The following is a 288,358-nucleotide window of genomic DNA, read 5'->3' as shown; positions in this document are numbered from 1 at the left end:
ATAAGGGTGTATAAAATACTGGGAGCAGAGTACAGTTTTAGATAGAGTGGCCAAGGAAAGTCTTAACATGAAGATGTCTTTTGAGTAAAAACCTAAGGGAAGTGATGGAGTTAGCCTTGTAGGTATCCAGGAGGAAGCATCTTAGACATGGAAAGTGAGTGAAAAGGCTCAGAGTTGGGGTCATACCTGGAATGTTGGGGAACAGCAAGGTTGGCTGACCTGGAGAGAATGAAGGGGAAAGGATTAAGATATGAGGTTAAAAAGGAAATGGGGTCCAGCCCATGTATGACTGTGTGAGTCAAAATAAGGACTTGCGTTTTTATTTTGATTAAAATGGGAAGTCATGGTGATGGGGGAGCCCTGAGTGACACTGGCTGCACTTGTGTGCTGAAAGTAGATTAAAGGGGGGACAAGGGCAGAAGCTCATCAGTTAGGAAACTATTGAAATAATCAACGCAAAATCTGGTAGTGTCATAGATCAGAATGTTGGCAGAGGGTTTTGTGAAAAGTAATTAAATTCTGGATGTATTTTGAAGGTAGAACAAATAGGATTTGCAAGAAGGCTGGAAGTGGGGAAAGAGAGAAGTCAAGGATTATACCAAGGCAACCAGAGGGATGGAATTGCCATTAACAAAGCATGTTTTGTGGGGGTGGGGAGAATTTCATGAGCTCATTTTTAGACATATGTTTAATTTAAAATGCCTATTAAACATGCAGGTAGAGATGTCAAGCAGGAAGTTAACTATGCGAATCTGGGGTTTGTGGGAGACATCCGGGCTGGGGATATGCACTTGTCTGTGTAGGGGTGGTATTTAAAGCTAGGAGATGGGATGAGATCAACTGCGGAGTGAGCACAGATGTAAAAGAGAAGCAGTTCAGGGACAGAGCCCTGGAGCATTTCAACATTCCGATGTCAGGGAGATGCAGATGATCTAGCAAAAGAGGCAAAGGAAGCATCCAAAAGTGTGGGAGAAAACCAGGTGAGTGTGGCATCCTGGAAACCAAGTAGAGAAAGTGCTTCAAAGGAGAACAGAACGAACCCCTGCGTCAAAAGCTGCTGGTGGGAAAACCTAAGATTAGGACTGAGACATGTCTAGTGGGCCAATGCAGAGGTCTTTCTTCACCTTAATGAGAAAGGGTTTTGCAAAATGTTTGAGAAGACAGAAACCTGCTGTGGGCTGAACAGAGAACAAAAGGAGAGAAATTGAAGACTGAATTTAGGCACATCTTCCAGGAAATGCTGCTGTAAGGAGAACTAGTGAAAAGGGTGCTGTTGACAGAGGGGAAGACGGGAATAATAACAGCATGTCTGTATGCTAATGGATCCAACAGAGAAGGGGGAAAAGTGATGCAGGAGAGAGAGGGCAGACTTGCTGGAATTAGTCCTTGCGTGGGTGAGAGGATCTTGATGTTCTTTTCTGAACACTTCATTTTTGTCAAGTGGGAAGCAGGTCAGAAGCTGTGAGATAAGAAGGAGAAGGTGCTGGGGGTTTGAGAAGAAATGAGAGAGTGTGAAATGATTATTGGGGAGAGTGGGAAGGAGAACGGCCAGGGGGAATGTAGTACGATGGCAGCTTTAAGAACTTACTTAGTGATCGCAAGTTTAAAGAGAAATCAGTAATTGTGGCTGGGGTTTATTTTGGGGCCTTTCTTTTACACATTCTACCCCTGAGTAGATGAAGAGTTAAATTTTACCGTGACTGTAGTTCAGGAAAGCAAGTGTGGTGAAAGGGTATGCATTTAGGAGTTCAGAACCTGGGGAAGGGAATTAAGGGTTGTCAAAAGAGAATGAATATAATGAATGATCATATAATATAGCAAGATAAGGAAGTGAGTGAGGCCAGGGGACACGGGTTCGAGCCCTGGCCCAGGAAGATCCCACATGCCGCGGAGCAACTAAGCCCATGTGCCACAACTACTGAGCCTGAGCTCTAGAGCCCGCGAACCACAGCCACTGAGTCCACGTGCTGCAACTACTGAAGCCACGTGCCTAGACCTTGTGCTCTGCAACAAGAGAAGCCACCGCAATGAGAGCCCCGCGCAACACAACGAAGGCCAAACACAGCCAAAAATAAATAAATAAATAAATTTAAAAATAAAAAATAAAGCTGATGGGACCAATGGATTGCAAAAACAGGGGGAGTCAAAGGTTGCTGGAGACAGGAAGTCCAGCAAATGAGCTTGGAATTTAGGAGGTGGCAAACAGAGTTGGAACTGAGATTTTGGTGCATTTGAAATTATGGGAACTGATGAGGTCTAGGTTATGACCATGAGAGCGAATAGGTGAGGAAGGAATTGGATCGTTAGGGGAGAGGAGGTTAAGACACTGCAAGGACTACTTGGCTGCTTTCTATTTTTTAAATTGAAGTGCTTATTTATTCAGGACTGGGGCAGATGTTACTACTGCTTACTGATACCTATTTCACCTCTATTTTTAGAAAAACGGAGAACATTGTATATACATATACATATACGTGTGTGTGTGTGTATATATATGTAATTCATCTTCTTGATGTTAGGCATGGCCATGTGAATTCCTTTGGCTAGGGAGGAGTGGGCAGGTGTCACATAGGTCACTAGAAGGGAGCATTTATTTGCCAGAGTTGGATCTGTCAGTCTTACTTGTCCTCTGCCATGTTGAGCTTGGTAACACGAGTTGACACAGGAATAGTTGTCTCAGATACCTGACCGTGACTTGGAGAGCCGCTGCCTTGGAGACCCAGCTACACTTGCAGTGGACTTCGGGCGAGCAAGAAATTGTTGAGATGAGGGTGTAGTTTTCCAATGTAGCACAGCCTAGCCGAGGCTGGATGATATTTGCATCACTCTGTAGCTGTCCCTGTGCCAACGGTTGAGGACACAGAGATGAATAAAACCCCTTCCTTGCCCTCAAGATGGCAGGGGTGAGGGACAGGGTGGAAGAGAAGAGGTGTCACCAGGGGCAATGAAACAGAGAGCAGCTGCAGAAGGGGTACAGAGGAGGCTTTGGAAACAGGCTTTGGGGGCACACGTTTTCTTGCTCTGGCTGGACTTTTGGAGCCCTCCACAATTAGGCCTTATTCTCACTTTTCTGACTCTCCATTTGAGTTCCTGGGCTCCATTCAACACATCTGTATTGAGTGTCAGATACCATACTAAAAGTTGAATGCAGCAGTCTATGAAACAGACACCCTCTGTCCTCCTGGGATTAACAGTTTAGTGGAAAAGGAGGTTAAATAATTAATTTACATCTGGAGTGAGTGTTCTGAAGGAACCATATATATCAGGAAACCCAACCTGGATTCACCCAGGAAATGAGCAGCAGATGTCGAGGCGCCATACTGTGGTCGTTGAAAGCAGCTTGTTCAAGTGTCCTTATGTGAGAGAGACTACGTCCTGCTCAGGACACTGAAGGTGATCTGATGGCTGAGTAGGGAGACACAGGAAGTGAGTGGCTGGAGGTGAGGCCGTAGAGGTAAGTGTGGACCAGGGCCAGTCCCCGGAGACTTTACAGTCTAAAGACTTTGGATCTTGATTCTAAAGACAATAGGAAACAATCTAAAGTCATATTCTTAGTAATATTCCTTCATTTTCATTTTTAAGATCACTTGGGCAGTAGAGTTCAGAATGGATTTGAAAGGAGTAAATGTAAATATGGTTAGAAATATAAGGAAACCGCTGTAATTGGCAGATAAGAGAAGGTGGCAGCTTGAAAGGATGGCTTGGAAGGGGTTGAATAGAAGTGGACAGCTGCAAAGTATATTTTGAAAGCAAAATTCAATTTAACAGGTGATTACAGTTGATAGAAGAGGTAAAGGAGAGGGAAGGAGAGGGAAGATTCAAGGATAATTCCAGTTATCTGAACAACTAAAGGGACAGTAGTGCCATTGCTGATAAAGGAAGGCGATTCTAGGTAGGAGTAGAAGAGGGAATTCAATTTGAGGCATGAAAGATCTGAAATCTTCAAGTGCACCCATCCCTCTTAGGAGAATACATTTCTCTGCACTTCGTATTTGCACCCATGCCTGTTTCTTCCATTTGGTTATTAAAGTTCTGAGAGCAAAAACCATATCTGATTCATCTCACATGCAGTTGCCTACCAACAGGCTTGTAGGACTGAGCTATGCAACAAATAAGCCCAAGGGTATGCTGACCCAATGGGCAAAATGGGCACATCTGGTTCTTGGTGTCCAGATTGGGAGAAGCTGTTCACCTTGCCTCCATTCCAGGATCCATTCTTGGTTTCCTGGTCCCTGTATCACTGTGGCATCAGTGTAAGTTGTATGCAGGTTTGGTTCATCTGAGGTGAGCACATGAGAAGTGGTTGGTTATTTCTCAAGCATCCGAACTATTTGTACTTCTTTGATCTGAAGGCTTCACCTGAAACCAGTACTAAAAATTTTTTTTAAATTGTGTTCTTGGTAGATTTCTGATATATTCCATTTCATCAAGCTGGAAGTGTCTGGAGTGAGAACTCTGTCTGATAGCAGGTTTACCGAATACACCCTTTGCCTCCTTTAAGACCTTGGAGGTAAAGAGAAAAAACAGGTAGTTCAGAATGAGTGCATTTATCATTATCTGTGCACCGTAGTTCATGGGTTTCAGAATGGACTAGTATCCCTTTGAAAAGCCATATGCACCAAAGGATTACTTAAATATCACCATTAGTACAGCATTCTTCAGCTTAAGTCTTTGGTTCCTGCTCAAAGATAAATCCATCTCCCCTCCTCTCCACTTTGTCCTCTTAAAAATGCTAGGATAATGCCTCAAGCTATTTGCATTCATTTACACTTGAGTTCAAATGAGATTTTGAATCTTCCTTGAGCACAGGGTTGCTTTAGGAAAACCATCTGGTGTTCTAGTAAGGGTGGTGGGGCTCAGCGTCAAACGTCTGGGGGCCTTGCACTCTGCCTTGCTCTGTGTGGCTTTGGGAAGATAAATTAACTATTCTGGGCTCTAGTTTGTTATCTGTGAATGGGAGATTCTCATCCCCACTCTGCGTATCTAATTGATAACTGCAACACTTATTGGAGAGTTTTAGAACGGCTGCTCAAATCACTCCTTCTCCTTTTCTCTAAGAAATGTCCTCCCAATTTCCCCTAGCCAAGAAGCTAGTCTCAAGCAACTGTGTCATCTAAATGACTTCCCTACCAGCCAACGTTGGGCAGGCAGGGTGGACCCTAAATTTCAGCTGGACCAATCACATTGTCTCTTCCAGAACGTTAGGATTGTGATTTATAGATGACAGCTCATCTGTGCTGGTGGGCTGCGGCCAGCTGGGACTCATGGGGCGTCCTTATGCTTTTTGAGTCAACTAAGGAGTCCCCAGATCAAATTTTCAGAGACAGAGGATGAAGTAGAGGTGCCAAGAGGAGCAAGGACTAGAGACCAAGCTGTGCCTGGGTTCCTGAAAACATTTCAGATCTTTGTTCTAGGCTTTTCTGAGGTCTAGGGGTGGCATTCCTGGCCTCAGGTTTTCTCAGGCATTCCTGTACCTTTTTAATGATTTCCCTCTTTTTGCCTAAGCTAGCACAGGCTGATTTCTCTTCCGTGCAAGCAAAATGTCCTTATCAGATTAATACACTGATGTAGGGAGCCACCAGGGCTGGAGGAAGGATGCCCTGTCGTGTGGAAGTGATTAGGTAGAAAAATAGCCAACTGGAAAGCCTGTTCACCACCACTGGGTTTCCATCCACTGATTAACTGAGGTCCCTAGAGTATCTCAAAAGCTGCCAGTCTAATGACCATTTTTCCCTTTGACCTTTTTTAGCTTTCTGCAACATTCAGTGTTTTAACCAAACCTTTCTTTTCTTTTCCTATAATGGCATTTCTATTTTGTTTATGCATTTTTATACCTTATTGAGTTATAGTTGATAGAGAATAAAAGGTACATGTTTAAAATGTATAATTTGATGATTTGGGTACCTGTATACAGCTGTTCAGCCATCACACAATCAAAACAATGAACACATCCATTACTCCTTAAAGGTTCCTGGTGCCCCTTTGCAATTCCTCTCTCTTCCCCTCGTCCCAGGTTCCCTGACAACCACAGATCTGCTTTCTGTCACTATAGGTTAATTTGCATTTTTTAGAATTTCATATAAACAGAATCATATAGCATGTGCTCTTTTTAGAAACCCGTCCATTGATAAATATTCAAGCACTTCGGCCCTGGGGATACAGCCAAGAACTGGACAGACATGGTCCTTGCCATCACAGAGAGGCAAGACTTGGTTTAGTGTACCAAGTCTACCAAGAGAGGCACATCTGTTTTCATAAGAGGAGAAGCAGTGATGGAGGTATATACCAGGGGGATCTCACCTTGGGGCTTATGAGAGATCTGAAGGTCTATTAGGAATAAGACCAATTAAAGGTACAAGGGTGGGAGTGGGGTCCAGGCAGAGGGCACAGAGTGAGAGAAGTTCAGCCATAGGGGGTGGGGGTGTGTGAGGTGAGCAATGAAAGAGGTGTGTGAAGAGGTGGGCAGATCACTATTGCCCTTAGTCTTAAGATTCTCTTTCCTCCTCACTTCTGACCCTCATCCAACCTTTCCAACAGTTCTTTGTCTTCTTTAATTTCTTTGCCAGGATGTTTGCTCCATAATGGTTGAGGCAAAGAAAAATTAAAACTAGAGAAGGAATTGAATTACTGAGAGTCACACAGCTAGCTGGAACCAAGGTGTGGTTATAACTCAGTTTTCCGAACTCCACTCTTAATAATTCTGCACATCTAGGTGGTAGGACAGAACGTCAATTACCCAGGGCTTCTGAGCACCTGACACCATAGCAGACTCCGGAATCATAGTAGAAATCAAGGATGTGACAACTGTCAGAGACACAGGGTTGAAAGAAGTTGTTTCATTGACACATAGACAGCCCCACACCACTTAGCCCTTGATTACCTACAGTAAAGCCTGTTTATGCCAGCCCTTACATTTTTCTCCCATTTAATGAAGTAATTAATGCTATAAAAAGCTATGAAAATATCAGTGTAAGAAAGCATGTTGCATAATTAATAATATATGCATATGCATGGCAGGGTGTTTCTGGCATACATATGCACATGTCATTAATTGAAACATCATCACTTTGTTTTACTGCCAGGGCATTGGCACAAGCCGTGCTGTCTATATGTCAGCTCCCAGCCTGATTCCAGGATATATTACGTTGATCCAACAGAGGACCCTCAGGGACTGGGGGCAGGGGACAAAGTGCTGGGCCAGAGAACTGGGGTGCTGACTGGTTTCCGCAGTCTGTATTAACTCATTGTGTGACTTCAGTTACTTTCCTCTGGGCCTCAATTCCCCCACCTGTCAAGTTGGGAGTTGGACTGCATTGGTTGTGTATGTACAACAAAGGCAGCATAGCTCTTTATTCAAACAAAATCTCAGTGGAAACTGATATGGAAGACGTAGAAGTAGACTCTCTAGTTAAGTTCGGAGCAGGGCCTTCCCTCCCGTTCAATGCTTTCTTACTCCATGCTCCTCTGTGCCCCTAGAGGAACTCTCCATTAACTTGAAAAGTACTGGGCTAGATCATTGGAAAAGTCCATTGCAGTACGTTTCATTTCCTTTCAGGAATACCAGCTACAGAAGGTCACATCAGGCCATGTAATATGGTGGGGAAACTGGACGGAGGGTTGAGAGACTGGGTACACTTGGGCTCTGTCCCCTGTTAGCACTGTGACCTCACATCTGTCTCCTCCTCCACCTACTTGTCTTGCATTTCCTACCTCTCAAGAAAGAAAGCCATCCTTGTCCCCTATTATCACGTAGAGATATCAAATGAGATACTGTATATCAAAGTGCTCCGAATGTCAAGTGGTCAATGAGAAGACAAAAACACTCTTTTCCTAAGGGTTAAGGATGTAGGCTCTGAGACCAACTGCTCTGCCACTTACTAACTATGTGACCATGAGTAAGTTACTTAAGCTTTCTGTGCGGTGGTTTCCTCATCTGTAAAATGGGCATCATACTATTACCTATGTATCAATAAATGGTTGGGTTACTGTATCTATTACACTTCAAAGCAGTGTCTATGTGCAATAAGCATTCACCATTATTACTGGGTTTTTTTTTTTTTTAATTTTATTATTATCGACATTGGTAGAAAGCTTGAGGAGGCCTGGATTTTTACCTTGAATGTACCACTCCCTAAATGCGAGTCCTAAGCAAATGAAGAGGCCCACCTCAGAGAATTCTGCCAATCACGTGAGGGGAGAGATCAAGTGAAGCGTGGATATTAAAATGCTCTGAGAAAATAGCACATCTTTACAAATATCAAGTTTAGATATGCCTTCCAAAAACAAACCTAAATGAAGCAACAGTATTGAAAAATGATCCTGAGGGTTAAATGGAGAAGATAACAGATTTAACAGGACATGCAAATTTCCTATCGCACTTTTGGTTGAAGCATGAAGAAAATAGGTGCTATGTTTTGAAGTAAAACTTGTAAGATTTGCAAAAATGAGATGGCAGGTAAATCATTTACCCACCTCAGCCTGTAAAGTTAGAGAGGCTGAGGAACAGAGCACAGAGAGACTGAGCGAGGATTTTGGAGAAGAATGTAAGTGTTTTGTGAACCTGTCTGGCAAGGGGGAGGAGTGGGCAGTAGCCTGTCCCTCACCTGAAGCCTGGGTAGAGGGGCTTTTAGATAAGACTACTCTTTGCTTTTCTTGGGGTGTGACAGATGGAGGAGTGGTGGCTAGAGAATCATGGCAGCAGACTGGTTATTCCTGAGAAACTCACTGGCCGGCTCCATAAATGGTAGAGCAAAGGAGAGGAGACAGAGGTGGAGATCAGTGGTCCCAAAAGGAGGTTCTCAGAGTAAAAGACCCCTGAACAGTCCCGGTGGAAAGGTGGGCCATGCGTGATAGACACTGGAATGGGGTCATCTTAGACATTTCCAAGGGGGCCTCCTGAAGAAGTGAAAAGATCTCACCCAAAAGAGGGTGGAGGTATACTGCCTGGTTCCCAGGGATTAACAAGGAGCCGTAAATAACAAGGGAAAACAGAGCATTAGCCCTCTTCATGGGAACTGTAGATGCCAGGTATGCATTAATAAAAGTTCTCTGAACACACCCATCCCCCTGCCACACACAAAGAAAACAGTCAGCTGTGAACATCTCCCAGACCCACAGAGTGCAACACCAGCTCACACAGAATCATTCCAGCCAGAACTTCCCCACTCACTCCTCCCTCCCCCCTCAAGCCTGAAGAGTCAGAAATCTCAGCAAAATGAAGTGAGGGCTGAAGCACAAGGTGGGGAAAGAGATTAGGAACAATCCATGATCTGTGTCCCTGTCCACCATCTGTAACCTCCTGCTTATAAAGTGTTTAAGTTGGGTATGGGGAGAAATTTTGCTTTGAAATTTGAAATTTTGACTCTTACATGGGACTAGATATTTCACTCTCTGGATGGAGACTGTGCATATTACCTGGGAAAAGTATGAGACCCCTATATGGGCATGAGGAGCTGGTCCCCCTGTTTCATGGGACAGAATGAAACAAAAATATAGTTGCTTGGTGATAACATCTCTCAGACTGTGATTTTCAAATGAATGGTTACCAGGTGCTGAACTACATGTTATGAAAGTCAGACCTCCTTTTGTCCCAAGGGGTAGAGAAATTTATTGTTGTTGTTTTAATCTGAAAAAGAATGGAAAAAATCAATTTCAGCCCTTAAGCTGTGTACATCATGAGGCTGCTACCAAGATGTCAAGGACTCAGAATTAAGTTGTGAACTCAAGGTTATTCTGGAACAGAACTTGTATACAGGTAAAGTAGTTAACTCCCCAAATTATATAATTTTAGAGGGATTGGAAGGTTCCGTCATATCTCCTACTCTCTGCTTAAAAGTATATATCCTTAATATTTCATTTGAGCTAAGAACTATTCCTTTTGTTTCAAACCTTGGGTCTCTGAGTCAATTAACTTTCCTACGGGTGAGTCACGCTTTGCCATTCTCAGTCACTTATGCCCCAGGCTAGATGGGCACAAAGCATTTCTGATTTCAGGCTTTGATGGAAGAGAAGGAGAGGTAGATGGTCCCTGTGTGTATGAGGGAAGTCAAGGAGCACCCGTAAAGAAGGTAATATACAAGGTCTACAAGAAGGTTGCTCGGGCAACTTTCTAACTGACTCAGATAAGCTCTGCCCCCAGAAGCTTGCTGTCATTCCCTCTACTACTCTTTGATTTTCTTTAAGCCATGATAGAGAGGAGAAATTGAACTTGTATTCATAGCATCAACGTATCAGAAGCAAACCTAAAGATCATCTAGAATTAGGAAGGTAATCACATTTCATCTCGCATGTTAATTCCCAAAATGGTCCTGACAGCCTGGCCCACCGGGTGGAGGAGGATTGTAAGGCCCTCTTCTTACTGAGGAGATCATGACAAGGTCTATAGGTGAAAGGAGGCAAGGGGGGCACACACTTCATCTCGTTCCCAGTCTGATCTCCACAATCTGCACCCACCCAGAGTCTTCCCCTGTTACCAAATTGGGTCCCGCTGCTCGCCACTTATAAAATCAATACTCACAAATGTCAATAGAAAGGAAAGTTGCCTTGAATCAGAATCAGAAAGTTGCCTTTTTTTTTTTTTTTTTTTAATATGACTAACCCTGCCTGGGTGAGTTGAACAGAGATAAGGACGGAGGGCTTCTCGTAGGAAATAACACTGTAACATTGGGTTTTGATGGGTGAATAGGAGTTCTTAAGGAAGACAGTTCATGAGGAAAGCAACAGGCTTTGAAGTCAGAATGAAATGGGTTAAAATTGTGACTCAGTTGCCAGCTGCGTGAGCATAAGCAAGTCACTTTCCCTCTTTATGTCCATTTTCTTACCTAGAAATTAGGGATAATAAAACAAATGCTGCTCCAGGGTTATTGTAAAGATTGGCCATAGTGCCTGTGAGTTGCTTGGCAGACTCTAAGTGTTCAATAAATAAGTAAAAATTCAGGACTTCCCTGGTGGCGCAGTGGTTAAGGATCCACCTGCCAATGCAGGGGACATGGGTTCGATCCCTGGTCCGGGAAGATCCCACATGCCGCGGAGCAACTAAGCCCATGTGCCACAACTACTGAGTCCATGTGGCACAACTACTGAAGCCCGCACGCCTAGAGCCCGTGCTCTGCAGCAAGAGAAGCCACGACAATGAGAAGCCCACGCACTGCAAGGAAGAGTAGCCCCTGCTCACCACAACTAGAGAAAGCCTGCGTGCAGCAACGAAGACCCAAAGCAGCCAAAAATAAATAAAATAAATAAATTTAAATAAATAAATAAGCGAATATTCTTCTTTGGGGGCATTCATGTGGAGAAGTCTGAGGCCCAGAAGGGTCTGCCATGTTTGGAACATAGAGGGAAATTCTGTGGGCTCCATTATGTTCAAGGGGCTCAAGTTCTTTCCTGTCTCTTGCCCCAGCCCAGTCCAGTTCACTGTACTCATCATCTTGACCCGCTGATAATGATTCATTACAAGTGGAAGCATCTGGGTTCCAGGCATGCTCAATGTGGAGGCTGGGCTGAGAGAGAGGCCAGGAGGGAGGTAGGGAGTTGGAGGGGAGATTGCCTGGGTTTGCTGGGCAATTGCTGGAACGTTGGCAATCTAGGGAGGTGGTGGACTCAGGGTCTTCCAGAAACCACCTCTGAAAATTCTGCTCCGCCATTTAAGTTTTAAAGGGAAGAAGGGAAGTAATCTCAGTAAATCGTTGAGATAGGGGGTCAGAGCTGTCTCCATCCCTCAGCTGCGTGCAGGCTCATCAAGTCTACATGATCTTCCTCTAGATGTTATCTTGTTCACACAGTTTGGTCACACAGTTTGTTTGGGAGATTACCGAAGGGGAAGCTAGGGAAGAGATCTGGTCACCTGTCAATGACTTATTCTTCATTTCTACTTCTTTGATCTATGGAAAGAACTGACAAGTTTGGCAAGATATTGTGTGATTAAAAGATTTGAGAGGTGTGCTTGGGCCGGAGATGACTAGAGCATGGGGGTGCCAGGTTTAAAAGTTAGTTACAATATAGCTTTGCTAAAGTGACAAGAAAAGGGGCTTCCTGCCGAGGGCGGTTTCCTGCAAAGAGCTGCTTACACCCCTTTTGCCTGTCTCTCCCCACAGCCAGGATCATTTGACATCCTGTGTCCTTCTCTGTAGAATGAAGATAATAGCAGTCATGCCGTAGAGTAATTGTAAGATGTAAGTGAGGTAATGTGGGTATAGTGTTGACCTACCTCTAACTTATATGAGTGAGTGCTGAGTCAATGGTGATTATCAGGTATGTCAACAGCTTTCCCAGATGAGATTTATTCTCATATTTCAGGTCATTTTAAGATGTTAAAAAAGGATTCCACCCGAGACACACAGCACCACACGACTGTAAATTGCCAAGCTAAGGTTCAACTCTAGATCTTTTCTGACTCCAAAGCCTAATGTTTTTTCTAATAGGCTATTCTAGGGATTGCAACCTTATTCTTTGGATTAGTCTTGGAACTGGGACCCCATCTCTTGCCTGTCATTTTGTGGATGATGTGTGTCTGTGCTTCAGAGGCTCACCTGTTTCTGGAGCTGTTTTTACTGTTGATACCCTTGCACCCCATAAGGAAGAGCCCAGCGTTGACTGATGGCCTGGACTGGAAACTGTTGTGTGTCCTCATGAACTCAGATACACACCTTCTGCAATGGACCTGTCCTCCCTGTGGCAGTGCCAGGGAGTAAATCTAGTCCACTCATTCAGTCATTATTTAAGGAGTCCTAACGATGGGCTGGGCATTCTACTTTGCAAACAACAGTGAACAGTTACAGCCTGTACCCTAGTGGAGCTTATAATCTAACGGGAAGGCAGGCATTAGAAAACGTCCCACAAATATATAGTTGTCCCCCCTTATCTGTGGTTTCACTTTCCCTGGTTTCAGTTACTCGTGGTCAACTGTGGCCCAAAAATATTAAATAGAATTCCAGAAATAAACAATTTGTAAGGTTTAAATCTCGTGCCATTCTAAGTATAGTGATGAAATCTCGAGTCACCCTGCTCCGTCCTGTGCTGGATGTGAATCGTCCCTTTGTCCAGTGCAACCTGCCCTTTAGTCACTTAGTAGCTGATTCCGTTCTCAGATCGACTGTCCTCGTATCTCACTGCTTGGGTCGAAGTCACCCTTATTTTCCTAAATAGTGGCTCCAAAGCGCAAGAGTAGTGATGCCGGCAATTTGGATATGCTGAAGAGAAGCCATAAGTGCTTCCTCTAAGTGAAAAGATAAAAGTTCCTGATTTAAGAAATGAAAAAAAGTGATATGCTGAAGACGTTAAGATCTACAGTAAGAAAGATTCTCCTATCGATGAAATTTTAAAGAAGGAAAAAGAACTTCATGCTAGTTTTGCTGTTGCACCTCAGATTACAAAATTCCAGCCACGGTGTGTGATATATATTGAGTTAAGATGGAAAAGGCATTAAATTTGTACAATAAGATATTTTGAGAGAGAGACCACATTCACATAAGTTTTTTGTACAGTACATTGTAATAATTCTTTCATTTTATTATTGTTGTTAATCTCTCACTGTGTCTGATTTGTAAATTAAACTTTATCAGAGCTACCTTGCCTCAGGGTTCGGCGCTTTCTACAGTTTCAGGCAGCCACTGGGGGTCTTGGAATGTATCCCCCATGGGTAGGGGGGGACCCCTGTAGTTATGAGCTGTGACAATTGATATGAAGGAGAAGAGAAGTACAGAGTATACCAGTGGAACTGGACCTAGTTTGGGGAGTCAAGTTTTGAAACTCTCTTAAACCCCATCTCTTTACTGACATTCTGGAGATGAGACGAGTACTCACCTCATGCTGGTGTTATTATACAAGGATTAAGTGATAGAATGAGTATACAGCACTAAGCACAGGGCATGGCCCAAAGAATAATGAAAATTTAAAAATTAGTGATGGCTGCCATTATGACCATTATTCGTTTTATCCTCGCCTTCTATGGAACAGGCATCTGTACTGAGACCTGAAGGAGATGGAGACATTCGTCAGGGATCTCTCGTTTCTAACCTGTCTCACTTTCCCTCTCCTGCCATAGCCAGTTGGTCCTCACATGGCTAAATCTCAGTACTATACAAAATAGGATACATTACTGTTCATTCTGAAGAGCCAGGTGAGGTGGGTTTTTCGAGATCACTAGGAAGGTCATGGCTGAGGGCGAGACCTGTGTGTTAACCCCCCCCCCATCTAAGACTCTCTCGATGTCTTCATTTCAAGGTGATATCTCAGTCAAAAACAAATTTCCCAAAGTTGACAAAGTAGCTCAAGACACAGCAATCTAGACTCCATATATGCAACGAGGCTTTAGGAGTTTCTGTTTTTGATATGTTTTTCTTTCTGTTGCAAAACCAGAGGCTCCAGTGGCTTGGACCATAATCAGCAAGTCCTGGTATCTGTGGTTTCATCAGTCTCCTGAACCCGGAAGTCTCTCTCCCCTGAATTTCCCCCCAGGAATCCTATCAGGAAAGTCAGTGCCAGGTGGAGAAGACTGAGCTGTGCAGATCTCAAATACCATTTGATGCTTGTTTTTAGTCCCTAGCATTCAAACCAAGCAAACAAACGTGAAATGAGAACGATAAAAGGATGCAAATTAAAGAGGCGGCCAGGATGGGAGGAGCTTGGAGCGGTAGCAATTGCCACAATTCAGAACGCCTGGCAGAGATACCACGTGCATGGTGGCAGTGGCCGACCTTTCCCAGGTTCCCTCTCAAACCCATCAGATAAACACGCATGTGGGCCTCATCTGAGGTGACTGATCACGGCCGTTCTAATAGTCAAAGGAATCCGAGCTCTGAACGAGACTCATTTATTCAAGAAGAAATATCAAGTTTTACTCCTTGCAGCAGCTTGAGATCCAGTTCCCCTTCATCATCACTCTACTTAAGGAGGATGAACAAGCCATCTCACTAAACACAGACTGCCACACTGCACAGTGTCAGGGCGCCTCCCTGCTCCCCGTGCTACCGGGGGTGGAAAACCACGGCCTACCTTGCCTCAGGTTTTGCTGTTGTTCCATAGATCCTCAAGGAGTTTTGAGCCTTTAAACAGAGTAAACTTGGCTTTGTCAGTAGGTTCTTTAATGCTTGTACCTTAGTTTGTTTACTCATTCATTCATTCATTCATAGAGCTGTTGAGTATCTACCTCTGCCAGGCTCAATTCTAAGCACAGGGGGTATAGAAGAACACAAGAGGCAAAGTCATTGCCTTGCTACCCTCATGGAGCTGATGTTTTAGTGGGCTTGGACTATGTAACTGTCTTACAGTTACTGAATATGTTTTATCTGTTAGGATTTATGCCAGGTGCTGGGAAAACTAAAGTGAATAAGAACATGGACCCCACCATGTAGTGATACCAAGGACTCAAGCGGATCACTGTATTATTATTATTTTTTTAACATCTTTATTGGGGTATAATTGCTTAGATCACTGTATTATTAAGTGGCAGGAGCAGTAGGAAAGACAGGTCCAAGAGAGGGTTACTAACTTAGCAATATGAGGGGAAACGTCTTTAAAAAATAAAGTTTCTCGAAAGGACTTGAATTCATCTTTCTCTTTCATAGTTATTCATTTGTATGGTAAATAGTTGAATACCTCAAAATGCTTAGAAGAGTATCTGGCACACATAAGCCCTAGATAAACTGGTGTCTGTGTTATTTTTAGCTCCAGGCATAGTATTAGGCACATAGTAAAACGAGGAATACGAAACCTAGAGGCAGCTACACCTATGAGGAAAGTGAGACCAGAGAAATGAAGGAATGTTTCCAACTGGAAGCAGAATGCAGATAGCCAGACACCTAGTCTGGTTCCTCTCCGACACGATGCTGTTGCACACACTGCGAGCAGTGCAGGGGAATTCATGGCAAAGGTCTCTATTTTTAAAAATGAATAATGAGTTTTTAACACGCTCTTCGTAGACAGGCCCAGAGAGCAAATGTGGCTGAATTCATCCTTTCTCAGCTGTATCAGACCTAGAAAATTCTGCTCGAGTAACGCTCAGGGAGAGAAAGCTTGGGGTTCTGTCACCATCTGTTCTAAGTAAATACCACTGCTGGTCTTTATTTAGCAATCTCTCTTCCCAAGATCTCCATGCTTGAGTTTAGAGGAAAAGGATACAGGACACAGAGCAGTCGGCCAACCTCAAGTGGGGGACTAGCTAAAGAATAAAACCAAGGCCATCCACAGTCTCTGACAAAACCACAGAAGTTGCTGTTTACACCCTGGCTGGGGTCTGGAGAAACCCTGGAGAACAGAATTCCTCAATCCCCGCAGCAGAGAAATACGGTTTGGATATTTAAATCCAGGCATATCTTGCCTGCGGGTTATGTTTCCAAAGGCAAATATTGTTGAGCGAGTCATTCCGTCATGCTGTGCCGTGGGTGGAAGCAGGTTGAGGGGACCGGGACCAGAGCCAGGACTAGGGAACACAGCACAGAGGAGGCGTGGGGTGTCAGGGAAGTGATGGGGTCAGGAGCCAGGCCGTCAAGTCACAGTTGTTACAGGGTGAAGCAAGGGAGGAGGGCCAGAGCTGGTGTGAATAGCAACCCACAGGAGATGAAGTCTGCAGAGTTTGGGGGCTCAACCGTCAGCCTGGAAACTAAGACACACCAGGCACAAGCGGCACGTTGCCAGCAGCAAGAAAAGGACCGCGGCGTGGAGACTGTTTCTGACCCAGCCTCCTCCGCCTTGCATTTCTTTTCATCCCAGTCAGAGCCGATTGAGAGCCAGTCTCACCCATAGCCCTGGGATGTTACCTCTCAGCCATTGCTTGTTTCTGTTCCCGCGCAGGAGTAGGGAACATACAGGGCTCTGGCTCTGGCATATTTATGATACTCAGCCTCAATGAAAAAATCTGCAAGGGGAGAGCTCTTGGTAAGAAGTGGAAAGGGAGCATTTGTTCATTCATTCAAATATTCATTCAGCGCTTTCTATGTGCCAAACTCTGTGCTAAGTACTGTAGATAAAATTGACAGATAAGAGCAGCCATGGTGTGTGCCCTCATATAGGTTTACAGCCTCGTTGGGGAGAATAGACATTAATCAAAGATGTATGAATTGAGAGAGAGAGAGAGAGCAGAGCGCCAGAGAGACACCACTGTGGCGTGGCTCTGAAGGAGAAGTATCCAGTGCTGTCAGAGGGATATAAACTGGTCAGGGTGGTCAGAGAAGGATTCCTGGGGAGGTAACAACCTCAAGTTTGTAAAAAAAATAAAAAAAAAATACTGGGGTTTGGCGGGGAAGGAGAACATTCCAGTTCTGCTGCTAATGGACTTCAGCAAGAGAGAGCAACATAAGAATAAATGCCGGGGCTTCCCTGGTGGTGCAGTGGTTGAGAGTCCACCTGCCGATGCAGGGGACGCGGGTTCGTGCCCCGGTCCGGGAAGATCCCACATGCCGCGGAGCGGCTGGGCCCGTGAGCCATGGCCGCTGAGCCTGCACGTCCGGAGCCTGTGCGCCGCAATGGGAGAGGCCACAACAGTGAGAGTCCCGCGTACCGCAAAAAAAAAAAAAAAAGAATAAATGTCTAGTTTATTTCAAAATTAAGTTTTATGCTTAACTAATTCATTCATAAAGCAGCCCACTATGCGTTAGATGCTGGGCAGAATCCCAGTTTAGAAGTTACAGACCCGGTCCTGAAGAAGATCTATCGAAAGAGGTCCAAACCCACCAAAGGTTTTTATTAAATTCCTCCTCCGTGACAGACGCTTTCCCTTTGCTATTTAACACTAAGAGGTTGCTCCTGTTACTCCCATTTTACAGATGGGGAAACTGAGGTTGAGACAGTTAACTTGCAGGGTCACAGGCCCAAACCTGCTAGTTACATCTCAATTGATTGCCAAGCCACGAAATTTTCATATAACACAGTGCCTCCAATCAGAACCCTGTATGAGAACTTACCCCGGAGGATTTTGGGTGTCAGCCTGCTTTTCTCCCTTCAGCAAGAGTTCTATTTAGACTTGAACTGGGGGTCAACTATGGGTTGTGTGTGTGCAACCATAAATACGCGCAGTTTAAAATTTTCACTAAAAGCAATGTGTGCGCAGGCACGCGCGCGCACACACACACACACAGGGATCATCTTTAAATGATCCAGATATAAAAGGGCATCCAGTCCTAAACCATGAGCAACATAATTTTAATCTTACTTTGTTGGCTCTGATGGCCCTTTAGGATCTCAAAAATGCACAGGTTACCATAATAAACATCAGTTATCACAATATGGCTTGATTTGCTACTTAACAAACACAAAATGGAGTGTTACCAAGTCATAACAATGCCAATATTTTAAACCCATCAAGGTCTCTAATTATGATTTTAATGAATTTAAGGGCTTGTCAAACTGTATTCCATAAGAAACTGAGTTCTACAAAAAGTCAAGATTTGGAACCAGAGGGGTGAAAAATTATATATGGTCAAATAAACTTGAGAAACATTTTATTTTATTTTTTTAACTTAGTTTTTATTTTATATTGAGGAAGAGTTGATATAAAATGTTGTGTTAGTTTCAGGTATGCAACAAAGTGGTTCAGTTGTACATATACATATATCTATTCTTTTTCAGATTCTTTTCCCATAGTAGGTTATCACAGAATGTTGAGTAGAGTTCCCTGTGCTGTACAGTAGGTCCTGTTGATTATCTATTTTATATATATTAGTGTGTATATGTTCATCCCAACCTCCTAATTTATCCCTCCCCACCCCCCCTTCCCCCTTTGGTAACCATAAATTTGTTTTTGAAGTCTGTGAGTCTGTTTCTGTTTTGTAAGTAAGTTCACTTGTGTCATCTTTTTAGATTCCACATATAAGTGATATCCTATGATATTTCTTTCTCTGTCTGACTTACTTCACTTAGTATGATACTCTGTAGGTCCATCTCATTTTATTTTAAACCATCGTGGCTCTTCTTAGAGCCTTTAATGGAATAAGGAGAATGTGACCTTACAACAGGGGAGAAAGAATACACAGGTTTTCCTAAAATGATATTTAGCTGTTCGACGGAACACACTATCCCTTCCTGGAAAACAAGTTTTGTCACAGGGGTTACTCAAAGCTACTTGTTTCATGCAAAGGTAGACAGGCAGAGAGACTAGCTCTTCTTTTACCCAAGATTATTGCCAATAATCTTGGCAATAATTATTATTATTATTGCACAACTAGGACCAGAATATGAGAACTCAGGAGAAATTTAAAGCATTGCTCTGACCCTTTTACATGTCCTCACTTGGACTGACAAATCATATTTTTGAGCGTGTTTAGGGAACAAAAATGTATCATGGTTAAATTCAGGTTTTCTTTTCATCCTCACTTCTTTTTTCTCTTTATTCTAGGGTCAGAAATGGAAATGGGAAAGCTGCATAAATAAGAGTTCTCCTGGGCTTAAAAAATAGAAAGGGAGGAAAGAGGTCTGATTTTAAGATTATTCAAACACATAAATAATTTGCTAGTATTGCCTGAGTTTTCCAGGACATAAAAGCTTCCTGGGGCTTTCGCCTCCTGTCTTTTAGGTCCTGGTTACTGTCCATGGGTGTCAGAGTGGGCTGAGCATGGAAGGTGAACCATCAAAATCCTTGGTGATTTATGTAGAAACCCATTGTTTCTTCAGCTTGTCTACCATGGCATTTTTTTTTTGCTCCAGACGCTGTGACTATGAAACGTCACTGTGTATACAGTTCAATATTCTCTTAAAAATATAAAAGCAACTGAAATGAAAAAACTACGCAGAATCTCAAGCTCTCTTCAAGTCCAAGCTTTCTATATAAGGAAGCAGATTGATTTTGTGTAGGGCAACGTGCACGCTTGTCCCTTAAAAATAATCTCTCTTCCACTCAGGTGTCCAAAGTTCCACCGTGAGGGAGGCATGAGGCCCCTGTTAGAACGACAAGTATGAGCAGACAACTTAGTGGGGACAGTTTAACAGTCAAGGGATAACGCAGATGTAAAGAAACGGCGTAGATGCTGGTGTGTCTAGAAATTTGCTCAGTATCACCTCCATACCCACCACGTGCTAAGCATTCTACATACACTGGAGTATTCTATCACACTAAAACGTGGATAATCAGAAGGACAAGTTTGATGGAATCACATACAGGGATTTCACTCACTGAATTGAATCATTATGTTTATGTGCTGAACTAGAAAGATGGAATGAAATGCAACAGGGGATTTAAATGCTTGCCTTTGAAATGTGACTCTGTCACTCCACCCTCGGCATGTCCAGGAGTCGGTGTGAGCTCGAAGAAGTCCACGTGGTGTGGCAGGGGTGGGGCTCGGGGCCCCCGGTGCTTTCATGCTGGGAATAGCTTGATACACTAAGACACTCACGGGTAAAAGCACATATCTTTCCGTTCAGCATGGGAAAAAGCAGGTGAGAAAATGCCATTCTTGAGAACTAAATTAAAAGATTTTTAAGGGTAATTTTAACAGTTCAAGATTTTCTTTTAACACAGTGATTAGATGCTTAGCCCCATGTATGATCTGACTCTATTGAATCAGCCATCATTGGTTTACATATAACCTGATGTCCTGAATTGTTACTTGTATGATGCCACACAGCTGATGACACGAAGAACCAATTTCAAAGAGGGCCTCTGCCTCTAAGAGCCAATCCCAATCTTCTGTAACACGCTGATATTGAGGGGACACTCACCAAGGGTGGTAGAGGTTTCCCTCTGTCTAACCCATATCCATTCCCCTTTATTCCTTAGCAAGACATCCCTATATTGTAGGGGATGGAAATTTGCCCAGCTATAAGTGTGTGTTTCCCAGCTTCCTTCACAGATATGACTTATATGTGAAAGTCATTGGTTAGGACTTGAAAGGAATTGGCCTTTCCTGGGAGCTATGCCCTTTTGCTCTTTTTTTGCTTCCACCTTCTAGCTGCCTGGAATATTCACTTAATGTCTGGAGCTTCAACAGCCATTGAGGACCATGAGGCAAACTAGAGGGGAGCAGCCATTCAGTAAAGGTGGTAAAACAGGGAGAAGAGAGATCCTGAGTCCCTGATGAGTGGGTGTCTATCTATCTATGTCCTTTACGTGAGAGAGAAATCCACTCAAGTCTTATTTAGGGCAATGTTATTTTGGGGATCGGTCACTATCAGTCAAAAAGAATTCCTAAATGGTGTACTACAGTTTTCATAAACACCTCTATTATGGATCGTTGAGCAAACATAGAAGAAGAATTCAATTTTAGAGGTGGAAGAGACTCTAGTTTGAGCCAACTGCTTTATTCTTTAGACTAGAATTATAAATGCTAGTTATTCATTCATTGAAAAAATTATCAAGTAGGTAGGATATATCAAGTTCGGGGAAACTGAAATAAAGAGAGATGGTTCTTTCCTACAAAGAACTCACCACATAGCTGAGAAGTTCAGTAAAAATAAAACTTAAAATTCAGCCAGATAAGAGCTATAATGGAAGAATATACTAGGGTATTTTAGGAATATCGAAGTAGAGTATCTAATTCAACTTTGGAAGGCCTAGGTGACCTCAGGATATTCTTTGAAAAGAAATGAGCCCAGGGACCAAGGCTCCAAGGAGGAGTAGAAAGTTAAATAGAAGGAAACCAACTGGCCAATGTCATATAACAAGCTCGTAACAAGGTCAGAGCCTCATCACCAGGGTCTTAAATCCTACTGCTCTGTTTTTGCTATTACATCGATTACTAACATGTTCTTTTATCCCCCTGTCTTGACTTTATCTATTTTACGGAACCAGGAGATGATCCTCATCTCTATAGTGAATAACCACACTGGTGAGCAACTGAGGCTTCAGGACAACTTGGGGAAAATATTAATGAGACAGCTTTCCAAAAATATAAAAGTAGCTAAATTTTGATTTTTAAAAGTGTACATGCTTGTTGTAAAAAAAGGGCAATCATTCAGAAACGTATGCAGAAGAAAGACCTGATTCCCATCATGAGAGCAGGCCTGGTTTAAAATAACAATATCTCTTAACTTACTCCTTTAATGCGTACCCATGAAAGGAAGGAGGGAAGAGACGGAAGAAGAGTATATTCTTACATGTTCTATTACCTGCTTTATGAAATATGCTCCATGAAATACGCTCAAGCATCACGAGAAAGTTCAAGCAGATAGATCAGACTCCACCCACCACCCCCTCAGCATAGTAGTCAGACTCCAAGCAGAACAATTCAGCTTTTATCTATTTTATTTGTTTACATATGAGATCAAGGGCTATATCTTTTTTTTTTAGATGTTGGGGGTAGGAGTTTATTAATTAATTAATTTATTTCTGCTGTGTTGGGTCTTCGTTTCTGTGCGAGGGCTTTCTCTAGTTGTGGCAAGCGGGGGCCCCTCTTCATCGCAGCACGCGGGCCTCTCACTATCGCGGCCTCTCTTGTTGCGGAGCACAGGCTCCGGACGTGCAGGCTCAGTAGTTGTGGCTCACGGGCCCAGTTACTCCGCGGCATGTGGGATCCTCCCAGACCAGGGCTCGAACCTGTGTCCGCTGCACTAGCAGGCAGACTCTCAACCACTGTGCCACCAGAGAAGCCCCCAAGGGCTATATCTTAAAACTTGACAGCCTAGATGAAAAGGCAGGGACAGGCAGACAAGTAGGCGAGCCAGTGCATTAATATTCCCTGAAAATGATACCCTTCAAACATCTAAGGGCTGCGTAGGGAGGCAGAGCACCACGTGAGGAGGGCAGAGTACGAGGAGGGCTGATGGGGGCAGCCTGAAGCTGAATCTGGCTTCTGTACCCCGATGCTGAATTAAATCTCGGAAACAGAGTTTTGGGTGAAGTAGAAAAGAATAGCTTTATTGTTTTGCCAGGCAAAGGGGACCACAGCGGGCTCATGCCCTCAGAACTGTGTGTCCTAACTCCCGGGGATTTGGTGAGGAGTTTTATAGCAATGATTCAAGGCCAGGGTTGCTGATAAGTATCAGGGTGTGTTCGGGGCCTGCATTCCTTTAATCAGGCCTCAGGTGGTCTCCTGAGGAGCTTCTGTGGTTCTCCAGGTTATCAAACTGTGACCTTCTCTCTGAAATGAAGAATGCTTTATCAAGGAGTTAATATCTTCCATGTGTTGTGGGGTTTCAGTTCTGTAGAAGAGCTCAAAGTTATGGTTATGTGTATCCCTCGAGGGGGAACCAGGACCCTTCCCCAAGGCTGCACTATTGTTTCTGGACTGCTCCTCCCTTGTCTCCACATCCCCTCCCTTCCCTGATTAGCAACTGTTTGAACCTGCCCTTTGGAACTCAGGGAAGGTCATGGAGGCTGAAGCCTATTTCCTACAAAAAACCAGGGGACACAGAAAGGCTTCCATGCTGAGGAGCCCCACAGGGTCCTGCTCCGTTTCAAGCCTCCCTCCATGGTCTGGAGAAATTCAACTCTGGTCCAAAGTAGCATATGTTACTGAATCTCCCTGTTTAGGAAGAAGTTGTATCTGGTAGGATACTTGTGGCTACAGGTAATGGAAACTCCATTTCACATTGGCTTAATAATGAAGACATTTATTACTTTATATGACAAGAAATTTATAGGGATGGTTCAGAACTGGTTGATTCATTGTAATCCAGCACCCAAGTTCTTTATTTTTTTCCCTCCTGACTGTTGTCCGCAGGCTGTCCCTTCTTGGTCTCTAGATGGCTTCCAATAGCAACTGAGTAACCCCAGAAAAGGCCATAAAGAAAAACCTATACCATACAAAAAGAGAATAAGTTCTTTCCTTCTGTCTGATCAGGTCAGTATAGGTCATGTGCTCACACCTGTTCCAATAACAGACCCCAAAGGAATACCAAACTCTGCTTAACCCAGGGATTTGCAGACTATTTCTGGAAAGGACTAGGTAGTAAATAATTTAGGCTTTGTGGGATGTACAGTCTTTGCCACGAAAATGCAACCCTGCCATCATAGTGGTAGGTAAGTGAGCATGGATATGTTCCAATAAAACTTTATGTATATGAAAAGTTGAGAATAGGCAAATCTATAGTCACAGACAGTACATTGGTGGCTGCCTAGGGTTTCAAGGGGTGGGGGATGCGTGGGGTTTCTTTGGTGGTAAAGAAAATGTTCTGAAGTTGATTGTGGTGATGATTGCACAGCCCTGGGGATCTACTAAAAGCACTTGAATTGTACGCTTAAAATGGCTGAATTATACAGTATGTGAATTATACATCAACAAAGCTGTTAAAAAAAAACTTTAGGGACACTGAAATTTGAATTTCATATAATTTTCACAAGTCAAGAAATACTATCCTTCTTTTGCTTTTTTTCTAATTATTTAAGTTGCAGAAACCATTCTTAGCTTACAGGCAGCTGTGGCCAGCCAAATTTGGCCCATGGGCCTTAATTTGCCAACCCTGGCTTAGACCAATCAAGATGCCCTTTCAGAGGTAGGAAAGGAATGTTCTTTCCAGAGTCAAATAGGGGAAAATTTCACATTTGAAAAAGTCAGGAGTCCCTTAGGGAGGAAGAAAAGAGAAATGGACAGCAGGAAGGCAAACAGCTGTGCTTTGGAGACAGTTTAGGAAACATCTCTTATTGGCCAAGCCTGATCCTTGGGTGTGAAACCTTAACCCCAAGCACTGTATCAAAATATTCTTTCTAATCCTGCTACCGCCCTGGAGGAATTCTCATAAATAATAATTTTCTCCATCTCATTATATTTCCAATGATACATGAGCATCCTCACAGATGCTCCCAGGAGTCTGGGAGCCAAGGGTACCTTCCCTGTCAGAGTTAGACGTGCAGACAAATAAGCCATTTTAAGTCACTCCTTGCGGGTGTCACTGCTGAAACAAAGCTTCTGGGACTTAGGTAACTTGCCTCTGTGGCAAGTAATGTAAGAAACAACGACTTTTATTTTATTCCTTTGGCTTCTATTCTGGCTTGGGTATTTGCCTTCCAGAGTTTGAGAGGAAATGTGATGCGTGTTACAAAGATCACAGACAGAAATTCAAGAGACCTGGCCTCACATTGCTTCATGATCTTGGGGCAGTCCCCTTACTTACTGGATAGACAAGTGTACCTAAGAACAATAAAAATAAATTGCTTTTCTGAGTCCAGAGGATGAAAAGATGATCCTTTCTAGGTTGGAGGAGAGAAGAGGATTTTTAAAGCAAGAGCATGTGAAATATTCAGGGAGTGGTGGTAATTGAGAGGTTGGAGAAGGGGCCCCAAGTGGCAAGAGGGTGACATTGATTTAGGGTTCAGGGAGCGTGCTGGAATGCTGGAAGGGGAGGGGCATGGAGATAGAGCCGGGAGGGGGGTAACAGATGGATCAGCGGAGGGCCTTCAGGAGGGAGTGGGTGATTCATCCGGAGTAGGGCAGGGACGGGACGGGCCACGAGGGCTGAGGATGCTCCCCTGGCACTTTGCCTGCTGCCCCAGCTGTGGCCCCAAATCTCTGCTTTCTTGAGTGCAAACCAGGAAGCAGCTCCCTGCCACAAATCCACGATTGCTGCATCCTAGTTGCAGTTTCCATCATGTTCCCTTCCCCACTAAGAAGGATGGAGTTGTCCGCTTCAGCGTATTACGGCAAGTTTCTTTCACTTTAAAGTGAATGCAATTGAGTCCATTGACTTCCTGAGGCTCCTGGTGCACACTTTGTACGCTTTCTCACCCCTTTCCTAAGATAGCCCTTCCGTAACCATGTCAGCCAAGCAGGCAGGTGAACAGGAGGCTACGCAGAGTTTCCAAAGGCAGTGACCAACCTTCTTCCAGGACAGAATTTTCCAAAGGCAGTAAAGAGCAGAGGACTTGGGGTGGGGGGTAGGGTGTTCCCTCAGGGATAATCAGAGGGGCCACTTTTCAGGCTAACAGGGAGTTGGGTACTGAGGAAATCGTGCTAACAACCTCCCCTTAGAGATTTTGGCAGGGAAGCTTCCATTCTCAGTAACCGAGCAAGCCCTTTAGCCATCTAATTGGAAACAACTGTGGGTGGAGTGGGACGAAACCCTGGGGAGAGCAGGTGTTAACAAATGCTCGTGCACCCTAGGTGAGCCTGGGAGGAGGAGTCAGAGGGCTGCCCGGTGCCTCCCAGAGGCTGGGAAGGACACGCTTTCCCAGCTCCTGAAAATGTCTGCCCTACTGGGGTGACACTGACCTGTGAACTCGCCTTGAGAATTTCAATGATTTGGTTTCTGCGTGGTCTCCTCTAGCATCCTCCTCAAGATGCCAGTGCCCTTTGAGAAACAGCATATGGAGGTGAGCCTGTGTTCAGTAGAGCAAGCCTTGTTGAAATAGCTGCTTAGAGTTTCTTTTTTTTTTTTTTAAATTTTATTTATTTTATTTTTGGCTGCTTTGGGTCTTCGTTGCTGTGCACTGGCTTTCTCTAGTTGCAATGAGCGGGGGCTACTCTTTGTTGCGGTGCGTGGGCTTCTCATTGCGGTGGCTTCTCGTTGCAGAGCACGGGCTCTAGGTGCGTGGGCTTCAGTTGTTGTGGCACGTTGGCTCAGTCATTGTGACTCGCGGGCTCCAGAGTGCAGGCTCAGTAGTTGTGGCGCATGGACTTAATCACTCCACGGCATGTGGGATCTTCCCGGACCAGGGCTTGAACCCATGTCCCCTGCATTGGCAGGCGGACTCTTAACCACTGCACCACCAGGGAGGCCCTGCTTAGGGTTTCTGAACCTCAGTTTCTTCATCTGTAAACTGAGATAAGTATAATCTTTCTCCTGGGATCGTTGTGAGGATGATGTGAGAGGTGTGGGTACATGCCAGCCATATTCTATATGTCTTTGCACGTATTGCCTTATCTAACCCTCACTACTGCCCTAGAGGCAGGGACGATCAGCATTCTATTTTAAAAGTGAGGACACTCAGTACCCAGATACACGGCAGGGTTGAGATTTGAACCCAGGCCGCTTGACTTCAGAGCCTGAGCCCCATGCTGTACATCACAGTGCACCGTTAGGGCTCAACAAATAGAGATTGGATACTGTCAGTGTGTACAAGTTTATAAAATCCCTTTTCTTTGTGTCAGAAGGCTCCCAGACTCTGAAAAACCCTGGGGGCCTAAGAAGAGAAAGGGAGAAAGAAGAGAGGCAAGGGGGCATGTGCAGGAAGGGTCTGCTGCGTAACTGGAATTGGGCTGGACCAGTCCTGTGTGGTCGTGAATGCTCCCAGCTAGGTGTGCACAGCAGTGCTGCCTGTTGGGCCAGCCAAGACTCACAGCCCATCCATGGGGTTGGGCTCAAGACCCAGAAGGCACAGGCTGCACTGGGTAGCCAGTGGGCTTCATGCCAGGTTCTACTCTGATACGCTTTGGCTTGGGAAAGTCATCAAACCATTGTGAGCCTCCATTGTTCTATGAAAAGGGGATACTATAATCCTCCCTGCTTTCCCTCATAGTAAGCTTTTGTTTTTGTTTATTTATTCATTCACTTATTCATTCCAGTTCTACTGAGATGTAATTGACACATAGCTCTGTATAAGTTCAAGGTGTAAGCGTCGTGATTGGACTTACATATATCGTGAAATGATTACCCCAAGTTTAGTTAACATACATCATCTCATATAGTAAATACAAGGAAAAACACAAAGAAAAAACCGTTTTTTTTCCTTGGGATGAGAACTCTCGGGATTTAGTCTCCTAACAACTTTCAATTTTCTGATACAGCGATGTTAACTCTAGTCCTCCTGTGCGTTACATCCCTGCTACTTATTTATCTCGTAACTGGAAATTGGTACCTTTTGACCACCTTCATCCACGTTTCCTTCCCCCAAATCCCTGCTTCTGATAACTTCCAATCTCTTTTTCAGCCTCCCAGGTGTTCTTGGTCAGCTGCACTCAGCAAGAGGCTGGGCTGTGACTCAGCTCCCCTGCCTGGGCAGGGGCAGACCAAGCTCCAGGGCCAGCAAATCTTCTTGTCTGAGGATCCGAATCAGGCAGAGCTGCTCCTTGCCGAGTTCCCTGGTCAGACTGCACCCCTGTCTTCGCTCCACAGATGAGCAAAGCTGCCAGTTGGGACAACTATGTGGGTGATGCAGGTAGGAACTTGATCTGCCAAGATCCAAGTGCTGGTTGTTTCAAGCCCCTCCCGCCTTCTTTGTTACAATTGGATTGCCAGTGGTCAAGCCTCCCAGACTCCCCAACAATGTCTGTGGGTCGAGACCAGTGGAAGGCTCCCAGGAAGCAACCCACAATGCTGGGGAAGCTGGATGTCCATGCTGGTATCTCTTTTTCCACTGGAGGAACCGCAAGGGAGACCTCTCAGTGTGGTGCTGTGCTGGCCTGGGGGATGGGCCCCGTGGTCAGCATGTAGCCACTCACCTTACCTTTCTGATGTGGTCTGTCTTGGTCTCTGTGATGCAGGGGGTGCTTTAGCTGCACCCCCACGTTCTCGGATTTTCTCAGTGGTGTCTTGTCCATGAATAGTTGTTAGCTGGTCTTCTTGTGACGCGGAGTAGAGTCAGGAACTACCTACGTCGCCAATCTGATGACGTCCAGTGAGGTTTCGAATGTCTAGTGCCAATATGGAGGTGGGGAAATATTACATTAGGAAAGCACAGCATTCATCTGAGTAGAAGGAGGAGGACAGTTAAGTTTAATTACTCAACTCCTTTATACATTTATTCACTCATGAAATAAATATTGACCCAGTACTGATGCTGAAAATTTGGCTTCTGTGCCCTGGTGCCGAATGGAATCTTGAAGACAGAGTTTTGGGTGAAGTAGAAAAGAATAACTTTATTGCTTTGCCAGGCAAAGGGGGCCACAGCGAGTTCATGCCCTCAAAACTGTGTGTCCCAACCCAGGGAGATCTGGTGAGGAGTTTCATGGCAGTGGTTCAAGAGCAGTTGTTCCTGATAAGGATCAGAGTGTGTGCAGGGCCTTCATTCCTTTGATTAAACTGGCTGCAGGTGGCCTCCTGATGAGCTTTTGTGGTTATCAAACTGCGACCTTCTTTCTGGAATGAAGAGTGCTTCAACAGGTAGTTAAAATCGTCCATTTATTGGGGATTTTCTTTCTGCAGAAGAGCTCAAAAATATTGTAATGTGTATCCCTCGAGGGGGAACCAGGACCCTGCCCCAAGGCTGCACTGTTGTTTCCTGACGGCTCCTCCCTTGTCTCCACATCCCCTCCCTTCCCTGATTAGCAACTGTTTGAACCTGCCCTTTGGAACGCTGGGAAGGTCATGGAGGCCGAACAGAAAGGCTCTTGTGCCCAGGAAGCCCACAGGGTCCCGCTCGGTTTCAGTACTCACTTTGTGCCAAGCCTAGTGTTAAGCACAGTGGTGACATGAGCAAGATAAAGTCCCCATGCTCAGGAGTTTCATTCCAGAGATAGATATGCACACAGAGTGTGACACACACCCTCCACAGTCATGTTATTAAGTGCTTTGAGAAGAGAACAGAATTCCGACAGCTGGTTTGGTACTGATAGACCTGATTCTCATGAATTCATCTAGTCATCATTTGTGCTGTACAGGAAATGAGCTGGTACTCTTTTTTTTTTTTTTCAATTTATTTCATGATTTTATTTGGATCTTGGATGAGCTGGTACTCTTAATTAGAATCCATTTCCATGTTATTTGGCCAAGAGGCAGAAAAGCAAAGAAATAAAGATAACATCTTGAATTTAGTTTAGTCTTAACACTTTTTACAAAAGGACTGGAGGGCAGCCCACCCTCTCTCACGTTCCCCAGTTTCACATCTGTTTCTGGGAAATGGTCTTAGCCTTATTAGTCATTCACAATGGACCAACTTTGGAGGATCCCATAGGTCAGACGTTCCTAGTCTTACATGTACGGACCTGGGGCCCACTTAGACATGCCCAGGGTCAGGTGAGAAAGATGCATTATACTCATTGCACAGGGTGTTGCATCTGACCTCTTAGACAGAATTGTTAACGAGCAAAAGGGTTTGAAAGGTTTATGCTTTATAAACTAAAACAGGCAATTTAATCAAGTTCTCATTCCTCCAGCGATGTGATGGTTGAATACTGATGATGTGTACGAACTATGCCATGACCCTGGGTAATAGCAGATCTGGGGAAATGAAGCATTACCCGGAAGGGTCATATGAGTCAACCTGAGGGCATCAGGTTAGAGCTTAATACTGCCTCTTCAACCAGTGACACAGACTCAGGACCTGGAACACTGCTACCATTTGCCCGGAGCATGGCATCCAGATACGGTTTCCTCCCCAGAATGGCTGCTTGAGTTCAATTCCCTGTTACCATCAACATTATTGTTGAGTAAATCAAACTATAGCAATGAAAGCCCGGTCTAAATTACTATGTTTGACAAGGAGAAGGTGTAGTGACTAATAGTCATTGATTCAACACATGTTTGGATTCCACTTAGGTGAAGAGCCCTGTTGGAGGGACTGGGGATACAGTACTGAACAAAAAAGTCCTTGACCTCATGGAACCTATATTATAGGGAAGGGAGACAAACAGATACACAATTACATACTTTGGCTTAAGCCAGTGAGTGATAAATGTTAATAATGAAAAATCGAGTAAAAATAGACCAATAATAAGGAAGAAAGTTGTCATTTTAGTTATGTGATCAACAATAGCCTCTTTAAGGAAAGATCATTTGAACAGTATCTGAATGAAACCAGGCGTGAGGTCATACCTGGGAGGTAAGCTTTCCAGGCAGAGGAAACAACAAGTACAAAGGCCCTGAGGCTGGGGCAAGTTGGGATTAGTGTTCTGGCAAAGTAAAAAGGGCAGAGTGCCTGGGATAGAACGAACAGAGGGAATAGAGGTAGAAAATGAAGTTGGAAGGACGGTCAGAGGCCAGACCTTGGAGGGCTTTGAAGATCATGGTAAGAACTATATATGAGTGAACTGGGAAGCCGGTAGAGGGCTTGATCTGTGGAATGGCATGATCTGAATTACTTTTCAAGGCTCACTTTAGCTTCTGTGGTGGGAACAGACTGTAGCGGATTTAAAGTGAGAGGTCAGTACACTACAGTCTTCCTGAAGTCAGGTTGCATAAGGGTGTTGAGATGCATAGGTGGTGTCTGGTGTCTGGTGTCTGCCATGGGTGGGTAGTGGGGGTGAATGCAGGAAGGTAGGTAGCACCTATGCCAGTGTCTCTACGTTGGGAGAAGGTTCAGGTTCGGCAGTTAGACTACCACTTCCTAAATGTTTGACCATGTGCAAATCACTTAACTTGGGTGTCAACTGCTTCATCTGTCCAGTGGATAAAAGCATCTCTCAGGGACTTTTAAGTATCACAAGAAACGCCGTGCTGTCTGGCACATCAGTGTTCCATAGCTGTGAGCCGTTGTTTATTTCACCTCTCAATTTACAGAGAAGCACACTGAGGCCCAGAGAAGAGCAGGCTTTGCTCAACCATCCAGGTTATTACTGGCAAGCCCTGGACCAGATGCCTATCTTCGCATTCCTGAGCAGCCCTGTGTCAGGATGGAAAAGATGGAGGGGACTGTGAGGCCAGGGAGCATTAGGGATGGCTTGGAGAGGCATTCAAACTTGAATCAGGCCCTTTTCCCCCAGCCCTCCTCTCTGAGGGTGGAATGTGGGAAATTAGGCAAGAATGGGTATAGCACGAAGCAACTGCTCATTCCCCATGCCTTTTGCTGGTGACACCTGGAGATAAGACAGCAGCACGGGCACCATTTGCTCAGGAGCTTCTCACGTGGGTCTTCCCATCCATCTGTTTTCTGTATGTTCTTTATGCTTATACCAGGCTTCCACCTCTGTCCCGAGTTAGAAGGAGAGGTTTGACGGCCCCTCCCATGCCATGTGGTTGCCTCTTCCCAGGCTGTGTGTGTGTGAGGGGTGGGTGGGTTCCTTCTCACTGAGTTCCCTCACTGGTAACGCTTTCTTCCGTCACTGATTGCCCGAACACACTTCCTCAAATCAAAGCGTGCTCGTCCAGTCTGCTCAGCGTACAGATGAGAAATAGAGGCACAGAGGCCAGGGACCCAACCAAGGTCACGTGGTAAACTGGGGGCAGAGCTAGGACTAGACCTCAAGTCTCTTTATTCCTACCGCAGTGCTCATGCCTTACCCCATTCTGTTGCAAGATGGATGACTCAGTCCTCTTTTCATCTTCTGCAAAGATGGAACAGTTCAGATATAAGGAAGGCTTCAGGGAGTGATGGAGTGAGGGCAGCGCATGGATAAAGCAGGAGAGAAATCGTCTTCCTAAGGCCTGAAAGATGAAATGACTAGCTGTCTCAAGTGAGGATAAGCCCTACAGTTGCTCTCAACCTCCTCTTCCAGTTACCCTCCGTCATTTTGCACTGGTGACACATAGCCCCACGGTGCCTCATCTCTCCCCATGAGGGATGGCATGAAGAAGGTCGTTTATCCTTCTGTCCATTTAGTACCAGGACCAGCTGCAGATGGATCACTAACAAGGACTGGAAGGCAAGTTGGCAACAGCCCAGCCAGAAGAAGAGTGGAGTGTCTGAAAAGGCGGGGCTTTTGTCTCAGAGGCTCCCCCTTCCAGCCCTTCCCAGCTGACAAGTCATTTACACGTTTCAAGCTTCCAAGGGCTCCTCGTAGGTCAAGCAGGAATAAAAATGCCCAGGCTGCCTGAAGCTAGGGGCTAAGCCAGAAACTGTACGTGCCCACAGGAAGAGAGCTAGGGACCGGGTGAGCACATGAAAATAGAGGCAGTAGAGGAGCAGGAAAAACTAGTGGCTCAGAATACAGCTCTGTGCTCACCAGTCCAGCGTTCTTGGGCAAGCCAGGCACGCCTTTGTGCCTCTGTGGCATCGGCTGAAAATGGAGATAATGTAGTACCTACCTCATAAGGCTTTTGTGAGCCGTGGTTAGGTGACGATGATAAACTATTAGCCACACAGTTACCGCCACTATTGTTATTATTGTTATTACAATAACAGTAGGTGGGGATCATTCTTGGGGATCATTCTGCCGCCTGTGATGGAAATCAGGAGGAAATTTGCTCACTCTTCAACGCTCACTACAGTGCTTCTCTTGTGAGGTCTTCTGCTATCGTTCTCACTCCTGCAAGTGAGAAACAGAAGTATCTCTCCTTTGAACTTCCTTAACACTTTACTACCACAGCTCCAGCACGTACCACGACTGTGTGAAATCATGTACAGCTGACTGTCTTTTTTGGTGCTCCTTGAGGGCAGGGTATACTCTTGAAATCCTAGTCCTTGTTTCTGTGAGCCAGAGAGAACTAGGTCTGTAGACACTGGAGTCAGACCAACCAGGCTGTACTCCTTCCCACCTTGACGGGTCTTGTGTAAATTACTGTCCGAGTGTCATTTTCAGAAAGAAAAAAAAAATATGACCTGTGTACAAATATACAATGAGCACACATTAGAGATTTAATATCTTATTAAAGAAAGGATCAGCAGAAAGATACAGCTCAGTCAGAGAAGGATCTGACAACTGGCATCTAGTCGCTAAAAAACAAAAACACCGAAATAAGATGGCTAAGTTGCATACAAAGGTAGCTCATGCCCTACAGGGCAATAAACCATAACTTTCAGGGTTTTCTTTCCTATTGGACAAAAATCATTTGCTTCCTGCCAGCCAAAAGTCATCAGTAACTTGTTCACCTTCTACAAATTAGCATCTAACATGAAAGAGTCTGGGCCAAATTAATGGTAAGTCATACAAAGTACATTCCCCTTAAGAATCAGAAAGACCTCGGCTAGGCCCGTTAGACAATGCTCTAATACACAAAGGACATGAGGTTGTCTTTTTTCCTCATTTCCAAGTTTTGAATACTTTTTAATCATTGTTAACCTCGCTAAGCCTCAGGCTCTCAGTTTGTCAAAAGGGGGTAACGATATCTGTGCCCCAGGGTTAGTTTGGTGATTAGTGAGACAAGGTACATAAGGTACCCAGCACACTGCCTGCTGTGTTACGTGTTGGCCCAGGACTAGCCATAGATTAAGGTCCAAGCTTTGGAAGGAAAATGACAATTGAGTATCTACTGTGTGTCAGACACAATGCTGTGTGCTTTATATATGCTTATATATATTCTGTTTACCCTCAGAACAGGCCTGTCGGGTGGTATTATTTAGTCCCACTTTATACGCTAGGACGCTCAAATTACCAGGAGTTAAGTGACTTGCCTGAAGATCTCAGAACTAAGGAGTACAGAGTAGGTCTGTGATTCCAAAGCTCTTTCCGTCAGTGTTGCTGCCTCTTTAAAAAACAGAAAAAAAAAAGAAAGAAAAATCACAAGCCAAGGATTTTCAAAAGCATTTGCATTGAACTCGAATTGGATTTGGAAACATTTATTCATTTTCCTGTTATTCATCCAGATTTTGTTCCTTCCTTCCCCCCTCCCCCCCTCCCACCCCTAAGCCCAAAAGCTTTTTTTTTTTTTTTTTCCGCCATTCGCTTAGCACTTCAAAGTGGGAAGGATGTGCCTCTGAGTGAAACATTGTGCTGGCAAAATGACACTCCATTTTCCAGGAGCCCTGACAAAGCCTTTTGATTTGAATGTCAATGCTGTGAGTATGATTAAATGTAAGATTCACTTTTACATTCCCCAGCTGCAAAATAAGTTGTACAGTTCAATTAGTTTGCCATGTGGCTGAGGATACAGACCCTAAAAGTTGCTATGGTGACGCGACTAATGAGAATGGTGTTGGGACCGGGGATGGAGCCCAGTGAATTTCCAAGTACTGAAACCAGAAAGGTTACAGGTTGGGAGGATGATGCAATTGATTTTTCTTTAGAGCCTCCTAGAAATGCTGTGTTTCCACGTGATGCTTGGGCTCTCCATACTGACATGTGAAAATACGTCTTCTTGGAGAAAGAATTAGCCACAGGCAGGGATTTTAGTCGGTTTCTCTCTCTCTCTCTCTCTCTCTCTCTTTCTTTTTCTCTCCTCTGTCTCAAATCATTTGCTGTCCTGTGACATGAATTGGGATCTGGAAAGAATAATCTAGGAAAAATGTCAAGGCCTTATAATTTATCTATTATTGCCTTAGGCCCTGTCCTCTCATTTCGGGTATCCCTTGCTCCTACCAAGGAAATCTCCTTTAGTTCTTGGCAGTGCCCTTTCGATAGCATGTTCCTCCTCGCCCGTTAGCAATTTGAGCAGACATCTGAATGAAGTCAGGGAGCAAGACATGTGAACCTCTGGGGGGAAAATGTCTCCTGTTGACTTCCTTCAGGGTAGTTTTCAGCAAGTGTCCTCATTTGTTTTATTTTCTATATTCTGTCCCCTTCACTGAGCTCTAAATCCATGGTGGCAGAGACCTTATTTATTAGTCGACTGCTGTACTTCCCGTATGGTACCCAGCCTAGAGTTTGGTGGTAGTAGGCACGCACTAGATACTTGTTAATGGAATGATTGCATCTGAATCCGAATCCCGACTCCTGCTGGGGTTTTGGGAAGACCACTTGATTTTTGCTAGACACAAATGCCCTCTTTTGTAAACTAGGGGTGATCGGCTTCCTCTGCATACCTTTGGGATTGTGGCACGGAAACATTAGTAGTAGACGTGTAGCAGTTTTTTAAATGGTAAAAAAAAAAAAAAAGGGCTTTGTAGAAATAAAAGCCCTTTGGTTGGGATGGATGGCGCCTTTTGCATGCGTGGGTTTGTAGAGTAATTGCAGAGCCACGCAAAATCCTCTTTTGCACACGAACTGACTTGAAGGTGTGCACAGCATGAGGTGATCAACATATAGTACTCATTACCATGGCCCTAGAGAGCCACACTGGCAAGATGTTGCCTTAATCTCTCTCTTTTTTTTTTTTTTTTTTTTGCGCCTTAATCTCTTTTGCAGGAGTGTCGTAAGAATTCATTAAGGTTGGTGGTGTGCTTTGATAACCTCAGAGAACAGGTGTGACAGGAGTGTAAACTTATATTATTAAAACATGAATTGGGTTGTTTTCTGGATGACTTAAGCAGGGAATGGGGTGAAGGCAATTTCAAAAGGTGCTTTGCAGTGGCTGGTGAAGAGTGAATGTGGAATTTGGCTACTGTCCATCCGCTTCTTTCTGCAGGAGGATGCAGGCTGTACAGGGAGGTAGGTAGAAAACAGTGCTACTAGTGGGGCAACAGGGTCCCGACGTCATAAGCTACTAGCTGAGGAACCTTTGGCAGAGCACGCACCTTCCTGAGATCTCCACTTCCTCCTGGGACAATAGAAACACTTTCACATCTATTCCACAATAGATCTTCAGGCTGTCAATTAGAATCACATGGGAGAAATGAAGGAGGTTCTTTGGTCCAATAAGGTAGATAGAGTTTGAGTTTAAGATTAAACAAGTGGAACTTCCCTGGTGGCGCAGTGGTTAAAAATCTGCCTGCCAATGCAGGGCACACAGGTTTGAGCCCTGGTCCGGGAAGATCCCACATGCCGCGGATCAACTAAGCCCATGCGCCACAACTACTGAGCTTGTGCTCTAGAGCCCGTGAGCCACAACTACTGAAGCCCACACGCCTAGAGCCTGTGCTCCGCAACAAAACAAGACCCTGCAATGAGAAGCCCGCGCACCGCAAGGAAGAGTAGCCCCCGCTCGCCGCAACTAGAGAAAGCCTGCGCGCAGCAGCAAAGACCCAACACAGCCAAAAATAAAAAGATTAAACAAGTGCCTTAGGACCTTACTTCTGAAAGCTTTTAATAAGTACCTGTCAATCTTGTGTGGGAAGAGGTGATGAAAGGCAGATGTGTTCTGTTTTTTAAAATTATTTTATTATGGATTGAAATTTTTTTTTTTTTCGGTGTTAACATCTTGACAAGTAGAGTTCTTTGACTACTTTGGGAAATATCAGACCTAAAAATGGTGTCTTAGGTGACTCTCCATCTGTAAGAGTCACTCGGGGCAACCCCCCAAGACACTACTATAATTTCAATTATAGTTTCAGGTAACATTTAAAAAAATTTATTATTTGGCTGCATCAGATCTTAGTTGTGGCATGCAGGATCTTCGTTGCGGCATGTGGGATCTTCCGTTGTGTCTCGTGGGCTCTTCGTTTTGGCATGTGGGCTTCTCTCTTGTTGTAGTGCACGGGCTCCAGAGTGTGTGGGCTCAGTAGCTGCAGCGCACGGGCTCTCTAGTTGTGGCACTCAGGCTCTAGAGCCCGCGGGCTCAGTAGTTGCAGTGCTCGAGCCTAATTGTCCCGTGGCGTGTGAGATTTAATTCCCCGACCAGGGATCGAACTCGTGTCCCCTGCATTGAAAGGCGGATTCTTAATCACTGGACCACCAGGGAAGTTTCGAGATAACATTTTTACACTTATTAGATAAAGTGTTAAAAACAGACAAGCAAATCCAAAACACAAAGCCAGAATTCTTCCCTTTAGGCATCTCCTTGTGAATGTCTTAAAAGCACTTAAAATCAACCTGTCCAAAGCCAAACTCAGAATCCTCCCCTTCTGCATCACATCCATCCCACACCTCTTCCCGTGTTCTCTCTCTCAGTGAGTGGCACCATCCCAGCCATCTGGGACACGTCTTCTCTCTCGTCCTCAGCTCTGCATTCTCTCTTAGTCCTCTGTGCCTTTCTAAAACTGATCGCTTGTCTCCATGTCATACGAGGTAAATGCTGGCAGGCAATTCTGGGTTTTATGTTCTAGCACATACGTGATCTCATTTAATCCTCGGGGTGGGTATTTCTCCCCAGTGACCAGATAAGGATATTGAGGCATGGGGAGCTTAAGGAACTTGGCCAAAGTCACACAGCCAGCCTACTCAGAGTTAAACTGAAAGACAGGCCCAGCCCTAAAGTACCCTTTGAGTACATTATTGCTGCTTCTCTGAGAGCAACTCAAGTCCAAGTTTCTCTGTTGTTCAAATGTGATTTTAAAAAATCCTACCTTGCCTACATTATATAGTATTGATATAAGTATAAAATTCAGGACAGAGATGGACAGCACTTTAGGAATGTACAAATTGCTCTACAGATGCAAGGTCCTATTGTTCTACTAGGCTGCAAGATTCAAACAGGCCAGGAAAGTGCTTCTCAGTTAGAATAATCTCTGTGATAACAGCTTTGGACCATCTTTGAAAAGAAGGTACTGAGAGCTCTGTCCATTTCCTTGAATAAGAACTCTTACAAAATTCATGAAAGGCAGGCAACATTAAGCCATTTGAACTGCATTTCTCATTTCTCAGATACGTCAATCCAGAAGCCAAAGCCCAGTTTTAGAGCTTTAAAGCTGTTGAATAGCACATAGCTCATCTCTTTCATTTTACGGATGGGGAGACTGAGGCCTGTAGCAACCTCAGTCAAGGTCAAAACCATAAGGCAAGTCACAATTCCATTTCTCTCTTTCTCTCCCCGTGACTCCTGACCTAGGCTGCTTTCCAGAGGTTTTCATCCGTTCCATATAATCTCTAAGTTCCTAAAACTAAGACTAACAGTCTCCTTTGACAAGTAAGAGGCCCCTGGCAGCCTAAGAGGAGAGGAGCCTATGGACATTTGCCTTGGGAAGGAAGAAGGCTCCAGGTGGGGCTGGCAGATGTAGCCATATTTTCTGCACGTTCTCTGAGTAAAACATCTGATGGGTGTTCCCAAGGGCCTGTGAGCCTGGGGGCTGGGTTGTAAAGCGAGGTCTCAGGGTGAAAAGAAAATAACAAGAGTGAGAGCCTTGGCTAACAGCATCTCCTCCACCTGGAATGCCCCACCTCCATGCCCAAATGCTCAAGACACAGCCATCCAGGTGTGGACTAAATATCATCTGAAGGTTCTATATTTCCTCCCCAGTATTTACAAATTTGTCTTCTGACTTTATAAAAGCAATACTGCCCTCCACTAGAGGTAAGCAGTATGTACATTTTTGGAACGATCCATGAAAGCCTGCTCACCAGCACCCCAATCACCCCCCTTACAACCCTCCCAACTCACCTTCCCTTCCATATTTCCAGGTTTTCTATGTGCCTCTTCATTAGCAAGGGATGGAGGTGTGTGACCAAGATGCCTGGAAGGGCCAGGCATTAATAAAAATATATTCGGCCCCTGTTATCTCTGGGTTCTGCATCCACAGATTCAACCAACTACAGATAAAAAAAAATCCAGAAAGTTCCAAAAAACAAAACTTGAATTTGCCTCTCATAGGCAACTATATACATGGCATTTATATTATATTATATTTATAATTATTTACATAGCATTTACAGTGTGTTAAGTATTATAAGTAATCTAGAGATGATTTAAAGTGTATGGGAGAATGTGCGTAGGTTTATGCAAATACTACACCATTTTATATAAGGGACTTACGCATCCCATGGATTTTGGTATGGGGGCGGGTTTGGTCCTGAAACTAATACTGAGTGACACTGAGGGATGACTGTGAGTTAAGGAGGCTGTATTGGAGAGCGCATGTCCCGCCTTTGGGGGACAGCCATAATTCTGTACCAGCTATTGCTCATGTGTGGCATTGCAGGCCTCCAGCATTGTCAGATGCTTCAATTTAAGACTAGCCCCAAATCCAGACTTTTTGGGTGGAAACTCCTGACTTTAAGATGTTGGCAGTGAATGCTAAGTGTTTTGAAATGCTGCAGAGGCCAGAGAAGACACTTGTAAGTGAGATGTGGCCCATAGGTTTACAACCTCTGATTTATTAGCAGATGTACATAAATGGGGTATATTTTATGTGTTGCTCTATGATTGACTTGTTTTTCCCAACTCCATACTGTTGATAGTGATCTTTCTGTGTCAGCTCCCATAGATCATGTCATACATTTTAGTGGTTATATAATATTCCCTGACATGGATGTATTATAATTTACCTTTCAGTCTTCCTGTTGGTAAGCGTACAGGTGTTGATACTTTTTCAATATCATAAGGGGTTTCAGCAGATTTCTTATACATGAAATATGCATGTGTGAGGATTCTTGAGGGTGATCACTGGTTACTTTCTGTCCTGACACTTGCCATGCTGTCTCATTTCCCTCAATGGATGTAGAGATCAGGAACCACACCTTAATCCTTTGTGTACTCCCACCGGTATGTAACCAAGTATACAACCCCTGAAAGTATGACAAAGTAAATGAACTAAAAAAAAATGTCATAAAAATAACACTCATCAAACTTGATTTTTACCTTTGACTTTCTGAGTGACTTTTAGGCAAGCTACTTTCCCTGACCAAGCCTCTAACTCTTCCTCTCCAATATGGGCCCCATTCATTTATTCAACAAAGTTTAAATATTTACTGAGTACCTTCTGTGTAATGGATATTGGGTTGAGTGTGAGGAATACAGCAATGCTGTGAAGTTATCTTCTGGGTCTACTCCAAGTTCCTTTCTAGTTCTAACCTTCTTTGATGGTGGTATGACATCGTGCCATGCCGCTCAACCTCAAGTCCTAAGCAGATACAAAAATGGAAATAGTGTCACACTCTCCCAGGAGCAAGAGGCTTCCACTGAGCATATATACTGTGGGGATTATTAAATGCTATGTACTGACAACTGCTAGGGACAAAATATTCGTAAGCAGGTTCCACTGTCGAAACATGTTATGCTTTGGATCATTTCCTCTGTCCTGTGAATACTCGTCATGGACTCTTTCAAAGAGCATGGCTTCCACCAGTTAAGGTGATAATAATTGAAAGGCATCTTCTCTCTCTCTCTCTCTTTTGTTTTTTCCACAACAAAAGAAGGTGTCTTCTTCTTTGGGGAAGGTAGGGTGTCCCAACTTTGCTAAATCTTATTCCCCAAGGTTACAAGATAGTAAAAATAGGAAAAGTGAAAACAAGTAGGACTTTATACAATGGGGAATAAGTCAATAAACTCGTTAACCATCAAGGAAAGACACAGGGGAGTCAGCATCCTGTCGTAGAAATAAAATCGCATTGAAAAGGAAGGCAATACAGTATGGTGGTTTAAATCCCCGATTTTTGAACCAACTGTCCTATTTTCTTGATTTGTGAGATGGTGATAATGCCACCTAAGTCACTGGAGTATTGAAATCATCAAAATAAACGTATTATCATTATAGAAGTTGCAAATAACCTATTGTCTAGGTTTGTTTGTAAATGGGCTAGCTTTATGACCTTGGGAAGACGTTTTCTTTCTTGGGGCTTTTGTTGTTTCATCTCTAAAAGGGGGAACAAAACTTGCCATGGCAACCTCCAGGAGCTGTAGTGAGACTCCAAGAAAAAGGGTGAATGACTGCAGAAGCATCTTATGACCTCAAGTATGAATTGACAGTTAACCCAGTGACTCAAATTACACATTAAAGAGAGCTATGAATTGAAGTATTTTCCCAACATTTGAGGTTGTTTCCATCCCACAGTTTCATCAGGGCATGAAAATGTAGCATCTGAGAGCAGGGCACATGACAACACAATTAGATTCACTTTCTGGTCCATTCACTCTATATCTGAGCATCTACCAGGAAGCATGTAGGTGCTATAGGACATACAGTGGTGAGGATAAGGGACTAAGATTTTGCTCTGATGGAGCTTAGAGTTGAATGGAGTTGAATGGAAGGCACAGGTACTGATCCAATGATTACAAATAATAATCAGAGACTCAAAATGTGCCATGGCAAATGGAACAAAAAAGGAAGAAAGGAGGCCAAACTTCCATTGGGAATTCTGTATGTGGAGGGACCCCCGTGTTAAGATGGGGGAAAGATGGCCTTAAGTGGTTATTAACCCCTTACAACCTCTACCTCATTCCTGATTCTGATTTTATTATATAAGAATCTTCCAGTTACAAGATGATATATGGAAAAGAACTCTGATTTTGCATTTAGATCATATATCAGTCATTGAGCCCTTATTATGTGCCGAGAGGTATTCTAAGTACTTCACAAGTATTAATATTTACTTCTCAAAAAAATTCCTGTTTTTTAAAATCTCTGTTTCTTAGATGAGGAAACAGAGGTGAGGGAGTCACCAGTTCAAGTTGCAGTTCACCTCTTGGAGAGGGTGAAACCTTGAGCCTCATTGCTCTGCTCTGTATGTTGAAGGTAAGGGTCCCAGGCAGTATTTAGGGTCAGCATAAGATCACATAGAATAATATATATCTTCTGCATACTGAAAAAAATTACAGTATACCTATAAGGGGTTATTGTGTGGGGTATTCAGGGCATAGAGTCACAAGTTCCTGTCAGATGCAGCAAAAACACCATATAGCAACATCACTCTGTGAATATTTGCAGCACTGTATTTTGTTCATGACTTGTAGTTTGCCAAACTCTTTTTTTTTTGCGGTACGTGGGGCTCTCCCTGTTGTGGCCTCTCCCGTTGTGGAGCACAGGTTCCGGACGCGCAGGCTCAGCGGCCATGGCTCATGGGCCCAGCCGCTCCGCGGCATGTGGGATCTTCCCGGACCGGGGCACGAACCCGCGTCCCCTGCATCGGCAGGCGGACTCTCAACCACTGTGCCACCAGGGAAGCCCCAAGCTCTTTTTTTAAAAACTATATATTAATGTCATGGTATTCCTCGATCCTCTTCACACTATTTTCTGGGATATTTGAAACTACCCTGGTAACTGGAGAGGGCACTCAGTATCATTGATTTTGTGTGTGGAGGGAAGTTTCATGGGGGGATGTTTTGTGTTACTGTACATCTGATGACTTAATGCCTTCTAAAATATCCCATGGATAACTTTGCCCCATAAAAAATAATGGGGCAAGAATCAAGGTAATGAGCATCTAAGAGTGCTGACCTTGGGCTAGAGGCTAAAGCAGCAGTCCCTTCCCTGAAGAGCTGATGACAGCAGAACTAAATCCATACCACCTTAGAAATGGAGAGGGATCAAAATTGGAAACGTCACTGGTAATATAATTCATGCCATCACCAGGGATTTTTCTGACGCTCTTTCGCGAACATAGCACAAAGATCTTCAAGTCTGACATCCCCCAGATTTTCCTGGCCTCTCCCATAGGGTGGTGTAGGGAAAGTAGCATTAGTTAAAGGTTCTCAATTTCACATTTGCTGAGAGAGAAAATCAAGGTGGCTTCTCCTGGTTCCCGGTGACTGCAAACTGCAGAATGGACTTTGCGGATATGATTACGTTAAGGCTATTGAGATGGAAAAATTATCCTGGGTTATTCAGGTGGGCCCAATGTAATCACGAGGGTCCTTTTAAGAGGGAGACTGGAGGGTCAAAGTGACAGAAGGAGATGTGACAATGTACGTAGAGTTCAGAGTTAGGCAACTTTACACCAAGTGATGCGGGCAACCTCCAGCAACTGGAAAAGGCAAGGAACAGATTCTCCTCTAGGGCCTCTAGAGGGAACATAGCTTTGCCAACATCTTGATTTTAGCCCTGTAAGACCTGTTTCAGACTTCTGACCTCCAGAACTGTCACTTGCTAAATTTGTGTTATTGTTTTAAGCCACCAGAGGTGTGGTCATTCATTCCAGCAGCAATAGAAAATGAATGCAGGTGGTCTGTAGTTACATAGTCTGAATTTGAGAGAACAGGCAAGTGAGTGCAGGAGAAGCAAAGCCCTTGCTCAGAAAGGTGGAAAACTTGGTTTACCCTGAACAGTACTTACGGACTGCAATGCTGCCATCCTTAGGTATGAAAGATCTAGCAAGATGTCTATATACCTTGTGTGCCGACATCTTCTGCCAACTTGCACACCACAAGCTAGCTCTGATCTGCCAATTGGCTCTTCTCCTGGTGGCCTAACTGCTGAAATCAGCAGTTTCCCCCTGTATGTGGCAGTATTTTATAAGCACTAGATTTCTTATCAAGACTTCTCTTGGGTTTCCAACACTTGCAACTATCTATGTAGGCGGAAGTCTAACTGAATCAAAATCAAGAAGATGATCTGGATCCCCTTTAATCCTCTTCATTTTTCCCCTTTCAAGTTTTAAGGTTTTTATTTACACAAGGCATTTCTATTCTTAAAACGTTTTACACATCACAATACATAAAATAAAACATGAAACACTCACTTTTATGCTCCTGCACCAAACCTGCTTTTCATATATGTCATCTCACTCTTTTTGGTATATATTCTGCTTATTTTTTAACCCTTTTCTGAAACTTGATACTATAGGTCTTGTAAAAACGGATTACATTCTCTCCATAAAGTGGTGATACCCTAATTTAATCAATTCCCTACTGATGGACTTGTAAGTTGTTTCTGATTTTTCACAATTACATGCAATTTGCAGTGTAGCCTTATAAACATCTCTGCACGCTACAGAAGCACTTCAGTAGGATAGAGGTCTACAAGTAGGATTTCTCCATGAAAGGGTTGCAGGCTTTAGATGATAGATTTTTGCCAACAGGTTTTCCTGATTTACATTCCCATTAACAGTATATGAAAGCACCATTTCTTTATACCCTTAAGATTATACCTTGGGTATGATTCATCTTTTTACTGTTTGCCAATCTGATATGTGAAGAATGCACTCTGGCTGTTGCTTTTATGGGCATTTGCCTGGTTAGTAATAAGCTTGAACATCTCCATATATATTCACTGGTCATTTCTTTTTTTCTTTCTTTGTGAGTGGGATCCATTTTCAGTGGGATCAACAATGAAAAAGTAATGACAAGGAATTGTCAGGCAGTGTCGGAGCTGCAAATCGAGGCCCTGCAGCCCAAGGCTCAGACTCCAACACCTTCCTGTGATTTTTTTTTTTTTTTTTTTTGTGGTATGCGGGCCTCCCACTGTCGTGGCCTCTCCCATTGCAGAGCACAGGCTCCGAACGCGCAGGCCCAGCGGCCATGGCTCACGGGCCCAGCCGCTCCGCGGCATGCGGGATCCTCCCGGACCGGGGCACGAACCCGCGTCCCCCGCATCGGCAGGCGGACTCCCAACCACTGCGCCACCAGGGAAGCCCCTTCTTGTGATATTTATACCACAGCCAAGAGCAGCATGCACACCTTAGAAAGTGTTGGGTCTATTTTAAACCTGCAGGAGACGGGGAGAGTATCAATTCCATTGGCACGCTTACTCTTTTACCACTCGGTCGCTTTGTAACTTTTGGCATATGCCTTCTCATTTCCCATTTTGTTTCCTCCTTTATATTATGAAAAGCCTGGAAAGGGTGATAGGTCTGGTCTTTTTTTGTTCTCAAAGGTTCAAAAAAACATTGACTGAATGGACACCAATATTCTCCAAGAACCAACCTTCAGCAAAATTATCAAGTCAGGGCCTTCCTGGTGGCGCAGTGGTTGAGAGTCCGCCTGCCGATGCAGGGGACACGGGTTCGTGCCCCGGTCCGGGAAGATCCCACATGCCGTGGAGCGGCTGGGCCCGTGAGCCGTGGCCGCTGAGCCTGCGCGTCTGGAGCCTGTGCTCCGCAACGGGAGAGGCCGCAACAGTGAGAGGCCCGCGTACCGCATTAAAAAAAAAAAAAAAAAATCAAGTCAGCTCACTAGGGCTTTCATAGTCACTGACAAAGACTTAGAGAGGGAAAACTACTACTCTAGGCAGAGCAGCCCTATGGAGGATAGGGATATGGACTTTATAAGGAACAGAACCATGGCGAGGGGTAAAGAAATATGGAATGAGGCTGGAGGGGACAGTGAGGGCCGGACCATAGAGGTCTTTCACACCACGTTACAGGTCTTGTTCTATTTCCAAAAAGCAAAGAAGAGTCCCTGGGTAGGTGGGGGGCTTTCAACAGGTGGAATAATCCTGTCTAATTTGCCTTGCAAAAATATCACTCTGGCTTCAGGGCCAAGAATAGATTGATGGCTGACCCAAGAGGAAGCAGTGGGACCTGTTAGGAGGCTCTTGTCATCAGCCAGACAAGAGAGGGTGGTTGTGAGGACCACAGAAGTGGTGTTGGAAATGGAAAGAAGCAGAAAGACTTAAGAGAGATTTGCATGAGTTTATGAAACTGACTGGGGAGGCAGACACATGAAAAGAGAGCATAGGCAGCCTAGTTCTTGTAAGCAAACATCTGATGGCTTTTCTCAACTCTAATACCCCCTTAGGGCAAAGGACTACTGTATTTCTAGCAACCGGCCCAGAGTGAGTGCACAATGAATATCTCTTCAGCGAGGGAATGGTATGGTGAGAAGAAGGGTTCAGAACAGCAGGTAGCACTGCTTGGTGGTGAAGTTTCACGGGAGAGATGAGCTTGATGCTGGTCTCTGAGGGGTGATAAAAGCACTATGATTGTTTCACCTAATCCAGCCGGAAACACTTTCATTTTCTATATTTAAAAATCAGGCTTGGTGAACAACTCCCCCAAAGTTATTGATTGAAGAATTGGTGGAATGAGAGCTGGAACCCTCATCTGTGGGTCTATGAGGCCTGCCTTCTCTTGACATATTTTTGGACTTAACGCAATAGAATATCTGGGTGAGTGTACCCAGGGGAAGTGATTTTCAAGCAATTTCTGGAGAGAGAAGAAGCTGTAGAGGGTGGAGATTTGACCCCTTGGATTCTCATGCTGTTCATTTTTAGGTTTCTAGTTTTTAATTACTATTTATTAAACGGTTACTACCTGCCCCTCAGATCAGTCTTGTTTTACATATATCTTATTTAACCACCAGGGCTTAATTAGATAGCTAATATAATTATCCCCATTTTAATTTAGCAAACTGAGACTCATAGAGGCTAAATGACATTCAAAATTGAATAAGAAACATGTGGCGGAATCACTGTTTGAATCCAGGTCTAACTACAAAGCCCTTACCCCAAATGGCTACATGATCTGACTTAAGGGTCAAGGTGAAGAGGATTGAGGAAGAAAGAGTGTAATTATCTTGACTGAAGATAGGCTGATTATCGTTGTATCTAAGTGTGTTTGCCTCTTTTTGTTTCTTATATGATCATAGCATCATACATGCTCCCTGCCCAAATGCTAGAGATCCCCAAATGCTTCCTTCTCTGTAGAAGTTTACTATCTAGAAATAGCACAGCATGGTGGTTAAAGGTATGACTGGTATCTAATCCTGGTTTTTCACTTCCTATCTCTGTGACCTCCTTAGGCAAGTTACTTCACATTTTTGTGTTTGAGTTTCAACATTTGCAAAATGGAGAAAGCAGCCAAACATCCTTCATAAATTTGTTGAGAAGTGTTAAGCTCCTGCTACAGGGTAGGCATTCAGTACAAGTTAATTATTCCTGCTCTTTGAGGCTTCCCCAATGGCCTTTATGCATTCGTCATTCAGAAGATATTTATGATTGTCTACGATATGTCAAACATTGTGCTAAGGATTGAGGATACAAGGGTGTTCTGGTAGCCCTAAGCATAATGGCTTCAATGACAACAATTATATCTCATGATTTTGTGGGTCAGGCATTTGGGAAGGGCATAGCTGGGTGGTTCTTCTGGTATTTAACTGGTAACTGGGTTATTCTGGAGGGTTCAGGTTGATTTCATTCATATGCCTGGAGCCTTGGTGGGGGCAGCTGGAAGGCTGTGCTCACCTGGAGGCTTCCCTGTCTCTCCACATTGCCCCAGGGCCTCCCGTATAGTCTCTGGGGTAAGGGATTACAAGACTGGAAGGGGGTGCAGCCAGGACTTAAGCCTGAGTTGGGTGAATCCAGAAACCATCAGTCCGTACCAGCCACGTGGCACACTATTTTAAGATTAAGACCTCTCTGGCACTATTTCTTGGGTGTGCATATAATCCCCGGGTCTTTTTCATGAGGGGAGTGTATCACTGGGGTCAGGAAGCCTGTGTTCTGGACTCACCTCAGTCTCTTCCCAGCCACATGATCCTGAACAAGCCACTGCCCTTCTCAGGCCTCCTTGTCTCCCTCTATGAAATAAAGACACCTTCTTCCTCTGTCTGTTTCTCATGTTCAATCGAAGGACTGTACTTGTAGCAGAGGTATCACAGGAAGTCAGCCAGGAGACCCCATGTCTAGTCCTGGTTCATCTTACTTACTGTGTGCCATTGGACAGTTCCTTCTCCATTTCTGGAACACAGGCTTCAAGAAGTGGTGTCTATGTGTCATTTCAACTCAGATTTCAAGGAGGATATTGACAAAAACACCATGAACAAACAGTGTGTTCAGCTGCAAGAGAGCATTGCCATGATTAAGATTACATGGGATAGAATATGCTGAGTATGTCTTTGTGAAAGGCAGACCCACCTTCTCTAGGGAAGAGCATCCTATAACTGGACAGGGCTCAGGATGCCATCTGTGGGCCTGGATCAGAGCAAAACCAAATGTCCAAACCAAATGGGACTGCACTGATGACGGTACCCTGGTACCATGGAAAAATCAGCCAACCATCACCCACTAAGCATCTTCATACATGACCAGCCATCACAGATGCCAAGCTTTTTAAATCATTGGGTGAACCTTTTGGGTAACACATTTAAAATTAGCCAGAGTAGTCCAAGCCTCAGGGCTAGATAATGAAATACATTTGAATTCATTATTATAAGCAAGGGACTTTTTTGTTTATCCATTTTAGTATCCCAAGTACCTAAGACAGGGTCTAGCAGATAGTAAGCACTCAAACATTTGTCACTGAATAAAATGATTAACGTTTAATGAAAATATCATTGAGGCCTACCCATTATTCATGTATTGGGATTCTTTAAAACCTTGGTCAATAGCAGCAAATGTCATTTACATAAAGCTCCACTTCAAATTATTTTTTCTGCTTAGTTGGTTATATGGAATTGATCCTTGATTGAAGGAGATATCCTATAAGAAATCTTATATTCTAGGCCAACCAAGGTCATGAGCCACGAAGGGCCCATCAAGGTTTTGCTGGCCACAGTGGTGCTGTGTGACCTTGAATACACTTTGCCTTTGAGTCCTCAGTGGCTACATTTGTAGAATTAGAATACATTTAAAGTTCACTGTAGTTCTAAAAGTCTATGATCTTAAGAAAATTCTTATTTTGCCTACATACAACATGATGTGACAGAGATTAAGTGAGATCCCTTCTGTTCAAGATAAAGTTTGATATAATAACAGTGATAAAAGGTATTAGCCTTGGGTTGTTAAGCTCAAGTTTTAGATTTGGTTCTTCCATTTGTCTACAAGATTTGAGGCAAGTCACCTTACCTCTCTGGGCTTTATTATTCTCATTTGTCAAATCACTCACCTAGGTGACAGGTTTTGGGGAAGATAATTAAATAACAGAACTGCCAGTGTGTTCTGCTGGAACAGTTTCCTGCCTGTCTCTACATGGCCCTTTAGAAATAATTTTGCTGAGTCTTCTAAGGTTCCTGCTGAAGAAACTAGAACCTAGAAAGGGAAATTGATTTATTCAGTGTTAAACAGCAAGTTCATTAAGACCTGGGGCAGATATTTTAACTTCTTATTCATTTACTATGTTTGGTCAATGAGCATCTTAATAATAACAGCTATCATTTGAGGACTTAAGCATAATACTAGGAACTTTACATCAATTAATGTGTAATTCTCAGCAGAGCCCCAAAATGTAGGTCCTATTATTATTCTTGTTTGGCAGATAAGGAAACTGTGATTTGGAGAGGCTAAGTGACTTTCTCAAATTTACATAACTTATAAGTGTTAGAACCAGCAATTAAACACAGGGGGATAACTATCTTAATTGTTAACCTATACTGGTCTCTTCCACCATGCTAGGTAATAGTGATACATATTAAAACATAATTTGTCACATTGCATAAACCGTTATCTTATGTTAGCCTTAGTTGTGATATAACGAAAGGAGTGATAAGGAGGGTCTGGGCTGCTTTGGAGTTATAGGGCTGAACCCAGGGGGAAGGGAGTAGAAGCCTGTGTCATACAGCCTTCCAAGAAGTTCTGTATAGGTTGTACTTTAGAAATGGGGATAGGATTGGGAATGCGAGAAAAGAATGTTCAAGGCAGAAGGAACAGCGCATGTGAAGATCTGGAGACGAGGAAGGGCACGAAACCCTTGAGGAACTGCAAGAAGTTTGATCAGGATGAGGAGAGATGAGGGGCCAGAGAGTAGCAGTGGCCATAAGGAGAAGGGCCTTGTGAACCCTGGTTCAGAGTTCATACATCCAGTAGGGAGGTACGGGAGGGTTGTAGGCAGGGCAGTGCCACAGTGTGACTCATGACTGATTACAGTGAGGAGAATGGAGAGAGGCATGCAACACTGGAGGCTGGGGGAGAGGTTAAGGGGCATTGCAGTGATGGTGAGCCCTTCTTCAAATCCCCTAGACAAAAAAGGGGCTTTGAAAACACAAGTACTAGACATGACCTTATTATTTCCCAACTTCTGCCTGAAAATCTGTTGCTCTGGCCCTACTAGACGAAATCCATACCCAAATGGTGATGAAATCCATACGCAAATGGTTTTCACCAGTGTTTTCTGAGACAGAACTGGAGTTCTGGTTTTTCCTCTTGCTCCCTGTCTACCCACAGACTTAATTGCTGCTGAGCCTTTGGTGATTTGCTGTGAAGCCATTGGCTGGCTGGTGGGGTCTTCACCCCACATCATGTCCCCTGTATTGTACACAAAGGGAAAACTTCAGGACGAGCAGCTTTGGAAGCTGACAGATAAGAGACCAGACCCTGTTTGGAGGCATTTAAACTTATTTCACAGTTAATACAGCGTCTGGGGCACATTTTCCTACTTTTATGCTAATTTTTTGCTGTTTTTGCCACACAATCGAAAGCCAGGATCATAAAAAAGAATGAAAACAGTGCAAAAATAAAAGTAAATAAGTGCGTTCTGCTTTAACATTCTCGGGAGCACTGAGTCTGGCAAGTTTATGAGTTAGAGAAAAAAACAAAACAAAAAACCTATACCACTGTATATAAAGGAAAGGAAATACTATCCCTTTGTATTCGAGTACGTCAAGCAAAGATGGGAGAGGAAGCACTGAGCTGAGAGTAGGCAGAACAGTGTTTAGATAGAATGTGTCACCAATTGTCCAAGTGGCTTGGAGCCAATCAAACCTCTTCTATGGGTCTGTTTCTCACTTATAAAACACAAAGTTTGTACCAAGTGCTCTCTAAGACTCTCTAGTTCCACAATTATGTTTATCATCCTTTACGTGCACAGGAGATACAGGCAGATATAGAAGACCTGATTTCTGATCTCAGGGAACCGAAATATATTACAAAAACAGGACTAACCTTACCTTAGCAATTTTAGAGCAAGGATGCCTCTAACCACACTGCTGTCAAAAAGACCAAAACCTTGCTTAAAAACTGAATAATTTGGTTGTACTTCTAATTTACAGAAAGTAAATTAATGGATAACATTGTCAGTGTTGAGGACTTCTAGAATAGATGACTCTTATTCCTCTGTTTATATTATATAAACTAATTAAAAATGTTATCTGATTTAGAAGAAAGTGATATATAACTATTTTGATTTAATATAACATTTTTATTTTCCATAAACTTATTTATTATGCTTGAATTTGGATTTAGGCTCTGACATCTAGCTATGAGTCTTTGAGAAAACTTACTTCAGCACCCATTTCTTCAACTATAAAATGGGAGCAATGATAGTACCTACCTCACTTATTTATTGTGGGAATTAACTCAAAGAAGGGCCTAAAACATTTGGCATAGGGTTTGGTAAAATACGTGCTGTGTTAAGTGTTAGGTATCTGATGTGTGGTATGAAAAAATAATGAGTTTGAACAGGGCCTTGAAGGAGGAGAAAGATTTAAGACAATTTAAGGAAACAAAAATTCCATTTGGCAGTTATGGTAGATTGCAAAAATAACCCCAATTCTTCATCACTTCTTGCATTCATTCCCTTTGTAATTTGACTTTATAGCCCCTCCCATGAAGAGATAGTCTCTTTCCTTATCTTTTAGTATAAAGCTAAATTTGGGTTTTGCTTTAGCAAATAATATGTAGTGGAAACAGTGTTGTGCTAGTTTCACGCCTAGGCCTTACACAGTTTTGCTCCTTCCCTTGGAACTCTTCCTCAACTATAAGAACAAGTCCAGCTGTCCAGCTGCAGGATAGAGGTCATGTGCAACAGAGCTGAATCAGCCAAGTTGTCCAAGCTGAGGTCCCAGGCATCTGAGAGGTCTAACTAGAACCACCTTACTGACTTGACCTGACCCCAGATGCCTAAGTGAGCCCTACCAGTTCAGCTCAGATCAGCAGAAACATCCAGGAAAACCATAGACTTCTGAACAATAATAATTAATTGTTGTTTTAGGTATTAGGTTAGTTTGTTACACAGCAATAGCTAACAGATACTGTGTTGACAGTGGTGGTAGTGGAGAAAAAGGGATGGTAAAATGGTTTCAACCAGAGGAGATTAAGCTGAATAAAATAGATATCACACATCTATGAGCTGGAGAATATTAGGTTTTGTAGCAGAAATAAAGATAAGTTATAAAGTATATTAAAGTGTACACAAAAAGAAAGAATCATTTATTATAATTTGTGTGAAAGCAAAAACATTTCTGAGTGAAAATACCGTAAATTAGAGTATAAGGAAAAGGACAAATGATGTTGAGAACAAATGACATTAAAGATTAATACCCTTAATAGAGAGAGTTCTAAGATATCTATCAAGAAAAATGAAGTCCCCTAAACCCTTTTAAATCAATACAAAATATTCACATTATCTTAGAGCTGTGGTACATGTTGTTACCAGCCTTCTCCCTTTATCCAGCTACTTTTTATTTATGTTTTTGATCTCTGTCTCTTCTTGGGGATGTCTTTCCTGAACTTCCAGATTACAATAGGTCCTCTTAGTGTATGCTTCCAAAGCGACCGGCTCTTCTCATTTCACTCATCATTTATTCAAAGTTATCTCCACTGGGTTGTAAATTCCTTAAGGCATCAATTGAAACTATTCTGTTCACCAGTATAATCCTGGCATCTGGAAAAATACCTGACATAGGGTAGACATTCAATAACTATTTGAAAATAATGAGCCCTCGAGTGATGACCATGAAACCAAATCACTCACCGAAAATCAAATAAAAATAAAACAAACATGACTATAAAAAGCTAATACTTATGAGTAAAATGTCCAGTCCAGCCACATATGTAATCAAGAAATACAAAGGAAAACAAACTATGTTATGTGGCTGAAAAATAAGGCTCCATGAAAGAGAGGCTGTGATAGGCATGCATCACTAAACTGACTAGCAGTTGATGCAAATGATACAGAAAGCCGTTTAACAGAGTGTTAATTCAAATCTTCATACCCTTTAGCAGCAAGTGCACTTCCAGAGAAACGAAATCAGATGTAGTCTCAGTATTATGACTGACGATCACCATGGATCCTAATTTTAACAGAAATAACCTGTATGATCAGTAATGTTATTGTATTGAGAGCCAGTATAGTTTAAAGTTAGAATGTGGGTTCTGCAATAAAAGAAATAAGTTTTAATCCTGGCTCCATCACTTATCAGCTATGTGGCCAGAGACTAATAATTCAACCTCACTGACCCTTATGACTTCATCTGTAATGGTGACAGTACATTAATTAGGAAATTTCTGGGGTTTAGGAATTAGTCATTTATCTCATTTTTAACTTGTACATTCATTACTCTTTGAGGAAGCAATAGCTTGCATTATTTCCAATTCTCAGTTTGCTTTTCTGTGCTCTTTCTGGCCCTAAGCACAATAATACACTGTGTATTAGTGTGTTTAAATGTATATTAGAACTACAAGAGGCAACAATGAGTAAGGAATAAGGAAAGGGATTACTCCTTTTCTCTCTCTCTCTCTCTCTGTCTCTCTGTCTTTGTCTCTCTCTGTCTCTGTCTCTGTCTCTCTCTGTCTCTCTGTCTCTCTCTCTGTCTCCCTGTCTCTCTCTCTCTCTCTCTCTCTCTCTCTCTGTCTCTCTCTCGTCTTTTGCTGCCATGGTTTTCTCTGTTCTGAGCTACGTTTATTCTCACAAAAGAGCATACTCTTGCACACTAAGTATTTCTCCCTGTAGAAAAAAAGAAAAGCAAAAACAAACAAGTTAATGGCTAGGACTATATTATAACAAATAGTTTTACTGGGCTGTGTGGTATGTCTAAGTTCTTGACAAAAGACAAGACTAAACCAGTAAAAATAGACCAAAAATGAGATGTTCTTGGATGTTAGGGTTATAAAATCAACATAGTTGCTCTATCTCTAAGAAATATTAATATTTCCGTAAAAACAAAAATAAACAAATGGGACCTAATGGGACCTAATGGGATCTAAACTTCAAAGCTTTTGCATAGCAAAGGAAACCATAAACAAGACCAAAAGACAACCCTCAGAATGGGAGAAAATATTTGCAAATGAAGCAACTGACAAAGGATTAATCTCCACAATTTACAAGCAGCTCATGCAGCTCAATAAGAAAAACACAGACAACCCAATCCAAAAATGGGCAGAAGACCTAAATAGACATTTCTCCAAAGAAGACATACAGACTGCCAACAAACACATAAAAGAATGCTCAACATCATTAATCATTAGAGAAATGGAAATCAAAACTACAATGAGATATCATCTCACACCAGTCAGAATGGCCATCATCAAAAAATCTAGAAACAATAAATGTTGGAGAGGGTGTGGAGAAAAGGGAACCCTCTTGAACTGCTGGTGGGAATGTGAATTGGTACAGCCACTATGGAGAACAGTATGGAGGTTCCTTAAAAAACTACAAATAGAACTACCATATGACCCAGCAATCCCACTACTGGGCATATACCCTGAGAAAACCATAATTCAAAAAGAGTCATGTACCAAAATGTTCATTGCAGCTCTATTTACAATAGCCCGGAGATGGAAACAACCTAAGTGTCCATCATCGGATGAATGGATAAAGAAGATGTGGCACATATATACAATGGAATATGACTCAGCCATAAAAAGAAGCGAAATTGAGCTATTTGTAATGAGGTGGATAGACCTAGAGTCTGTCATACAGAGTGAAGTAAGTCAGAAAGAGAAAGACAAATACCGTATGCTAACACATATATATGGAATTTAAGAAAAAAAATGTCATGAAGAACCTAGGGGTAAGACAGGAATAAAGACACAGACCTACTAGAGAATGGACTTGAGGATATGGGGAGGGGGAAGGGTAAGCTGTGACAAAGTGAGAGAGATGCATGGACATATATACACTACCAAACGTAAGGTAGATAGCTAGTGGGAAGCAGCCGCATAGCACAGGGAGATCAGCTCGGTGCTTAGTGACCGCCTGGAGGGGTGGGATAGGGAGGGTGGGATAGGGAGGGTGGGAGGGAGACAGACACAAGAGGGAAGAGATATGGGAACATATGTATATGTGTAACTGATTCACTTTGTTATAAAGCAGAAACTAACACACCATTGTAAAGCAATTATACTCCAATAAAGATGTAAAAAAAAGAAATATTAATATTTCTGGAGCCCAGTTTTCTCTTAGAAATGAACTTGAGGTGACAAATTGATATCTAGCTATCACTGTTTCACTGTTTCCAGTATTTTGTGATACAATGTATTTTATTCAAAAGTATATTGCAGGGAAGTGTCATGTAATTTATGGTAAATAATCCTAAATGGTTTAATTTGGGGGTCTTTTAAAAAATAATTTTCTTTTTATTTATCAGAGAGTGTAAACTCAGTGTAACCCAGTGTTTTGTAGGGAAAAGTATTAAATACCATGGTATATCAGTTATGAAATAACTGAACTATTTTAACTAATTATTTAAGCTAAACTTTTTGTTTGGTAATAATTTTCAGTTTATACAAACATTGTAAATATGGGAAAGAGAATTCCCATATATATCCCTCATTGTCAGCATCTTACATTGCCAGGATACATTTGTCTAAACAGAAACTGACATTAACTATTAAGTACAGTATAGACTATATTTGGATTTTGCATCGGTGTTTTTTTATGTTCTGGGATCCAGTCCAGCGTAGAGACCGTGTTGCCTTTTGTCACCTCCTTGGTCTCCTCTGGACCATACCAGTTTCTAAGTGTTTCATTGCTTTTCATGGCTTTGACGGTCTTGAGGAATACTGGCCAGGTGTCCTGTAAAATATTCCTCAATCCAGGTGTGTCCCATGTTTTTCTCAGGATTAGACTGAGGTTATGCGTTTATGGACAGAATACCACAGAAATTAAACGCCCTTGTTATCGCATATCATAGGGTACCTGATATGGACAAAACATGCTATGAAGATGGCTGTATAAATATGTCTTTGAGACCCTATTTTCAATTCTTTTGGGTTTATCTCCAGAAATGGCATCGCTGGATCATATGGAAACTCTACTTATTTTTAATTCTTTGAGGAACCTCCATACTGTCTTCCTCAGTGGCTGTATCATTTTGCATTACTAGCAACAGTGCACAAGTGTTCCAATTTCTCCACATCCTTGCCAACAGTTTTCTTTATTTATTTTGATAATGGCCATCCTAATGGTGTGAGGTGGTATATCATTGCGGTTTTGATTTGCATTTCCCTAACAATGTAATGTAATGTTGAGCATCTTTCCATGTGTTTATTGGCAACTTATATATATTATTTAGAGAAATGTCTAGTCAAGGCCTTTGCCCATTTTGGAATTGGGTTATTTGTTTTTGTTGTTGTTGTTGAGTTTTAGGAGTTCTCTGTATATTCTGGATATTAATCCCTTATCAGATATATGATTTGCAATTATTTTCTTCTGCTCTTTGGATTACTTTATTACTCTGTTGATAGTATCTTTTGATGCACATTTAAAAAATGTGTGAAGTCCAACTTGTCTATTTTTTGTTTTGCTGGCTGTGACTTTAGTGTCATATGCAAGAAATCACTGTCAAATCCCATGTCATGAAGTTTTTGCCCTGTGTTTTCTTCTAAGAGTTTTATAGTTTTAGGTCTTACATTCAGGTCTTTGATCCATTTTGAGTTAATTTTTGTATATGGTAAGAGTTCAACTTCATTCCTTTGCATGTGAATATCCAGTTTTCCCAGCACAATTTGTTGACGAAACTGTCCTTTTCCCATTGAATGGTCTTGGAACCCTTGTCAGAAATCATTGGACTGTATATGTAAGGGTTTATTTCTGGGTTCTCTAATCTATTCCATAAGTCTACATGTCTGTATTTATGCCAGTACCACCCTGTTTTGGCTATGGTAGCTTTGTAGTAAGTTAGAAATCAAGAAAGTGTGAGGTCTCCAGCCTCTTCTTTTCCAAGGTTGTTTTGGCCTATTTAAGGCCTCTTGAGATTCCACTGGAATTTTAGTATGGGTTTTCTATTTCTGCAAAAATGGTCACTGGGTTTTTTTTTTTTTTTTTTTTTTTTTTTTCCGGTTCGCGGGCTTCTCACTGTTGTGGCCTCTCCCGTTGCGGAGCACAGGCTCCGGACGCGCAGGCTCAGCGGCCATGGCTCACGGGCCCAGCCGCTCCACAGCATGTGGGATCCTCCCAGACCGGGGCACGAACCCGTGTCCCCTGCATCGGCAGGCGGACTCTCAACCACTGCGCCATCCAGGGAAGCCCTGTCACTGGGTTTTTGATAAGGATTTCATTGGATCTGTAAATGGCTTTGGGTAATATTGACATCTTAACAATATTAGGTCTTCCAATCCGGGAACATGGAATGTATTTCCATTTATTTATGCGCTCTTTAATTTCTTTCAGCAGTATTTTATAGTTTTCATTGTACACATCTTTCACCCACCGAAGTTAATTCCTAAGTATTTTATTTTTTATGTGCTGTTGTAAATGGAATTATTTTCTTAATTTCTTTTTTAGGTTGTTTACTGTTAGTGTGTAGAAATGGAACTGATTTTTTAAAAATTAAAGTATAGTTGATTTACAGTGCTGTGTTAATTACTGCTGTGTAGCAAAGTGATTCATTTATACATGTACATACATTCTTTTTAAAATATTCTTTTCCATTATGATTTATCATAGGATATTGGATATTGTTCTCTGTGCTATACAGTAGAACATTGCTGTTTATCCATTCTATATGTAAAAGCTTACATCTGCTAACCCCAACCACCCATTCCATCCCTCTCCCAGCCTCCTCTCCCTTGGCAACCACCAGTCTGTTCTCTATGTCTGTGATTCTGTTTCTGTTTCATAGATAGGTTCATTTGTGTCATATTTTAGATTCCACATATAAGCAATATCATATGGTATTTGTCTTTCTCTTTCTGACTTACTTCACTTAGTATGATAGTCTCTAGTTGCATCCATGTTGCTGCAAATGGCATTATTTCGTTCTTTTTTATGGCTGAGTAGTATTCCATTTTATATATGTACCACATCTTCTTTATCCATTCATCTGTTGATGGACATTTAGGTTGTTTCCATGTCTTGTTATTGTGTATAGTGCTACTGTGAGCATAGGGGGTGTGCATGTACCTTTTTGAATTACAGTTTTGTCTTGATATATGCCCAGGAGTGAGACTGCTGGATCATATGGTAATTCTATTTTTAGTTTTCTGAGGAACCTCCATACTGTTTTCCACAGTGGCTGCACCAACTTACATTTCCATCAACAGGGCAGGAGGGTTCCCTTTTCTCTAAACCCTCTCTAGCATTTGTTATTTGTAGACTTTTTAATGATGACCCTTCTGACCAGTATGTGGTGGTACCTCACTGTAGTTTTGATTTGCATTTCTGTAACAGTTAGCGATGTTTAACATCTTTTCATGTGCCTATTGGCCATCTGTATGTCTTCTTTGGGGAAATGTCTGTTTAGGTCTTCTGCCCACTTTTCAATTTTGTTTGATTTTTTTGTTGTTGAGTTCTGTGAACTGTTAGTATATTTTAGAAATTAAGCCCTTGTTGGTCACATCATTTGCAAATATTCTTCTATTCTGTAAGTTGTCTTTTCATTTTTTTTTTTTTTTTTTGCGGTACGCAGGCCTCTCCTGTTGCGGAGCACAGGCTCCGGATGCACAGGCTCAGTAGCCATGGCTCACGGGCCTAGCCGCGCCGCAGCCTGTGGGATCTTCCTGGACTGGGGCACGAACCCATGTCCCCTGCATCAGCAGGCGTTCTCTCAACCACTGCACCACCAGGGAAGCCCGGTTGTCTTTTTATTTTGTTTATGGTTTCCTTTGCTGTACAAAAGATTGTAAGTTTGATTAGGTCCCTTTTGTTTATTTTTGTTTTTATTTCTGTTGCCTTGGGAGATTGACCTAAGAAAACATTGGTACAACTTATGTCAGAGAATGTTTTGCCTATGATCTCTCCTAGGAGTTTTATGGTGTCATGTCTTATGTTTAAGTCTTTAACCCATTTTGAGTTTATTTTTCTGTGTGGTGAGAGGGTGTATTCTAACTTCATTGATTTATATGTGGCTGTCCAACTTTCCCAGCACCACTTGCTGAAGAGTCTGTCTTTTTCCCATTGTATATTTTGTCTTCTTTGTTGAAGATTAATTGACCATAGGTGTGTGGGTTTATTTCTGGGCTCTGTATTCTGTTCCATTGATCCATATGTCTGTTTTCATGCCAATACCACGCTGTTTTGATTACTGTAGCTTTGTAGTATTGGCTGAAGTCTGGGAGGGTTATGCCTCCTGCTCTCTCCTTTTACCTCAGGATTGCTTTGGCAATTCTGGGTCTTCTATGGTTCCATATGAATTTTAGGATTATTTGTTCTAGCTCTGCGAAAAATGTCCTGGGTAATTTGATAGGGATCACACTAAGTCTGTAATGGGTACCATGGCCATTTTAACAATATTAATTCTTCCAATTCAAGAGCATCAGATATCTTTCCATTTCTTTGAATCATCTTGAGTTTCCTTTATTAATGTTTTGTAGTTCTCAGGGTGTAAGTCTTTCACCTCCTTGATCAGGTTTATTCCAAAGTACTTTATTTTGGGGAGTGCAGTTTTAAAAGGTATCGCTTTTTACATTCCCTTTCTGATATTTCACTGTTGGTGTAAAGAAATGCAACAGATTTCTGTATGTTAGTCCTGTGTTCTCTACCTTGCTGAATTCATTTATCAGTTCTAGTTGTTTTTGTGTGGAGTCTTTAGGGTTTTCTATATATAGTATATATCATCTGCATATAATGACAATGTTACCTCTTCCCTTCCAGTTTGGATACCTTTTATTTTTTTCTCTTGTCTGATCATTGTGGCTTGGACTTCCAATTCTTTGTTGAATAGAAAAGCTGAAAGTGGGTATCCTTGCCTTGCTCTAGATTTTAGCAGGAAGTGTTTTAGCTTTTCATCGTTGAGTTTTATATTGGCTGTGGGTTTGTCATAAATAGCTTTTATTATCTTGACATATGTTCTCTCTATACCCATTTTGGTAAGAGTTTTTTTCCTTTTTTTTTGTGGTACGCGGGCGTCTCACTGTTGTGGCCTCTCCCGTTGCGGAGCACAGGCTCCGGACGCGCAGGCTCAGCAGCCATAGCTCACGGGCCCAGCCACTCCGCGGCATGTGGGATCTTCCCGGACCGGGGCACGAACCTGTGTTCCCTGCATCGGCAGGCAGACTCTCAACCACTGCACCACCAGGAAAGCCTGGTAAGAGTTTTTATCATGAATAAATATTGGAAATGGAATTGATTTTTGTATGTTGATTTTGTTTCCTGCTACTTTGTGATAAAGTAATTCTAACCATTTTTGTGTGTGTGTTAACTCTTCAGGACTTTCTAAATAAAAGATTGTATCACCCACAAATGGGTAATTTTACTTCTTTCTTTCCAATTTGGATAGCCTTTGTTTCTTTTTCTTCCCTCATTTCTCTGGATAGAGCTTCCAGTACTATGTGAAATATAAATGGAAAAAGTAAGCATCCTTGGCTTGTCCTTGATCTTAGAGGAAAAGATTACAGTCTTTCACCATTGAGTATGGTGTTCACTGTGTTTTTTTTCATATATGGCTTTTATTATATTGAGGTAGTGTTAGTCTCTTCCCAGTTTGTTGAGTGTTTTTATCATAAAAGGGTGTTGAATTTTAGTCAAATGCTTTTTCTGCATCAGTTTAGGTGATCAAACTGTTGTTTTCTGCTTCATTCTGTTAATGTGGTATATTACATTGACCAATTTACATATGTTGAACCATCCTTCTATTCTAGAAATAAATCCCATTTGCTCATAGCATGTAATCCTTTTAATATGTTACTGAATTGAGTTTGCTAGTATTTTTTGAGGTGTTTTTGCATCCTTGTTCATAAGGAATATTGGCCTGAAATTTTCTTTTCTTGTAGTGTCTTTTTCTGACTTTGGTACCAGGGTAATACCAGCCTCAAAGGATGAGTTAGGAAGTTTTCCTGCCTCTTAAATTTTTTAGAAAAGTTTGAGAAGGATTGGTATAAGTTCTTTAAATGTTTGATGGAATTTACCAGTGAAACCATTGGATCCAGGGTCTTTCTTTTTCAGGAGATTTTTGATATAGACTCAAATCTCCTTACTAGTTTTAGGTCTATTCAGATTTTCTATTTCTTTGTGATTTAGTTATGGTAGGTTTTATGTTTCTAGGAATTTGTCCATTTCATCTAGATTATCCCACTTATTGGCATACAGTTGTTCATGATACTCTTTTTTTTTTTTTTTCCGGTACGCGGGCCTCTCACTGTTGTGGCGTCTCCCGTTGCGGAACACAGGCTCCGGACGCGCAGGCTCAGTGGCCATGGCTCACGGGCCCAGCCGCTCCGCGGCATGTGGGATCTTCCTGAACTAGGGCACGGACCCGTGTCCCCTGCATCGGCAGGCGGACTCTCAACCGCTGTGCCACCAGGGAAGCCCCATGATACTGTTTTATGATCCTTTTTATTTCTGTAGAATAGGTAGTAATGTTCCCACTTATATTTCTCTTTTTAGTAACTTAAGTCTTCTTTCTTTCTTTCTTAGTCCATCTACTTAAAATTTTGTTTTTTTTTTTATGTTTTCAAAAAACCAATTTTTGTTTTAATTGATTTTCTCTATTGTTTTTCTGTTCTCTCTTGTACTTATATTTACTCTAGTCTTTATTATAATTCCCTCTCTTGTTGGCTTTGGGTTTAGTTTGTTCTTTCTCTAATTCCTTAATTTGTAAAATTTGGTTTTTAATTTGAGACCTTTCTTTTTTTTTTTAAATGTCAGCATTTATGGCTATAAATCTCCCCCTTAACACTGCTGTTGCTGAACCTCATAAATTTTGCTATGCTGAATTTTACTTTTCATTCATTTCTAAGTATTTTCAAATTTACCTTGTGATTTCTTCTTTGATCCATTGGTTGTTTAAGTTCCACAAATTCGTAAAATTTTCACTTTTCCTTCTATTACTGATTTTTATTTTTCTCCTGTTATGGTTGGGGAAGAATACTTTGTATGGTATTTACCTTTTAAAATCTATTGAGACTTAATTTGTGGCCTAACATATGGTCTGTCCCATGTGTACTTGAGAAGAGTGTGTATTCTGTTGATGGGTAAACTGTTCTGTACATGACTGTTAGATCTAGTTGGTTTACTATGTTGTTCAAGTTTTCTGTTTCCTTATATTTATATTCTGTCTGGCTGTTCTATCCATTATTGACAGTAGGGAATTGAAGTCTTCAGCTGTTATTATGGAACTACCTTTATCCCTCAATTCTATTTTTGCTTCATGTAATTGGATAGTCTGTTATTGAAAATGTTTGTAATTGTTATATCTTCTAGTTGCTTTGAATCTTTTACTAATATATAATGTTCTTCTTTGTCTCTTGTAAATGTTTTTTTAAAGTCTATTTTGTCTGATATTAGTATAGCCTCCCCTGCTCTCTCTTTTGGTTTTTATTTGCCTAGAATATACTTTTCCATCCTTAACTTTCAACATTTTTGTGTCTTTGGTTCTAAAGTGAGTCTCTTGTATACAGCATATAGTTGGATAATTTTTTAAATCCATTCTACCAATATCATTTTTTCTTATTTAACACTAACTTATCCCACACTGTTTTGTTTTTTTTGCAGGGTGGTTGTTTTGTTTCATTTTGCCTCAGACTGGTATTTCTTTACTCTTTCACCCACAGAACTTTCCTCTTTCACCCACAGACTTTAACCTAAGTAATACATTTTTATTCTTGATAGTCTTTTGTTTTTATTTATTTATTTATTTATTTTTTGCGGTATGCGGGCCTCTCACTGTTGTGGCCTCTCCCGTTGCGGAGCACAGGCTCTGGACACGCGGGCTCAGCAGCCATGGCTCACGGGCACAGCCACTCTGCGGCACATGGGATCTTCCCGAACCGGGGCACGAACCTGTGTCCCCTGCATCGGCAGGCGGACTCTCAACCACTGCGCCACCAGGGAAGCCCGATAGTCTTTTATTGACCACCCATTGTGATGTGTTGAGAGAAACACTCTTTCCTCTTTTTTGTATCTCACAAGCACAATGCAGGGTACACCAGCCTCCTCTCAGTCAGCATGACAATAGCATCATGCACATCAGCAGCCTTTAGTCAGTGCTTGCTACCTGGTAGGCTATTTTCCTAGATGTTCCATGAATTAATTCCTCGTCCTCATGATAAAGTTGAGAAGGAGAATACTCATCATCCTGAATTTAGGATAAGAAAATGAATTACAGAGAGGCTAAGTGATACTCATGGACCACAGAGTTGGAAGTGGTTGTCTGGCCCCCAGTTGGACAATCTCTGTCTCTACATTGGAGAGTTTAATCCATTTACATTTAAAGTAATTACTGATAAAGAGGACCTCACTTCTGTTGTATTTCCCTTGCCTTAGACTTAGATCAGAATTTATGACTTTTTAAATATGACTTTCTTGAAGTGCTTGATTCCCACCATTCATTCATGGTAACTTAAGTAATTACCATTTATCAGGCATTGGTACTGGGTGTTCAGGGGATGGAAATCAGATAGTTGTCTTCTAGTAAACTCTCACTGTCTATCTCTCTTTTTTTTGTTTGTTTTTTTTTTGTTTTTTCTGTTGACCTATGTTTAAGTCCATTGATTCTTTTTTTTTCACACACACACACTGTATTTTATTTTTACAAGAGAGAAATAAACTGACACCAAGCATTGTAAATGGATAACCACAACAACAGCAACAATGAATGCAATTACCAAACACGAAACACATTCATACTATGTCATAATATTGACATTCAGTCAAGTAATCTTCCACTGTAACAGCTCCTTTACTTTGCAGTGAAAATTGATTTGTATATTTTTTGCCTCTGAGTCCTTGTGGGATTTTTTTTTTTATTCAAACAGAAAGTCACAAAAATTATAATCATCCTCATCAGTTCACTCAGTCCCATGTAATTAATTCTTTTTTTCATCTTGATCTTTTGTTAGCACTTTTATGAATTCATCGGTTTTCCACTAGAGTTCTGAAAATGCTTCTTCATTCAGTTCAGCAGTATAGTCAGTTACCAGAAACCTGTACTTGTCAGAGTCTTTTCCATGAATTCCTTGAAGATGAAACCCTTTTATAGGAACATTTTTGCAAAAGCATCAGAGTATACCCAGAACTGTCTGTAAATGACAAAAGACTTAAAAATGACCACGGTTAAAGATTTGATGAAAGTTCATAATAATGCAATTGACAAGGAAATTCAGTTATTTCTGAGATATACATTTTAAAGTAATAATTATAATTATGACTTATAACATACCAGAACATATAAGATTTTTAGAAATTTCATGTAATGTCTGAAACATTTATATTAACATATTTCCATACAAATAACCCAAAGAAAGTTTAGTATCAGTATTTTTTTGTTTGTTTCTTTGTTTTCTTATACTGCAGGTTCTTATTAGTCATCAGTTTTATACACATCAGTGTATACATGTCAATCCCAATCGTCCAATTCAGAACATCACCATCCCCACCCCACTGCGGTTTTCCCCCCTTGGTGTCCATATGTTTATTCTCTACATCTGTGTCTCAGCTTCTGCCCTGCAAACCGGTTCATCGGTACCATTTTGCTAGTTTCCACATACATGCATTAATATACTATATTTGTTTTTCTCTTTCTTTTTTATTAACATCTTTATTAGAGTATAATTGCTTTACAATGGTGTGTTAGTTTCTGCTTTATAACAAAGTGAATCAGTTATACATATACACATGTCCCCATATCTCTTTCCTCTTGTGTCTCCCTCCCTCTCACCCTCCCTATCCCACCCCTCTAGTTGGTCACAAAGCACCGAGCTGATCTCCCTGTGCTATGCGGCTGCTTCCCACTAGCTATCTGTTCTACGTTTGGTAATGTATATATGTTCATGCCACTCTCTCACTTTGTCACAGCCTACCCTTCCCCTCCCCACATCCTCAAGTCCATTCTCTAGTAGGTCTGCCTCTCCATTCCCATCTTACCCCCAGGTTCTTGATGACTTTTTTTTTTTTGTAGATTCCATATATAAGTGTTAGCATACGGTATTTGTTTTTCTCTTTCTGACTTAGTTCACTTTGTATGACAGACACTAGGTCCAACCACCTCACTACAAATAACTGAATTTTGTTTCTTTTTATGGCTGAGTAATATTCCATTGTATATATGTGCCATATCTTCTTTATCCATTCTTCTGATGATGGACACTTAGGTTGCTTCCATCTCCTGGAAATTTCACAATTTGTATGGAAAAACAAAAGACCCCGAATAGCCAAAGCAATCTTTAGAAAGAAAAATGGAGCTGGAGGAATCAGGCTTCCTGACTTCAGACTATACTACAAAGCTACAGTAATCAAGAAAGTATGGTACTGGCACAAAAACAGAAATATAGATCAATGGAACAGGATAGAAAGCCCAGAGATAAACCCACACACATATGGTCACCTTATCTTTGATAAAGGAGACAAGAATATATAGTGGAGAAAAGACAGCCTCTTCAATAAGTGGTGTTGGGAAAACTGGACAGGTACCTCTAAAAGTATGAGATTAGGACACTCCCTAACACCATACACAAAAATAAGCTCAAAATGGATTAAAGACCTAAATGTAAGCCCAGAAACTATCAACTCTTAGAGGAAAACATAGGCAGAACACTCTATGACATAAATCACAGCAAGATCCTTTTTGACCCACCTCCTAGAGAAATGGAAATAAAAAAATTAAACAAATGAGACCCAATGAACCTTGAAATCTTGGCACAGCAAAGGAAACCATAAACAAGACGAAAAGACAACCCTCAGAATGGGAGAAAATATTTGCAAATGAAGCAACTGACAAAGGATTAATCTCCACAATTTACAAGCAGCTCATGCAGCTCAATAAGAAAAACACAAACAACCCAATCCAAAAATGGACAGAAGACCTAAATAGACATTTTTCCAAAGAAGATATACAGACTGCCAACAAACACATGAAAGAATGCTCAACATCAATAATCATTAGAGAAATGCAAATCAAAAGTACAATGAGATACCATCTCACAGTGGCCAGAATGGCCATCATCAAAAAATCTAGAAACAATAAATGTTGGAGAGGGTGTGGAGAAAAGGGAACATTCTTGCACTGCTGGTGGGAATGTAAATTGATACACCAGTATGGAAAACAGTATGGAGGTTCCTTAAAAACTACAAATAGAACTGCCATACGACCCAGCAATCCCACTACTGGGCATATACCCTGAGAAAACCGTAATTTAAAAAGAGTCATGTACCAAAATGTTCATTGCACCTCTATTTACAATAGCCCAGAGATGGAAGCAACCTAAGTGTCCATCATTGGATGAATTGTTTTTCTCTTTCTGACTTATTTCACTCTGTATGACAGTCTGTAGGTCCATCCACACCTCAACAAATGACTCAATTTCGTTCCTCTTTATGGCTGCTTAATATTCCATTGTATATATGTACCACATCTTCCTTATCCAGTCGTCTGTCGATGGGCATTTAGGTTGCTTCCATGACCTGGCTATTGTAAAGGGTGCAGCGATAACCATTGGGGTACATGTGTCTTTTTTTTTTTGAAATTTTTCAAAACATTTTAATTATTTTAAGGGTAATACATGCACAGTATTTTTTTTAACATCTTTATTGGAGTATAATTGCTTTACAATGGTGTGTTAGTTTCTGCTTTATAACAAAGTGAAGCAGTTATACATATACATATGTTCCCATGTCTCTTCCTTCTTGCATCTCCCTCCCTCCCACCCTCCCTATCCGACCTCTCTAGGTGGTCACAAGCAACCGAGCTGATCTCCCTGTGCTATGCATGTGTCTTTTTGAAGTATGGTTTTCTCTGGGTATATGTCCAGTAGTGGGATAGCTGGATCATATGGTAATTCTATTTTTAGTTTTTTAAGGAACCTCCACACTGTTCTCCATAGTGGCTGTATCAATTTCCATTCCCACCAATAGTGCAAGAGGGTTTCCTTTTCTCTACACCCTCTCCAGCATTTGTTGTTTATAGATTTTCTGCTGATGCCCATTCTAACTGGTGTGAGATGATACCTTATTGTAGTTTTGATTTGCATTTCTCTAATAATTAGTGACGTTGAGCAGCTTTTCATGTGCTTCTTGGCCATCTGTATGTCTTCTTTGGAGAAATGTCTATTTAGGTCTTCTGCCCATTTTTGGATTGGGTTGTTTGTTTCTTTAATATTGAGCTGCATGAGCTGTTTATACACACACACACACACACACACACACACACACACACACATATATTTTTTTGCGGTACACAGGCCTCTCACTGCTGTGGTCTCTCCCGTTGCAGAGCACAGGCTCCGGACACGCAGACTCAGCGTCCATGGCTCACGGGCCCAGCTGCTCCGCGGCATGTGAGATCCACCCGGACTGGGGTACGAACCCGTGTCCCCTGCATTGGCAGGCGGACTCTCAACCACTGCACCACCAGGGCAGCCCCTGTTTATATATTTTTGAGATTAATCCTTTGTCCGTTGCTTCGTTTGCAAATATTTTCTCCCATTCTGAGGATTGTCTTTTCGTCTTGTTTATGGTTTCATTTGCTCTGAGAAAGCTTTGAAGTTTCATTAGGTCCCATTTGTTTTTTTTGTTTTTATTTCAGTTACTCTAGGAGGTGGATCAAAACATATCTTGCTGTGGTTTATGTCAAAGAGTGTTCTTCCTGTGTTTTCCTTTAAGAGTTTTATAATGTCTGGTCTTACATTGAGGTCTCAAATCCATTTTCACTTTACTTTTGTGTATGGTGTTAGGGAGTGTTCTAATTTCATTTGTACATGTAGCTGTCCAGTTTTCCTAGCACCACTTATTGAAGAGACTGTCTTTTCTCCATTGTATATCCTTGCCTCCATGTCATAGATTAGTTGACCATAGGTGCGTGGGTTTATCTCTGGGCTTTCTATGTTGTTTCATTGATCTATGTTTCTTTTTTTGTGCCAGTACCATATTGTCTTGATTACTGTAGCTTTATAGTATAGTCTGAAGTCAAGGAGTCTGATTCCTCCAGCTCTGTTTTTCTTTCTCAAGATTGCTTTTGCTATTCAGGGTCTTTTGTGTCTCCATATAAATTTTAAGATGATTTGTTCTAGTTACGTAAAGAATGCCATTGGTAATTTGATAGATATTGCATTGAATCTGTAGATTGCTTTGGATAGTATAGACATTTTCACAATATTGATTCTTCCATCCAAGAACATGGTATATCTCTTCGTCTGTTGGTATCATCTTTAATTTCTTTGATCACTGTCTTATAGTTTTCTGCATACAGGTCTTTTGTCTCCTTAGGTAGGTTTATTCCTAGATATTTTATTCTTTTTGTTGCAATGGTAAATGGGACTGTTTCCATAATTTCTCTTTCAGATTTTTCATCATTAGTGTATAGGAATGCAAGAGATTTCTGCGCATTAATTTTGTATCCTGCAACTTTACCAAATTCATTGATTAGCTCTAGCAGTTTTCTGGTGGCATCTTTAGCATTCTCTATGTATAGTATCACGTCCTCTGCAAACAGTGACAGCTTTACTTCTTCTTTTCCAATTTGTATTTCTTTTTCTTCTCTGATTGCTGTGGCTAGGACTTCCAGAACTATGTTGAATAATAGTGGTGAGAGTGGACATCCTTGTCTTGTTCCTGATCTTAGAGGAAATGCTTTCAGCTTTTCACCATTGAGAATGATGTTTGCTGTGGGTTTGTCATATATGCCCTTTATTATGTTGGGGTAGTTCCCCTCTATGCCCACTTTCTGGAGAGTTTTTATCAAAAGTCGGTGTTGTATTTTGTCAAAAGCTTTTTCTGCATCTATTGAGATGATCATATGGTTTTTATTCTTCACTTTATTAATATGGTGTATCACATTGTTTGATTTGCGTATATTGAAGAATCCTTGCATCCCTGGGATAAATCCCACTTGATCATGACATATGATCCTTTTAATGTGTTGTTGGATTCTGTTTGCTAGTATTTTGTTGAGGATTTTTGCATCTATAGTCATGAGTGACATTGGTCTGTAATTTTCTTTTTTTGTAGTATCTTTGTCTGGTTTTGGTATCAGGGTGATGGTGGCTTCATAGAATGAGTTTGGGAGTGGTCCTTCCTCTGCAATATTTTGGAAGAGTTTGAGAAGGATAGGTGTTAGCTCTTCTCTAAATGTTTGATAGAATTCACCTGTGTAGCCATCTGGTCCTGGACTTCTGTTTGTTGGAAGATTTTTAATCAGTTTCAATTTCATTACTTGTGATTGGTCTCTTCTTATTTTCTATTTCTTCCTGGTTCACTCTTGGAAAGTTATACCTTTCTAAGAATGTGTCCATTTCTTCCAGGTTGTCCATTTTATTGGCATACAGTTGCTTGTAGTAGTCTCTTAGGATGCTTTGTATTTCTGCGGTGTCTGTTGTAAGTTCTTTTTCATTTCTAACTTTATTGATTTGAGTCCTCTCCCTCTTTTTCTTGATGAGTCTGGCTAATGGTTTATCAGTTTTATCTTCTCAAAGAACCAGCTTTTAGTTTTGTTGAACTTTGCTATTGTTTTCTTTGTTTCTATTTCATTTATTTCTGCTCCGTTCTTTATGAGTTCTTTCCTTCTGCTAACTCTGGGTTTTCTTTGTTCTTTTTTCTCTAGTTCCTTCAGGTGTAAGGTTAGATTGTTTTATTAAGCTTTTTCTTGTTTCGAGAGGTAACTTGTATAGCTATAAACTTCCCTCTTAGAACTGCTTTTGCTGCATCCCATAGGTTTTGGATCATTGTGTTTTCATTGTCATTTGTCTCTAGGTATTTGTTTATTTCCTCTTTGATTGCTTCCGTGATCTCTTGGTTGTTTAGTAACGTATTGTTTAGCTTGCATGTATTTGTGTTTTTTACGTTTTTCTCCCCGTAATTCATTTCTAATCTCATAGCGTTGTGTTCAGAAAAGATGCTTGATATGATTTCAGTTTTCTTAAATTTACTGAGGCTTGATTTGTGACCCAAGATGTCATCTATCCTGGAGAATGTTCTGTGTGCACTTGAGAAGAAAGTGTAATCTGCTGTTTCTCAATGGAATGTCCTATAAATATCAATTAAATCTATCTGGTCTTTTGTCTTCTGTTTCCTTATTCATTTTCATTTGGATGATTTGTCCATTGGTGTAAGTGAGGTATTAAAGTCCCCAACTATTATTGTGTTACTGTCGATTTTCTCTTTTATAGCTGTTAGCAGTTGCCTTATGTATTGAAGTGCTCCTCTGTTGGGTCCATATATATTTATAATTGTTATGTCTTCTTCTTGGATTGAGTCCTTGATCAATATGTAGTGTCCTTCCTTGTCTCTTGTAACACTCTTTATTTTAAAGTCTATTTTATCTGATACGAGTATAGCTACTCCAGCTTTCTTTTGATTTCCATTTGCATGGAATATCTTTTTCCATCCCCTCACTTTCAGTCTGTATGTGTTCCTCGGTCTGAAGTGGGTCTCTTGTAGACAGCATATAGATGGCGCTTGTTTTTGTATCCATTCAGGAAGCCTGTGTCTTTTGGTTGGAGCATTTAATCCACTCACATTTAAGGTAATTATTGATATGTATGTTTTTATGATTATTTTCTTAATTGCTTTGGGTTTGTTTTTGTAGATGCTTTTCTTTTCTTGTGTTTCCCACTTAGAGACGTTTGTTTAGCATTTGTTGTAGTCGTGGTTTGGTGGTGCTGAATTCTCTGAGCTTTTGCTTGTCTGTAAAGCTTTTGATTTCTCCATCAAATCTGAATGAGATCCTTGCCAGGTAGAGTAATCTTGTTTCTAGGTTCTTCCCTTTCATCACTTTAAGTATATCATGCCACTCCCTTCTGGCTTGTAGAGTTTCTGCTGAGAAATCAGCTGCTAACCTTATGGGTGTTCCCTTGTATGTTATTTGTCTTTTTTCCCTTGCTGCTTTCAATAATTTTTCTTTGTCTTTAATTTTTGCCAGTTTGATTACTATGTGTTTTGGCGTGTTTCTCCTTGAGTCTCTCCTGTATGGGACTCTCTGTGGTTCCTGGACTTGGGTGGCTATTTCCTTTCCCATGTTAGGGAAGTTTTCGACTATAATATCTTCAAATATTTTGTCAGGTCCTTTCTCTCTCTCTTCTCCTTCTGGTTCCCCTATGATATGAATGTTGTTGCGTTTAACATTGTCCCAGAGGTCTCTTAGGCTGTCTTCACCTCTTTTCTCTCTTTTTTCTTTATTCTGTTCCACAGCTGTGAATTCCACCATTCTGTCTTTCAGGTCACTTATCCGTTCTTCTGCCTCAGTTATTCTGCTATTGATTCCTTCTAGTGTAGTTTTCATTTCAGTTATTGTATTGTTCATCTCTGTGTGTTTGTTCTCTAATTCTTCTAGGTCTTTGTTAAACATCTTTTGCATCTTTTCGATATTTGCCTCCATTCTTTTTCCGAAGTCCTGGCTCACCTTCACTATCATTATTCTGAATTCATTTTCTCGAAAGTTGCCTATCTCCACTTCACTTAGTTTTTTTTCTGGGGTTTTATCTTCTTCCTTCATCTGGTACATAGCCCTCTGACTTTTCATCTTGTCTGTCTTTCTGTGAATGTGGTTTTTGTTCCACAGGCTGCAGGATTGTAGGTCTTCTTCTTTTGCTGTCTGCTCTCTATCTCTCTTTATTCCTAAAAAAATTGTTAGACCGCAAATACTATACTTAAGAGTGATTCTGATAAACAAAATGGAGTTAAGGTGAGACTAAGCCAGAGGCTAACTTCTCACCGATCTCTGTTTCTAATAACTCTAGCCCTTGAAGCCTGAGTAAATCTCATTCTATGGATTTAACTAGTCAATTTAAAGTATATTTCAATAACTGCAAAAGAAATACGATTTCAAAGGGATTCAGGTGCAATATGTAACTGGAAAGGGAGTAGGTAGTGGATGAATTGCTGTTTTATTGATCATACATTTTCTCTGGGATGAGACAAAGTGGTCTGATGGAAGGAAAGGTAAAACTGAAAAGACTTACTGTGATCCAATCCTTTGTTCCCTTTGATCTCTCATTACCATCTCCCATCCCTCTGATTCCCTAAAATTTTAGGCTGTACCAAATTCATGGAAACACTAATGATGCTGAGTCACACACGCTCTCCATCAGGGTTCTGTTCTCTCTACTCACTGAGTGGCATTTGCAGAAATATTCAGAACTGTATTTATCTGCCTTCGTGTTATGATGCCAGCAAAGCCAGGGGGTTCCTTCATCCTGTTCTGTTCTCTCTGCAGTATAATTCAGAGAATATACATTTCAAGCTGCCCACCTGCCCAATTTCTATACATTCAGTCAAGTACAGGGCATAACTTGAGGATTTTCATTACAACTGAAGGCTTCACTGTAGCTGCAATGTGCCCTGGGATACCTGCATGCTTGCTCTTTATTTTTAGTAAAAAGGACACATAGCCTTAATCCCCTGGTTGTTACTTTTCAGAAAGGTCCTGGCCTGACATCAAGAGACCCCAGTTCTAGTCAAAAGTTAATCCTTAAACCATGCATTTTGTAGTACCTTGACAACTTTACAGCTTGTGGGAAGAATAACTAAAAGTTGAACAGTTTCTTTTATTGGAGATATTAGGATTCTAGCAATCATCATCTGGTCCTTGTCAACTACCAAGGACAGTCTGGAATCATGATCTTTGAGGACAGTTGTTGGAACCCTCAGTGGGTCCCCTGTTTTCTCTGATCCCTGGTCCACTGTGCCACCTGAGTAATTTTCCTCAATAAATCCCCAGTGTTATTCTACCTTGGAGATTCATTTACTTACAGTATTGTCCCAAATGCTACGGGAGTTTCTCAAACTGCAGGGTGCCTAGCATTACCTAGGGTGCTTGTTAAACTATGAATTCCTACAATTCAGTAGGACTGGAATGGAGCCAGAATCTTCACTGTTGACAAGCACTTCAGGTGAGACAGGTGGCTGGAGAGCCTCCCAGAACTAAGCTGGACCACAAGATGAAGTCCAGATTCCCTATCCTGGCATTCAAGGCTTTCCTAAATCTGATCTCAACTACCTTTTTCTCATGTTATTTATCCCACATCCCAATTAGCTTGGCAACTAACAGGGATAAGGACTGCAGAACTCTCTTCTTTAGGAACTGTGCCAATGCCTGGCTTCAGTCCCTACCCATTCAGGATGTACTCCCACTCCTTACCAGCCCATAGCAATGTCTCCCTCTGCTGAACTTTCATTGTATGAGAATTACTGAATCACATTTTTGGGGAAAGTGAAGGGAATGGCAATGAGACAAGTTTTCCTAGAAATACAATTGTTTGAGTTGGGACTACGAAGAGGGAAAACTGTTTCCACCAGGAGATTTCATACATAAATGAGAAGAGGTATTTTAGTAAAAATCCAGTGTAAGCAAAGGTGATTTCTGTGCACATTTTAAAAAGAAGTGGCCTGTGTCTGTCATGTTTAATGAACATGGAAGTTGAAGGTTAAATCAAGGTCGGTTCACTGAGAAGACCTTAAATGCCCTTCAAAGCATCATGGACTTCATTCCTGGCAAAAAGCACGGTTGACAATTTGGGGGCTGTTATGATGCTGGCTTGCAAAGTACTCATCTCATGCAAACTCAGGAACGAAAACAGAGGCTGCTCTGGAGGCGGCTTAGGTTCAAATGTTAACTTGTCTATTTCTTAACCATGTAATCCTGGAGCAGTTACTTCACTTCTTTGAGCCTATTTTCTCATCTGGATTATGACAAAAATAATAGATCTCATTTTATAGCGTTCTTGAATTTATTTATGGCAAGGAAATCAGCCCTTAGTAATTATATAATAACAAATATTTAATACTCATATAGCTTACAGGGAACGGGTATTATTCCTCTTTCAAAAATGAAAGTAGTCTCAGAAGGTAAAAATTTGTCTATAGTAACACAGCTAATAAGAGCAGAAATGGGCGGTATTTTGCCCTACGTAAAACCTGGATGGGACTTAAGGGACTATTTATTTCAACTCGCTCATTTTATAGTAAAGAAAACTGAGGATTAGAGTGGTGAAGCAATTTGGCCAGTGTCACAACAGCACCCAATATGAGCACATCCTAATACTGGGAAATAAAGAAGACAGAAAGGTGGGCAAGACAGTCTCTGCCCATGAAGAGCTTTCAGGGCAGCAGGGAAGATCACAGGTGTGGCAAGCATGTCTGAGCAGGAAGAAGTCTTAGGGTCTGGGATGGCTGGGGGAGGGGTGATTGCATCTGTGCCTTAAAAGTTTGGCTCACTGACCAGTAGGCAGGTGAAGGAGGGGTAGGGGTCTAGTCAGATGTATACTGGAATTGACTTTGAATGCCTTCTCAGCAATATGCACTCAAGTTTCTGGAAGAAAGCAGCTTTGGAGCAGTTACAGCCTCTTAAAACTACTGTCTATAATTATGTTTGCTGGAAAAAAAAAAAAAAGAAAAAAACAAAACAAAACTGGAGCAACAGGGAACAGACCCTGTCATTAATCCCAAATCCTACTCCCTCTGTCACACACATTCCCCAGGGGCACAGGCAGTGACAGCTGTTACTCCCCAAGCAGCTTAAAATCCCTAAGTGGCCTTGAAGCAGAGTAGAGCCAGGAAAGCTGCCTGGGCCCCCGCCTGGGTGGCCTCACACAGTGTGCTGGCAGCCGCCTTTGAAGCATAACCTGGAATCCAGAGGCACCACAGGCCGCAGCACTCCGCTCCTTCCCCTGACAGGGACCTGCTGGGCTTCAGTTTGGGTTCTTCTCCCAGCGGACAAACTCTAAGACAGATCTGAAGCCTGGGATTCCTCTCCAGAGCCTTGTAGGGCCACCCCGCATGGCTAATCACTGCCAGGGCCTCGTGGGAGAGCGGAGTAGGCAAGGAGGATAGTCATTAAAAAGGGAGCTTGCTGAGATGAAGTTTCTGGAGATGAACACTTTTGCTCTGTTCTGGGAGCTGGAGAGCCAAGTACAGTTCAAGAGAGCCTTAATTTGAGAGAGGCTGGCATAAGCTAAATGTCTACGTCAAGGAAGAAAGGCCAAGCAACCCCATGGAAATTAGAATTTTTTGTTGACAAAAGAAAAATCAGCCTCCCTCTATGGTCTAACTCCTTTGCGTGAAATTCTACCACTAAGGGCATAGGCCTTGCTCCTTTGGGTCCTGGACGTTTCCTGGAAAGGATAGCTTCAATGCTCAGTTCATACCAGAAAGAGGAATTTCACTTAGACTTGCTTCCAAAATCTGACCACTAATTGCGAAGGAACCAGCCACACTGACCACCACTAGGGCTGGAGGGGTCACGTTAGGAGCATTGAGAGGAGCAGGCGGCAGGTGCCTTGGTTACTTTTTGCCAGAGACACATCCTTATGTCCTTGTTGCTGCAACTGCTGCCAAATTCCTCACCTCTGCGGGAATCAGGAAGATTTTCGTCAGACCCAGCTTCTATCCATAACTTTTGCTAGCTATACTTTGCCATCTCAGTAAGGTGGTTTATTATCGTCTATTACCGTAACTACAGAGAATGGCCATCCAAATTGTTCTTTTCAGAGCATGTTCTGAACCTTAGTCCTGTACAACCTTTGAAGTCCTGCAGACATGCCACCTTTCCCAAGGACCTTTCCGTTCAGTAACCATAGGGAGCTTATTCTCCTCTAAAATATAATTTAAAAAATATTAAAAAATAACTATAGCACTTCATATCACTCCTAGAAATCTAATAAAAGTTGCATTTGTTTTAAGAGTGAGGGATCCTCCTTAGTTGGATGTTTACTTCATTTTTTTTTTTTTACCCTTAAAAGTTGGCATGAAAGCAATAATCACGAATCCAAAACCTTTACTGATTAATTGACCCCAGTCATATCAGTGTCCACGAAATCATCTCTGTTTACTCAACACTAGCATCAGTCCACGCTAAGGGTTGGAAAATTTTTCCTGAAAAGAGCCAGACAGTAAATATTTTGGACTTTGGGGGCATATGGTCTCTGTCACAGCTACTCAACTCTGACATTGTAGCCTGAAAGCAGCCATAGACTATATAGGCATGAATGTGTGCTCATGTCTGTGTGTTGATAAAACTTTATTTACAAAAACAGGCAGTGGGCCGGAGTTGATTCTTGAGCTTCAGTTTGTTGACCCTCAATACAGACCGTCATGTCCCCTTCATTTGACAATTTTCTGTTGATTGTCAGAGTTTTGAGTTACATTGTAGCAGTGCAAAGCAGCTATGAAGTCAGTTTGCAAACTGCAAGATTTCATGGCATCTTTGAAAATGAGGTAGCATAATTGCTTGAATTAAACTTAAGCCAGGACAAATGAGAATCTGGCAGAATTAGACCAGTGAAAGAGAAAAAATTCAATAAGAATCACAACAGCATAGGAGCTTCAAAGCAAAAAGGACTTGAACAGGGAAAGATGTGGGAAAGCCCTGAAGAAAATTGATGAATCATCAAATATTTTTGCAAAAATTACCCATTTTATGGCAGTGGTTTAAAAATCCAACACAAAGCAAAGAGTGGTAAATCTTGCTTCCACAAAACTAAAGAAAAATTATCGCAACAGATAATGTGGTCATATTTTATATATCCTATGAATTAGGATATTGTTGCAATTTTAAAGTAAAAGATATACCTGTTTTTTTCTTCATCTCATTAGTTTAAGAGTTTTTTTTTTAATTTTTAAATTTTATTTTTTTATACAGCAGGTCCTTATTAGTCATCAGTTTTATAGACATTAGTGTATACATGTCAATCCCAATCTCCCAATTCATCACACCACCACCCCCCGCCCCGCCCCCACCGCTTCCCCCCTTGGTGTCCATACGTTTTTTCTCTACATCTGTGTCTCAATTTCTGCCCTGCAAACCGGTTCATCTGTACTATTTTTCCAGGTTCCACATATATGTGTTAATATGCGATATTTGTTCTCCTCATTCTGACTTACTTCGCTTTGTATGACAGTCTCTAGATCCATCCACGTCTCTACAAATGACCCAATTTCGTTCCTTTTTATGGCTGAGTAATATTCCATTGTATATATGTACCACATCTTCCTTATCCATTCGTCTGTTGATGGGCCTTTAGGTTGCTTCCATGACCTGGCTATTGTAAATAGTGCTGCAGGGAACATTGGGGTGCATGTGTCTTTTTGAATTATGGTTTTCTCTGAGTATATGCCTAGTAGTGGGATTGCTGGATCATATGGTAATTCTATTTTTAGTTTTTTAAAGAACCTCCACACTGTTCTCCATAGTGGCTGTATCAATTTACATTCCCACCAACAGTGCAAGAGGGTTCCCTTTTCTCCACAGTCTCTCCAGAATTTGTTGTTTGCAAATTTTCTGATGATGCCCATTCTAACTGGTGTGAGGTAATACCTCATTGTAGTTTTGATTTGCATTTCTCTAATAATTAGTGATGTTGAGCAGCTTTTCCTGTGCTTCTTGGCCATCTGTATGTCTTCTTTGGAGAAATGTCTATTTAGATCTTCTGCCCAGTTTTGGATTGGGTTGTTTGTTTCTTTAATATTGAGCTGCATGAGCTGTTTATATATTTTTGAGATTAATCCTTTGTCTGTTGATTCATTTGCAAATATTTTCTCCCATTCTGAGGATTGTCTTTTCGTCTTGTTTATGGTTTCCTTTGCTGTGCAAAAGCTTTGAAGTTTCATTAGGTCCCATTTGTTTATTTTTGTTTTTATTTCCATTACTGTAGGAGATGGATCAAAAGTGATCTTGCTGTGATTTCTGTCAAAGAGTGTTCTTCCTATGTTTTCCTCTAAGAGCATTATAGTGTCTGGTCTTACATTTAGGTCTTGAATCCATTTTGAGTTATTTTTGTGTATGGTGTTAGGGAGTGTTCTAATTTCATTCTTTTACATGTAGCTGTCCAGTTTTCCCAGCACCACTTATTGAAGAGACTGTCTTTTCTCCATTGTACATCCTTGCCTCCTTTGTCATAGATTAGTTGACCATAGGTGCATGGGTTTATCTCTGGGCTTTCTATGTTGTTCCACTGATCTTTGTTTCTGTTTTTGTGCCAGTACCATATTGTCGTGATTACTGTAGCTTTATAGTATAGTCTGAAGTCAGGGAGTCTGATTCCTCCAGCTCCATTTTTTCCCCTCAAGACTGCTTTGGCTAGTCAGGGTCTTTGTGTCTCCATACAGATTTTAAGATGCTTTGTTCTAGTTCCATAAAAAATGCCATTGGTAATTTGATAGGGATTGCACTGAATCTGTAGATTGCTTTGGGTAGTATAGTCATTTTCACAATATTGGTTCTTCCAATCCAGGAACATGGTATATGTCTCCATCTGTCTGTATCATCTTTAATTTCTTTCATCAGTGTCTTATAGTTTTCTGCATACAGGTCTTTTGTCTCCCTAGGTAGGTTTATTCCTAGGTATTTCATTCTTTTTGTTGCAGTGGTAAATGGGAGTGTTTCCTTAATTTCTCTTTCAGATTTTTCATCATTAGTGTATAGGAATGCAAGAGATTTCTGTGCATTAATTTTGTATCCTGCAACTTTACCAAATTCATTGATTAGCTCTAGCAGTTTTCTGGTGGCATCTTTAGCATTCTCTATGTATAGTATCACGTCCTCTGCAAACAGTGACAGCTTTACTTCTTCTTTTCCAATTTGTTTTCCTTTTATTTCTTTTTCTTCTCTTATTGCCATTGCTAGGGCTTCCAAAACTATGTTGAATAATAGTGGTGAGAGTGGACATCCTTGTCTTGTTCCTGATCTTAGAGGAAATGCTTTCAGCTTTTCACCATTGAGAATGATGTTTGCTGTGGGTTTGTCATATATGGCCTTTATTATGTTGGGGTAGGTTCCCTCTATGCCCACTTTGGGGAGAGTTTTTATCATAAGTCGGTGTTGAATTTTGTCCGAAGCTTTTTCTACATCTATTGAGTTGCTCATATGGTTTTTATCCTTCAGTTTGTTAATATGGTGTATCACATTCATTGGTTTACGTATATTGAAGAATCCTTGCATCCCTGGGATAAGTCCCACTTGATCATGGCGTATGATCCTTTTAATGTGCTGTTGGATTCTGTTTGCTAGTATTTTGTTGAGGATTTTTGCATCTATAGTCATGAGTGACATTGGTCTGTAATTTTCTTTTTTTGTGGTATCTTTGTCTGGTTTTGGTATCACAGTGATGGTGGCCTCATGGAATGAGTTTGGGAGTGTTCCTTCCTTTGCAATTTTTTGGAAGAGTTTGAGAAGGATAGGTGTTAGCTCTTCTCTAAATGTGTGATAGAATTCACCTGTGAAGCCACCTGGTCCTGGTCTTCCGTTTGTTAGAATATTTTTAACCACAGTTTCAATTTCATGATTTGAGATTTGCCTGTTCATATTTTCTATTTCTTCCTGGTTCAGTCTTGGAAGGTTATACCTTTCTAAGAATGTGTCCATTTCTTCCAGGTTGTCCATTTTATTGGCATAGAGTTGCTTGAATAGTCTTAGGGTGCTTTGTATTTCTGTGGTGTCTGTTGTAACTTCTCCTTTTTCATTTCTAATATTATTGATTTGTCTCTCTTTTTCTGCATGAGTCTGGCTAGTGGTTTATCAATTTTGTTTATCTTCTCAAAAAACCAGCTTTTAGTTTTATTGATCTTTGCTATTATTTTCTTTGTTTCTATTTCATTTATTTCTGCTCCAATATTTATGATTTCTTTCCTACTGCTACTTTGGATTTGTTTGTTCTTCTTTCTCTAGTTCCTTTAGATGTAAGTTTAGATTGTGTATTTGAGATTTATCTTGTTTCTTGACGTAGGCTTGTATAGCTATAAACTTCCCTCTTTGAACTGCTTTTGCTGCATCTCATACGTTTTGGACTGTCGTGTTTTCGTTGTAATTTGTCTCTATATATTTTTTGATTTCTTCAGTGATCTCTTGGTTATTTAGTAACGTATTGTTTATCCTGCATGTGTTGGTGTTTTTTACATTTTTTTCCCTGTAATTCAATTCTAATCTCATAGCGTTGTGGTCAGATAAGATGCTTGATATGATTTCAATTTTCTTAAATTTACTGAGGCTTGATTTCTGACCCAAGATGTGATCTATCCTGTAGAATGTTCTGTGTGCACTTGAGAAGAAAGTGTAATCTGCTGTTCCTGGATGGAATATCCTATAAATATCAATTAAATCTGTCTAGTGTATTGTGTCATTTAAAGCTTGTGTTTCCTAATTTATTTTCTTTTTTGATGATCTGTCCATTGGTGTCATTGAGGTATTAAAGTCCGCAACTATTACTACGTTACTGTCATTTTCCTCTTTTATAGCTGTTAGTAGTTGCCTTATGTATTGAGGTCATCGTATGTTGGGTGCATATGTGTTTATAATTGTTATATCTTTTTCTTGGATTGATGCCTTGATCATTATGTAGTGTCCTTTCTTGTCTCTTGTAACATTCTTTATAGTCCATTTTATCTGATATGAGTATTGCTACTCCAGGTTTCTTTTGATTTCCATTTGCATGGAATATCTTTTTCCATCCCCTCACTTTCAGTCTGTATGTGTCCCTAGGTTTGAAGTGGGTCTCTTATAGACAGCATATAGATGGGTCTTGTTTTTGTATCCATTCAGCAAGCCTGTGTCTTTTGGTTGGAGCATTTAATCCACTCATGTTTAAGGTAATTATTGATATGTATGTTTTTATGACCATTTTCTTAATTGCTTTGGGTTTTTTTTTGTAGATGCTTTTCTTTTCTTGTGTTTCCCACTTAGAGAAGTTCGTTTAGCATTTGTTGTAGACGTGGTTTGGTGGTGCTGAATTCTCTTAGCTTTTGCTTATCTGTAAAGCTTTTGATTTCTCCATCAAATCTGAATGAGATCCTTGCTGTGTAGAGTAATCTTGGTTTTAGGTTCTTCTCTCCCATTACTTTAAGTATATCATGCCATTCCCTTCTGGTTTGTAGAGTTTCTGCTGAGAAATCAGCTGTTAACCTTATGGGAATTCCCTTGTGAGTTATTTGTCTTTTTTCCCTTGCTGCTTTCAATAATTTTTCTTTGTCTTTAATTTTTGCCAGTTTGATTACTATGTGTCTTGGCGTGTTTCTCCTTGGATCTCTCCTGTATGGGACTCTCTGCGCTTCCTGGACTTGGGTGGCTATTTCCTTTCCCATGTTAGGGAAGTTTTCGACTATAATCTCTTCAAATATTTTCTCGAGTCCTTTCTCTCTCTCTTCTCCTGGGACCCCTATAATGTGAATGTTGTTGTGTTTAATGTTGTCCCAGAGGTCTCTTAGGCTGTCTTCATTTCTTTTCATTCTATTTTCTTTATTTTATTCTGCAGCAGTGAATTCCGTTCTTCTGCCTCAGTTGTTCTGCTATTGATTCCTTCTAGGGTAGTTTTCATTTCAGTTATTGCATTGTTCATCTCTGTTTGTTTGTTCTTTAATTCTTCTAGGTCTTTGTTAAACATTTCTTGCATCTTCTCGATCTTTGCCTCCATCCTTTTTCCGAGGTCCTGGATCATCCTCACTATCGTTATTATGAATTCTTTTTCTGGAAGGTTGCCTAACTCCACTTCATGTAGTTGTTTTTCTGAGTTTTCATCTTGTTCCTTTATCTGGTACATAGCCCACTGCCTTTTCATCTTGTCTATCTTTCTGTGAATGTGGTTTCTGTTCCACAGGCTGCAGGATGGTAGTTCTTATTCCTCTGCTCTCTTCCCTCTGGTGGATGAGGCTATCTAAGAGGCCTGTGTAAGTTTCCTGATGGGAGGGACTGGTGGTGGGTAGAGCTGACTGTTGCTCTGGTGGGCAGAGCTCAGTAAAACTTTAATCTGCTTGACTGCTGATGGGTGGGGCAGGGTTCCCTCCCTATTGGTTGTTTGGCCTGAAGCAACCCAACACTGGAGCCCACCTGGGCTCTTTGGTGGGGCTAATGACAGACCCTGGGAGGGCTCATGCCAAAGAGTGCTTCCCAGAACTTCTGCTGCCAGTTGTCCCCACGGTGAGCCACAGCCACCACCCGCCTCTGCAGGAGACCCTCCAACACTAGCAAGTAGGTCTGGTTCAGTCTCCCCTGGGGTCACTGCTCCTTCCCCTGAGTCCTGATGTGCACACTGCTTTGTGTGTTCCCTCCAAGAGTGGAGTCTTTGTTTCCCCCAGTCCTGTCAAAGTCCTGCAGTCAAATCCCAATAGCCTTCAAAGTCTGATTCTCTAAGAATTCCTCCTCCCATTGCCGGACCCCCAGGTTGGGAACCTGATGTAGGGCTTTGAACCTTCACTCCAGTGGGTGGACTTCTGTGATATAAGTGTTCTCCAGTCTGTGAATCACCCACCCAGCAGTTATGGGATTTGATTTTACTGTGATTGCGCCCCTCCTACCATCTCACTGTGGTTTCTCCTTTGTCTTTGAATGTGGGGTATCATTTTTGGTGAGTTCCAGTGTCTTCCTGCCAATGATTGTCCAGCAGCTAGCTGTGATTCTGGTGTTCTCGCAGGAGGGAGTGAGAGCATGTCCTTCTATTCCACCGTCTTAGTTCCTTATGTTTTTGTGTTTTTTTAATAAATTGATTTATTTTATTTTTGGCTGCTTTGGGTCTTCCTTGCTGCGCGTGAGCTTTCTCTAGTTGCAGCAAGTGGGGGCTACTCTTCATTGCAGTACGCAGGCTTCTCATTGCAGTGGCTTCTTTTGTTGTGGTGCATGGGCTCTAGGTGCATGGGCTGAGTAGTTGCAGCACACAGGCTCAGTAGTTGCAGCATGTGGGCTCAGTAGTTGTGGCTCACGGGCTGCAGAGCACAGGCTTAGTATCGTGGCACACGGGCTTAGTTGCTCCTCGGTATGCGGGATCTTCCTGGATCAGGGCTTGAACCCATGTCCCCTGCATTGGCAGATGGATTCCTAACCACTGCACCACCAGGGAAGCCCCCAATATACCTGTTTTTATACTTCAATTTCAATTTTTCAAGATCAGTTCCTGGACAAAATTTTTCCCTCATATAAAAATTTGGTCCCTATTTTAAAAGTGTTTACTTTAAAGTGACATTTTAAATGTGAATTATCCTTGCATTATACATACTTCCTTTATGTGAAATGCTCATCTTCTTAAAGGTGACCTTGAAGTCTTTGAGGGTCATAACCACATCCAATTCATTTGTCTTTCCCACAGCTTCCAGAATCAATTTTATAGCCAGTAGACATTAAATGAATATGTACTTCCTTTGTCACTGTTGTCACCTTATTTCTCCCTTTAAAAAAAAAAATCTCTGCAGTTTTCAATTTAGATGATAGTACAGGACCATAAAACTGGCTGTGTGCACTGTAACCACGCAAAGCAATCTTAATTATCATTGCAATAATTATGATTGTTCTATGACCTTTAATTTTGTTGTCAAAACATTAAAACTCTTAATGTTGGTCATATATATGTATATATAATATGTATATATACATACATATATATGGAAATGAAAAATAGTAAAGCTAATATTTGTAAACCATAATTAAGCCATTAGAAACAGTGAGTATTAAAGTGTTATTTGGTTGTTGCTGTTATTGAAAACACTTATCAAGAGTAATTCGAGGACTTCCCTGGTGGCGCAGTGGTTGCGAGTCCACCTGCCGATGCAGGGGACACGGGTTCGTACCCTGGTCCGGGAAGATCCCACGTGCCGCGGAGCGGCTAGGCCCGTGAGCCATGGCTGCTCAGCCTGCACGTCCAGAGCCTGTGCTCTGCAACGGGAGAGGCCCTAGCAGTGAAAGGCCCGCATACCGCAAAAAAAAAAAAAAAGTAATTCGAACAGTGCTGGTCTTCTCCTTGTGTAATTTACCACACAGAGCAAACGTGTTTTCTATGCCTTGGAGAAGTGTCATCCTTTTTTCTAAATTTGGATTAGCTTTAAACGTTTTATCCTTTTCTCTTTCTATGTCATGAAATAGCTCCAACAGTTCCTTTAACATGAAACGTTTTGCTGACATCACTTGCTTTAGGATATTGCCATCTTTTTTGTCACAAACACTTTCCTCATTAATGTCAGTGAACTGGTCTTCACTAAGTTCCTTCAGCTGCATATTTAGAATCTCTTTGAATGGCAGCAATGCCAACCTGCCCATGGTCAGGTCAGCTGTTTTTTTCTGTTAACTCCATTACATCCAATTCACATTTCACTTCTAGGATCATCATTTTTTTCCTTTGCTGCACTTTCATATTTGTGGGCCAATCCCCTTTTTTAAAAATAGAATTCCATTTCTATAAAATGTCACATGGGCTTATCACTGGAAGACAAGAAGAACACAGCTATATGCTTTGCTGTCTGTGTACGAACAGTATACCAGATACACAGTGACTACGTACTAACAGACTTTGAAAGAAGTGACGTGCCTGCTCACTGATCATGATGCACACCTGTTATTTGCGTAGTGATTTGTGGACTGAAGAGCTAGCAACACAGTTTGTACTCTATTCAGTTATTCACAGTTCATATCCTGTGGTAACTGAACTATGAACCATAATGTTGGGGGACTGGTATTATCTAACTAAACCGTGGCAACTGAAATTTGTGCATGCTGGAACTGTGCAAAATGAGACCTGCCTATAAACAATATAAAATTATTTCTTCAACTACATAAATGTATTATCCACTCAGAAGTGTTTTTTTTTTTAATGAAGCAAAATGTAAATTTATTTTCAAAAAAATTTTTTTTTAACATCTTCATTGGAGTATAATTGCTTTACAATGGTGTGTTAGTTTTTGCTTTATAACAAAGTGAATCAGTTATATATATACATATGTTCCCATATCTCTACCTTCTTGCGTCTCGCTCCCTCCCACCCTCCCTATCCCACCCCTCTAGGTGGTCACAGAGCACCGAGCTGATCTCCCTGTGCTATGCGGCTGCTTCCCACTTGCTATCTGTTTTACATCTGGTAGTGTATATATGTCCATGCCACTCTCTCACTTTGTCCCAGCTTACCCTTCCCCCTCCCTATATCCTCAGGTCCATTCTCTAGTAGGTCTGTGTCTTTATTCCTGTCTTACCCCTAGGTTCTTCATGACATTTTTTTTTTCTAAACTTCATTACTTTCAACAGTTATGCCCCAAACAATTTCATGGTACCATGAAATTTCTCTGCATTTTTCAACCAGTTCAAGAAAATTTGCTTTTTGGACAGTGATTCATCCTATGTTTCACAATGGGGAACACAGCTGTCCTTGTGCATGAGCAGATGGCCCTGTCCCACCTTCTGGGCATTCAGAACACAGGGAACCTGCCTCCACCTCCCTCCTTGGCACATACCCCTTGGTGAGGTGTCTGATTATGTGGTGCAGAAGGGTGAGGTGGTACCTATGCTGGGACATGGTCGGGACTGGAAACTGTGTGTCCCGTCTTAGAGGGGGTAGTGAGGAGTTTTACAGTAATGGTTCAAGAAACAGTGTTGCTGATAAGGGTCCAAGTGCATGCAGGGCCAGCATTCTTCCCATCCATGGATCATCTCAAGACCGTCAAGGTTGGCATCAGGCAGTCTCATGATGGTTTCTGTGGTTCTCAAGGTTATTAGATTGTGACCTTCTCTCTGGAATGAAGAATGCTTGCAAAAAGAGGGGGGTAGAGGGGAGTGCTCGAGGGAGAGAAAATAGCAGCTGCAGTGATACGGCTAAGCAAAAAGAAAGAAAAACAAGCAGAGTGAGTTAAACAGATCATAACACAATGGAGGCTTTTTAAACTAGTTTTTAGCTGGAATAGAAATAAGCTAAAAGGTAGAGATGGCATCCCATAGACTTAAGGAAAACATTTAGTGATGGAACTACATGGTTATGTGGGAGCTACCTGTGAGAAGGGGAAACTTGGTATGAAACAATACTTAGTCCCCAAAGAAGCCTCCTCTGGTCCCCAGATTCCAGGGATGAGAGTTTTGTTGACTCCTGTAATTTCCACCATATGGTAATTTGTAGTAAAGATAGATAAAAATGAGGCTGTAGGATGACAAGGCTGTAAGTCCCCACCCTAGAGGACCAATCATTTACTTACTCATGGATGAATTATCATGCACAAATGATTCCCTCCCTTGACCAGTTTCTAAGAACAGACTAAACTCTGGGAAAAGCCTGTAGTAATAGGTCTCAAAGTTCTGAAGTTGAAGTATCTGCTCAAAAGTACCAGGATCAAAAGTAGGCACTAGTAGGAGAGGCTGGTGCCCTAGGTGACTCCTGCAGAGGTGGTGATAAGATTAAAATATTGGTTTAGTAAAGGGACATTTATACCAAAGGGAGATCTGCCTTTCTATCTGAAGGAGACCCCTCTCCTATGTCCATCATGTGTACATTCCCCCTTCTTTCATAATAGTATCTTAATCTCCCTTTTGGAGAATCTTCCCACCTCTCATTCTCAGTTCATATAGTCTTAATGACCTCTGAGGACACAAGGGTGGCAATCATACAGCCATAGATAAATCAGCACATCTTCCTGGCCACAGTGACTTTTCAGGGACAGGGGCATGACTTATCTGGAAAAGGTGAATGGGATATTTTCTTTCTCTACCGGGAATGGACCTGGGAAGATGTAAGCCTTTAGCTTCTGTGCTCTATCATGCAAAGAGAGGTTACCAGAGGAAAGCTAGAGCCAAGGGATGAAAAGCAGAGCCAAGTGTTGGAGAATGGCAGAGTTCTGACAATATAGTTAGAGCCCCCGGATCCAGCCATACCTGATGCCATTACCTGAACTTAGCAATTATATGAGCCAATAATAATCCTAGTGTGAGGTGAGGGGGAAGAGATTTAAATATAGCAAAGGGAAATGTCTTACTCAGTCACATAGCTGGTGAGCCACAGAATTGGAATAACAACACAGATCTTTGGACTCCAAGCTCAGACTCATTTTACTCTTATAGGTATGAGGGAAACAAAGAAAAAAATGTGAGAAATAATGTTGCAGAGTCATAATTCATGATAGGAGACAAATGAAGTAACAGGAACACAAAGAGGCTAGTAGCTCAAACCATATAAACATACCACCATAGCAAAAGGCATCTCACACTGTAATTTTAACCGTTCAAATGTAACCAAATAATGTGATTGGTGAAGCACATATTTCTGGCTTCAGGAGCCTAGTGCAATGGTTTTATGATTTATTGAAAAATCACAAAGTGAGGTAATGACAAATTTTAAATGTAGGCATTTAGATTTCTCCATCATTCAACACTGATTGTGACATAAGAGAAAAATCCTAATTCGCTGAATTTTCAGTATAAACCAATGTCATGATGTTTAACATAGGCTTTTCCTGATGTACTGGAAGGACCAAGACTCTAATTCAAATTGCCCATAGCACCACCTGTTGGATTTTGTAATGACTTTCTAATGGTACCCAAATCATTTGTGTTTTTCCTTGTTCTCAAGCCCTCGATAAATTCTAAAAGGTCATTTTATTTTTCCTTTGGATCATTGCCTTGTAAAAGCCAAGTTCCAGCAAATTAAACAGAAACGTGATAGAATTAGGGATGTTCTGAAAATGGTTCATTGGTATAAACATGATTTTTCAGAGAAAGCCAAAGTGAAAAGCCAAAGCATCTTTCCTTTTATGACTTGCCTGTCCTTAGTCTTTCCTCCAGAAACCCGGAAGGAACAGACTACAATGCTTTGATTATGTCCTTTTCACTCTTAGGAACACATCTGTGTCTTGCCTGCCTTTTTGTTTCCAAGACAGTCCTGTACGGTATTACCTAAGGTTGAGTGGCAACAAAACTTTTATGCTTTTCTTCTGAGCAGGAAAATCTAAGAAATGATTGCACGTGTTGGATGACAGAGGAAGCCCATTTCCTTCCATATTTTTTCTCTCGTGTCCTGACAATGAGAATAATCCTTACAAATCAAATGAGAGAATGGCCATTGTTAGTGGAGGATGGAAACTCAATGCATGAGAAGGAATGGTAAGACTTACTCTCAAAAAGTTCAGTTTTCCTGGCTTTGAAGAAAACACACTGAGAGAATTGTTAAATAAGATTACTGACTAGTTTTTGAGGAGCCCCATTAAAATAGAAACTGTTATAGGTAATTAAAGATAGGCAAGGGGATCTAAGCAACTCCTGACCAATGAGTATAATGCCAGTTTTGGAGGAAAATTTACAATAAAGTATTTGCAGATGTGTTTCGTAACCCCTTTTAAGAAGAAACTGTAATTAGTGAGGGCCATCATGGTTTTAGTTAGAGTTATTGATTTCTCTTTAAAACATAAATGGAGAGCCATACATTTTTCTAAATGTTCATTTGGATCCATTGCTGAATAACTCAAGTTTCTGCTCTCATAGTGCCTGTGAATAGTGGGGTGAGATACACAAAGAAGTAAAGAGATAAGATACTTTCTGTTAATGGTAATTATTGCCAGGAAAATGTATCATGCTTAGGACATAGTAATATAAACTTATCCTCTTTATTTATTTATTTGATGAAATTATTAGTCTAAAGCAAGTGGTTCTCAACTGGGGACACTTTGACATCCCTCCCCTTCCGTGGGACATTTGGCAATGTCTGGAGATATTTTTGGCTGCCAGAGATGTGTAGAGGAGCTACTTGAGTCTAGAAACCAGGGGTGCTTCTGAACATTCTGTAGAACACAGGACAGCTTGCCACAGTGAGAATTTTTTGGCCCAAAATATCAATTAATGCTGAGATTGAGAAACTCTTGTCTAGATCCTACATTCTCAACAGGAGCAGTATTGCCCTGAAGGGGGACAAATTTGGTTGTTAGGAAGTGAAGAAAAACGTACTATTTGCGTGTATAAAGCATAGATACACATACAGTACAAGAACAGATATACAGTATATCCATGGTATTAAAATTTCATGGGGCTGAATGATTAAGGGGAAAAAGTCTCAAAAAGTTCCTTGGGGCGATGATAATGGAAAAAAAGGTTGGGAAACACTGGTTTAGGCAGGGATCACCACACTTTTTCTGCATAGGGCTAGTTAGTAAGTAGTTTTGTATTTGTGGCCATACAGCTTTTGTGGCAACTACTCAGCTCTGTCATTGCAGCCCCAAAGCATCCATACATAGACAATACAGAAACAGAGGGGGATGGCTATGTTCTAATAAACTTTATTTAAAAAAACAAGAAATGGGTTACATTTGGCTCATGGTCCATAGTTTGCTGATTCCTGGTTTAGAGCATCAGTAGAAAACAATAGAAATATGAGATACATGCCTTATTATTATTTTTTTTTGCGGTACACGGGCCTCTCACTGTTGTGGCCTCACCTGTTGAGGAGCACAGGCTCCGGATGCACAGGCCCAACGGCCATGGCTCACGGGCCCAGCCGCTCCGCGGCATGTGGGATCTTCCCAGACCGGGGCACGAACCCGTGTCCCCTGCATCGGCAGGCGGACTCTCAACCACTGCGCCACCAGGGAAGCCCCTACATGCCTTATTAACGTGCAGATGCATTAATGACAATTATCAATGTGCATTTGTGTGAACATTAAAGAAGATTCAGTTATATGAATGAGCGATTAAGGGGTTTTCCCGTTATATACAATTAAATCCTCCAAAATGTGATGAATGGATGGATATCAAACTTGAAGGAAATCCCTGATGATATGGCAAAAGGTATGGCTGGCCTTTCAGTTAAAAACAGTTAAAAATATAAAACAAAACAAATCCATGAGGCATGTGTATCACATGGTAAAAGACTGGATGTAAGGAGGGAGAGAAAATGCATTAGATGTCAGATTAGGGACCACACCAGAGAGGAATGGGGAAGTGATTTAGAGAAATGTAATGGGGTTTCCGTACCAAACTTCAGAAAACTTGGTCTGCCTTCTGAGGTATCACATGGTATAATAGGAGCCGTCAGCTTTAGCTTATGGTATTTATATCTTCTCCATCTACTCCCCAAATGGTAAATCAATATTATATATACTGTGGTGTATTTTATTTGCTGAACTTTACCTCTGGTACCGGAATACAGGATAGCAGAGGTAAAGACTGTAGACTGTAGATCTGTTAGTAGACTGTAGGTCTAGATGCATGTAGTAGTGTCAACTCAACATGGCTTAAATAAGGTAGTAGTGTATTTCTCTATCATGTTATTGTCTAAAGGTGGGCAGTCAAGTGTATGGCAGACCGTCTTGGCCCTTTAAGATCATCCAGGAACCGCAGTTTCTTATCCACGAGCCTTATTTCACACTATTTGTGAAATTTTTATACCATCATTATACTCACTCTATCTGTCAATTGTTCATGTTCTTAATTTGTTGTCCTGCCATCCTGATGATGTGGACCCTCTTCTGTGCAATTCAGGATGGCTTATCTCGAGGCAGCAGGGTGTGAAGAGGGAAGGAGAAGAGCTTCCATTAAGATCATGACTCAGAAGTGGTACATGTCACTTTCATTCACATTCCATTGACCACAATAAATGCATAGTTATGTCTGATACAAATGAGGCTAGGAAACATAGTCTGTAGCTGGAGGTCATGTACTCACATTATATCAGAAGTGGTTTATGGACATTGAAGACCAACCAGAAGTCACAGCCACAGACTTTAAACCAAAGTAAACAAGTTTTTTAACTAGTCAAGGAGCAAAATCAATATGTTATAGGGACTTGAAGTCATGTCATAGAAGGAAGAAAAGGATATTTGTCTCATAAAATTAAAGAAGTTGGGGAATCATGAAACCAGCCTTCAAGGGCTTGGAAAAGAGGTGCAAGCTCTTTACTTAACCTGTGAGGCTAGTCCTAAGATCAATGGCTAGAAGTTACAAGGAGAAATTTAAGAAAACGTTAAGAGACGTTATCTTTATGAGGTCAAAGTAGAACTGCCTGTTTGTAAAAGAAAGCCTACTTCTCATCATCCAAGGTTTCAAACACTATTCCGTAAATTAAAAAATATATATATTTATTGAATACCTACTTGATACCAGACACTGTTTGTGCTAAAGAGATAAAGATGAATAAAACAGTTAGGACCTGTGACCTACCAGATTATAATAAGCAATGAGTAGAGGGGTGTGTGTGTGTGTGTGTGTGTGTGTGTGTGTGTGTGTGTGTGTGTGTGTGTACGATGGGATAAATGATTATGCAGTCAAGTGTTAGAAATATTTGGAGATTTAGGGATAGTATGGGGACTTTGCTGTACTCTTTTTTTTTTTTTTGTACTCTTAAGATGTGTTTTGTATTTCAAAAAGGTATGATTCTCTCATATATAAAGTTTTTCATTCTCAATTCCTACCAACCAGTTGCCTAAGGATCAAAAGCAAGAAATAGTTTAAAAGATGATAGCCATAAAACATCATGTATTTAAAATACGACAATCATTGTTTGTTTTAAAGACTCTAAATTAAATATAGTGTCAAGGGAGTCTAATTGGTGGTTGCATTTATTCACAAGTCTAGGCCCTTTTCATCCCTGCAAAGAACTATAATCCCTACACTGGAGCACTCAGCAATCTGTCATTGGGGTTTCTCATGCCCAGCAGGGAGCAATTTAAATGCTTGGGTAGGAGAATCCCAGGCCCACAAGCGCTGCTCAGAGTTTCTATATGAATAAATGTTTTCAGCTTATGAGGAAATAAGAGCTCATTTACAGAAATAAAAGCAAGAGATGTTTTTCAGAGAGTAGAAGGAAATAAATACAGAGCAGTAGAACGAGACCTGGCCAAGGATAAAATGGGGCATAGGTTCCATGTCATACCCTACCACTGTGAAACAGTACAAGCCTGGCAGCCCCTCTGCTTCCCTGGGCTTCAGTGACCTCACCAGTAAACTGAGGGTTCATGATCCCAATCCATTCTGCCAGTATCAGTTACTTAGCTTACACCTATTTCTCTGAAAATTGGCTGGAAAATCTATAGACAGGATGTGACCTATGGAGTACTCCACAGGCCCCACCACTCCCTAATGCCATGTCCAGGCTGATTTTACTCCTGCGCATTCTCTTCTAGTTTTGCTAGGCATATAAGTTTGAAACTTAAACTCATAGTAGTTGAGCGCTTTCCATGTGCCAGGCATTTACAGGCATTTGTATATATTATCTCATTTAATTTTCACAGCTGTCCTCTTAGAGGCATACATTTTACTGTTTAAAAAACTGAGCTCAGAGAGCTGAAGTAACTTGCTCAAACTTAAGCAGCTAGGAATTAGTTGGGGCAAGATTCAGATCTAGGCAGTTTGTTCCCAGAACCTGTACTCTTAACCACTGTATTCTGTTGTCTAAAATATTTCTAAAGTCATGTCATCTGCCAGCAGTGAGTGAAGGATTAAAGAGCTTGGAGAATTAAAAAAAAAAAAAATCTGAATCCAAATCCAGACTCCACCACTACTTACCTCCATATTTGTAGGATTCTTGTGAATGTTAAATGGGTCAGGGCTTCCCTGGTGGCATAGTGGTTGAGAGTCTGCCTGCCAATGCAGGGGACGCGGGTTCGTGCCCCGGTCCGGGAGGACCCCACATGCCGCGGAGCGGCTGGGCCCGTGAGCCATGGCCGCTGAGCCTGCGCGTCCGGAGCCTGTGCTCCACAACGGGAGAGGCCACAGCAGTGAGAGGCCCACGTACCGCAAAAAAAAAAAAAAAAAAGTAAATGAGTCAAAGTATGTAAAACACTCAACACAGAGAACTTGCTCAAAAAATAGCCATTATTATGCTAGAAATATGCCTGTAATGTAGATATAGAATAATTGTTGAATGGATAAAATATCATATTATTGGTCCCAAAAGAATGTCACAAAGCTGATGTTTTCTTTATAAGCTGGTTATTGGCATATTCTGTAGTGCTGTTCTTTGTTCAGTTTTTCTCATTTTAAAGGAACATACTCCTAGACCAGTAGTTCCTAACCAGGGGTGACTTTGCCCCTGACAAGATATTTGGCAATACCTAGAGACATTTTTGGTTGTCAGAACATGTGTGTGTGGGGGGTGGAGTTGACGTTAGAAATCAGCAGATAAAAGCAAGGGATGCTGCTAAACATCCTTTAATACACAAGGTAGCCCCCCAAAACAAATAATTATCTGGTTCCAAATGTCAGTAGCACTAAGGTTGAGAAACCTTGATCTAGACTAGAGCAAAAATCCTCTAAAGAGTCTTTAATCTAGTTGGATAGACCAGATGTTAACAACAACAACAAAAAAGAGCCATCCTGTGCACAGTGTTGCTATGTTCTCCTTGCCCCCCTCAACCTGAACCTGGCTGGGGCCCAGGGTTTGCTACTTCCAATGCAGAGAGGTATACCAACCATGTGGCACATTCCAAGTGTTCTAGAAGGAAGTGAGTAACCCTGCGTGGAGTGGCACTCTGCAGTTCCCAGGAAGAAATCCAAAGAAGGTGGGCTAGATAATGACCAAATCCCCATTTAACTTATATCCATGTACCCTATTTTATAAAAAGCAATGTGCTGTGCACACGGAGATTTCAATCCATGAGAGAGTTGACTGAGAAATGATAACTTCCAAAAATATACATGTGTTATTCACTTGATTTATCCAACTGACCTCTGAAGTACCCAAATTTCCTTATACAGATCTAGATAATAAACAGCATTTTGTAAGTACTCTTTCTTCAACTTCAGAGATGGAAATTTCCTTGCTATTTGTTGGTTTTCCCCCTTTACTGTATACTCTTAAGAGCCCTGTGAAGTTCATAACTCCAAAGCTGTCTTTTGAGATAAGAGCCAAACCTGCTGAAAGCCACAGAAATATTCCAGTTTACTGTGCAACCCATATGAAGACCAACCTCAAATCTCTGTTATCACTTGGTGGATTCGATTCACAACTTACTTCATTTAGAATAGAAAAACTCCAAAAAAACCCTTATCAAATTTAATCCCAGTAGCATCTTAGAGTACTTTAGAATATAATAGCCATAAATCGGTTAACCAGATGAAAGATTGTATGTTTTATCCTAGTGCTATAAACCTCAAAATTCCCTAGTAAAAAACATTAAAATATCATTATGGACATAAAAAGATGCTGTTAAAGTGGTATCCTGGTGTTTCAAATTTATTCTTGCATTGATAGCATTTGAAATCAATGTTACTTTGTGAGGTTTAAGCAGTTTTCTCTCTAAATGGTAATAGGGTAACATTGTACAATGTAACAATTATATAGGGTAACAATTGTACAATGGTAACATTGTGAGACTCCAAGAGCAGGAGGGTGGAGGTTGGGAGGTACTATGAGATCACCTGTTTCAACCTTATGGTTTTACAGATGAAGAAAATGGAGACTGAGATAAAAATAGGGTTTTGTCACAGCAAAAAATGAGGATTGCATCCCAAACCTTTGGCAAGAAAATTTCCTTTCCTATCAAGCATTCTCCAGTAGAAGAAATCCAAGGTGCTTCTTGTCACCTTAATGTAATTGACTCCTCATCACATTTTGGTTGATTTCGTTCTTGGAATTTAAATGAAAGATAGAATGTAATTGTAGACTCCTAAACCCAGGGATGTTATTGATGATAAGTAGAATTCTGAGTACCTCACTCTTCAGCTATCTATTATTCATTCAACTATCTACAACTATGTGCTAGTAATTGTGCAGGACAAAGGGATATATGAATGCATAGAACCAACAAGTCCCTATCCTCATGAAGCTTACATTGTATTGGAAGAGGCAAATAAAATAAGATAATAAACCTAATAATTGTGGAGCTTAATAAAGGCTATGAAATATTGATTGTGATAAGACAGAGATTATCTGGGGATGAGTGGGCTGCAGGGATAAGGGGAGGCAGAGCTTTTTCAGAAAAGATGGTCCAGGATGGCCTTTCTTGAGAGGTAATATCTGAGGTGAGACTAGAAGGATGGGAAGTTTCTTCCAGGAAAGGAAAACATCAGGCAGAGAGAATACCAAATGCAAAGGCAGTAATGAGGTAATGGCTTAGTGTGTTTGAGGAACAGAAAGGGAGCCATGCGAACCATTCAGTTCATAGTGAGTGAGGGAAAGCTGGATAAGGGATAACTTTTAAGAGAAAATCAGGGGATTAGATCATGTAATGCCTCATAAGCTATGACTAATACTTCTGATTTTATTAATCCGTATAGTGCATACAAATTATAATGTGTATAGAACAAACATAAAAGTAATTTGTGACATCAGGGACTTCCATGGTGGTCCAGAAGTTAAGACTCTGCCTCCACTGCAGGGGGCATGGGTTCAATCCACAGAACTAAATCCTGCATACCACATGGGGTGGCCAAAAAATTAAAAAAAAATTTAAAAAATAGTAATCTGTGACATCAGATAAAATAGTGGAGTAAAGTCTTCTAAAAATCCACTTGTCAATAAAAACAACAAGAATATGGAAAACATTGCCATTAGCAACTTTTCCAGAAGTCTAGAAATTAACAAACGACCTGTAGAAATCTGAGAAGCATTTATTCAAGAAAAATGGCTGAACATTGATGAGAATAGTAAGCTTTGTGACCTTTTAATATGCCCTATTCCCACCCCACGCTCATCTCTGCATTAGCTTTGAAAATGAGCAGATTACAATGGCAATTAAAATCTGCGAGCTGGCTGCCTCTAGAGGGGACAGAACAGAGTTGAGCTCTTTCAGAGCCCCAGTCTAAGAGAATTATGATAATTTTGCCTCTCTGGTGGTTTATTGGAAGAACTGACTCATAAGACTGACTTTATTAGATCTGACTTGGTGCTCACCCAGTGTGGACAGCTTTTACCCTGAGAGTATTTGTTGAAAGCAGATGGAGGCTTTTATCATCATCATCATCATCATCATCATTATCATTGCAGCAGCCTTACCTGGTAAATATCAATTGGGGCAAACAATAAGCTAACCAAAAATCTTAAAGACAGAAAAGCTGAGGAATGAGAAGTTTATAGAGGACTTTGAAAGTCTCTGGCATATTACTGGGAACCTAGAAGACCACACATATATATGAAGCTGTGCACATGCCTGGGTCTATGTACATGTTCAGAAAAGATCTGAGAAGAGCCTAAGCTCCATCTCTGGCTGACCATGAGGCTGTGTGTAAGCAGGAACTGAAGACTAAGGCAGAGCTGTAAATTTTCAGGCTGAGTTGAAGGCATGCCCCAGCTTACACACACACAGTTCCTCAGCAAGGAGGGGAGGTTTGTTGGTTTGATGCATTTAAGGAAATCTCTGCCCTTTCACCAGCTTACCACTAATGTAATTGAGCAGAGATTTCAGTGGCCACACAAAGAATATACGTTCTAGAGAATTAGATCAGAAAAGTTACCAACCAAACAACAACAAAAATACCCTTAAAAATGGGAAAGAATTTATTTCCATATGTGCCGCCTTATAGTGTTTAAAATATTTGGTTTTCAAAAGGAAATTACAGGATATACGTAAAAACAAGAAAACACAAAACAAAACAAAGCAACTGTCTCTGAGGGAGCCCAGACATTGGACTTGCTAGATAGGACTTAATGTCAACTATTTTAATTATGTCCAATGAGCTAAGGGAAACCATGTCTAAACAATTAAAAATATATATAAGAATGATGTTTTAGGAAATGGGAACTACCTATAAAGTGATAAAAATTAAAAAAAGAACCAATAGAAATTCTGGAAAGTGTAATGGCAGAAAAGGAAATTTAACCAGAGGGGCTCAACAACAGATTTGGACAAGCAGAAGAAAGTCAGAAAACTTGAAGATGGGTCAATTGAGGTTCTGCAATCTTTAGAACAAAGAGAAAAAAGAATGAAGAAAAATCACCAGAGCTCAGAGACCTGTGGAAAACTGTCACATATACCAACATATGCATAATGGGGGTCCAGGAAGGAGAGGAGACAGAAAGAATATTTGAAGAAATAATGGCCCAAATTCCCCAAATTCGATGAAAAACACTAACCTACACATCCAAGAAACTCAATAAACTCTACATAGGATAAAATATAAGAGATCTATACCTAGACACATCATAATCAAACTCTCAAAAGACAAAGACATAGAGTCTTGAAAGCAGGAAGAGAGAAGTGACTCCTCACATAGAAGGAATTCTCAATAAAATTGTCAGCTGATTTCTCATGAGAAACCATGGAGGCCGGAAGGCAGTGAGATAACATATTCAGAGTGCTGAAAGACAAATCTGTCAACCGAGAATTCTCATATCCAGCAAAACTGCCCTTCAGAAATGAAGGAGAAATTAAGATATTTGCAGATAAATAAAACCAGAGAATTCGTTAGCAATAAACCTGGCCTGCAGGAAATACTAAAATAAGTCCTTCAGACTGAAATGAAAGGACATTAGACAGTAAGTAACTTGTATCCGTATGTAACTACATAGGTAAATATAAGGCAACATAAATGCATTATTTGTAAGTCTTTTTCCTGTATAATTTAAAATAAAAAGACAGTCGCATAAGGCAAAAGCTATCAATCTGTGTTGATGGGCACCCAATGTAGAAAGATGTAATTTGTATGACAGTTACAACACAAAAGATGGGAAAAGGAATAGAGCTATATAGAAACAGTGTGTTTGTAAACTATTGAAATTCAGTTGATATTAATATATCAAAGATACACATGTAAGAATTAAAATTATAAAATTCTTAGATATGAAAACAATATTAGAAGCAACCAAAGAGAAAAATAGGTGTATTAGACATCATCAAAATTAAAACATTTTTGCATCAAGGGCACTATTAAGAAAGTGCAAAAGCAGCCCACTAAGTAGGAGAAAATATTTGTAAATCATGTATCTGATAGGGGTTGAGTTACCACAAATATAGGAACTCTTACAAATCATCAATAAAAAGACAAATAACCCAATTTTAAAAATGGATAAAGGATTTGAATAGATAGTTCTCCAAAGAAGATATACAAATGGCCAATAAGCATGTGAAAAGATGCTAAATATCATTAATTAGTAGGGAAATGCAAATCAAAACTCCAATGAGATACCATTCATCCCCAGTAGGATGGATATAACCAAAAAGACAGAGAGTAGGAAGTGTTAAAGAGGAGATGGAGAAATTGGAACCCTTGAACGTTACTGGTATGAATGTAAAATTGTTCAGCTACTTTGGAAAATAGTTTGGCAGTTCCTCAAATGTTAAACACAGAGTTACCATATGACCCAATAATTGCATTTCTAGGTATATAACCAAGAGCATTGAAAACATATTCCATGTAACATTTTGTACATGAATATTTATAGGAACATTATTCATAATAGCCAAAAATGGAAACAACTCGAATGTCCATCAGCTGTTGAATGGATAAACAAAACTTGGCATATGATACAATGGAATATTTTTATCTGTAAACAATGAATGAAGTACTGATACATACAACAATATGGATGAACCTTGAAAATATTATGCTAAGTGAAGGAAACTAGATGCAAATGCCACTTATTTTATGATTCCATTTGTATGAAATTTCTGGAGAGACAGAAAATAAGTTAGTGGTTCCCAGTGGCTGGAGTGGGGAGAGGGGAAGGAGGAATGGAGAGTGACTGCTAATGAGTATAGGGTTTCTTTTGGAGTGATGCAAAATTCTGGAATTAGATAGTGATGATGTTGTACAGCGTTTTGAATATACTAAAACACACTGGATTGTGCACTTTAAAAGGGTGAATTGCATGGTATGTGAATTATGCCTCATTAAGAAAATGCAATTTGCACTATGGGAGCCTATCACTGACCAGGTCCAAGAAAGGGTTTTTACTAATATATTCACTGAGATGGACTGATTCTTCATGAAACAGTCCACAAAATAGTGTGGATATGTATAAATCTGTTTCATTTAGTTTATAACTGAAGAATTCGGGATAATCAGATCTATATGGAAATTGGTTATTCTAAGTTCTCTGTAGCTCAGCCATCATTAGGGCATGGTAAACAGATTTAACATTTCATGCTAATTCTAATTGGAAGTGACTGCCTGGATTGTTGTGTTAAAAAGGATTCTGAGGCTCAGTTCAGACTTTATAGGAAATTGGTAATAATTGCCGTGGGGTAGTGTTGGCTCACATGTCATAGTATTACTGCTTCTGTAAGTCATTTTGTGACTTGGGACAGATGTCTTCAAAACATATAGTAGACAGATTTTCGGATAGCTGTGTTGAGTGATCCTTAAACATAACTTAGTTTTTAAAGCTTTGTGATTATATGAAGTAATGATTCAATTCTACATCTTTCAATAATATGATATATACAGTTTAAAAAAGGATTTTAAAAATAAGCAATGTCAGTAGCAAGCATGCACAGTCTGAAATATTTGAACTGGAAGAGTATATAAATAGCTGTGGTCGATGATCTTGCCTTGTTCTTTTCTAAATACAGTGCTTCTCAGTGCTAGCATTTAATTATGCACTGTACTGGGATAAAAATGGGCATTAGGAAAGATTAGCTTTTATGATGGGTCCTAAATATGGCTTAAATCTTTGCTACTGCAATTGGGAAACTAACAACCCACAGATGAATGCTCATTTCTTATGGAAGTGCATTGGGATATATTTGCTCTTGTATTATTTGAAGACAGATCCACATGCAATCAGTACAAACTTTAACACACGACAAGACGGATGCTGCAATCTTGTAAGGGGTCTCTATTTCCAGACAAAATGTCCCAGAAATTGTTTCAACTCACTTGCCTTGCCACTGTCTTACCAAAGACTATGCCCTAGTCAGCTGATTCCTTAGAGTAGCAACTTTCAAGCTTTCTTCTCCCTCAATATATGGAGCCTATGATATTCAAGTGCGTGATATACTTCCATCTGGGTGTGTACAAGTTTCCACGGGGATAGAAATTTCCTCTGCCCCTAATACAAGAATAATGATGATAATAGTAACAGAAATTACTAATATCTGTGTAGCACATACTGTGTGTCAGATGCTGTTGTTAAGAACTTTGTATATATGAATGCATTTAATTCACAGCGTCCCTATGAGATAGTATTATTATTATTCCAACTTCTACGGTGAGGCACAACTGAGGCACAGAGAGGTTAAAGAAGTTGCCCAAGATTTACATCTAATAAGTAGAAGATCTAAGATTCAAAAGCAGACTGTCTGCTCCAGTGACCATTTTTCTAACCAGTAGGCATACTGCCTCTTAGATATGCGCTAATGAGAGCTCTTAGCATAAGGATGACTGTAAATCCAGCTTGGTGAATAAAAAGGGAAGTGATTTATAAACTCTGGTAGTTTATCTACTGACAGCAATGAACTATAATAGATAGGTCTCGGAAACTACCTTACAGAGGACTGTGACCCCGATGTGTCACGATATCGTGGTTCAGAAGCCTTGAGTATCACTCCCACATCCCTGACCTGGAAGTGCAGTACTCATCTGTCTAACCAAATCTCTTCTTTTGTATGGTGTTCTCCGCCCCTTACCATCTCTTGTATCAGTGAGTCCTCTAATCTAAACAAAGATGGATTTTCTTACTGTCACCCACTATGCTGTTGACTATTCCCTTTTGTTCCAGAGACCTTATCCCTGTTCAACTTATTGTATTTATACATAAGATGTACTTATCCCACTACCAGAAAATAATCTCTGTTCATTCTGTACTAGTCTAAACAGAATGGGGACATCACATCCAGCTAAGAAGCTGATGTTATTTATTCTTTCCTCTGCCCATAAGTCACCTTCCCTTTAGAGGTACCTGCTCCTCCCTCCCTCTGATAAGCCTACTCCCAAGATGCTCCCAGCCACAGGGGTGCACACAGGACTCACCTGGGCATAGCAAAGTGTTCTCAGTCGCAGTGTTCTAGGGATAGGAACACGATCTAAGTAAGACCCACTGCAATTCTCCCCTGAGATTTTTTTTTTAACTGAAATTGTCTGACAGGGAAGAACTTTCTTTGGTCTCTTGCTACATAACTCTGAGTATAAAAGCTACATATAAATGATTATAAATTTCTGGGGACGTCAGATTTGAGAAGGAAGCCAAAACCTAGGATAAAAAGCAGAAAAGAGAAAGGGCTCATGTGTCATTTAAGGGCCTGGTTCCAGCTGTCTCTTCATTTTCCCTTCTTGAGATTTGATTATATGAGACAACACATCCCTCACCTTATGCATAAACTGGTTGAATTTGGGCTTCTGTCACGTTCAACAAAGAGATTTAACTCATACAGACTGACACTGAAAAGGATATTGACATACAGGAATAGTGCCGTAATGGAACAAAAAAGCAGAAAACTTGGCCACACAGAGGAAGATTGCAAGATGTTTAATCAGAGCAGAAGATTTGGAGTAGCTATCTTTAAATATCAAAAAGGCTAAGTAAAAAAAAAAAAAAAAAAAAAAAAGGCTAAGTACTAGATATCTGTACTGTGTAACAAATTATCCCCAAACTCGGGGGCATGAAACAGTCACTGTGTGTTACCTCATGCAGTTTCTGAGGGTCAGGAATCTGGGAGCGGATTCCTCGAAGTCTCCTATGAAGTTGCAGTAGTAAAATGTTGGCTGTGACTGCAGTCATCTGAAGTCTTGGCTGACAATGGAAGATCCACTTCCAAAGCAGCTCACCCACAAGGCTTTTGGCCGGAGGATTCAGTTCTTTGCCATGTTGACCTCTCCATAGGGCTTCTTGAGTGTCCTTACGACACGGCAGCTGGTTTTCCCCAGATTGATTAATCCAAGAGAAAAAGACGGAAATGGCAATGACTTTTATGACCTAGTCTTGGAAGTGACATTCTCCAGTTTCTGTAATATTCTGTTGGATCCATAAGTCAGCCCTATTCACTGTGGGGGGAGACTACACAAGGGCATAAATACCCGTTTTTTATTATGAGGCAGGGATCGTTGGGGGTCATCTTGGAGGCTGGATCCCACAGGCCATCACTTGGCAGAGACCTTGAATGTATTTCACATGGATTCAGAAGGGGAACTGGCCACCAGTGGAAGATTTCAGTAGATTCTGACTCCATACAAGTGAAGTCAGTATCGGATAGGGATGACCCCGAAGCAAAACAAAACAAAACACCCACTACCTCTGAATGGACTGTGTTCCCTAATGTTGAAAGGAATAGCAGAGATCACTATTTTAAGTGGTATCAAGGAGAAGATCTTAACTGTGCATGGGCTCTAAAAGAAGGGGTTATAGTAGTAGATGACTTATGGGATTTCTTTTATTCCTAACATTTAAAAATCTAACAATAGTCCACAGCTATATCTTTCTTCATTTAACTCCTAAAACACCTTTTATGAGATGCTGTGAGACCCTGCCCATATCTTCTCGGCCTACTCCAGGGGTTACTGGTAGACAGTTTCCACATATGATTTTTGTATCTTCTCTTTCTGAGGTTGTTTTCTGTCCCAGAAAACCCCTCATCTAATGAAGGACAGGAGTTATAAGTGTCCCAGCTTCCCTGCCCCTCTGATAGGATAACTCTAAGCCATGAGGTCCCCGAGGACCCACAGTGATATCCCTCTAGTTAACACATGGATTACTGACTTACATCACTTCTCTCTCTTACTTCCTCACTCCCCACTTCCTGGAATCACCAACACATTAAGCTCTTCATGTCCAAATGCTTCTCGCAGGTCTCTTTTTGGAGGAACTTAAACTGAGATATCCCTCTATTCCAAATCTTACAACTGGGTATTCTGTTTCATAGTTCTGGTTATTTTGATATAAACACACTCACTATATAAACCTCCTAGTCTTGAGCAATATATTTTATGTTTTTTGTTTTCTCACACCGCAGTTATAGGCTCCAATTCATACGTAGGCCAGAGGAGAAATCCTATCATTGTTGGTAGCTCAGAGCAGCATGCTGGCACTGGATTAGAAATTACAAGACCCGATGTCTAGCAGTTCTGTTTCTCTCTAGCCATGTGACCTTCTGCAAGTCACTTGACACCCCTGGGCATCAGTTTGCTCCCATTTAATTAAATGCTGATCTAAATCACTGGTCCTTAAATATTTTGAACCTTTTAAAAACACCAGTACAAGTTTTATACTGTTTCCCTGGAGAAAAACTAAAGTACCTGAACATGAATGAATCTGTGCATAATTTCTGGTTATTAATGAGGCCACTGAAGCCTATCCGTGGCCTCTAGGTAGAGCTCTATGGATCCCAGGTTATAATCTTCTGGTCTAGATGCTCTTTAACTTCTCTATAAATTCCAGCACTTATGATTCAATGACTAATTGATTAAAGAGATAATGATTTCTTCTAGACTAAGATTTCTCAGTAAAGCAACCTTCGGCTAAAATCCAGCTGCTTTATTAAACCTGACATTAGATTCAATATCCAATCTATTAGAAATTCATACTTGTTCTCCCAGTTACTGTAGCTTCTCTGGAAAAAATAGTGCCGAGAGATGCAAGAAAGAGTCTCTCTCAGGCCAAAGCCATATCAACAGCTGGTATTTTTCTTAAGCTGATAAACTACTTCCAGAAAACATATGATTTCCTAAAATAAACTTCTTCACCTGACCAAACTGCTCAGAAGGACGAGTAAGGCAGGAAATTCAATCCCACTTCTCAGGAGTAGAAATATCTCCGTATTACTTCGATCGAGTCTGGCTGAAGTCTCCTCTCTGTTATCACAAAGGAAATCGATCTTAAATCAGGACCTAGAAGAGTATAAGAGGGAACAGTGTTTCAGGCCATATAAGATACCCCATTTCACGTACCACATAGCTTTCTCCAAAATCAGCAGCTTTTCCCGTGGTCTTCTTGTTGGCTCTCGCAAATGAACATATCTGAGTTGTGGGATTTATTATAGTTGGGTCTTTGGAAGAGGTTATAAACAAATCCACTCAGAATCTCAACTAAGAACATATAAGCCATTTTCTTTTTCTTCTTACAATATTCTTTAGTCTGCCTCTTCTCTGTGGTGCCCCCAGAAGAAATACCAATCCAAATTCTTACAGAGCTGCCCCACAGAGCTTCAGAGGATGAAAATCTAGTTTTGAATGTTTAGAAGATCTCAACAGAATCTAGCCATGGGCCCTTGTTTTTCATCTAGTTAGAAGGCTTCTCTGATTGCTACTCATCCTAAGCAGGGTCTGAATATTTAATTTGACTTGAATGAAAACAAAAGAAGCTTGCATTTATACAAGCAAAGATGTGGTAGTAATTGTTACTAACCAGTCATTTTTAAAGAACTGGTTTATTTCTATTAAGGTATGGGGATTTCAACATGCAGCATTGGCTTAAACTTTTCAAATAACAAGTTGTCAACTTATTTAGCCCAGTTGCTTCAACTGGGGACAACACACACAAGATCAGAATAATATAGAGGTTCTGAGCATGAATTTAGAGATAACTAAACTTGAAGTCAAGTGCTTGACTTATATATGTGTCCGCTAAGTGACCTTGTGTGAGTTGCGTAACATCTGTGAGTCTCAGTTTTCTCAACTGGGAACACTTTTCCCCTTGAAGAGTCGTGGAAGGGTTAAACAAGGTAGTGTATGTAACATCCTCACCAGTGCCAGGAGCACAGCAAACATTCAGGTAGTTAATGTTGTTGTCTTTATTTTAAATATGCAGTAATTTTAATGTTATATATTTTTTCAATGTGGTAAATAAATTTCTCAAAACGGAGATGTAGCAAACTGCTTATTTCCACTTTGGCAAAGTTCTGGCTCTGGATGGGTAGTTTAGGGGATCAACTGCTCTAGACAGCGGCTGAACATGTAGTCTGTAGAGCAGGGACAAGCAGGACATAAGAACAGGTGTCGGCAGCTACCCTATTACAGCAAAGAAATACTCACCACACAGTGTACAACTAGAGTAGCTTAAAAGGAACCCTTAAAAAAAATAAAGACAGAACTAGAACAATACCAGGCATAGGCACTTCTGTTCCACAGAGCCCTACCTCAAGCACAGAGGACATTATATTTAAATACAGGGCTGGTAGACTCCCTCTCACCAATGGGATCCTGGGCAAGAACTGGGGGTGGGAGATCTTAGCCTGAAGCTACATGATGATCATCTGTTTGAGAGGTTTCGTTTGCGGCTCCTGAGTTGAGCCAGATTCTATGTTACCTGTGAAATCTCCGGTCCTGCTCCGTTCCACCCAGACTTTCTTGCTTCCCTCTCTCTACTCGTGTAGCATTTTATACATCTCCACTGACCACTCATCCCAATGAGCTTTAAATGTCTCTTGACCCAGACATCTCCCTTAGATTGTAAATTCGAAGATCAGCTATCATGCTTGTTTTATTCACCTCCTCTTTCTCCCATTGGTGAGAGAAGAATTCCCATCCTAGGGTTGTGGGGATGACTGAACACAGGCCAGCTGACTTTGGACACATGCGATTGAGAGCTGTTTATTAGTTACTTGTATTCACAGTCTGGTGAAGGCTGCTGCATGCCATGCAAAGCCGTACAGGAGCGGAGTGAGCCAACAGGCACTGTGAGAGGCAGGTTTTGCAGTATTGAGGGTGACATGCCCCTTGATGTCTGTGAGAGGATATGGTTAGCTTGTTTGAATGATTCTGTGGGCTAGCAAGCAACTGAAAGTTGCTACTCAGAGATAATCAGGAATGATGCCTCTTCCCCTTGGCAAGGACGATTGTTTGGCTGGGGGACCTTATCTGTGGGAGGAGATAGGGAGGGCAACTTTTGGTTAGGCCCTTGGAGGCTGTCCTGTGGATGGATGTAGGTAATGTATTACCTGGCTGAAGTAGTGAACAGGAACAACCAATAAAGGGGGGCAGCTTCAGGAGAACAAAACCAGGCAATAGCCCTAGGCCAGTGTTCCACAAAACAGGATCTCCAACACCTACCACAGAGTCACCTGGGATCCTGTTAGGAATGCAGGGCCCTGGTGCCCTTACCAATCCTGCTAGATCAGATTCTGTTGGAAGTTATGCAATGTCAGGAATCCAGTTGCAGAGAATTAATATTTTATTAAGCTCCCCAAGTGATTTTTTTGCACACTGGATTTTAAGAACCATTGCCCTGGGCATATTCAGGGGGCAGAAAACATGCCCTGGGAATACCCAGGAGGTAAACAGATTCACCTAGGGCTCTAGCTACTCCCCTGCAACAGTAGAATTGACTTAGATGTCTCAGTACTGTGTACTATGTGATCTGTAACCGCAGAAGCTTTGTGGTCATTTGCCACTGTGTCCTCTGTTACCGATTCCCTTCTTCAGTCCTCTTCTTCCCTCCCTCCCTCTCTCTCATCCTTTTCCTCACACTGTTCCTCACTGCTTCTCTATTTTATTCTTTCTTTCCTTCTCTTCATTCTCTAGACATTTATTAACATCCACAATGTGCAGGCATTGTGCTAACTAATATGAGAGATAAAAAGATGTCATTTATTGATTCCTACCTTCTAGGAACTTACAATCTACATGGGGAGATAACACTAATACATCAATAGGATTTAAGGTGAACTATTCTCAGATCCTGAAGGGAAATGTATCTCGAGCATTTAGAGAATAAAAGAATCCCATCTGCCTGGGACAGGATAAGTGTAGAATCAGGGAAGTCTTCCTGAAAGAGGGGCCCTTTATAGAATCCTTAAATAGGTGGAATTTGGACATAGGGAAAGAGGCATCCAGAGTGGAAGAAACAAAGACAGAGGATGTAGAGAGTGGGGGCCAAGTAGGACCAATTCTCCTTGGCTAGAGTAGCCATACTGAAGGCAAGTAGCAGAGCTTTGGGTGAAAAAGTTTGGCCCTTCCTAGCACTCCCTAGGCTTCAAGGAGAATTTGTTTTAGACATTGCCCTAAAATGTCCTATAGCTTTGTTCAATAATACTCCACTAAGAAGGAAAGAGAAATATAGAAAAGCTGTCCAATACTTATGAATCTGAGGTGGAAAGATTGTGCTATACTGAGTTTTAGCAAATTTAAAGAAAAAAAATGGTTTGAGGAAAGAATAGCAATGACATTTACATTAGTTGTAGCTAATGTGCATTGATTGGATTAAAACATGACATTATGAATGAAAAAAAAAAAGGTGTCTGATGGAAAATAAAATGCCATTGCTTTCAGGGAGGGGAAGGGAAATAAAGTAAGCAGCCTGGATTCTGTTTTGCTTGAATGCTCTGGGTTTAGTGAGAATAGGGTCATTGATTTAAGCTCTTCCCTTAAAATGCGTTAATAAAACATAGTTTTAAAGTTAAATAGAACCCATTTGGGACTTTTCTTCCCAAGGATGTATTATTTGTACATGCATAATGCATATATCCTCAAAGCCCACCTCAATTCGTTTTAAAAGCACAATTTCTATGCAAAACGATTTATCCATTGCACTGCACAATTGAAAAATGTCTGCTTGTTTTTACAAGGAGCCACGTTCTGTGAATCAGTGCAGGTAATAAATTACTATCACTGTCACTTTCAAAGCTACAAGGCATGGTCTCAACCTGTGCCAGAGATGCAGCTAAGCTGAGTGGCTCTGTCTTCGGGCTAACTGTTCTCTGGCTAAAGAACCCCAGGTATTACAGGGAACTGAGAGTTCCTTCTATTGGTGGACTCAGGGTGTTGTAGGGCAGCTGCTAAATTCTGGGTTACAGCTCCAAATGAAAAAAAAAAAAAAAATCCTGAGCATAAAAATCTTGCTGTCAGGTGAAAAATACACATGCTCTCTACACTAGGTAAACATTTTCCTGAGCTGGAGACTCAGATAAATATAAACGTTAAAAAGGAAACCTGCTTGAATATTTTTTCTTCTTCCTAATTATGTAAAAATGTATTACTCGCTCCCTTTTCTCTTCCCTGCTGCTGGCAGCTCATACACTTGAAAAGGTATGTTTTATTCAGGAGAACAAAACAGGCAGGGACATAAGACTTTGGTGAATAAAAAATTGATTTTGACTTGGCCTTTTAGCTCATTATGAATCTTTAAAATGGTGAAATGTGATTCTCTTCCTTCTCTGCAGAACTCCCAGTCATATGCTGGGATGATGGGGTTGGAGCTAGGAGGTTTAATATCCAGAAGGGAAAGCTGGGATTAAAGGGAAATCTTGAGCCTGGAGTCAGAGGATATAACGTTGTGCTTCTCTTCACCATTCGTTTCATCCATTCATCCATCCATCTGCCCATTTGGGCTTTCTTTGTAATGGTTAAAATCATTACCATTGGCTTTGGAGGCAGCCAGTGAGAATTCAAAACCTGGCTCCACCGCTTAAGACCTGTATGATGCTGAGCAGCTCCTTGAAGACTCAGAGTCCTCATCTGTAAATGGGTAACATTAATATCTACACTTCAGGTTGTGAGGGATAAATTAGATATGTAAAAAAGGAACTTAAATTTTGTTCGGTGGTTGGCACTAGTAAATTTTCAATAAATAGTAGCTTTAACTCAATTGATGTGTATTAATAATCTACCCTGTGCCACAGACTAGACTGGATGTCGTATGAATCTCATATAGAGCTGTTACTCAAGAGCTTTATAGTTTAATATAGGAGATAAAATGTGACTTGGAGTAAGGTTGGAAATGATGAGATTGGTAAGAAATGATCAGATATAGGGCTATGCTACTTCAGAAGCAGTTGACCTTACTTCCAGCTGTGGGGAAAAGGTAAGGCCCTGTGGAAAGGGTGTTACTGGAGCTGGATTTAGAGGATATTCAGGGTTCATAATGAAAGAGTTTAGCAGGAGAAGGATTCTGTCACATCTATCTATTGTAAATCTGCTACTGTAATGGAACTCCACATTCATTATTTCACTGAATCCTCACTACAGTTTATACCATGATTGGGTATACGGTAGTGACTGACAATATTATGCCATCTTGCTGCAGTTTATAGAGGCAAGGTGACATACCCAAGTTTACACAAACAGGTTTAAAACCTAGTTACTTCCTCAATTATGTAAAGATAATAATAGCATCCACCTTGAAAGATGTCTGTGATCATTAAATGAAGTAATACATCAGAAGGTCTAGCAAAATGTAAATGTACAAGTACTAGGTAGGATATTGTTGGGGGGATGAAGCTGATAATGGTCATTGTGAAGCTGTTAATGATGTGGTGAGGTCACAAATCTAATTCAATTTTGTCTGACTTTGAACACTATATTCTTTTCATGGGCTTTGAAAATGGAGAAAACAATGAAGACATTGGTTGAGTGGGTACTTGCGCAAATCAGTGGAGGGAACACTTCTTATTACAAGGAATGCCTAGACCTAGTCTGGGCAGCGGTCTTTCTCATGGAATGTCAGCAATAGGAAATACCTCAGAGATTTTCCAACTTTATTGTTTTCAGATAGGAATTTAAGGTTTAGAATAGTTAAGTCACTTTCCCAGGGTGACATAGCTCATTAGAAGCAGATCTTGGTTAAAACCATAGCCTTGAGTTCTAAACCTACAGAGGTGCTTTTCCTAGATTATGGACGATTAGAGTCCTTTAAAGTCTAGCTCAGCCTTCATCCCCGCTCCCCACTAATTGTTTCTCTCACACAGTGTTGTCTAATAGAAGAAGTTCAATCCACAAATGTGAACCATGTGGTAATTAAAAATCTTTCAGTAGCCATAATTTTAAAAGTAAAGAGTAAGGGGAGAGGTTCAAGATGGCAGAGGAGTAAAAAGCAAAGATCACCTTACTCTCCACAAATACATCAGAAATATATCTACATGGGGAACGACCCCTACAGAACACCTACTGAATGATGGCAGAAGAACTCAGACCTCCCAAAAGGCAAGCAGCTCCCCACGTACCTGGGTAGGGCCAAAGAAAAAAGAAAAAACAGAGACAAAAGAAGAGGGACAGGACCGGCACCAGTGGGAGGGAGCTGTGAAGGAGGAAAGGTTTCCACACACTAGGAAGCAGGTGGAGACTGCAGGTGGCGGAGGGGGGGAGCTTTGGAGCCATGGAGGAGAGCGCAGCAACAGGGGTGCGGAGGGCAAAGTGGAGGGATTCCCGCACAAAGAATCTGTGCCGAACGGCACTCACCAGGCTGAGAGTCTTGTCTGCTCACCAGCTGGGACAGGTGGGGGCTGGGAGCTGAGGCTCGGGATTCGGAGGTTGAAGGGGGTTGGGCATCACAGCTAACCAGGAGGGAGTCCGGGAAAAAGTCTGGCCGACTAAGAGGCAAGAGACCATTGTTTCCCGGTGTGCGAGGAGAGGGGATTCAGAGCACCGCCTAAATGAGCTCCAGACACAGGCCCGAGTTGTGGCTATCAACATGGACCACAGAACACAGGAGCCAGTCCCCTCCACCAGGAGGCCTACACAACCTACTGAACCAACCTTACCCACTGGGGGCAGACACCAAAAACAATGGGAACTACGAACCTGCAGGCTGCGAAAAGGAGACCCCAAACACAGTAAGTTATGCAACATGAGAAGACAGAGAAACACAGAGCAGATGAAGGAGTAAGGTAAAAACCCACCAGACCAAACAAATGAAGAGGAAATAGGCAGTCTACCTGAAAAAGAATTCAGCGTAATGATAGTAAAGATGATCCAAAATCTTGAAAATAGAATGGAGAAAATACAAGAAACTTTTAACAAGGACCTAGAAGAACTAGAGCAAACAAACAATGATGAACAACAAATAAATGAAATTTAAAGTTCTCTAGAAGGAATCAATAGCAGAAGAACTGAGGCAGAAGAATGGATAAGTGACTTGGAAGATAAAATAGTGGAAATAACTACCTCAGAACAGAATAAAGAAAAAAGAATGAAAAGAACTGAGGACAGTCTCAGAGACCTCTGGGACAACATTAAATGCACCAACGTTCGAATTATAGGGGTCCCAGAAGAAGAAGAGATAAAGAAAGAGACTGAGAAAATATTTGAAGAGATTACAGTTGAAAACTTTCCTAATATGGGAAAGGAAATAGTCAAGTCCAGGAAGCACAGAGAGTCCCATACAGGATAAATCCAAGGATAAAACACACCAAGACACATATGAATCAAACTATCAAAAATTAAATACAAAGAAAAAATATTAAAAACAGCAAGGGAAAAACAACAAATAACATATAAAGGAATCCCCATAAGGTTAACAGCTGATCATTCAGCAGAAACTCTGCAAGCCAGAAGGGACTGGCAGGACATATTTAAAGTGATGAAAGGGAAAAACCTACAACCAAGATTACTCTACCCAGCAAGGATCTCATTCAGATTCAGTGGAGAAATGAAAACCTTTACAGACAAGCAAAAGCTAAGAGAATTCAGCACCACCAAACCACCTTTACAACAAATGCTAAGAGAACGTCTCTAGGCAGGAAACACAAGAGAAGGAAAAGACCTACAATAACAAACCCGAAACAATTAAGAAAATGATAATAGGAACATACATATCGATAACTACCTTAAATGTAAATGGATTAGATGCTCCAACCAAAGGACATAGACTGGCTGAATGGGTACAAAAACAAGACCCATATATATGCTGTCTACAAGAGATCCACTTCAGACCTAGGGACACCTACAGATTGAAAGTGAGGGGATGGAAAAAGATATTCCATGCAAGTGGAAACCAAAAGAAAGCTGGAGTAGCAATACTCATATCAGACAAAATAGACTTTAAAATAAAGACTATTACAAGAGACAAAGAAGGACACTGCATGATGATCAAGGGATCAATCCAAGAAGATATAACGATTGTAAATATTTATGCCACCAAAATAATAGAACCTCAATACATAAGGCAAATGCTAACAGCCATAAAAGGGGAAATCGACAGTAACACAATCATAGTGGGGAACTTTACCACCCCACTTTCACCAAAGGACAGATGATCCAAAATGAAAATAAATAAGGAAACACAAGCTTCAAATGATACATTAAACAAGATGGACTTAATTGATATTTATAGGACATTCCATCCAAAAACAACAGAATACACTCTCTTCTCAAGTGCTCATGGAACATTCTCCAGGATAGATCATATCTTGGGTCACAAATCAAGCCTTGGTAAATTTAAGAAAATTGAAATCGTATCAAGTATATTTTCCGATCACAACACTATGAGACTAGATATAAATTACAGGAAAAAACTGTAAAAACACAAACACATGGAGGCTAAACAAAACGCTACTAAATAGCCTAGAGATCACTGAAGAAATCAAAGAGGAAATCAGAAAATACCTAGAAAAATATGACAAAACACAACGACCCAAAACCTATGGGATGCAGCAAAAGCAGTTCTAAAAGGGAAGTTTATAGCAATACAATCCTACCTCAAGAAACAAGAAACATCTCAAATAAAAACCTAACCTTACACCTAAAGCAATTAGAGAAAGAAGAAAAAAACCCCCCAAAGTTAGCAGAAGGAAAGAAATCATAAAGATCAGAAACAAATGAAAAAGAAATGAAGGAAACAATAGCAAAGATCAGTGAAACTAAAAGCTGGTTCTTTGAGAAGATAAACAAAGTTGATAAACCATTAGCCAGACTCATGAGGAAAAAAAGGGAGCAGACTCAAATCAATAGAATTAGAAATGAAAAAGGAGAAGTAGGGCTTCCCTGGTGGCGCAGTGGTTGAGAGTCTGCCTGTCGTTGCAGGGGACGCGGGTTCGTGCCCCGGTCCAGGAGGATCCCACATGCCGCGGAGTGGCTGGGCCCATGAGCCATGGCCGCTGGGCCTGCGTGTGTGGAGCCTGTGCTCCGTGACAGGAGAGGCCACAACAGTGAGAGGCCCTTGTACTGAAAAAAAAAAAAAAAAAAATGAGAAGTAACAACTGACACTGCAGAAATACAAAGGATCATGAAAGATTACTACAAGCAACTATATGCCAATAAAATGGGCAACCTGGAAGAAATGGACAAATTCTTAGAAAAGCACAACCTTCTGAGACTAAACCAGGAAGAAATAGAAAATGTAAACAGATGAATCAGAAGCACTGAAATTGCGCCTGTGATTAAAAATCTTCCAACAAACAAAAGCCCAGGACCAGATGGCTTCACAGGCAAATTCTATCAAACATTTAGAGAAGAGCTAACACCTATCCTTCTCAATCACTTCCAAAATATAGCAGAGGGAGGAACACTCCCAAACTCATTCTACGAGGTCACCATCACCCTGATACCAAAACCAGGCAAAGATGTCACAAAGAAAGAAAACTACAGGCCAATATCACTGATGAACATAGATGCAAAACCCCCCAACAAAATACTAGCAAACAGAATCCAACAGCACATTAAAAGGTTCATACGCTATGATCAAGTGGGGTTTATCCCAGGAATGCAAGGATTCTTCAATGTACGCAATTCAATCAACGTGATAAACCATATTAACAAATTGAAGGAGAAAACCATACGATCATCTCAATAGATGCAGAAAAATCTTTCAACAAAATTCAACACCCGTTTATGATAAAAACCCTCCAGAAAGTAGGCATAGAGGGAACTTACCTCAACATAGTAAAGACCATATATGACAAACCCACAGCCAACATCATTCTCAATAGTGAGAATCTGAAACCACTTCCTCTACGATCAGGAACGAGACAAGGTTGTCCACTCTCACCACAGTTATTCAACATAGTTTTGGATGTTTTAGCCACAGCAATCAGAGAATAAAAAGAAATAAAAGAATCCAAATTGGAAAAGAAGAAGTAAAGCTGTCACTGTTTGCTGATGACATGATCCTATACATAGAGAATCCTAAAGATGCTACCAGAAAACTACTAGAGCTAATCAATGAATTTGGTAAAGTAGCAGGATACAAAATTAATGCACAGAAATCTCTGGCATTCCTATACACTAATGATGAAAAATCTGAAAATGAAATCAAGAAAACACTCCCATTTACCACTGCAACAAAAAGAATAAAATATCTAGGAATAAACCTACCTAAGGAGACAAAAGACCTGTATGCAGAAAATTATAAGACACTGATGAAAGAAATTAAAGATGATACACATAGATGGAGAGATATACCATGTTCTTGGATTGGAAGAATCAACATTGTGAAAATGACTCTACTACCCAAAGCAATCTACAGATTCAACGCAATCCCTATCAAACTACCAATGACATTTTTCACAGAACTGGAACAAAAAATTTCATAATTTGTATGGAAATACAAAAGACCCCAAATAGCCAAAGCAATCTTGAGAAAGAAAAATGGAGCTGGAGGAATCAGACTCCCAGACTTCACACTGTACTACAAAGGTACAGTAATCAAGACAGTATGGTACTGGCACAACCCCAGAAATATAGATCAATGCAACAGGATAGAAAGCCCAGAGGTAAACCCATGCACATATGGTCACCTTATTTTTGACAAAGGAGGCAAGAATATACAGTGGAGAAAAGACAGCGTCTTCAATGAGTGGTGCTGGGAAAACTGGACAGCTACATGTAAAAGAATGACATAGACACCATACACAAAAATAAAGTGAAAATGGATTAAAGACCTAAATATAAGGCCAGACACTATAAAACTCTTAGAAGAAAACATAGGCAGAACACTCTATGACATAAATCCCAGCAAGATCCTTTTTGATCCACCTCCTAGAGAAATGGAAATAAAACCAAAATTAAACAAATGAGACCAAATGAACCTTAAAATCTTTTGCACAGCAAAGGAAACCATAAACAAGACAAAAAGACAACCCTCAGAATGGGAGAAAATATTTGCAAATGAAGCAACTGACAAAGGATTAATCTCCACAATTTATAAGCAGCTCATGCAGCTAAATATCAAAAAAACAAACAAACCCAATCCAAAAATGGGCAGAAAACCTAAATAGACATTTCTCCAAAGAAGATATACAGATTACCAACAAATACATGAAAGGATGCTCAACATCACTAATCATTAGAGAAATGCACATCAAAACTACAATGAGATATCATCTCACACCAGTCAGAATGGCCATCATCAAAAAATCTAGAAAGAATAACTGCTGGAGAGGGTGTGGAGAAAAGGGAACACTCTTGCACTGCTGGTGGGCATGTGAATTGGTACAGCCACTATGGAGAACAGTATGGAGGTTCCCTAATAAACTACAAATAGAACTTGCATATGACCCAGCAATTCCACTACTGGGCATATATCCTGAGAAAACGATAATTCAAAAAGAGTCATGTGCCACAATGTTCACTGCAGCACTATTTACAATAGTGAGGACATGGAAGAAACCTAAGTGTCCATCGACAGATGAATGGATAAGGACTATGTGGCACATATATACAATGGAATATTACTCAGCCATAAAAAGAAACGAAACTGAGTTATTTGTAGTGAGATGGCTGGACCTAGAGTCTGTAATACAGAGTGAAGTTGGATGGACCTAGAGTCTGTCATACAGAGTGAAGTAAGTCAGAAAGAGAAAAACTAATACCATATGCTAACACATATATATGGAGTCTGAAAAAAAAATGGTTCTGAAGAACCTAGCAACAGGACAGCAATGAAGATGCAGACGTAGAGAATGGACTTGAGGACACGGGGAGGGGGAAGGTTAAGCTGGGACGAAGTGAGAGAGTAGCATGGACATATATACACGACCAAATGTAAAATAGATAGCTAGTGGGAAGCAGCCGCATAGCACAGGGAGATCAGCTAGGTGCTCTGTGACCACCTAGAGGGGTGGGATAGGGAGGGTGGGAGAGAGACACAAGAGGGAGGAGATATGGGGATATATGTATATGTATAGCTGATTCACTTTGTTATAAAGCAGAAACTAACACACCATTTTAAAGCAATTATACTCCAGTATAGATGTAAAAAAGAAAAAAGTTGAGAGTAATAGGTGAAGTTTATTTTAATGATATATTTTAATTAGCCCAATATGTCTAAAATATTATCACTATAAATATGTATCAACATATATATATATAAAGTATATCAGCATAAATTATTGAGATTAGATAGTTTACATTTCTGTTTTTCATGCTAAGTCTTCAAAACCTGGTGCCTGCTTTGTAATTATAGCACTTCAGTTTGTACTGTAGCCGCATTTCAAGTATTCAGTAGCCACACGTGGCTGATCAGCGGCACGGCATTGCTCTAAGTCTAATCCACATCTCACAGCTCTCATAGACTTATTTCACACCTATAAGAGCAAGAATAATAATAATAGCCATCATCATCATCTCTCAGCTCTAATAGATATTCAGTGGCCCACATGACGGGGCTTTCAATCTCTGGACACTTTTGGTCTTTGTAAAGAGCTGCTTCTTCTTGACCTGTAATCTGATCCCCTGTAACGTATTCACATTTGGCCCAATTCCACCCCTGGAGCCATATTGTTTCTCTTCCATGGTCCAGCACTTCAGAGGTTACACATGTCCTGAGCGAGTCGTTTTACTTCAGCACCCTTAGTTGCTCAGTCATTTCTCAAGGACAGGTCTTTGGACCCCTTCTTCGTTCAGTACTCTTGCTCTGAATGTGCTTTGTTTTTTTTTTTGTCTTGGCACAAATGAGCCTGAAATTCCTAAGGAGGCCTGGCCAATACAGATATGTCTACCATTTCCTTCAATTCAACTATTCCATTACTTCTCATGCACATTTAAAAGGATTAATTGTTGTTTGTTAGCCTCATTATATGGTTTATATGGCATTTATTGCCTGTTAAATTCCCCTAAGTGTATTCATGTGGGCTGTTTCTCAGCTCTGTGTCTCCTACCTTGTATTTGTGCCATTGGTGTTTGAACTCCAGGGTACGAATTTACATTTATTTGTTTCATTTCATCTAGGTATATTCAGCTCACAATTCTGACATATTAAGATATGAGGATGTTGCTTCTATCATTCTGTGAATTCTCTATCCTTTTCTGCTTGGCATTCTTAAGTGCGATAAGCACACTTTCTATAGCATCATCCAAAGAATTCATTAATATGCTGTTTGGGGCAGGAACTAGTCCAAGAAGTTTGTTTTTGTGGTTTATATCTTCATATTTCTTTCCAACCCACCCTCTTCTCTCCTTGGTTCCCTGTCCACTCTTTAGTGAGCAATAGAGTTACAGACCAGGATAGCTCAGTCAGGACTATGCATCAGAAACCACAGGAATAATTCTATGGGTCAGTCCTTAACCACTGAAAACCCTGGCCTCACAGCTCCTTTATCTCCTCCCATCCATTAAGTTTTACCTTCGCTCTGGCTCAGCATCCCACTGCCATGATATCTGCCCTTTGTCCATCTCTGTAAATGCCAAAGACGTTCTCTCCAACCCAAACCTCCCATTCTTCTAGATCACTGAGTGTCTTTTCAAATTCAGTGAGATCATCGAGCTTGAGCCTCTCTCTTTATAAAAAATTATGGAAAATTTAAAACATTATAAAGGCAGAAAATAGTGTAATGAGACTTTCGTACCTCTCACATGTACTCAGAGCCAGTCTTGTTTCATCTTACCTCTACCAAGTCTCCCCTCTATTATGTTGAAGCAAATTGCAAATACTGGATCATTTTATGCTTAAGTATCTCTGAATGTATTTATAAATGATAATGACTTAAAAAAACCATACCACAATACCACCCAAAAAGTTCACAGTGCTTTCACATATCATCAAACATCTTAGACCAATTTTCTCTTGTCCAGCCAGACTTCTGAGAGGAGGATATGCTATGGAGAATATTCCTTTGACCATAGCCTTGTTAGACAAAATGAGAGACTTTCTATTAAGTAGAACAACATAATTCAAAAAGTCTAGAAATCTATAGCTGTTTCAAAACGTATTGTCTTGGCCACTTATCCGTGCAGCTTGAGAGTAGAAGAAGGCAAGGGGGAGTGGCAAAAGGATATTTAAAAGTTTCATTTGTTCCTCTGGGAACACCCAGTATGTTCTATTAGAGAAGTGTGTTATAGCCCTGGAAATATCCAAGCTCTCCTTGGACGAACTCCTGGAAAATGTACGTGTGAACTGATAGCTTTTTGTGAAATCTTCCCTAAGCATCTCATATTTTCCCAGCAGGAGCAGCAGTGCGTACTTACTTACCAAGAAGAACAATTTTCCTCAGGCTGTCCTATAGCTGAAATAGTTTTTCTGGAAATAAAAGACTGAGGGGGCAAAGATTCATTCGGAAATAACTTTCTTGGGTAATTATGCCCTACTTGATCATGGAGTTGAGTGCAATCACAGATCTTTCTTTTTTCCCTCCCTCCCTCCCTTCCTCCCTCCTTCCTTCCTCTCCCTCCACCCCCAATAGAACTTTCATTTGCTGTTCCCCTGGCAGGCAAAAATGTGAATTGAATTTCACTCCTCTCTACAGCTTTACCACTGTGGCCATTAGGACCCAGCATTGCTCTTGTGAAGTCATTTGCCAGGAGCAATACGAGTCAAGGTGTCTACAAACTTGCAACAATTTTCTAAGTCACTGAGTTCATAATTTACTAGTGCCATCGGGAAGAAAATAAAGACTGTTTACTGTGTTGTTTGTCCATAGGGAGATATGAGACATACTTTCCAACTTGTTCAAATCCCTCGTCTCCCCCATGAAACTAGCCAGTATAACCGCAACCGGGATTAATCTCTCCTTCTCCATTCTGCCATTGTGTGGGGCCCTTCTATTAAAACAGTTTTAATAGACTGCCCTGAACTACAGTTACTTTTATGGATACGTCTCTTCCACTTATGTCCCTGTAAAACAGGGACTCTATCTTATCCACACATCTGTGTGCTGCATGTAATAAACTAACAGACATTTGTTGAAATGAGACTCCAAAATGCATGTTTGATGCTCTACAAGAGGTAAAATCAGCACACAAATACCAAATATAGACGTTTTGAGAATTCAGTTCCATAAGCCTTTGTTAACACCTACTATGTAAAATTAAATATAGTGAAATGTATTGAGAGTTTACTACGTGTCCAATACTGTGCTAAGAACTTGCTGCATCATCTTATTTAATCCTCAGAATAAATCAGTGAGACAGGAACCACAGTTATCCCCACTTTACGGATGAGGAAATTGAGGCGAGGCAAGTTAAGTACCTGCCCAGCTCAAGTTCTGGGTGTGGTATTTGACAACTAGCTTGTCCAAATACAGAAAATGCCAGAGTCCTGTTCCGTTGTCCTATGATGTCTCGCACAGCTGGTTAGTGCCCGGATCTGAACTAGAACCTAGGGAGATTCCCAGCCTGATGTTCTTCTCATTCTCCCATGCTAAAGATTGACGTTAGAGAGGTGACCTTGCTGAGCACCATTTGAGGTAAAGCCACACACCGAGCCATGAGGAAGAATAGCCACTTAATTCCTCTTTCAGCCTTTGTGGGGAAGTTTGGAAACCTGACATGTCAGTGAAGGCAGAGTAGAGATCACTGTAGAAAAGAAAGCTGGTATTTGTTGAGAATATGGTAGACCATTGCCAAAAGGCTCTACAATATCCCTCATATACTTTATCTCATTTAACATTTATAAAACATTATTTCAGTTCTGCAGATGAAGAAATTGACTCTCGGAGAGTTAAGAAACCCTCCCGTGGCTGCAGGGCTCATATCTAGATTCAAATACAAAGAAGTCTATTAAGAATCTCAGGCTTTCCTCTACCCAGTGCTACTACTTTAACGTCCCAAAGGAGGTAGAAGAGTTTTTTAAAATGTTTAGAGGTAAAACATAGAGATAAATATTTATAGCAGGTGTACAAGCAGAGGCAGCTATTTTCGTATTCATTTAATGAGCAATGAATTATTGAGTTCCTGCCACATTCAAAAGGCTGTACCAGGAAGTTGTACGTAAGCTATCTGTCAGTGAAATATTTACTCGTACCTAGTATGTGCCAGGCATTGTGCTAGGGACTGCAGATGCAGAGACTAAAGCTCATGTTTCCTATTTGCAAGTAGTTCACGGTCAGGGTCAGCTTCTCAGTGATAAAAAAGTAACATGAACTGCAAGGTGCAGTAGATAACCCATTTATCCAACAAATACTTACTGAGCACTTGACATGCTCCAGGGAGTTTGTTAGGCACTAGGAAGAAAGTGAACGTACTCGTTGCGATGTGGCCCCTGGGAGTGACTTTCTGGGAGAGACCATTATTCATGAAATAATCACACAGCTGTGTAAGTCCCAACAGTAGGTGCTATGATGGAAAACTACAGGGAGTTAAGACTCTCCATGTAACAGAAGGATCTGCTCTAGACTTTGGAGAGAAAATGAAGAGTGATCGATGGGTATGGCTTTCCTGAGGGGGTGTCGAGGAAGCGCCACACAGTGTGTTCATAATTTTCAAATCAGTTTCCTGTCTCTTACCTCAGTAGACCCTCACAAAAGCTTTGTTGAGTTAAGGGAGGCCTGGGTTATTAACTCTCTTTTATAGGTGGAGAGACAGTCTAAGGCCGAGGACTGGAACACAGTCCCCTAAGTTCCTGGCCTGGAGTGCTTTGCACTATAGCAAAATCTGAAAACAAGTCTAGTGAAACCGTGAAGCCAACCGTGGGGTTGATCTCCATAAGGAGCAGCTTAATTGCCCTTTGCCACGTTTTGAGACTGCTCTACCCATACCCCACTCTCCACCTGGAGTTGTTTCACAGCCACATTCTTTTTTTTTTTTGCGGTACGCAGGCCTCTCACTGCTGTGGCCTCTCCCGTTGCGGAGCACAGGCTCCAGACGCGCAGGCTCAGCGGCCATGGCTCACGGGCCCAGCCGCTCCACGGCATGTGGGGGATCTTCCCGGACCGGGGCACGAACCCGTGTCCCCTGCATCGGCAGGTGGACTCTCAACCACTGCGCCACCAGGGAAGCCCCACAACCACATTCTTGATGCTAAGGGAGGGTCAGGAAAATGTTTCACTGAAATGAGGATCTGCTCTTGGAAATAATTCAGATAATGGTGATGAGTGAGTCAGTAATCATATCTTAGAGCCTGCTGCAGTCTGTCCCCTGCCCGTCAAATTCTCCCAGTAAATTGTTTGCTCGTCCAATTCCTACTCAGTATTCAAGATCCAGATCAAATAGCACCTCCTTTGTGAAGCCTTCCCTGGCTCGTTTATTAATTTAATGACTTGCCTTTTCTGTTTTGAAAGAAACTGATTCATCCCTCCAATAGAGCACTTATCACAGTGCATTATAATTACGTGCACTTTCCCAGGCTGGCTGTTCTATGTGGGAATGGACTGATAGAGTCACGTTAATAGAAAAAGGTACCAATTCATTTCTCAGCCTTGTTATTATTTCAGGTTTCCCAGCCCCTGATAAATTTTACTTATTTTTTAGAGACCCCATTGTGTCGGACCCCATTGTGTGTGGCGGAGGGGAGGCATTTCCCTTGTGCTCATGAATGAATCCAGTCAGGTTTCTCGTGATGGGTGTTGTCACTTCCTCTGTCCTCTTTGGTCATTTCCATTTGTTGTGGTCCCCAGTCTCTGTGATACCACATGAAGCTACTTCCTCTCTGATTTCAGTGCCTTGTTGGAGGTTGGATTCCCTGGGGAGCAGACAGTAAGATGGAGTTGGGAGTATAAGGGGTTCTTTGGAGTAACACCTGTGAAAGGAAAGTGTGGGTACAAGAGAGGGCAGGGGGAGATGTCAGACTGTGATGCCAATCAGACAAAGTTTCTACCAGTCCAAAGGGGAGCTTAGAGCAAAGATTTCCTATCACAGGAGTCCCACATTATACAGAAATGGCGAGTTTTATACCATTATTGCTCAGTCATTGGCTGGGGGCCATCCTGAGAATAGCATGCCCTTGGCTTGAAAACTGAGGCAGAACTTTAAGCCTCTTAACAAGCTGCAGTCCTCATAGCCCGGGAGGAGTCTTTTCTTATGGAGGGTCTGAGTGTAGCATCTCCACGTCCGCCAGATGCAGTGGTGTGCAGGAGATGACTTGTACTGGAGTAGATAGTTAATTTTCCAGGAATTTTGCAAGCTAATTATTAAACACAGCCATTATTACAAATAAAATAAATTCACAAATAAATGTATTAAAAACAAAATTAATAAATACTCAAAACTCATCATTGCCTAATTATTTCACTACATTTTACTCTTATCTATGCTCCAGCGGACATGTGTGTCAATTGTATCTGTATGATTATGTTATACTGTATAATGGCGTGCAGTACACACCTTGTCCCAGCTCAATGCCATCACACTGGTAGTTTGAAATTGGCCATATTGGGAGTATTTATCCCATGGAAACTGGCAAACTCTACAAACCAGGGCTCGACTCATTGTTTTGTTGGTTGTCTAGACTTAAGAAAATGATAAAGAAAATGTCAGTAAGACAGAATGTATTTTAAAGTGTGTTATGTCTGGAGCCAATACATTGTTAATAGAACAGAAATTTTTAGGGAATGTTCTTCCAGTACTCAGAAACTATTTTCCAATTCACCAAAGAAGTCATGATTGACAATGAGTGAAGTTCTGACATATGTTTTACTTCTTTCACTTTTGTCTTACTCATTAGCTTAAAGAAAATATCAACTAACATTCCAGTTAGAACTACACTTGTTTGTCAGTGGCAACCATAGGTTGGTTATAGGTACAAGGGTTCCACAAAAATCAAATGAAAGCGTTCTGTGAGAATTCATTGGTTCTATAGAATTTATAATAAAGACTATTGTATATTTTATTATTAATTGTCAGTTGTATGTTATATATTCTTAATATCAGCAAACTTTAAATGAAACACACACACAGTTTCTTTTCCTGGACATCTAGTTGTTAAACCTCTACCAACCTTACACCGCACAGAGGCCCTTTGCCTGGTACCATTAGCCCAATTCTCTGCTGTAGTTTCCACTGAGTACCTTACCTTAGGTGCTCTAGCTCCCTGGAGGTGCCAATGGCCTGTGATCTCTGCTGCTCTCAATGTGCTAAACCAAACCAAGGCTCAGGCAGAGGGGGTCTCTCTTCTCCTTTAGTGCCATAGGTACAAAGACGATACTGCCCTGTGCTTCAATCGCTTAAAGAGTTTTAGTGAACGCTCTTCTTTCAGTTCTGACTCACAGTATTCCGCCTTCTCTCCCTAAGGACTCAGGTGTGAGTCCATGATGGGCTGGATGAGAAAAGGAAGTTGGAGGAGGATGTATTGAGTTACCCATCTCCTCTACTATCCAAGGCTTTGTTATGTGTTGCCTACCTGAATCTCTTTCCCAGAACACTTCTCATTACTTTATAGCAAGCCATCCTGGTGATTTTAAGTTACACATTGTCCAGACCTTCTTTGAACACAATCATGACCATAGCTTAGGACGAAGCTGGGCTTCTCTCGCTCACATGTCCTAATGATGCTATGATTTTCCCAGGAGAAGAGATCTCACCTTTCCATCTCCAGCACCCCCAAGTGACATAGTAGGCACTGAACAAATTATTGTCTAATGAATGAATGAATGTCAACGCAGCAGACAAGGGCAGACACCAGACGTGTTAGCCTCCAATCATGGAATTTTCGTTAGTCCATACCGAGATACATGCTCTCCTAGTGCCAAGAGGATCTTACGGTCTGGGCCACAACACATGCATGAAATGGCTGGAACTGAGTGTGAGGTTTAACGGGTACCATTCTGACTGTAGGGCAGAGGGGCAGGAGCCATGGGAAGCTTTCTGTGTGCTCTCTCTTAGGTGATCTATGCTCCTCGAGTTCCGTTTTAAAGCCTTCTCTTCTCAATTTTTTTTGGCGGCCGAGCCCTTGCCTGGAAACAGCACTGTTCCTTTGTTCTGATATGTAAAAATCTGCCTGGCCCTTCCTGTGAGCATAGGTTCTCCTGCTTTGGCCCACTTTTGATGATAGCTCTTGTAATAATTTTCAAGGTCTTGGTGTCAGTAGAAGCACTGTCATATCCCTTACATTATCATGAGTCACAGGTTGCCCCAGGATGTCCCAGATGGGGGAGGCCAACATCTCAGAAACTGTTCAGATCATTGCTGTTTCAGGTGATAACAGGGGCTGGCAAGATCACTTAAGATGCAGGTGCTATGGATATAATACTCTCTAAAGTGAACTTGTTCTTGCGTCTTTTCCAGTCTCAGGGAAGCACAAATGGTTCCCACACTGTATACAGGTGAAGTCCCAATTCATTTTCCCTGGCTTTCACAGAAATCACCATTTTAACCTTGACTCTCTCATAAATAAATAATATAGTTAACTCTTACTCTGAACCAACTGTTGTACTAGAACCTTTCAATAAAATGGTAAACAAAATAGACATGATCCTTGCCTCCTTAGGATTTATAATCCAATAAAAAAATGGATTAAAGTAAGAAGGTGAGTACAGTGGAATGAAAAGCAGAATAAGCTTATAGAGTAGGGGCCCTGGTTAGTCCAGGGACTTAGAGAAACCTTCTCTGAGGACATAACATCTACCATGGCATCCTGAAAGTGAGTAGAATTCAGCTGCAATAATTATTATTGCACACACTCAAGTAGCCCTTTCTGTTGGATATTGGTATATGACTTTCTGTGTGCTCCTTTAACACTCAACCATATGAGGCAATTAGAAGTATGATGAAATGGAGACAAAGGGAATTTGAATGACCCTGTTAAAAGGTCACACAGGTGATAAGTATCAGAAGCAGGTTTCAACACACCACACTGTGGTTGCATAATCCTTATTCTTAATGACTATCTGAAATTCACCTCTCTGGTGCATAAGATGCATCCAGTTATTATTTGAATAAATGAAGGAGGAAAGAGAGGAAGAGAAGCAGGGAGAGGGGAGAGGGGAGAGGGGAGGAAAGAGAGAAACAACATTCTGGGCAGAGAAACCAGCAAGTGCAAATGCCCTGTGTCCAGAGAGAGCAGGATGTGTTATGTCAGTGTGATGACATTCAGTGTGGCTGGAGTGTGGAGAGGAGGCACCAGCAAGGTGTCCTCTGAGGCTGGAAAGGCTACGGCACCCTGTGGCCCATGTGAAGGGTGAGGTCTACATGGTTTTTTTTTGGGTTTTTTTGGTTTTTTTTTGTGATACGCGGGCCTCTCACTGTTGTGGCCTCTCCCGTTGTGGAGCACAGGCTCCGGACGTGCAGGCTCAGCGGCCATGGCTCACGGGCCCAGCCGCTCCGCGGCATGTGGGATCCTCCCAGACTGGGGCACGAACCCGTGTCCCCTGCATCGGCAGGCGGACTCTCAACAACTGCACCACCAGGAAAGCCCGAGGTCTACATCTTGAGAGCAGTGTGGGACTGCTGCTTTAGGTAGGAGAGTGACCTGATTAGATATATTATTTTCAAAGATCACTTGGGCTGCAGTGTGGAGAATGGATTGCAATGAAGAAAAGAATGTGGGGAGAATAATTTGGAAGCTAGTTCAATAATCCAGGAGTCAGATAAAAGGATCGGAGTGGTGGCAGTGGAGGAGGCGAGAAATGGAAGGGTTCAAGCTATATTTAGAAGATAAATTCAACACCCTTCCCTCCAGCCAGATGTGTCCCCACAGTACACAGCATCTACTCCGGCTTCTGTAACTGCTCCCATGTTTCTGGGGCACCTGAAATGTATTTGCTTCCCTCCTTCCATTTGAACCCCTTCTTTCCTGATGAACCCAGCATAGGACTGCTATAGTTATTACTTTGGTTCTGTCTATAGAAAACTGATCTTTGTGTTTTCAGTTTATTGTATTTGAATCTATCTTATCTCCCCTTATAGATAAGCTTCTTGAGTGCCAAGCCAGCTACTGCACCATATGTTTTTCTACAGCTGCACAGTTGCTTTCACGCCACTTTGTGGTTACCAGACTTGGTGTGGAGCGGGGAGGTAACTGCTGTATCGTACAGAGTGTGGGACTAAGAGTCAAAAATCTTGTCCCCACTAGCTGCATTACCAAATAAATCAGTTTTTGCACCTCTGTTTTCTAATCTACAAAATGGGTACAATTCCATCTACGTTAACTACTTCTAAGGATTCAAATGTTGTTGCTAGAATCCAAACTGATGATGAATGTGAAAATACTTTTTATTTTTTAAATTTGTATTGAAATATAGTTGATTTACAATGTTGTGTTAGTTTCAGGTGTATAGCAAAGTGATTCAGTTATACATCTATCTATCTATTCTTTTTTAGATTCTTTTCCATTATAGTTTATTACAAGATATTGAGTATAGTTCCATGTGTTATACAGTAGGTCCTTATTATTTATCTATTATATATATATAGTGTGTGTATTTTAATCCCAAACTCCTAATTTGTCCCCCTCCCCACTTTTCCCCTTTGGTAATCATAAGTTTGTTTTCTATGTCTGTGAGCCTCTTTATGTTTTGTAAATAAGTTCATTGGTATATATTTTTTTAGATTCCACATACAAGCGTTACCATATGATATTTGTCTTTCTCTCTCTGACTTATTTCATTTAGTATGATAATCTCTAGGTCCATCCATGTCGTGGCAAATGCATTATTAATGGCATTATTTTGGGAATTCCCTGGTGGTCCAGTGGTGAGGACCCTGTGCTTCCACTGCAGGAGGCCTGGGTTTTTTTCCTGGTTGGGGAACTAAGATCCCACAAACTGTGCAGTGCAGCAAAAAAAAAAAAAAATCATTTCATTCTTTTTTATGGCTGAGTAATATACCATGTGTATGTGTACCACATCTTCTTTATCCATTCATCTGTCGATGGACCCTTAGATTGCTTCCATGTCTTGGCTAGAATGCTTTACAAGTTTGTGGGATTATAAATCGTATAATTGTATAAGTCATTTATTTGGATTGCAATTGAGAGAAACCCAACTTGAATGTCCTTTAAAAAATATGGGCTTTATGGAAAAGATATTGATACTGGGATAGCTCACATAATCAAAGGAATCAGGGCAATTCTGCCACCTCAGGAACTGGAACCAGGAACTCAAATGCCATCAACATTGTCTCTCATATTCTCTCCCTTTCTTTCCCTCCATCCTTTGCCCCCTCCCCTCCCTTTCTCTCTCATGCTCTCACTGCACCCACCCCCCTCTATGACTATTTCAGCTGCCCACCTCTGTATAACCCTGAGCCTCTCCTCTCTGCTCTTGTGTATTCTCTGTACTGAAGACAGGCCTTCTCCACATGGTAAGGCATATGACGACAGGAAACACTGGGCTAATATTTTATTTTAGAGAGATAAGAGGAAAAAGGACACTCTCTGTCAGCTCATTTGGAGAATTCCCAAAAGTTTGGTCTGGCTTATATCATGGACCCATCCTGGACCAAGCACTATGACCAGGGAATGGGGATATCATAGCTGGTAAATTTTTTTTAACATCTCTTTCTATGACCAAAGGCATAGAGTATTCTGCTTTGCCGCCCAAACTATAACTTTATGGTTGAGATCCCCAAAAGAATGGGATTGCTGTTAACAGAAAAAGGGGAGAATAATGTCAGACATACAAAACAACTCATGCCCACTGCAATTCATAATAAGAAATGTTTGTGCAGTTGACTCTATCAGGCAAAGCTAGCTAGTATGATAGAAAGGGAGCAAGAAGCTGTGTTAAACATAAGCAATATATTGCAAAATTAAGTCACCTTGTACAGATGATATGCTCAGAATAAATGAGCAGAGATGACCTACAAATTCCATCCAAAGCACCTGGATTGATAGCAACTCACAACAAAAGATAGAATTTTGCTGAAGGGAATCAAGACTGATTGAATCACGTAAGATGGTGAGGGGCAGCATGTGAGAAAATGACAAAAAGGCACAAATAAATCAACACATGCAAGGTACGAGAATATATATATATATATATATATTTAAGGTGCGAGACTATTAATGTCCTTCCCCTGCTGGAGATGGATTCTAATTACAAACAGAAGTCAGTTGATTGTGGGCAGACTTTATTTATGATCAGATTTGATTAGACAAATGATGACAAATGAGAAATGGTAAATTGCCGAGTGATAAGCTCTGTTGCTAGGTAACAAACCAACATAATTCCCAGTAGGACCAAAGAAAAGGGAGGAATTAGAGGAGCAGAATATTTCCTGGATCTTCCTTTTTTTTTTTTTTTTATTTTATAAGGGACTTACACAGTGTGCTAACCTTTTAGGATTTCCACTTGGGTTCTCACATCTCATTTGAAGTGAAATATCAGCATAAACTCAGTTCTATGATACAGACTTTCTCCAAAGAACCTAGGTTGAGGGAACTGGAAATGAACAGACGTAGACACAATGTAATAGATGTCTTTGGTTATGTTAATTCAGTTCATCAAATGCTCACCCACATTTTCCTATGTGGAGAATATATTTCTAGACACTGTAGAGTGTAGAAGAAAGTATACCTAACAGTACCCGTTCTTGTGATATATGGGAACCGGGGCATGTTAACAACCAACTACAAGACAGTGCAAGAGATGTGGACCATCTGATGTAGACCCATCAGAAGCTGGGTATGTGAGAAATGACTAGGGAATAGAAGAGAAGGCTTTAGAAGGAGGCTATATTCCAAACTACTTTCAAGTATACAGGTATATCCTGTGGGTGATGAAGGAAGTTTGCTCTGTATGGCTCCATGGCTATAACACTACTACCAATGAGTGAAAACTCCAAGGAGGATATCTCAGTTCCGGGGGAGGGACTTGGAACAGGAGATATCTGAAGTAGAACAGGATCTCTTATGAGGTTAGGACTCTAAGCCAATAGCGCCTACCTGATAACAAGGACTAATTTCATTGAGTGACTCTACTTCATTGAGTATGTTGGATGATGAAGAAATGTCTTCTGGTTTACATTACCCAAAGAGTATTATGCAGACTGCTAGAATTGTGAGATGCTCTGTGACGAAAGCAAGAGAGCCTTGTTATTTCCAGATAGTAGATAGTGTTCTTCATGTCTTGTGGAATAGTGCTTTGCTCGTGGTATTTTGGGAAAAGCTGCTTTGTCGTATGGGAGGTTAGAGTAATATCTGTAAGAGTTCCAAGGTGAGTATGTCTTCTCCTTCTCAGACCACAGTAATGACATTTTCTTTCCTTAGTTCCACTTCTTTCTAACAAGATTCATGAGAAGCTCTATTCAGAAGGGGGATATTAGGAGTGTGGGGTTCATTTACAGGAGCTGTGAAAGAACTGGCCTGAACTCTCTGAGACATCATCTTTTAAGAGAAAGCAAACAAGGTTAAAACAAATGAAGATCTAGAACTGTGTCCTCCTACCTGTGGCATACCACTTCCCAGACCTAAAACATTCTCCAGGAATCCTCACTGTGAGCGAGTGACTCCCAGATTTCTATGTGCATCCTAACTTCTTCCCTAGTTCTCAGCTGACTGCTGGGCCACTCTACCCTGACATCGTTTAGCCATTTAAACTTAGCATGTCCTGATTTATGTCCTCTCCTCCTAGGCTAAACTTTTTCCTCCCCTGGTCACTGCCATCGCAGTAGATGGCACCATCATTATCTCCCACCAGGACGAATATATTAGGCTCCCAGTTGGTCTCTGTATTTCCATCTTTACCTCTGCAATCCATTCTGTGAACAGTCAAAATAATTTTTGTAATATAAATCAGTCTTGCCACTTCTCTGCTTAATAACCTTCAGTGCCTTCCCATTTTTCCTTGTATTAGTATTGCCACAGTGATGTTTCATAACAAACCACCCTAACATTCAGTGACTTAGAACAACAGCCCTTTCTTCTCATTCACATGTCAGTGAGTTGGGTGGATAGTTCTGCAAACCTATTGGACTGAGCTCAGCTTGGCTCCAGGCTGCAGGTTTGATTCAGGTATGCCCTGGACGTCTCTCATTCTTTTGGGGCCCAGTGGGCTACACTCAGTGTATTCTTCTCACGGCAATGGCAGAAATCCAGCAGCAAACCTTAATGCGTGAGCACATTTTAAGCCCCTGTTTGTGTTATGTCTGCCAGCAGGATCGGCCAAAGCTAGTCACGTGGCCAAGCCCAGATTCAAGGGGAAGAATGCTCCTTCACCCATGAGGCTATGTCAAGGGTGTAGATTTGCAAAACTTGTATATGGAGCAGAGAATTCTGCACAACAGTTTCACCTACCGTGCACTTAGAATAACATTCAAATTCCTTACCATCTTCTCAAGACCCTAAGTGATTTGGCTCTTGACTGCGTATCCAGTATCATCCAGTGTCACTTTCTGCCTCTCCCACTGAATTCCAGACACACTGATCTTTTGTTTTCTCATCAAATATGCCAAGTTCACTCTTGCCTTAGGAACTTGAATCAGCTTCTCCCAGTACACGAAATGCTCTTTCCTCTTCCAGATGTATAGAGGACTGATTCTTGCTCTTTCTACTTAAACGTTACTTCCGTGGAAAGGCCTGAGCCTTAGGAAGTCTCCCTTCCTCCATTTATTCCTTATTACCTCCACTTGTTTTATTTATTTTTTTCAGAGCATTTATCTCTGCCCAGTGTGTTGTTATTTATGCATTTGTCGGTTGGATAAATTATCTGCTTTCTGCACTAGAAAATAAATTCCACGAGATAAGTTGTCGTGTTTGCATTGAACTTGTTTGTCGTGTTCAATTTTGCATCTCAGCATCTAGAATAGTAATTGGCACTAGTTTTTTGAATGAATAAAAATATGTAATTTCTTATTTCTCCCCAGAATGTCTCCCCAGGACATATCTTCCCAAACAGAATAAATAAGTACTCAATATGGTAACATTTTTGTCCCTCTCCTTTTTTCCTATATTTACACAAATAATATATTTTAATTGGTAAAAAAAATGAGAAAATACAAGTATGCAAAACCAACATGAAATCATCAGAAATTACCACTAAGAGTATATATTTTTCCAAGCTTTTTTCCTTAGTGATTATATGTATATGCAATTATTTTTATAAACCCCATACTGCTTTTACTTTGTATTTGTCATCTTTTCATGTCAATAATCATGGATCTACATGATCTTCTATTGGCTGCATATTATTTCTTGCAGCTGGGCGTGAATATCCTTGTGCTTAAAGCTTTTCACACATGTCTTATCAGCTCCTTAGTATAAATTCGAGAAGCAAAATTGCTGGGTTAAAGGGCATTTGCACGTTTTCAAGCCTTTTGAAACACAGCCAAATGATCAAGGTGTACCAATTTACACTCCTACCAGCAGTGTATGACAATGCTATGGCTACATTATTTAACATCCCATTGGTCACTATTAGTCTAATTCATTGAAAATGAAGTTAGCATTTCCAGTGTTCCTAACATTTGTTGTACCCTGAATGTCTGAAGACTGTTGCATTGCCCTTTGGGATGTGTTGCTCCAGGTCATTTTCTTTTCCATGGACCGCCAAAAGATCCTCAGATAGAATTTTCGGGGCTCATGAACTTGAACGGCAAAAATATTGCAGCTTTATTTTCACTAATCTCTAACTATAATTGAGATTTCCTCCAGTTGTGAATATAGACAGTCGTATTGGCAGTGCCTGTGACCTCATCATCAATAGAAATCAAATAGTTTCCTATCATATTGTAGTAGTTGCAAATATCTTAGTATCTTTATTTCTCCCTGCTACTTTGAAATTATGGTAGTTATAGATATGCTGCTAGATCTTTTGATTTAATGCATTAATATAGGAACACATGTATTATTATTTTCAAATGTATTATTTTTAATATTTAAAGTCTGTATTTCAATATACTTGGTTTCCATTGTAATGCTATGTATTGTAAATTAAGTGTTAAATCATTATTCTGAGAATGAGTCCATAGGCTTTATCATCTTGATAAAGGGATCCACCACACAAAACAGGTTAATTACACTGACAGGTAAATGGAGCTGGTGTTGGTTAGCTTGGGGACTTGGTCTACTGCCAGGTCTAGGGCTGCCTGGATAGAACTAGGCTAGGCAAAATGTTTTGGGAAAGACCAGCTGCTGTCTATGGGGAGTATGTGACAGAGATTTAGCAGAAGCAGCCAACGAGAGTCAGGGAAGTACAACAAAGCTACAGGAAGGATTTTTGGTAAGGATTTAGGCAGGGGTGGCAAACTGGTAATCCAGTAGCAAGATTTTGTCAGAATATGTGTTTTGCTTGACCTCCACATATTTTTTTTTAAATATGAATTTTCATACAATCAGATAGGGGAAGTACTCTATTTCTGCATAGTGCCTAATACATCTTTTCATTTTTTAAATCAAAGAATAATTGATTTATAATTTTATGTTAGTTTCAGGTGTACAGCATAGTGATTCAATATTTTTTTATATTTTCTATATTTTTTCTATTTCTATATTTTTATAGATTATACTCCATTTAAAATTATTACGAAATAATGGCTGTATTTCCCTGTGCTATACAATACGCCCTTGCTGCTTGTCTATTTTATACATAGTAGTTTGTATCTCTTAATCACATACTTCTATCTTACCCCTCACCCTTCCCTCTCCACACTGGTATCCACTAGTTTGTTTTCTATATCTGTGAGTCTGTTTCTGTTTTCTGACATACACTGATTTGTTTTATTTTTTAGATTCTACATGTAAATTATGTCATACAGTATTTGTCTTTCTCTTTCTGACTTGTTTCACTAGCATAATACTCTCTAGGTCCATCCACATTGTTGCAAATGGCAAAATTTCGTTCTTCCTTAGGGATGAGTAATATTCCATTGTACATATGTACCACATCTTTATCCATTTGTCTGTTCACGGACACTTGGGTTGCTTCTATATGTTGGCTATTGTACATAATGCTGCTATGAACATTGGGCTGCCTGTATCTTTTCAAATAAGCAGGGTTGTTTTTTTTTTTGGTTTTGCTTTGTTTTGTTTTTTGGTATATACCCAGGAGTGGAATTACTGGGTCATACTGTAGTTCTGTTTTTAGTTGTTTGAGAAACCTTCATGCTGTTTTCCACAGAGGCTGCACCAATTTACATTCCCACCAACTGTGTACAAGCATTCCCCTTTCTGCACATCCTCTCTGACATTTATTATTTACAGACTTTCTGTTAATAGCCATTCTGACAGATGTGAGGTGATATCTCATTGTGGTTTTGATTTACATTTTTCTAATAATTAACAATGTTGAGCACCTTTCATGTGCCTGTTAGCCATCTGCATGGCTTCTTTACAAAAATGTCTATTCAGGTCTTCTGCCCATTTTTTAGTAGGTTGTTTATTTTTGTTAACATTGTGTTATTAGCTGTTTGTATATTTTGGATATTATCCTCTTATTGGTCATAACATTTGCAAATATTTTTTTCCACTCAGTGGATTGTCTTTTCATTTTGTTAATGCTTTCCTTTGCTGTGCACAACTTTTTAAGTTTAATTAGGTCCCATTTGTTTATTTTTGCTTTTATTCCTTTTGCCTTAGGAGACTGATGCAAAAAAAATATTGCTATGGTTTATGTCAAAGAGTGTTCTGCCTACTTTCTCTTCTAGAACTTTTGTGGTTTCAAGTCTTACATTTAGGTCTTTAATCCATTTTGAATTTATTTTTGTATTTGGTGTGAGGAAATGTTCTTATTCTTTTACATGTAGCTGTTCAGTTTTCCCTGCACCACTTATTGAAGAGACTGTTTTTTCTCCACTGTATATTCTTGCCTCCTTTGTCATTGATTAATTGACCATAAATGCGTGAGTTTATTTCTGACCTCTCTAATCTGTTCCATTGATCTATGTGTCTGTTTTTGTACCAGCACCATGTTGTTTTGGTTACTGTAGCTTTGTAGTATAGTCTGAGGTCAGGGAGTATGTTAACCTCCAGTTTTTTTCCTTTTTTGTCTCAAGATGACTTTGACAATTCATGATTTTTGTGATTCCATATAAAGTTTAGGATCATTTGTTCTAGTTCTGTGAGAAATGTCATGGATATTTTGATAGGAATTATTAAATCTGTAGATTGCTTTGGGTAGTATGACCATTTTAACAAAGTCAATTCTGCCAATCCAAGAGTACAGAATATCTTTCAATTTCTTTGTGTCATCTTCAATTTCCTCCTTTGATGTTCTATAGTCTTTGGAGCATACATCTTTAACCTCCCTGGTTAAGTTTATTCCTAGGTATTTTATTCTTTTTGATGAGATTTTAAATGGAATTTTTTTTCATTTCTCTTTCTGTAATTCATTATTAGTGGATGGAAAAACAACAGATTTTTGTGTATTAATCTTGTATCCTGCAGCTTTGCTGAATTCATTTATTAGTTACAATAGTTTTTTGGTGGAGACTTTAGGGTTTTCTGTATATATTGAATCATGTATTTTGCAAATAGTGACAGTTTTAGTTCTTCCCTTCCACTTTGGATATCTTTTATTTCTTTTTCTTGTCTGATTGCTGTGGCTAGAATTTCCAATACTATGTTTTAAAAAAGTGGTGAGAGTGGGCCTTCTGGTCTAATTCCTGAATTTAGAGAAAAGACTTTCAGCTTTTCACCATTGAGTATGATGTTAGCTGTGGGTTTGTCATAAAAGGACCAACTTTTATTGTATTGAGATATGTTCCCTCTGTGCCCACTTTGATGAGAATTTTTATCATTAATAGATGTTGAATTTTTCAAAAGCTTTTTCTGCATCTATTAAGATTATCATATGGTTTTTCTTCTTCAATTTGATCATATGGTGCATCACATTGATTGATTTTTGGCTTTTAAACTATCCTTGCATCCCTGTTATAAATCTCATTTGACCATAGTGTATGATCCTTTTAATGTATTGTTGAATTTAGTTTTCTAATATTTTGCTGAGTAGTTTTGCACCTATGTTCATCAGTGATATTTACCTGTAATTTTTCTTTTTTTGTGATATCTTTGTCTTGTTTTGGTATCAGGGTGATACTGGCCTTGTAGAATTAGTTCAGAAGTATTCCTTCCTCTGCAACATTTTGCAATACTTTGAGAAGGATAGATGTTAACTGTTCTCTAAATGTTTGGTAGAATTCACTTGTGAAGCCTTCTGGTCCTGGACTTTTGTTTGCTGGTAGTTGTTTTTATTAGAGATTAGATTTCATTACTGGTAATTTGTTTTTATTTTCTAGTTCTTCCTGGTTCATTCACTGTACTCACTTTGATGAGTGTTTTTATCATGAATGGATGTTGAATTTTGTCAAATGCTTTTTCTGTATCTTTTGTGATGATTATGTGATTATTATTCTTCCTTTTGTTAATGTGATATATCACATTAATTGATTTGTGAATATTAAACCATCCTTGCTTCCCTGAAATAAATCTCACTTGATCAAGGTGTATGATCCCTTTAATAGGATTGTTATATTTGGATTGCTAATATTTTGCTGGATTTTTACATCTATATTCATCAAAGATATTGCCCTTTAATTGTCTTTTTTTTTGTAGTGTCTTTATCTGGTTTTGGTATCGGTGTAAGGGTCTGTTTGTAAAACGAATTTGAGAGTGTTCTGTTCTCTTCAATTTTTTGGAATAATTTGAGAAGCATAGGTGTTCATTTTTCTTTATATGTTTGGCAGAATACCCCTGTGAAGCCATCTGGTCCTGGACTTTTTTTTGCTGGGAGTTTTTAATTTAAATTACAAATTCAATTTCACTATTAGTGATTGGTCTGCTCAGGTTGTCTGTTTCTTCCTGATTGAATCTTGGCAGGCTGTATGTTTCCAGAAATTTGTCCATTTCTTCTAGGTTGTCCAATTTGTTGGCATAAAACTCTGCATAGTATTCTCTTATGATTTATTTTGTATCTCTGTGGTATTGGTTGTTATTTTTCGTCTTTCATGTCTTATTTTGTTTATTTGGGTCCTCTCTCTTTTCTTCTTGGTGAGCCTGGCTAGAAGTTTGACAATTTTGTTTATCTTTTCAAAAAACCGGCTCTGGTTTCATTGATCTTTTATCTTTTTGGTCTCTATTTTATTTATTTCCTCTCTGATATTTATTTTTTATTTTTTATTTTTTTTGTGTGGTATGCGGGCCTCTCACTGTTGTGGCCTCTCCCGTTGTGGAGCACAGGCTCAGAGGCCGTGGCTCACGGGCCCGGCCGCTCTGCGGCATGTGGGATCTTCCTGGACCAGGGCACGAACCCGCGTCCCCTGCATTGGCAGGCGGACTCTCAACCACTGCGCCACCAGGGAAGCCCTGATCTTTATTTTTTTATAAATTTATTTATTTATTTTTGGCTACGTTGGGTCTTCGTTGCTGCACCTGGGCTTTCTCTAGTTGTGGCAAGCAGGGGCTACTATTTGTTGTGGTGCGTGGGCTTCTCCTTTCAGTGGCTTCTCTTGTTGTGGAGCATGGGCTCTAGGCGCACGGGCTTCAGTAGTTGTGGCTTGTGGGCTCTAGAGCGCAGGCTCAGTAGTTGTGGCACATGGGCTTAGTTGCTCTGTGGCATGTGGGATCTTCCTGGACCAGGGCATGAACCCATGTCCCCTGCACTGGCAGGCAGATTCTTCACCACTGCACCACCATGGAAGTCCCTCTCTGATCTTTATTATTTTCTTCCTTCTGCTGATTTTGGGCTTTGTTTTTTCTTCTTTTGCCAATCACTTTATGTGAATTAGGTTGTTTTTTTGAGACTTGTCTTACTTCTTGAGGAAGGCTTGTATTGCTGTAAGCTTCCCTCTTAGAACCTTTAGCTGCATCCCATAGATTTTGGAAGGTTGTGTTTCCATTTTCATTTGTCTTGATGTATTTTCTGATTTCTTTTCTTTTTCTTCATTGAACTATTGGTTTTTTAGTAACATGTTGTTTAGTTGCCATGTGTTTGTGCTTTTTCCATTTTTCTTTCTGTAATTAATTTTGATTTTCATACCATGTAGTTGGAAAAAGTTCTTGATATAATTTCTATCCTCTTAAATTTGTTAAGGCTTTTGTGGTCTAGCATGTGATCTATCCTGGAGAACACTCCATGTGCACTTGAAAAGAATGTGTATTCTGCTGTTTTTGAATGGAGTGTCCTGTAGATATCTATTAAGTCCAATGGTCCATTGTGTCATTTAAGACCACTGTTGCCTTATTAATTTTCTGCCTGGATGATCTGTCCATTGATGTCAGTGGGGAATTCATTCCCCTACGCTTATTGTATTATTGTCAATTTCTCCATCTTTTTTTCTCTTAATATTTCCTTTATATATTTAGGTGTTCCTGTATCAGGTGCATATGTTAAGGAGTGAAATATTCTCTTTTTGTATTAATTCCTTTATCATTATATAATATCCTTCTTTGTCTTTTGTTATAGATTTTGTTTGAAAGTCTATTTTTTCTGATATAAGTATTGCTACCCCCACTTTCTTGTTATTTCTGTTTGCATGGAATATCTTTTTTCATCCTCTCGCTTTCAGTCTATGTGTGTCTGTAGCTCTGAAGTGAGTCTCTTGTAGTCAGCATATAAATGGGTATTTTTTTTATCCAATCAGCCACCCTATGTCTTTGATTGGGGCATTTAGTCCAGTGACATTTAAAGTAATTATTGATGGGTATGTACTAGTTGCCATTTTTCTTCCTTGTTTTCTGGTTGTTCTGGTAGTTCTTCTCTGTCCGATTCTTCTTGTTTTTGTTTCTTCCCTCGTCATTAAATGATTTTCTTTAGTAGTGTGCTTGTGTTTCTTTCTTTCTGGTTTTTGTGTGTCTATTGTAGGTTTTAGACTTGTGGTTACCATGGGGTTCATATATGTTGACCTATAAATATATCTACTTGTTTGAAACTAAGTTATTTAACTTCAAACACATTCTAAAATTTCTATATTTTTTACTCCTCTTCCCCACATTTTGTGTCTTTGTTGTCATATTTTACATCTTCATGCTTATCCCTTCACTGTTTATTGTAATTATAATTCCTTTTTGTCTTTTAATTTTCATACAGGCTAGATTCTCAGCCCTTACTATACATTTGTTTCTCATAGTGGGCTTTTTCCTTTCCTACCTTGTTATACCTTGTTATACCCTTTTATTTTCTACTTAGAAAAGACCCTTTAACACTTCTTTTAGGGTAGGTTTAGTATTGATGAACTCTTATACTTTCTTTCATTTTATACTGAGCTTTTTCATTTATTTATGCTCCGCCATGCTCCTGTAAATATTTGAGTTTGTAAGAGACTTGCAGAAACTGGTAACAGAGTTTGTTGGAAAATGCAGTGAGCATCACCTTGGTGAAGGACCTGTGTACTTATCTATGGCCCCTATTAGATTAAAAGCTCCATGTGTGCAGCAATTCTGTGTTGTAAATTATTGTGACTCCAGCATCTTGCACACCAAAACCCCCATAAATGCTTGTCAACAGCTTGTAGGACCTGGGCTAAATCTGCAGTCTCCTCAATGACGAGGGCACTCTGCCTGAAGTACTGACGTATTAGGCACTGGGTGAAGCGAAAGGACTCTAGAGCCAGGAAAGTGTTCAAAACTGAGTCTTCTTTGCCAGAAAATAAAGAAACTGAATGGGAAAGTTTTAGGTACACATAAATTAAAGAAAGAAATCAACTGAAGTGGAATTGGCCTAATATCTGCCTTGCCTTTATATCTTTAATTTCCCCACTTGAAAATTTTGGTCCCAGAGCCTCAGGTTAGATTGAACTTGCAAGTGAGGTCAAGAGGAGAGATAAAGAAACCAGGCAGTGGTGATGGCCCGAGAGACATTGCCTGGCTAGTGTCTGCCATATTGAAAGCATGGTGTAAATGTCTACATCTGCTGAATAAATGAATAAACTGGGTTAAAAAATATCTTGCCACTGCTTCTTTGTGTGGTCGTCTACTGTATCAGAGATCACAAAGATCAAATGTCCACAGAGACCATTCAGGACACATAAAGGAGGGAAGTGGTATCTATCAGGTGCTGTTGACTGTGGCAAATAATCCTTGCTCCATCTTAAAGGGAGCAGCAGCCACTCAGCTCTCACCAGTTTGTGTCATGAGAATTTGTGGGTCTATTTAAAAAAAAACTTTCAGATTTTTCAAGATCAAGTGTAGTTTGTTTTTTTGTTTTTTTTTGTTTTTTTTTTGCAGTACGCGGGCCTCTCACTGTTGTGGCCTCTCCCATTGCGGAGCACAGGCTCCGGACGTGCAGGCTCAGCGGCCATGGCTCACGGGCCCAGCCGCTCCGCGGCATGTGGGATCTTCCTGAACTAGGGCACAAACCCGCATCCCCTGCATCGGCAGGTGGACTCTCAACCACTGTGCCACCAGGGAAGCCCGATCAAGTGTATTTTTTAAAAAAGGTTAAATCTCCCTGATTTAAATGCTGGCAACTAATTTGATTTAAAACACCAAACCAAAACAAAGCAAAATGCATACACAGAAACCACCACTGGCTAAAAAATGGACTTTTACAGATAGTATACGTACTCATAACCATCATGTTTCAGTATTTGGCCAAATATAAGGTGAGGTGAGTGAAGCATTCCCCTTGGATGTAAAATTTAAGGTGATATGACAAAGCTCAGTAATCAAAATAAATTATATTTTAAAGAAATATTTTCCAAAATAATCAGAAAAACAGTGCCATGCAGAGCCATATTAAAGCCTGAGGACAAAGGATAAATTAGTAATACTAATCCTGTCTTTACTTAAAACTGAGGTTTTATTCATCATGAGTTTTTGGCATTAATTTTGATTTCTTAAAATTCATTGCATTAAAATGTTGTTCATCTTGATTACTGAGGTTTTAAAGTTGTTAGATGAGTGCTGGGTGCCTCACTCAATCTCACCCTAGTCTTTCCTTCTACATTCATTTCCTACAGGTATCAATTAAGGGGTTTGGGGCAGATCAGTGTTTCAAAAGCTATCTAAGCCAAAAGGACTGAGGGGGCTTCAAAAATTACAAATTCCTGTGTCTGACCCCTGGAGAGTCTTAGTCATTAGGCCTGAGTGGGTTTTTGGGGAAAGATATGTGTCTAAAGAGACCCCTGATAATTGATTCTGTTCAGAAACCACTGAGTTAGATGTTGTTTAGGCCCCTCCCAGTTTTAATAGCATAGGACTTTACCTTATGTTCTTTTTTCGTTTTCAATGCAAATACCCCCTGGGATTATGTTCCATTAAGTCAGTAACGTCTTTATGTCACTTAATTTAATAGCTTGTTTTTCTCTTGACTTGAAGGACCCTGGAGCACAGGACCTGGGGGGGGGGGGGCACAGCTGATGGGAGGAGAGTGGGGTTCAAAAAGGGGCTGTCCCCTCAAAGAGGTTTCACTAAATCTAGGGGACCAGAAATGCCCCTTGGTTCAACCATGAACAACAGGAAATTGCTTTTAATCAATCTGAAAATAAATGGAAGCGAATGCCAGAGCATCCTTGCTCTGAAGAGATGTTAGGAACACTTTCAATCTTTTATCTTCCCGAAAACAGAGGGAGGAACGCTACTGGAATCAGCCCTGTAATTTCTACCCAGTAATTATACCTGTCACCACTTCCGACAGAGCAGATATAAATAGCCAGTATCTTACTTTTTCTGCTTTACTTTGTATTTTTCCTTCTCCACCCATCGACTATGGTGTCTGATGCTAATAGCCGTACAGAACGCCAACCATTCGCAGAAAGCGTGAGGGCAGAACTTAGACCAGTATTCCAGAAAGACACATGCAGTGGATTCAGAGAAGCGCATTTGCCCCCAAGCTCTGGTCTCTTAAGATTTATGACAGGTGACAGAGAGAGAGAGGCACCAAGGGAAGGGACTTTGCTTTCCGTTTCTATTTTCATTTCATTCCTGGTAGGGATGAGCACGTGCGTGCCTGCCTGCTGCTCTGTGTGTGCTATTACACCCACGTACCTCATCTCCTCTGTGCCTGAGTGACTCAGTGGGAGAAAGTCAGGGCTTCCGGTATGTGGATTAACCCTTTCAGGATCTCTGAAAAGCCATGTGAGTACGTCACTGTCCTTAGGACTGGGCACAACAGACATGTACCAAAAAATTACTCCTTATGATGATGGTTATTGCTTTTGATAGTAATCATACTGTTTCACAGTCATATAGGGCATTTACTTGTTCTTCAAAGAGAGTTGACATCGATTATTTTGGAACTTCCCACCAGAATAAATGTGTTATAGTGGAAAGAAGATGGATGTTGAAGTCAGACATTCTGACACTGAAATTCCAGCTTTTCCACTTGCTTGTGGTGACCTTAGGTGAAATAATGTTTCTGAGTCTCAGACTCCAGATCTGTAAAGTGGGGATAATAATCATGCTTAACTTCGGAGAATTTCTCTTGGAGAATGTTGTAACATTGGGTAGATCTCGCCATTGTCTAGACACACTAGTTCTAAAACTTTAGTGGCATCAGACTCACCAGGAGGGCTTGTGAAGACAGAATGTTGAGTCTCATTCCCAGAGTTCTTGGTACGGTAGTCTGGGGTGGGGCCTGAGAATTTGCATTTCTAACTAGTTCCCGGATGCTGCCCCTGCTGCTATTGGTCCAGGGACCGCACTTTGAAAACCACTGGTTGGCAATTCCTCAGTATATATTAGGTTTCCTTGTTTTATGTAGTCAGTAAAAATTAATTGTTAAGCACCCTTCCTGTTGCAGACAATGTGCATGATACGAAGAAGAGTAAGACAGATAAGTCTCTTCCTTTTAGAAACATACTCTAATGGAGAAGACAAATCTCTCCCCCCACTGCCACTTAAAAAATTAGGGCATATTCAAGGAGCTAAGAGCAAGGTGATAAGGGTTGAGTGGAGTTGAGTGATATGAGAGGGAGAGGGAGGCAAGTGAAATGCTGACCCCCATTATACTTATGGTCTAGTTTGTAAATTGCATGAATTATGTTCAGACCAATACCCGGAGATGGAGCCCTGCATTGTGGGGTCTATAGCTTACATATTCTTGGGATTCACTTTAAGAAAATGGGTACAAAATTATGAGTGTAAAATTAGGGGTAGAGCTGTGGAGGGAACCCATGCAAGAGAGGGTCCCTGAAACCTCAGTTATCTTCCCTAGCTTCTTTGTACATCCACCGTGGTGCATGTATGTGCAGTCAGGGTCCCTGATATCAAGGAGTCTATACATAGCTGGTCAGATCGATCTGAGGTACCTGACCTAGAGATAAGAGCATCTGCAAAGAATTAGAGAAATGACACAGAGGGCAAGAAGTTGCTGGGAAGAGGAATCTTGGTTGTCACAAGGGGGCAGGTGCTACTGGCATCTAATGGGTGGATTTTAGAGATGCTGCTAAACATCTTACGGCAAACAAGATGACAGCCACAACAAAAACTTGTTCTGCCTCTATCCAGGGTAGGAATGCTCTCCAAGGAGGAGACCCAGGTAGGAAATGACTGAGGTTCTACTATTTTGAGCTCATCTCTCCTTTCCCCTGCTACCCAGCCCCTGGTTCCTCAGCTCTGTCTGGAACACTCTCCTGAAGACACTTTCATGGCTGTCTCCCTCACTGTGGTCAGGTATCTGCTCAGAAGTCCCGTCCTTGGATGCCTTCCCTGACCATCCATCCAGTCTAACTAGCCCCTCCCTTTCCCGTGCTTCCTCATCGCTTTCCCCGCTTGCTTTTTCTTCTCAGCCTTTATTACCTGAAATCACATTGTCTTGCTTGACGGTTTATTGTTGGTGGCTGTCTTTCACGTGTCAAGTCTCATCAAGGCAAGGACTTCGACTTGTTCATTTCTCTAACCTCAGAACATTACAGCATTCTTGGCACATAGTGGGTGCTTAATAAATATCTGTTGAATGGATGGAGAAAAAAGGGTTTTATTGATAATGCTAGGGTGGTTGAGTAAGTGCTCAGTGGATACCACCTGTTGTTATTAATATTGTAATCGAGGTTATTGTGTCCCACTTAGACTGCAGTGTGACGCTGACCAGAGGATTCTCATTATCTCAGCCTTTGGGAGGAAGAGGCAGACTCTCCCTCCCTGAGCCCTCTGGCTTGGCACCAGCTTCCCATTTTTCAGTGTCTGCTTCGAGAATGAAGCTGATGGGCTCTAAAAGGACTGCCATTCATCACTCAGTCTTTCCATCACCTGCTCTGCAAATGACAACCTCTGACAGTAAAGTGGCGGGGGGTGGAGTGGGGCGGGGAGCTGATTCGGAATTAATGCCCTGCATCTGGAGAGAGGCATGTTAAGACAGCAAATATTCAGGGAGCAATTCCAGACGATCAGATCAAGGACAGAGAGGCAAACCCAGATGACCTGGCTAAGCTTGACTTTGCATCTGGACAACTTCTTTGGGTAAGGTTCTCGAGTAAATGTAACTTGGATTTTATTTTATATTATATTTTTTAATGTGTAGAAGGGGGAGGGAGTCCTGGAAAATGTAAAACTGCCCAGATTGCCCCTTTAGACATGATCCTGAGCAATGGGTGAAATGAAACAAGAATAGAATCAATTTCATTTATTCAACATACATTTACTGAGTGCTTGCCCTATGCCAGATGCTGTGAAGAAAGTGTTATTTTGGTTTTCAGGAGTGAGAATGAGGCTGGGAAAAATGTAGTAACTTGCTCAAGGAAGAATCAACCAGTAAGTGGCTATTCCTCAGATAGGCTCATTCTCCCCTCAGAGCCTTTGCACATACTCTTCCCTCAGTTTGATCCATTCTTCCTCCAGGTCATCATGTGGCTGCCTGCTTCCATCATGCACGGTTCAGCTCAGCTGTCACCTCCTCGTGGAGTCCCTCCTCCATCCCATTGTTCTAAGTCACCTTTCTCTTCACTCTGTCAAATGACTTTGCTTTATTCTTTTTTAATCATTTTTTCTATTTGAAAATGACCTAATCGAATCTAGACTGATCTATCTATCTGTTCATTTATCTTCCAAAAATAGAGTGGAACCTCTGTTGAAGCAAAGAACACACCATTCTCAGTTTTGTTCCCAGTTTCCAGCACTCAAATCAGGACAGCACATAGGAGTTGCTCAATAAATACTTATTGAATGCATAAATTGGTGGTGATGGGCCTCAAATCAGATATGTCTGCAGCTGAATCCTACATTCCTGAGTGCTAACTGTCCTGTCTCTGGAAGAGCTCTGTTAATGCTCTGATCCAACATGAAGTGAACTTGTGTGAGTCACTTTCTCTCTCCTGGCTTCAGCGTCGTCTTCTTCACTCTTTCAGACACAGACAGTTGCTCCAAGACACCAGCAATTTAATGCTTCAGAATGTGTGGGTTTTTTTGGGTAAATATCAAATAGTATATATTGTAAGACATTTAAGTAGTGTCTGAAAAATAGTATGTGGGGACTCTCTAAGTTCCGAGTTTAAAGTCTGATTTCACTACTTATCTATGTGACCTCTGGAAACTTTCTGAACTGCTTTGATATTGGGTTTCTCGTCTGTGAGATGGAAATAGTGATACTTTAGAAGATAGTTGTGGAGATTACATGATGTGTCATATAAAAGACACGGAGAAATTCCTGGCACAGATGCAAATTGTGCTTGTGCATTGATAGAATCAAGCAACAGTGGCATAGCCAGTGTCATGGTTGTGAGAACTCATAGATGGGTTGTAAATCTCAGGGCTAGTCCTTCTGCCAGACCTATGGGAGAAAAAACCAGAGGGAAGGAGTGGTTAAAAGAATGTATTAACAATCATTATTAAGCACCTACTCTGTACCCAGCCTTATGATAAATGAGACAAATCTCTAAAACTAGGAAGGACATAGACGTGCACACTGATAGTGTCTTTTTTATTCTTTCTTTTTTTGTTACAATTTTATTTCTTTTTTTCCCTCCCTTCTTTCCTTTTGTCCTTCCTTCTTTTCTTGTTTCCTTCCTATCGTTCTTCTTTTCAGGCAAGGATAACACAGAAGGAGGGCAAAACACGAAGAAACTGGAGAAGGGTAGAAATGAAAAAAAGAAAATGAGTCCAGGAATAAGATAATATATATTTGCTGATCTCCACTATAAATTTGGCTCTGAGCTTCCCAAGAGCTGAGGTAAAGAGGGATAAGTGATCAGTTAAGATATTGTGTCCATAAGAACAAAATAACACAATGTTTTTCTGGTTCCTAAAACCAGAGGAATATTCCGTCCTTGGGACTTGCATAGAGGCTGCTTCTCCAAGAAACACCATCTTCAGCAACATTCCTATAAAATGCAAGAGCAAATATTCTATATAATTCCTGTCAGTGTTATGTAATGCCACATCTCATATCAATAAAGTCAATTCCATAAGTACAACAGTAATGATTGTCATCCAGATATACAGCTCCCTGGTGGGCTGGCTGGGTCTGAGGGTGGGACGAGGACATTAAGAGGAATGCAAGTTCTGTGTATCCTTAAGTAATCTTCCATGTGCATTCCTGTTTAGTACAGGGCTTTTGATAAACTGTGGGAAGCAACAAATTCTTGGGCTACATCAAGAATGCTGCTGTCACCAGTTAAGGACAGATACATGAGCACTGATAGTCAAAAAGCAGAGGACAAATATGATGTCTCTCTAAGACATTGGAAGCCTGTGATGAGGATGGAAGCCTCATGTTACTCAGTTCTAGGAGTAGAATGGACTAGTGGGCAAGACCCAGTATTTCCTCAGCAGACAACCCTTGCTCTGTGAAAACCCTGGACAAATGGAAAACAGAGACTCCCAGAGGTGAATTGGGGCTGTCCCCTAAGTCCTATAAGCAAGATTTTAACTGGTGTATTACTTATCTATACTCTGTAGCAAATTACCCTAAAACCTAGTGGTAGAAAACGACAGACATTTATGATCTCACACAGTTTCTGTCAGTCACAGATTGGGTATGATCTTCAGTGGGTAGTTCTGACTCAGAATAGTTTAAGGGGATGCTGTTGAGGTGTTGGTTGGTTCTGCAATCATTTCAAAGCTTTACATGGGGGAGGATCTGCTTCCAAGAAATGGCTTGTTCCCATGGCTGTCGGCAGATACCAGAAAACCCACTTCCAAGCTCAGTTATGTGGACCCTCGTGTAGTGTTGCCTCAGGAACTGGCAGCTGCCTTCCTCCAAAGCAAGTGATCCAAGAGGGAGCAAGAGAGAGAACCAAAGATTGGAATCATAGCCTTTTGTAACCTAATCTCAGAAATGACATCCCATTATTTCTGGAGTATTCTATTCAGTAGAAGCTAGTCAATAAATTCAGCCCATATTCAGAGGAGACGATTACATCAGAGCCTATCATATCGGTTTGTAATTTTATTTGATAAAAATTGCCCCTGCTACAAATAAATAAAAAAGTTTGAGAACAACTTCCATAGCCTATGGCCATGATAACTGTAAGCTAGAGCAGTCGTTCTCAATCTTGGCTACATACTGGAATCACCTGGGTTGCTTTAAAAAATACTGATGTCTGGGTCCCACATCTAGAGAGTCTTATTTAACTGGCTTGCGATGCAGGATGGGAAATAAGATTTTTCAAAAACTCCCATATAATTCTAACATGTGGCCAACATTGAGAACCACTGGCCTAAAATATTTTCCCAGGAGGTAGTTCTCATCATCTGGCATGATCATTTAAAAATACCTCAATAGCACATTTTAATAACACCAAACTTTGAATATTGTGACACCATGGTGAACTCTCAGAGATAAACTAGTTGTGAAAAACGATAAAATAATCAAATGAATTGATCTGCTTCATGGAGTTGTTAGCACTGAGCCAACTCAGTGTTGTGAGGTGTTAGACGGCGCCTGCCAAGAATGATTTTGGTTTCAAACTAGTTGAAATTTGCAGCCATTTATTTTTGACAACAATTCAACAGCAAGGCTCGTGGTGTATTAAGGACACTCCTGGATCCTGAAAATAAAGCCTCATCAGGAAAGTTACAGGAAGATGCCCTTCTATTTATTCACTGTATCAGGAGAACCTGCAGCTAGCTTTCCAGGAATGGTTTGAAGGAAAGAAAATACTGATTTTAAAAGAACAGGTCTCTTTTTTCTTATCCCCACTTGAATCATTATTTGACCCAACAAGAGATTTTTTTTCCCCTATGGGTCCTGCTTCTCTCAGTGAGATTCAGCTGACCATCCTATATACATATAACTGACAGAGTGAAGAGGGAGGCATTACAATGAGGTCAAACAGCTCAGTCCAGCTCAGCTTTTGAGGGTTGATTTTATTTTTTCTCTTGTTTCAGCTTATTTATTAGTTTCATCTGGTAGGAATCTATATTACATTAGTCTAAAATTTTTTTTAGTAAAGTTTTATGACTTTCTCTCTACATGTATATACATATATATATATATATATATACACACACACACACACACACACAAATAATTATAATACAATTAGGTATACGTATCAGGTTCTAATTCGAAAACTTATTATTTTCCTAGAACACATATTCAAGTTTTGGTATTAATTAGGCACACTTTTTTTTTTTTTAATTGTATTGTTTTTATTGGGTTTTGGAACCAAGCTTACACTGCCTTTGTTTTTTTTTTTTTAATTTTATTGAAGTATAGTTGATTTACAATGTTGTGTTAGTTTCAGGTGTATAGCACAGTGATTCAGTTATACACACACACACACACACACACATATACATAGTGTATTCTTTTTCAGATTCTTTTCCCTTATAGGTTGTTACAAAATATTGAGTATAGTCCCTTGTGCTATACAGTAGGTGGGGATTAACGTATACACACTACTGTATATAAAATAGAAAACCATCAAGGACCTATTGAGGGTTGATTTTTAAAGGAGTTCATAAAAGGAGAAAGGGAATAGTCATGTGAGCAAAGCAAAATTATTTAATATACAACTAAAGGCAACTGAATTATAAAAAAGAGATTAAAGGAAAATCTAATGATAATAACTGCAGCTACCACCTGTACATTAACCACAGAGATTATATAATGATGCTCAAGAATCATGAGAACAAAAGTAATACACATGCTTGTTTTACAGATGCCCCTTGATGCCAGGACAGGTATGGCATAAATAGTCATGGGCAGAAAGTGAATGATACTTTTCACACCGGAGTTGCTAATATTGCATATGAATTATAAAAGCCATTATTATAACTACTAACATGATGTGCACCAAACTGAGTAGGGGCCTAGTTACTGTATTAAATACTCTATAAACATTATCTTATTTAATACTACAACAGTTCTGTGAGTTAGGAATTATTGCTTCCTTTTTACTCACGAGGAAATGGAAGCACAGAGAGAGTAGTAACTTTTCCAAAGGCACACAGCTAGAATGTGATAGAGCCAGGGCTTTAATTCAGATCTGTTGTTCTTCAAACATGTACTCTTTGGATTACATAAGGTGTTACATGAGGGAGGTGGCCTGCACTATACAACTTCAGGGAAAAGTTATTTTCGTGAGCTGAATTTGAGATCATTTTGTCCGCTCCTGTGATTCTGAGTTCCTGAGTCAGTAGCATCCCATGATTCTGAAAGCCAAGTTCTTTTGGCCTCAGGGTATCTCATGTGCTCTTGACTCTTGGGCACAGAATGGAAGGATAGAGGAAACACATGCTATTTATGTTGTATCTTAAAGATTTCTTCACAAAGTAATGAAAGTCCAACCATGGTAATTAGTGAAATAGTCCTGAATCTAAAGCAGAGCTGCTGCTTCTAAAGACTATTGGCTTGAGCAATGCAAACTGCAATGTGTCAAGGAGGGAATCATCATGCATTTTAGATGAGATTTATTGTCAGCTAACATGCTTGCTAGGATTTAAGATAGAATGAAAAATGTCCTATAAATCTGTGCAAGTCATGTGAAGAGGGCTAAGGTAATTCTAAATGATCCAGAGTTGGGATAAAAGGTGGAAATATAGGAATATTCTAGAAGATGCCATCACTTGATGTGGCTCTTGAAGGATGTGTAGGATTTCTAGAAGCTGACAAAAGGAGTGGTGATGTACCAGAGCTCACTCCTGAGCGCTGAATGTGCACGTTTCTCCCCAAATCTGCATTCACTGACATCCCACTGGTGGCTTGGAACTGGCCATAGTGAAAGTATTTGCACCATAGAAATTGGCAAACACAAATCAGAACCACTATAGCATTAAAAAGGAAGTTAGGAATCCCTTGTAGTTGTAGATGCCCAGACGTGTGAATGTACATTAGGCAAAGTCTGGTGATGTAGGATATCTGGAGGAGAGAGTGGTGGGTGAAGCTGACAAGGTAGGATTGAGCCGGATTATGGGCGCCCTTGAATGTCAATCCAGGGAGACTTGATTTTGTTTTACAGGCCCTCCACTCATCATAGAAACTTCATGATATAATCCCATTTATATTGTGGACTGATTTCAGTGCCAGGGTCACAGTTAGACTGAAGATGTGAGAGATTGGAAGTGGGAGACCAGTTAAGAGGCTGTAGTAGTAAGTTGCATGATAGAAATCTGATAGAAACCTGGAAAGGGTAGTAACAGTAATATGGGAGAGAATAAAATAGACAACATGAGAGGAGAAAGAATTTACAAAACTTGAAAACCTGATTGAATGGGAGTTATTGGGGTAAGATAGGGAGGTGTCCAATAAAACTTTGAGGACTCAGAGTTCATGGTGTTATTTGCAAATATAGGAAAGACAGGGGAACAGTATAACTGAGTGGAAAGTATTACCCTTAGTTACAGACATGTTGAATTAGAAGATATTTTTGTCCTTGCAGTCTAGAACTCCAGAGAAAGGTCAGGGATAAATAGGTGATAATAAAGGTCAAGGGTTAGCGGATAGAACACGGGAAGAGAGCACAGGTATACGGGGCAGTAATGGCACATTCCAGTAAAGCTTTCCTTCTACCCTTTCCTTCATTTATTGATCTGCATGTTTGACAAACTTCCACTGTGACTTGAGTAACCATATATCCTACCTTATCTGGGATGCCCCCAGCTAATATTTCTTGACCCAGTATAATTATAAATAGCATCCCTTAACACCGTCAGAAGTGTCCCTGTTTGGATGATAAGTCATATCTTAATTATGTGCCGTGAACCGTGCTGACAGTCAAGAATTTAATGATTATCTACTGCAGATCCTGCTCTTCAGGAGCTCCACAAAATGCTCTTTTTGCTGTGGGTTGTGGGAGCGAAGTAAGTTATGCCTTCTTCTGTCATTTAATTTACAATCTGGAGCTAGGGATGTCCCTATCTACCTACACAATAATTCAAGGACTAGAAAGCAGAGTACGAGTGGGTGCCAACACTGTAGCATCAGTCAGTAGGAACTAAAACACTAGAGAAGAGACCCGTCAATGCGTTGGATGTCTTCATCTGCCTTTAGATCCATTTTCTGATTCCTCCACCTTCCTTTGTGCCCAGGGAGGCTGATATGCATTGATTGTACCAATGGGCTCTTCTTTTTTCTGATTTCCATGGGTTTGGTGAATGGAAGGAACCAACAAGTAGATCCTAGGGTAGTGAAATTGGGGTGCTTATTCCTTAGGCTCCGTTAGTGCTGAGTCACTATAAGTTGACTGCATCCCTCCCCTAAAGCACAGCTCCATTCATGTATACTCTCTGAGTTCCAGTAATAACTCCCTCTTCTTTCAGTGCCCTTCCCTTCCATGCCTTGGGAGGGACTCCCTGACCCCGATGTATCGATATGGTCATGGTCATGTGTTTTTGGATACCTTGCTAAAATAAGATCTTGTAAGAGTCGGAATTCTAAAAATGATCCCGCTGGAACCTGTAAATATGATGAGATACTGCTCTGTGATTATGTAACATTATATGGCACAGTTGGCATTAAGATAGGGAGTTTTTCTGGGCGGGACTTATCTAATCACACAAGCCCTTAGCTGTGGAGAGCTTTCTACAACTGGTGGCAAAAGAGGAAGGCAGAAAGATTTAAAGTAGGCACGGGATTTGATGTACCATCGCTGGCGTGAAGATGGAGAGGGTCACGTGGGAAGAAATGCAGCCACCTTTAAGGAAGTGGTGAAGCCCCCAGTTGATAGCCATTAACAAGGACCTTTAGCTGTAAGGTACAAAATTCTGCCAACAACCTGAATAAACTTGGAAGCAGGTTTCTCCCCAGAACCTCCGGGTGGGGACTCAGCCTGGTACCTTGATTTTAGCCGTGTGATATCCTGAGCAGAAAATTCAGAGAACTTCTGACTTACAGAACTGTGAACTAATAAATGGGTGTTGTTTTAAGCTGCTAATATTGGATTAATTTATTATGCACCAAAGAAAAACTCATGTAGATAATTCAACTCATACTGTGTAAGACTACTGTCGCTTTCTACTCCGATATCCCTTTGTAATACTTCCTTTTGTGTCAGGTAATGTGGGGTGACCCTGAGAATTTGAGGGATCTCATTAAGGGGAGCATGAGTTGGGTACACATTTAGTTTGGATTGAGTGGGGCATCATTGTTACGGGGTTCACAGTCACTTCTGTGAATAATTATGGGTAGTCTTCCTGGTAGAAGAATGGCTTCCAGAAGTACTTCTATAATTCATTGTACTGGTTCATCTGGCATCACCATAAGAAAATGCCTGGCCAGAAGTTGAATTGTGACATGTCTGACAGTGCCTGATACAGAAGTAACTGGGTCCTGGAGGAGAAGTAAGGTTTGAAATACAGACAGCCAAAAGCTTGTCTGTGGAAAATTCTTCCAAATCTTATACAGCATATTAAAAGAAACCTGGTAAACATTTTCCCGTAATAATTTCAAAGTCATTCTAACCATTTATAGGACATTACCTAAAACAAGTTATGGAACTGAAGTAAATAAGAAAAAGATGCTTATAGGTTTTCTCAATTTAGATTTAAATTGTAACAATTTACCTATCATTACCAATAACAATTTATGAAGCAAATCATTGTCATTTGACAAGGTAGTCAATATGCAGCCACAAATTTAAGGAAAAAATAATACAGCGTTTCATCAGGCAATTAATTTATGTAAGTATGCTATTTTTCTAGCTTTTGTAGTTTTTGTGGAAGTTGTCTAAGCTTTGTTTAAACTTGTAAGGTACTGTAATTTATTTTCCTATTTGAAAACATTCATTTATAGTATTAATACTGTATTCTTTTTATTAATCAAGTGAGTGAGTTAACTTCAGGTGCCACAAACCCTGGATTTCCCTATAAGCCTTCCTTCTGTTGTTAGGCTTGGAGTACTGTGCTGTGTTGTTAGTTTCCTTCAACCTTGTCTGCAGTGCGGTAAAAAGCACTTTTTTCGGGCTCCTCAAATTGCCTGGTGCTGTGTGCCATCATTTTCTTCATGGTTCTTCACCTGATACCCTCGGTGTTGTGTTGAGTGACCTTATTAAATAGGCTCTCACAGTGGAAAGAAAGAGGAGGTGGACTTTCCTGGGCAAGAGAGTTTCCAGAGCTGAGGAAAAGACAGGGGAGTGTGAAGGACCCTGAGAGGGGCTGGAGCAGTAGTGGGGTTCACAGTAGAGATTAACCACATACACATTAAAACTGATAATTTAAAAATTCTACACCCACAAACCAACACTAGCCAAATTTGGCCAACTCTTGTTTTTACCTGTAATCTGTGTAGCCTTACCTCTTATTCTTACTTTGTGTTGCTCTTGGAGATGATTGCCGTTAATAGATTTGGAAGCTTCTTTCTGCTAAATTACTGAACACCTGGAGGCTTATTGGGAGAATCAAGGTAGCATTTGTCATTGTGTGTGTTTTTTATATATATATATATATATATATATATATATATATATATATACATTGTATGTATACATGTGTATACATGCACACACACACTACTTAGTGCAGATATCACCACAAACCTAAATTAGGCCTCTCAGTGGGTGATAGAGAGTACTGTCCCCAAATGATGGCTGACAATTTCTAAAACATTGCAAAGGGTTAAATGGGACTGCCAAATATGGATATCCAAACTTTAGACAGGACTCCTTGTTAAAGTAGAAATGGCCTGATGATGAAATTTACCACCATTTCGTTCTGTTTTTTTAATAACTTAAAAAATTAACTCATGCTCAGTGGAGAAAATCTGAGAAATGCAACAAAAGAGAAATTGGAGTATAATAAATATAATTACTCAGCAATATTTTACTACATGCTATTTAAATGTTTTCTGTACATATCTGTATTTTAGGTGGCCTTGTCCTACAAATACCATTTTATAACTTCCTTTTTTATGTAGGAACATAGAGTGGTTTTTATCAGAGCACAAGTATTCTTCTCTATCTCAATTTTGACAAGTTTTGCTGTTTTGCTTGCTAAGCAAACAACCGAAACAACCACCAAAGAAAAAATCAACAACAAAAAAACCCATCCAGAGCAGTCATCATCATCACTATTAATGATAGTCCCTATTAACATATTTTTTTTCCTATTAACATTTTGATGTAATACAATTTTTAATGGATGTATTATATTTCATCACATGGATATGCTGTAATTTAGTGAAAGAATCCCACACATTAGATATTAGGTTGTTTTCACTGTTACAGGTAACCTGAGATGAACATCCTTATTCATCCACTTTTGTATATATATCTCTGATTATCCTCTTAGGATTAATTCCACTTTTAGTGCTTGGCATGTTGTAATGCCATAGAAGCGTAAAATGATAAATGGCTCTTACTTAGCCAGGTGTCCAGGGCTTTGCAACCTTCCTCAAAGTATAGGCTCCCTAGGGCAGCTGCATTATCTGATTTGCTCGGAGAACATTGGAACCAAAAGCTCGTGATTCAAGGAGCATAATATCATATGTCTTAAAGTCTAATTACATCTAATCATTATCAAACATGTAGTCGGCCTTCCAAAGTGTTTTCCTTAGTGCATTTAAAATGTGTATTTTGAGAAAATCTCATTTTCTTGTAAAATCTCTTCTCTTTTTTAAACTGTCTAATTGTTACCATCGTCAACATCTAGTTCAGTCGTACCTAATATGCGGGGACAGTCAGAGTACTTTGAGGAGAGCATGTCTCCTGTAAGTTATAGAGCATCTAAGGACCCTGGCTCCCAAAAAACCACAAACATATTTACTGCTTCCCAGCGCAGAGGTCCTGAAAGAGTCATGTTTCTCTTTAGTACTTCACTAATATCAAGTGAACCCTGTCCTTGAGTGTGGAAAGTCCACATGCCTCCCTATGCATTTATAGGTCTGTTTTGGGAATTTTCACACTTGCTCTGATTTATGCTTATCAGCTCCTGCTCTGGACTTATCCATCAGTCCCCTCTTGCAGCTTAAAAAATTTCTTCATACCATGCTACTCTCTGTGATATACTTTGACCCAGGCAAGAATGGAGGCCCTCTCTTAGTTAGCAAAAGGTAATGTCAGATTGAAGAATTGATAGCACTTTCTAAAAAGCTAGGAAGTAGAAAGCATTACAGTACAAAGATGGTGGAGATGTGAAATTAAACATTGGGAATAACAGCTGTAAAATCTATTTACTGTGACCCCCCACAGGAGGTTTCCCAATCGTCACCTCTCTCCCGGGAGCCTGGTCTGCAGCCACACTGCAGGTACCTATTGGTCCCCCAAAGATAAGAGACCCCAGCTCAGTCTTTACTCTGATCTAGACTCAAATGTCCCTTCCTGTAATGGGGACGGAAGAACGTGGCACTCAGTAAAATATAATAAACTTTGCAGGGGGGCAACTGTGCCTCCCATGAATGACAATTTTTCATATTCATAAACCAAATGCTTGGCCTGAGACATTTGGAATATGTCACTGTTTAAGGGTCTTCTGAGAAGAATCGGTAGATACTTGCCTGAAATATCTGTAACTGAATGACTCATCAAAGTGGTCTCTCAAAACAAAGGCAGACCGGCATGAAGAACACGGTCTAGCTTCACTGTAGAATGCAGAGCAGATTTTTGACATCCTTCCCGATTCCATCATTTTTATAAGTTCAATGATAATTTTAGTAACTCATCTCCTATAGCTAAAATAAATTGCTGGCATATTTAAATACTAATTTGTCTTTCTCACACAACCATACAATTGGGCTGAATATTTTTAAATGTTTTAGACCCTCTCCAACCCTGCCAGTCCCTTTAATAGATTCAGTTCATAGCTACTTGCTCCATCTCAAGCCTTTTTGACTTTTTCTCTCACCTGTACTGATATCCATTTCTTCTGAAAAGTGTCTGCATCACAGATGATTACTTGCTAGATTAATGGTCTACTTCACAAACATTGATCTATATATTTTTTTAGTGCAGTTGATTTACAATATTATGTTAGTTTCAGGGTAGAGCAATGTGATTCGGAGACATATCTCAGTTTTTTGATGATTCTTTTCTCTTATAGGTTATTACAAGATATTGAATATAGTTCCCTGGGCTATACAGTAAATCCTTGTTGTTTATCTCTTTTTATTTATGGTGGTTTCTGTTTGTTAATCCTATACTCCTAATTTATCTCTCTCCCCACCTTCCCCTTTGGGAAGTTCGTTTTCTATGTCTGTGAATCTGTTTCTGTTTTGTGAATCATTTGTATCTTATTTTAGATATGTATAAGTGATATGATACAGTATTTGTCTTTTTCTTTCTGACTTGCTTCACTTAGTATGATAATCTCTAGGTCCATCCATATTACTGCAAATGGCATTATTTCATTCTTCTTTATGGCTGAGTAATATTCCATTGTTTATATATCTCACATCTTGTTTATTCTTCTGTAATGGACACTTAGGTTGCTTCCACAGGTCTAGATTTTTGTTTGCAAACTCTTTGAAGGCAGAGACCTTGTTCTTACTTTTATGTTTAACAATACTAAACACAATAAATACTGTACTGTTCTCTTTCTTCAGAGATGCTATTGATTGTCAGATTGCCACATTGATTTAATGAAAGCTCTTCAGAAAACAAACAAAAAACCCACTGCATTAAACGTACATGTTGATTTGAAAAACTCATTCCAATTTTAGAAGCATTAATATGGGGGTAGAGGGAATAAAGAAGTTTATCCTAGATAGAGGAAATATGGCCTCTCACAGCTCTGAGGACCTCAAAGATGAATTATTCCAGCCTCTCAGCAAGTGCTGGAATCTTTCCAGAACAGGTGTGCTTAACCTAGGGTTAATGAGTGGAATGCAGGTAATACGTGGATTCTCTGAAATTATAAGCAAAAATGTGTGTGTTTGTGTGAATGTGTATAGACTTTTCTTAGGAGATGACCAACATATTTTATTAGCCTCTTAAAGCAACTACTGAACTCAGCATTCTTAGGAACAACTAATCTAGAGGAATACTTGTAGGTGACCATTAAGTCTGGGCTTGAATATCTCCAGAGGGAATTCATTCAGTCACTCACAAGATGTCTTGGCTAAACTTGACCCAAAATTTTCTGGCATGTGTTCTTTGTTCTGAAATATATATTTTTGTTGGGTGTTTTATTATAAATAATAATTATGTTAGGCATTGATTAGTAGCTTAATTTATATCTGTTGGCTTACTAATATTAGAAAGACCTATGTGAACACCATGAAATCCGATTTTGTTTTCTTTTCAAGCCAATTAAGTTTTTATTGTTCATTTTTGGTATAATTTAGAATATAAACCATGTAAGAAGTAAGCTAGTTTGGTGAAGGAATGTTGTATAGTTAGTGCTCAGTAAATGTTGACTGAGTGGGTTAATTCAGTAAATAATGAATGAATGAGTGATTAAATGGAAGGATAACTGAAATGTGTGGAGTATGAATTTGTGAATGAATGAACGTGTAGATCAGTATAATGAGTAAACTAACACATGTGGATCTAAGATTCTAACTTTCATACATGTAAATTATTGAGATTCTCTGCTTTACCATACCAATATTATTTATGATAACAATTTAGCATAGGAAGTCCCCTTCTTCTGAAGGTAGATTCTTTCAATCTTCTATCCTCCCATCAATCCATTCATCCACCCAACAAGCATACCTACTATCCTGCATTATCTTAGATGAAGGAAATATGGTTTAGTGGTATAGGTTGGACACTGACAAACAACAGTGGACAAGAAAAGCCCATGCTGCTGAATGATAACTGCCACCAGAACTACAGGAGCACAGGGTTTTCCATTTAAAATACACATTAGTGATTATACTTGTTCAGCTTCCTCAGCTTGTTGACAGGACGAACAGACTCAGAAAAAGACATTACCAGGAGAAGATCTATACTGAGTAGACTCATGGTCCCTAAAATGTGAGACAAAGAAACTAGAATGAGGCATACATGATTAAGAAGGCTCTTAGTTTAGGGGAAAAGTGCAGCTGGTTTCATAAACATACGATCCTTGGAAACCTGGAATAAATTGACATAAACCCTGGAAAATAAACCACAAAAACTCAGTTACATACATACCTACACCATACCTCCTATATAACAATTTTCCCCCTGTTGATAAATGCTAAGTGCATGTAGTGAAGAAGCATCAGGAAGAATCAGAAGGTCGAAGAGCCTGCCTCAGCTTGCTGATGATGTGCTGTGTGTGTTTTGAGCGAGTGGCCATCTCTCTGTGTTTCAAGTGACTCATCTGTAAACCAAGAAGGCCAGATGCAAAGGTCCTTCCCTCTGGATTTCTCAGATAAAAGACACTTACTGACACAACAACCTGTAAGCACTACTGCTTTCTGGGGAGGGTTTTTGTTGTTTGTTTGTTTTTTGGAAGCACTGCCTGACATTGGGAGATAGCAGTTATGAACTCTACAAGGTAGTCTTGTCCTTTGGCAAACCATGGTACTTTTATTCCAGCTATATTGTAACCACTTTCAGATTTCACTGGAAAGCCAAATCTAATGAAATAGTGCATTATTGAACTTCACGTTTCTTCCCAATACTTGATAGTTCTTTCTTTCTTTTTCTTTCTTTCTTTCTTTCTTTCTTTCTTTCTTTCTTTCTTTCTTTCTTTCTTTCTTTCTTTCTTTCTTTCTTTCTTTCTCTTTCTTTCTTTCTTTCTTTCTCTCTCTCTCTCTCTCTCTCTCTCTCTCTCTCTCTCTTTCTTTCTCTCTCTCTCTCTCTCTCTCTTTTTCTTTTCTTTTCTTTCTCCTGGCATATAGGAAATCACCAAATTGGCTACACATCTTGGAGGCAGAAAGGAGAAAAAGCTCAGGAATCCTTTATGGCTTTTTTTTAAGCACCATGGAAAACCTCATAAGGTGTTGACTGGCACCATTGTAACTGTTTTTTTGCTGTAGCCACTAATCAGTGCTATTACATTAAAAGGTGAGTGCAGACAGCACAGAAATTCAGAGCAGGAAAGTGGCAGACAGTGATGAGTTTTTTAAAAACTTCTTAGGGGTTGAGGTTTTGGGGAAGATAGGAGGTGAGGTATCTAGAGGAAAGGTCACGAGGACTCTGGGTCCTGTTCAGCCACTCCAAAACCACCAGGAACAGACCCAAAGAGAAGGAGTGGACAAAAGAGAAGTGATGGACCCCTGACATCTATTGAGCATGTTAGATTTGTCAAGTGTCTTAGTGGAAATTCTTCATGAGCATCGATGGGTGAGGTCAACTTCATCATTTATTCATTCATTTGTTCATTCAACGAATATTCATTCAAAATCTGTTACATACCAGGTACTGTGCTCAGTGCCAGGTATTCAGAGGTGAGCAAAACAGCCCTGACTCTCCTGGAGTTTATCAGTGGAGCTCATGACTATCCTTTTTTATTATTTTTTAAACTTTTCTCTGAGATAGGGAAGATAGGGGTCTGCCAAGCTGGGCCTGGGGCAAAGATTTTGGTGCACAGGGTGCAGTGGGAGTTCATCCTAGGAAGCACAGTGAGGGGATGGGAAGTGAGATAAGGGAGGTGAGCTGAGAAGGGGTTCATAAGTGAGTGGGTCACCAGTGTGGGCAAGTGGGGCTCAGTCCTCCTGGGGACCCTCTGAGAGTCTGTGTAAAATTGACCTACACAGGGTCTCAGAATTGACCTACACAGGGCACAAGGAAGCCAAGGTGTTTATCCACCAACCCCTGTCCTTCCTTGGTTGAGGCTACTTCCGTCACTAACTCTAGCAGTCTCGTGGGACTGAGCCCTTAATCTGTGGGGTCTGATGCAATCTCTGGGTGGATTGCATCCTAATGGAGTTTAATTGTAGGATCCCCAGCTGGTGTCAGAGACTTGCTTGCTGTTGTGGGGAAAACTGTCCCCACATTTGGTGACCAGAAGTGTCAGAAGTGTTTGTGTGAGTAGTAGAGAAAAACACACAGGTGGGAGACTGAAGTACAGTCTTTCCTTAAAACAGGTGGAAAATTGAGTTTTTCTCATGAACCCTGGCTCTGAGCCCTTGGCTGGTATGGAATGAGGTTAAGAGAAGCAAACGAGTGAGCTTTCTTTTTCACCCTGAAGCTTTATAAGGTTTATGAAGCCCCCTTGGAAGCACATGATGTTAAGAACAGCTTAGTGTTGTGGAAATTCATTAAGCGTCAAGTTGTTGGGTTCAGTTTTGACTTGCTTGTCAAGCCACTTCACTCTAGAAGTAAGACATTTCCTCATTTGTAAGAGAGAAATGTCATCTTTGTCACAGGGTTGCTGTTCAGATTGTCCTGAGGATTAGAGGAAATACTACGCGTGTCTTAGCCAGGGTTTCCTGGACAGTAGATTCTGAGGCACAGTTGATATGTAACATATACTTCAGTGTTAACTCTTCAATGGGGGTTGGGTTGAAAATTCAGAACAGCCTGAGAGATGGAGGAAGAGTGAGCAGGCTATTTGCCGGCCCCTCATTTGGTCTCCTGTCTCTCACTTGTAAAAGGTTTCCCCGTAAGACATTAACTCCCCCATACTTCTGAGTTATGTCACCTGCCCTCCTGGCAGCTACAAGAGTCATCATTTGGATTGGGGGGTATAAACTGGCACAAGACCCTTGTGAGTCTCACCCCCAGGGAGACGCTAAGAGAGGAGGCCATGCTGGATGTGGCCAGAGTTTTATGACCATGAGAATGATGTATGCTGCTGCTTCCACTGCTCTTGGAAGAGAGGCAAGAGCTGAGAGGGGCGGGGAACAGGACTGAGAAGTATGAGGAGTTGCACAAACCCAGTCAGGCATAGTACGTACAAAATACCTTTATATGTGTGAAGAATAAGGCAATATGAGGCAAGTCATTATAAATGACTTTGGATCTCCAGATTTCAGTTCTGGTGCCCACATTTTATATTTTTCTTTCTTGCCCCTGTTGTGACTTGTCCCAGACAAGTATGTTCTTTCTATGTGTTGTTACAAAATAATTTAAACATGTTAAGTGAACACATGAATGAAGAATATTGCCTAATTTTATAGGCATCTATCTTTGTAAGACCCCAAAGATAGCTCTTTTCCTCTCAATAAAAATAGATGACAGGGCTTCCCTGGTGGCGCAGGGGTTGAGAGTCTGCCTGCCGATGCAGGGGACACGGGTTTGCGCCCCGGTCCAGGAAGATCCCACATGCCGTGGAGCGGCTGGGCCTGTGAGCCATGGCTGCTGAGCCTGCGTGTCTGGAGCCTGTGCTCCGCAACGGGAGAGGCCACAACAGTTAGAGGCCCGCGTACCGCAAAAAAAAAATAGATGACATTTACTGTGAACTTACCCATGTACTGGCCAGACACCTCTCAGGTATCACCTCACTTAATCCTCACTCAGCCCCATTGTTATCCCTACTTTACAGATGAGTAAACTGAGGCTTAGAGAAGTTAAAGATTTTGCTCAGAGTCACACTAGTGAGTTCCAAGAAATGTACTAGAGTTCTGTGGCTTCTGTTTTCTGGTCAATTACTGTGTTTTCTTTTTGCATATTAGGGTTCCCAGATTGAGTTTGTGTGACTGAGGTAGCAGGAAGTATTACTGGGAATTATCGTCATGTTTCTGTGATCCTAACTATGAAGATAGTCCTAAATGCTGTATCCCAAAACTTGGCTGCACATATCCCTATTAGAATTTTGCTCTCAGCTCAGTGTTACTGAATACTAAATTCCACAAGGAGAGAATCTGTGTCTACTTTACCTTTGCTTTCTCCAGGCCTGGAAGAGTGCTGGGTTATATTAAGCCAATGGTAGAACAGATCATATACAGGTTGGAGGTAAGACTCTGAACATGAGAAGTGCCCTATAAGGCAGAGGTTAGCAAATCCTGGTTCACAGTCCAAATCCAGCCCACTGCCTGTTTATGTAAATAAAGATTTATTGAAACACAGTTATGTCCATTTGTTTATATATTGTCTATGGCTGCTTTTGTGTTTATGCTAGAACGGCAGAGATGAGAAGTTGTACCAGAGACTGTATGGCTCACAAAGCCACAAGTATTTCCTGTCTGGCCCTTTGTAGAAAGAGTTTGCCCACCCATGCTCTAAGGTATGCTTGAAGTAGACTCAGGATCTGCAATGAAAAGTTTAGATGAAAAGAAAAGGATGTGAGCTATAAAGCACTGTTTCACCTCCCCTCCCTTATTTCTAATGAAAATAAAGTATAGTTATAATGTCATATTAAATCTATAAAAATGGAACCAAGTTAAATGCCTAACAATTGAGAGGTGATTACATTGTAGAATGCTGTGCTATAACTAAAAATGCTACCATCAAAGTGTCAACGATAGAAAAATGGTTATGACATAATAAAGGTAAAAAATCAAAATACTGACTTCCATTTAGTTCCACTTTTGTGCCAAGATGTATGTACATTTGTACAACGAAGTGTAGCGGGGAACACCAGAATGTTACCAGTGTTCAGGTGAGAGAATCATGGCTCATTTTGATCTTTTGTTTTATGCTTAACTGCATTTTCTATTCTTTTCTACAATGCACAGGCAATTTTCCTCAACAAAAAGTTTAATTTTGAAAATGTTAGAAAATATAGAATATCTCATAATATAAAAAAAAGTTCAGACAGTTGTCTATGTGAAGAGGGTGGCTAGTTATGGGCACATCCAGCTTCTTTCCCTTAAATGTCTTTTTTCTCTGGGGGCTTCTCCATTAGATTATTGTGGCCTCTACTACATCAGGCTCCAGGGAGCCTTGTTCCCCCTTGAAAACTGCAAATGCATGAATTGAAACAACTTTTCTTGTTTTCCTTTGCTCAGCTGAGACAGGCTGACATTTGAAAAAGAACTTTAATACTCAGAGAACAAAAAGGCAATAATTACAGAAAATACAAAAGACATAACAGTTGTCAGGTTTAAAATGCAAGCTTCCAGTTCTCTAAAGGGCTGGTTCCTTGTGGAATCAGAAGCAAACTTCGCACCATGCTGGAGCCTTGCCTCATTCCCCTGAAGGGAGCACCACTTCATTTCTGCCACCTGAAATCAGTGGGGCAGATAGTCTCCATTTTAGTCAAGGTTAAAACATCAGTTGCTAATGCTCCATCCATCTGGGACTTGCCCATTTGGTTCTCCTCCAGGAGGGGTTACAGTACATCCAGAGATGACTGATAAGGTGACATATGTCACCCTTTGTCAATTTAGCAGCACCTCACACCATAAACATGCATACGTATCTGCACATACACACAGACATATATTTATATGTCTATAAACATATAAACACATACACACAGAGATACAAACATGTATTAGACACACATGCATATACACACACACAAATACACATAGTGCAACGGTAGAGAACGTAATAACTCATTTCCAGGTTAGTGTTTTTTGTCCCCCACAGGCAGGTAAGTGACCAGGTTGAAGTCTATCCGTTACTGGTTTATGACAGTTCGTGACAGGCCCATATGTCAAAAACTGCCCATATGCAGTAACAGAACATTTTCAGCGTTCTCCGTCTTAATGCACAAGCTAGAAATCCAGGAGGCATCAAAACCTAAAGCGTCTCACCTTTGCCCTTGCCCATGCTATTGATTCTCTTGCCTCCGGGAAGCCTCCTCTGTAAACCCTAGGAAGAAGTGATTCCTCTCTCCACTGAAATAATGAAATCTTGCTCGCGTTTCCCTTGTAGCTTGTACCATAAAAGTGACCTGTGCTAAAACTAATTGCATCCCTCTCTTTTGTCTCTATAAGCAGCTGAGGGCAACAGCTATTTTTTAAAATTGTGGTATCCCCTATACAGGTATTTTTAAAAATTTTTCAATCTTCATATGAATTTTTTATTACCTATTTATTTGTGTCATGTGTACATCTCTTCCTAACTCAAAAATCAGAAACTAACACAAATAATTTGTAACAAGTGGACTACATTGACATATTATCCTAATAAATCCTTATATTTTTCTGGGGGCAGGAAAAGCAAAAAGTTTATCTAAACTACTAAACAAGGTAGAAATTCTAGATTTTAACTAATTCTGTGGATAATTTCTATATTCTCTCTGGAAGTTTTTAAAATCTGTTTGACATTTTTATTTGAAATAATATGCTTCAGAAAAGTGTGAAAGCGTAATGTCAATTCTCAACAAAATTCAAAACTAAATTATCTATCACATGACAATAGATGACTTGAAAAGTAAAAAGCAATTACAAAGAGGTAACCAGTGTTTGTCAAGAACAAATTATGCCAAACTAACCTATTTTTTTCCATTGGTAACTTTCCTTCTGAAGTGGGAAAGAGGAGAATCTTACTGATTTTCTATATTTGGGATTTTTAACAAGACTTTTGATAAAATACTTAATATTATTTTTATGACTAAAGTAGGAAAATGTGACCTAAGTGAAACAACTACATAAGTGAATTTGCAGTAATTGAAAACTGTCTTCCAAAGCTGGACTGCTGTACACAATGGTGCATTTGAATCTATGTGAATATACACCCAGATTCGTGCACTGCACAACCTGTACAACTAAAGATAGAGGCACTGAATTGTTAGGTTATTCATCTATAATTTTTTTTTTACATCTTTATTGGAGTATAATTGCTTTACAATGGTGTGTTAGTTTCTGCTGTATAATAAAGTTAATCAGCTATACGTATACCCCCATATCTCCTCCCTCTTGCGTCTCGTTCCCTCCTACCCTATCCCACCCCCCCATACAGGTTTTGAAAGAGTGGCTTATGTGTGACAGAGGCTCAGTAGACAGCTATTGAATAATTGAATAAATGCATTTTAGTAATTATAGAGAAAGTCTAAAGAGGTAAATCTAGGATTAAAGTGTTAAAGTTCCCAGGAGATCAATTTATACTCAGTTTTAAAAGAACTTTCTCAGAGTCCACATTACATAATGTGATGGCTTGTTCTGGAAAATACCACTGGGTGTATTCTAGTCAAGATGAAAGTCTACTTTTGAGGAATATCATAATGGACATTCACGCTAGAGCTGAAAGATTGAATTAGATGTCTTCTAAAATTCTTTCCAGCTTTATCTTCCTGGTAACTCTAAATCCAAACACAGGCAAGAAATCTCACTGGGATAAGTTTTATCATTTGCTCAGGTTGTCAACAAGCTAGGCTACGTCTGCATTGTGCATATCCATCATTAGCTGTTTTTCTTTTTCCTATCTAGTCCTGCTTTTTCAGCTATAGCTGTTAAAGTATATTAAGTGACATCATAACAGCTAAAAAGCATTAGCAACCATTGAAGTAATTGATGCTTCTTGGAAATTCACGAAATGCATGTGTCTTGTTTGAGGATAATTTGGTTTTGAGTTAAAATATTTGCTAGGTTTCTCTCCCTATTCTTCCCTAAAATGGCTCTTTTCCTGAAACTGGGTCTTAGTTTCTGAGAATTGCCTTGTTCTACTGCCTAGCCTACCTGTGGTGCTGAAATCCTATTTGCAGCAACCAAATTACTTTCTCTGAATCCAATTTATACAGTGACAGATGGGGGATTCCAAAAGGGAAAGTTTCCATTCATATCCAGCAAATCATCTTTATGGGAAGAAAGAAGTAAACTTGGTGACATACACCAAGAAATTTAACTTCTGGAAACCGTCATCTTCCATTTTTTAATTATTTCTCTATAAAGTAGTTGGGCCCAGAATAAGTTTGCGCCTCACTATTTTCAGACATCCGAGTTAACTATTAATGAGTGATGATGAATTTACTTTATTAAGCAAGATTATAAAATTGGTTTTCATTTTCTTCCTATCTCCCTCTTTGAATGTTTGTACCATTCATGTTGCAAGCACTGCTTGATCAGGACATAATTCATTTCAAGAAATTAAATGCCCAATTTCTGATTTTTCCCCTTTTCCCTCGTTTTGAAAAATTCACATTTACAGAATTACTTTGGTTTCAAACTATTGCATATGGATTTTTTTTTTTTTTTTTGCGGTACACGGGCCTCTCACTGTTGTGGCCTCTCCCGTTGCGGAGCACAGGCTCCGGACGCGCAGGCTCAGCGGCCATGACTCACGGGCCCAGCCGCTCCGCGGCATGTGGGATCTTCCCGGACCGGGGCACGAACCCGCGTCCCCTGTATCGGCAGGCGGACTCTCAACCACTGCGCCACCAGGGAAGCCCACACATGGATTTTTTAATATAAATGATCCATTACTAGTTCAGTTTCCTTGTCTGTTGACTTATCTTTTGTGGGGGGAGGTGCTTGTTTCTGAAAATCCAGAATGTTGCTTTAGCTGCTGTTTGATAAGTTCATGATGAAAAATCACAAGATTGAAAATGACCTGAACAGAGTGAAACATAGTATGCTAGAATTCCATGGGAACCTCATTCCTGGGAACCCCTGCAAGGCTGCTGGGGAGTGGGAACTGAGGCCCTGGAATTGTAAGTGATTTGCAAGAAGTCACACAGAATATTGGTGACAATAATAATAATAATTACCAACTTTATTGTGCACTCATGGAGTTCTGGGCACCTTTCTAAATGCTTTTCAGCTGTCTACTCATTTAATCCATTTAATCATTCTATGGGATGGTTGCTATTATTAGTAGTAGATGAGAAAAAAATGAGATGCAGAAAAGTTAAATATTTTGCCTAAGGTTACAGAACTGGTAAGTGATGGAGTCAGGATCTGAACTCGGGCAGAATGGTTCCCAAACCTTGCTCTTATTCATTATGCTGTTCTGCCTTTTTGTCAGAGATACATGGACTCATTTTGGTCAGAGTCTATAAATGTCTGCATATATATCGGGGAGAAGAAAACACATACACAATACGTATATCCTACATGTATATTGTTCTCTTTCATTTGCAGAGCTCTGCCTCTAAACAGGGAAAGGATGACTAACAGTTCCTTCTGGTAGGTTGATTATCATATTACAAGTTCCTGCAAATGGAAAACCATTGCCCTAGCTAATCTTAACATCCCCACATCAGTAGCTATTTCAAGCAAAAGCAATTCCCATCTGTTATAGAAACATATTCAGTGACAGCACACATCTCCTTATCCCATTGCAGTGCAATGGTGAAAATAGCATGATTTTCTTCTTTAATTCTGGAAAGCTCTCTCTAAGCCAAAACATGTGAGAGGGTTTAGTGCCTTCTTAATTGTAAGGTACAAAAGGATGACTATAATTTTTGTTCTCTCATTTTGAATTCAGCTAAATCATCAGATGTATCTACCTATCAAACCTTTTGGCTTTATTTGCTTTTTTCAGAATATAATGGACCTCGGTTACTTTTCTGCACAGTATAGTTTTCCTTTGGAGAAATGGTCTATCCCCACCTGGTGCGATTGTCATTCACATGGCCCTTCCTCGCCTGTGACAGGTATGGGCTCAAGACCCACTGACCGTACAATGTGTCCCACGTACCTGGATGCTAAGGTTGCTTCAGGAATAGGCAAATGACCAAAAGTGAGACAGCCAGGGTTTCCCCCTAGATTTCCTGCACGAGGAAGAGGATCTTTCCTCTCTTGAAGATTTCAACGTATGAGGATAATATAATCTGGGTTTGTTGAGAGCCTTTGCTGGCATGTGAAATGAGTCTGCCTGAGAATTAAGCCAAAAAAAAAAAAAAAAAGATTAAAGAGAGGGGAAAAAAGAGATACAAAACCTTAAACTCTTGAATTGAGCCACATCTGAAGCTAGGATCTAATTTGGGGTTTTCAATTGTGCAAGCTTAAATGAAAGGAGAGTTTCCGTCATTTGTAACCCAAAGAGTCCTAGTACATGGACTCCTAGAACCGGAAAATCAGAAGGGATCTTAATGATGTAATCTCCCACCTGGTATGGAATGCCATGTATTGTACTTCTGTCTTTGGTTACCTAAGTTCTGTCTCTGAATTCCCCTAGTGACAGGAGGTTTGTTATTATACTTGGCAGTTCATTCCACTATTGGCCAACTCTAGTTTCCAGACAGTTTGTTTTTCCTAATATCAAACAAGTTGCCGTCTCAAGTCTCCCCTTCACTAATCTCACTGATGTTCTCTGGAGCTTCACGGAAAAGTAAACTTCTTAAAATAATTGAAGACAGTTATCTTGTCTCATTTCTTTCAAACATTCCTTCAACTTTAGTTGAAAATTAACATACTTCTCTGCTCTTCATCCTGCCCACATCATGCTTTGTAAATATTCTAGTTCCATAAACCCCTAAATCTTCCATTCAGCTGCCTCAGAAGCTACCAGGGGAAGGCCAAAGAGCCTGTTGTTCAACCCCACACCCTCTTTAGCTGTGTTTTTGTTTATCTCTGCATACTGCTTCATTTGGAAAACAAAAAATAAGAAAGATTGGGTAGACATGACTTGTTTTGTTTGTTTGTTTTCAGCCTTCTTAAATGCTTCCCTAATGCCAAAATGAATCAGAGTATGAAACGAACCCCTCCAGATGAGGGTTGATTTGCTCAAAGTTCATTTAGATTATCCTTGGTCCGGATGCAGGAGCTATGCTTTTACTGAGGAAGCCTGGAAGGGCTTCTAGCTCTGGGAAGCCCAGAATCCATTTAAATTCCAAGATCTTTGGTTGTATGCATAGCTAGCAAGGCTGAATGTTCATGTGTTTCCAATTTTTACTGATAATAAAGAGGAAAGGGAGAAATGGGTTAATCTTTGTATCTGAGGATTTTGAGTACATTTTCTTGCTAACATCAATGTGTTTTACATAAAATTAAATCATAATGTTTTGTTCCAAAAAGTCACAAATGTAACCCTTATAATAAGAAGTCAATTAATTCATAAATGCTTAGGGAAAAACTGTAGTAAACTGCCTCATTGCCTCTACTTCTACCCCCTTAAGGGAATCAATGTGGACAGTCTCATTTGTATTCTCCCACATGAATCTATGTACTCATACATATATGTACACGTATATCCATTTACTTTTGTGAGTGTCTTTTAAAAATATGTTTGTTCATGGATCCAGCCAATGCTTATGGCATGTTTATCGTGCATCAGGCACTGTTCGAAGCATTGCAGCTACAGAGTGAACAAAACCAAACCCTGGCCTTCCTGGAGCTTATATTCTAATAATGGGGGAGAGACAGTGTACATCAAAATTGGATAAAATACACAGTAAGGAGAAAAGTAAGTGAGAAAGGGGAATTAGAAGTATTGGGGGTTGCATTTTAGTGTAATTGGTGAGGACTCAGTGCGAGGAACATCATATTTGGGGAAAGGGAAGAGTAAGTATCAAATCCCTGGGGTGGGAGTGTCCTTGTATGTTCAAGGAACAACCAGGGGGTCAGCTGTGCTAGGGTAAAGTGACTGAGGGATTGAGTAGAAAGGTTAGATCTATGATGGGGGTCAGCCCCTGCAGGGCCTTAAAAGTCTTTGTAAAGACTTTGGATTTCACTCTGAAAGAGACTGAATGGTTTTGATCCAAGGAATAGCACACCATGATTGGCATTTAACAGGATCACTCTGGCTGCTGTGCTGAGAACAGACTGAAGGGTGACAAGGGTCTAAGCAGAAAGCCCAGTTGGAAGGCTTTTGTAATCATCTCGGAGGGAGATGATGGAGCAGGATGGTGGGAGTGGGTGAGGAATGAAGTGACAGCTTTCTGGATAGGTTTTCAAGTTTGAGTTCCCAGATTTTCTGAGGGACCAGATATGAAGTGTAAAACAAATTGCGGAGCCAAGGATGGTACCAAGTCTTTAATCGTAAAAAGTGAAAGAAGAGTTGCCATTCAGATGAGACAGACTGCAAAATGAGCAGGACTTTTAAGAGCAAGACCTGAAATTAAATTTTAAGGCATGTTTAAATTTGAGATGCCAATTGGACACTATTTTAGTAGGTGTATAGTGTTTCATAATGTAATTAATCTAACGATCACTTTGTTGCTTCAGTTCAGGTTATTATAAGATTTTGCAAGTCTAAACATCGCTGCAGGGCTTCACTGGTGGCGCAGTGGTTGAGAGTCCGCCTGCCGATGCAGGGGACGCGGGTTCGTGCCGCGGTCCGGGAAGATCCCACATGCCGCGGCGTGGCTGGGCCCGTGAGCCATGGCCACTGAGCCTGCGCGTCCGGAGCCTGTGCTCCGCAACGGGAGAGGCCACAACAGTGAGAGGCCCGCGTACCGCAAAAAAAAAAACCCAAAACAATAAAACATCGCTGCAGTTTTTTCAGGGTCAGATTATTGTTGGTTAAATGTCACCTGCTGAGAGGGCCCTTTCTTAATCACCCTTTTTAAAGTTACATGTTATCACATTGCTCCGTTTAGTCTCTACATAACATTTATCTCTGCTGGATACTTTTCCTTCTGTATTTATCATCCATCTCTGTCCCTTACAATGCAAGCTTTGTGAGACCAGAACCTTTGCCTGTCTTTCGTGATTGGCACAGGATAGGTATTCAATACATACTTGGTGAAAGAATAAACACTATGTACGTAAACAGAGCCTCATGTACTGGCATTTTTGTTTTTATAGGCTAGCTTTCCCAAAAGTGATATTGCTGTGTCAAATTGTATTTTTAATTGTACTGATATTGTCAGATTAATTTCCTAAAAGGTTATAACAATTCATTCTCCCACCAACAATGTAAGAAAGCAGTTATTTCCCTGCATCAGTTGAAGCACTGGGTAATTTTAATCCTTTGATGTTTTGCTTTCGCATTGCTTTCTTATTTTTCAATCTTTCTGCTTCTAATGGCTCCAGATAGCTTGAGTAAATCTCATACAGTTAATGAACTCCTATACCAGACAGCAACTATTTGTTTAGGTCTCTTTAAGATTATCTTAAAGACTGTATTCACTTCTATCTTCTAGGATTGTTTGATGTTGTGAGTATAAGCAGTTTATCAAGGATAGAGTTATATCTTCAGTCCTTTCTTCTTTAGTGCTTGGAAACTTGAAACCACTAAGAGAATAAGGTTTTTCCGATTAAAATACCTGTTGGTTTTTAAAAGAGAGATTTATGAGAAGAAGTTCTGTAAATCCATATTTTAAAATGCATGCGTGTTGGATCATTCTAGGAGAGGGATGTGAATAATGGTATAATTAGTGTAATAAATGTTGAATCCATGTTGAAAATAATTTATTTCTGCATAAAATCTATGAAGCTGTAAAGCCTTCCAGCTGAGAGATTATTTACATCTCCATTCAGGAGAGGTAGACACTGATTCCCACCCCCTTCCAGCTTCTTCCCCCTCAACTGGTCTTGTCGGGATCTTCATCCACATTATTCATCGGTGAAGAAGCTTTTCTTTTGTTCCTTGACTGTTATTTGCCCTTCATTGTTTGGTTTGAATCTCTTGTTTTCATCCAGCTGTCATGTTTTCTTCCCACTCTCAGAGTCTGGATAAAGTGAGAGTACACAAAATCTGAGACTCTTGTGTTCAGATGGCTCTCCTTCTCTGAACCTGCTGTCTGTGATGTTAACCCTGCATCACAATCTCATTGTTCCAATTTTTCCAGCATAAACATGTTGGGTGCAGGAAAGTGTGCCAGTTAGACTGGCAGGCTTGCAGTGTTAAGGACACACCATCCAGCTAGAAAGAAAGTGTTATGTAAAAATCTCCTTGCTGAGAAATTAGGTGAACAACAGCATTTGTAAAGAACCTGAAAACCAGACAGTCTGTAAGGTCTGCCCCCAATCTCTCATCCACATTTCCAAATCCCAACCCTCTAAAAACAGCAAGATCTGATCTGAACTTACCTGGTGGTAAACGTGACCTGAAATGACTTGAGCCCATTTATAGTCTTTATTCCATTTAACATGAATAGTTACACATTTCTCTGTAGAGATATTAATGTGCACAGTTATGACATACTGATCAGATTCTACTGGAGGAGATAAGTAATATAAACCTTATTACCTGTTAAAATCTACAATAATTGAAATTTTGAAAACCGGAGGTTTAGGGTGAAAGCTTGTGGACCTGTAGGTAATTCTATATGAATATTGACTGCATAAATAATTATAGTATCTCATGGATATAAAAATATAGAGCTAAAGTATCCAATACTGGTGTCATATCAGTAGTGAAGGAGGTAAATGGAGTTAAGGTGCGCTAAACTCTTTTCATGGATAAGGAGAATAAAAAGCAAGGGTAATTTCTGAGGTAATACACAAAGAATAGAAAAAGTATAAATTTCAAACTAACAGAAAGAAAAATTAAATATAAAAAATCCTTAACAAATCTCAAAACAAGGCAAAAAAAGGAGAGTAAAAGGAACATAGAACAAGAAAGGAAAATGTAAAAGACACAGAAATATACATTAAATTTAATGACTCTAAAGGCACCGTGTAGAATTAAAAACAAAATAGGACGTTAAAAAAATAGGATGAATTATAAAAGCAGAACAAAAACAAAAACTCATTTGGGATTTCTCTAAAAACTCAACATTCTGCACATAAAGATACAGAGAAGTTGAAAATAAAAGGAAAAGAAAATATATTGCCTGTAAACAGTCACCAAAGGAATGCTAGTGTGGTTATATTAATAACTTATGGTGAAAAAGATTTACTAGAGATAAAGAAGGTCATTTCATAATACTAAAAGTTTTGATTCATAAGGAAGACATAACAGCTCTAAACTTTATGCACATAATAACACATTCTCAAAATATGTACAGCAAAAGTAGAAATACAAGGAGATATAGACAAATTTATAAAACTAATAGGACAATTTAATACACATCTTTCATAACTGATAGAATAATCAAATAAAATATCAGTTAGGAGCTAGAGAATTTGGACAGTGTCATTAAATAAGTTGACCTAGTAGACATAAATAGAACATTAATTTCAATAACTGCAGAACATGTATTCTTTTCAAGCACATGTGGAATATTTATAAAAATGATTATAAAGCAAGTTTGAATAAATTCCAAATGTTTGAAATTATATAAAACATTTTCTGTGATCCCAACACAACTATTCTAATAATCAATAACATGTATTTGAATAGTTAGAATTATACTTCTAAATATTCTTTTGGTTAAAGAAAAGATGATTATGAATATTGGAATACATTTTAACTGAATAATAAGGAAAATACTATGCATTAAAATTGCAGGATATAGCTAAAACAGTGATTAGAGGGAAATTCATTCTTATAAGTGTACATAGTAGAAGGTAAAAAAGCCTGGAAATTAATAAGCTAAGCATCCACATGATAAAGTTATAAAAAAGAATAGCAAAATAAACACAAAGAAAGCAGAGAGGGTAGCCGTAGAAATTAATAGGAAAGACGGCAAATATGTAATAGAATCAACAAAGCCAAACGTTGTTTCTTTGAAATATGTTTAAGTTGATAAACCACTGGTGACACTGATCAAAAAAAAAAAAAAAAAGAGATAAGACACCAAAAAACTAATAATCATGAAAACATAACACTACTTTCAATCCTATATATAATATAATATATATATACGAACATATACATAAATTCTAAATTAAATACTATTAACAAATGTAATCTAGCACTATTTATAAAAAATATAATACAATCATGATCAAGTTGGGTTTATCTTACTAATGCCATATTAGTTATCCTTAAAAATCAGTGTAAGTCATCCCATTTAACAACATGGAAGAAAAAATATATCAACAGATTCGGAGAAAATCTTTGATAAAATTTACCATCTAATCAGGATAAAAATTCCTAGTAAACTAGGAACAGAGGTTATGTTCTTCATCTGATAAAAAGGTATTTACAAAAACCACAACAAATGTCATGCCTAATGTTTAAATCTTGAACTTTTTTCCTTGATTTTAGGAGCAATGCAAGCATCCCCAGTATTACCACTTCTGCTTAACATTGCACCTGGTATCCTGATCAGTACATTAAGGCAAGAAAGAAAAGTAAAGACAAAAGGGTTAGAAATAAATAACTTCCATCATTCCTGTATTATTTAATCACATATGTAGACAATCCAAAATAATTTACATATAAATTAATAATAAAAAGAATTCAAAATTGTGTCTAATTTTGCTGGATACAAAAATCAATGTACAAAAACTGACCGTCATTTTGTTTACCAACATTAAACATTGTGAAAATACAGTTTTAAAAACAGATGTCATTTAGGATAGTTTTCAAAAAATCAAGTACCTAGGGTCAAATCTAAAAAGAGAAGTACCAAATTTCTATATAGATAATTGTGAAACATCACTGAGAAAATTTAATGAAGAGCTAAATAAATGGAAGAGGATGCCATAAGCATGGATTGGAATACTCACTATGTCAGAAAATATGAACTAGCACCAGAATGTCTTACAGATTCAGTGAAATTGCAGTCAAAATCCTAATAGTTTTTATATGTATATACATATATGCATAACTTGACAAGTTTATTGTAATATATGTGGAAATGCAAATGAATATTACTCAGCAATAGAATGGAATGAAGTACTGATGTATCTACAACATGGATGAAACTTGAAGACATTTTGCTAATGTGAACGAAGTCAGACACAAAAGACTATATATTGTATGATTCCACTTATTTGAAATGTTCAGAATAAGTAAATCTGTATGTAGAGAAAGAAAGTAGGTTATTTTGTTTAGGGCTAGAGTATTTGATTGGAAACAGAAAGTGACTGCTAATGAGTACGGGCTTTCTTTTTGGGGTGAAGAAAATGTTTTAAAATTGTTTATAGTGATGGTTTCACAACTCTGTGAATGTATTAAAACCATTGAATTGTACATTTTAAATGAGCTAATTACATAGTGTGTAAGTTGAATTTCCATAATACTTTTATATTTAAAAAACCTCAAAACTACAGTGTTTAGAAATGCACACTTAGGTAGTAAAATTATAAAGAAAAGGAAGTGGTTACTATAAAACTGAGGATAGTTGTTTTTTCTGTGGGAGACAGAAGGAATTAAATTAGGAATGTAGCAGGGAGAGGAGGTGGGTGACTCTGGAGTGCTGTTTATGTCTCTTTCTTTACCCAGGTTATGGTTACACATGCCTTTATTTTACATTGGTATATTAAATTGTCCATTTATGTTTTAAATATCTGTATTTGTGTTATACTTCACAGTAAAAATATAACAAAATATAAAAAACTAATATAAAGGCATGAATACAAAAGATGATAAGGTTAGAAATATGGTAAATCTATCAAACATCCAGAAATGAAGACACACCTGTACTACTAGGAATGAAGGGTCTGGGTCTCTGTCAACATCAGATTGGGGTCAAATCTTCTATCCCTTGAACATTAAGAGAAGACCATTACCTGAAACAAAGCAGTGAGCATACACTTGTTTTCTTTCATGTTCGTCATACTTTCTTATGCCAGCAAAGTGTAAGTATGATCTAACAATGATGATGGTAATGATGATCATGAAGGTAATGATGATGGTAATAATGGCTAGCATTCATTCTGACATACCTTAAGGCAGACAATATAGTTCATCTCATTTAGTCTTCAAGACAATCATATAAAGTAGTAATTTTCTTCCTGATTTTTCAGTGTAAGAAACAGAGAAATGAAAATTTCAAATGAGTTATGCAAGGTCACCCATTTGGGAAATGAAAGAGCGGTGATTGAAATCTGATCTATCTCCAAAATCTGTTTCTTAGTCTGTACCTTACACTTGAATAATAAGTTTAATATGACTACATCATACCATCTCATATTAACTTTTGTTCCTTTTCTATCACTTGAGGGAGGTAGGGAAGGCAGTATTAATCCCAGTCTATGAGAAAGAAAGAGAGTCTTAGAAGCATCAAGCCATTTATACAAGGACACTGTTAAGATGTGACAGGTGAAATTCAACTCCAGCTTCCTTGTCCCAAGGTCAACAGATTTCCTTGACATGTCATTGAGGTCTCATTGGTGATTAGGTGCCCGGGGCATTTTTCTATTACTTTTTTTTTTTTTTTTACTGTGGAATTATTGAGGAAAAATCAAACTCACATGTGCATTTCTTCCTGAGTCACTTGAGAATGCTTTAATTAGCTTGAATTGTTTAGCCACAGTGTGTTCTAAGCTGAACTTCCTGCACTGCAAATCAAATTTCTCCTCTGCTTCTTTGAGGAGCCTGTTTCTCCCTCCTCTCCTTAGCCTTTGCAGGAAGAGCAAAGCCTGGACCACATCCTCCAGAGGTATTTCCTCCCAGTAATCTCTTCTGCCCTCCTACACAAATGCTGGGATCTCATTAACACCTCCTACAGGAGCTCATTCATTTCTTCCCCTCTAACCACAGTGAACGCAACAATTCCTGGAGCACCTCTCCAGCCAAGTAGTTGTTTCTTTGTCAGCTTGACATAATTCGAGATATTTGCATCTCCTGATTGTTCACACTCCTCAAGAACAATGTGACTTAATGACAGCCTAGGGTCCTGGTTTTTCTACTTTCCTTCACAGAATGAAAGAACTGAAAAGAGACCTATTTTAAGAATTGTTTCTTCTTTCCCCAAGGAAGAAATAGGGGTTCAGAGAGGCAATATCCTGCTTAAAGTCTTTGAGTTAGTGACTGAGAAAGAATTAGAAACCAAATCTTCTGACTCTTAGGTCTGTATTCTTTCTGTAATTCAATGTTATATGAATTTATAAGATCAATTATACCTTGGTGCTTGTGTTATTGAGACAATAGGGGTTGCAGTTACAAAAGGAGCATGATTGTAGGAATGTCTAGAGTTTGTAGGAATGTCTCTCAATTCAGGAATAGCCTCCGATTGCTCAAATTCAAAGAAGCAGAAAATGTTAATGATAAAAATATAATTGCAAGAAGATAGAACAGAAGTAAGAATGGGTTGGGAAGAGTAGCACTCAGTATTATAAGAACATGGTTAATACCTTTTAAACCTTGAATATGGAAATACTATTAGTCATTGTGACAAACAGTATCTTTTGGAGCAAGAATCCTCCTCAAAACATCCCTATTAACCCAAATGTGAAAAAGTCCAGTTGTATGGGTTCACCTAGGTAGTCTGATTGGTTGGTGGAAAAGGATATGAACGTGAAATGAGAAGGCCTGAGTTGTAATTCAGACACCAAAACTGGTTAGCAGAGATGTTTTATCTCATTGATAAAATGAGAAAAATACACTAGGTCTGTAGTTTCTCAAATTTTATTGTCCATAGGAATCACCTAGGGGACTTAATAACATGCAGATTGTAGGGGCCCATTTCCAGAGTTTCTGATTCATTGATTTGGGGTAGGGCTGTAGAGTGTGCATTGTATCAAATTCCTAAGAAGCTTCTAATGAATGTCCTTCAAGGACTATGCCTGAAAAAATGAAAATATACTGGGAAAAAGGACCCATCAAAGATTTAGCATTTTTTAACATTTGCTTCACACCAGCTAAAGCCTAAAACCTGCCTGAAATTCTCTGCCATTTAATAACACTTTCAGAAGATTACCTGTTTTCTGCCTTGGGTCATAATACCATACATTCATACATGTATCAAATTTATGGGCTTTTGTGGAGACCAGTGCTGCCCAGCAGGAGGGAACGTGAGCCTGAATTCTAAGGCAAAGTATTAGCCTGTTTGACTATGACTTCATCTCCTTTGACTCCTCAGGTAGATGTTAAAGGTCTCTGGTGCCTTCAAAATAGTTGAACAAGAAGAGGTCCTTCCAATTTTTTAATTAAGCAAGCTTTGACCTTCAAGGCTGTAATTGCTCTTGACATCTAACTTATTGCTTAATTAAAACATGGTGAGATACAAGACCTCACTTCTGGAAAAATAGAGAGTCATGGTCATTTCTATTTTATTAAAGTCCCTCTTTTATCTGAAAGGTATGGGCTGAGGTAATCATAGAATAATGTCCCATTGCAGAGAGAAAGGATTTGGCAGGCACCAACCTGAGGTGAGTCATTATCCTTCTGATACGACTAGAACTTATGAAATTATTAGTCAGAGAGAAAAAAAAAAAACTAAATAATTTTGCTGTGTTATGTCAGAAGAATAAACAATGAAAAATTAAGAATGATGGCATTTCCTTGAGCAATTGAATAGCAATAATTCTTTTCCCCTGCTTTAAAAACAAATGCAAAATGATACCAATTGTCTGTCTTTATGTGTTTTTCTGTATGGCTTCTTAAGTGCCTTTGCATCTGCAGGGAAAAATATTCGAGAAAGCCTTTTTTTGGACAAAGTCATTGAGGGTTTTAAATGATAACGTATTTAAAAATTAGAAAGGCAACGTCTTTTCCCTCCTCTATTTTCAGAAGAAGGACTTGTAAAAAAGAATGAGGGCAACAGAAAAAGGAAATTGTTAAGTATGGAGTTATGGGTGATTTCTCTAGGTCATCCTGGTAAACTTGGAAAACATTTAGAAGAAGTGTTACTGCACCATTTAATCTACTGGGATGTTACGGTGACTTAACTTGGTAACAGAGCTCCGATTTGCTGAAGAATTGTCAGCCTTCTAGCTTAATTGGTTAGAATTACTCTGAATAAAATTTGTAGTGATAAAATCATGGGGTCCTAACATGTTGGAGTGTGTCTTGGAGATCAGTGATTCCAGTTCCTTCTTTTACAGACACGGAATCTGAGGTGGAGGAAAGGACACAGCAGGCACAGTAGGTAGGAGGCAGAACCAGGTGAATTCAACCCTTTCTGACTCCCCTTCCTCAATCTGGTGCCATTTTTCCATCACTTTACGAAAGAGATACAGTCTAAATGGCCACAGTAGACATCCCCTCTTGGATTTCTCTATTGGGAAAAAGAAACAAAGCTAGTTTGTTCCTAGCAGATGAACGCATACTGTTAAGATGTCTTTTTAATTTAAGTGTGTCTCTGTGTGTGTATATGTGTGTGTATATATTTACAGTATTTGAATCATTTCTTCTTTCACTTAACCATGTTCCATAAGAACCTTCCCAGTGTCATTAATACGCTTTGAAAAAAAATGATTTGGCAGGATTACATTCCACTTTATCACAGGTGATAGTGTATTCTCCACTTATTGGATATTTAATTTTTAAATAACATTTATAGTTTTTTTTTTAATAGTGATGGACACATTTTATAGAAATCTTTGACTGAAATACTGATTTTTTCCTTGGTTAAATTCCTAGATTCAGAATATCTGGGTCAAAGGGCAAAGCCGTTTTTAGGCTTCTGACACCTCTTGCCTTGGGAGTCTTCAAAGGAAGTTAATAAATAGGACCCCTCTTCGCTGCCTGGATCCTGAACAAAGTGAGAATTAAGTCAAAGAGTAAGGCAGGTGGAAGTAAAAGTGTCACACAATCGTTAAGACTAGTATGGAGGATATACCTTAGCTTAAGAGCCCAGGGGGCTTCCTAACTAAACCCCATGGTTCAACTTACGGCATGTCGAGGAGGATGAATACCTGCTTCCTATGGGCAGTGCCCTCACAAGAGGAAGAAAGGGAGCAGTTGAAGGGAACGTGCATTATTTCTTTTCCCCAAATTACCAATCATATGTCACTTTACTCACTCTTGGTGCAGCCAGTAAACGAGCAGAGACATCTGGGAGTATCGTGCATATTGAAACTCCCTCAAGAATGGACGAAGCATCTCCTTCCCCTGAATACGTAGCAAATGGCTCCTTCATTCAACATCTCTTGACTCTACTAAGTGCCAGGTACTGTGCAGAACACTGAAGGGAACCAGATGAATTAAGACACAATCTCTGCTCTTAGGTGACTTCAGTTGGTATTTTTCAAGGACCTTTCACACCCCCAGTTTGTTATGGTTTCTTCATGCAGTGCCCTGTGAGAACATTCAATCTTAGGACTCGGGCACCTATTCTCCTGGCAGCAAAAAGAGGCAGCAGAGAGAACCAGTAGCTAGAACTGTATTGATCATCCATTCCCTCAAAGCAGGATGACAAATTGAGAAATTAATTTTGCTTCAAGACAAAGGATGGTGTTCAAAAGCTATCCAAGTACTTGGTCTGTCCAAGTAGTAATGGTAATAATAATAGTAGGAGTTATTATATATTGAACACTTACTAGATGTCAACCTCTGTGCTAATCCCTTTGGGAGGGTTTCTCCTTGAATACTCTTTATAACTCTAGGCGTCAGGTGTCAAGCTGAGGCTCAGGGAGGTCATTAGTAGCAAGTCCAAGGGTATCCAGCTACCTTGATGATGGGGAAATGAATTGAAATTCAAATTCAAGTGTGTTTAACAGCAGGGCTTGAACTTTTAACTATTACATTTCAGTTAGAGCAAAAGAACAAGTGATTCCACAGATAGGTAGAGCAGTTAGGAAATCTTGGGAGAAAGGGTAGTTCACATGTTCAGACAGATGATCAGTGAGCACCTGGGAGATCTCTCAGCAGGTTGCATGGCTGAGGTGGAAGATAGAAAGGGGAAATTACAGGAAAGATCAGGTCACAGTCATCAGAGGGTTCTGTGGGTACCAGAAGCAGAATTTTCAGGAAGATTGGCTGTAATGCAGACTCTAAATGAAGCAAAAGTTTAGTTCTTAAAACAGGTGTTTTAAGGCTGTACAGTGATTTGAAAATGTATAGTACTCCTCTTGCATTTATCAGGTAGGAAGAACTTTTCCTCTGTCTTCTTAGGTTCAAGGGTTGGGGGTGAGGGTGTGACAATTAAACAAACAAAAGGCAGGGTAACAGGAGAAAAGGCATATAAGTTTTATTAATGTTTTATGTGCACTATGGTTCAAAGTGGCTAGACCGGGGGCTTATATACCATTTTAACAAAGGAAAGGGTGTTCGGGCTTCAAGGGATGATATATTGTGGAGAAGTATAGGAAATATGTGGGGGAAGACTAATGGAAGATAACAGTTGTTTTAGTAAGGTCTGTTTATGCAGGCTTATCTTGGTGTTCTTTCCTCCAGCAATAAGCGTCACTCTCTTTCTCTTGGTATGGGGGAGGGGTGTACTTTCACAAGGAAAATGTATGCCATCTTCATGAAGAGAGATTTATGGTCTACTTCTAGGCAGAAAAGGGGAGGGCAGAGAACTCTTGCATCTGTGGATTCTCAGTTGCCTTCAGGGCAGAGTAGTCCTTATGCCAAAGTGGCTACCGCATATCAGGGAGTCTGCAGATGATGCAGGCCATCAGTGGAGTCCATCTCCTAGGATGGCTCTGTCTTAGTAACCTCTGTGGACCCAGTCATTAGCTGGTAGCCAGAGGGAGTCATGGTATCATTGCCAACGTGGGTATGGATTTCAGTGTTCATCACCTGGGATCCAAAGTCACCCTCCCTGTACAAGGAGGTGAGAGAGGCACATTCTCAGGACTGTCACAGGTATTTATCAGATCATGCTTCAGAGTTAGGGAAGATATTTTGTTTCCATTTTATAGTTAAGAAACTGAGACCCAGGGATATTGATGAATTTCCTCCGTTTGAATGCTGACTCTGTGATAGACACTAAGGTTGCCTGAGGGTGAGTTTCCTCTTTCTCAAGAGGCACTCAGTGTAAAGTTCTGCTGGAGAAGTTTTCTCAGACTTGAATATGCATCAGAATCCCCTGGAGGGTTGTTAAAAGAATGAACCCTGGGAACCATCCCCAGAGTTTCTGATTCTAGAGATCAGAGCGGGGCCTGAGAATCTGCATTTCTAACAAATTCCTAGGTGAGGCTGATACTGCCAGTGAGGGGACCAAACCTCGAGAGCCTGTGTACTCAGTACTTTATACTTTTCAATTCTCTAAGCATGAGTGTGTGTGTGTGTGTGTGTGTGTGTGTGCGCGTGTGTGCGTGCTTGTGTGTGTGTGTGTAATTAGAGGGTTGGAAGGGGGAGGGAGGACAGGGGAAAATGTCATATTTATCTTATAAACTCCCCCTCCTTGCACAGTCCGAACACTGTGCCTGAGCTGTGATAGGTATGTAATAAATATTTGTGAAATTGAGTTTCTTTTACTTTGGGAAAATTTTGTGAAATACTCAATATAGTGAAAACAGACCTGTCTTTCTAGAGGAAAGACATTGGAACTGACTCATATTTCTGCCAGCAAGGACTTCTCCTTGGGAGAAATAGAAGTTGCCTTTGTCTGTTTTCCCTAACCCTGTGGCAGTTAATATCTCTCCTGCTTCAACCACATTACTGAAGCCAGGGAACACAAGGGGACAGGAACAAGGTGGCAAACTCAGTATGATGTCTAGTTTGTGGATGCTTCTATTATATATGTATATATATATTATATATATGCTTCTATTGTATATAATAGAATTTATATTATATATAAATATACAATTTATTTATTTATTTATCTTTGATGCATGCAACAAGTGCAAGGGAAGATGTGTTAGCTGCTAGTTTTCCCATCCTTCAGTCGGACTGCTGGGTTTGTTATTTTGTGTAGTCAGATGATAAGCTAAAGGTCCTGGAGAGACTTAATCTTTGCTGCAGCTGCTGCCTGGTGACACCATGACCTGGGAAGTCCTGTCTGCAGTGGCCATGAATAATAAGAGTATTGTGTGCCTGGCACTGAGCTAAGAGCTTTACATGCACATTTTATTTATTAATCACAAAAACTTTATCATGTGGGTTTTATTCTTATTCCCATGTCACCAGTTAAGAGAACTGGGCAGAGCGAATAGAATGGCTTACATATGTGGCTGGTGAGTGATAGATCCATGATATGAACCCTGTTCTGTTTGGCTACAGTATCTTTACCTTCAACCAACAACTATATTGCTTCCTGAGTGAGTGTAGATATATCCTACAGAATAGGATCACTCAACCCACCCGGTATACACAGCAAAGGGATAACAGAGTAGAAGGAGGGCAGGTGATTTTCTCTGTGTCATACAGTGAATTAGCAACAGAATCGGAACTAGAACAAAGGTCTCCTTGTTTCCTGAGTCGGTATCAATGGCTTTCCTAGTTACCGTGTTCTTATGCTTAAGCATCGTTATTACTCTCTGTCTTTGTGCTTCTCTATGACAACTGGGTGTCTTTTAGTCGTCCCTCTCATGACTCAATGCTGACATGATTTCTGTCCCATCTATGCTTACTTAGTCTACAAGTCCATTTTCATTCTCTCCCACCACATAGTCCTGTTAGCCCAGGAGGCCTGAGGATCTTCAGTTATACACATTTTAATTTCTTCACAAGCCATTCATCCTGGATGTTAGGTCTGATTTAGTAGAAACTTTAGGGTGAGGGACAACACCACCACCTCGCCTATCTCATTGCTAAGGGAATGGTACTGTGAAAATCATGGATAATCATTTGCTCACTCTTCTTCATTATATATAATTATCAAGAAACCCAAAAAGGAACTTGTTGGGACCTTCATCACATGGACAAACATATGATAGCATGAGTCGGACAATGATTGCAATCAGTACACTCACTCATCTCTATTAGACCTTGAGAAAATCTGGACAAGCTAGAGCCAGTGGCTTTGTAATCACATTTTCTAAAGCAAAGAAACTACCTAAATTAAAACAAATTGCTTTTCCATTATCTCCTGGAAACATTGTGTCATCCCTTTCTATTGGTGTCCTGTGAAAGTTAGGATGCCACCCCCCCACCCCCGTTTTGTGTTACCAGAGAGGGTGATACAGTAATCGTGATGTTGATAATCAGTAATATCTTGAATGTGCTACTATTTTGGCTAGTGAGTAGAAAAAAAATGAATTCCAAGCAAGGTTGAGGACTGATTTACCTCATTTCCCACCAAACTCAAATCAAAATAAAATGCCTTCCATGTCCTCTTAGATTCTCTTACTAGCTTTTAATTATTCCAGCTAACATCGATATTCCCTATTCTCCCTTATTATTTCTCATAGAGACACTGGGGCTTATTAACCATAAGATGTGGGAAGTATTGTTCTTCTAGAGTAGTGTTTTCCAAATTCCAGTACAAGAATGGATGTTTGCATGATATTTACACTAGTGCATGGCAGAATGAATACATAAATCTGTACGATATACAGATTGCAAAGGTTGTTACGCCCCAATCCCCTCCACGTGACCTCCACTGGGTCTTGTCTCCTTCCTCACCACAGTATTTCCACCACCAGGAGCACTGAATCACACAACAGGCATTCAATACAATATCCTTTCAGTAAATGAATGAATGCAGTGTCCTATTTTGGGAAGAGCTGTTCTTTATTCTGTGATTATGTCCTAAGTTTTGGTGTCAAAATATCTTTTTAAAAAGGAAATAATAGTAATAGAAATTATTTTTAATACCCTTACTTGAAAAAACTAAAGGCTAAGGATCCTGTCTTGGTCATCTGAATTTGATTTTTTAAATTTCACTGGGTTGGAAATATAACAACCTGGAAATCACTGGTATAATCTATTTCTTAATGTTAAAATGGGGGGATTGCTGTCCAGAGAGAGAAAATAACTATTCTAAAACCTCAGTAACTAGATTTTTATCTATTCCCCCATACCCCTTTTGTTTTATAGAATTATAATTATAGGTTGATTCTTTTTCTCCTCCCTCCCTTCCTTCCATTCATTCCTTCATTCTTGTGTTTTTATAGATAATTGTGGTTTTTAAATATCGTAAGCTTCTTGAGAATGTGGCTTATGCTATATTCTTGTTTCATAGGATTAACAACCCCCCGTGTTTGGGAGGACACTGTGCTTGGTATGCAGCTTCTGCCTTGAAGACTATGCTTAGTGGATACAGATAAAAGCAAGGAACTCTTTTTCTTTTCTTTTTGGATATTAATCCCTTTTCTGATTTATGGTTTGCAAAGTTTTTTCCCTATTCTGTAGTTTGTCTTTTCATTCTATTAGTTGTTTCTTTTGCTCTGCAGAAGCTTTCGAGTTTGATGTAGTCCCATTTGTTTATTTTTACTTTTGTTGTTTGTGCATTTGGTGTCCTATCCAAAAAATCCTTGCCAAAACCAATATTGATGAGCTTCTTCCCTACGTTTTCTTCTAAAAGTTTTATGCTATCCGGTTTTATATTTAATCCGTTGATGCATTTTGAGTTAATTTTTGTGAGTTGTGTGAGATTGGGGTCCAGTTTCATTGTCCTGCATGTGTTTCTCCAGTTTTTCTAGCACTATTTGTTGAAGAGACTATCTTTTCTCCATTGGGTGTTCTTGGCTCCCTTGTCAAATATTAGTTGACCATATATACTTAGATTTAATTCTGGGCTCTCTATTCTGCTTCATTGGTCTATGTGTTTATTTTTCTGCTAGTACCATACTGTTTTTATTGCTATGGCTTCGTGGTATAGTTTAAAATCAGGAAGCTACATGCAGATGAAAAGATGCTCAACATCACTAATAATCAGGGGAAAACAAATCAAAACCACAATAAGATATCACCTCACACCTGTTGGAATTGTTATCATCAAGAAGATGAAACAACAGGTGCTGTTGAGGATATGATGAAAAGGGAACCCTTACACCCTCTTGGTGGGAATGTAAATTTTTCCAACCACTGTGGAAAATAATTTGGAGTTTCCTCAAGAAATTAAAAATAGGCCTATCATACAATCAGGCAATTCTACTTCTGGGATAATATTCCCAAAGGAAATCAAAACAGAATTTTAAAGAGATATATGCACTCCCATGTTTATTGCAGCATTATTTACAATAGCCAAGATATGGGAGCAACCCAAATGATCATCAATGGATGAATGGATAAAAAAGATGTGGTACGTATTCACAATAGGATATTATCCAGCCATGATAAAGGAGGATATCTTCCCATTTGCAATGACATGGATGGACCTTGAGCACATTATGCTAAAGGAGATAAGTCAGACAGAGAAAGACAAATATGATATCATATCACCTGTATGTAGAATTTAAAAACTCATAAAAAAACAGTAAAATGGTTGCCAGGGGATGGGCGATGGGGGGAAAGATTGATGGTGTTTAAAGGTACAAACCTGCAATTAGTAATAAATAAGCCATGGAGATCGAATGCATAGTATAGTGAATATAGGCAACACTATTGTACTACAATTTTGTAATGTGATAAATATCACTACGGCAGTCACATTATAATATAGACATATATACTATATGTATATAAATGTATCAAAATGATACAATGTATACCTTAACTTTACTTCATGTTATACATCTAATTTATTCAATTAAAAATCAAGGAAATCCTATTAACTATCACACTTGTTTCAGAATATAAATGGAGACAAGAAAAAATAAGCCTGAACCTGATATGTAAACCAAGTATTGATAAAAATCTGTTATCTGATCAGTTCCTTGTAGGGAAAGAAATTGATTTATAACAGATCAATTAGTTCATAAAAGTGGAATGACACATAGAGCATTCACCTTGAACATGGATTTTGAGATTAGGTTTGAAAAGATGATTGATACCCCCTGCGCACCTAACCTTCGAAAATGAGAAAAAAGGAGACGTTATTTCTGGATCTTGTTGAAGCTTGTGATATTGCCAAAAAGGACCACATTTCTAATATTTAAACCAAAGATAAAATATGTAGATAAAAACACCTAAATGAAATGAACTTTATTAATGATGCAATGAACATTAGATAGATCTAAGAAGAAATATCATAATTTACTTTTGTCTAGGCATTTGCTCTAGATGCCTGAGAAGAAATAACAGACCTTTCTTTATCTATATTCTATTACACGTTTTGCACCTTTCCACTTTACCTATTGTTAGTTATTCATAAAAATCTAATTAGTAATTTGGTTGAAAACTCCTTTTATACTAATTGGTCAGAGTGCACATTCTTTTTTTTTGCTGGGGGGGCGGTACGTAGGCCTCTCACTGCTGTGGCCTTTCCCGCTGCGGAGCACAGGCTCCGGACGCGCAGGCTCAGCGGCCATGGCTCACGGGCCCAGCCGCTCCGCAGCATGTGGGATCTTCCTTGACCGGGTCACGAGCCCGTGTCCCCTGCATCGGCAGGCGGACTCTCAACCACTGTGCTACCAGGGAAGCCCCAGAATGCACATTCTTACTAAAACTGACCTGACCTACTAAGGACTGTTTTTTCCCTATCTGGTTCTAATTCCAATTATGCTTTATTTTACTTCTAACTTGAATTGTAATTTCTTACATAAGTTGTCCTTGTTTCATACATATATATAAAACTTCTAATATCTTAAATGGTAGTATAATAGGGAAAGCTTCCACTTTTTTCTTTGCCTTTTTATCTTGCATGCGTTAATTGTGCAAATTAAAAATCACACAAATAAAATAAAAATGAAATTAAGCCCTAATCAACTGAAGGACCAAGTCCCTGTTTTTTCTGCCTGGTTCAAAATTTGCCCATGTTAATAATACCAAGTAAAACAAAATAAATAAAACCTGATAAACTTGGGGAAATTTTTGCTGCAATTTATTATTGTTATATCTGAAACTCTTAAATACAGCCCTAAATGTTGTCATAAGATAGGTTATTAAGGATAAATCAAGGTGCCAACTTGGATTTCAGTGCAAAATGCCCATATGCCAAAAGGGTGGGGGAGTGAGTAATTTGGGCGTGGCGGCTCCCAGCAGACACATTCAGTATCAGTGTTCCAGTCAAACACTTGGCTATGAGCCTCTGGATGTCCCTTGTCTTCCTCCTACTGCGGAATGTCAGCTGAGGAGAGCCTGTTCTTAATAATAAGAAAAAAGAGATAATAGAAAAGGAAGCAATGCTTCTGAAATTCCCTTGATGCTCTCAGTGCAGTCATACCCTCAGGGGGTGAAGTCATCCAGACAGGCTGCTGCCATTTGGGGGACAGAGTACCCCATCCCAGGTCTGCTCACAGGAGCTTATTAAATTCTAGAAGAAAGACAAAGCTCCTTGTGTGTGCTCCATACCAATGGATCAAATGCATTAGGTCCAGCCCACTTGTGTGCTTCATCCACTTGTCTTGGGGACTGATCTGGCTTTATAGACAGATTGAGGTGTGCATGTGCGCCTGCGTGAGTGCGTGTGTGTGCGTGTGTGTGTGTGTAAATGCTTGGGGATGGACATGGGGCACATTTATGAGAAGGATGCAGTACGCAACACCAGAGCAAAAATTTCTGGTGAATTTAGAAGAGGTTACGTTTTAAGTTTTACCTTTTATTTACACAGCATATTTCCATTTGCAAAGTGCTTTCACATTGCAATCTCTAATTTAATGCTAACAAGACTCCAATGATATTATGAAGACAGGCATAATTATCCTTTTTTTTTTTTTTCCAGATGATACAACTAAGGTTACACTACTTGCCTGTGGTCATATAGTCAGAGTGGCTAAGTGGGATAGTCATGCCTCCAGCATAGGACCCATCTTTAAGCACAGTGTTCTCTGCCTATTCCCAAAATTGCTGACCAGTAAACATATAATAACTAGTTAATTTGCCTTTTTATTAACTTTAAATTCTGAATATATCAAATAGTTGTGAAATCTGATTTATACTTCCATGGTGAGGGCATTTTTTTTTCTCTGGTATAAAAAGAAAATTTTCTCTTAAAGTTGCACTAATAATAATACTACTGACATTCAAATTATCTTCACACAGATTATCTCTTTTGAATTGCAGAACAACTCTTTGAGATGAGCAGGCAGGACATAGTTCTTATGACAGTTTAGTGTCCCTAGCAGTTCATTTCTTACATATAGGAAGTGTCTCAGCCCATCAAATACACTTCCAGCCTTGGAAAATTTCTCCAACCTTTGTTGGTAACATTGTGTGTTTTCCTCAATATTCTGCAGCCTATATGTCCTATCTTTTGACCGAGTCCTGGCATCCAGTACTATGAACTTGACAGAGAGTTACACATCCTCACTTATTTGGGGAAAGAGCCTGTTAAACTGCTTTGACAGTCAGAGAAACTGAGACCAACAAAGTTAAATGACTTACCTAGAGCCTGCCTATAACTCCTAACCAATAAAGATGTAGGAACTTTGTCATTATGAAGGCCCATCACGGAGTCTCCCACACCAGAGCTGACATCTGAAACAAACATATTTACCATATGTCTTTGGTGTAGTTCTTACACATCAAATAAGGAGGCATTCTTTTTGGTATAGTGATTTCAGGGGACATTATATTTCTCTATAATAGCTTCTCCAGTGGTAGATTGATAGCTGCAATTCCACCATTGGATAAACACCTCATTTATGTCTTTCACTTGTCCCTGGGAGATCATAAATGTCATTGAGAGGGGTAAATATTAACCTCCTTTTAACCATTACCTAGTTGACATAAACAAAGTTTTCAGTCCCTTTGTGAACAGGATTGAGGAAAGAGAATGTGAGGATAGATCATGGGGGGATGGGGACTCAATGACCATAACGATGGCTACTTATTATGTTACAGGCATGGTTACACAACTCTACATACCTTTTATTATCTACTCTTCAAAACAAAGCAGTTTATAATGCATAATGTCATCAGAAGAGGAAGTCAGCTTATATAGAAGGAATAATTTTTCCAAGGCCACCATGGTTGAAACAGATTTTTTGTTGTTGTTTGATATACACAAGATCATGCCTTTCTACTATACTCTTCTGTCTCAGGCAAGATACATTCAAGGAATCATACAAAATAGACTTTTAATGCAGAAGTAACCATAGAGCTTCCTGTTATTCCAATGGAAAAGACAGATCTGTCCTACTTCTCTATGTAGGCCCATCACCATTCTATAACATTGCCCTAGGACCTAAACTTTTACTTATGTACACTTCTTTTCAATTATGCTATGTTGGCTTCAGACCTGCGGAATTTGAGAGGCTACTCTGCAATTTTTAGAAAGAAAGACCAATAAGGACTGTTTTTTCCACCTGGATGAAGTCACAGAAACATTGAATACTGTCACTGAAGGACAGAGCAATTACTCCTGGAAACTGTTCAGCCCACACCTGCCTCAGGGGCAGGCCTCAATCAAGGGGGAAGTCAGAAATGAGTGTTTGACCTTCCCGGGATTGCTAGTTTATCCTCCCACTTTTCTATGGAGGCCCAGTATGTAACTCATTGCACTCTGTTGTGCATTTCTGCCTCTTTTCTACATGTGCAAAGAAAGGTGAGGTTTTCTAGGAAAGAAACATTAGGCATTGTTCAGCACGTTGGGGAGGAATTTGGTGTTGGATTGGGGTGAAAGGCATCCCAAAGAAAGCATTGTGATGGTAGGAAGAGCCTTGAACTGGGAATTAGGGGCATCTGGATTCTGGGCTAAGCTCTGACACTGAGCTGCCCTCTGGCCTTGGATAGCCACACTGGGTGACCACACTCCACCCAGCAATTCAGTGAACCCATGGTTCCAACTACCAGTGCTCAGTCCTGCCCTGTAGAAAGCAAGGACTGCCATTGTTGGAGTGCCCACAAAAGTCTCTTCTCCTGGTCCTTCAAAGTAAGTGGACAAATACGACACATAGAGATCATCTCTAGAACTGTCAACAGAGACTAGTTTTCATGGATTGTGAAATGAGGAGTGACTGCTAAGGGGTACAAGGTTTTTATATGTGGTGATAAAAAAAAGTTCTAAGGAGATTATAGCGATGATTGCACAACCCTGTGAATGTACTAAAAACCATTGAATTGGGGTGACTTGTATGGTATAGGAATTATATCTCAATAGAGCTGTTATTAGTATTTTTTAGAAAGGCCTTACAGATCAGTGTCTAATTTTGTCAGCGTGTCAGCTCATTCTCTTGCCAATTTTGACCTTGAGAAATACGTGCCCTTTGGGACAAGGCTTGCTTCTCCCAAAATAAAGGCAATATATTCTTTCCACCAAATATTTAGGGCAAGAGTACACAGTGGGCTTACTGTTTGTGCAGCTGATAGGTAAGAAAATTACAATTTCCTCTTTGGTATGACTTTAGTCACACTTATCTGGAGGCAAATTAGAGATGATTTGAGGGGAACTAAAAAGGACCATCCATCTCAAAGAACTACCTCTACCCAAAAAAGTCAATTATTCAATCTCAGGAGATGAGCTTTGCAGTTTCTGATTTCTTTTAAATATCAAATCTTACCTTGAATGAATACTTTAAATCTTCAACTTACGGTTAATTGGTTAATCCAATCTGTTCCCTGTATGATGATGGGTGTGGTGTTTCCAACAGTGTTGAAATTCTGGAAGATGTTGAAAAGTGAGGTGTGGACTTAAAGTGGGAGAGAACAGAGAGAAGGGATGAAGGCTCCAAAATCAGTCTTCACTAAATTTTTAGCCCATGATTTAAAGCTGCTGCGGATGCTGAAGGGAGGAGCGATTGAAATTCAGGAGTCAGGATGTTTTTGTTTCACGCACAAACTAGGTGCAAGTTGAAATTGGGAAAATAACACTATTCAGGAGAAAAGGGGTGATTTAATTGGAAGGCTTTAAAAATGATTCACTCTACAGGCGTGTGCCCTTAGAAAATGTGTTTGAATAGGAGAGGAAAGGAGGAAAGGGTTTAAAAAAGGAGACAACGGCAACAGAATCAAGACCAAACCCTTTAAATTAAAGACCAGGAATGTTCCTTTTATCTAGGTTTCCACTAACCTCAAGCTACATGGTTCTTCCTCCTTACTTAGCCACTAGGGTGACTCAGCACAGGATGAGTTGCAGAGAATAGCTGTGTGGGAGATTATTGTTTTCATGCCCAGCTATCCTGTCCCTCCCAACACAAAATATTCTTTTGGGAAGTGGCCCCTTTCACAAACTCTGTTCATAAGTTTCCCATGGAAGCAGGCGTGTTTTCACATGCCCTCCCGCTGCCCAGAACTGTTGTCTAAGAGTGAACATGTGACTAATCTATATAAAGAAGTCTCTTCCTTAGGATTTCTGGTGCCCAGTGCTTGTTCTCTAGTAAATGATTGAGCAAAGCTCAATATAGAACACAATATTATTTTAACATCTAAGTACCCAAAGGGAACTCTGAACAGAATATTTTCAGTTGGCATCTCTAATAAAGTTTGATGTTGTTATTTGCTCTGTGGATAGTACTACATACTTCATGCAATTGACCCCAGCCCCATCCAAAAGAAAACAAAAAAAACACCTCTCAGGCTATTGAGAAATTGATATCACATGAATTGATTTATAATAACCCAAACCACACACAATAAACCGGTAATTGAATCGAACACATCATAAATATCCACCTTGACTTTACCTCCTGGCTGAGCAGATGATGCTACCTTCAAGTTTTAAATTTCATGATAAAATATTTAAGCTGGTGTAATATAATAATAGGGCATTAGCATTACGGATAAGATGACTTCTCTGCTGCTTTTCTCCTTTAAGTGGGAGAATGTATTGCTATTACTAATGATATTTCAAGGTCGAAATCATAGCAAATGTTAGGCAAATATTTTTGACATAGAAGAAACTACCTGAAGTAGAGAAAAGTCTGGAACCTTCTTCTGTCTCCAACTCTGTCCCTTTCTAGCCATGTGAACTGGACTACCACCTTTCCCCCTCTGAGCCTTGGTTTCCCCCATTATAAAATTATGGTATAAGATTAGATAAACTTTTAGTCGTGAATCTAAACATGACATGTGTCACATAAACTAGGACATTTAGCCAGACAAACTCTAAATATTGTTACTGCTCTATGAATAATTTTATAAAACAATTCACAATTTAGGTTCAGAGGAACTAGTGTGTAAATGTTAGATTTCCCACTTATTAGTTGTGTGACCTCTTGACTAAGTGACTTAGATGATCTAGGACTCAGTTTCCCTGAAATTGAAAGTAGTGGTAAGTCAAAACAGTAATATCTATCTTACAGAGTTCTTATAGAGTGCAAATGAAGTATTGCATGGCCAGATACTTAAATTTTTATGTTTTTCATGGTAGTAAAAAATGGAAGAAATGGTAACAGTAAGTAGTCGTATTAGTATTCAAGCTGTGATAACAGCTAATGTTTATTGAGCCCTAACTATATACCATACACTGATTTGAACATTATATACGCACTGTCCCATTTCATCCCCGTAACAAGTCTTTCAGAAAGGTACCTTAATTTCCCCACTTTATAGTTAGAGAAAAAGGCTTACAAAATTCAAGTTACTCGCTCCATGACACAGTTAATAAATGGTGGTACTCAGATGCAAACCCGGGGCAGTCCGAGTCTGGAATGTGCGTTTACCTACAGTGTTATACTGATTTATTCCTCCAGAGTAAACAGATTCAGATTTATATGTGGAGATTTCTACTTCCAGCAATATTCTTGTTTGAAATGAAAAGTTCCACTAAGAATACCGGAAAAGCTCTACCGTCAAAAAATCTGTTTAAAGATGTTAGAGAAGTACTAAGGCAGGGAGAAATCAAGGGATAAGCCACTAGAGAGAAAAGGAACTCAAAGAACTCAAAGAAGTGAAAGTGACATTCAGCATCTTTTTTTTATTTTTTTGAGGCATTGACCAATTAAACTGCACCTGAAAGGCTGAAAAGCTGAGTAGGACCTTTGAGAGTTTCATGGGGCTGGGGGCCACAAAATGTAGTTCAAAGCCCACCAAACGGATGGTCCTTGGTAAATACTCCAGGTTTTTTTTTTTAAATGGAAATGCATTTCTTTTATTTCTTTTTTTATTTTATTTTACTTTTGGCTGTGTTGGGTCTTCGTTTCTGTGCGAGGGCTTTCTCCAGTTGTGGCAAGCGGGGGCCACTCTTCATCGCGGTACGCGGGCCTCTCACTATCGCGGCCTCTCTTGTTGCGGAGCACAGGCTCCAGACGCGGAGGCTCAGTGGTTGGGGCTCACGGGCCTAGTTGCTCCGCGGCATGCGGGATCTTCCCAGACCAGGGCTCGAACCCATGTCCCCTGCATTAGCAGGCAGATTCTCAACCACTGCGCCACCAGGGAAGCCCTACTCCAGGTTTTTAATTGTGGGGTTTTTTTTTGGCCGTGCTGTGGGTATGCGGGATCTTAGTTCCCCAACCAGGGATCGAACCTGCGCCCGCTGCATTGGCAGTGTGGAGTCTTAACCACTAGACTGCCAGGAAAGTGCCTTAATTGTGAACTCATTCTAATAGTAAGGGTGAACTGGAAATAGATTAATCCTCATAAAATACTGAAGTCTCCCTCTGAATCCATAACTGTATTAAAATAACTTGTGCCAATTCAAACTGCCTGCTAGAAGCAAAAGCAAATATCTGGGGGCAGATAACATTATCCAGAGCCTCAAAGATCCTCTGGGATTGTTCACATAATGAAAATAAAAAATCAAATAAAAAAAAATCACTGGTTGTAAAAAAGACAAACAACTTGGGTCACTCAGCACAGAATTGACCAAAGATGATGAAAGCATAACAGGACCACAAGAAACTCAGATATTAAGAGTTATGAATTTAAAGTAACCATAACTGCCGTGTTCAAGATAGTGAATGACAAGATGGAGAATTTTCATAGAAAACTGATGTCTTCAAAAAAGAATATCGATCTACAAAAAAGAATAGCTAAAACCCACAATATCTCAAATTAATAACACAACAGGTAACAGTATATTTGCAGAGTAGAGAAGTGGAAGAAAGGTCAGAAGAAAATATGTAGTCTGAATCACAGACAACAGGATGAAAATGCAGAAAAAAACCAGAAGGAACATGAGGACACAGTGGAAGGATTAAACATAAGCGTAATTCGAGGCCCAGAGGGAGAGGAAAGAATGGAGCAGAAGCAATACTTTAAGAGAAAGTGACTTAGAATTTTCCAAAATAAGAATTATTTATATGTGTGTGTATGTGTGTATGTGTGTACACAAATATATTTATATGTATATATATGTATTTTTTTTCCATTTTGACACTGAATTATTAAGACAAGTTTATAGGCTGGGGTTATTGTTCTCTCTTTAGCTGGAAGAGACCTTTGAGGCAATGAAAATTTCAAACCACTGAAATGATAGTTGCAGAAAGGTGGATATTTAGGGGCTTTGTACTTTAAGAACAGAGGGGCCCTTTGATGATGTGAAATTTGAGTGAATGAGAAACGTTGGGAAAAAATGAGTACCAGAGACGTGATGAAATTTGACTTCAGAATCCTTGCTCCCTTACATATGTGGAACAGCAGATCATGGTTTTGGGATCAGAAGAATGTGGGGCAAAATCATTGTTTTTGTTTTGAGAGAGGAGTAGGGAAGTGCTTACTCCCTACCCACTCCCTCTTTGATTGTGTCATTCAGCTTCTTTAGGCCTCAGCTCCCTCAGCTGAAAATAAGAATGACAATGCATTCTTCACACAGTTTTTTTTTTTTTTTTAACATCTTTATTGGGGTATAATTGCTTTACAATGATGTGTTCCTTTCTGCTTTATAACAAAGTGAATCAGTTATACATATACATATGTTCCCATATCTCTTCCCTCTTGTGTCTCCCTCCCTCCCACCCTCCTTATCCCACCCCTCCAGGCGGTCACAAAGCACCGAGCTGATATCCCTGTGCTATGTGGCTGCTTCCCACTAGCTATCTACCTTACGTTTGTTATTGTATACATGTCCATGCCTCTCTCTCGCTTTGTCACAGCTCACCCTTCCCCCTCCCCATATCCTCACAGAGTTTTTATGATAACTGACAATGTATGCAGAGAACTGGCCGAGAGCCTGACACATACAGTGTGCTCTGTTAATGTTAGTGCCTCCCCACACATTTTTTTCTTTCCTTTATTAATTATGAAAGTCATTTCTGACTTCCGCGCAGGGTTTCTTGTGAACTGGTCGAGGTAGCAATGGTTTTCTGCCCAGCAGAACCAGAAAACAAGGAATAACAAGGATTCAGGTACAGTTTTATTATCAGCAATATCAATACCTCTGAGAAAATTTGGTTACCCAGGTGTTGGGACAAAAGAGACAAGGCAAGTATTTAGATTTAATAGGTACTTTTTGAAAAGTTAGTGTCCCAATTAGCAGGGAAGGAATCAGGTAAAAGAGAAATCACCCAGTCTTCAAGAACACTAACCAGTAGTCACAGGACTATTTGGGGAAAACCTCCTTTATGATTACTTCTGGTAGAATGGTTTTATTCCATTAGTATATAATGGTTTCCTTTTCTATTTCATCACTTGAGATCGTTCCCTTTCCCTAATAGCAGGTAATTTGATGTTTCTTGTATTCCAGTTTCTCTCTGGTAGCATAATCTCAAAATTCTTACTAGAATTTTAATTTTAGTGGTCCCATTGGAGTTCATGTTTTCTGTATTATCAACCTATCCATAACACGATGTGAAATAACATGCACTAAGCAGTTTTTACCCAAGGATAGGAAAAGCAAAATGGTCGGGAGTGGGGGGTGGTAGATATGATTAATGTCTGTCCTGGGGTGAATCAAGGTCTTCCAGCTGCCCGTATCATACTTCCAAAGGTCCCAAATCATTCTAATATATGTTGTCTTTCTACCATATTTATTACATGATAATATTGTTTTGAGAACTGGATGAGGTATCACAAGTGAAGTCATAATATAGAAAAGTTAATAACTATTAGTTATTTTAGTGGTGAAGCTTATGATAATGATGGCTGACAGTGTTTTCTAGCAGAAGTTGTAGACGAGCTTTAAGATAAATAAAAGAAAGTTATTCCTCTCCTGTATAAAATATATGAAGCGTGCTGGATAAAGAGGTTCTACAGGTTGAAACTACAGGTTTTGGGAAGATGAAATTAATTGAGACTAACTACTAAACCTGCCACAGGTAATTTAGGGGAGGAGATAACTTTGTCTTGTGATCATGGATTTAAGTCCTCTAGAATGCCTTCGTAGTTGACTGTCCCTACTCTTTGGGATAAAAACTCACTCTCTAACAAAATCTAAACAATCCAGTCAACTTGTACCATGAGATGATTGACAAAGAGTCATTATCTGTGTTGTTGTTTTTTTAATTGAAGTATAGATTTACAATATTGTGCTGTGTTCTTAAATGAGAGATTTTCTCTCTACCTCTAGTAAATTTTGGCTTAAAAGGAAGAGCCAAGATGATAAAGTTAGGTCCATATTTCCTTAGATTTCCACCCACATTACTTTGTGCTCCAGAGACATGTTTCTACAGACAAGTTCCATAATATTTAGGAAGCAACAGGGCATCCCTGTTAGAAAGTTAGGAAGAGCAGGAAAATGTGGATTGACTTAGGTGATAATGGTAAGATTGGTGATGAAAGGGAAATGTGCTATTCAGTTTGCCCTTCAAGGAGGACTAGTGGCCCTGGCTCCTAGGAATGCTGTCAGCAAACAGACTTCAGTTGGTAGCACCTTCCACAGCTGCATCAGCTGTAGAGAGTCAACCTCATCCAACTGCACATGCTTCTTAGGTGGCCCACATCCAATGACTGATCAAGGTTGGGATATAAATGCCTACTCATTTTGGGATAACCTGGGCCACTTTAGTTCTAGAGTTGTCTGTGAGTTTGCTAAGGATATCGTTGGGTCTGTTCCACAGGTCTCTGCTGAATCCTGATTCCTTCCCTTCCCTTCTACAGGTGTTAATTCCAAGGATACCCAACCCCAATAAATATTGCTGCACCTTTAACGGTTTCAGAGTCTGCTCCCCAGAAAACCCAACTTGTGACAGATTTCTACTCTATGGGGTAAGTAGAAAATACCCTGAATTTAAAGTCTGAAAATTCTAGTGCTGTCTGTGCCACTTATTTATGTGACCTTGGATCAGGCATATCACATCTCTCAATGGTAGGTTTTTGTTTCTGTGTTCACATGTGTGTGTGAAATACAGATAGAAATACCTTCCTCACAGTGTCATGCAAGAAATAAATGAAGAATGGTGGTAAAAGTGCTATAAATATGGTAGGACAATTTGTAAGTCCCAAAGCATAATGATGACGATAATTACTGAATCCTCATTGTGTATTTCTTTAACCTTTGAGCAAGACCTTTGCAGATTACTGTTCCTGTATTAATACATAAACACGAATGCTAACACATTACTCTCTTGAATGCCCTGGAAAAACCTTTCAAAGAAGTTCTTAAATAGTCATGAGCTTGGAAAACATAGGAATATATGTTTTCCTCCAAATGAAATAGGTAAAAATATAATGGTAAAAAAATGATGGCTAGAACTTTATTGTAATTACCTGTATTTGTATTCATGTAGCACAACTTTATACTCTTTCATCTCAAAATTGAGATTTCTATGCAAGAGAGATGAATACAGAGATCTTCTGTTTGATATTTCGTTTGAATTGTATTTTTCTCTGCCAGAGAAAAGTTTCAATATTTCATATATTGAAGATGCCATAAAGAACAAAACAAGACAGAATTTAAATAATTAGGTAGACATGCACCTTATAGTCCTATAAGGGAATCAGGAATCAAAAAAATTCAATTCCAGTGCGGAAAATTAGACATTTACATCTTGTTTCAGGGAGCCTATAGTTATGCCTATAGATTGTAAGTAAAAAGAAGTCTATCAATTAACCAGACTTCCAAGCCTCAAATATTCCTTTATATTCATTATATTCATTCATTCATTCACCCACAATAATTTAATGTAGTACAATGTACAATGCACATGGCTCCTTGAAAGCAGCATTTACTTCTTTCTTGTTCACTGTTACGTTCCCAAGAGTCTGGCACAGTGGTTGGCACAGGGTCCATGCTTGAAAGTACTTGTTGAATTCATGCATGAAATAAATTAATGAAAACACTCGTCTGGTTCCTTGGCTGAAAGCCAAAATGAATCAGCTGTAGATCATAGGTCCTTGTCACCTCCTAACACCTCCACTTCATATCTCCTCTAATCAGACTGTAAGTATTGCTGGTTGTCAAGGTTTTCACTATCCTTTACATAGGGAAGTTCATCAAACTCAGTATTTTTCTTTTTTTAAAATTAATTGGAAGTACTTATTCAGAAAAATGCACAGGTCATAAGTAGACAGCATCATGAATTTGTACAAGATGAATACACTCATGAAACCAGTACCCGGATCAGGATGTCAGATATTACCAGCAACACAGAAGCCTTCTTCAAGCCCAGTCTCAGTCATTATTCCCTATATTTCACAATTTTAGTTTTCATAAGATTTTAGTTTTAGCTGATTTTCAACTTATAAAAAATGGAAACACACAGAATATATTCTTTCATACCTGGCTTCTTTTGGTTCACATTGTATTTGAGATTGACCTCTGTTGGATATAGTTACTTCATCTTCATTTCTGGATACTACCCATTGTATGAATATACCATGATTTATTTATCCATTCTTCTGTTGATAGACATGTGGCTCTTGGGCTGTTTTCAGTTTTGGCTACTAGGGTTAATGCTGCTGTGAGTAATCTTATGTACCCTTTGGTACACATACTAAGCATTGTGTTGAGCATGTATTTAGGAGGGTAATAGGGTATGCACTTTTCAGTTTAAGTATACGTATTACCAAAGAGTTCTCCGAAGTGGTTGTATTGGATAAGCAGTGTATTAGTGTTCCAACTCCTCCACGTCCCCGCCAAAACTGGCTATTTTTGTTGTTTTCATCCTAGTGTATGTGTAATGGTATCTCATTATGATTTTTTTTTTTTTTTTTTTTTTTTTTTGCGGTACGCGGGCCTCTCACTGTTGTGGCCTCTCCCGTTGCGGAGCACAGGCTCCGGACGCACAGGCTCAGCGGCCATGGCTCACGGGCCCAGCCGCTCCGCGGCATGTGGGGTCTTCCCAGACTGGGGCACGAACCCGTGTCCCCTCCGTCGGCAGGCGGACTCTCAAGCACTGCACCACCAGGGAAGCCCCTCATTATGATTTTAATTTGCATTTCCTTAATAATTAAATTGAGCTGGTTTTCGTATGTTTTGGGGTCATTTGGAGATCCTCTTTGGTAAAGTGGCTGCTTGGCCATTTTTCTATTTTTTCTAGAAAAATAGGAGTTTTAGAAGTTTTAATATATTCTGGTTATGAGTTCTTGGTAGATACATGTATTGCAAACATATTTTCCCACTCTATTCCCACTCTATTTTCCCACTCTGTTTCCCACTCTAAAACAGTATCTTTCTATGCTGTTTTGTTTTTTTCTGATGAAAGAAGTTCCTAAATTTGAAATAGTCCAGTATAAAAAAATCTCATTTCCCGTCAAGGTCATAAAGATAATCTCCTGTGGTGTCTTCTAAAAGCTTATTGTTTTCATTTTTCTGTTTAGATTAACTTTCTACCTAGAGTTTTTGCATACAATATGAAATAGGACTTAAAATCTCTATATATTTTCCATATGGATATCCAATTTATCTAGCATAATTTTTTGAAGAGACAGTGGTTTTCCATCTTCACTGTAGTATCTGTCACATTTGCCATCAATCATGTGACCATATGTATAAGAGTCTGTTTCTGGACTCTTTTTATTCCATTTTATTTATCCCATTTTATTTCATCAGTCTTTTTATATTTATCTTGTACTAATATAGCACTGCCATTATTGTTGTTATTTTGTAATAAATGATGAGACTTGGTAAGTCTTCCAACTTCGTTTTTCTTTCTAAATAGTCTTGGCTTTCTTTTTCTTTGAATTTCTATAACATTTTAGAATCTGCCCATAAATTATCTCCCCTCCCTTCTCCTTCCTTCTCCTCTCCTCCTCCTCCACCCCCTTCTCTCTCTCACACACACACACATACACCAGAAAAGCAAAAACAAAAACTCTTCAGCAAAGTTTGTTGAAAATTTGAACATCCATAAATGCAACATACCATACTACCAGAAAAAGGGTACAAATACAACTATTTTAACTCCACATATACTTTGAACGCCACAATACAATATTCTTTTTCTTTTTTTTTCGAGTGCTGCATAATTTTGTATTTCTTTTTTTTTTTAATTTTTAATGGAGTTTAATTGCTTTACAATGGTGTGTTAGTTTCTGCTGTATAACAAAGTGAATCAGCTATACGTATACATATATCCCCATATTCCCTCCCTCTTGCGTCTCCCTCCCACCCTCCCTATCCCACCCCTCTAGGTGGTCACAAAGCACTGACCTGATCTCCCTGTGCTATGCGGCTACTTCCCACTAGCTATCTATTTTACGTTTGGTAGTGTATACATGTCCATGCCACTCTCTTCATCCCAGCTTACCGTTCCCACTCCTCTACAATATTCTTAATGTTTTTATTATTTTTATTTATCTTTGTATTATTAATAATTTTTGTTACTTTCTATTACCATTGCTTACTTTATTTCATGCTTACATGAGGTATCATATTCTTTCTCCCTGAGGAATCACATGTACCTATATATCTGAATTCATATGTATGCATATATTCTTACCAGTCTTGGTCATTTCACAGTAGCTCATCAAATGCTTCCTTCCTGAGTTGTGCTCTGTCTTTGTGTCGTGACAAATCTCTTCTGATTTTCTTCATTCCACCCTGGCTGCACCTTCTCTGTCCCTTGTAGGCTCACTTCCCTCTGCCTGACCCTTAAGTATTAATGTTTTACAGGCTTCTGGTCTGCCACCCTTCACTGACTTCACCTTGTCGTGCTAATGCCCAAGGCAAGTAGAGGACCAGAGAAACCCTGGTGGAAGAAGGTAGGTCATGAAACTGTATCTTCATCAAAAGGAGAAATGTGTTAAACATAAGTCAGTAGTACAGCTTTTCATCTCTTGCTGGTGATTGAATAAAGGTACCTACTTCTGTCTTTTAAATGCTAACTCCTAAACCTCTAGAACTTCCTCAGATTTCTCACCTGAGCATGTTCAAATATCAAATGAATGGTCACATTTAAATGTCCTGCAAATACTAAACACTCAACATGTCCAAAATAAATGTATAACTCAGCCCTGTTCTATCCTACTGGCTACCATAGCTCTGTGAATGATACCCTCGTTGACCCAACTGCTTAAGCCAGCAACCTAGGAGTACTCTAGATTTCCTTCCTGTCAATACTCAGCTCAGATGTTACAACCTACCAACTGCCTGTCCCAAGGATTTTAGCTGCACTGTGTGTATGTGTGTGTGTGTGTGTGTGTGTGTGTGTGTGTGTGTGAGAGAGAGAGAGAGAGAGAGAAAGAGAGGGAGAGAGAAATATTACATATATTATACCATGTTATATCTTTGGCATGTCTGTCCCCTCTATCGGACTATAAGTTGCTGAATGGCAGACACTGTGTCCTATTCATCTCTGAATACCTAGTGTCTAGCATGGCTCACTACTTTGTAAATATTTTTGAACCAATTTGCATATTTCAAGGTTAAGTGGGAAAAATGTCATGGAAATAGAGCAGATGGATTTCTGTAGTGGTCACCAGAAGGAAAGGATCCTTGGAACTGGGAATGCCAAAAAGGGCTTCATTGAGCAAATGGCAGTTAGATAGGATTGGATTCTAGACTGATACTACTGGTGTTTCCTGAGACAATTTGTTTAACATGTGTAATACTAAGTTTTCTCGTATGTAAATTGGGGATCATCATTTTTTTTTTACTATATCTGTGAGAATTAAATGAGATGGTCCACTAAGGAGAATGACTAGCATACAATAACCACTCAGTAAATGTTAGTTGATAATATTAATAAAAGAACTCAAGCCCTGATAGTTGGGAGACTACAGTGCACAGATGGAGGATAAGGAATCTGTGAGGTTTATAAAACAAGACACAAAGGAGAGTATTACAAATTTAGCTGAGAAAGTGAAGAGAGATTTAATTCAGCAGAAGACAGTGAATGTCCTCCTAAGTGGTCTTCATTCTGAAATATGTAATTATCTGAATAATAGGACTTAATTAGTGGAAAAGGACAAAGGGGTCATATAGCTGGCACGCAAGCCTTCACCTCCTCAGTTCTCTGACCATGTCAGACAGCACTAACCAATGACATATCTAGATGTGGCTTCCAAATTCTCAATAGATCGGTCCAGGCAGGCATTTCCTGTCAGTCAGGAGCTGACTTACCATCTCTGAGTAGCAAGTGTCTCTGTGGCTCCGTTTAATTTTGCATGTGCTGACATAGCCCAAGTAAGGGGAGAAACTACACGGTCACTAATTAAATAATACGAGAATAATCGAAAGCATAATTGTTAGTTACACATATTTCTAGTCTATACCCTGAAATTTCCAGGCTGTTTTTTTACCCCTCGAATTAGTATGATCAGGGCTTTCAAAATCCATACACATGATCACATTTTATCCTCAGAACAATCCATGAGGGTTTGGAACCAAACTCACAGAATCCACCTCACAAATAAGCAAACAGATGCTTTGTGATACCTTAAAATTCTCGAAGTGAATTAATGTTAGCACCAAGGTGGAAACCCTGGCCTTGGATACCTATTTCAGAACTGGGGAAGGCAGGGGCTGATTGTTCTGAGTAGCTTTTGCCCTCTAGCTCAATATTCTAGTGCAGATCCAGTTTCTAATTAACAGTCATAAGTTTTATCAGAAGCACATTTTCCTTTCTTTTATTACAGTTCCCTTTTAGTTTCTTTAGTTCAGCGGGTGATCTTCGGAAGTGATCTATGAAACGAATAGATGCTTAAGTAATTGGAGGTTTCCTCCTATCTCCTACGTGGGGGCTAGTATCCTAGGTGGAGTTGAGAAGGTATGTTCTGCACTCCTCACCTTGACCTCATCCATCAAATACTTGGGGAAACTCTAAACTGAGCAAAGGTCAACAGGTTTCTTTCTCGCAGGACTCAGAGCCTTTATATCCCCAAGAGAGTAAAATAGTATTCAGTGCCTCATCTTTTCTGTGCATTTGACGTCGGATCACATTTTGTTTCACTTTTCATTTTATAGTGAAATTTATCTTTCTCTGCTTATTTTTTCCTAAACAAGTGAAAAGCTTCTCTCTAAAATTAGACTCTAAGCTTCTTGATACTGATGATACGATAGAATTATTTTCTAGATCCCATAATACGCAGTGTAGTACTGAGACTATGCTATTAATTCCACGTTTCAGATGTGGAAATTGGGATTAAGAGAGTAAAGTGAGTTTCTTAGGGTTTCTACTCTTAGCCCAAGGGCTCTTGGGCTGTACTGCCTTGTCTCAGTTTCTTTATCTGTAAAACGGGAATGTTAATAGTATTTACCTCATTTTTTAAATTGGAGTATAGTTGATTTACAATGTTGTGTTAGTTTCAGGTGTATAGCAGAGTGGTTCAGTTATACATACATATATATCTATTTTTTTCATATTCTTTTCCCTTATAGGTTATTACAAAATATTGAGTATAGTTCCCTGTGCTATACAGTAGGTCCTTGTTTGTTATTACCTCATGGTTTTGTAAAATAAGGATTAATTGAGTTAATTTATGGAAATTCTTTGACACAGTGATTAGCATAGAGTAACTACTCAGTAAAGATTATGTATATTAATATATGCAGATTAATATATGAAAGAAAATAGAATATATTGTGATCACCCGGCAAAGAACTATTGTAAGTTATGTCTTCAGTCAAGTTGTCTGCAGTTCAGCAGCTGTCCTTTTGCCCCTATTTTATCTGAAATAGGAGTAACTTTTTCTCTTGACAACTTCCAAGGGGTTCAGCCAGTCACTGAAAGACAGAACAGCTTGAATGTGGAAGACATTCTATTCCAAGGGTGTTGGGCTATAATAGGATTCAACCCTAGGCTCACTGTGTTCTAATCTAGAAAGCTCTGTTCCTGCTTTTTATGACCTTCCTCCAGACAGAAAATACTCTAATTTAGTACTGGGCGTTCAGGATGGAAGAAACTGATCAATTTTAGCATATCTTAGCTTCACAGTTTTTATAGGCCAGGAATCATCAAACGGAAGCTTAAAAGAAGGGAATGGGAAAAATATCAAATGGACACCAAACTCATGACAAGGTTACAAGCGTTTGAGTATTTTGAATTTGGGATTATGAGTGGTGAAGTGGGACAAGAATATGATCTAGAATCAGAGAACCAAGATTCCAGTCCTGGCTAGATCATTAGTTTGTGTATGACAGTGTGAATTTGTTTTCTCATCTGAAAATGAGTACAATAATAACAACTACCCCACAGGATTATAGTGAGGGGAAAATGAAATAATGTATGGGAATGCACCCAGGAAACATTCACTATTGTCATTAGAAGTTAAGGACTGATGTCATCATTATTCAACCATCCAGAAAATGTACAAAGACGCAAGAGGGAAGAGATATGGGAACGTGTATATGTGTATAGCTGATTCACTTTGTTATAGAGCAGAAACTGAGACACCATTGTAAAGCAATTATACTCCAATAAAGATGTTAAGAAAAAAAAAAGAAAATGTGACACACTCAGCATTGTTCTAGCCTATTTTTCAGATGGAACATAAAACAATATGCTTAGTCTGCAAAAAGACCATAACCTAAGGGCACAAAAAATTAGGACCAATGATTTTACTATAGTATGCTTCCAAGTCTTTATTTGAACTTTTCTATGTATTCCCCTTGAAAATTGCTAAATCTTCTTTAGTATATACTTTTGAAAAGTGTATATAAGAGAAGGGCCTTGAGGAAACTTTAAACTTGATTGTTGCTTATTGAGGGTCAATAACAGATAATGATGAAAATACAATACAGTCTCTTCAAGCTGTGGAAAATAGCATTTGATTTGCCAACATTACTCACATTTCCTTAACTTTGGGGGTGCTGAATGAAGGCTGTTTGTTGAGTGGTTAAGAACACAAACTTTGATTTCTGACCAGGACCCAGTTTGCAAGCCTTGACAATTGTAAGTTACAAACATTTGGAGAAGCATATGACTCTCTTAGCCTCAGTGTCATCATCAGAAAAGTTGGAATATAGTCCGTGTGGGCTGTAAAGACGACTGAATGAAATAACATATCTATAGGTAATGCCCAGCACTTATTAAACTTCGAATCTCATTTAGTTATCCCTTTTCCTTAATGTTGTACCTAGGGTACTGGGAGACAGATTGTGCAGAATCCTTTATCAATTACATCTGCTCGAGAAACAGAAATATACAGAACATAAGAGCTGGCCGGGGCATTAGATATCATCTGGTTTCAAACCATCTTTTCCCGAAGGGTGTCTGATGCTCTGACTAGCTCTGTTCTGATTCGAGGCCAGATTGCTATACCTTCCTCCCCACAGGACTTCATCGTCTTCGTCCCTGAGGGACACTTGATAGCACACTGGGAGGGAAGGGACCTGGGGACGTAGAGAGCCTAAAGGGAGATGAGAGGAAAGTTAACCTGTTGGAAAGGAAACTTGAAATAAGCTTAGACTTAAATCAGAAGAAAAGTATGCCCCTAAGCCCTTTACACAAAAGCCCATAGCCAAAGGCAGTCACTTGGAGCAAAAGAAAATGTTGCGTTAAATGAATTAAAAGTTGTGTGTGCCAAGGCGGAACAGACTTGCTAACAGTGAGAGACCCATTTAATGAATATCAGCCAGGTATAGATTTATGCACAATAAAATTCTGCATTTGACAGATTTTTACTACTCTGCATTTCAAGTTTATACAAAGAGCTAATAATTTTTCCCGATAGGCCATTCTTCCCAAATGCATTTAATCAGTGATAAGAACAACAAAAAGGCCCCATTCTGTGCTTCAGCCTTTATGATTCTCTGTATGCTATTTCTATGTTTAAAATAAAATTGCTCTTTGGGGAAAAATTTTAAAAGCCTGGGCAATGCTTTGAATGTGGGTGAGCATTCAGGAATGTCAGAGCTGGAAGTTTCTTTAGGGGTCATATTAGAGGTCATTTTCAATACGGGAAACCAAGACACCAAAGTGATTTAGAACAGAAAACCAGGTTCTCCTGTAGAAATGCTTTATAAGCTTCCAGATTCTAAAGTCTTATGCTTGGGGAAAATAAAGTAGGTGTTCATCTACTTGTTATGATTGAGATGCTTCATCTCTACCTCCCCTATATGGCTTTGATGTTTGAAACGCCAGTGCTCTTTTTGTCAGGTTGTACTTTTGTCATGCAGGGGGGATCATGGTCACATGCCACTTTCACCCAGCAGTGTAAATATAACATAGGGTTTGTCAGGACAAAAAACTTCTAGGAAAAAATAGTAGAGTGCATAGGCTAGGCTTAACTGCTCTACAGGCATTATGGCCAACCTTTTAGAAGAGAGGGCCCCTGGCATATGTTCTGCATATTTACAGGGTCAGAGCGATGGGGACATCCATGTGACTATTTCAGTAGTGCACTGGGGCAGGCTTCTACTGTGTCATAAAAGCTGACTGTGCTCACCTTTTCCCAGTTGTGCCTTCATGACTTCACATCGTTAGCTTGATATTGGCCACGGTGAGAGTACTTACACATCAGAAATTGACATACTCTACAAAGTGAGGATTTTTTGGGGGGGGACAGGGAGTAGCTTCTCTACTACAGTATAGCTACAGCTGTACAATAATGGAAGCTTTCTGGTTAGAGATGTGCCTTTGTTAGAAAGAGGAAGACTTGGGTGTTTACCCAGACCTTCTGAGCTCTCTTCTGCAAAGCTACCCAGAAAGGGGATGGGTGTAGAATGAGCACTCCAGATCTGTCCCTCACCAGCTCTATTACAAAACCCTCATTCTCCAAAGAGTGAAAATAATTATAATAATACTGATAGCTAGTATCGAAAAGCCCTTACCATGTTCCAGCCAGTTAGCTAATTTGTCATTTAGTTCTCAAAGCAATAGTTGACACAGTTATCATCACCATTTTATAGATGAGGAAACCAAGGCCTATAACATACTAAATAACTTGCTTGAGGAATTAGAGCTTTATAAGAGGTAATGGCAAAGGTCTGTCAGATTCTGCACCAGGAACTTCTAAGCATGACTATTTTCTGTAGATTATTCTTAAGATAGTGGTTTCCAACTTATGGACTGTGGGTCCCAGGGAGAAGGAGGTATAAATGAGCTGTAGAAGACTTAAAGGGGTAATTGAATCTATACGCACAGGAATCATTGGGTATGAACCAAATAATTATCTCACATGTGTTCATACTATGGTATTCAAATTTATGTGAATACTGTTGAGGTGAATACATATTTACTTTTTGAATCTATATTAGCATTAATTGTCTACTTTGTTCTAAACATTTCACCATGTACTGAGCATATAACAACAAAATAGATAAATATGTCCCTTGACCTAATATAATTTCTTAATTAATAAACGCTAAATACTGTGATGTGAGGTGATAAAGTTTTTTGGCAATACAGAGAACACCTTGTTTTGGAAATGTTCGGGAACTCCTGCCTCTGGAGTGAATGCCTCTTGCCTCAGCAGTCTTTTTTTTTTTATATATATTTTTAATAATGCCTCAGCAGTCTCATCCCTAAATCTCTCTGCCTTTTGTCCCATATGTGCCTCTATGATCCAATCACTGCAACTACTGTTACAGCGTCCTAGCTGATCTATTACCCTCCAGTTCCTCTTGAACCAAATCTGCCCTGCCTGCACTGCCAAGTGCTTCTTTTTAATGCTTAGATATGGTAAAATCATTTTCTTCTGCCGAATGATGGTCAAATCTGACCAACAAAATACAGGTCTAACAATCAACGTGTGTTTGTCTCTCCAAATTTGGTGTAAGTCTGTATAAGTGAACTATACTCATGTCATTTTTTTTTTAACATCTTTATTGGAGTATAATTGCTTTACAATGCTGTGTTAGTTTCTGCTTTATAACAAAGTGAATCAGCTATACATATACATATATCCCATATCCCCTCCCTCTTGCGTCTCCCTCCCACCCTCCCTATCCCACCCCTCTAGGTGGTCACAAAGCACAGAGCTGATCTCCCTGTGCTATGCGGCTGCTTCCCACTAGCTATCTATTTTATGTTTGGAGAGAGTGGCATGGACATATATACACTACTCATGTCATTTTTAATGTTCAGTATTTACTTATTGTACTTCCTTCATCTTCCTCAAAATCTCTCCCTCTCCCCCTCTCCCTTTCTCTCCTTCTCTCCATATCTTCCTGTCTCCCTCCCTCCCTCTTTTACACACACACCACACACCTCAACAAAAAAGCAAAACAAAACAAAATAAAATAGTGCGCAAACAATAAGATACCTTTTTAAAGCATTTTAAAGGCTTTGGCTGAAGCAAAGATCCCATCTGACTTAAAGTTCAAGTACTGATAAACTTTGCAAGTATTCTCCCAGCAAGTCCCAAGTCTCTCCTCGGTCAGATCTAAAATTTGCATCATTTTCTATTCCACCTGCAATTTTCTTTTAATTTATGTTATTTTCAAACATAATTCTAACTGAAAAATACAGTATATTAAGCATGATATACCAGATCTAGATACAGTAACCGGTTGTTTTTCCTCAGCTAATGTGCTTTTTAAAATCAGGTGGTATTTAGCCTGAGAAAACACCTTTTGAAATCTTAATGAAACCCTATTATGAGAAAGTTAATTAAAATGTGTCACTCTTCCCTCTTCTCCCCCACCCCTGAAGTATGAGGTGTTGCTTTGTACGTGTGTAATCTGGATCTGGAGGGGGAATTTCTCCATGTTCAACTTCAGAGACTGCTTCTTGAAAGGAAAGCCAACACTCTGATTTTAAGAAACATGATCAATATATTTCTCCTCGTGGTGTAGAAAACGTCAAAGCAAATCAAGTGTGATTGGGGAGCTAATTTCTAATTTAGCTGGGCCAGTGTAGAACCGCCTAAACTGGCATGGTGATAAAATCCAAAGAAATCACAGATAAATGGCTATAGTGGCGGGCGGCATCTCTTCCATCAACCCCCCCCATCAAGGCTCCAACACTGTGCTCACATGGAAATGTTCCTGGTGCTGGGATACTTTCTGCGCAGCCTCCTGCTTGTAAAACCGCATGCTAACACTCTACAGCTTCATTAATGAAAGAAGGATAATTGGGAGACCTCCTTAGATTGGAAAGTGAACATCTGCTTTGGAACATTTGTTAATTTTTTTCTTTTTCAGCTTCCAAGAAGGTCCTCACATTCAATATCAAGATGGGAGTATAATTGAGACCTTCCCTGCTGACAGTATAACTGCCTTTCATTGCTGAAGCACAAATAATTACTTATAAAACAGAAGGTGGTCTGCTTAAAAAATTCAAATAAATGTTCTAGGTATTTTTAGACATCCTTTGCTACAGACCTTTCTCATCCGCTCTTGGATCAAATGGCCCCTCTTAAAAGAATCAGTTAGCATGATGAATACTCTGACAGCTGTTTCCTATAGATGTATTCACCTTCATTTCTCATTTCTTTTTCCACTTGTTGAACATTGATCTTGTCTCGTCCTTAAAGCCATCTCCATCTGAAGTATATGGAGATCCGTGTTTTTATTTACACAGTTATATCATCCAAGGATCCCATCATGAACTTAGTGACTTATTGTGTTTGCCTGTTTTCATCACCAAGAGAGAGCAGAGAAGTTAAGATGTTTGTTGAGAGAAGATGATGGAGCTTAGAATTCAGCATATCAAGTTGGATTTAGGTGTGGTGCTGAATTCCAGCTATATCTCAGAATTGACTTGTCTCCCCATTATACGTGTGTCTGTCTTTCTTTTTCTGTCCTACCCTCTATTAAAGCCCCCAAATTGTTGGCTATATGGAAAGCTACTATTATCAGGGTGATATCATGCATTATAAGCAAGATAAACCTAATCTTCCTAACTTAATACATTTTTTTTTAAAGGACATTGGCAACACACAGAATCAGTAGGAAGGTTAGAGGACCAGTCATGGACATATGGAGGAACCAATTCATATTCTGCCTTTTTTTTTTCAAGATTCGTAGTCCTGGGAGAGAGGAACCAATTGTCTGAATTTAGGGTGTATGCTCACCATCAAGTTTACCTGGGTGGTAAGAGAATGGACCTGGTATAACGTACCTCAAGGAAGTCCTTAACCATGGCAGAGGATCTCAAATAGGTTCTTCAACTAAATTGTAAAACAGAAAATGATTTGTGTGACCATCTTTTGAATTCTTTTAAGGATGGTGTATAACTATTACCATTCTACATGCCTGAGGAGAGAAATAATTATGTACAATGGCTGCTTAGGCATCAAAACTTAATCCTTTTCTGAAACCCAGTTGGCTCCATTTGATAAAATAGGCATCTTAGTTTACTAGCCCGCTAAGGCTGCACTCAAGGAGGAGATACCATTCCTCAAAAGGAAATCAGAGTGCTATTAGAAAGTAGAAGCTGACCAGCCAAAAGAAACCCATTTCTACTGCGCTGCATATACAATAACTTTTGGCACTCACAAGGCAGCACTTTTTGAAGTGTTTTACATGGACTACTAATATCCCTCAAACCAGTGATAGGTGTTTCTAGGCAAAAGTGTTCTTAGAAAAAAAAGTTTCAGAAATACTCTCTACTATAATCCTTTTCTAGGAGATGAATAATATGAAAGGCTCTAAGAAGTCCTACAATAAATAGTCAAGAGGACTGTTTAACTGTATTTCCCAAACTTCTATGATTTTTGAATCCTTTGATAGAGTATCCTACAGAATTACTATTGTAAAGAACTTACTTTAGAAAATAGTCTTGAAGAAGTATGTTTTGATACTTTTAGGAATTCTCCAATTTGCTAGTACTACTCTAGGATTTAAATTCCCTCATGGAAATGATCATAGCCAAAGGTGAGGATACTGAAATAATGTTTAATTACTTACTTGTCATTCCTTGCCTGAGTACCCACCATTTTCCTACCTCCTTTCATGTGGCACTGCCCATAAAGAATGGGAAGATTATTTTATGTGGTCCTCTTCCCTTACCGTGTATGTACATTAGGGAATCACCTGGGGAGCTTTAAAAACTATTATCTTCCATCTTGATCTATGAACTTAGCCCTATGTATAAATGATACCTTGAAGCCATCATGATTGGAAGAAGTTTTAAAAAGAAGTGTATAGAACATGAAGACACACTGAAACTAAGATTCTGAAACTTTAGTATGTGCCAGAATCACCTGGAGGGCTTCCTGAAACACAGATGGCTGGGTCACACTTCAGAGCTTCTGTTTTTGTAGGTCTGTGGTGGGGCCTGAACACTTGAACTTCTACTGAGTTTCTGGGTGATGCGGCTGCTGCTGGTCCCAGGAACACACTTTGAGAATCATTTTTCTAGAACATGAAAATATACAATTGACAGTGTTTTTAGCGTAGTAGTCCTATTTACTTCCCAAGTTGGCACATGAATTTGTTTAAATGAGAACGTATTGTCTTTTGTCAAGCGCTATGCACACCTACAAGTTTATTACTTTATTTTCACTGTAGCATGTATTGAATCTTGGACCAGTATTGTGTTGCCCAGACTTGTCCACCGTACAGTGAAGGAAAGCAGTATTCTCAAAACTGAGTTTTAAGAAGAATCTAGATTTGTGTTCACTGAGGTTTGGAAGCAACAGAGAATATATGAAGTGTGGCTTCATAAGTGTTTGACATCAGGGGTAGAGGTCAAGAAGGATTATTCTGTATACATTTTCAGAGACTATTTCTTGAAAAAAGAAGTAAACTCTTACTTTGAAAACACTGATTAAGACAGCCCCTGCCTCTGTGGAGATAACCCAAAATAAAATCAGATGTGGGGCTTCCCTGGTGGCGCAGTGGTTGAGAGTCCGCCTGCCGATGCAGGGGACACGGGTTCGTGCCCCGGTCCGGGAAGATCCCACATGCCGCAGAGCGGCTGGGCCCGTGAGCCGTGGCCGCTGAGCCTGCATGTCCAGAGCCTGTGCTCCGCAACGGGAGAGGCCACAACAGTGAGAGGCCCACGTAACACATACACAAAAAATAATCAGATGTGGTTTGAACTATTTTCTCAATCATGTTCTGAAAAATCATGTCTTTGTGAGGATTTTTTCAGCTATTAAAGTATTACATCAATAGAAACATGACCTGAAGCTTAGAACCAAAGCTTCAAATTGGTTTACCACAAAATGTTAAATCAATATTTTAAAGAAATAATAAATTATTATCACATCATATACCAATAATAAATAATATAAAATTAAATCTTACTTTTAATTAGTATTTTATAATCTGTTTTAATATTGTTTATTTTATCCTCTAAAACATTTAAAATTATTTTATGACATAATATATTAAAATAGTAGGGCTTGGGCTTCCCTGGTGGCGCAGTGGTTGAGAGTCTGCCTGCCGATACAGGGGACACGGGTTCGTGCCCCGGTCCGGGAAGATCCCACGTGCCGCGGAGCAGCTGGGCCCGTGAGCCATGGCCGCTGAGCCTGCGCGTCCGGAGCCTGCGCTCCGCAGCAGGAGAGGCCACAACAGTGAGAGGCCCGCGTACCGCAAACAAAATAAAATAATAAAATAAAATAAAATAGTAGGGCTTATATATAATTTATAGATAAATATGCATATGCCAGAATAGAAGCACATTTATTTGTGAATAAAATTTTCACTGATATAGTATTTAGTAAAAAAGTTTGGAAATCACTTCTTTAAGAAGTTCTTAGAGGTGCTGTTTAAAATTGAGACTCTGATGTGCATGGACCAATTCATCTTAAGTGTATCAGGCAACATGCCAGCCCTAGTACCCATCAGCTAACACTAAACCGTCTCTCTATGTTGTCAGTAAGTTAACTTTCATTCGAATAGCCACTGAATCCTAAAATATTAGACTGGGTTCTGGTGAAGAGGGGATTTCTTTGAACCAGAGCTTTTGGCTGGCTTTCAACTCATGAAACCCATGATCCTCTAAGAGTTAAATTATAGTGGGACGTGAATGGCAAAAGATGAGCAGTGCTGTAACGTGCTAGTCATGATCAATGTCTGCTAAGCAAGTGCTTATCAATAAGGAGGCTGTCACCTCCTGTTATTCAACTAGCCAACTCTAAGCATAATTGACAGAAAAGAAGCAAACAGGGAAATGTGGTGGTCTCGTTAATTCTATGGGGTGAAGAAACCGCCAGAATACGTTTCTGGTGTATTTCTGATTCCTAGAATACTAGAATATTAGAGTGTCTCCCGGGCTGTCCAAACTCTACATATTCCAAAGGTCTTTAGGACTGGTCCTTGACCAGCTCCTGGAAGATAACCTCTAAGTCCTTGGAATATTCTGCCCAATGAGAGCATCTTTGTATATGTGAAGACTTGGGCCATGCCAGATAGTTTATGCGAATAGGGTAATTTATGGTGAATACCGGTTTTTATTTACCTGGGGTCCTGGGTCAAACCTCAGTTTGACCTCTGGGGGTGGTGCTGAAGATTGAGTAGCTAAGGTCAGTCATGTGGGTGCCCCAGGCCTATGTGACTGACCTCCACTTTGGACACCAAGGGTCAGGTGACCTTCCTTGGTTGGCAGTGCTTTGTACCTGTTGTCACACATAGTTGCTGGGAGAATTAAGCACTGCTGTGTGCCTCCACTGGGAGAAGATAGCTGGAAGTTTGCACCTGGGTTCTCTTGGACTCTGTCCTATTTGCCTTTTACCTTTACTGATTATCATCTGAAGTTGGTCTTGAGGATTTGTGGCAACCCTCCACCTGCCCATAATTTTATCTCCATGAGGTCAGAGATCATACTCATTTTTATGTATGTTTTTTGTCCAGAATGTTGTAGGTCTTTCATTTATATTTGTTGACTAAATTAATTACGTCCATAGGGAGGGAAGAAATCTTTACCTGTGAGCCTTCAAGCTGTTTGTCATCATCATGGTCCTGTCTTTGCCCCATCTTTTCTCAGCCATGGATTCCTCACCTTCCTTAGACGTGGACTGTGGCTTTTGGTAGCACCAACCCAAATCTTCCCGCTTTCTCAAAGTTTGGGGTAAATGTCAAGGGGCCTTTCTTCTACAGAAAGTCTGTGGCCTCTGAATAATGGAATTTCCTCCTAAACATGCATCACAGAAGAAGTATGGAGAGCATAGCAAAGGGACATCTGAGGAGGGAGAGTTCACTTCCTTTCACAGATTCCCAAAAAGTACATTCAAATTAGATATTAGAAGAGGCAAAGGAAAAGGGCCTGGCTGGCAGGTGGAAAAAATGTGAATCAGCATCAAATTAGGAAAATGTTTGTCATAAATTGAGAATATTAGGTACTTAGTTTGGGTGAAATCTAGGTAGTATTAAGTGAGTAATTATTTTTTAAAAAAGACAGGGATTAGGTCATGAATGGCCTTAAATGCCAAACTAAGACATTTGAATTTTACCCTTAATTCACCGGGAGCTATTGAAAGATTCAGAAGTAGGAAATCAAATAGTAAACTGCACCTTAAGAAGTTGCAAGCTAGATTGGTTGCAGTGAGAAAGAAACTACAAAAGGAGAAACCGGTTAGGAGCCTGTTGCAATGTAAGTTGAGGAGGAAACGGCAAAATCTGCTTTTTAGTCCTAACACCAGTTTGCAACAGAACTGTGAGCTCCTGAATTATCAGAAGCAGCAGCATGTTCATTTTTCTGGAGCCTTGAAACTGGCTCCCTCTTCAAAGGAAGTATTTTGAACCCAGTGTAAAAATCATACGTCAGCTGGGAACCACAGAATTCCCCTGGCAATTTTCCAAGATCGTTAGAGGTAATAGGAATGATTTAGGTAAAAATCAGCATGAAATGCCCTCAGTGACAAAATAAATGAGATTCCCTCTTGTATGTTCCAAGTTAATATTGCTTTGTGTAGGTGTGTTAGTAGCTTTGCTGATTTATATTAAGTCTAAACGTGCAGAATGGACACAGGCCAGAATGGAGGCAATTATTAGGAAAATTGAAGCCAAATAATCATTAAAACTTAAAGAACTGATTTATGGAATCAGATTCTTAAGTTCAATTCAAAATCAGTAACTTCAAACCCTCCATTATTTTCATTTCATATATCCCTTTCTCTGAGAACCCCCTTCTCCCTAACTCACTTGCCTGTAGTACCTCAATAATCCTTAGATCCTACCAGGCTCTCTAATCCATGATCCTACAGAATTCTCATTATCCCTCTGCCCTTTGATGCCCTCACTATCCTTCTTACCCTGTATCAGTTGTTACAATCAGTTCCTTGATTCTCTTCTCCCTTTCTATGGCTTGGCAAAACACTACCTGGCTCAGTCCAGCTTTCCTTGTACTCTAGGACACGATCTTCTCTTGGTTTTTCCTCTATTTCCCTGACCACTCCGTAACATCCTTTGCTGATTCCTCTTCTTCCTATCCTGTTAATGATACGGGTGCTCATTCTGTGTACACTCTGCTCTCTTTCTCTGTGCATGCTTCTTTGTTGATCTCATCCCATCTTGGCTTTAAATACAATCTGTATTCCGATGTATGCCTCCATCTGAGACCTCTCTCCTGATTTGTATATCCAGTGGCTACTCAGCCTCTCCATTTGGATATTGTGCTGGTTATTTACCTAATGACTCTCAGCCCCAAATCTACTCTCTGAAACTCTGCTCGTTGATGCTAGTCTTGGGACTCTGAAATATATTTCCCAGATTCCCTTGCCGCTGATTTCCTCTTAGATTCTCCCAAATGAGGTCTCGAGAGAGAATTGGGTACCTTGCCTCATATGCCGTTGACCTACCTTTCATTTCAGCTGTAGTGCAGAGAGCAGCGCCGTGCCTGCTGACAGTGTTCTACTTCAAGGGCTTGCTATTGTCTTTCAGCTCTTGTACCTCACGGTTCTCTCCCAAGCCAGAGCACCCACTTAGCCTGTATACAGGTGCAGCACAGAAATTCAGGAGAGTTAATACCCCTGCAGGAAACCCTCAACCAATGACATTGGCTAAATACTCCATCCTCCTGGCTTTCCTGTGGACAATCCTGGGAGGAATTCGGGATACTTCTCATAAAAAGAATCCACTTCCTGTTGCTTACAGTCAAAAACCTTCATAATATATTCATTTTTGTTACTTTTTCTTTTGCATCTTATTTTGCCCACCTCCTCACTCCTGCTTCCTGGGATCATCTCCTAAACAAACTACCTGCACCCAGGTCCTTGTACTTTACTTTTAGGGGAACTCAGACTAAGACAGCAGTAGAATTTGAAGGGGTTCCCTTTGGTGGTTTTGTTTTCTTCTAGTTCCCCCAGGGTCATTCCAGAGTGGCAACAATGAACCCAGCCTCTGGCTCCTTTTGACACTGCTAGATCCTCATTAATGTACTCTTTAGTGCTTATCACCTTCTAAGATGCTCTTGGGTTTACTTATTTATTTTGTTTATTATTGATGGTTTATTATTTATTTGTTTATTATTTATCTATTTCCATTTAAACTCTTCAAGGACACAGATCATGCTTATTTTATCACTGGTGTATCCCAGCTGCCAAAAAGGGTGTCTGAGCACACAGTGAGCACTGAATAAGTATTTATTGAACAAAAGAATGAATGGCTTGACCACTTAATTATCCAACTGGAGAGAGCTGATTAGCATCTCAATTTCTATTTCTTTACCTATAAAATGTAAAAATAATAGTTACCTTCTTCACAGGTTTATTATATAAACCTATGAGTGAATAAAAGTAAAGGACTGAGCACATGCCTGGTACTTAGTGAGCCCTTTTTACACATTAGTTATTATAAGAGTGTTAACACTTCCTCCAATGCATCATAGATATTAGACAGTCAGACACACCATTCATGTTTTCTCAGGCAAAATATAACAATTAGACTGATAAGTTGCTTCATCACAAACAATCAGCATGGTTTGGACAGACCCAACCCAGCTCTGTCACCTCCTGTTTCCTGAACTTGGCTCCATACTACTTAGGGCAACATACTGCCTTCCTTGGAGTTCAGCTGAGAATTTATAACTAGGTATACTCACATTTTTCATGATGAAAATGGAACCTTTGATTCACTCTACCTTCAGGAGAAATTAGTTTATAAATAAAGGCTCCATGCCAAGAAGACAGATAAGAAGTTAATTAATTGAGTGTTCAGTGTGTATTACTGCCAGAAATTCAATGTTTTATACAATGTCTTTTCCCTTTTGATCCCAAAAAATTTTTTTCCAAACAGCCATGGAATGTGTTTTGTTTTGTTTTTTTCCCCTCTGTCTAAGTCATAGAGCCAACGGATATTTGAAGCTGACCTTTGAGATACTCAGGTGCAACAATGTTATACACTGGGGTGGACGGCAACAATGATGCATCAGAAATAAATCCAGCTCCCCCAAAAGGCACAGCCAAACAGGATACAGAATAGGAAAACAGGCTCTAAGAGAGGGGCATATTTTCTCAACATTACCAAGCAGGTCAGTGGCACAGGTTAGGACTGGACACCTAGTTACCTTATCCTTGGTTGACAACCACCTGTCTGTTTTCTCATCTTTATGGAAATATCACACGCTGTTCTTGAAAACTCAAAATCACACATAGAGGGAGAAATCTGCTTTATCCTCTTTTAACAAGTCTTGAATTTTGTCTTTATTATGCAGGGAGGACTAGGCTTTCATCTTCCTTCTCCCTCTCCACTGGGCTTGGACTCTCTTACATTTTTAAAATGCTGCATAAAGAAGAAAAAAAAATCCCCCAAATGGACCACATGCTGACAAGCTCCTGATGTTGTCAAATGGAGCTAGAGCATTATGTTTCCAAATTTCTTGGGCTAGAGCCCTGCCTTCCACAATGGTGCTTTCAATTTGGGGGACTAAATGTTCTCTGGAGAATGAGGTGGGGTGATATGGAGGAAGCACCGGCCAAATGGAATTAACCAAAAGTCAAGAGCCTCTTTGTTAGGAAACAATGCCTTTGATGACCTGGAATCATAGAAACCAGACTCCAATGTACAAGTATTTTGGTATACCACACCCCTGCCCATCAAGAACAGAAAGATAATTTTCCTAGGCACATCAGCAGATGGAATTAAGCTGGAACTGGTGTCCTGTCAGCTGTTCCCATCTGACAGTGAAGCTCTCCAAGTGCTTACTAGAAAAAAAAAAAAACATATTAAGCCCTATAAGCTCTCAATTTTGTACCGAAGTTGAATATCAAACTATGCTTCAAAACTTTCTCTTGTCAGGTCTAGCCATGCTAGACTTGAAAAAAAAAATCCCTCCTATAGGTCATATCATCTTACCTCCATGTCTAAACATATGGGGTTCCCTCTACCTAGAACACTCACCACCCTCAGTCTGCCCACCATCTCCTTGCCCAGTGGTTAAGAGCAGTTCTCCCTTAGTTCCAGTCCCAGGTCTTACACTAACTAGTTGTGTAACACTATAGGAAAAGTGCTGAAGCTCTGTGAGCCTTACTGTCCTCCTCCAGAAAGTGAAAATATCTCAGAAGATTGTCATGAGGAATTAACCCATGTTAGAACATTTAGAAAAGTGACTGGCACATGGTAAGTGCTCAATAAATATTAATCTTATGATTATTATTATCATTATGAATGTGCTTGGATTTTGGAGTCAGACATGCTTGAATCTAATTTAATTTGATTCCTGGCTTGGCCACTTACTAGCTATATGTTCCTTACATTTATGTTTCCTCATCTGTAAAAGGTGAGACCACCACCACCACCATCATCATCATCGTCATCAAACTTATCCACAGAATGTTATAAAAATTAAATGCGTTAGCAGCATGCCTGGAATTTGCTTAATACTAATAATACTTAATAATTCCATACCTAATAACTCTGTTATTTTTTTAAGGCTCAGTTGTGATGCTACTTTTTCCAGAGATATTTCTGTTACTCATTAAGTCAAAGCCTCTTGACAGCTCTCACAGCACCCTGAACTTTCTCCTGCTGTGACAAGACTTGCCATATCGTAATTTCTGTTTACTTGCCTGTTTGCCACTCTAGACTCCGAACTTCACTAAGGCAGGAATATTTCCTGGTTTATTCCCCATCATCTCCTAATCAGCCAGCACATGGCCTGGTACATGGTAGGTTCAACAGAAGAATGAAAGCCTTTGTTTCTATCAGTTTCTTCTCATCCTGTTTTCTTCCTCCTGCTGATGGTAAAGGCATCCATGTATATTCCTTTAAGGACTATGCCAAGACCTGGCAAAGCATGGGATTGCATCGTGTTTTGTTAGACAACGTAGAGTTTAAACACTTTAAATTTATTTGTCAGGCATCCAAAATCTGAGGATTTAATAATCAAATCTGATTTCTGATTTCTCATGAAAAACTTTTGAGATTTGACAAGACTGAGGTTCATAGACAAATTCCACTTAAATAGGTTCAAAGTTTAAAGATCCATTTTGCAAAAATAGCCTAGAGCCTGTCAACTGAAAAAAAATGCACAACCTAAAAGCTGAGAATTATGTTTTATTCGGCAAACTTGCTGAGGACTTGCCCCTCAGATAGCTTGGAGCAGGGGTGGGGAACTGCTCTGAAGGGGTAGGGGAGGAGCCAGGAGATATAGGAGTTTTTGCAACAAAAACCAGGTAGTCAGAACATCAAAAGGTTACTGTTGATTAAAGAAAACAAGACATCTCAAGTTAGTGAACTTAGCACCTTTCTATGTGTGGGAAGATGCAAGAGTCTGGGCTCATTGAAATCATTCCTTTGATATACACCTTAACTATCTAGGCCAGTATCCTGCTTTTCTCCATCCTCGGGCTGCTGTGGCCAATGGCTTGACGGCTCCAACATCCTTTGTTTACTGATATGGCAGGCAACTTTCCTCATCCAGAAGCCAAATAATAGCTGCCCCTTTGGGGATGGTTTGATGAAGTCTTCACTCGGCCTGTTTCACTCATTTGTGTTCCCCTTCTGAACATAAAGCCTTTGAGTTTACAACCCTTTGGCTAAGATGAATAAACAAACTGATATTGGATATGAGGGGAGGGGGTAAAAAATTGATAAAATCCCACAATCAAGAAGGGTATTTTAAAAAATTTTTTATTGAAATATATGTGACATATAACATTATGTAAATTTAAGGTATTCAACACGTGAATTGGATACACATGTATCATAATAGCTATTGTAGTGATAATTAGCACCTTTATCACATTACATAAGTATCCTTTGTTTTTAGTGGTTGGAATCATTAATTTCTTAGCAAGTTTCATGATTACAATACAATATTGTTGTCTATATTCATTATACTATGCAGTAGATCCTAGGGCTTATTTACTACTCATTGTAAGTATGTACTGTTACGAAATACCTCCCCTATCCCTCCACCACACAGTCCCTGGTAACCACCATTTTACTATCTGTTTTTACAAGTTTGGCTCTTTTAGATTCCACATGTAAGTGATATCATACTGTACTTGTCTTTCTCTGTCTGACTTATCTCACTTAGCATAATGTGTTCAAGGTCTACCTGTGTTGTTGCAAATGGCAGAATGTCCTTCTTTCTAGTGGCTGAGTAATAGTTCATTTTACATACTACATACACACATACACACACACACACACACACACACACTGCATATATATATATATGCATATATATGTGTATATACATTTATATACTTGTGTATATACATTTATATACTTGTGTGTGTGTGTGTGTGTGTGTGTGTGTGTGTGTGTGTGTATACATCTTCTTTATCCATTCATCTTTTGATGGGCACTTAAATTGTTTTGTTTCCATAGCTTGGCTACTGTGAATAATGCTGCAATAAATATGAGAGTGCACATATCTCTTTGATATCTTGTATGAAGGGTATTTTTTTCTTAACCTAAAAAAATACATTTTTATGTTCTTTAAATGAGTATTTATTGAACTGCTATACTCGACGGCAGGCAAAGTTATAGCAAGCCTGTAAAATCAGAATGCATCTACTTCCTCTCATAATACTCTGTGGCTCTGGGTGAATGGCATCAGTTATATGGGCCAGTATCTTCATCTGAAAACCTGGCTTATGCTGTGTTGCCACAGACACACCACCACCACTTAATACCACACAGGTCAGTTTAATGTGAACATTAAGAGATGTGATTGTGGAGCCCAACAGAGTAAGGTTCAAACTACTTACTAGGTGGATGATCTGGGGCAATTTTTTAAATGTCTGTGAATTCAGTTTCCTCTTTGTAAAAGCAGGATAGTAATATTACCTGCCTCCATGTGTTATTACAAAGATTAAATGGGATAATCCATCTAAAGAACTTACATGTTCACACATATAGTAAACTTTCAAATGATAGTTGTTTGTAGCAGTTGAAGCAGTATAAAGGGATTAGTTGTTGAAGAGGTTATAGAATAATGAACAAAAATTTCTGAAGGATAAGAAGCCTCCAGAAGCCATCCACTTTGTAGTAGCAAGATTTTTTGAAGTAAATACAATGATCATTAGACAATAATAATATTCCACACACATAAAACATTTCCTCTCATCCCTGACTTCTGGGAACTAGTAGAGCAGTATTTATATTATGATCAAAGAATAGAAGCCGGAGAAGTATGGTGATTATAATGGCTTATCTATAACTAACTTGTTGGGATTAGCAGAAGACACCTCCTGCCTTTAAAAAGATAGCTTCCCAGCAAAAATATTTACATAATAGTTAAGATAATGAGCATTGGGATAAGATTACTTGAGTTTGATTTCTGGTCTATTACTTACCAACTGTATGATCTCAGTCCAGTTGGTTAAATTCTCTGTGCCTCAGTTTCTATATGGGTACAATAATAAACACTAGAATGTCCCAAAGAGTATTGTGTGGAATAAATCAGTTAAAATGTGTAAAACATTTAGAACAGTGCATAACACATTATAAATGCTCAATAATTTGTCTCATATAATTATTATCCTATATTTAAGATGACTGTAAATGGAGTTAACTTACAGATATTGCCATAAAGTTGTCATACTAATTAATGCACATGAGAATTAAATTCCTTCATTTGTGTTATACTCTTTATTGCTGTTTTGTTATTCTTAACGGGTTTCCCTCATGTGAACCAACCAGGAAAATATGCCTAGAGTTATCCTGGAATGTAGAATAAAACCCTAAATTTAATTAAAACCTAAAAGATGTCTTTTAATCAATCCAGACCTTTGCCAATAGAATGAGTTTCCCAGAAGGCTGGCAAATCATTAGGTATAAAAAGGCATTTGTAGGAAGATAAAATATGGAGGGATAACATGATTCTTAAGACTGTTACAGCCCTAAGATTGCACATCAGGATCTATTGCCAACATGGAAAAGACTGATCAAATATTGTATTGTTAGACAATTTAAAATTTTACTGAAGAAAATTATAATGACAGTGTACTTTTAAGAATTTCTTTAAACTTTTCTATAGAAACAGAGAGGTAGGGTAGCAAAACAACAGTCATCAGTAATATCTATAATATACACAAAATATGGAAGCCTGGAGACAAACCACCACCTGTGTGTGTCATATTGGGATCGGTGTGGAAAGAAGCAGAGGAAGTAATGGAGTGTTTGGATAAAACTGAGAACAGGAGAGTTCTAAAATCACAAGTAGGAAATCTGGAACCATGGTGGATTAATTTAAGAAGAACAGCAAACATCAAAGGATTCTTTGCATACTCCAACTCAGGAGTGAGCACAAGGCATTCATGGTAAGGTATAAGGTGACCAAAATATGATGAGCCCAAAGAATTCTCAAAACTGGCTAACTGATGCTCCATCCGAGGACTGAGAAAAATTCCTGAGAATAGAATCCAAACTGAGTAGAATAGATATGATAGGATCAAAGGAAAAAGAAGGCTCAGATGAAGGAAAGCAGAGGAAGAAGATCTTGGAAAATGCAAGATTATATTGGAGAGAGAGAGGCTTTGTGTGTGTGTGCATGTGTGTGTCCATGCACGTGCGTGCATGCACATGTACGTGCATTTCAGAAAAAGGCAGAAGGAGCTCTAGATCAACAAGCTAGAAAAGGAATTTTGGCCCACTCTTCCTTCATACAAGCTTAGGAAAAGTATTCTTATGTAGAAGTGAGCAACAGTTGAAGAATAGCATTCAAATCTCATACAAAGTTATTATAAGAGTAAAAGATAAGAAGCAGCAGAAAAATGTCCCTACACTCAATTAACAAAAAGAAATAAAGTGACACAATAAATATAAGAAGGATATAAGTCAGAATAAAAAATTTAGAAATCAGAAATGAGGTGATACAATACAGGACAGAATTATAAGTAAAAGAAAATTCATTTCAGAAATGAAAGACTAAACCAGAAGGTACATGGGAGCAGATAAACACAGCACAGACAGCTTAATGGAAATTGAAAATTGAAGGGAAGATAATTATGAAAATTTTAAAAAAGAGTGAAGAGCTAAAAGAATTTGAGAGAAAATGAGAGATATAGGAGCCAGGCAAACAATATCTAACATGGATAAAATATAAGATCTCTGAAGCAATGAAACAAAACAAAAACTAGAAGAAAAACTATTTCAAGAAATTGTTCTTGAAATAAAAGCAAAACATGAAACACTGTGTACCTGGGCAAATCCACACATAGTGACTAACTAGAAGATATATCCTTGTAGGTCTACTGAACTTTAAAGACAAAATGGGAAAGAAAATCTTTGGGTACTTGGGCACTCATGAAGGAAAGAAAGTCAAGATTGTTTCAGATTTTCTAAAAGTAAAATTTTGTTAGAAAACCATGGAGGATCATTTTCAAGATTCTCAAAGACAGGATATTTAAGCCATAGTTTTTTTTTTTTTTAATCTACCAAACTGACTTTCAAATGTAAAGTTCATAAACATTCTCTTATAAACATGCAAAACACAGGACATATTGTTTCAATGGGACTTTGCTGAGGAATGTGCTAGTAAATACATTTTACATAACTGAAATGCCTGTGAATACACTGGTACATAAGTACTTGTGGTGAGCATTAAATAATGGATTTTTATAGAACTAATAATAAACGATGTTTCTAAGGGAGAGAGTATAGTATAAAGGAGCTATGTACTTTGATATTATAAACACATTATAACTCTAAAACATGGGATGAGAATGTGGAAAGTATATGAAAAGTATGCTTGCTAGTTGCCTTCCAGTTATTAATTAGAAGAAAAGAATGGTACTTCATATTAGATGTTAGGCCAGTGAGAAGAGGGGGGAAGAAGAAGTTACTAGCTAGTTCAATATTGCTCACTGTTGTGAACCAGTAGTAAATAACTAAAATGAGTAGACAAAATACAAAGAAAGCAAAATAAATACATCATATTTTTGAATACATATAAATTACTTGTATTAAACAATATGGCAGAAAAGAAGCCAATCTTATCAATCACCCCAAGAAATTTAATTGGACTTACCAACTTATTAAGACAAAAAAATTTTTTTCTGACTGGTTAGCAAAGTAAAATGCTGCTGTAAACAATGTGAATACCTAAAATAATGAGATTCATGGGTGGGGGAAGTTTGGACCAGAGAAATGCAAATAAAAAGAAAGAGGAAGTCTTGATATTGTTATCATAACAAGGCAAAGTGTAAAGAAAAGGCCTTACAGAGAAATGAGGAAAACTTATCATGATAGAGGCTCCAATTCACAGTGAAGGTGTGTCAGTTATTAATAGTTATATACTTATTAACACAGTATTTTCATAAAGCAGAAACAAAAACAAGATGCAAAGATAAATTGACATAGACACACCAATTATAAGAGATTTTTCACACATTTTTCTCAGTCTACAACAAATCACATGAACTAAAATTGAGTTGAAATTTAGAAGACTTAAATAACATAACCAATAAAATAGATCTTGCAGATATCAAACTATGAGCCCAGATAACACAGAATATACTTTATTTTCAGGTGTACATGCAGTGTCCACAAGAATTGATCATATCATAGACCAAAAAGAAAAGGTTAATAAATTCCAAATAATAGAAATAATACTAGGAGCATTCTCTGGTGGCCGTGCACTAAAACAAGCTACGATAAAAACAAAACCATAAAGGCTCTTTGCCTGGAAATGAAAAGGAAAAGAAAAAATCCTGCTACTAAGCAACCCTTGGATCACAGAATTTCTTGAAAATGAATAGGAATAACGCCACACACACACACACACACACACACACACACACACACACCAGAATCTACAGTGTACAGATAAAGTAGTTAACAGAGAAAACTTGAGAGCGTTAAATACTGCTAACACTAAAAATCAAACTCTGAATGTAAACAAATTGAAAAATCAAAAGCTAGAAAAGAAAACCATAGTAAGCAAAAGAGACCAGAACAAATTCATAAAAGCAGAATTCAGTTAGAAAACAGAGAATGACACCCAACATAGGAACACCTCAATACATAAGGCAACTGCTAGCAGCTATAAAAGAGGAAATCGACAGTAACACAACAATAGTGGGGGACTTTAACACCTCACTTACGCCAATGGACAGATCATCCAAAGCGAAAATGAATAAGGAAACAGAGCTTTAAATGACACAATAGACCAGATACATTTAGTTGATATTTACAGGACATTCCATCCAAAAACAGCAGATTACACTTTCTTCTCAAGTGTGCACGGAACATTCTCCAGGATAGATCACATCTTGGGTCACAAATCAAGCCTCAGTAAATTTAAGAAAATTAAAATCATACCAAGCATCTTTTGTGACCACAACACTATCAGATTAGAAATGGATGACAGGGAAAAAAACATACAAAACACAAACACATGGAGGCTAAACAATACGTTACTGAATAACCAAGAGATCACTGAAGAAATCAAAGGAAATCAAAAAATACCTAGAGACAAATGACAATGTAAACATAATGATGATCCAAAACCTATGGGATGCAGCAAAAGCAGTTCTAAGAGGGAAGTTTATAGCTATACAAGCCTACCTCAAGAAACAAGAAAAATATCAAATAAACAATCTAACCTTACACCTAAAGAAACTAGAGAAAGAAGAACAAACAAAACCCAAAGTTAGCCGAGGAAATAAATCATAAATATCAGTGCAGAAATAAATGAAATGGAAACAAAGAAAACGATAGCAAAGATCAATAAAACTAAAAGCTGGTTCTTTGAGAAGATAAACAAAATTGATAAACCGTTAGCCCGACTCATCAAGAAAAAGAGGGAGAGGACTCAAATCAATAAAATTAGAACTGAAAAAGGAGAAGTTACAATAGACACCACAGAAATACAAAGCATCCTAAGAGACTACTACAAGCAACTCTATGCTAATAAAATGGACAATGTGGAAGAAATGGACAAATTCTTAGAAAGGTATAACCTTCCAAGACTGAATCAGGAAGAAATAGAAAATATGAACAGACCAAGCTCAAGTAATGAAATTGAAACTGTGATTAAAAGTCTTCCAACAGGCCTTCCCTGGTGGCGCAGTGGTTGAGAGTCCACCTGCCGGTGCAGGGGACACGGGTTCGTGCCCCGGTCCAGGAAGACCCCACATGCTGCGGAGCGGCTAGGCCTGTGAGCCATGGCCATTGAGCCTGCGTGTCCGGAACCTGTGCTTTGCAATGGCAGGGGCCACAAAAGTGAGAGGCCCACATACCGAAAAAAAAAAAAAAAGTCTTCCAACAAACAAAAGTCCAGGACCAGATGGCTTCACACGTGAATTCTATCAAACATTTAGAGAAGAGCTAACACCCATCCTTCTCAAACTGTTCCAAAAAATTACAGAGGAAGGAACACTCCCAAACTCATTCCATGAGGCCACCATCACCCTGATACCAAAACCAGACAAAGATACTACAAAAAAAGAAAATTAAAGACCAATGTCACTCATGAATATAGATGCAAAAATCCCCAACAAAATACTAGCAAACAGAATCCAACAACACATTAAAAGGATCATACACCATGATCAAGTGAGATTTATCCCAGGGATGCAAGAATTCTTCAATATACGCAAATCAATCAATGTGATACACCATATTAACAAACTGAAGAAGAAAAACCATATGATCATCTCAATAGATGCAGAAAAAGCTTTTGACAAAATTCAACACCGATTTATGATAAAGACTCTCCAGAAAGTGTGCATAGAGGGAACCTACCTCAACACAATAAAGGCGATATACGACAAACCCACAACAAACATCATTCTTAATGGTGAAAAACTGAAAGCATTTCCTCTAAGATCAGGAACAAGACAAGGATGTCCACTCTCACCACTGTTATTCAACATAGTTTTGGAAGTCCTAGCCATGGCAATCAGAGAAGAAAAAGAAATAAAAGGAATACAAATTGGAAAAGAAGAAGTAAAACTGTCACTGTTTGCAGATGACATGATACTATACATAGAGAATCCTAAAGATGCCACCAGAAAACTACTACAAATCAATGAATTTGGTAAAGTTGCAGGATTACAAAATTAATGCACAGAAATCTCTTGCATTCCTATACACTAATGATGAAAAATCTGAAAGAGAAATTAAGGAAACACTCCCATTTACCATTGCAACAAAAAGAATAAAATACCTAGGAATAAACCTACCTAGGGAGACAAAAGACTTGTATGCAGAAAACTATAAGACACTGATGAAAGAAATTAAAGATGATAGAAGAATCAATTAGAAGAATCAATATTGTAAAAATGACTATACTACCCAAAGCAATCTACAGATTCAATGTAATCCCTATCAAATTACCAATGGCATTTTTTACGGAACTAGAACAAATAATCTTAAAATTTGTATGGAGACACAAAAGTCCCCGAATAGCCAAAGCAGCCTTGAGGGAAAAAAACGGAGCTGGAGGAATCAGACTACCTGACTTCAGACTATACTATAAAGCTACAGTAATCAAGAGAATATGGTATTGGCACAAAAACAGAAACAGAGATCAATGGAACAACATAGAAAGCCCAGAGATAAACCCACGCACCTATGGTCACCTAATCTATGACAAAGGAGGCAAGGATATACAATGGAGAAAAAACAGTCTCTTCAATAAGTGGTGCTGGGAAAACTGGACAGGTACATGTAAAAGAATGAAATTAGAACTCTTCCTAACGCCATACACAGAAATAAAATGGATTAGAGACCTAAATGTAAGACCGAACACTATAAAACTCTTAGAGGAAACCATAGGAAGAACACTCTTTGATATAAATCACAGCAAGATATGTTTTGATCCACCTCCTAGAGTAATGGAAATAAAAACAAAGATAAAAAAATGGGACCTAATGAAACGTCAAAGCTTTTGCACAGCAAAGGAGACCATAAACAAGATGAAAAGACAACCCTCAGAATGGGAGAAAATATTCGCAAATGAATCAACAGACAAAGGATTAATCTCCAAATATATAAATAGCTCATGTAGTTCAATATTAAAAAAACAAACAACCCAATCTAAAAATGGGCAGAAGACCTAAGTAGACATTTCTCCAAAGAGGGCATTCAGATGGCCAAGAAGCACATGAAAAGCTGCTCAACATCACTAATTATTAGAGAAATGCAAATCAAAACTACAATGAGGTATCACCTCACACCAGTTAGAATGGGCATCGTCAGAAAATCTACAAACAACAAATGCTGGAGAGGGTGTGGAGAAAAGGGAACCCTCTTGCACTGTTGGTGGGAACGTAAATTGATACAGCCACTATGGAGAACAGTATGGAGGTTCCTTAAAAAACTAAAAATAGAACTACCATATGATCCAGCAATCCCACTACTGGGCATATACCCAGAGAAAACCATAATTCAAAAAGACACATGCACCCCAATGTTCACTGCAGCACTATTTACAATAGCCATGTCATAGAAGTAACCTAAATGCCCATCGACAGACGAATGGATAAGGAAGATGTGGTACATATATACAATGGAATATTACTCAGCCATAAATAGGAATGAAATTGGTCATTTGTTGAGATGTGGATAGATTTAGAGACTGTCATACAGAGTGAAGGAAGTCAAAGAGAAAAACATATATCGTATATTAACACATATATGTGGAGACTAGAAAAATGGTATAGATGAACCGGTTTGCAGGGCAGAAGTTGAGACACAGATGTAGAGAACAAATGTATGGACACCACGGAGGAAAGTGGCGGGGGTGGGGATGGTGGTGTGCTGAACTGGGATATTGGGATTGACATGTATACACTGATGTGTATGAAATGGATGACTAATAAGACCCTGCTGTATAAAACAATAAATAAAATAAGAGAATGAGTAGAATTAATAAGTCCAAGAACTGATTCTTTGAAAGCAAAAAATATAGACAATCTCCTAGCTAGCATAAGCAAGAAAAAGAACACACACATATATAAAATTAGAAATGACAAGGAAGAAAGAATCTTCAAAACAGAGGAAATTTAAAGGCATCAGAGACTATTTTGTACAACTCTATGCATTTCAAGTTGAAAATCTAAATGAAATGGGTGATTTCAAAGAAGAATATAACTTATCAAAATTGACCTCATTAAAGACAGAAAGTCTAAAAAGAGCAGACATGCATAGAAGAAATAGATAAAATGGTGAAAGAACTCACCCAGAAAAGCATTATGCCCAGTCCCTGCCTCCCCTCCCCCAGTAACACTAAAAAAGGACTCAAGTCAACTTGAAGAGGCTCTCAGTTGCCATTTGAACATCAACAAAGATAACTGCAAAGGACTGAAACATTCTAAATGTCTCATCTATAATGGCGCCAAAACAAACAAATCCTAGCTGGTCACCATGGAAGGATACCAGTAAACCAACCCATTATTTTGAAAACTGATAAACAGCCGGAAAGAATCAAGCATTTATCCTGTTTTCCTATATGAGCTGTATTGCTCGGTACATAAATAGATGGTCAAGGCAACTTTCTCTTTATAGAATTATTACACCTAGTAAATGAATAGTATTTTGCAATCTGTAATGAATTAATGGATCACAGTATATATCTTAAAGGTCTGCTCACATCACAAAAAGAGAGACAACCAGACATCACATGCCTCCTGATACAACAATATAATGTCACTTGTGAATTAGTCTTGCCAAAAAAAAAAAAAAATAATAATAATCCTTGATCTGATCAAGACTTTAGATCCAAACAACTTGCAAGAAGCCCAGGGATACAAGCATAAAATCCAAACCTCAGGAGCCTCTACAGGACAAATAATCTGGTTTCTTTATTAAATAAATTGAAAGAAAAAGAGACTGAGAGGAACTTATAGATTAAAATAAATATAAGGCACACATCAACTAATCAATGTATGGACCTTATTCAGATCGTCATTGAAGTGGTAAAAAAAAGAAAACGTGACATAATTGCAAATTGGACCATGGATTGGATATGTGTTAACATTAAAGAACTATGATGATTAATTTTTGATTGAGGAGTGATAATGATATTGTACTTTTGTTAAAAAAAAAAAGCCCTTGCCTTACCAAGTTAAATACTGGAATATTTACAGATAAAATGATATGATGTCTGGAATTTGCTTCAAATAAGGGGAAAGTAGGAGGAGAAATAGATAAAACAAGATTGACCATTAGTTGAAAATTGTTAAAGCTGGTTTATGGATATATGGGAGTCCGTGATACTATTCTATTCTTGTGCATATTTGAAATGTTTCATAATATAAAAATTAACAAAAATCACATTACTAAAATTAGGGCATAACCCTCATGAATATCACATAGTTATTATTAACTGAACTGGGAGAAAGTGTTCCATTATCTCTGCTTTAACATATTTGAGGTCACTCCAACTGCAATAACGAAGGAAGTATCAAAATGCTAACAGGGGCAATAAATTCTGTTTTTGCTCCTCTGATTCTTTCTCCATTTCCAGACATTCATTCAGCTTGCAGTTATAGAGCTGCTGATATTGTAAAAATGTTGCTTAGCAACATGTTAATGGGGAAAAACACTCCTTAAACCATCAGGGTTTTTGTCTTTTGAAATGTACTAGTTCAGCGTATGACACCTCCCACAGCTCAATTTAACAAGAGAAAAAATATCAACTTTCTGAATATAGTTTCTTTTTTTTATCTTCTTAGCTGGGTCTGAATTAATAGGACTATAAGAAATGGAGTATGACATTGACTCTGAACTACATAGAGTTCTATTGGTCTCTTTGCTGAAAGTGGTTTAGAGATGACAGACTACGATAGCACTCTGTCCCTTACCTAGTATCGGGGGTAGGGGTGGAGATGGTAAGGTCCAGAAGGTATGCAGGGAACATGCCCCAATCTTTATCATCCACTTGATTTGAATTAAGTACTGAAGCATCTAGAAGGTGGGCCCAGTGAGTCTCTCTTTAAGCCTTGGTTCCTCTTCAGGAAATCAGGGTATTTGACCAAATGCTCTGGAAGACCATTTCTGTTACACCATGTTTCTCTGTGGAAGAGCCCTTAGGCCAACGCTTCTCAAACTTCGATGTGTTGGTTGTGCCTTTCCTGGACATCTTATGAAAATGTGGATCCTGACTTAGTAGGCCTGGTATGGGGCCTTGAGTCTTTGCATTTCCAACAAGCCTTCGGGAGTTGCTAATTCTGCTGGTCAGGGGGAATCACACGTTTATAGCAAGTCTCCTGGCCACTGTGAGTGACTGGAGAGATTAGAAGGTGTGATTTGCCAGCCTTGGCATGGTATATGGTTAAGAGGACAGCTTGAGCATCAAAGAGACTTAGGTTCAAATCTTGACTCTGTCTTTAGAAGTATGGCTGAGCCATGCTGGTCTTCAAATTCTGCATCTGCAAAATGAAGCACGGGCATTTTTTGCAATGACTGAATGAGATATCAATATCACTTGTACTGTCCTTAGCCAGGCACATAGTAAGTGCTCTGTAAGTATGAACTATTGTTGGCATAAAGAAAAACAAAAGAGCATTGATGGAGGTCATGTTGCCGTATGAATCTTTGCTCCATATTTATGAGTGAAGCAGTATGAAAAATTGGAAAGAGCTTCGGGCTGATTCAGAGTGGAGTTTCTCCTCACTGCTGCAGATGTGGCAGTCATATCCTTTACTGGCCTCAGTTTACACACCTGCCCAGTGGAAAGGCTGAATCCATTCCTACCTGGTCCGAAGAGCCTAGGGATGTGTTTTAGCTCCCTTGAATGATTCAGTCCATGCTCTGCACCAAGGAGCTCCAAGGAATCAGCTCTGCAGTTAATAAACTGAGGGGAGAGAAGAGTTAGGTGGCAAAAAGCTTATCAGAATTGGATGAAAAGCCCAGACCCACAAGAATTTGCTAAGCAGTGGATCTATTTTAAAACCCACTTCTTTTAAACAACAGAGAGCCAGGGCAGTGATTTAATTACCGATGGGCTACATCAGAAGCAAGATTGGAGCTAGCATCCCTGAATTGGGGCAAAGAACAGATGAACCAGTTCTGGGGAGGACAGGTCTTCTGAACCTTCCCACTACTCTCCCGTTCCTACGTCTTTTACGTCTCCCATGTGCCAAGCTTTCGATTTTTAAACAAATGTCCTTGGGACTGTAAAATTTTGTCCATTTTCTAAAAGATTTTCTAAGCATCTGTCAGCTTCTGTCTGAATCATACATAAATGTGCATATGAATCACTTCCTGTTTCACACCATGATCCCCAGCCCTGCTCTTTCACAGACATCCTCCTCCTTTCCCCCACCACTCCCCACCATTTGAAAAGAATAAATGAAGAAACTGATTTTGTGGTGATTAACATGGTTAATCTTTCGAAACCACCAGGGTTCAGAATCCTTTGGGGAGACTTCTTCATGAGAGAGACTCTGGGGGATCCTTAAGGGTGGGGCTGGCACTGAGAGCAGCTCATTCTACAAAGAGTTCAGTGACTGACACAACTGCTGTGAACCAGGAAAGAACTTGTGTATCCTGTGAGCCTCAACATGGTGATTAAGAAAGTCCTAGATTCTTAGAGAGGGAAGCTTCATAAATATTACTTAATAAAACCTAAGTAACTTGGTCACAAGGACAGACTTTTGAGTGGGATAACTTTGGCTCACATTCCTGCTGCATCATACACCAAATTTGCTTAACTAAATAGGTGACCTTGGGGCTTCCCTGGTGGCGCAGTGGTTGAGAGTCCGCCTGCCGATGCAGGGGACACGGGTTTGTGCCCCGGTCCGGGAAGACCCCACATGCCGCGGAGCGGCTGGGCCCGTGAGCCATGGCCGCTGAGCCTGCGCGTCCGGAGCCTGTGCTCCGCAACGGGAGAGGCCACAACAGTGAGAGGCCCGCGTACCGCAAAAAAAAAAAAAAAAAAAAAATAGGTGACCTTGAACAAGTTACCTCACCTTTCTCATCCTCCTTCCCCTCTAATGTGATAATGAACTACCTTTGTCTCAGGGTTCTTGTAAAGATAAAATGAGAGTTCACATTTAAAATACTTGGGATGGTGTCTGAAACAATGTCTTAGTTTTTATAATGATAATAATAACGATAATGGACAATTGTCCTAACAAGTGAGTTTTCAGATGCTTTTCTAACTTCTCCAGTGTAGGATTTAGAGCAAAGGTGTCACACAGACAGCCTCTGGGCTGGAGTTCACCTGCAGAAGTATTTTGTCTGCCCTTGCTGGCGGTGGTCAGGGAGCGTTTTTGTTGTTATTTGCAAATACTTTAAAATTGAGCATCCTCATCTCTTCAGGATAATTTTGCATCCTCATCTACATTTCTTGAAACTTTTTGAATGATCAGAGGATCTGGCAAGCACCAACCCCACATTCCTACATGAAAATGGTCAGTCCGAGGTGAGAAGGGGCTGCCCCCCTTTGTATAACGCTTTTTCCTCCCCCTTGCTGCAGTCACCAGCATTCCCTGCTGTAGTACTATCGCACTACTTTACTTCATGTACATTGTCTTCTGTATCTGAATCGGTATTTGAGTCTGCCATCCCTTGGTAGGGTATGTAGAATGTAACACCATGCTTTAGCGTGGTGTGACTAGCAACAGCAATTGTGAGCTTGTTATTAGATACAGATGCATTCATTAATGATTTGAGAGAATGTCATGTATCAGGGTACATTATTAGAGCAGCCCATTTTGGGGTACATTCCCAGGTCATGCTTGATTCTTTAAAATTATTTGCTCTTCCCACCCACAAACCTGCTGAAGAGAGAGGAGTTAGCCAGACAGCTGCAGGAATCTTGTGAGACTACCCTCCCTTTGGTCACAGATGGTTGGAGCAAAAGTCAGTCAACACCTGATCTGAGACAAACCAATCAGATGCTCTCTCCCAGAAGTTCTGAGCTGCAATAGTGAGAAGTTGTCTCTGTGGCCGATGATGGCAGCACTGAAACTAAAAGCTCATGCAGAACTGAGTCTGGATGGGGGTGGTGATGGGAGACAAAGACCAAGACCATGCAAACCAACGTTCCGGAGGAGCATATGGTAGCCAGGAGTCATCAGAGGACGTCTGTCTGTTAAATGAAATAGGAAAGCAGAAGAGACTTGTGGAAATGACTGTGTGGCCCCCCAGAAGGAGAAAGGGTATCCATTACTGACCTTCCAGTCTGGTTGTAAATGCTTTGCCATCTTCAGTCACTTATTCCTTGACCTTCTTCCTTTCTTTATTTCTGTGATACCATCCTCTCTTATTACTCTCCTACCTCTTAGAATCATTCTCTCAATCCCCTCTGTTGGCTTCTTTTCCTACGCTGACCTCAAAATGTGGAGTTTCCTGGACTCCATTATAAGTTCCCTTCTCTTCTCTCTTCACATTTACTCTGCTATGGGCTGAAAGTTCGTGTCCCCCCAAAATTCATGTGTTGAAATCTAATCTGCAATATGGTAGTATTAGGAGGTGGAGCCTTTGGGGTGATCAGGTCACGACGGTGGAATCCTCAGGAATGGGAATAGTACCCTTATACAAGAGACGCCAGAGAGCTCCCTCACCACTTTCACCCTGTGATGATACATCAGGAGAACAGCTGTCTGTGAACCAGGAAGCAAGCTCTCGCCATATACTGAACCTGCTGTCACATTGATCTTGGACTTCCCAGCCTCCAGAGCTGTTAGAAATAAATGGCTGTCGTTTATAAGCAACGCAGTCCATGGTATTCTGTTACAGCATTTTGAACAGACTAAGACACACTTCACAGATGATCTCAGCATAATGATAGTTATATGCTGATATATTCTAAGTTTGCATGTATATATTCATTTTTTAAAAAATTGTCTTATTCCTTACTAGAATGTGGGTTCAGTCACCTTGGGCAAACTTCACCTGTCTGGTTTACAGCAGTGCCTGACACAAAGTAGATACTCAATAAATGTGTACTAAATGAACGGATGAATGAATAAATGAACTGGATTTGTGTCTCCTGTCCGGACCTAAGCCATCCCCCTTATGTGCTATACCAAGCCCCTGACACACTGGATGCCTCTCAACTTCTCTGATTTGCCAAGGTCTTGCCTTCCTTAAAGTCTTGGAAGATGCATTCCTTCTGCCTACAAAGCTTTCCTTGGGCTCTTCCTTCAAGTGTGGACATCAAAGCTTTCTCCTCTGTGGTATCCTGCCATTTCCCACATGCTTTCTGTAATGATAACACTAGTCATTACATGCATAGCCTCACTTTCTTTTCTTAATTTGTAAATATGCATGAGCTTTTTGTTTGCCATATATTTGCCTATTTCCCACCCTACATTTCATTTTCTTTCCTCAAATATGCTGTTAACTTCTTGATGCCTCTTAATATACTTAATGCCAAGCACAGTTTCTAGAACAGAGTAAGTGTTCAATAATATATGTCTAATGAATGAATGGATACCCATGATGTGTTATTTTATTCTCTCCACAAACCTCATTTTTACGTGAGCAGTTTGATTTGATTTTGGTTTCTTGTAATGAGAGAGCTTTGACTTTGGCAGTTATTAGTGATGAGCAGAAATTTATACATTTTAGGTGCTTCTGCTATTATCCTTTTAATAGACTTGAAAAAAAGCAATGACATTCACAGATGACTTCCTAATGACATTAATTATGTACATTTCTATAGTTTACAGAGTGCATTTACATCTATTATCACAGTTAATTCTCAAGACAATATTGCACAGCAGAGGGCAGTTGAGACAAAGAGGTCAAAAGAGCTAACAGGAGCCAGGATCAGAGCCCAAGTGTTGTGTTTACCAGCCCGTTGCTCTATTGCTATATCACTTGGCTTCCATTGTTAAATTTATACTGCTGCTACTAATACTACTACGGAGTGTGATTTATTGACCACTTACTACAAACCAGGCACCTAGCTACGTACCTTCCCTTAGTTACATCAGTTAATATCCACAGCCTCGTGGGGTTGATACTTTTATTGACCTTTTAAACCAGATTAGGAAATTGAGGCAGAGAGATGTCAGAGATCTAATAAATGGGTAAACCAAGATGTGAGCCCAAGGTTTTTCTGATCTCTGAAACCAAACTACTATACTAAAGTCTTTCTTGCTACAAAGAAAAGTAAAAGAACAGCTGGGACTTTGGAATTCACTCATGCAGAATAATCTAGGGTCACGTTTTTTGGTACTAATCCCAAACCCTTCGAGGTACAGTGAAAAGTTATTCAAAACTTTATGGGGGGCTGCCCTGGTGGCGCAGCGGTTGAGAGTCCGCCTGCCGATGCAGGGGACACGGGTTCGTGCCCCGGTCCGGGAAGATCCCCCGTGCCGCGGAGCGGCTGGGCCGGTGAGCCGTGGCCGCTGAGCCTGCGCGTCCGTAGCCTGTGCTCCACAACGGGAGAGGCCACAATAGTGAGAGGCCCGCGTACCACAAAACAAACAAATAAAAAAAACCCAAAACTTTATGGGAAGAGGAAGCACAGAACGATGGGACTGAATATGAGCCACTTCACCAGTATCCTCTTTGAAATGGGGACTTAATTAATGCACTTAATTGTTGAGAGATACGTAATGAGATTATTGAGAGCCTGGGCTGTGCACGTCTTTCCTTTTGTTAACTGTGTTAATTTGCAAAGATGCTCAGGATGCTGGCTGAATGGGAACAGGCTAAATGAAAACTCTATTTTTCTTCAGAGTGGGAGAAAAGGTGATCACCCTGAGTAATTTGATTTTGACGCACTGCTTTCCACCCTCCCCCTTTTAAAATACACATACTCTTTATAAATAGGTGAAGGAGTGTGATCATTTGGTGAGCACAGGAAGGCTGATTATCACAAATATGACAAAGGGAACTCCGTCAAGCCTTCCTCCGTGTGGAGGATCCCTGGCTCGTCTTCCATTCGGGTAGAACAGAAAGGAAGGAGGGAGGGGTAAAGAAAACATTCAATGAGCGTGGCTCTGTAGAAAGCATCCCGTCAGGAGCTCTCACACCCATTCTTTAGCTGAATCTTAACAAAGCTTGTGGGTGCAGCTATGTGTACAGATTGAAAGGAGCCCATTTTACAGATGAAAGGAGTCCTTGACTTGATTCCTCCTGTGACAGGAACTAGGAAAATAGTTAAAACGCCCAACTGTCACACCTAGGAATATACCAAGAGGACATATTAAGAGATGTGGGAAAAAATAGAAAAGAGGGATGGGGGCAGAAGTGGGGCTGTGGAGATGGGCTTATGTTATATTAGCATCAAAGAACCCAAGTATATATATTCCCCAAATAGATTTGATAGTCAAACACAGGCTTAGTTAGTTTAAAAATATATTCGGTTACCTCATTCAAACTTATAATAATAGTAATGATAATAGAAACTTGCATTTTCAAATTCAAAGTATTTTTTAAAATTTTATTCCCCGCCCCCCAACTGCCTGAATCACATTTGAGTACTTTTGTTGCCCTTCTTTCAACCTTCCAAATCTGAGGTTTGGTTAAAAAGCAAATTATCTTTATAAAGAGCCCAACCCTCTTGTCTCTGGACCTCACAGGGGGGAATGGTTTTTGAAATCATTTTTCACTCAGTTCACACTCTGAAAGATCAAAGAACTGTGCTGTGTGCTCATTCCAGAAGCCCCTCTGGGATTAGCCCATCATGAATATAAATCAGTGTGTTTGTTATGTTTCCAAAATACCCATTCATCATCTGTCTTTGCATTGTTCAAAGGCTTGGGGTCAGTTCAGCTCCCACCTCCACAAGGCTTCGTGCTTCCGTTTGTGCAGCCAAAGGAGCGCTGGAGACAATTAGCTACTTGCCGCTGTGGCTGCAGCCAAAGGTCTCCCCCAGGGGGCTGAGAAGAGCCGTCCTCAGGAGGAAGCTCCGTTCAGGCATCAGTGTGGCTCTTAGCCAAGGAGGCAGTGCCTTTCTCTACCCTCCAACTCGGGGCCTTTTTTGTGTAGCAGGAAAAAAGCAAACAGTGGCCACCTCCTCTCTCCTGGAGGTGACAAGCAGAGGAAAGTATAAAGCTAGCTTTTGAAAACTCAGCCATTGAACTCCCTGCCACCCCAAGAACCTGACCTGAATTCACTTTCTGACAACCACAGGAGGCAATTGTCCTTTTCTTTAAGAAGCTCTCAGCTTGGAAAAAGACCACCAAGAGGGAAAGGGATTGCCCTGCAAAAGGGTCTTAAAGAATATCAAAGCTGAAAGGTCTCTTAGTGACTACTGAGTCCCACCTCCTTAATTTATAAATGAAACCCTGAGGACAGGAAGGCTTAATCCAAACCCTACAGCCCAAGGCAGGCTCCCCCAAATATTATCAGAACAACTCGTTGGTAAGTCAGAGCTGAGTTTTTCACTCACTGTGGGAAGAGAAAACACTACCTACATTGCCAGTCTTGATTACATCTAGTGGGGGAAATAGCAGTCAGAGTATTTGTTGAAGTCTGGTTTAAGGAGGGTCCTTCAGGGGAGTAGGGGGGTCTTGTTAGGAGCAGATGGGATCATGATACGATAGTTTAGAGTTGGTGGACGCAACAAGGCAAGGATTTTGAGGTGAACAATTGAAAGGGTCTTGGGGTAGAAATAGCTGATGTTTTCTGTGGAAGAATGGATGGATCTTTCAGGTAAGTTCTTGGAATGTATAATTATGTTATTTCCTCTTCCTGGGAAACATATCCTGAAATAGTGAATTCATGTTGATGAAGACAGAGGACTAGCAAAGTCATATCAGAGTAGACAGGAAGCTGTGTGGAGATAGATAGTTCTGGGTGTCAGAATCCAAGCCCTCCATTTATAAATGAAACCCTGCTCCGAGCCACACAGCTCTTTCAGTGCAAAAGATGAACTGGAAACCAGGTCCCAAGTTCCCCACCCTCTGGCCATTTTATGACCCAGTGATGGGTTATGTGAGCCAAACGAATAAAACCAGTCGCTGGATTTAAAAAAACTTTTTTTTTTTTGAAATATTGGAAGAAGAAAATAAAAGATAGGAACGAAATAGAGAGTATATGTGTGGGAGGAGCCTGGATGCCTCAGAGAGGGATTCTGGAACATCTTTCTGAGGAGGTGACATTTGAGATGTGACCAGAATATGCAAAGAACTCAGGAGCTCTTCAAGCTGAAAGAGAGCAATTGCAAAAGAAGAAGACTGCTTGGGGTTTGAAGAAAAGAAAGAGCATGCGTGACTCAAACCCAGGGAGCAAGAGAAGAGAGGTAGGAGAAGAGTTGAGGCTGGAAAAAGGGACCAGATCCTTGGAGGACTTTTGGGTGCTCTCAGAATGCCTGGCTGGGATGGATTTGTCCTGATGTTGTATATGCAACATGTGCTCTGCTTGTTCACCTTGTGAAAACTCACAGTAGAAGCTATTCTTCCATAAGTGTTGAAGACCTTGTCCACATTTTCCAAGGAGAGGGTCTGGGAGATACTCATTCAGTTATTCATTTTGCCTGGGCAAAGTAAGAAATACATCAACTAAGCCAGCTGTAGGGCTTCACAGAGCAGTAAATTATCTGTTTTTCTTTTAGTTTGTTTGCAAGAAATGCCTATGATTCCAGGATATTCTCCTCTTATTCTTAGCTATTGTCACGCTCCAGCATTCATTTTCAGTTTCTAATGTTGAGCTGGATGGTTTTCATGGCATCTCAGCTGGAGAAGAATGAAAATGAATGAACAAAATGAAAGACAAGATTTATTTGGGGGTGGGGCATATTCTTTGTAGTTTGTCCTAAAGCAAAAAAGAAACTTTTGATAGGACTTAATTACGTGCAGCATTTTCTTTTAAACTGTACACACAGGCACTAATTGGACAATTCACATCTTCTACACCTAGCATTATCAACAGATGATGATTAAAAAGTTTAAGAGCGTTGCTTGATTCTTTCAGGAAACCACTCAATAGTCTATATGCAAGCTTACCAAGGCTGCGTAACAGATCCAAAATGCCAGAAAATCGGTAATAGAAAATAGCAAAGCACTCAATTTATCAACTGGAATACTCATTTTTATTTCGTGAATTCAAACACAGGAAAGTATTTGTGTACTGACACTTGGGTGTATGTGAGCTGTTTTAAAACTCATTCTGTTTTCATTATTAATTCTCAAGAAATGAATACCACCATTGCAGATAAAATCACTGGGCAGAGTCTGGGGAAGTTCAAGGGTGTTAGTTTTACAGTAGACTTTCCCTCAGGACAAGGTAGGACATTGTAAATAATCTGGGAGAGAGTATTGCTCAGCAGTTAATGGTGTGAATTTTCAGTTTTGAGTCTCACTTTTATCCTGAAAAGCTACTTCATGACCTTGGGAAAGTTATTTCACTTCTGTGATCCTCAGTCTTCCAGCCTTTAATATGGGAATGACGATAGTAACTAACTCATAGGTTGTCTCTGAGGATTAAATCAGACTGTGTAAAGCTTTTTCTTTCTTCATCTAGCTTTATTGAGATATAGTTGACATACAGCACTGTATAAGTTTAAGGTGTACAGCATAATGATTTTACTTACATCATGAAATGATTATAATAAATTTACCGAGGGCTTCCCTGGTGGCGCAGTGGCTGAGAGTCCGCCTGCCGATGCAGGGGATGCGGGTTCGTGCCCTGGTCCGGGAAGATCCCACATGCCGCGGAGCAGTTGGGCCCGTGAGCCGTGGCCGCTGGGCCTGCGTGTCTGGAGCCTGTGCTCCGCAATGGGAGAGGCCACAACAGTGAGAGGCCCGCGTACTGCAAAAAAAAATAAATAAATAAATAAAATAAATTTACCGAACATCGATCATCTAATACAGATACAAAATTACAGAAATAGAAAAAATAGTTTCCTTGTGATGAGAATTCTTAGGACTTAACTCTCTTAAAAAACTTTCATGTATAACATACAGCAGTGTTAATTATATTTATCACGTTGTATATTACATCCCTAGTACTTATCTTTCTTAGAACCGGAAGTTTGTACCTTTTGACCACCTTTGCTCAAGTCCCCCCCACCCAACCTCCCTCCACTCCCCACCTCTGGTAACCACAAATATAAATCTCTTTTTCTATGAGTTTATTTCTGAAGTACGGTTGACCTGTGTTAGTTCCTGTTACCCAGCATAGTCATTCTATATTTCTGTACATTTCAAAATGATCACCACAATGAATATGGTTATGATCTGTCACCATACAAAGATATTACATAGTTATCGACTATATTCCCCACACTCTGCATTTCATACCCGTGACTCATTTATTTTTCAGCTTGCAGTTTACACCTCAGTCTCCCTCACCTATTTCTTTCCTCGCCCCGCACCCTCCCCTCAGGCAACCACCTGTTTGTTCTCTGTATCTACAAATCTGTTTCTGTTTTATGTTTTTCCATTTGTTTTTTAGACTCCACATATAAGTGAAATCATACAGTATCTGTCTCTCTCTGTCTGATTTATTTCACTTAGCATAATACCCTTAGCTCAAGGCCTAAAGCTTTTAATATCTTTATTATTATTGTATAGAATGACTAAGAGATATATTACAGTCAATTCCAGAAAAAAATGGCTGCTGCCTTTATGTGTGTGTGTGTGTGTGTGTGTGTGTGTGTGTGTGTGTGTGTGTGTTTCTTTTTGGACATAGCGGTTCAGGTATAAGGCAAAATGTAGAGTTTATAATGAAAGGCTGCAGTCACCTGCTTGCCTTTTTCTGTTTTCTGTTTTCCTCAGAGGAAAACCCTCTTAACTATTTCCGTTTTTCTTTTTTCTGAAGGTATCCCATATATCTAAATAGTATGCCTGCACACCATTTCTTCATTCATCAACTTTAGGCAATATCTTTTTACTCCATTGTGTAAGAACTGAAGATTTATTTGTTCTATTATTTTTCCTTCTTAACCTCTTCCCCCAATGCTTGATGATTTTATTATTTTTTTATTTCTTCTATTGCTTATTTTTATAACTTTTAAACAATAAAGTTGTACATATTTTTTTTATTCTATCAATTTTAAAAACTATCTGGACTTACCTCTATAACTTGCAAGTATGCGTTCCTTACTCCTTTCCTCCCTAATTTCTGAATGCTGTCTCTGTGTGTGTTTGAAAGATGTCTTAGGAAAAAGTTTCTCAGAGTAGAGTTTGCAATGGGGGTTCTTGTGCCTGTGACTTATGGAGGATGTGCTTCCAGTGGGAACCTGTAAAGGAGTGAGGGAGGCAGGGCAGGGAAAGGGCAGAAGCCAGGGAGGATGTGGTTTTCATCTGGGGTCTGGTTTCAGCCTGCTCTCATGAGGAGCTCTAGAATGTGAATTGTACCCCAGAATGAGGCTGCCCTTTGGGCATCCCTTATTTGGCAATCACTGTCTGTAGGCCCCCTGCAGGAGGAGGAGCGTGGCTTACTGCAGGAGAAGTAGACTCTGGCAACTAAGGACAGTGCCCCAGAGAAGGGGGCAGCTGTGAGCTCTTATCAGCCAACAGTCTCAGCAGCTAGAGGATGGGTGCACAGGCCAGGTAAAGGGGTCTGGGTGGAGGACCAACAATCCAACAATCTCTAACGCATAGGTGCTGAGGAGGGGGGTGTGATGAAGACAGTGGTCTCTGCTGCCTCATCGACTTTTACATTATTTGAGATTCATTGTTTTATTTATTTATTTATTTATTTTTTTCTGGTACACGGGCCTCTCACTGCTGTGGCCTCTCCCGGTGCAGAGCACAGGCTCCGGACGCGCAGGCTCAGCGGCCATGGCTCACGGGCCCAGCCGCTCCACGGCATGTGGGATCCTCCCGGACCAGGGCACGAACCCGTGTCCCCTGCATCGGCAGGCGGACTGTCAACCACTGCGCCACCAGGGAAGCCCAAGATTCATTGTTTACAAAGCATTTTCACTTATATTTTTCATTTAGTCTTCACTCAAACATGCATACACACACACACACACCCCGTCACCACCACCACCAATACCGATAACATCAACAAAGCAATAGGAGGTGATGCTGGTGTTATTCTCTTTGTTTTAAAAGTTAAATACGTGATCCCAAAGTGGTTTTGTGGCTTGTCCAATACAAACAATAATTGGGAAAAATGAGACCTAATTCCAGTTTCAGAATCTAGTTTCTATATGAACATCCTTGGTTTCTTTCTTCATAGTTCTTTGCATTAAATCCATTTGCCATATATTTATGTTCCTCCATATTTGTCCTAACTTTGCAGATCACTTTTTTTTTCTCTGAACCCATTTTTTTCTTTTGCATTTCAGATTGGTCTCTCAGTCTTCCTGGTGGTTTTGTTCATTTCCATCATATTACACCTCCATCAGCCAGGGCACTTTGAAGCCACAGACAACAGACTAACTAGCCATGGCCTAAACAGTAGAGATGTTTACTATTTCACATAAAAAGTCCAGAGCCATAGTAGTCCTGTATCCATCCTGTCACATCATCAATGTCATTAGGACCAGGCTTTCTCCTTCTTCCTCTGTCTCCTGTGGGCAGTGGCTTTCCCTCTTAGGTCAGTCATGCCAAGACAGTGAGGAGGCTGCTGCAGCTGCAGGCTTCACATTCTCACCATGGGTCTCATATGCAGACAAGGGGCAGTTTTTCTTCAGTCATCCTCTCTCTTTCAGAGGAGGGAGGGAACGCTTCTCAGAGCCCCCAATTCTCCTCATGCCCCATTGACCAAGGTTCGCCATATAGACTTTGCTTCCAGCAACGGAAGCTGGGAAATTAAGGACCTGGCATTACACTGTGTGTGTGTGTGTGTGTGTGTGTGTGTGTGTGTGTGTGTGTGCACATGTGTGTGTGTAGGGGGGCCTCTGTCAGTAAGGAAGGAGTGGAAAGAGTTTTTGGATAGGCAACTAATAGCCATTCTCTATAGCCTCTCTTCCCACCATTAATACACACATACACATGCATGTGCACAAAGAGAGAGAGAAACAGATAGATGATAGACAGATAGATAGATCTAAAGATAGATAGATAGATAGATAGATGATTCATTTATCTTACCTCTTTTTGTGTATAGCCGGTTAGTTCCCTGTTGGTGAGGTCCCAGTTAATGAGGTTGTTGTTGTTGCTTTCTTTCTAACTTGAGGTTCTGCTAATAGAGCACAAAGTGATCTGGTAGTAATTTTGTAACTCTTTTTAATGAAGCAGAGTACAAAATGCTGTCTGAGATCTGTCTTACCCTACTATACTCTCTATCTGTGGTCCGCGAATTGACTGTTCTGAGGCTAACCACGGCAAATATACCATCAAATACTGTGACTGCCTATTGCCTAGATTATTCTCTTTGGAGAATTGTGGGACAGGATGTGTGCACATTTGGGAGAGTTATGAGGATCGCGGGAGCAAATGGCAGTAAACATTTACTTCTGGGAGGGCAAGAGTTGATACACACAGTTCTGAAATAACGATGGACGAAATCAAAGTTCACTGACGGGAGAGACAAGTGTCCAGCGTGCATTCCTCAGAAATTGCTTGGGATGTTAGAAGAAAGATTCTGGTCAAAAAATGGACTTCTGGAGATCTGTGGGATGATGGCTTAGTTGCGAGTGTAAGAAAACCCAACTAGCAGTTGCTTATGCTAAAAGAGCCTTTGTTGGCTCAGATAAATAAAACAGCTGAACGCAGGGTATAACTGACTTCAAGTTCTGCTGGCGTTAAAGGCTCATTGTCATCTTCCATCCTCCCTCAGTTAACAAACTTTGCAGATCTGTGTGGTGGCAAGATGGCGCACCAACTCTGGGTTCACATCCTTTTGTGTTCAGGTACGGAGCTTCTTGAACACAAAAAGAAGGAGCTTCTTTTTTTCGTAACTTCTTCAAAGGGCCTGAGATGCACTCTGTTTAGCCAGTTTAAATTAGCTTAAGGAAGGAAATACTTTTCAGCTTCGCCCTAAGTTACTCAAATTAGCGATGTCTCACCCAAATCATATAGACTAGAAGTGGGGTGAGAGTGACCTGCCAGAAGAAATACAAAATAGGAAGAATGAACAATGGGCTTTAGACAACATCTGGTCACACAAGCGTTTTAAAGGAAAGACTGACCTCTAAAGTCTGGAAAACTGAAGATCAGCCAGTTTATACTTCTTTGAAAGGGAATTTCACCAGCAAAAGAAAAATTCACGTGTGCTGGTTTGGGTACTTCTCTGAAAGTACTTGTATTGGGATTCACATAAGCCGAATAGTTTTGTCCCCATGAGCTTTATAGCATGGCAAATAAAAGGTTGCAGTACAGTTTCCTACTGCAGCCCACATGGCTTGGGAAAGTGAATCTAAGCTCTCCTAAACCCACCTCCCTGCCAGAGCAAGTGGTAAATAAATCATAAACCACTTTTGTACATGTTTCAAATTCTGATGTAGATGAAAGGCAATTTACTCGTGCTCGAAAACGAAATTCCTGGCAAAAAGAAATGCCTCTTAACAAATGGAACAGTCCCCTAGTGACAAGATGGAGGCGTGCAACGGGTTACATTTGTCGTTTTAACTCCAGGGGCAGACTGGAGGTATTTTAATCATGCTGAAGTAGAATTACAGGTAGAAACAGCATCCTATTTGGTATAGGAAAGAATGCCAGCATTGCTCCTTTGAACAGGTTACTTCCTACATGTGAATGATTTGGTAAGAGAACTTAATATTCTATATTTACTTAATTCCTAGGTATCTAAAAAAAGTATAAATGGCAAATCTTTTTCAAATTTATCTTTCCATCCATATGGCTGCAAATTACTCCTGTGAATGTACTATTTTAACCAAGCTGTCTCTGTGCTCAAACACCTTCAAAAGCTCTCATTGTCTAGCCAGGACAGGGAAGCAACCTAAGTGGTCCATCAACAGATGAATGGATAAAGAAGGTGTGCCACATATATACAATTAAATATTACTCAGCCATAAAAAGAAACGAAATTGAGTTATTTGTAGTGAGGTGGATGGACCTAGAGACTGTCATACAGAGTGAAGTAAGTCAGAAAGAGAAAAACAAATACCGTATGCTAACATATATGTATGGAATCGAAAAAAAAAGGTTCTGAAGAGCCTAGGGGCAGGACAGGAGTACAGACGCAGACATAGAGAATGGACTTGAGGACACAGGGAGGGGGAAGTGTAAGCTGGGACAAAGTGAGAGAATGTCATGGACATATATTCACTACTAAATGTAAAATATAGATGGCTAGTGGGAAGCAGCCACATAGCACAGGGAGTTCAACTCGGTGCTTTGTGACCACCTAGAGAGGTGGGATAGGGAGGGTGGGAGGGAGATGGAGGCAGGAGGGGATATGGGGATATATGTATACATATAGCTGATTCACTTTGTTATACAGCAGAAACTAACACACCATTATACAGCAATTATACTCCAGTAAAGATGTTAAAAAAAAATAAAAAAATAATAAAGAAGCTCTCATGGTCCACAGAAAAGCTGTGACTCAGTAGCTAGGCATCTTAGGGCTTCTGAAGGAGAGACCTCAAATACTTTTCTAGACTTCATTTCCACCATTTTTGTATGAATGAGGAGAAGCTAGTTTATGTTGTGTGCCTTAGTTTTCTACTGCTGTGTAACAAATTATGACAGACCTCACAGGTAAAAAATTGTTCATTTGTTACCTCCCAGTTTCTGTGGGTCAGGAAACTGGGCACAGCTTACTTGGGTCCTCTGCTCAGGGTCTCACAGGCTACAGTCTAGGTACAGGCTAGACAGCTACGCTTTCTGGAGTTTGAGGGCATCTTCCAAGTTCACCTGATTGCTGGCAGAATTAAATTCTTTGCAGTTGTAGGTGGGTGAAGGAGTTCCTGTCTTTCCTGTGGCTGTCAGCTAGAGGTCACTCTTAGCTCCTAAAGGCCCCACCATTCCTGCCACATGTCCTTCTCAGACCATGGAAGTTTACTTCTTCACAGTCAGAGGGGAATCTGTTAAGATGGAGTCTAACATCACATTAGGTAATCACAGAGGTACTTTTCCATCACCTTTGCCGAATTCAGCTGGTTAGAAGAGAGTCACTATTCAAGGGGAGAGGATTACCCAAAGGTTAGGCTACCAGGAGATGGAAATCATGCAGACTGTCTTAGAATTCTGCCTACCACACTGTGATAACGAACAGCCCTTACATTTCAGTGCCTTAAAACAATGGCTTGTGTCTGTCAAGGGTTGGCTGAGGGCCTTAGCTCTGCGTCATTGGCAGGGAGCCAGCCTGAAGGAGGCTCCAACTCCACACTGCACTGCTGCTGAGGTAGGATAAATGACATGTAGCAAATCTTGCTTCCTCTCAAATCTCTGTGGTCAAAGCAAGTGACGTAGCTACCTCTAGCTTTAAGGGGTTGGGGCAGGTGCCCAGACATAACACTGGAACTATTTGGTGAGGAGCACAAATGAGGACTGACTTCTCCTCCAACAAAATGCGTTCTTGCTGCGTTCTGGAGAGAGCTATTTCTCTTGTCAGGTCATTGATTCATTCTATGCTCTCAACCGAATGACCTTTCTGCCACATCCCTGTTTCCAAATTCCTCCTGTCCTATAAGGTCCAGCTCAAAATCTACTTTCTCAGTTAAGTATTTTCTGATCTTTCCCATCAAAATTAATTTTCCCTTCTTGGATACCCCATAACACTCCTCTGTACTTTCTCCATCTGTCTTATATGGCTTTTATTTTATTTTATTCTATCTGGAGAAAACTCTAATTCAAAAAGATACATGCATCCCAATGTTCATAGCAGTACTGTTTACATAGCCAAGACGTGGAAGCAACCTAAATGTCCGCCAACAGATGAATGGATAAAGAAGATGTGATATATATATATATATATATGTGTGTGTGTGTGTATATATATATATATATATATATATATATATATATTATATGGCATTTATAATTTCTTAGTTTTATCCCAGGTATTTATTTTAGATACCTTAGCTCCCATATTGGATTGTGAACATCTTGAGACAGGAAACATGTCTGAGTCACAATTCTCAATTCAGGGCTATACTCAATGTAGTGATAATGTTGTTGGTTAAGTGAAATTGATCTTGGTCCCCCAGAATGTCTATTTACAAAGATAACTTTTAGCCAAACTTTGAATTATTTAAGGAAAAGATTTGCCTAATTTCCTTATTCTATCTTAAACTCTAATGTTTTTCCAGTTAAACTCTTTTCTGAATATAACCTAAATCTATCCTTAAAGCAGAAAAGCAGTGCTTTTTTTTTCCTTCTCATTTCCTCTTGTTTGTCCATAATGAAGACCACATAACACAGTTGGAACAACCTTAAAGATTGTCTAGGTCAGTGATTTGAAAGTTTTTGTTTAAGAAGCTGGCTCCTTAATTCAGATGAAACTTTAAGCAGAGACACAACTATAAAACAGCAACAATAATAACAAAAAGCTGATTATCTGATGGAAATGAGAATGGCAAGTTCAGAATTCTGGTCACTTAATGTCTCCTGGCCAGTCTCCAGTCCCAAGGGGACTTTGGGATACCTCTATGAAATGCTAGACACTTAGTTTGAAACCCCTTGATGTTGATTCAGCTTTTCATATTATGGATAGAAAAACTGAAGCTAAAGAGAAGAAGGCCTTGTTCAAAGCCCCACAGACATAGAGTTGGAGAATCTATTTCCATAAACATTTACGGAGCACCTACCATGAGTTTGGCTAATAACAAAGATACAGCAAGCTTCTTGATATAGGTAGCGATAGAAGCCACATTTCCTAACTCTCTGCCTTATGACTTAGATGGGTCCAATGGTCAAGACTTCCATTTCCTTTGAGTCTATTTCTGTGACTTAGTAAAGTCAAGGTCAAAGAATAAATGATTAATTTTAAAGTCAGCTTCTACAGTAGATTTGAGAGTTGAGTTCATGCTGAGTTCAAAGCCAAATGAGATCCTAGCTCACAGTCAGAGCCTCCTGTGAAGCTGTATGGCAGCGCCATTTACTCACCTTGAATTCCTAGAATTCTCCACTCTTGTCAAACACAGGGGAAATGTCAGTCTCTTAGAGGAGCTCACTCTTGCTGAGAATTCATTTATATTTTATGCAGATTGGCATCCATGTGCATGAAAAAGATCAGAAGAAATACGTTGATCTTATCCATCCAGCTGCTCCTGCACAGGGCGGTCCTGTGGCTACTTAGTTATAATTGAAAGTTGACTTTCCTCACACATGTGGGTGACTTCAATCCATTGTCATCCACTCAACATCAGTTGTTGCCCACAACAATATATCATTCTCATATCATCATAGGATTTATATACTGTTAGGAAGTTTGAAAACGTGTACAGACAAAACAAATGGAAAATATGTTAATATATGATAAGGTTCTAAATTACATAGTATGAGCTCTAACTGCTGCTGGAGTTTGAAAATGGCACTGATCAGTATATATTAGAATAGTTGGTAGAAAGCTTCCATGGGGAGGAAATGTCAATGAGGGTCTTGACAGAAAGTCAAATGTGAATTGGATAGATGGGTGGTGGTTAAGGGAGATGAGTGTCCATAGCTATGCCATGGGCAAAGGCCTGAAAGATGGAATGAACATATTTTCATAGTAACTACAATTAATTGAGAACCTAAGATGTGTTATGCTTTGTATTTCTCATTTGACTGTGATAATCTTCTGAACAGTCTCATGAGGAAGAACTGATATTATCCTTGTTTTACAAATGAAGAACTAAAAGTGGTTAAGTAATTTGTTTAAGATTATACAGTTAGTGAATTATGGAGCTAGGATAACCCAGGTCTGTGTGATGCCCAAAATGACATTATTAAACAAAGCTCCCTGCGGTCTTCTGATACATGCAGGAAATAGTGAGGACAAAAATGTGATGGTCCAGGGTAGGGCACGTTGGGGAAAGAACATAGGAAGTTGCATAGTGAAGGTGGAATCAGCACAGGTTAATAATGGTCTTCAAAAGGTGTGATTTTGCCCCCCTCCGGAGACATTTTTGGTTGTCAAAACTTGGGCAGAGAGAGCTGCTTCTGGCTTCTAGTGGGTAGAGGCCAGGATGCTACTCATCATAGTATAACACACAGGAATTATCCACTGTCAGATATCAGTAGTGCTGAGAAAATTGGTTATAGATAGATTGAAGAGACTGAACTTTTCCCTTTAGGGAGTAGATCCTTGACTATAGAACTGAAAAGGCCAATGTGACCTTCTAGGTTTGACATCTCGCCTCAGTGATCACCCGTCACTTAGTTCTCCAAGGCAGACTCATCATTCTGCCCCAAATGATGTGTTCTCAGTGTTTCTCTCATCTTTCCACTCATCTCCAGGTCCACCTCCAGCACTCTGTGGAGCCCCCACCTTCTCCTTCCCGGAGTATGGCACTGACCTCGGGTTAGGCCTGCCTTCTCCCTCCTTGTGTCCCCATTGGGAAGTTCTCTACAGAGTAGTTGGAGTCATTCTCACAAAAAGTAAATCTGACCAAGTTACCTTAATGCATAAACACCTCCAAAAGGCTCTCTCCACTGCTCGATCTAGAGGGCCTGGCATGAGCTTTTCATGGCAAATCTTTGTCTCCTGTCCTCTTTCTTTCAGTTCCTTGAAAGTGGCCCCCACCCCACCCTCTTCTTTTCCTCTAGGACTTGTATTACTTATTCCTTTGTCTGGAAGCTTAGCGCTCACCCCATCCCATATCCTTCATTCTTTCCACCTGGATCATGCTTCCTCATCCTTCAGATTTCAGCTTAAATATCACTTCCTAAGAGAGAACTAAGTCATGACGTACCACCCTGTATTTCCTCTTTCATAATGCTTCTCACATGACTAATTATTAGATCAACATCTGTCATCCCCGATGGACTATGAACTTCATGTAGGTGGGGACCGTTTCTGTCAATATCATATCCTCAGTGCTTAGTCGGGACTCAATAAATATTTGTTGAGTTAACAAATAAATGAGCACAGTCCTGGGCGCTGAATAGGAGAAGAAAGATTTGCTTGATTCTCCATCCATTTAAAGCTCCTGCATTTCAGAATATGTGTGGCATGGGCAGGAACAGAAGTAAGCACAGATGTTTCTCATCCAAGGAAAAGGAACACTGGGCAAATGAGGAATTCAGATGGACATGGGATTTGGATAATCGATGGCAAAAACATTTGAGAGACACAATAAAAGCTATGGTATCCTGAGCAATCAAAACCTTTCTTTTCCCCTCAGCATCATCACCATGGCTTGTTAAAATAAGGACTTTTTGTTGACGAGGAACATTACAGTCATGCAGAATGCAGACAATATCATACAATTATTTATACTTTAAGCTAAAATCACTAATTTCCCCTCAGCCTGAGAAGACACAGGCAAGGTACAGAACATTCTCGCTCAGAGCAGCAAGCCACTAAAATACCATTTTTAATGGGAGAACAAGGGCTTCCCACATTTTCCCTATGAAAATGTCAAATCTTTCTCCTTTTCTTTTTTTATTGCTGCTAATCCCTAGCCTTCCATCTGAAAGAAGATTCCATTTCAAGACTAAATCTGCCGCTACTTAACAAAGAGAAACTGGTGAACACCCTTACCTCAAATTTACTGCCATCTGACACACCAGATCCCCTAAGTGGTATATAGAAAATTTTTTTTTGCATTTTTGTTTATTTATTTATTGGGAGGTAAACAGATAGCCCACCATAGTTTGATTTTCTTCTTTGCATAATTGTTTATAATGGTCTTTAATTTCACTCTTGCAGTGAAAATTCAAGTCTCATTACTAGGAACTTGATTAATTGGACTTTAGCTATGAATGACAAATTACATGTGAAAAATACCTTGCTTGAAGACAACTTCTGTTCTATGAAAGATAATAACTAGCACAATTCTCTATTCTCTTCTGTTTTTGAAGGGTGAGTGTACCTTTATGAGTATAACGTTGGCATCATAGACATTATTTTTACTGGAATCAGGCATATAGCCAGTTCTAAAGGCATTTTTTTTTTTTACAGGTAATTGCCATTTGCCTTTCTGTCCTTTCTTCCTTGCTCCTTTCCTTCCTTCCTCCCTTCCTTCCCTTCTTCCTCACTCCCTTCCTACAAATGCACATTAAATTCCACTCTGGACATAGTTCTATTTTAGACATTGCAGATTTGGGAGAGAATTACATACAAATAACAAGTTCTCATAGACTTTAAATTCGAACAAGAAGGAGAAAATAAAGACATAATAGAAAATTAAGTGAAATATCAAAACCAGGATAGTTGCTGTAAATAAGACAGGAAAAGGGAAAAAAAAAATGATGAGGTTAATCCGGTCACATAAAGACTTAAGAGAAGGGTGTTCTAGACGGAGCGGCCAGCAAAGTCAAAGACCCTGACCTAGAACCCAGCTTCGCATATTTGTGGAAAAGAATGAAGGCTAGTGTGGCCGGAGCAGACTGAACACCGAGTGTGAGAAGGGGACCACTGAGTTGGGCAAAGAGGTAATGGAAAGGCCTGATATTGTGGGGCTGTGACAGCCATTATCAAGATTAAAAAGACAAACAAACAAACAAAAACAACTAATATTGGGGAACTATGGGGAGAGTTTTCAAAAGAAACGTGAGAAGAACATTTTTTACATTTTCTATTGTAAAAGTTTATTTTACCTTTGAAAAGTTTATTCCGGCTTATGTGTGGAGGAGAAACTTTAGGGGGTGGCAATATTGGAGAGAGGAGATCTTTCATGAGCTATTGCAGTGTTTCAGGAGAGAGATGTTGGTGATTTGGACCAGGTGATAACAGTGGAGACAGAGTGGATGCACTTGGCATACTGAAGGGCTGCTGCCCTGTGTACTTGGGAGGAAGGCAAACAGTATCCATTCTGCAGTGTCTGTGAATGACACCTCCTGCACCCCAACTCCATTGTGTATGAGGACACCCATCCCCCTTTAGCATCAAACAATAGTATTTCAGTGTTTGAAAGATCCCTAAGTTATTACCATCTAGTCAATTCTCTAGGACTCTATCCCTAATAAATGTCAACTTTTCAAATTCTTTTTATTATTGCCACACATCTAAAATGATCATGCACAATGTTTATTGCTTCTTTCAGCTTTGCAGCATCTGCAAATTTGATTCAAAATGCAATCAATGTCTTTATCCAGCTCAGAATAAAAATATTTACTGGGACTTGATTGAGGATGAGGCTGTGTGACAAGGAGATTAGAGTCTGGTCTCCTATTTGACCTCAGTGCACTAAGCCACACTCTAATTATGGTGATTTACATGTTTTAAATTCCAATTAAATACACCATTGTTAGTCCTTCCAACTGATGGAAATTTTAAGTATTTCAGTTCATTTATAGGAGAGATATATATGTTCATACGGGCCTTTTACGGTCCTCCTTTCACACCACACAGATATCCCTTTCCATCTTATACAACAATATCTAAACTCATGGTTTTGCTCCTAATTTCTATTCCAGGGCTAGGGTGAGCCAAAAGGGAATAGAGTTTGGGAAGTGAAGAGATTAAACTAAAATTTGCCTTATTTTACTTTACAAAAAAACTTGTTTTGCCATGCTGTGAGAATATCATCTATCTCTTTTTTGATTGACTGCTAGGAAGCTCAAAAACTATATTAATTTAGATTTTTTGGAATGTAATTTCTGCTTTATGTGTATAGTGTTTGCTAACCTGATTTCTATTTTATAAACATCTTTTTCTCTAGTACCTTTTATTGGAATCCACTTCAAGATATTTTATACTTATCTGATAATTTTAAGTAGATTCCTACTTTTATAACTAATGTGTTATTTAAATGTCTACACATAAAAGTTAAACAATGCATGTGCATGACTTAATCATGATTTCATTTCACAGAACTAAAATTGATAAAACTTTAATATTATTGTAATTTTAGAGATAATATAATCCCAACATCTCCTCAACATTTCTGAAGATTGAATTTAACAGTCCCAATTCCCAATAAACTACAGTAAAGGGCAAGGTGGCTTTCCAAATGACCAGTGGCAGTTGTGTGTATGAGTGTGTATATGTGTGTGCACACACCATATGTCTGAAACAGGCTTCACCGATGAATGCATTATCTTGAAACATTATTCGTTATCTGATGTATGAAGTCTAGATGTGGTACTCTAGAGCTGGGTTAGAGCTGTCAATATATGATGCTTCAAACTGTGGATTGTTGGGAAATTGAACGAATAAAAGACAAGGGCAGCCTGTTAAGTATGAATTAAAATACACCCATAATGGGGCTTCCCTGGTGGTGCAGTGGTTGAGAGTCCACCTGCCGATGCAGGGGACGCGGGTTCGTGCCCCAGTCCGGGAGGATCCCACATGCCGCGGAGCGGCTGGGCCCGTGAGCCATGGCCGCTGAGCCTGCGCGTCCGGAGCCTGTGCTCCGCAACGGGAAAGGCCACGACAGTGAGAGGCCGGCGTACCACAAAAAAAAAAAAAAAATAAATAAAATAAAATACACCCATAATGAATGACAGTGCTTCAAACATTGGAAGAGTGATCCTTCTCTTCATTTTAAACAGCGGCCGTCTAACAGAGAAGTTAGCTGTTCCAGAGAGTTAACAAGTTTTACAAACCCAAGTTTCACCCCACCTTATGGACAGACATCTACTTGCAGCTTCTCCTCAATACCTCTAGGCTCCGAAAGCTCAGGCTCTCTGCTGTTGGGAGGATTTGATGAGACGGTGAATACAAAGCACCTAGATGGTCAGTGGTACACAGTGAGTGATCGATACACACTGGTCGTTATTGTTCCTATGATTCCACCGTCTCCATTCCTCTGATGATGTGGTTTGGAGAGTGCCCTCACCACCCTGGCTTGCTCTTCTCTGCATGAGCTCTGTTTGTTGAATTGGGCACCTCCCATCAACATCTTTCATCCTCTTAGACTTACCTTGGACTTCAGCCATGGTGACCACACCTAGTTCTGCAAAGATGTTGACTCACTTCCTGCTGAGAAAACCTCATCTCAGAGTTGCACTGTGTCTCTCCCTTCCTTTCTGGGACTTCTCTGACACTACTGAATCCCCAGGAACCTGCTTGCTCCTCACACATGTGCAATGGAGAAGTGTAGGGCGCCACCTGTGACCAAGGGCGACAGGAGATGGGTCGATGTAACGTTTCTCCCTTCTTTCTCCCAGGCAAGCATTCTCAGAGCTGATCATAAGAGTTGATCCAATAACCGGTTGCTTGCACTGGTGGCCCACTTGGTAACCCTTCTTCCTCTTACTGGGTTTCACTCTTTCCCTATTCACTCTCCTGTGCCTCAAAAAATACCTTATTTGCAAGTCTTTGTCTCAAGTGCGTCTTTCAGATGACATCCAGGAGAATATAATTATGTGCAGCACTTGGAGGCAGATTATCCTGAAAAACATTCATTTACTCACTCATTCAAAAGATGTTTAGTGAGCAATTACTCTATGAATAAAACTCAGACAAGTATGATCTTTATATTTTCTGATCTTCTGAAGTACTTATAATTAAAGGTACAGTTTAAGAGATAGTTATAAACTATCTGCATATCTGCAGACAGTCCTGCATATCTGATGTTCTTTCATATTTGTCAGTTATGTAACAATAAAAATAATAGTTAATTTATTGAACACTGATTATGTCTGAAGTGCTTTCCATGTACTATCTTGTTTAATCCCCAAACCTACCCTATTAAGTAGATTCTATTATCCCAATATTAGAGGAGATGGAAAAGAGGCTAAAGAGATTAAATCACAGGCACTAGGTCAAATCTCTAGTAAAGTAGCTGGCCTGAGACAGAACAAATGCTTTTAATCATTATTTTGTTCTATACCCAGCAACTGGGTTCCCTCTCCCTATCTTTCTCTCTCTCTCTCACACACACACACATTTACTTAATACTTGACTGATTTAGGGAGTGTATACTCAAGAATTACAGCATATGAGCCATGAAAGAGATAATGGTAACCTCAACATTCCTTCTCATTTTATGGATGGAAAAACTGATGTAGAAACATGATGCAACTTGACCAGATAAACAATAACGGACAGGGGGAAAAGTGCAACAATACATTAAAGCTCTTTGTTTCCCAAACAGGTCTTCTTTCCAAATGGGTGTCAACTCAAATCTAGAAATGACGATGCAAATATAACGGGGTGTCTGTCTGAGGCCAGAGTTTAGCTGAGGCATGAGGTAGCTTGTGGTATCTTTAGGTGTTTACTGAAGTTGTTCTTATACATGGAGACTTTTTGCTTTTTTTTTTTCTTTGTAAAGCACGTACTGTGTCTACGTCTGTTTATAGACCCAAGGAGGGGGAAATATGGAAGTAATAAAGAATGAACTGCCATCTGTCCCATATCTGGTCTCTTGGACAAGGTATAAACTTCTCTTCAAGGAAGATGGTGAATTGAAGAAGCCAAGTATTATTTTAAAGTAAAATTTTGTGAGTCTCTGAGTGCAAATAGAGCTGTAAGGCCCTGGAACAATCTTTATCTCTGGATTGAGGAGACATTGTTCTCATCACACTTGCAAGAGCTCCTCAAAGACAGATGGTTTGAGGAACCCGGGAGAAGGTACTCTTCATGTAGATATTGAGCATCCAAGACTGGCAACCGCCACATCCCCGTAAGCTCATAAAACAGCTTGGTGAAAAGAATACACCCAAATCTGAACAAGGTGACTATGGGGAAGAAAAGAAGCGGAAAAGAACACGGTGGCTGCCTTGAGTGTTCAAGAGGAGAACAGAACACCACCAGGGAGTCCCCCAAAAGTATGAGGTACAAGAACCTGGAAATCAATTTATCAGTCTGATATCACCTCATTTGTATCCCTGGGACAGCAAGACCTTGAGCAACATGAATTCTATCATAGGGAGTAAGAATTCCTAGGGTTGACTGACTACCAAGTAGACCCGAAGGCCATTAGGAGAATGGGCACATTTCCTTTGATCTTTACATTCTGATAATTAAAAAGAAGCACACACATTCTTATCAGATCTTTTCAAACTGTTTCTTCTTCCTACCCACTGATTTCCTAAGAAATACACTAAAAATATAAAACAAATATAGATTTTGCATCTAGGGGATTTATAAAAAATCAAGTAGGAATGACTCAAGCCAGTGCTTTCCAGTCTCTTCCATGTTGTAACACATAAAATATTAACATATTCATATACAAACTGAGGTAATTGGATGAAGTTAATTGGCCCAAGGCAACAGTTCCTATCCCAAGGCTGAGGGATAAATATACAGGCCCACTGATTAGAAGCTCTGACTTAAGAAGCAAATGATGAAAGTTAGAATAGCCTGAAGTTATGTTTTAGGAAAATATGACTTTATTACAGATCACTAATTTAAGTTAGTGATCATTTAATCTCAGCATATCTGGCATTTGCTTTTGTGCTACCAGAAACATTAAACTATCTAGCGGTGATGTGTTAGATGAATCACAATGGAGGAAGACCAGAAGCGGTGAGATCTATTAGGAGTCTATTACAGAAATTCAGGTGAAAGGGAATAAAATGAAGGATTAGGATGAAGTTTCAGGAACACATCTGATTCACTATCTCTCGTAGCACCTTGCCCTTAGATTCCTCTTTAAGTTAAAAAAAAATGTGGTGAGAACACTTAAGATTTACCCTCTTAGAAAATTTCAAGCATATGATGATACAGTATTGTTAACAATAGTCACCATGCTGTACATTAGGTCCCCAGAATTTATTCATCTTGCATAACTGAAACTTTGTACCCTTGGGCCAACATCACTCCATTTACCCCCAGCCCCTAGCAGTCACCATTCTACTCTCTACTTCTATGAGTTTGATTATTTTAGATTCCATGTATAAGTGAGATCATGTAGTATTTGTCTTCCTGTGTCTGGCTTATTTCGTTTAGCATAATGTTCTCCAGATTATTCCATGTTATTGAAAATTGCGGGATTTCTTCTTTTTAAGGCTAATACTCCTTTGTGTGTGGGGGGGTATGTGTGTGTATATATATATATATTTCTTTATCCATTCATCCATTGACATTTAGGTTGTTTTCATATCTTGGCTATTGTGAATAATGCTGCAATGAACATACAAGAGTTGCACTTAGATTCTTTTTTCTTTTTTTTTAATTTCCTTTTTTTTTTCCCCCACAACTCACACACACACACTGTATTTTATTTTTACAAGAGATAATAAACTGACACCAAGCATTGTAAATGGATGACCACAACAAAAGCAACAATGATTGCAATTACCAAACACAAAACATACTCATACTATGTCATAATATTGACATTCAGTCCAGGAATCCTCCACTGTAACAGCTCCTTTACTTTGCAGTGAAAATTGATTTGTATATCTTTTGCCTCTGAGTCCTTGTGGGATTTTTTATTTTTTTATTCCAACAGAAAGTCACAAAAATTATAATCATCCTCATCAGTTCACTCAGTCCCATGTAATTAATTTTTTTTCATCTTGATCTTTTGTTAGCACTTTTATGAATTCATCAGTTTTCCATTAGAGTTCTGAAAATGCTTATTCATTCAGTTCAGCAGTGTAGTCAGTTACCAGAAACCTGTACTTGTCAGAGTCTTTTCCATGAATTCCTTGAAGATGAAACCCTTTTATAGGAACATTTTTGCAAAAGCATCAGAGTACACCCAGAACTGTCTGTAAATGACAAAAGACTTAAAAATGACTATGGTTAAAGATTTGATGAAAGTTCAAAATAATGCAATTGACAAGGAAATTTAGTTATTTCTGAGATACACATTTTAAAGTAATAAGTAGAATTATGACGTATTATACCAGAACATATAAGATTTTTAGAAATTTCATGTAATGTCTGAAACATTTATATTAACATATTTCCATACAAATAACCCAAAGAAAGTTTAGTATTAGTTGTTTTTGTTTGTTTTTTTATACTGCAGGTTCTTATTAGTCATCAATTTTATACACATCAGTGTGTACATGTCATACCAATTGCCCAATTCAGCACACCACCATCCCCACCCCACCATGGTTTTCCCCCTTGGTGTCCATATGTTTGTTCTCTACATCTGTGTTTCAACTTCTGCGCTGCAAACCGGTTCATCTGTACCATTTTTCTAGGTTCCACATACATGCGTTAATATACGATATTTGTTTTTCTCTTTCTGACTTACTTCACTCTGTATGACAGTCTCTAGATCCATCCACGTCTCAACAAATGACTGAATTTCATTCCTTTTTATGGCTGAGTAATATTCCATTGTATATATGGACCACAACTTCTTTATCCATTCGTCTGTCGATGGGCATTTAGGTTGCTTCCATGACCTGGCTATTGTAAACAGTGCTACAGTGAACATTGGGGTGCATGTGTCTTTTTGAATTATGGTTTTCTCTGGGTATATGCCCAGTAGTGGGATTGCTAGATCATATGTTAGTTCTATTTTTAGTTTTTTAAGGCACCTCCATACTGTTCTCCATAGTGGCTGTACCAATTCACATTCCCACCAGCAGTGCAAGAGGCTTCCCTTTTCTCCACACCCTCTCCAATGTTTGTTGTTTGTAGGTTTTCTGATGATGCCCATTCTAACTGGTGTGAGGTGATACCTCATTGTAGTTTTGATTTGCATTTCTCTAATTAGTGATGTTGAGTAGCTTTTCCTGTGCTTCTTGGCCATCTGTATGTGTTCTTTGGAGAAATGTCTATTTAGGTCTTCTGCCCATTTTTGGATTGGGTTGTTTCTTTCTTTAATATTGAGCTGCATGAGCTGTTTATATATTTTGGAGATTAATCCTTTGTCTGTTGATTCATTTGCGAATATTTTCTCCCATTCTGAGGGTTGTCTTTTCGTCTTGTTTATGGTTTCCTTTGCTGTGTAAAAGCTTTGAAGTTTCATTAGGTCCCATTTGTTTATTTTTGTTTTTATTTCCATTACTCTAGGAGGTGGATCAAAACATATCTTGCTGTGATTTATGTCAAAGAGTGTTCTTCCTATGTTTTCCTCTAAGAGTTTTATAGTGTCCGGTCTTACATTCAGGTCTCGAATCCATTTTGATGCACTTAGATTCTTGATAATTATTTGGAAGATGAATAGGTGGAGTTGTTGTTAAAGACAGATTATCCATTAAAATAATAATAATAATTATTATTGTAGTAATAAAATAATATTTTTGTCATTGACCCTTTAATGTTCTTCTTTTTGACAAACTGCATTCTGAGTGCTAGAAGTGAGCCTGGGAGTGTTTGAAAATATTACAACATTTTATAATATGTTAAATTGTTGGTAATTATACATACAGGGAAATGAGTAGTCTTTTAAACTGTTGGCAAGAGTGAAAATTAATGAAATGAACTGAAAAGCCATTTGGTAGGCCTTTTCCCCAGGAAGAAATAGCACATTATGATCTTTTTCTTACCTCTAGATTAATGGTAGTTTGTAATTAAAGAGAAAACTCCTTTTATAATATATACTTTTTTTGTTTACTTCCAATTTAGGTAGAGATTTTCTGTTGTCCTCTAAACCTATTAAAGAAATTGTGGAAAAAATGTCTCTATTCAAGTCCTTACCTATATTGTCTTGAAATTTTTATATCTTTTTGTCCTTCTGGACTCAAATCTTTGCACATTTTAGGAAACTTAATGAAGGTTAAAATGTTTATCTCCTATGCCTCCCAGCATTTCCCAAGTATCACTTAGGTAAAATCTGGCAAGGGGTGGGGAATCAATGGATTGTTTTGGGAAAGGGTTTTGCAATTTTACTTGCCAAGGAAAATGATGAGTAAATTCCGTGTCTCAGTATAAATATAAACAGAGCATCCGCTTATCTACTTTCAGGTCCGTATGGCTGTAAGAATTACCAGGGGTCTCTCTAAACTCTGGAGAGGGAGATAATCAAAACTTGCTAGGAATATCCTTCCAACAGAAGAAGCCAAGATTTCCAAGATTATGAGTGATCTGTTAATGTCTAGAGTGTAGGGGCTGCTACTTTGGGGTCTATGGTCCCAGTTTCCCAGCATCCTTAAGCAACATTAGATTAATTTGAGAATTAAATCAGGCAGGAATATATTTGGCTGTAAGAAAATAGAAAACCCTACTTCACTGGCTTTAAGAAACACGAGTTTGCTTTTCTCGTGCTACAAGCAGTCAGGAGGTAGGCAATCCAGGGCTGCTATAGTAGTTCTATGATCTTTTGTCCTCACGTATGTTGTCTCATGGTTATAAGATGGCTGCTCTATCTCCAGGCCTCATTTCCACTTTCCAGGCAGGAAGAAGAAATTAAAGGCCTATTTCTAGCAGGTCTCTGTCTTTATGTGCAGAAAATAAAGCCCTTCCCAGGAACATTTTCCCAATCTCATTGTTCACCTCTGTGTGACAGGGCCATTCGTATTTGTAAATAAGAGCAGAAAATCAAGAATTTTAGTTTTCCATCTTTTGTAGTATAGAAAGGTAAGAGAGAAGTGGGTTGTGGATAAAACTGGGGTAGCATTCCACAGGAAGCTCAACTTGAAAACCAAAATAGCACAAATTTTTATGCACAGAGCCATTGATATGAATCTAAGCATCATGATTTGGTTCCATGACTAAGTGCTAGATTGGTTTTGCCAACTCTCTCCTTAAAATTAATCTATTTCGAGGCCTGCAGAATAATTGAATGACTAATTTCTGTTGAGATTATTTTACAATAAATGGATACTGTTTAATACAGAGTTTATGTTTTGTCCTTCCATAGTGAACATCTGTTCTGTTTGCTGCCAAAATCCACTCCTCCTTCCTTTGGCAACAGAAAATCCAAGTTTCCTTTCTGGAGCCAAACCACCCATACCTTCAGTCCATATGGTTGAAATGGGACTGACCTTATCTCTGCAGGGGCCAATGAGTCATGCATAAGCCAGTCAGCACATGCCGTTTACTCAGATTGATTGGATTGGTTGATTTCTTAAGGATGGACATGTGACCCATTTTAAGCCAGTGAGAGATAAGCCTAAACCTGGGTTGATACTGCTGAGGAAGAGAGGCTTCCTTTTCCATTAGCTCAGAGCTGTGGGTGTCTAAACTTGGAAGTATTGTAGGACACTGCATGGAGAGAGCCTTACTGAAGGTGACACAAACCTGGAGGACAGCAGAACAAACAGAGGTGGAAAAGAATACTACACCCTGAATCCAGCCCTGTCTGATGCCAATATATCCCTAAACTTTCCAGTTATGTTAACCAGTAAATCTCCATTCTTTTTATTTTTGCTTAAGCCAGTTGTTTTGGTCTCCTGCTCTGACGAAGCCCTGAATAATACACTATCTAAAGGAAATTTTCTCTTTTAAAGTAGACTGTGTCCTTAGTCAAAGAAATAAATTTCTATTGTGAAAATCTGAGCACAAGTTCATACCAGTGTGGGAGGTATATTTCACTCCTTTAAATCACATTATATACGTGACCAAATACTTGCCCATGAGTAGATACGAAGGTAACAGGATATTGTAGTTCACCAGCTGGCAGAATAGGTGTTCAGGGACCAGAGTTCTAGTTCTGACCCTGCAAATGACTTGTTCTGTGATCCTGTTCAAGTGGCTTCAGCTTTCTGCACCTTAGCACTTGCATTTATAAAATTGGGTTCAAAACCCCTGCTATGTCAAATTGCCAGCTGAGTCTCCAATGAGACAATATATTTCACGGCCCTATGTAAAATATATACAGCAGCAAACAAGCAAAACACATGACCTAGAACAGGGATCACCAAACTCTTGCCTACAGGCCAAATTCTGTCTGCCACCTATTTTTGTAAATAAAGTTTTATTGGAATATAGCTATGTTTAATCATTTAAGTGTTGTCTACAGCTGCTTTTGTTCTAAAGTGAGGAGTTTCAGCAGAAAGTATACAGCCTAATTATCTACTATCTAGACCTTTGCAGTAGAAGTTTGCTTTCTCTCAGTCTAGAATTAGGAAACCTTTTTAGCACTAAGCAGAAAAATTCTCATGTCTAATCAGCATCCTCGGAGAGATTAGTGGATATTCACTTTGCTCCTTCCTTCTTCTTTTCAACTCTTCTCAACTATGATTTTAATAGCATCAATATAGAAAAACTGAGCAGCATGGAAAAATGGAAATGGGAGTAATTCAAAAAATGTTCTTTTTAAATATGCGTTGCACACAGCTGTTGAACTAAAATTTGATTATTATTCTATTGGAACAAAGGCATTTTGGACAGCTAGATTGGTGCTTTAAAATACAAGCAAAAAATGTCTCAAGTTGGAATATAAAGAATAACTTCTGCTTCATCAGCTTGTGTGCGTCAGCTTGCGGTTGAACAAGTTGAATCAGTTGCTCAAAGAGCCTTGCCCTCAGGGTTTTATAAAGGGAAGGACGGAATAGGAGTATTCCTCTTTCAAATGGGTCACTAAGCGCAGCTCTGCATCATGCATTTATTCATTGATACAAAATGTATTTACTGAGAGCCTGATACGGACCTGGCACTGTGCCGGACCCTGCAATTAAGGCTTTGGACAAGACAGGATGATTGCTCATGATCTCTGCCCTCATGGGACTTCAGTTCTACTGAAGATACAATTTTCATTTAGTTTCTTCTTGATTCTGATATGCCAGTGCTTAGCTTTTGCTTAAACACACTAGCAATGCAGAGTGCATTTCCTCGTTGAACAAATGTATTCATTAGAGAATTTATTATTATTATTATTATTAATCTGAAATACAGTTCCTTGTAGCATCCCTCTTTTTGTCCTGGCAGTATACTCAGGACATCACAGATTACATCTGCACTCACTTTCACATAGCAGTCTCTTTCAGATACTGAAAATATTCTTATGATCCGTAGCTCATCTCCAAGCTAAAAATCTTGTAATTCTTCCAAATACAGATTTCAGAATTTTAGATGATATTCTACTAAATGCTAACCCATGTTACTTTCAGTCCAAATTATCCTAAGTGTATTAGGATATGCTTGTTGAAATTTGTAACAAAAGTCCTGTGAGGCTGAGATTAATTTATTTTGCTCCTGAATATGCTAGGAATAATACGTAACAACTCCTTATTAGGGCCATTTCTAATTCTAAGAAACTCATCCGATTACTCACATTAACTGTGAGAATGGGAGCCAGTTACTAGCTTGAAAATTGAATCGGGGCATATAAGAAGTTTTGGTTTCCAGAAATTTTTAATTAATGATAAATGTCAGGTAACGTATCTTTTTACTCCTTTTAGGTTTAGCTTAAAAATGTTTTGAGTTGCTTTGTAAATGACCTTTTGTGTCAGCAAATGAATTCATTCTCGGTTACATTATCCCACAAGAAGAAAAGGCATGGGTTCTCAACATTCTAAGTATAAACTGAAATCCTAATCTTCTCAGCCTTTGCCTTATTTAAAACAATTCATTGATTTTTAGAATAGCACACGTCTTTAAAAACTGTACCATTGCATCCAGGAGCAGATCAAATAACTCCTTTAATCCCACACTGCCTTCCAGGATTACTTCTTCCTCTGTTTAATTTTTGCCTGATAAGGCCAGAGTAAAATCGCTGGTTTGAGCCAGATCTCAAAAGCACTTATGATGAAATGCTGTGACCTTTTAATATGGTTAATCTCATAGTCTCAATGGTGAGTAGGAGGTGCCAGAATGGCCATCCCATTATCCTGATCATCACAATCACCCCAAAAAGATCAGTGAGCTTGTCCACAGCTATTTTCCCAAACAAGAGGCAGGTGGGATAGTGTTCCAATTACCTAATAAACCAGCACAAAACTTAATGACTTAACATGTATTTTTCTCACACTTCAACAATATGAGCAGGGCTTGGTGGAGACTTGAAATCAGCTGGGCAGCTCAAAATGTGGGCGACGGAAGCAACTAAAGCCTTGCTCACCCTCCTGTCTGGTGTCTGGGCTAGAAAGAGGCAAGCAGGGGGGGCTGGAACAGACGGGACCCCTCTATCACTCTGTAGTTTCTACATGTGATCTCTCCAGCATGGCAGCCTCATGGAAACTGGACTTCTTACCTATTGTCTTAGAGCTTCCAAGGTACATGTTTCAAAAGGGTGAGCAGAGCAGAAGCTGTACTATCCTTCATAGCCCAGCTTCAGAAATCATGCAGCATCACTTCCTCTGTAGTCACATGCCCACCCAAATTCAAGGAGGAATTCTTGAAGAAGGAATGACAAGATCACATTGTAAGAAGATCATGTGGATTGGAGATATTTTGTGTGGACACCTTTGGAAAATGCAATCTGTTACAGGTCAGGACAGAAGCTCTCCCTCAGATCTTGCTGTTGAGAATATTTTGTATTGGGGAAGCTTATTTAAAGGTCAATGAGGAGTCTAGGCATCACTTTCCACAATCACTGGCTCTCTCTGGGTCTGTAGGTTTGTAAGGTGAGGAGAACATGCCCTCCTCAGCCTCCACCCATCTCTCAGTAATCTGTAACTTCTTCCTCTAAATCTTCTAGTGCTCAGTCGGACCTACAACCTCTGCTTACAACCTGCTTCAGCCTGATTCTTTCCTCTTCTCTTAAGTGCCACCTTTCCTTGTTCTCAGTCCCAGTACTATTCCTCCTTCAGCTTTGAAGTTGCTTGGCCACCCCACCTAGTGTTCCTGCTTAGGCTCCATTCTTCACTCTGTCCCTGGAAGAACTTGCCCAGTCATAGCCTCACTTTCGTCTATCACTCCTAGCCCTCAAATATTGACTCAGTCTCTAATCCCCAACTCCATCCTTCCATGCTTCTATCTCTGGACCAGATTCTTCTTTCCAGGCTACCACTTCCAACTTTCCCATGCCTCCGTCACATGCCCCCAATCCTGCATTCTCTCCATTGTTCACATTAGCTTCTTTCCTTCTATTGTTTTAATAGCTTATAACCTTGATAAGTGAACTAGACTCACTTCCCTCTGCCCGGCTCTGGTATTTCTGGTCTCAGCCCTGTAACGTGAGGTAGGAGGCTTGTCTTTCTCATTACCACTGTGGTCCTTGTTTACATGTTTTTGTACTTTTCTGTCTTATCTACTTATCTTTTTTTCAAGAGGTCCACCATTGTCATCTCCTAATAGTTGCATAATATTTCATTTAACCTAACTAGTTAACTATTGGTGGGCACTTAGGTTGCTTTCAATTTAGTGAAATAATAAACAATGCTGCAGTAAACACATTTGTCATAAGTCCTGTTCTGGGAAACAGACTCAGAGAGGTTTGCATTCAGATGGTTTATTGGGAGAGTTCTTAAGAATAACACCTATAAAGAAATGAGGAATATGATACACTTACAACAGAAACCTCAGTCAATCCCATAGGAACATCTGAAACTGAGACGGCCAGGATACTGTAGCCCTGGAAAAAGACAACATGATTCCAACAGGCAACACTACTGGCATCTGGGAAAATGAGTACCTCAGCATTGTAAGGGGTATATGGGCAAAATAACAATATACTACAATGGCCCATTATCACAGGTCAGTGGAAAAGTACATTTAAAAAATATCCTTTGATCAAAAAACATACTTTGTATAACTCAAAATCTTTAAAATTTATTGAGCCTTGTTTTATGGCCTAAAATAGAATCTACCTTGGTCAATACTGTGTGCACTTGAAAAGATTCTGTACCCGGTAGATGTTGAGTGGAGTGTGACATGAATGTCAATTAGATCCATCAGTTTGAGCATCTTGTTAAAGACTTGTATCTTAAATGATTTTTCTGACTTCTTGATCTATCAGTTATTGGGAGGGAGTATTACAGTCTCCAACTATAATTATAAATTTGTCTGTTTTCCTTATGGTTCTCAGTTTTTGCTTAATGAATTTTAAAGCTTTACCTGGTATATAAACTTTCAGGATTGCTATGTATTCCTGATAAATTGACCTGTTTATCATCATAAAATTACTTTCTTTATCTTTGGAAATATCCTTTACTCTGAAGTTTACTTTGTCTGATATTAACATAGCCACTTTAGCTTTCTTTTGGTTAGTGTTATCATGGCGTGTCATCTTTTTCCTTTAAATCTTAAATTTTTATCCAATTTGACAGTCTCTGATGTTTAATTATGGGTTTTTAGACCATCTGTACTTAATGTAATTATTGATATGGTTAGGTTTAAATCTATTGTCTTGTTTTCTAGTGCCCTACTTTCTCTTTTTTTCTGCATTCTTTTAAATTGAATACATAAGACTTCATTTAATCTCCCTTGTTGACTTGTTCACTATAAGTCTGTTTTATTATTTTTTGGTTGCTTTAAGGTTTTTAGTCTACATCTTTAATTTATCATAGTCTACCTTCAAGTGATACATATCACTTCACATATAATTTAAAATGCTTATGATAGTATACTTTTATTTTATCCCTTCTGGACTTTATGATCACAAAATTTACTTTTATAAATGTTGTAATGCCCTAAATGCATTGTCATTACTTTTATTTAAGCTTAACTTTATATTTTAAAGAGATTTAAATAATAAGAAATTTTATATATTTACCCATATATTCACCATTTCTGTTTCTCTTCTGTGCTTTATGTAGATCCATATTTACATCTGGTACTGTTTTCCTTCTGCCTGAAGGACTCCCTCTAATATGTCTTTTAGTGTGAGTCTCCTGCTGATGCATTCTTTATTTCATTTTGGTTTTGAAAGATATTTCACAAGGAATAGAATTACAAGTTGACAGCTTTTTCTTCTACCAGTACGTTAAAAATGTTGTTTCATTGTTTTCTTGCTCTCATTGTTGCCAACAAGATATCTGATTTAACTTTATCTCTGTTCCTGTGTATATAATGTGTTTCCTTTCTTCAGCTGCTTTTCAGATTATTTCTTTATCTAGTTTGAGCAATTTGATTATTATGTGCCTTGGTTTAGTATTCTTCATGTTTCTTGTGCTTGAGTTTCATTGAGCTTCTTGGATGTGTGGGTTTATAATTTTCATCAAATTTGGAAATTTTGTCAGCCATCATTTCTTCAGGTATTCTTTTTCTTCTTCCCCCAGTAGTTTTTGGATATTCCAGTTATATATGTATTAAGCAATTTGATGCTCACAAAGATCACTAGTGCTCTTTTCACTCTTCTTTTTTACTGCTTTTTTCTGTGTTTCATTTGAAACCATTTATATTGCTGTGAATTCAAATATACTAATCTTTTCTTTCGAAATGGTTAAGCTGCTGTTAATTCCATCCTGTGTATTTTTCATCTGAGAGATTGCATTTTTCTTCCCTAGAAGTTATTTTGGTTCTTTTTTTGTATCTTGAACATCTCTGCTTAACCTTTTGATCATATATAATACAATTATAACAACTGTCTTTATGCCATTGTTTAATAATTCTATTGTAATATCTGTGTTAATTTTTTATTGGTTTTGACTGATCGATTAAGTTTTCTTATCTTTTCTTATTAAGTTTTCTTATAATGAGTCAGGTCCTCCTGCTTCTTTACGTCTCTGGTAATCCTTGATTGGATGCTAAACATTGTGAATTTTACCTTGCTGGGTGATGTGTATTTCTTGAGCTTTGTTACGGTAGGTGGTTTAGTTATTTGAAAACAGTTTGAATTTTTTGGGCTCTTGATTTTATGATTCATTATGAGGCTCCAGAGCAGTACTTCATCTAGAATTAATTTTCCCTCACTAATGAGATAAGGCCTTCCTTAATATTTAACCCAATGCCCCGTGACTCCCCTATGAATTTTCCTTTCTGTCTTGTGGGAACCAGTTCTATTTCCAGCCCAGTTTGAGAGTCAGGTACTGTTCCCTCTAATCCCATCAGAGGTTTTTCTCTCTGACCTTGAGTAGTTTACACACACATGCGCACACATTCACTTACTCGCTCATTAATATTCTGCTGAATACCTGAGGGGGACACTCCTTAGGTCTCTCTGTGATGCTTTCTCCTTTCTGGTACTTATTCCTATGAATTCTAGTTGCTTTGGTTTCTCCGCTCTGTCTCCTCAACTCAGGGAATCTTCCAGGCTCTACCTCAGTCCCTTCTCCCTGTCCAGGGCCTGAAAACTCTCTCAATACAGTAACCTAGGACAATCATGGGGTTCACTTTATTTATTGTCTCACTGCCTGATGTCCAGGGCCTTAAAACCATTGTTTTATATATTTTGTTTGTTGCTTGTATTTGGTAGTTTCTTTCAGGAGGACAAATTGGATCTCTTTTATTCCATATTGGTCAGATATAAAAGTCTAGAACTTATTTTTAAAAGTCATATTCATGGAATGGTTTCTGAGTGATCCTACCCTAATACAGATGAATGAATGAAATGACCTGCTCAAATCCATCTCCCTCTATCAGTCCTGTTTTCTGCTGCTTGGATGCTGTTCTGAGAGAGAATTTCTCCAGTAATCTGGGTTTCCTCCTGGGGTCCATGATTTGCCCTGCCTGAATCATATCAGGCTGTAATCACAGTTAGCTCTTGAGAAAGAATTTTTAAATGCTGTCACTCTCAGGCTGTAGGTCTTCACAAGCTGGCATTGTCATTAGTGCCTTTATCTGATTTGGTGTCATAGAAACACAAGTCTCAATAGAGACTCAATAGAGTGTTTAAAAAGGCTAACATCTAATAAATAATCTCCCACCTCCCTTACCCACACGTACTTTTATGGAGAAAAATTTGTTTCTGACAAATGAAGGCACTGTCAAAATTATTATTGTTAAGAAGGTGGTGAATATAGAGCTGGAGGTTTACCTCCCCGTGTGCTTCTTTTTAAATTCCATTTTCTAATCTAAAGTGCTACAGACCTACCCACAGTATGGGCCTCCACTTGGACAATTACAACTTGATGGAAATATTGAATGGGCTTCAGTGGTAGGGGCAGAATTTGATTCTTAAATCCAGGTATTATCCATGGGAGTCCATGGTATTTCTTAACAGTGGTGGCTGCCTGCCCTTCTCTCTCTCTCCTCGCTAGATCTCCTGGGATCCCCAGCCCAGGCCTCAGCTCCATGGGTACCCATTACAGCATATTGACTCCCTCACTCTACAGTAGAGCTGCTTACTGTTCAGTCAGCTTTCAATTGTGAAACATAAGATTCAAGCTGCAAAGACCTAATTCAGTCCTCTTTTTAGAGATGAGGAAGTGGAGGTTTGAGAAGGAGAAGGGAAATGCCCAGGTCACACAACAAGGTTATGACTAAAACAGAGGTAGAATACAGCACAGCCCACTACTAGCAAAGTTAAATACCATAGTCATCAAGTCAGGTTCTCTAGAAATACCCATCAAAAGAGATGGGTATTGCCTGCACTCCTTCATAGCATTTTCATGGGATTAGAGGATGTGGCAGCACTTCTTTGGATGACCTCATTACACAGAGGTTAATCAGGCCCCCAGTTCAATATCTTTTTCAGTCTTCCTGCTCAGACTTCTTTGCCAATACTGTCAGATCCTATAATTAATAATTATATGTAATAATAGGAGGGCAATAACTATCTTCTCTATTGGTATATGACTCTATACTTTTAAAAACACTAGTACTTACTTTTTTTTACTTTTTTTTTTTTTTTTGTAATGGAAACTGGTCATATCGAGCCATCCAGCACCTAATCACCCACTCTCTCTTCCTGACAGCAGGGCATGTGTGTGATGGGTGTGAGAAATTTCTTCTCCTGTATCATGTTACCTCAATGAGACTGCAAATCAAGTTACCCTGCCTTTTTTTTTTTTTTTTTTTTTTTGGGCGATACGTGGGCCTCTCACTGTTGTGGCCTCTCCCGTTGCGGAGCACAGGCTCCGGACGCGCAGGCTCAGTGGCCATGGCTCACGGGCCCAGCCACTCCGCGGCATGTGGGATCTTCCCGGACCAGGGCACGAACCCGTGTCCCCTGCATCGGCAGGCGGACTCTCAACCACTGCGCCACCAGGGAAGCCCTACCTTGCCTTTTTATTGCAGAGATCAGTGTTACCAGAAGATTTCTTTCTTCAGATTTTTCCTTTTGCTGGCCTTGTACAGACAAAGGGAAGTCATGTGACTCAAGCTTTTTCCAATCAGACTCTCTCTCCCAGGACTATAAATCTTGAATATGACGGCTTCAGGATAGGGACAAATTTAGAGGTCATTCATTAGGGTTGTAAAAGATATAAAATTGATGTTGTGACAGATTGCACCATGATGATCAGATGATCATGTATCATTAAAAGCTAAGTAACATCTCACTTGCTTTCAAGAATATGGGTTCAGGGATGTGCCAAGATCATGAATGATATTCAATAACTATTATTTGCATAGTGCATTTCCATTTCCCCTAGGTTTCTTTGGTTTTCCCCATTAAGTGCACCCAAATATCAGAAGCCTGCTTGAAATGGAGCTCCGTCAAATCTGAGGCACATACTTCAAAAGTGAGAGTCCTCCAAGCACGACTGATGAAGGTACTTATCAAATTAGTATCTAACTCAACAGTATGTAGATTCAACAGATTACAACAGAAACATATTCGATTTATTTACACCTTTAGATAATTTCCCTTGTGGGGTTCATGGTCCTGAATTTGTTTTCATATGACCCTCTGCTACGTCAGCATCCTTCCACAGGCAGGGGGGTCAAGTGGTGTCTGCTGACATGGAAAACGCGTGTTCCTATCAGTTTCTAACTCTGTAAGTTATCTGATAACCTTCTAATAACGTCCTTTTTATTGCTTAGGCTAGCTAGAATAACCTTCTATTACTTATAGTCAAAGAATTGTTAGCGATACACATCCTCACACTGCCTGTAGAAGTTAGTCAGGGCTGCGATTGATACATACATTTACTACATAATGAAATCGAAGCTTAGAGACATTTTATCACTCAGTGCTTTAAGATTAGTGAGTTAGCTACAAATCTGGAATTACAGTTTGTCTCTTGACTTTTAATTCTGTACATTAACCATGTTGATGTAAACATTGCGTGCTTTTTTTAAACATTTATTTAGCTTTGCTCTTATTATTATTTATTTTTTTGGCTGCATGTGGACTTGCTCTAGTTACGGCAAGCAGGGGCTACTCTATTTTTTTGTGTGTGTGTGGTACACGGGCCTCTCACTGTTGTGGCCTCTCCCGTTGTGGAGCACAGGTTCCGGACGCACAGGCTCAGTGGCCATGGCTCACGGGCCCAGCCGCTCCACAGCATGTGGGATCCTCCCGGACCAGGGCACGAACCCGTGTCCCCTGCATCGGCAGGTGGACTCTCAACCACTGCGCCACCAGGGAAGCCCCAGGGGCTACTCTTTATTGTGCTATGCGAGCTTTTCTTTGCGGTGGCTTCTCTTGTTGCAGAGCACGGGCTCTAGGCGTGCGGGCTTCAGTAGTTGCAGCATTCAGGCTCAGTAGTTGCAGCATGCAGGCCCTAGAACATGTGGGCTTCAGTAGTTGCAGCACATGGGCACAGTAGTTGCAGCGCACGGGCTCTAGGGCATGCAGGCTTCAGTAGTTGTGTTGTGTGAGCTCAGCAGATGTGGCTTGCAGGCTCTGGAGTGTAGGCTCAGTAGTTGTGGATCATGGGCTTAGTTGCTTCATGGCATGTGGGATCTTCCCAGACCAAGGATCAAACCCGTGTCCCTGCACTGGCAGGCAGATTCTTAACCACTGTGCCATCAGGGAAGTCCCACACTGTGTGCTTTTAAAAGTAAGCACTTGATAAAAGAACAATGATTGTCTGAGTTTGCACTGTCCTAGAATTAGGTCCTGACATAAGGACTGGCACACAAATAGTTGGTCTGGAATGTGATTCCAGGAAATAACAGTAAGGGAGTGAGGAACTGAGTCATAATGGAAGACCGACAAAGGCTGTGTTCTTAATACCTGGAGCTTAACTGCCTGGAGAGTTCTGAAAGCTTGTGTTATGGACTGACTTGTGTCCCCCCCCCAAATTCATATGTGGAAGGCCTCACCTCCGATGTGACTACCTTTGGAGACAGGGCCTTTAGAGGGGTAATTCAGGTTAAATGAGGTCATAAGGGTGGGCTCTAATTCAATTAGACCGGCATTCTTACAAGGAGAGGAAAAGATACTCAGGAAGCATGTATACAGAGCAAAGGCCATGTGAGGACACAGCAAGAAGGCAGCCATCTGAAGGGCAAGGAGAGATGCCTCAGGAAAAACCAACCCTGATGACACATGATCTTGGACTTCTAGGCTCCAGAACAGTGAGAAAATGAATTGCTGTTGTTAAATCACCCAATCTGTGGTATTGTGTTATAGCAGCAGACTAATATAGCCAGTGTGGATGACGCACCTCAGTTACCCCAGCTGAAGAGTGATGAGAGTAGGATATGTGCACCCTGCTGTTACTCAAATTGTGATGTCTGGACCAGCAGAATCCCCATTATTTGGGAACTTGTTAGAAATGTAAGTTCTCAGACCCATCTCAGACCTGCTGAATCAGAAGCTCTGGGATAGACCCAGCAGTGTGTGATTTAATCAAAGCCTTGCCAGGTGATTTTGATTCCCACTAAAATTTGAGAACCTCTGGTATTTACCAATTCTCACCAAGGATTGATTAAAGGGCTGCTCCTAAAGGCTGCCCCTGCATCTCTGGCCAGGCAGGTGAACAGACTATATTCCAGTGGCTAGGGAAAGCCAAAGACAAACTGACATGTTTGGCAGGTAAGGTGATACGAGCTGAAAGGAGAAGGCCCAGGGGGGATATGTGTGAAGTAGCACCTGCTCAACTCACCATGATGATACTGAGTAAGCATTCTATCACGGGGTACTTGAAAGCAGCATTCCTTTGCAACTTCCCTGTGGTCTTCCCTTTGGTCACAATTTCCAAGTGACTAAGGTTTGTCTGTCTACATAGGTGGTAATATTTTTGAGAGCAGAAGAGCAAGAGAGAGAGAAAAAAAATGTGTTATTACGTTTCAGCAACTGCAATCAGGACCTTAAATGTACTTAATCTTTGCAATAATCTTGCAGAGTAAATATCATTATCCTAATTTTACAGTTGAGGAGATTGATATATAAAGAAATTTGCCCAAGATCGTATGGAAAAGAAAGTGGTGAAGCTATAGGATCTGAACCTGCAAGGGCCTGACTCTAGATATTCGTGCTCGTTCCACTCTCTGAACCCCTAGGAGTTCATAGTGATTTCTCAAATATAATATATTTGGAGATTTTGTTGTGAGCATGTCTGGAAGAATCAAAACTTTGGCCTGCAGTTGGAAACTTTCACTTAATCTACATGAGTACTGGGGGAGGAAGCCAAGCCTTAAACTATAACTATCACTACCACTGGGATTTGCTCAAAAGGCAAAAAAATGGGTCTCTGTTGCAAATGGCTGTTCCCAGGAGATTCCTAGTCTCCTCTAATAAACTATCCTCAATGCACTTTCTTTTTTTTTCTTTTTTTTTTTTTTTGCGGTACGCGGGCCTCTCACTGTTGTGGCCTATCCCGTTGCGGAGCACAGGCTCTGGACGCACAGGCTCAGCGGCCATGGCTCACGGGCCCAGCCGCTCCGCGGCACGTGGGATCTTCCCGGACCGGGGCACGAACCTGTGTCCCCTGCATCAGCAGGCGGACTCTCAACCACTGCGCCACCAGGGAAGCCCTCAATGCACTTTCTTAAGAAGCCTGGGCACCAGGCCAGCAATCCTAGCTGTGGTCTTATATTTCTCATCTGTTGAGTTTAATTGTGTGCACAGTGTTCCTTTAATAAGAAAGCTGGGACACCTCTGTTTTCACTGCCCTAGCAATGTAGGGAGCCCATCTAAAGGTTCTTGTGCAGGAAGACTACTTAGAAAAAAATCCTCATTGATACAAAATTTCTGGATAGGTGGGAATTAGAAGATTTTTGAGCGAAGAGAGCTTTCTCAGTGCCGTTCAGTCTAAACTCACCCTTAGGGATGAAATCCTCCTTGGAATAGATGGTAGGCATAAGCCTCCTTGGACCTTCAAGCACACAAGCTATGAGGCAGCCACTTCCAGTGGAGAGCAGTTGGGAAAGCAAAAGGAAAACCAGAGTTTTTTCAGAGAATTATGACCTGAATGTGGCCTTCATTAGTGGGACCAAAGCATGACTTTCTTTGCACTAGATTATATTGCTACCAAGCTACATCTTTCCTGTTTCTTCTGGTTAAGAGTATGGAAATCATGAAGCAGGCAAAATTTATCTCTAGGTCCCCAACACTTCATCTTTTGATTTTGCCTGCATTGTGGGAGACCAAGAGATCAGACAGTCAGGGCTCACATGTCTCTGCTCATATATTGTATAGATAGCAGCCTCTCTCCACACTGTTGTCTGGGAGATCTTTAACCATCATTAAATAAAGCAATTCCTGCCAGACCTCTTCCAGCGGAGTTGTCCTTGTGAAAAGCAACTCAATGGCAAACAAACCTGCAATTTGGGCCTCTGTTCCTATGCCTAGACTTGAGATTCTTACTTAAAACTATGGTTTGTTTTTTTTCTGTCCATGGTATCTTAATGTGTTTGGAGTACTGCTTGGGAGTAAGAGTCACTTGATCTCCCACTGAATCTTTCTTTTTTTTAGTTTCTCATGAAGGGGCCTGGTTTTTTTCCCTGGGGTGCCTCCCAGAACCCCACAGAGACAATATTTTTAAATTATACCCTTCTAAACTCATGCTTCAAAGTTAACCAATATCTTTCCAGCATTTTTCATATGATGTGGTATCATATAAAGAAATACATTGCAAATCATTTATAAAGCTATGAATATGCATTATATATATCAATATATATGACTGTATCCTTTTGGCATATGGCAGCTAGCACTTCTTGTATCTTCTTTTGATAGACTTGGGTAAGGTTACCTTCAGGGGCCTAATTTCTTGACCTCGTTGCTTTTTTTTCAATAATCAGTTTTTTTTTTAATTGAAATATAGTTAATTTACAATGTTGTGTTAGCATCAGGTGTACAGAAAAATGGTTCCGTTTTATAGATACATATATATGTATCTGTTTTCTTTTTAAGATTCTTTTCCATCATAGGTTATTATAAGACATTGAGTATAGTTCCCTGTGCTATACAGGAGGTCCTTGTTGTTTATCTATTTTATACATAGCGGTGTGTATATGTTCATCCCAAACTCCTAATTTATCTCCATGCATCCCCCCCACCCTGCTATCCCCTGCTAACCAAAAGTTTGTTTTCTATGTCTGTGAGTCTATTTCTGTTTTGTAAATAAGTTCATTTATATCATTTTTTAAAATTCCACATATAAGTGATATCATATGATATCTGTTGTCCTTGTCCTTCAGTATCATCTCAAAGATTTTGGGGAATTACTGGGACCTTCCATCTATGTATCTATGTATGTATGTGTCTATCTACCAAGTGTATGTGTCTATGTTTGTATGTATGTATGTATCTATCTGCCAAGTGTAGTCCACTTTAATAATTTCCCAATTATGTTAAACATTTCCCCATTTTTATTCATTCACATCATGATGTTAATGGCTGCATAATATTCTGATATGTGAATGTGCCGTAATTTATGTAACACATCCAAATCTCATTTCGAGACAATTTATTTCCAATTTAATTAATAATCTTGTGCAATTTCCCTCACTCATATTTCTCATGATTTCCTTCAAATAAACTCCTAGTGACAGAATGGCTGGGTCAAAGGTTGTGCTTATTTAAGGCTCCTGATATATACCACTGATTGTAAGGGTCACTAAATTATATTCTCGGTAGCAGGGAATGGGATTTCTTGATTCTCTACATCCTGGGTATTAGCCTTCTTTTTCCTCTCAGGTAAAATTATGCCCTTGTCCTGACTAGCCTTTGGCACAAAATAGGGATTCTAGAGAAGGCAAATCATAAAATAAAAAGAAGAAATAAACACACACACAATACCCCATGATTGTATTTTTCTTAATTAACCTTGTAAATTAAATTCTTCCACATTGATGAAAATATATTTTCTTCTGCCTGGCTCAGTTTGGGCTGTGAAACATTATCCTTCAGACTCTTGTTGCCATTGGACTCTTCTTGAATATAAGTTGTAGCTTTTATGACACACAAAATATGTATGTTCAGTAAGATTTAACAATCATTTGTCAAGTCTGTGCTAAGAGCAAGGCTATGCCTGACATGGGGCAATGCTGGGGAATGAATTGGATATGACAAGGCCCCTGTCCATTGCGGGCTCCCTCACAACTTAGTGAAAGATTGTAGCTATTACCCAAGGCCCACTGGGTATGCAGAGGCTGTATCAGAGGAATCAAACTCAGTGAGAGAACAGATAAGTAACAGTACCAGTGAAATAACAATAATACTAATATGGTTGTTACTCTTAAAACCCTTTTAAATGCTCATTGTGGACCATGTAACTTATTGAGTGCTTTAGATATCCTATTTCATTCAGTGATCCCCACGTTAATGTGAAGTAGCTACTGTTATCCATTTTTGTATATGAGGAAACTGAGGAGACACAAGTTGCCTGAGGTTGTGTTGTTAGAAAACATTGGAAGCAATGAAAAGGCCTTTTGGAGAAGGTAGGGTATGAGATCTAGAAGAAGGGTCAAGGCTTCAGCATACAGCCTGGAGAAAGGGGTATCCCAGGCAGGGAACACGGCCTGAGCAAAAGCGCTGCAGTAGGGCCAGGGCAGGCCACGTATGAGGAAGCAGGATTGTGGAACGGAAGCCAGGACACGGTAGAAGACAAAGGAGGATAGGATTTGGTATGGAAAGCCTAGAATGCCAGATTAAGGGCTGCAGATTTTATTGTGTTGGTAGCCAAAGGAATGTGTTCTAAAGCCTTTGCAGAGGCTGTGTGATCTGATCAGAGCATTAGAAGGTAAGTAACATTTTATTAGATGAGGCTATTACCCTAGACTAGGAGTTTTATAAAGAATGATAGATGAACTCATGATATATTTATGTATCTAGGTTTCATATTTGAGATCTTGTGGCTAGAGATGGAGCCGTAGAAACAATAATAACCCAGATGTCATTGGCATTTGCTCCTGAAATTGGACTGTCCCTAGGAACCCCGCTGTACTCTCCTTCTATCTCACAGAGCAATTTCATCTTCCCAGTTCTTAGCCCAAATGTACATACTCATGTCCAACTCAGAAGAACAAAGATAGTTAAGTGTGTAAGAAGCTTTTCACTACCCCCTTTTATTATCTCTGTGTATTTTTTTTTTTTTTTTGCGGTATGCGGGCCTCTCACTGCTGTGGCCTCTCCCGCCGCGGAGCAGAGGCTCCGGACGCGCAGGCTCAGCGGCCATGGCTCACGGGCCCAGCCGCTCCGCAGCATGTGGGATCCTCCCGGACCTGGGCACGAACCCGTGTCCCCTGCATCGGCAGGCGGACTCTCAACCACTGCGCCACTAGGGAAGCCCTCTGTGTATTTTATTTTTATAAATTAATTTATTTGTTTTCGGCTGCATTGGGTCTTCATTGCTGTGTGCGGGCTTTCTCTAGTAGTGAGCAGGGGGCTACACTTCATTGTGGTGCGCGAGCTTCTCATTACAGTGGCTTCTCTTGCTGCGGAGCATGGGCTCTAGGTGCACGGACTTCAGTATTGTGGCACGTGGGCTCAGTAGTTGTGGCTCACAGACTGTAGAGCGCAGGCTTAGTAGTTGTGCATGGGCTTAGTTGCTCCGCAGCATGTGGGATCTTCCTGGACTAGGGCTCAAATCCATGCCCCCTGCATTGTCAAGTGGATTCTTAACCACTGTGCCACCAGGGAAGTCCCAATCTCTGTGTATTTTTATCTAATTTCTAAATAGACTTGGTGTTTTTTCAGGGTAGGATTGACCTTTGATTTATTTTTTCCTAAGCGTGCAATACTTAGCACAGCATTTTGTGTGTAATCAGTGTTAAGCATTGAATGAGTAAACCACAGGTGGAACCCAGACTAGTATCCCAAACTTTGTTGCCTATGCCTGGCCACAAATCTAGAGCTACATCTGGGTCTCTACCAACCTCGGGCCAATGTCCATTAACAGGGATAACATTTAGCACATTTAGGCGTGAGGAACCTATTTACATTTATATTGGTGTCTAAAATCATCTGATGGGAGTGAACTCATTTTAACTTATTACAGCCTTTACCACCTGCCAGGAAGCAATGAAGTGCTCAAATTTCACTTGCGTTTCTTAGCCGGAGCCCGGCCTCAATCAATATTTGGGGGAGTGGGGGGAATGACAGTTTTGGGGAAGGCTCAGTGTCTGATTCTAGCTGATACATTATGATCCTTCAGAATAGACTATCGTGAAGATTCTGATGAAAGAATTTGCCACCAGTTTTTCTCTGTAGTTAGAATTGTTTCTGAATCCCATGGAAAATCAGCGGGCACGTTTCTCTGAGGATAGATCTTGGCCACCAGAAGTTACTTATGAAAAGAGCACTGGATTGGGAGTCTGGAGATCTGCTTTTTCTTCAGAGCTCACCTGCCAGTGAGCTGTTTGAAATTGATAACGGGTCGTCTGAAAGATGGAGGTGGTAATTCAGCCTTAGGATTTTGGAATCACCTTAAGGCTCACTTGCTCTGGACAAGGTCAATAAAGCCATCACAGTCAACTGAGAAGCAGGTGGGGAGAAACTGTATTGGGGAAGTCTGATCAAAGTTTGATCAAAACAAGAGTTTGGGGGTGAGATGAACTTTTGGAACCACCACATGGAAATTTCCCTATTTGCTTTTTAAACCATCAGCCTTCATAACCTTTTTATGAGGTCTTCTCTTACCTGAAGTCATACTCTGCTTTAAATCTCTCCCCTGTAACATTGTTACCATTCCCTTTTGATCCTTACAAACCCTCATGCTTTGCAGAAAAGTACTCGGGAGGTAAGGAAGCAGGCATCCATTTTAGAAAAACAGAAAAAGAAGAGGTTGTCTTGAGTGCATTTTCAGGACTTCTTTCTTTGCTCTATTGTGCTTTAGTGCTTTCCTTAGAACTTCAGACGTGGGCGTGCAGACACTCAGCAAGGCAGGCAGGAAAGGAGAAGCTGGGCCTGATCTGTGTATGAACGATAGCTGATAATTATTATCTGTCTTTTTTTCATTCAACAAACACTGATGGAGGGTGTTCAAAACAATGTGCAGCTGTGGAGTCAGACAGACCGGGTTTGTGTATCAGCTCTATTGTGAGATGGTTTGGGTAACCTTGTGCAGCCAGATTAACTTCTTACCTTCTCCCAGTCTCTGTGCCTTTGTGTGTCAAGGGGAAATGATAATAGTATGTGCTTTGTAAGGTTACTGGAAAATTAAATAAAAAGGCATTTAAAGTGCTCTGTAGAGGCTGATTTTGATAAACAGAACAATTGCCATTAGAGGGTGTACTCTGCTTGACGTTCTGGAGGAGGCAAAGTTGAATGAGGTAAGGGCATTGTCTACAGAAGTCCATACCTAGTCTAATGGCTGACGCATCCCATCCAGATTGAGCCTAATGGAAATTCAGAGAAAGCATACATTTCAGCTGAGATACTGAGAATCTGGAAATCACAGAGCAGGTGATAGTGGATCTGAGTAATGAAGGATGGGAAGAATTGGGATAAGGGGAGGGAGTAGGGAGGTCGTATATATAATATGATGTATGTGTAATGTAGGTACTACCATCCTCCAGTTATCTTCTACCCATCTTTCCCTCATGTCCCTTCCAATGAATTACATGGTGCCTCTTTGTGACCTTGTATCTCCCTGTGGACAATGATACCCGGTTTTAGTATTCTTTCACCTACATAAATATACTGCAAGGCTCTTCCTATGACATTCTGAACGCTTTACTACCCTCACCTCAATAGCCTTCCCTGATGTTCTTTCTTCTCCCCTCCTAACCGTTTCTATACATTTTGTAGGACTAAATTTCAGCCAATGAAGGGAAGTAGGTAAAGGAGTTACCGGCTCCTTCTGTGAGCCAGGCACTGTAGGGAACATTTTATATACCTTATCACAGGCATATAGGTAGGTAGTACTATCTCATTAGAGGTTAGAGAATTGAAGCTGAGAAAAATTAAGTACCCTGTCTGTAGGAGTCAAAAACAGGAAACAAAAAGAACGTTGAATTTCAGGGGAAAATAATGAAGGTATGTTTCTTCGTCTTTCTCATTCATCTCATTCATCAAAAGCTCCTGTTCATCCTGGGTTTTCTGGAAGCTCCATTTTACATGTCTTCAGCCTGGCACTTAGGCCAACAGAAAGAACACTCTCAATCATGGTCAGTCCATGAGGCAGAGGGACAGAAGAAACATGATGAATGGGGTGCTTATTCTGAAGCATTCCACCCAGAAATAATGTGTGTTACTTCTCAGCTTTCAATGGACATGGCAAGTCACAAGGCCACATTTCCCTTCAAGAGGGAAGGGACGTCCAATCTCATAATCTAGTCCATGAAGAACGTAGAATATTTAGTGAACAGACTGGTGACTGCCATATTGCCCAAAGTCACCCAGCGGTACCTAGGTCCATCCAATTCTTAAACATGTGCTCTTAGACACAGCTCCCATTGCGTCTTAGCTGGGGATCAGATAATCCCCACTAAGCTAATAATTGACAAGGCTTTCAATCATTGCCTATATCAAGGGTATTTACTTTAAGGACCGAATATTTGATTTCTAATGGTGAAATTTCGACCCTGCATGAGGAAGAGATGAAAGATTTAAGCTAAGGGTGTTGAGGTCTCTTCAGATTACACAGCGCAGGACTCTATTTATGGGAGATAATGGATGTCACTTTGACACTTTAAAATGACAAAGAATTATTCTGTGGCCTGTGAGCTCTCATGTTTAAGTCTGGACTGATTCCTGATGAGGATGAGTCAGATGCTGGGGATTGTAAAACAGAGGGGCAGACGGTAGTGACAAGAGCATTAGACACCTATGCAAGACCTAGGTCCTGTACACAGCTTTGCCACCAGTAACCAACAGGCTGTATGAACTTGGACACGTGCATTCCCCTTTCTCAGCCTCAGTTTTCCCTTCCGAAAGATGGAACTGTGTTAGATGGAATATTCTCAAGCTGTAACGTGTTTATGAGTGCCTTGGGTATTTTTTTAAAATGCAGATTCTGAATCAGTAGATCTGGGGTAAGGGCTGAGAGTCTGCATTTCAACAAATTCCTGGGTGATGCTGAAACTGGACCCCTGGACTGTACTTTGAGTGCCAAGACCTAGTTTCTAAGGCTAACTCTAGGAAGTCAACACACATTTATTTGCTTCCTCTTATGTGCCAGGCACTCTGCTAGGGGCTGTTGATACTGAGATAAAGAAGACCAGGTTCTACCAACTGGAAATACTGTCCAATCAGGAAGCGAGACAGATCATTTCAAAATAGTCTGATCAATAACAAAATTGAAGTTTGTATAAGGAAAAGAGATGCCACGAACAAGGAAGGAGTGATTGACTTGAGGATGGGAGGGTGAGGGTATAGATGTCAGAAAGTCACAGATCATGTGGAAGAGGGCTGAAAACTGTCAAATGCATGTATAAAGGGAGTCTCTTTATCTCTGAGGACATTCAAGAATTCCTTTGTCCAAGGGAGGCACAGCTGTGGGTATTGGAGGGGAATTATTTTGATCAGTAATCTTGACTACTTCATCTCACTCCGTGATTGTTTTCTCTGTGCCTACCCATGCCCCGGCTGTCTGTTAGCGCCCTGCTGATGAAAGATTTACTCCCCTGGCTGAAACTGGGGTCTGTTCCGGAGTTCTGGCAAAGAGGAAGCAGGTGGGGATGTGACAAAGGCAGCACCTCCGCCCCCGCTTAGCTCCCAATGGGCCAGAAGCAGTGAGTCAGGAAAGGAAAAGCAGGTGGGTGGAGAGAGGATGCAATCTGCATCTGTACCAGGCAGGGATGAAGTTTTCTAAAAGAACACCTGAACACACAGCCAGCCACCCGGAAGGAGACAGGGGCTGTTCCCATCCCCTGAATAACGGGGGGCTAAGCCGAAAGCAGCTTGAGTCAAGGATTGTGGGGAAGGGGAGAGGACAGGTGAAGGAGGGAACATCCAGGTGTGCAGTCTTCCTCTGGCTCGACATCGGTTTTATATTGAAACAGTTAATGTGATGCCAAAAGGTGATCATACTAAAACGAGTCCTCAGGTGCTGTTGGGAGAACGGCCTTCTGGTGCCAGCTCACAGTGTGACCTTGGGCAGGTCAATCTCTTTCTGAGACTCAGTTGTCCCAGCCATGTCATGGGAATGTTGGGCACAATTTCTTGGGTGACTTCTAACTTGAAGAGTCTATGATTAAATTTTCATGTCCAAGTTCAATTAGCCTGTCCCATCAATATCTAACAGAGATCAGCCCTGGCATCCTCAGCACCTCCACCTGCCACTTCTCCTATACAACTAGATTTGTGGCCGAATTGGTGATCTCAGAATCTATATATTTGTTCCCACCGATTAGATAACTACCCAAATAATTATGTTTTTACTCAGGCATCTAGCCTGAACCTTCATTTGCTTTCAGAGAGGGAACTGGGCATGGAAAACCACCGTCATCCCTGCTGGGACTATTGTAGCAGTTCCCTGGCCACCCTGGAGCCACTCCTGTACCTCAACACTTTCGTATCCAGGTGCAGCCAAAGAGCTCTTCTGCAACATAAATAAGATGGCATCACTCCCTGCTTACATCGGCCTCCTCATGTGTACAATAGAAATAGAAACTCTAAAATAGAAACTCCCATGTGGCCTACAAAACCTCTCACCTTATGACCTCTATTAATCTTTGCAATCCCAATTCTCATCCTCATCCCATGGTTAGTGTGTCCCAGGCATTCAGACCTGTCTTCTGTTCCTTGAAAACTCCAAGCTAGTTCCTACCCCAGGGCCTTTGATCTTGCTGTTAGTGCTGCCTGAAATGTCCTCTCTCCAGACCTTTGCATGTGAATGAAGCTCATTCTCATTCAGTTCTCAGTGCAGATGATGCCTCATCATTGAGACCCCCCTTGATCACACTGACAAAAGCACTCCCCCTATAACATGTCACCCTCTGACCCTTAACTTTGGTCTGTTGCCTTTATAGCATTAATCATCACCTGATATTATCCTATTTACCCTTTGCTTCCTGGGTACTGTCAGCCCCACTGACGTATAAGAGCTCTGAGATCAGGGACTTTGTCTTCTTGCCTCTAGAGCAGTGCAGGTCTTAAAGTAGGTGCTCAGGGAATATGAGTTGCAAAAATGGATGGAAAAATGAAAGAAAGGGAGGGACAAAAAGAAAAAGGGGTAAAGAGAGGAGGAGGCCGAGGAAAGTCACATTACTGACAAGGTATAATCCTGGATGTTCTTCTTTTAAAACCCTTGTGATATAACTTCATCTTCATAACCACACTGCAAGGAAATGGGAAAGTACTCTGTGTGTGATTTGAATTCAGCTCTTTATGGCTTCAAGTCTCAGAGTAGTTAAGCAAGGTGTTGGGTTGGTCTGAGCCTTGACAGGTACAATGTGATGCCACCTAAGTAAAGAGCCGATTTCAGCCACAGGAGAAAGGATGCGGTTTCAGAAGTGGTAGAAATGACTTCCAGCTCCACAGTGCCTCCTGTCCTCCCTGGATGAGGCCTTAACTGCGCTCCATCAGAGCCTGAGGGGGTCGCTTAAGACTTTGATCCCTATTTTTAAAGCAAATCCATCCGAGACGGGTAAGGCTTGTAGCTCCTCTCTTTTCTATCTCTTTGTGAATAGCATTAGCGTCAGTAGATTTAAGTGTGTGTTGAGAGATGGGAGGTGAGGACAGAGGGGTAGACCCTGAAAGGCAGTGTAAAGAGGGATTCTCAAGCCTGGCTCCATATTACAGCCACTGGGAAGATTTTTAAAATATTCATGCCCAGGTTCATGTCAAGATTCTGATTCAAGGGGTCTGGGGTGATGCCCAGGATAAGATACTTTCTGAAAGCTCCCCAGATGATTGTATGGTACAGCCAGAGTTGGGACAACTAATCTAAAGATTACGCTTCTGGGAGACACAGCTTGTGCCAAGACGTCCCCTTCGTCATTTGGGGATTTGTTGCAGTGGGATTTGCCAGGCAATTGACGATCTCTGAAAGCCAGCCACATATAAGGCATGGGGACAGAAGCTTTGGGGAAGATGGCAGAAAAATTTCTCAGACAGGCCTCTTACCCCCAGGACCTTACAAAACAAGCAAAATATGGATTGCAGACATTAAGTATCAAATAAATGATACCAGTTAAGAGCAGGGTTTCTCAACCTCGTCACTGCTGACAGTTTGTGCCAGACAGCTCTTTGTGGTGGAGGCTGCCCCGCCCATCACAAGATGTTTAGCAGCACCCCAGCCTCGCTTGAAATTGCCCTTGCTTGAAAACACTTGTGGTTTACAGAGATCAAAGCTCGTATGGCAAGGTGTCAATGTAATGAAATCTTCATAGATGGGTAAGATGTGAATGAACGGAAAACTGAGCATAAGTATGCATTAAATTCTTCAGATGTATGCATGATGAAATTGTGGAGATGGTCGTTGGTGATTTTCTGTTTTATTTAAAGAGTACAGGTAAGTAGCTTTTTGCAGACCATTTGAAATGACGGAAATGGTAGCAGGGGTGGAGGCAGAGAAGTTAAGTGTCTAATTTCAATTACACGACACTGAAGAAATGACTGATTTTGAAGGTTCTGAAGGCCCAACGAGACCTTTGAAGCTTTATTACCTGGGAAGAGGAGAGGACTGAGGATTCCTGTTTCAAGAGCAGAAAACAGGTGGTCCTATTCGCAGGGAAGGGTTGATTGTACTCCTTGGGGTTCTGACAGGGGACTTAGATTTTTGTGGGTTCTGGGGCAAGGCCCAAATCCCTCAGTGCAGTTCCCTTGAGGTGGTACCACCTCCAGTGGGGGCTACCTGAAGTGGATGCTTGCCAGGGCTGGGAACTCATCCCCTTGACCTTGGCAGCTGGGGCTGGTTTCCAAAATTAGGGAGATTGACAGCTCAATCTCAGTTCAAGTTGCCTTCACTTCAAGTTGCTGTTGAACCACCAGCAAACATGCAGTACAAAGAACGTGCACCAGATAGAGATACAAGTGAATGGAAGCAGCGTCCAGGGTCATTGTAGTCTTTAGGGAGTGGGGGACCCTCCAGGCTGGAGAAGTAAAGGAACCATGGGCTCCATGACTTTTGCCACATGTATACTTTGAAGGGCCATTGGCCATATTATGAGGCAATTATTTTCTGAAACTCGATTACATACTTCCATGTCAACTGGCTCAAACAGGACCCAAAAGACCCCAAAGTGGCTGTACCCTAAGCAAGTGGGAAACTTGTCACTGACTGCAACAATGGAGGCATGATGATGGCATTACTAGAGCACTGAGGACTGCATAAGCCTTGCCCCCATTTTTCTGGAATACGTGAGGGCCCCGGAGCTATGTAACTCAAGGGAGTGGTAGAGCAACAGGGAGGATGATGAGTATTAAAGTCACTGGTGACTCAGGCCTGGATTTGTTTTGATCTAAGAAAATAAATCCATGTGTTCTCTCTTGTCCTTGAGTAATATCGAGTAATTCATTCTTGTTATAATAATGAGTCCACTCTTAGAATTTTATCCGAATGATCTAAACACAATTGTATGAAAAGTGACCTACAGAGATGTACATTACACCACTTTCTATTAGAGTGGAAAATCGACAAAGATGTAGATGTTTATCAATCGAATACGAGTTAAATAGATTTCAGTTCATTTACACAAAGTGGTATGCGAACTATAAACATGGTATTGTGGAAATTTCTTTAATTAGTAGGAGGAAGTGAATACATTTTAAGTGGAAAATAGGTTACAAACAGTACACATTTTTGAAAAAATTGAAATGGAGCTAGCCTAGGTACATATGCGTCAAAAGAGTCTGGAACATACACATCAAGGGGTAACAGGAATGTCTCGTTGGTGGAATAATATGTTATTTAATTTTTATCTTTTTGCTTGTAGTTATTCTGATTTCTCTACAATGATTTCTCTATTCTGATTTCTCTACAATTTAAAAAATAAGGGGATAAGTATTAGGGGAAAAAGAACAAATCTTACCCAATAGTACTTGACTGTATTGAAGAAACATGGGTTTGAAATGGATTTCATTCTTCCTTGGCAAATGCCCCTTCTGTTACCCTGTTTCCTCGATAAAACAGCCATGTTGATGGATTGACAAGGGTTCTTTCACCTCCTTTAAAACTATATCTTCTTTCAACTGCTGAAACTTCCCACTGAGTCCACTTCGAGCTCACTGAGGGGAAGCATTTTCATTAGAAGGTTGCCTCTGTTTTTCAAGGAGGAATAAGAGCAAGAGGTACATCTCCCCTCTAACCCTAACCCCCACCCAATTGCAATTTGCATTGTTCTTTCCCTCTTTGAAACTCGCAGAGCATTTATTTATTTATTTATTTTTTTTGCGGTACGCGGGCCTCTCACTGTTGTGGCCTCTCCCGCTGCAGAGCACAGGCTCCGGACGCGCAGGCTCAGCGGCCATGGCTCACGGGCCCAGCCGCTCTGCGGCATGTGGGATCTTCCCGGACCAGGGCACGAACCCGTGTCCCCTGCATCGGCAGGCGGACTCTCAACCACTGCGCCACCAGGGAAGCCCAGCATTTATTTTTATACTGTAAAATTTAGCTGGATTGCAGAGCATGTTACGTTATTCTCTAACGGCATTTGTCTTTTCCTCAAGCTGGATTAAACCTCAAATCCAGGATCCCTCTTTTACATGGTTTTTAGGTTGTTATTCTTTTTTCTTATTATCATTACCATCACTAACATGATTGTTGAATGGCTGAGAGAGAATTTCCCAGGGAGGTGGAGTTTGAGTTTTGATAAGATTTGGCTTTGAGAATGTGTTGGTCAAACTATATTCCATAGATCCAAGGGCAGATGGAAATTGTTACTCAGTCTTTACAATAGTAAAGGTAATAATGTATATGTGAACACTGTATAAATGTTTTATATTCTTCCAAATCATTTTCACAAATATTACTTCATCAATCCTCATAGAATACCAGTGAAGTGAGTAGGGTAAATGAGTAGGAACTTTCTCCACTTTTACCAATGAGAGAAATAAAATACAGAGAAATTAAGTGACCATCTAAATGATTTCCAGTGGATTGGTGTGCAGAACTGAGACTAGAATGTAGGTTTCCTGATCTCCTCACTGAAACTGGTTTCACATGAGCACAAATCCACTCTTTGCTGAACTTTAACATGTGCTTATTTGTTTTTGGATTTTCAAGTCATATAAACAACAGTCCTCTCCTCTAACGTTGTAAATCGTAGATCCTATGTAATGAAGACCAGAGAACTTAAAGGTGGAACAAATATTGGAATTTATCCTTTCCCGTAAGTCTGGACCAGTGAAGAATACACACAAGGGTCACTAGTTCAGTGTAATAGAAGTAACAGCGTTTTTCACATCCGCAGAAGCAGCCCAACATTCCACCTAAAGCAGGGTAGCCTAGGAAGATGGACGGGGAGAATGAACCCTAGACCTGAGGCTGCTTAGGACCTACTTTTCCCTTCTCAAACCATCCTTTCCACCAAGCCTTTGGCAGAACTGGGTCCACAGAGCAGGCCTGGAGGCCAGCTTCAAAGGCTACACAGCAGGAGGACGGCCAGCTTGCACACCACGGGGAAAGCCACTAATCAGGTGTGACTAGGTATGCGGTGGGAAATGGGAGCAAGCCAGTTTCCTGACTTTAAAGGGTAGGAGCCATTCCCATTGAAAAATGTTAGGTTGCAAAGATCTGGGAAAATCATTCCTACCTTCTTCCTTGGGCAGAGGAGGAGAGGGTAGATGTTCATTCCAATCTTCTTTGTTTCAGCAAAAGACAAAAGTAATACAGAAGTCGATAGATATTATCTGTTAGTTACTCACTTAGAATTAAACCCAACTTACAACAACCTACGAGCTTGTACTGTGTTGGCTCCCTAATCTCTCTTTGGAGTCATTTCTCATTGTTCCTCTTGCTTCCTTCCCCCTCCCCCAGGCCCTATCCATCCCTACTACCCTTCCTTTTCTCCAGCCACACTGGCCTTCAGGCTGTTTTCCACCATGCCTGACCTACTCCTGTCTCAGGACCTTTGCACTAGCGGTTGCCTTTGCTTAGAGCAATCTTCACCCAGATATCCACATGATTCAAACCCTTGCCTTCTTCAGGTCTTTTTTTTTTTTGTGGTACGCGGGCCTCTCACTGTTGTGGCCTCTCCTGTTGCGGAGCACAGGCTCCGGGCGCGCAAGCTCAGCGGCCATGGCTCACGGGCCCAGCCGCTCCGCGGCATGTGGGATCTTCCCAGACCGGGGCACGAACCCATGTCCCCTGCATCGGCAGGCGGACTCTCAACCACTGTGCCACCAGGGAAGCCCTCCTTCAGGTCTTTATGCCAGTATCATTCCCTTATTGAGAACTTCCATATCCACTGTCTCTGGCATCCCACCTAACACTCCCTTGATACATCTTACTCCATAGCACTTATCACCCTCTAACATACTATGTATTCTAGTGTGCTTTGCTTTGATCATTGCCTTCTCCCCTCACTAACTTCTACCTTGTGAGAGCAGACAGAGACTTTTATCTGTCTTGGTCATTGCTATATTCACGTGAC

The 288,358-nt window shown here is 40.1% G+C and overlaps 1 long non-coding RNA gene across 1 annotated transcript; it reads left to right on the top strand.

The window, feature by feature from the left end:
• The first annotated feature begins 60,014 nt into the window (after positions 1-60,014).
• On the top strand, positions 60,015-199,651 carry LOC137220845 (uncharacterized). Its single transcript, XR_010941813.1, has 3 exons — positions 60,015-60,126; positions 195,610-195,717; positions 199,565-199,651. It is a non-coding gene; the product is annotated as an uncharacterized lncRNA (long non-coding RNA).
• The last annotated feature ends 88,707 nt before the right edge of the window (positions 199,652-288,358 follow it).

Source organism: Pseudorca crassidens, chromosome 3, assembly GCF_039906515.1.
Source record: "Pseudorca crassidens isolate mPseCra1 chromosome 3, mPseCra1.hap1, whole genome shotgun sequence".
NCBI classification, from domain to species: domain Eukaryota; kingdom Metazoa; phylum Chordata; class Mammalia; order Artiodactyla; family Delphinidae; genus Pseudorca; species Pseudorca crassidens.
The sequence above is the reverse complement of the archived record's forward strand: the minus strand, read 5'-3'. Positions and strand labels throughout refer to the sequence as shown.